At 40.2% G+C, this 288358-nt stretch overlaps 1 protein-coding gene across 1 annotated transcript; it reads left to right on the plus strand.

Annotated features, from left to right (window-relative positions):
* The first annotated feature begins 67841 nt into the window (after positions 1–67841).
* Positions 67842–218606, plus strand: TACR1 (tachykinin receptor 1). The gene is made up of 5 exons (XM_005575491.5): positions 67842–68820; positions 146005–146199; positions 211333–211483; positions 213642–213838; positions 215349–218606. Exons 1-5 carry the CDS (start codon positions 68432–68434, stop codon positions 215638–215640), a joined length of 1224 nt encoding a protein of 407 aa, XP_005575548.1. The 5' UTR covers positions 67842–68431; the 3' UTR covers positions 215641–218606.
* Positions 218607–288358: the final 69752 nt, after the last annotated feature.

The following is a 288358-nucleotide window of genomic DNA, read 5'->3' on the forward strand; positions in this document are numbered from 1 at the left end:
AGTGGAAAATGGATAAATAACATTAAGTAAAAAAGTAACTCCTAAATTATTTTACTTATGGGTAAATAAAATCAAATTAAAACCATTTTTTTAGAAAACAAAACCCTAGAGAAACCTTAGGTTTCTCTTTTCACCAGTCTCCACATGTGCAATCATTGTAGGTGAGTATATATACATATATATATGTATATATACACACACACATATAGATCATTTTACTGTGCTTCACTTTATTATACTCTACAGATAATGCAATTTTTTACAAATCGAAGGTTTGTGGTAACCCTACATCAAGCTACTCTATCAGCACCATTTTCTTTTTCTTTTTCTTTTTTCTTTTTTTTTTTTTGAGATGGAGTTTCGCTCTGTTGCCCAGGGTGGAGTGCAGTGGTATGATCTCGTCTCACTGCAACCTCCGCCTCCCAAGTTCAAGAGATTCTCCTGCTTCAGCCTCCTGAGTAGCTGGAACATAGGCGCAGGCTACCCCGCCTGGCTAACTTTTATATTTTTAGTACAGACGGGGTTTCACCATGTTATTCAGGCTGGTCTCAAACTCTTGACCTTACAGCACCATTTTTTAAACAGCATGTGTTCACTTTTTATCTCTGTGTCATATTTTGGAAATTTGTACAATATTTCAAACTTTTCTTATTACTACATATATTATGATGATATGTGCTCAGTGATTTCTGTTATTACTATTGTAATTGTTCTGGGGAACCATGAACCATGCTAATGTAAGACAGCAAACAATAAATGTTGTGTGTGTTCTGGCTGCTCTACTGACTGTTTTCCTCATTTCCCTCCCTCTTTTTGGGCCTTCCTATTCCCAAAGACACAACAATTTGAAATTAGGCCAATTAATAACCCTACAGTGATCTCTAAGTGTTAAGTGAAAAGGAGAGCCACATATCTCTCAAATTAAATGAAAAGCTAGAACTCATTAAGCTTAGTGAGGAAGGCATGTGGAAAGCTGAGATAAGCCAAAAGCTAGGCTTCTTCTACCAAACAACTAAGTTGCGGAAGCAAAGGAAAAGTTCCTGAAGGAAATTAAAAGCACTACTCCAGTGAACACATGAAAGATAAGAAAGTGTAACAGCTTTATTGCTGATATGGAAAAGTTGTATTGGTCTGGACAGAACCCCAAACTGGTCACATTCCCTTAAGCCAAAGCCTAATTCAGAACAAGATCCTCTCTCTTCAATTCTGTGAAGGCTGAGAGAGGTGAGGAAGCTGCAGAAGAAAAGTTGGTAGCTAGTAGAGGTTGTTTACAAGGTTTAAGAAAAGAAGCCATCTCCGTAATATAAAGGTGCAAGGTGAAGCAGCAAGTGCTGATGTAGAACCTGCACCATGTTATCCAGAAAGAGCTCTAGCTTAGATAATTGGTGAAGGTGGCTAAACAACAGATTTTCAATGTACATGAAGTAGCCTTCTATTGGAAGAAGATGGCATCTAGGACTTCCATAGCTAGAGAGAAGTCAACACCAGCTTCAAAGCTTCAAAGTGAAGACTTACTCTCTTATTTGGTACAAATGCAGCTGGTGACTTTAAGTCAAAGCCAATGCTCATTTACCATTTGGAAAAATCTAGGGCCCTTAAAAATTATGCTAAGTCTATTCTGCCTAGCTCTATTAATAAAACAACAAAGCCTGGATGACAGCACATTCATTACAGCACAGTTTGCTGAATACTTTGAGCCCACTGTTGAGATCTACTGCTAAAAAAAAAAAAAGAGTATTTTAAAAATATTACTGCTCATTGACAATGTGTCTGGTCATTCAAGGGCTCAGACAGAGATGTACAAGGGGATTAACATTGTTTTCATGCCTGCTAACATAACATCCATTCTGCAGCCCATGGAGCAAGAAGTTGTTTTGACTTTTAAGTCCTGTTATTTAAGAAATACATTTTGTAGGCTATAGCTGCTATTGATAGTGATTCCTCTGATGGATCTGATCAAAGCAAATTGAAAATCTTTTGGAAATGATTCACCATTCAAGATGCCATTGAGAACATTCATGATGTATAGGAGGAGGTCAAAATTACAATATTAACAGGAATTTGGAAGAAACTGATTCTAATTCTCATGGATGATGATGGGGAGGTTCAAGACTTCAGTGGAAGAAGTAACTGCGGATGTGATGGAAATAGCAAGAGAACTACAATTAGAAGATGTGACTGAATTGCTGCAATCTTATGATCAAAGTTTAACAGATAAAAAGTTGCTTCTTATGAATGAGCACAGACAGTGGTTTCTTGAGATGAAATTTACTCCTGGTAAGATGCTTTAAACATTGTTGAAGTGACAACGAAATATTTAGAATATTATATAACTTAGTTGACAAAGCACAGGTAGGATTTAGAGGATCGACTCCAATTGTGAAAGAAGTTCTAGTGTGGGTACAATGCTATCAAACAACATTGCATAGTACAGAAAAATCTTTCATGAAGTCAGTTTATGTGGAAACCTTCATTTTTTGCCCTCGTTGTTGTTTTACTTTAAGAAATTGCCACAGCCACCCTAACTTTCAGTGACCACCACCCTGATCGGTCAGCAAAGCAACTGTCAACATCCGGGCAAGACCTTTCACCAGCAAAAAATTATGATTCACAGGCCAGGCACGGTGGCTCATGCCTATAATCTCAGCACTTTGGGAGGCCAAGCTGGGCGAATCACCTGAGATCAGGAGTTCGAGACCAGCTTGGCCAACATGGTGAAACCTCTTTTCTACTAAAAGTACAAAAATTAGCCAGGCATCGTGGCATGAGCCTGTAATCCCAGGTACACAGGAGGCTGAGGCAGGAGAATCACTTGAACCCAGGAGATAGAGGCTGCAGTGAGCCAAGATTATGCCATCGCACTCCAGGCTGGGCGACAGTGAGACTCTGTCTCAAAAGAAAATAAATAAAAAATAGATTATGACTCACTAAAGACTCAGATGATTGTTAGCATTTTTAGCAATATTTTTAATTAAGATATGTATATTATTTCTTTAGACATAATGCTATTGCACACTTAATAGACAACAATGCTTTTATAAGTATTACATACTTTTTACATGCATACATAATTATTTAATACAATAATTACTTTTTACAAGTATGTAAAAAGTATGTAATACTTTACATGTGCTGGGAAAGCAAAAAATTCATATGACTTGCTTTATTATGATATTCTCTTTATTGAGGTGGTCAGAACTGAACCTGCAACAACTGTGAGGTATGCAAATATATAATTTCACCATATATGTATATATGTGTGTATATTACATGCATAATCAAAATATCTCCTTCCAGAATTTCTCCCATACATTTCATTTTCTTTATTAGTTATATTATATATAATATCCATTTCTTCTTTTAATTTTCCAAATAGACAATCTGTATATTTGTACAATAACAGCAAAGAAAGTAAAGCTGAGTGCTAAGTAATAGTGTTGACGCCCGTATTTTCATGGTCATTTATGTAAAGCAGTCTAACTGTACTGCATTATGTTTTGTGTGTGTGTGAGTGTGTGTGTGTGTCAGATATTTACATAAGCCTTTTCCACCCCGGGTTTATACATATATACTATATATACATATAATGTGTACATATATAATATATAGTTTTAATTGTGATATATGCACAAGTAGCAATAGGACTCTTACATTGCATAGATCATAAAAATTGTAAAATGCACGAAAGTGTTAAATATTTAGTAAATACTTCTTTCTTAATATAAAATAAATAAAATTGCCTGAGTATCAACAAAAACAACGATTAGAAAATCAACTCAATCTTTCCAACATAAAATGGATCAATTTCAGACAACTTTATTGCTTGTAAGTGTGGTGTTAATTTCCCACTTGTCTTAGGTAAACAAAATAACAGTAAATTTAAAAAAATAAGTTCCCTCTGAATATGTCATAAAAGGCTTTCATCTTAGTGATAACTGGATTTCTCACAGTAATTTTTATTTTAATCTCATTAAAAAGAAACTCTTTCTCTACTAACACTTTTTGAAAACAGTGGTTTGGTAAGATGACATGTTTCTGCTAAGCCATGGCAAAAGATCAGCAACACTCTCACTCAGGACTAAGCATCTAGGATTCAAAACCTAGTGGGAAGATACTGGACTGAGAATCACCAAACTCAGTTTCAGTGCTCCCTCCACTAATAATCTGTTTCTTTTCGTTCCATTGGCTGCTCAGGCCTCAGATTTTTTCACAATAGCAAAGGTCACATGCCACATTTCCAGCAATAAAAAAGCAAAGGTTCTAAGAATCACTGGGTCAAGAAACATCACTTTCACTTTAGTTTATTTTGGTGATAAAGAAATGATTTGTCTTAGTCATTTACCACGGAGCTTTAGTTATCCAGGAAATAAATTCAGAAGTCAACTGTACCCCTACCTTTGTCCCTTATCCCTCCCAACCACAACCACAACATCTTATAAACAAATTTCAGAATGTTCATGCTTATGCACTGTAGGAAATGTTTTATCAGTGATAAACAGTCTTCTCGCTTTTGTTCTGCTTAGTAGTTTAGGATTACAGGGCTTTAGCCTGAAATCATTTGAGAATAAAAATCTGGATTTTTTGAAACATTTAGCCTCATGAGTCTTATCACTAGTTGTAAATATTAAAATATCATGTCCTCAGTGGACATGGCCAGGGCAGAAGATGCTTCTATGGGGAAAATGACATTGCTAATTCAAAAATATTATCAGGGAGAAATTACAGTGGGAAAGTTGAGAGATTTAAGCATTAATCATCAGTTCGTGATCATGCATTTGTGTCTAAGTCAGCTCCCCATTGTGCTCTCTCTTACTACCCCCGAGTCTTCTTTCAGAGCAGCTATAATGATTCATAATTACGAATTTATTAATGGGATCATTTGTTTAATGTCTGCCTTTCTAACTAGCTTCCTTGAAGCAGGTATCATGCCTGTTTGACTCACCATTTGTTTCTATTGCCTAGAAGAATGCCAGGAACATAGTAGGTACTCAGTAAATATTTGTCGAATAAATAAATGAAGATTCTGCAAACAGGGAGAACTGAAAATAATTTATTTTCTTCCTAAGTTCCAATTCTAAGCTATTTTCTTGTCTTGAGCCAAAGGGCTGCTCAAACCAACAAGTACTGAGTATAAGAATTTAGACACTTTTGGGAATCTCAGCAAAGAGAACTGTGTGTGTCTTTCTCCTCAAGAGCATCACAGCCTGGAGATGAGAATCAGAAAGCAGAAGATCTTGGAACAACACTTGGTACTCAGAGACCTGGAATAGGGAGAGAGATTTGACCTTGTCCTCACATGAGCATACTGGTCACACAACTCATAAAAGACTAAGAAGGATCTGCATGAACTGAGTCTTCTTGCCTCAGAGGCCTCAAGAATACATAGAGACCAGGGAGCAGGGAAGCTTCCTCGGCAGAGAACTGACAGTCATTCTGCTTCTACAGAGCACACCTTCCAGAAGCTACAGAGTTCTTGTGGCATAGGGTATTCTAGTGGTTAACCCTGAGTCCTGGGGAGCCAACGCACCTAATGGGGCAGAGGAGCCAAAGAGAGGAAAAACGGGGTAGGAAAAAAAAAAGATATATCCGGTGGAGTTTTCACACTCAACCATGACAATACAACCACACCATAAAGCAGGGGTGGCAAACTTTTTCCATAAAGGATCTAATAATCATATTATAGCTTTTGAGGGCCATACATTCTCTATGGCAGCTACTCAATTCTGACGTTTTAGTGTGAAAGCAGCGATATAAAATATGAAAAATGGGCTTGCTCTGATACATTTTACAAAAAATGCAGTGGGTCATATTTTGCCAGTAGATCATGGTTTGCGGACCCTTGTCCTAGTGTAAGAGCAAGCCTAGTCCTGCCCTAGTGACTTCTAAAATCAAGCTTTGACAAGATCCACATAAAAAGTAGGTTTTGAAGACTGAGTCTCAGCCAGTAATATAAGCTTGGAAAACACCTTAGAAATTTCAGAGATTTGCCCTTAAAAAGCATAAAACCAAACCATACAAATTCAAAATGATCAATCAATCAAACTGACAGCTAGAACAAAAATAACATTCTTCATAGGAACAGCACTCAGAGACTCTACAATGTATTATTTATAATATCCAGTATTATAAATTATAAACAAAAAATTACAAGACATGTTAAGAAATAAGAAAAATGTCATCCAGAGTCAAGAGGATAAAAGCCAGTAGAAAGAGTCTCAAAAGCGAGCCTGAGGTTGGACTTAGCAAAGACGTTAAAATGTCTACTTAAAATATCTTGAAGGGCTTAGAGAAAAATACAGTCTTGATGAGTGAACAGACAAGGGAGCTCAGAAGAGAAATAGAACTTATTTTTCAGAAAACAACCAAATCAAAATTATAGAACTGAGAAGTACAATAAATAACATTTAAAACTCACTCACTGGGCTTAACAGCAGATTAGAAAAATTGTAAGAAAGGGTCAGTGAACTTGAAGACCAATATAAATGATCAAATCAGAGCAAAAAAGAAGACTAAAGACAAATGACCAGAGTCTCAGGGACCTCTAAGACAATATCAGACTAACGTAACGAATATTGGACTCCCAGAAACACATACAGTGAGCATGAGGCAATGAAAAATAATTGACAAAATATTTTTCAAACTTGATGAAAAACATTGACTTCAATACAGTAAGCTTAGTAAACTCCAGCCAGTATAGATGCAAAGAAAGCAACATCAAAATATATCACAGTCAAATCACTTACAAAAAAAATAAAAGATGAGGAGTAAACTGAAAGGAACCAGAGATCACCTACTAGGAATTAAAAATAAAAATTACTGCAGGCTTATCATAAAAAACAAGGGAGGCCAAAAGACAAAAGAATGCTACATTTAAAATTCTTAAATAGGCTACCCAGAACTCCATATCTAGTAAACATATTCTTCAAAGGCAAGTGTAAAAAATAAAGATAATTTTCAAAGAGATAAAAATGAAGAGAATTTGTCATCAGCAAGTCTACACTATGCAAAGTGCTAAAGAATGTTTCTCAGGCTGAAGGGAAATAATACAGACAGAAACTCAGATTTAAAGGAAGAAATGTGGAATACCAGAAGCAGGAAGTGAGTAAATGTAAATATAATCTAATTTTTCTCTTTTCATAATTTTCTTATAGGACAACTGGTGTTTAAAGCAAAACAAGACAAAACAAAAAGAACAACATTGTAAGGTAGGTGAGGTTTAAAATAAGTGAAGAAAAAAGATGATAATGGCACAAACAATGTAATGAATATGAATGAATAATAATAGACCATTGTAATGTTGTTACATTTTTGAAAGGGGAAGCAGAAAGTAAGAAGTGTCCATGAAGTGTGAAGTCAGGTCCTACAATATTAACTCTAAGTAAACTTTGATAAATTAGGATACATGTTGTTAGTCCTAAAGCAACCCCTAAAAATAATAAAAAGAGTTGTATCAAGAAGCAAATAGAAGAAATCAAGTGGTGTATTAAATGTTTTTCAATTAACCTGAAAGAAGGCAGAAAGGGGGAACCAAGGATCAAAGAAGATATGTAAGTAAAAGAAGAATAACAGGAAGACACGAGTAAAACCTGATTAAAAAATAATAGCATACTTAAGGAAGTTGAAATGAAACACAAAAAAGAATGTTTGAAGGTAGAAAACATAATTTCAAATTACATAATTTTGTGGATGAATTAAAAGGGAATCTACTCTGTTGAGACATGAGTCAGTGGCCTGCAAGAACAAATGCAAGGAAGAGCTCCAAACAAAGTATAAAATATAAACAACAACAATATAAAGAGATGGCAACCATGAGAAAAAAATAATAGACAATAGGTCCAGGAGCTTTGACATACCAATAATATTAATAGTTTCCAAAAATGAAAACAGAAACATTGGAAAAGAGGCAATAATTAAAGAGATATCAGTAGAAAATTTCCCTGTAATTACGAACGCCTGAGTCTGCAGTCTGAAAGGGTCCACTAAGGCTCAGGAAGGATTGAGAGGAAAAAGGGCCATGCCTAGGCATATACTGGTAAAATTCTCCAACATTAAGTATCGGGAGAAAATCTTACAGGCTTCCAGGAGATAAAAACAAACAACAAAAAATGTTAAAAATCCTATTGACATTGAACTTCTCATCTACAGCACTAGAAACTAGAAGACAGTGGACTAATATTCAGAGTAAACAAGTTTGATCTGAGAATCTTCAACCACCCAAGGTATCATGGATCTTTTGGAAGACATCTAAGACTGGTCACGGGAAATGAAGATTTGCAAGAATTTAAAGAATATGTCAAAATACTCATGTTCTTCATCTATGGAAAATACTTGAGAAAAATATCCAATAAAATAGAAAATGAAAAAGATGCGAAAATAGAGTAAGAGAAACAGGAGAAGAAACAATGATAGACCATAAATTACTCTCCAACCCTCTCCTTCCCTAAGTCCATCTCACTATAACGTATTTTAGACCATTAATGAATGTGCTTCTAGAACAAACATAATTTTCTTATTAAAAAACAAAACACCTAAATTGACTAATAAATATGGAATCTCTATATATTCTTAAGCTGTCATAAAATTATCTTGAAAAAAGCTGCTAGACCAAGTTGCTTTTCTTTCTTTCTTTTTTTTTTTTTTTTTTGAAACGGAGTCTCGCTCTGTAGCCCAGGTTGGAGTGCAGTGGCGCCATCTCAGCTCACTGCAAGCTCCACCTCCCGGCTTCATGCCATTCTCCTGCCTGAGCCTCCTAAGTAGCTGGGACTACAAGCGCCCGCCACCATGTCCGGCTAATTTTTGGTATTTTTAGTACAGACGAGGTTTCACCATGTTAGCCAGGATGGTCTCGATTTTCTGACCTTTTAATGCACCTGCCTTGGCCTCCCAAAGTGCTGGGATTACAGTCGTGATCCACCGTGCCCTGCCCAAGATGTTTTTTAAAAAGGTAGTTCAAAAGTCCAAGCATCACAAAATCGGTTTGCTACAAAAATGATTCCAGAGCATAGAAAAATAATAGTTTCCAACTGTTTTTATACAATTTTGACACAAAAGTGTGACTAAAATAGAACTTTAAAAAGTAATCCCAAGTATAGATTACCAAATACAAAATTAATTGTAAAGTCAAATGCAGCAAAATTTTTAAGAGTATTTATTCAAGTAATGCAAAGATGACTTCAAATTTTAAAATACATTAACATAATATTGTCATTTCAATAAGCCAAAGAAATATAATATTCCACACAATATGGATAAAACAAGTCTAGTAAACTAGCATATTTTTAAAAATTCGTAAAACTTCCATTACGATGGAAGAAAAACATACCAGAGTTTTTTTCCATCGAACACAGGAATAAATTCTAAAGTTATTTAACAGAATTGTGGAAGTCATGATGAATACACTAAGGCATGACAGACTAAGTACAATAACTTAGGAAGGAGACAAAATATGTCCTTATTAGATACCATGTAAACAATACCCAGAAAACCCAAGAGCATCAACTGTGATGATCCCTTTGAATTGATGAGCAGAGGTCAAAAAGCATGGTCCATAAAGGGTCCGATAAAAAACATTTCAGGCTTGCCAGCCAGACCATCTCTGCCACAACTTCTCAGTTTTGCTTTTGTAGTGCCAAAGCAGCTACAGACAATATGTAAACAAATGGGTAGTTCTGTGTTCCAATAAAACTTTATTTAAGAAAGCTTTATTTATTCAAGAAAAAAGTGTTATATTTGTCCCCAGGCTGTAGTTTTCTGACTTCTGATCTACAATTTATAATATTATTTTTTATTCAAAAGATTTCCTGAATATCTATGGCCAGTTTAAAACTATGAGAATGATCCCAATTACAATAAATATGCATGTAAAATTCCCAATAACTTTGAGAAGCAGTATGTGAGACCTACAAAAAGAAAATTACAAAAAAAGACTGAGATTATATGAAGAATAACTTGATCAGAGAGAAACAGGGTAATTATATTCTTTTTAAAAATGCTTTCAACTTTTATTTTAGATTCAGGGGGTACATGTGTAGGTTTGGTACATGGGTATATTGTGTGATGCTGAGGTTTGGAGTACAGATCCGGTCACCCAGGTGCTGAGCACAGTACTCAGTAGTTAGTTTTTCAATTCATGCCCTTCTCCTAACCTTCCCCCTATGCAGTGTCTACTGTTACTGTTTTTTGTTTGTTTGTTTGTTTTTGAGATGGGGTGTCACTCTGTCACCCAGGCTGGAGTGCAGCGGCATGATCACAGCTCGCTGCAGTCTCCACCTCCTGGGCTCAAGCAATCCCCCCAGCTCAGCCTCCCAAATACCTGGGACCACAGGCCTGCCCCATCCTGCCTGGCTAATTTTTCACTTTTTGTAGAAACGGGATCTCCTTATGTTGCCTAGGTTGGTCTCAAACTCCAGGGCTGGCCTCAAATCCTCTTGCCTCAGCTTCCCAAAGTACTGGGATTACAGGCATGAGCCACAGTGCTGGCCTATTTTTTCCATCTTTACTTCCATGTGTACTCAATGTTTAGCTCCCACTTACAAGTATTGACATACAATATTTGGTTTTCTGTTCCTGCATTAATTCACTTAGGATTATGGCCTCCAGCTGAATCCGTGTTGCTACAAAGGACATGATTTCACCATTTTTATTGCTGGATAGTATCACATGATATATATGTACCACATTTTCTTTATTTAATCCACTGTCAGTGGGCACGTAAATTGATTCCACATCATTGTTACTCTGAATAGTGCTGTGATGAACATGCAACTGCATGTGTCTTTTTGGTAGAATAACTTATTTTGCTTTGGGTATATGACCAGTAATGGGATTGCTGGGTCAGACGATAGCTCTGCTTTAAGTTATTTGAGAAATCTCCAGACAGCTTTCCATAGTAGCTGAACTAATTTACATTCCCATCAACAGTGCGTAAGTGTTCCATTGTCTCTGCAGCCTCGCAAACATCTATTATTATTTGAGTTTTTAATAATAGCCATTCTGACTGGTGTAAAGATGGTATCTCATTGTGGTTTTGATTTTCATTTCTCCCATGATCGGTGATGCTGTTTTCTCATATGTCTGTTGGCCACTCGTGTGTCTTCTTTTGAGAAGTGTCTGTTCATGTTCTTTGCCTATTTCTTTTTAATTTCAACTTTTATTTTGGATACAAAGGGTAGATGTGCAGATTTTTTTTAATGGAAATATTGCATGATGCTGAGGTTTAGAGTACTGATCCTGTCATCCTGTTAGTGAGCAAAGTACTCAATAGGTACTTTTTCAACCTACCCCTTTACCCTCCAGCAGTGCACAATGTCTTTTGTTCCCATATTTATGTCCATGTGTGCCCAATGCTTAGCTCCCACTTATAAGTGAGAACATGTGGTATTTGGCTTTTTGTTCCTGAGTTAATTTGCTTAGGATTATGGCCTCCAGCTAGTCTATGTTGCTGCAAATGATATAATTTCACTATTTTTATGGCTGCACAGTACTCCATGATGTATTCCATGTCTTTTTGGTAGAATGATTTATTTTATTTTGGGTATGTATCTAGTAATGGCTTTACTGGGTCAAAAGGCAACTCTGTTTTAAGTTATTTGAGAAATCACTAGACGGCTTTCCACAGTGGTTGAACTAATTTATATTCGCACCAACAGTTCCTAAGTATTCCCTTTTCTCCACAATCTCATCAGCATCTATTGTTTTTTGATGTTTTAAGAATAGTCATTCTGATTGGTGTGAGAGGTTATCTCATTGTGGTATTGATTTGCAATTGTCTGATGATTTGTGATATGGTTTGGATCTCTGTCTACACCCAAATTTCATGTTGAAATTTAATCCCTAATTCCCCAGGAGGTGGAGCCTGGTGGGAGGCGATTGGATCATGGAGGTGTGGTCTCTTGGTTTAACATGATCCTACCTTTGTGCTGTCATCATGATAGGGAGTTCTCATTAGATTTGGTTGTTTAAAAGTGTGTGGCACCTCCCCACTCTCTCTCTTTCTCCTGCTTCAGCCATATGACTTGCTGACTCCGCTTTTGCCTTCTGTGATGACTATAAGTTTCCTGAGGCTTCCCAAGAAGCCAAGCAGATGCCAGCATCACGCTTCCTGTACAGCCTGCAGAAACATGAACCAATTAAGTCTCTTTTCTTTATAAATTCCCAGTGTCAGGTAGTTCTTTATAGCAGTTCAAGAATAGACTAATACAGAAAACTGGTACCAAGAAGTGGGCCATTTCTATAAAGATAACTAAAAATGTGGAAGTGGCTTTGGAACTGGGTAATGGGCAGAGGTTGGAACAGTTTGGAGGGCTTAGAAGAAGACAGGGAGATGAAGGAAAGTTTGGAACTTTCTAGAGACTTGTTGAATTGTTGTGACCAAAATTCTAATAGTGATATGGACTGTGAAGTCCAGGCTGAGGAGGTCTCAGATGGAAATGAGGAACTTATTGGCAACTAAAGTAAAGGTCACTTTTGCTATGCTTTAGCAAAAAGTCTGGCTGCATTGTGCCCCTGCTCTAGAGATCTGTGGAAATTTGAACCTGAGAGTGACAATTTAGGATATCTTGCAGAAGAAATTTCTAAGCAGCAAAGCATTCAGTAAGTGACCTGGAGGCTTCTTACAGCCTATGCTCATATGCATTAACAAATAAATGATCTAAAACTGAAACTTATATTTAAAAGGAATGCAAAGTATAAGTTTGGGAAATTGGCAGCCTGGCTATATGGTAGAAAATAAAAGCCCAGTTTCAGGAGAGGAATTCTCAGGAGAAGGCTACAGAAACTTGCATAAGAGGAGCCAAGTGCTGACAGCCAAAATAATGGGGAAAAGGCCTTGAAGGCATTTTGGAGACCTTTGCAGAAACCCTCCCACCACAGGCCTGGAGGTCTAAGAGGAGAGAATGGTTTACTGAGTCAGGTCCAGGGCCCCACTGCTCTGAACTGCCTCAACACACTTCTCCTTGCTTCCCTGCCACTCCAGCCCCAACTGTGGCTCAAAGGGATCCAGGTACAACTCAGGCATTGATTCAGAGGGTGCAAGTCATAAGCCTTGGTGGCTTTTATGTGGTGTTAAGCTTGTAGGTCCACAGAGTGAAACAACTGAGGCTTGGGAGCCTCTACTTAGATTCCAGAGGAAGTATGGAAAAGCCTAGATGTCCAGGCAGAAGGCTGCTGCAGAGGTGGAACCCTCACAGATAACTTTTGCTAGGGCAGTGCAGAGGGAAAATGTGAAATTGGATCCCCCACACAGAGTCCCCACTGGGACACTACCTAGTGGAGTTATGAGAGGAGGACCAATGTCCTCCAAACCCCATAATAGTAGACTCACTGACAGATTGCACCCTGTACCTGGAAAAGCCACAGGCACTCAATGCCAGCCATTGAGAGCAACAGTGGAGTCTGAACCCTGCAAAGCCACAGGGGTAGAGCTGTACGAGGCCTTGGGAGCCCAACCCTTCCACCAGTGTGCCCTGGATACGGAGTGAAAGGAGATCATTTTGGAGGTTTAAAATTTAGTGACTGCCCTGCTAGGTTTTGGACTTGCATGGAGACTGTAACCCCTTTATTTTGGCCAATTTCTTCATTTTGGAATGGGAGTATTTACCTACACCCCCACTGTGTCTTGGAAGTAACGAACTTGTTTTCTTTTTACTCTTTTTTCTTTTCTTCTTTTTTTAAACAAGCTTATAGGTCAAAGAGACTATCCTTGTCTCAGATGAGGCTTTGGAATGTGGACTTCTGAGTTAGTGCTGGAATGAGTTAAGACTGGGGGACTGTTGGGAAAACATGATTGTATTTTGCAATCTGAGAAGAATATGAGGTTTGAGAGGAACCAGAGGTAGAACAATATGATTTGGATCTGTATCCTAACCCAAATCTCATGTTGAAATGTAATGCCCAATCCCCCTGGAGGTGGGGCCTGGTGGGAGGTGATCAAATTATGGGGGTAGTTTCTTACGGTTCAACACTGTCTCCTATTTTTGCTATCATCACAATAGTGAGTTCTCATGAGATCTGGTTGTTTAAAAGTGTGTGGCACCTCCCCCTGCTTCCTCCTGTTCCAGCCATGTGAAGTGCCAGCTCCCCCTTTGCCCTCTGCCATGACCGTAAGTTTCCTGAGGCCTCCCCTGAAGTCAAGCAGATTCCAGCATCATGCTACCTGTACAGCCTGTGGAATTATGAATGAATTAAACATCTTTTCTTTATAAATTACCCAGTCTCAGATGTTTCTTTATAGCAATATAAGAACTAAATAATACAATTAGTGATGCTGAGCATCTTTTCATGTTTCTTGACCACCTGTTTCTTCTTTTGAGAGGTGTTACGTGATGCTGAGCATCTTTTCATGTTTCTTGTCCACCATGTTTCTTCTTTTGAAAAGTGTCTGTATGTGTACTTTGCCCATTTTTAATGATGTTGTTTTTTGCTTGTTTGTGTAAGTTCCCTATATTCTCAATATTAGGACTTTGTTGGAAACATAGTTTGTAAATATCTTCTCCCATTCTGTAAGTTGTCTGTTTGCTCTTTTGATAGTTTCTTTTGCTGTGCAAAACCTCTTCAGTTTAATTAGGTCCCACTTGCCTATTTTTGTTTTTGTAATAATTGTTTTTGGAGACTTAGTCAAAAATTTCTTGCTAAGGCCAATGTTGAGAAGAGTGTTTCCCAGGTTGTCTTCCAGGATTTTTATAATGTGAGGTCTTACATTTAAATCTTTAATCCATTTGAGTTAATTTTTTAATACATCGAAATGTAGCAGTCCAGCTTCAGTTTTCTGAATATGGCTAGCCATTACCCAAGCACCATTTATTGAATGAGCACTTTCTCCATTGCTTGCTTATTTTTGTCAACTTTGTCAAAGATCAGATTGTGGACATGTGGCTTTATCTCTGAGTTCTCTATACTGTTCCATTGGTCTATGTGTCTGTTTTGGTACCAATACCAGGCTGTTTTTGTTACTGTAGCCTTATAGTATAGTTGAAATCAGGTAGTGTGATGCCTTCAGCTTTATTCTTTTTGCTTATAATTGCTTTGGCTATTTGGGCTCCTTTTTGGTTTCATGTGAATTTTTAAATAGTTTTTTTCTAATTCTGTGAAAAATAATGTTGGTAGTTTGATAGGAATGGCACTGAATCTGTAAATTGCTTTGGGGAGTATGGCCATTTTAACAATATTGATTCTTCCATTTCATGAGCAAGGAATATTTTCCCATTTATTTCTGTTTTTTTTTTTTTTTTTTTTTTTTTTTTTTCCAGCCATGCTTTGTAGTTCTCTTTGTAGAGATCTTTCACCTCGTTGGTTAGATATATTTCTAGGTATTTCTTTTTTTATGGCCATTGTACATGGGATTGCATTCTTGATTTGGCTCTCAGCTTGAATGACATTAATTATAGAAATGCTACTGATTTTTCTATATTGATTTTGTATTCTGAAACTATACTGATGTCATTTATCAGTTCCAGGAGTCTTTGGCAGAGCCTTTTGGGTTTTCTAGGTATAGAATCCTAATGTCAGCAAAGACAGATAGTTTGATTTCTTCTTTTCCTGACTTATGCCTTTTATTTTTTTCTCTTACCTGATTTCTCTGGTTGAGACTTTTAGTACTATGCTGAACAGAAGTAGTGAGATTGGGCATACTTGTCTTGTTCTGGTTCTCAAGAGAAATATTCCAGCTTTTTGCCCATTCGGTATGATGTTAGTTGTGGGTTCCTCAAAGATGACTTTTATTATTTTGAGATATGTTCCTTTGGTGCTTAGTCTGTTGAGGGTTTTTATCATAAAGGGATGATTATTTTATTAAAAGCTGCATCTATTGAGATGCATTTTTCTGCATTTATTGAGATGACCACTTTTTTGCTTTTAATTATGTTTATGGGATGAATCACAATAATTGATTTGCATATGTTGAACCAGCCTTGCATCCCAGGAATAAAACCTACTTGATTGCTATCTGTTAACTTTTAACGTGCTGCTGCATTCAGTTTGCTAATATTTTCTTGAAGATGTTTGCATCTATATTCACCAAGGATATTGGTCTGGAATTTTCTTTTGTTGTTTTTGTGTTTCTGCCAGATTTTGGTATCAAATTGGTCCTAGATTTATATAATGAGTTAAGAAGGAACCCCTCCACCTCAACTTTTTGGAATAGTTTCAGTAAAATTAGTACCAATTTCTCTTTGTACATCTGATATAATTTGGCTGTAAATCCATCTGGTCAGAGCTTCTTGGGAGTTAGAAAGTTTTCTATTACTGGTTCAGTTTTGGAACTTGTTGGTCTGTTCAAGTTTTTACTTTCTTCCTGGTTCAGTCTTGGGAAGTTATGTATTTCCATGAATTTATCCATTTCCTCTAGATTTTCTAATTTGTGTCCATAGAGTTGTTCTTAATAGTACATCTATTGTACAAAATCTTTTGTATTTCTGTAGGATCAGTTGTAATGCCATCTTTGTCATTTCTGATTGTACTAATTTGGATCTTTTCTCTTTTTTCCCTTGTTAATATAGCTAGTAGTCTATCAACTTTGTTTACTCTTTTGAAAAACTAACTCTTGGTTTTATTAATCTTTTGTATGAATTTTTGCATCTCAATTTTGTTCAGCTATGTTCTAATTTAGTTATTTATTTTCCTCTGCTAGCTTTGGGGTTGGTTTGTTCCTTTTATTCTATTTCCTCTATATGCAAAGTTAGATTGTTAATTTGAGATCTTTCTAATGTATTGATGAAGGCATCTAGCACAATGAACTTTCCTCTTTTTTTATTATACTTTAAGTTTTGGGATATGTGTGCAGAACATGCAGATTTGTTATATAGGCATACACATGCCATGGTGGTTTGCTGGACCCATCAACCCATCATCTACATCAGGTATTTCTCCTAATGCTAATTCTCCCCTAGGCCTCCACCCCCTGACAGGCCCCACTGTGTGATGTTCCCCTCCCTGTGTCCATGTGTTCTCATTGTTCAACTCCCACTTATGAGCAAGAACATGCAGTGTTTCGTTTCCTGTTCCTGTGTCAGTTTGCTGAGAATGATGGTTTCCAGCTTAATCCATGTCATTGCAAAGGACATGAACTCACCCTTTTTTCTGACTGCATAGTATTCCATGGTGTACATGTGCCACATTTTCTTTATCCAGTCTATCATTGATGGGCATTTTGGTTGGTTTCAAGTCTTTGCTATTGTGAATAGTGCTACAATAAACATACATGTGCATGTGTCTGTATAGCAGAATGGTTTATAATCCTTTGGGTGTATACCCAGTAATGAGATTGCTGGGTCAAATGGTATTTCTGGTTCTAGAACCTTGAGGAAGCACCACACTGTCTTCCACAATGATTGAACTAATTTACAATCCCACCAACACTGTAAAAGTGTTTCTATTTCTCCACATCTTCTCCAGCATCTGTTGTTTCCTGACGTTTTAATGATCACCATTTTAACTGGCATGAGATGGTATCTCATTGTGCTTTTGATTTGCATTTCTCTAATGACCAGTGATGACGAGCTTTTTTTCATATGTTTGTTGGCCACATAAATGTCTTCTTTTAAGAAGTGTCTGTTCATATCCTTTGCCCAAGTTTTGATGGGGTTGTTTGCTTTTTCTTGTAAATATGATTAAGTTCCTTGTAGATTCTGGATAGTAGCCCTTTGTCAGATAGAGAGATTGCAAAAATTTTCTCCCATTCTGTAGGTTGCTTCTTCACTCTGATGATAGTTTATTTTGCTGTGCAGAAGCTCTTTAGTTTAATGAGATCCCATTTGTCAATTTTGGCTTTTGTTGCCATTGCTTTTGGTGTTTTAGTCATGAAGTCTTTGCCCAAGCCTATGTTCTGAATGGTATTGCCTAGGTTTTCTTCTATGGTTTTTATGGTTTTAGGTCTTAGGTTTAAGTCTTTAATCCATCTTAAGTTAATTTTTTTATAAGTTGTAAGGAAGAGGTTCAGTTTCAGTTTTCTGCTATAGCTAGCCAGTCTTCCCAATACCATGGCTTGTTTTTGTCAGGTTTATCAAAGATCAAATGGTTGTAGATGTGTGGTGTTATTACTGAGGCCTCTGTTCTGTTTCATTGGTCTATGGGTCTGTTTTGCTACTAATGTCATGCTGTTTTGGTTACTGTAGCCTTGTAGTATACTTTCAAGTCAGGTAGCGTGATGCCTCCGGCTTTATTCTTTTTGCTTAGGGTCGTCTTAGCTATATGAGCTCTTTTTTGGTTCCATATGAAATTATTTTTTTTTCTAATTCTGTGAAGAAAATCAATGGTATCTTGGTGGGGATAACATTGAAACTATAAATTACTTTGGGCAGTATGGTCATTTTCATGATATTAATTCTTCCTATCCATGAGCATGGATTGTTTTTACATTTGTTTGTGTCCTCTTTTATTTCCTTGAGAAGTGGTTGTAGTTCTCCTTGAAGAAGTCCTTCACATCCCTGGTAAGTTTTATTCCTAGGTATTTTATTCTCTTTGTAGCAGTTGTGAATGAGAGTTCACCCATGAATTGGCCCTCTGTTTGTCTATTATTGCTGTATAAGAATGCTTGTGACTTTTGTGCATTGATTTTTGTATCCTGAGGTTTTGCTGAAGTTGCTTATCAGCTTAAGGAGACATGGGGCTGAGACGATGGGGTTTTCTGAATATACAATCATGTCATTTGCAAACAGAGACAATTTGGCTTCCTCTCTTCCTATTTGAATACCCTTTATTTCTTTCTCTTGCCTGATTTCCCTGGCCAGAGCTTCCAATACTATGTTGAACAGGAGTGGTGAGAGAGGGTATCTTTGTCTTGTGCCAGTTTTCAAAGGGAATTCTTCCAGCTTTGGCCATTCAGCATGATATTGGCTGTGGGTTTTTCATAAGTAGGTCTTATTATTTTGAGGTACATTCCACCAATACCTAGTTTATTGAGAGTTTTTAGCATGAAGGGTGTTGAATTTTATCAAAGGCCTTTTGGACATCTATTGAGATAATCATGTGGTTTTTGTCATTGGTTCTGTTTATGTGATGGATTACCTTTACTGATTTGCTAATGTTGAACCAGCCTTGCATCCCAGGGATGAAGCCCACTTGATCATGGTCGATAAGCTTTTTGATGTGCTGCTGGATTTGGTTTGCCAGTATTTTATTGAGAACTTTTGCATTGAAATTCATTGGGGATATTGGCCCCAAATTTTCTTTTTTCTTGTGTCTCTGCCAGGTTTTGGTATCAGGATAATGCTGACTTTATAAAATGAGTTAGGGAGGAGTCCCTCTTTTTTTTCTTGTTTGGAATAGTCACCAGCTTCTCTTTGTACCTTTGGTAGAATTTGGCTGTGAATCCAACTGGTCATGGGCTTTTTTGGGTTATTAGGCTATTAATTACTGCCTCAATTTCATAACTTGTTATTGGTCTATTCAGGGATTCATCTTCTTTCTGGTTTAGTCTTGGGAAGGTATACCTGTCCAGGAATTTATCCTTTTCTTCTAGATTTTCTAACTTATTTGCATGGAAGTGTTTATAGTATTCTCTGACGATAATGTATTTCTGTGGGGTCTGTGGTGATATCCTCTTTATTAATTTTTATTGTGTCCATTTGATTCTCCTATCTTTTCTTCTTTATTATTCTGGCTAGTGGTCTATCTGTTTTCTTAATCTTTTCAAAAAATCAGCTCCTGGATTCATTTATTTTTTGAAGAGCTTTTTGTGTCTCTATCTCCTTCAGTTGTGTTCTGATCTTAGTTATTTCTTATCTTCTGCTAGCTTTTAAATGCGTTTGCTGTTGCTTCTCTAGCTCTTTTAATTGTGATGTTGGGATGTCGATTTTAGATCTTTCCCCTTTCTCTTGTGGGCATTTAGTGCTGTAAATGTTCCTCTACACACTGCATTAGCTGTGTCCCAGAGATTCTGGTAAGTTGTGTCTTTGTTATCATTGGTTTCAAAGAACTTATTTATTTCTGCCTCAATTTTGTAATTTAGCCAGTTGTCATTCAGGAGCAGGTTGGTCACTTTCCATGTCGTTGTGCGGTTTTGAGTGAGTTTCTTAATCCTGACTTCTAATTTGATTGCACTGTGGTCTGAGAGACTGTTACGATTTTTGTTCTTTTGCATTTTCTGAGGAGTGCTTTACTTCAGTTATGTGGTCAATTTTAGAATAAGTGCAATGTGGTGCTAAGAAGAATGTATATTCTGTGGACTTGGGGTGGAGAGTTCTGTAGATGTCTTTTAGGTCTGCTTGGTCCAGAGCTGGGTTCAAGTCCTGAATATCTTTGTTGATTTTCTGTCTCATTGATCTAATATTGATAGTGGGGTGTTAAAGTTTCCCACTATTACTGTGTGGGAGTCTAAGTCTCTTAGTAGGTCTCTAAGAACTTGCTTTATGAATCTGGGTGCTTCTGTTTTGGGTGCATATATATTTAGGATAGTTAGCTCTTCTTGTTGCATTGTTCCCTTTACCATTATGTAATGCCCTTCTTTGTCTTTTTTGATCTTTGTTGATTTAAAGTCTGTTTTACCAGAGACTAGGACTGAAAACCCTGCTTTGTTTTGCTCTCCATTTGCTTGGTAAATATTCCTCCATCCCTTTATTTTGAGCCTATATGTGTCCTTGCATCTGAGATGGGTCCCCCGAATACGGCACACTGATGGGTCTTCACTCTTGATCCAATTTGACAGTCTGTGTCTTTTAATGGGGTATTCAGCACATTTACGTTTAAGATTAATGTTGTTATTTGTGGATTTAATCCTGTCATTATGATGCTAGCTGGTTATTTTGCCCTTTAGTTGATGCAGTTTCTTCATAGTGTCAATGGTCTTTACAATTTGGTATGTTTTTGCAGTGGCTGGTACTGGTTTTTCCTTTCCATATTTAGTGCTTCCTTCAGGAGCTCTTACAAGGCAGGCCTGGTGGTGACAAAATCCCTCAGCATTTGTGTGTTTGTAAAGGATTTCATTTCTCCTTTGCTTATGAAGTTTAGTTTGGCTGGATATAAAATTCTGGGTTGAAAATTCTTTTTTTTAAGAATGTTGAATATTGCCCCTCACTCTCTTCTGGCTTACAGGGTTTCTGCAGAGAGATCCACTGTTAGTTTGATGGGCTGCCCTTTGTGGGTAACCTGACCTTTCTCTCTGGCTGCCCTTAACATTTTTTCCTTCATTTCAATCTTGGTGAATCTGACGATTATGTGTCTTGGGGTTGCTCTTTTCAAGGAGTATCTTTGTGGTGTTCTCGGTATTTCCTGAATTTGAATGTTGGCCTATCTTACTGGGTTAGAGAAATTCTCCTGGATAATATTTTGAAGGGTGTTTTCCAACTTGTTTCCATTCTCCCTGTTATTTTCAGGCACACCAATGAAACGTAGACTTGGTCTTTTTACATAGTCCCATATTTCTTGGAGGCTTTGTTCATTCCTTTTCATTCCTTTTTCTCTAATCTTGTCTTCACACTTTTAATTTGATCTTCAATCTCTGATATCCTTTCTTCCACTCGATCGATTTGGTTATTGATACTTGTGTATGCTTCACCAAGTTCTCATGCTGTGTTTTTCAGCTCCATCAGGTTATTTATATTCTTCTCTAAACTGGTTACTCTAGTTAGCAATTCCTCTAACCTTTTTTCAAGGTTCTTAGCTTCCTTGCATTGTGTTAGAACATGCTCCTTCAGCTAAGAGGAGTTTGTTATTACTCACCTTCTGAAGCCTACTTCTATGAATTCTTCAAACTCATTCTTCATTCAGTTTTGTTTCCTTGCTGGCGAGGAGTTGTGATCCTTTGAACAAGAAGAGGAGTTTTGGTTTTTGGAACTTTCAGGCTTTGTGCACTGATCTTTCCTCATCTTCGTGCATTTATCTACCTTTGGTCTTTTATGTTGGTGACCTTCAGATGGGGTTTTTGTGTGGATGTCCTTTTTGTTGATGTTGATGTTATTCCTTTCTGTTTGTTAGTTTCCTTCTAACAGTCAAGCCTCTCTGCTGCGGGTCTACTGGAGTTTGCTGGAGGTCTACTCTAGACCCTGTTGCCCTGGGTATCACCAGTGGAGTCTGCAGACTAGCAAAGATTGCTGCCTGTTCCTTCCTCTGGAAGCTTCATCCCAGAGGGGCACCCACCAGATGTCAGCCATAGCTCTCCTGTATGAGGTGTCTGTCAACCCGTGCTGGGAGGTGTCTCCCAGTCAGGAGGCATGGGCATAAGGGACCCACTTGAGGAGGCAGTCTGTCCCTTAGCAGAGCTCAAGTGCTATGCTGGGATATCTGCTGCTCTCTTCAGAGCTGGCAGCCAGGAACATTTAAGTCTGCTGAAGCTGTGCCCACAGCCACTCCTTCCCCCAAGTTCTCCATCACAGGGATATGGGAGTTTTATCTACAAGTCCCTGATTGTGGCTGCTGCCTTTCTTTCAGAGATGCTCTGCCCAGAGAGGAGAAATCTAGAGAGGCAACCTGGCTACTGCAGCTTTGCCAAGCTGCAGTGGGCTCTGCTCAGTTTGAACTTCCCTGAGGCTTTGTTTATACCGTGAGAGCAAAACCGCCTACTCAAGCCTCAATAATGGCAGACACCCCTCCCCCCACCAAGCTCAAGCATCCCAAGTTGACTTCAGACTGCTGTGCTGGCAGTGAGAATATTAAGCCGATGGGTCTTACCATGCTGGCCTCCATGGGGGTGAGATCCACTTAGCTAGACCACTTGGTTCCCTGGCTTCAGCCCCCTTTCCAGGAGAGTGAACAATTCTGTCTCACTGGTGTTCCAGGCACCACCGGGGTATGAAAATAAACTCCTGCAGCTAGCTCAGTGTCTGCTCAAGTGGCCACCCAGTTTTGTGCTTGAAACTCAGGGCCCTGGTGGTGAAGGCACCCAAGGAAATCTCCTGGTCTGCAGGTTGTGAAGACCATGGGAAAAGCATAGTATCTGGGCCAGAATGCACTATTTCTCACAGCACAGTCCCTCATGGGTTCCCTTGGCTAGGGGAGGGAGTTTCCTGACCCCTTGCACTTCCCAGGTGAGGTAACACCCCACCCTGCTTTGGCTCACCCTCCATGGGCTACACCCACTGTTTAACCAGTCACAATGAGATTAGCTGAGTACCTCAGTTGGAAATGCAGAAATCACCTGCCTTCTGCAATGATCTTGCTGGGAGCTGCAGACTGGAGCTGTTCGTGTTCAGCCATCTTGCCTAAGAACCCCCTGTTTTAATTAATTTCAATTTTTTTTTATTTCTTCCTTAATTTTATTGTTCATCCAGGAATTATCCAGGAGAAAGTTGTTTAAAGTTCATGTATTTGTGTCGTTTTGAGAGATCTTCTTGATACCAATTTCTGTTTTAATTCCACTATGCTCTGAGAAGATACTTGGTATGGTATTAATATTTTGAATTTACTAATTTACTTGCTTTATGACTGAGCATGCAATCCATCTTAGAGTATGTTCCATGTGCAGATAAGAAGACTGTATAGTCTGTGGTTTTTTGGTTGAGTATTCTGTAGATATCTTTTAGGCCCAGTTGGTTGAGTGTCAAACTGAAGTCCAGAATTTATTTATTAGTGTTCTGCCTCAATGTCTAATGCTATCAGTCTGGCATTGAAGTAGCACATTATTTTTTTGGCTGTCTAAGTCTCTTTGCAGGTCAATAAGAACTTCTTTTATGAATCTGGGTGCTCCAATGTTGAATGCATATATAGTTATAATAGTTAAGTCTTCTTGTTAAATTGAACCTCTTATCATTATGTAATGCCCTTCTTTATGCTTCTTAATTATTGCTGGCTTAAAGTCTGTTTTATCTGATATAAGAATAGTAACTGCTGCTCTTTTTTGTTTTACATTTGCATGATAGATCTTTCTGTATCCCTTTACTTTGAGCCTGTGGGTATCATTACATTGAGATGGGTATTTTAAAGATAGCAAACTTGCCACTTAAAGATAGCAGCTTGCCACTCTGTCCATTAAGAGGGCCATTGAGACTATTTTTATTCACGGTTCATATTGATATGTGAGATTTTGATCCTGCCATCTGTTGTTAACTTGTTATTTTGCAAATGTGGTTGTTTCGTTGCTTTAACTGTGTTTTGTGGTAGCAGTTGTCTTTCTTTTGTTTTCATATTTAGCTCTTCCTTAAGTACTTTTTTTTTCAGACAGACTCTCGCTTTGTCACCCAGGCTGGAGTGCAGTGGGGCAATCTCAGTTCACTACAACCTCCGCCTCCTGGGTTCAAGGGATCCTCCTGCCTCAGCCTCTCGAGTAACTGGGACTACAGGTGCGTGCCACCAAACCCAGCTAATTTTTTGTATTTTCTTTTTTTAGTAGAGATGGGGTTTCATCATGTTAGCCAGGATGGTCTCGATCTCCTAACCTTGTGGTCTGCCTGCCTCACCCTCTCAAAATGCTGGATTTACTGGCATGAGCCACCATATCTGGCCGTAAGTAAAGCTGGTCTAGTTGTAATGAGTTTCCTCAGTGCTTGCTTGTCTGAGAAGGATTTTATTTTTTGTTTGCTTATGAAGCTTAGTATGGCAAGGTATTGAATTCTTGGTTGGAATTTATTTTTCTTTAAGGGTGCTGAAAATAGGCTCTCAACCTCTCCTGACTTATAAGGTTTTTGCTGATATGTCTGCTGCTGGCCTGATACATAAACTGACTCTTCTTTCCAGCTGCCTTTTAGATTATTTCATGTTCACCTCAGTGAATCTGACAAATGTGCCTTGATGATGGTGTTTTGAATGATACCTAGCAGGAGATCTCTGTATTGAATTTAGGAAAATTTTCAAGGACTATGTCTTTAAATATATTTTCCAAGTTGCTTACTCTCTCTCCTTCTCTCAGGAATTCCAATGAGTGGTAAGTTTGATCTCTTTACATAATCCCATATTTTTCAGAAGTTTTATTCATTTTTAAATCCTTTTTTTCTTACTTTTGTCTGACTGACTTGATTTAAAGAACTTTTCTTCAAGCTCTGAGACTCCTCAGCTTGATCCCATGCTGTTTCTCAGCTGCATGACACTGGTGTTGTGTCTGCATTTCCTTTTTTAGGTATTCTGCTGGTAATACTTCCAATTGTGTTATAGAATTCTTATAATGAATTTTTTTGCTCCAGAAGTTCAGTTTTGTTCTTTCTTAAAATTGCTATTTTATCTTTCAGCTTTTTGACTATTTTGTCGGATTCTTGGATTAGGTTTCAACTTTCTTCCAAATCTTGATGAGTTTCCTTGACATCCAGATTCTAAATTCTATGTCTGTCATTTCAGTCATTTTAGTCTGGTTAAGAATCATTGCTTGGGAGCTAGTGGGTTTGTTTGGAGTTAAGGGGACATTCCAGCTTTTTGAATTGTCAGAATCCTTGTGCTGATTCTTTTCATCTGAGAGGGCATATGTTCTTTTAACTGTTGTGTAAATTGAATACAGTCAATTGGCTTCATTTCTGGATGCTTTCAGAGGGCCAAGGATCTGTATAGTTTCTTTATTTGTGACTGGATTCTTGACCTTGGTTTCACAATGACAGAATATTTTTGGAGCTGTAGTTTGGGTTGTGTTTCAGTAGATGGCACTAAAGAATTATGGCCAGAAGATAAGTGCTTATCTGCAGGGCTTTATTGTATTTCTTCACGTTTGCAGTTGTCCTCTGTGGTGGAGGAGGGGGAGGTGACTCCCTCACCAGGTCCATTTCTAGGCCTTGGGGGAGACCCCTCTGATCACTGGTGTTCTGTCTGCATTTCCTTTATTAGGTGTTCTCCATGAGACTCCCTCAGGCAGAGGCTATGGCAGGGCGATAGGCAGTTCTTTGCAAACTGGCCCTGTGGAGGGAGGCACACCCTGCTCCCACTCCAACCCATGAACCCATATGTCTCACCCCTTTCAGTGCTCTGCGTATGGGGACTCCTCCCCAGCTCCAGTACCAGCCACAGATCTCAGCTCAACACTCTCGAGCTCTGTGCCACAGCCCCAGGGTGCAGGGACCAGTCAGCAGTTTCATCCCCTGGACCCTTGAGTTAGGTTCCAGCTGTACTGGGGCATCTGCTGTGCTCCCAAGCCACTGGGAAACTACTCGGGTGGAGCAAAGGATCCAGGCTAAGCAGCAGAGGCTGTGCCATGTGCATACTCCTGCAGGATGGCCAGGCAGGGGTCCTGGGAAGGGCCGGTAGGCAGGTGGGCCTGCAGAAAAGATGCACCCCAGTCTCATGGGGAAGCACCAGCCCTGTTCTTTTCTGGTCTAGTGGTCAACTGGGGTTAGAGTTACTTGGAAGAATATAGGGAGCCCTATGGGTTCCTATGGCTATACTCCACTGCAGCTGCCCCAGGCACAAAAGCCCCTAGGCTCTGCTCCACTTGAAGCCCTGTCTCTGCCTACTCTCTGGGAAGATCCCACTGCCAATTCAAACATCCAGGGAGCATGTGGGGTCCACCGTAGCTAAGATCACAGAAGGCCATGGTGAAAGTAAGCTGTCCCTCCATCTCTTTACTCACTCCTTCCCCATGATCCATTCAGGGCCATGAACTAGCCCCACCATTCATGTATCCTGCAAAGGGTTCCTAGCTTTCTCCCTCTTCACTCTCAGGGTCTGTATCATCTTTCCAATAACTTTTGGTGTTTTCTCTCTGAAGGTCTGCTCAAAGTATGTGCAATACTTTGGTCTCTCTCAGTGGAAGCAGTGCTTCCTGGATGCATCTAGTGAACCATCTTGTCCCCTCTGAAGACAACTGCCAATCTCTGCAGCATGAACTGCTTCGTGCCTAGGGGCTCGAAGGTGCCACTGACCACAAGGGCTACAGCCATGCAGAGCATGAACGTGCAGGCCTGGGTGTCGAGGGTGGGGAATGGGGCTCTGGCTTCTTCAAACAGTGGGCACAAGCATGCTATCCCCACCATCAGCTCAGGCACTGGCAGGAGGAAGGTGCCACTCAGGAGTCTGTGAGAGAAGGATCAACAATTTTTTTTTTTTTGAAACAGGGTCTCGCTCTGTTGCCCAGGCTGGAGTACAGTGGCACTATCTCAGCTCACTGCAACCTCCGCCTCCTGGGTTCAAGCAATTCTTCTGTCTCAGCCTCCCAAGTAACTGTGACTACAAGCACCCACCACCACGCCTGGCTCATTTTTGTATTTTTAGTAGACACAAGGTTTCACCATATTGGTCAGGCTGGTCTCGAGTTCCTGACCTTAGGTGATCTCTCTCCTCGGCCTCCCAAAGTGCTGGGATTACAGGCGTTAGTCACCACACCCGGCCAACAATTATATTCTTGAAGGGAGAAGGAGGTAGTATTATAAACATGATAATTTTTCCAAATGAGTATTGTATTTAACATAATTTTAATCAAACCTCTATGGGAGGTGGAATTTGAAAAAATTAGTCTGAAATTTACCTAAAGAGAGAGAATAGTAAAGAATTTTTAACAGTAAGAATAATAAGGGTGGAAGAGCATGCTCTGACACATAATAAAACTGATTTTAAAAACTATGATACTCAAGACAGTATACTTTTGGCAACACTAAAATAAAATAAAATACAGATGTTTGAATTAAACAGAATAGAAACTTTGAAAATGACCATGCAAGCCAATACCATGCAAAACAATTTTAATAATCAATAGGAAAATTATAATCCTTCATAAATGTCTTAAAAATTATCCTGTGGTTAGTTACAAGTGCATAGAAAAATGGAAAAAAATGGAAAAACTAATGTTTATTTAGCATGTCGGAATTTTAGAAACGCTGATAATTAAAGTGCTATATTTATCTGTAAAAAACTCACCAAGAGTCGTTTTAACATTGCTCACCTTCTTCTTATGTTATATCTTATGACAGGAAGCAAGCTTCTTTTCTGTATCTTGGCAATTTGTCATATTCCTACTTAAGTTTGGATTCGTTTACATTATTTTACCCTTTGCACTTTTGATACTATAAAATGTCTCCGAGAATTTTTTTAATGCTGAGTTTATTCCTGGCAGCACTTCCTCAAGGACATCTTCATTCTTTTTGTCAGAACCACTTTCCTTATTTACACTATTAAGTAGACTTTTACTAAGTTCCTTCTGGCTACTTATCTAGAATCTCTCCAACGACAGCAGTGTCAACATTTTTATGGTCATTTTTGCTGGCAGATTTCCTCTTTTTATTATTCATCTTTTGTAAAACATCACATGTTTATCATTGTGAGACAAGGAGGCACTATAACTTTACACTTTTCTGTGTGTGCATAGACTGAATAACAGATGCACAGTGACTAGTCATAGACAGACTTTAAAAGAATGTGGCTGGTCATGGATGATGATGCACATCTTTTTTTTATGTAGTAATTTGTGGGCTTAAACTTATACCTCACACAATCACTCACAATATACCATGATAACTGAAATTTAATTCTGTTGTTAGGAGACTGGTGTCATTTAATCAAACCATAGTAACTAAAATCCATGCATATCAGAACCATGTCAAGTGAGGAGTTCGTGTGTGTGTGTGTGTGTGTGTGTGTGTGTGTGTGTGTGTGCAAGAGACTACTATAATTCAGGGTCAAAAGAAAGGGAAGAATAATTCAGGGTCAAAAGAAAGGGAAGAATATTGTATAGGAGATGCTGAGATAGTTGATGTTATTTGAAATATGACAATGTTTATATCTGTCACACTATAGAATAAAGTCAAGGTTTCTCATGTTAAAAATAAAATCATCAAGCAATAAGAAAATTATGTGAGACTTAAAAACAGTTTGCTGATAATATAAACTGGGGTCTATAAAGCTCAGAACAGTGTGTGGTGGTTGAGCTCCTAAAGTTTAATAAAGTAAACTTTATTAAAAAGTACTTTTAAATATATTATATCATTCTATCCTTTCGATAATCTTGAAAAATACCTAATAATGATAGTACATGTGTAAGAATGGCTTTGTTCTTATGAGATACAGGTTGAAGTATTTAGATATGAACTGTTTTGATGTCTGCACTCAACTTTCCAACAATTTGGCCAAAAATACGTATATCTGTAGATAGATGACATAGGTAAATAAGTAATGGTGACAAAATATTAACAACCAATAAGTGTAAGTTAAAAATATGTAGGCATTCATTACACTATTCTTTCACTGTTTCTGTAGTTTTAAAAGTTTTTAAAATGCAAAATTTAGAAAAATAAAGCATCTTCAGTGTATTTTTAAAGGATGCTTAAACAAAACTTTCTTCATAAATTCTGGAATTATTATTTTCTTTAATCAGAGTCAGAAGAAAAATTTATTAATTTGAATATTTGTCCATTTTGTGCTTTTAGTATTAAATATTTACTACAGTTCAGCTGTCTTTTAGAGACACAGATAATTTTAAGGATTCATGTTGACAGCTTTTTCTTAGTTAAAAGCTAATCAAAATAGATTTGGTCCTGAGAATGAGCGTATGTAATGAGGCACTTCTGGTAGGGCTGAGTGAAAGATAAAGCATTGTTTCAAGTTTATGCTTTTATAAACCAAAAAGTCTAATTGTGTCCTTATTGTCTCGCATAACTTTTTTCAACTAGCTTATAATTGACCATCATTGGCAATTGATCTTCTTGACTATCCAGGACACAAGATATGGATGTGACAGTTGACTCTACAGGCCTCTCCAAAAGTAGGAAGTGCGAGGGCACATGTGGAGCTGCCTAAAGATTGCAAAGAGATGTTGCTCCAGAAACGGAAACCACACAGAATTCCGCAGGCATCTAAGCCTGGAGCAGCCTCAGCTGGGTGCCATTCTGAGCCCAGAAACCAGGGATTTACAGATACGGCTGCAGCCACTGCACTGCTCCAAGGAGGGAGAAAGGAGAATGGGTGCACTCATGCACGCTCAGGCAGGGACTTGCTTCCCTGCTACAATCATCTGTTGAGACTGAGACTCAAGTGGACCACACTTCCCACAGCTTCTTGCTCATGCTGCCAGCCTGGGTGGTCCCTGGCTCTCTCTGGTCCCAAGCCCAAGGCTCCATTTTGAGAGTTTAACTCTGGACTGTCCCCCATCTTCAGCCTGAGCTCAGGTTGATGCAGCTGCAACCACTGCCTGGCTAAGGAGGGACAGGGAGACCAGGTCATCCTACTCATATCTAGGACAATACTCACTGCTCTGCAACAGGCTGCTGTGAAACTGACTGAGATGTGAGTGAACCACACTCCCCACAGCTTCTTGCCCACACTGCTTGCTGGAGCATTGCCTCACTCTCCCTGGATGTAAGCCCAAGGCATCCTTTTGAGAGTTTAATTCTGAGCTGCACCTCACCATTGCCGTGAGAAAACTATGCATCGGACCAAGGACTAATATCTGGAATCTATAAAGAATGTAAAGAAATCATGAAGAAACTCCCATTGAAAAGTGGGCAAAGTTCATGAACAGACACTTCTCAAAAGAAGACTTACAATCAGCTAAAAAACATGAAAAAATGCTCAACATCACTAATCATCAGAAAGATGCCAATCAAAATCACAATGAGATTACTGCTTCACACAAGTCAGAATGGCTACTAAAAAGTCAAAAACTAATAGATGTTGGTGGGGCTTTGGAGAAAGGAAATGCTTATGACTGTTAGTGAAAATGCAGATTAGTTTAGCCCTGTGAGAAAAAGTTTGGTAATTTATCAAAAAAACTAAAAATATAATTACCATTCGACTCAGCAATCCCATTACTTGGTATATATACCCAACAGAAGTGAATAATTCTACCAGAAAAATACATGCACTTGTATGTTTATTGCAGCGCCCTTCACAATAGCAATGACATGGAATCAACCCAGGTGTCCATCGACAGTGGATTGGATGAATAAAATATGGTACATATAACCATGGAATACTACACAGCCATAAAAAAGAACGAAATCATGTCCTTCACAGCAACATGAATGCACCTGGGGGCTATTATCCTAAGCAAATTAATACAGTAACAATGAACCAAACACTGCTTATTCTCACTTAAAAGTGGGAGGTAAACATTGGGTACACATGAACGCAAAGATAGGAACAATAGACACTGGGAACTTCTAAAAAGGGGAGGGGTGGGTATGAGTTTAAAAACTACCTATTGTGTACTATGTTCACTACTTGGGCGATAGGATCATTAGAAACCCATGGTATATTGCATCATGCAATATACCATGTAACACACTTGCACATGTACACCCTGAATCTAAAAGAAAAAGCAAAATAAAAATAGCATATAAATAAATAACATGAATAAATAAATGGTGCCACCATTGGTCAAGGTTTCCAATTTAAAGTCCTGGAGGTAAGTCATCTTTGGCTTCGCTTTCTACCTCTCCCTTTATCTTAGGGGTTCGGTTGATTTTGCAAGGATGACTAATCACTCCAGTTTGCCAGGGACTGAAAGGTTCCCAGGATTTTGGACTTTCAGTGCTAAAGAAAAGGAAGATCCAAGACAAACTGGGACAAACTGCTTAACCTAATTCCACCCTTAAGTATTTCTCAAAACCCTCCACTTCCCACCATCCCCACTGCTTTAACTCAGACAACCACAGTCTCAAGTTAGAATTCCTCCAGTGGCTCTTGCTCTAGTCTCCCCACTCCTAATCTTACCCTTTCCCATACATTCTCCATATTATTGATAAGATGCTCTTTCAGAGATGTAAATCTGATTAGCCTCAAATTAAGTCATCCATTGGCTCCTACTGTCTCAAGGATAACTTCTAACTGTTTAACACAATCCACTGCAAATCCTCCCAAATGTGGCTCTTGCCTGCCAGTTCCATTCCTTAATTCCCTTCCCTTTTTCACAGACATGCATGCTCCAGTCATATGGAATGACTCATAATTCCTCAAATATGCCATGGGATTAGATCCTTCTGGGTTTTCCCAACAAAATCTACCTAAATTGCTCTCCTCAGTTTCTTTACCTGGTAACCACCTACTTTTTACTGAAAATTCAGGTTCAGAGTCACCTCCTCAGGAAACTTGTGTCTGATTCCCCTTCTCTACTCCAGCTTGAATTAAGTGTCACCTTTGCATGCATCAAGGTGCTCCCTGTCCTGGGAGCTATCATGGCACTTATTGTGTTGTGTTAACTGATGTATCAATCTCTCCATTAGACTATGGAATTATTGAAGGGAGGTGATGTGATTTCTTCTTGTTAATTCTGCTGCTTTGGATATGCCCAGAATAAGAAAAAGCAAGGAACTGGGAGTTTGAAGGTTTGAGAAACAGTCCTGGCTCTCCCCTTAAAAAGTCACTTATTTTTCCTGGGCTGTAGCTTCCTGTCTTCCCTTTGCTTGGCTGCCACTTCTCATTCTTCAGGTCTTAGCTCATATATCACTGGCTCTGAGAAACCTTCCCTGAACCCCCAAGACAAGGTTTGGTGAAATCCTATAGCACGCTATGTTGCCCCCACCTGTTGTCTATACATCTCATTAGTGGAGGAATTATTTCTATCTTGTTTATCTCTGTCCCCAACATCTAGCATATTACCTGGCACATGGTAGAAAGTCAATAAATAATGGTTGGATTAATAAACTTTAAACTACAGGGCATCAAACAGAAGAAGATGATCTCTAAGATTCCTTTAGACTTTAACCTTCCAAGCAGAGATAAAGCCCTATACTTCCACAGTGATCAAGAAGCATTAAATTATGATCACCACCTTTGGAAACTGCTCTAAATGCCATTGCGTCATCCATTGTTCAGGCAAACACACATTCAGTCAAGTTTCTGCCAAAAGTAGGGGCATCATGAGATAGAAATTTGAGTAAAAAGAAAGGGTTATCTAAAAGCAATGCTAGAGAAAGAAGGAGCATGAAAGGCAAACTATTTGCTCCTCATGAGTGCGGGAAATGATGCATCCTCACGAGAGGACCTGACGCCAACCCACAGCAGGCCACACAGAACCTTCTAGCATCTCAGTTTGGAAAGGCCATGGATGCTCTGGTACCTTGTCCATTCTACCTACTCCCACCACAAGAGACAGGGAGAACCCTTAGGTCAGCCCTGGGACAGAGAAAGCCTTCAGGCCTTGCTCTTGCTGTTGCTAACCTGAAGAACCATAACTGTCTGACTACACAGGCACACCCAGCCTGAACCAAGCCTCCCTAGCTGTCTAAACTGCAATTTCTTCACCTCCCACTATCCGGAAATCCCTGTAGCTCATGCCTGTCCAGCCTACTTTCCTTCTGACAACATTCTCTATTTTGGCAAATGAAGGGAACTCAATTATAATCACTGGCAGTGACGTCTTGTTGTTGCTATTCCTACATAATTATATTCTTCCTCAGAGAGTCACTTTCTATGTCTGCTGATTACCACCATGGCTTCCCGCCCTTTATCTCCACAGTACAGCTCTGTGTTAACTTCATATCTAAAGAGAACATGGATCATTCATTAAGCCTTTTTCCAGTCAATTTCTTAAATTATCTGCCAAACATTCTCCTCAAGCCAGAACTGAAAACTTTCAAATGGCCAGACAAGATTAACATATTGCTGTTAGGAGGATTACTTAGATCCTAGAGATTTCTCTACTTCTTCCTATTATTGTCATAGTCTTTCAATTTCCTCTCCTCGTGAAGAAACGGCTTAACGTAGAAAAAGCTTTAAAGTAAAATACGAGTCTCATGTCCAAAGGGCTGATTCTAGAACTTATGGGAGTTGGTGAATGATGAGAAAGAATAAGGCTATGAGAAAGAATAGAAATTAACTTCTGTGGCGACTCCTGTGTGAGTCCTGAGGAGAAAGTGGCTGCAGACGGAAATGGAAGGCACTATTTTACTGAAAGACTCAGTCACTGGGATGCGAAGAGGGTCACACAAGAGGAAGATGGATAATGCCCCCAATTTCTTCTTACTCTTATGGTCAGAGAGTCTTGAGGGTGGCAGCTCATTGGTGGGCAGCTGGGACAGCGAACTTCATAGGCCTCATTAAAAAAGACTAGAGAAGGGTAAAGGAAATAGCAAGTGCTATGTGGTGGCTGGAAGGATTTGTTAATAAGCACTGATGAGAGAGTCTCTGGAAATAACTGGGAGTTTTCAGGGTCTAGAGGTCCTTTTAAAAGAGGATGGGGGCCGGGCGCAGTGGCTCAGCCTGCAATCCCAGCACTTTGGGAGGCCGAGGCAGGCGGATCACAGGGTCAGGAGATCAAGACCATGGTGAAACCCCGTCTCTACTAAAAATACAAAAAATTAGCCGGACGCGATAGCGGGCGCCTGTAGTCCCAGCTACTCAGGAGGCTGAGGCAGGAGAATGGGGAGAACCCGGGAGGCGGAGCTTGCAGTGAGCCGAGAGAGCCGAGATCACGCCACTGCACTCCAGCCTGGGCGAAAGAGGGATCTCCGTCTCAAAAAAAAAAAAAAAAAAAAAAAAAAGGATGGGGCCAGGAACCAGTGTATTCAGATTATTGTAGTTAATATGACCCTAAAATAAAGTGTGATCTCTGTGAACAGAGGTTATACATTGGATGTTCTAACCCAAGGTTTTTGATGAATTCTGACATAGTGCCCATTTGCATAATAAAACACTATTCATAGAATAAAACCAGGAGGGCATCTGCATCATGGCTGCCCGACCACTGGCAGAGTCATGTCTTGAAATATGTGCCAATGTTCAAAGATTAGGCTGGTCCCACTTCCTTTTATCCCCAAGGTAGGAAAAAAAAAATGAAGCTAGTCAACTTCCTGGGGGAAAACACTGATTGGGCTTGATATGGCAGACACAGAGTTGGACCTTCACAAATTCGTGAATAGCTTTAAGTGGGAAAATTGTTAAATGAAGAGAAGTACTAGAAGCCAGTATCAAAAGAAACCAAATTTATGAAATTATTTTTAATGAGGTCTTTCCCGGAGCTGGAAGAAAAGTCTTATGATAGAAAGTAAGTTTGGATCAATTCAAACGCCCTTTGAATCCCCTGAGATGAGCTTCTGCAACAGGCAAGAGGGAAAGCAGTCAGGCCTGGAGAAGAAGCAAATGATACACCAGATGGACATGTTTGGAGACTTGGTGACTCCCAGTTCATGCAGAAGAAGATTTTGAAATTGGGTTAGAATGCACTGCTGAGGTGGTGCCTGCCATGGTCTGAATGTTTGTGTATGCCCAGAATTCATATGATGAAACCTAATTACCAATGTGTTGATATTAGAAGGTGGGGCCTTTGGGAGGTGATTAGGTCATGAGGGCAGAACTCTCATGAATGGCATTTAGTGCTTTTATAAAAGAGGTCCCAGAAAGCTGCCTTATTTCTTCCACTATGCAAGGACACAGCAAGAGGTTGCCATCTATGAACCAGGAAGCAGGCCCTCGCCAGATATCGAGTCAGCTGTTGCCTTGATTTGGACTTCTCAGCCTCCAGAACTTGGAGAGACAAGCTTCTGTTTGTGGGCTGCCCAGATTATGGTATTCTTCAGTGGCATCCCAAACAGACTAAGACAGTGCCATAATGGCAGGTCCCTGAGGCAAGGAAGAGAACAAAAATCACAAAGTCAGTGTTTCTTCCATTAGAGGTCATTGGAGCCTTGAAGTGACTGACTGCTAAAAAGCAGGTGGAGATTTAACACTGCCTCACAGTCCAGGCAAACTACCCCCAGCTGGACCTATATCAAAAGTAATCATTACAAAAAATAGTGAAGAAGGGCCAGTAGATTTGAAGACTGGCTAATGCAGGCCTATTCGGAACCTGTGACAACAGATGCTATAAACAGTGACATGCTACTGTGGATACTCAAACTGCTTTAAAGTCTCCAGGCCTCTTTAGATTTTCACTGTCACAGTTAATCAGGAAAAGCAAATGAATAGAAGAAAAAGCACAAGACACAGAAACCCTGCTTCAGGCTTTAGTGGTAGAAGTCAAAGTAAATATGGCCCAGCAATTTGAGATCACGTTAAGGTCATTAATGCTTTCAGCGGGTAGACAAGACAAGGTCTTATCTCTATTAGCAGAGAACCACCCCCAACACACACACACACACACACACACACACACACACACACACACACACACATTATTCTGCAGGGAAGAGGATGGGAATAATTTATCAGCTCCAATGGTTGGGATAAACCATCCTCTGACTGAAAAAAAATGAGAGGGAATATCAGAAAAGTATATTTCTTTTTTACATTATGAAAAAAAACACCTAAAGTACCTTAAATATAAATGAACAATATATTGGATAAGTATAAGTGAAGACTCACATAACCACTACACAGGACAAGAAATAGAACATTGCAGCACCTAGAAATCTCCTATATGTTCCTTTTCAAAATACTACCTAGAATTTTTTATTAGTTGCTTACTTTTTTCTTTAAATTATTACTACTTAAATATGCATCCTTAAAATTATAATTTACTTTTTCATGTTATTTAATTTATATAGAGAAAATTTATTGTGTATGGTCTTCTATAGCTTGCTTTCTTTCCATTCAGCATTATGTTCATAAGATTCATTCATGTTTTTGTGTGTTACTCTAGTTCATGCATTCTCATTGCTGTATATTATTCATTGTATGGCCATAGTACAATGTGTCTATATATATTACTGCTGATGGACATTTGTGAAGTTATTGGGACAACTATGAACAATGTTGCTGTTAACATTTTTGTCTGTGCATCTGATATTCAACTTCTCCACTTTCTCCATGGTACATACCCAAAGGTGGAATTACTAGGTTGTATAGTTAGCATATGTATTAGACCAAGTTATTCAGAAAAATAGAACTGATAGGATGTGTGTCTATATAGTAAGAAAAATACTTGTTTTAAGACACTGGCTTTTGTAATTATGGAGGCTGGCAAGTTCAAAATCTACAGGATGTGCCAGCAAGCTGGATACTCAGGAAAGAGCCAAGCGTACAGTTCAGGTCCAAAGACCATCAGCTGCAATTTCCACCTATTTAAATGTTAATCTCATCCAAAACACCCTCATAGAAATATCCAGAATAATGCTTGACCACGTATTTGAACAGTATGGTCCAGCCAAGCTGAGACACAAAATTAATTATCATAGTATATGTTCAACTTTTGTAAATGAGACTATTTTCCAAAGTGACTATACTAACATAGAGTCATTATGGATGGGTATGTTCAACTTCTCATTAGGATATGGTTGACATTGATAAGCACCCTATTTTACTCCTATAGAATGAGTAGCCTCCTAAAACTCCCAGAGAAGTGGGGATTTTGAAAGAAGGCCTTGACTCCTGATGCTCAGTGGCTAATGTAATTGTCAAGTCTTTCTGTCATCAACAACAGGCCAGCTTTCTACTATAAAAACTAACAGGATGGGGTGCCTGGGTCTTAGTGCTTTCACTTCTGCCTGTGTTTTCCATCAGTGAATGATGTCACAGTCCACCGAATAGTGCAATCAGAAACTCGGGTCTTGTCTCTGACTCTACCACCTGTTTATAGCTAATAACTCATCAGTTTCTATTGGCTCTGCCTCCTGACTCTGTCAGACTCATCCATGTCACTCTATCCTCTCTAAAACTACTGAAGTTCAGGTTGCAAGAATCTCTCAACTGGATCCCTGCCTCCTGTCTTGCCCACTCCAATCCATTCTGGACTCTAAGAAGCCAGAGCAATTTTTCTAATACATATTTGTGAAGTTATCACTCTCCTGCTTAAAATGCCCACTTTCACATTGAATGAATTCCTTTCTCCTTAAAATGAATTAACAAAACTCAGCACAATGAGCGCCCCATCTGGCTTTTCTATACTGTCTTCTCTTAATTCCTTCTCCCAATATCGCCCTCACAGCATTTCAGCCACAGAACACTTCTGTCAATTCCTTCAATGATCCACATTCTTTTTAGTCTCCAGGCTTTCACATACGTAATCCTCTCTGTCTGGAATACTCTTTCTCCCTTTCCATTCCTGTTATCTCATTAACTCCTTACAACTCTTTAGGTTTTTGGCTAAAAGGAGACAATATTTTATGTTTATAAAATGCAGTTTAACATTTCCCTTTCTTGGGCACATGGAAAAGTACACTTCTCAGCCCTTGTGATATTAGGGGAAGCTATTTCACTAGCTTTTACCAATGAAATGTGATCAGAAGTGATGTGTGTCATTTCCAGCCTGCGGCAATGAAAGCTTCTGCCCGATTCTCATGTCTTGCTTCACCTGCTATTGCAAACTCAGAGGTCTCAAGTTGAGAAGGCAGAGCCTTAAGCCTGAAGCGGCAGCATCTCTTGAGTGACTACAGAAAAAAGAGTCAGAGTCACCCAAGCCGACAGCAGGCTTTGTGTGAGCAAAAAACAAGAGGTTTTGTTCTTGTTGTTGTTGTTGTTAACCCACTAAGCTTTGGAAATGTTCCTGACCATAGCATGGCCTAGTATTTTCTGACTGATACAGAAAATGGTGTCAGGAGTTGGATACTACCACAGCAAAAACTAATATATGTGGCATTGGCTTAGCAGATGGGTAGCAAAGGTAAGAAAATAGATATTCAAGGCTGGGAAAACATTAATCCATGTTATAAAGTTGTAAAATATTTAGTAAAATTGTTGTCTGTGAATACTTGGAAATGACTTCCCTAGTGAAGTTGTTCAGCTCTAATGGAAGACACTGGAAAGAAGAAATTTGATAATCTGTGTTATTTGTTATTTGGCTGCATTTGGCGGGGAATTACAAAAAGAGTTGGAATGAGGAAATGAATTAAGCAGAAATGAAGAACAGACAGCTCAGAAATTCATAACTTTGAAGGACTGGAAAAGCCAATTTCTTTTATTCCTCAAACAGGAAGAGATAACAATGTTAAAAAAAAAAAAAAAGAAAAAAGAAAAAATAGTCTTTGAGTGGTGGCAAAAGCCTGCTAAAATTCAGTCTTGGGTCAGAGATGAGGCTAAATGTGAAGCCTTTCAATAAACACTCCAGACCTTCTCCATTAAGACCGCTTGGGGGATGATAAAGCAAAAAAAGAGAACACGTATGAGAAGCATGTTGTGATGGTTAATATTAAGAGTCAATTTGATTGGATTGAAGGATGCAAAGTATTGTTCCTGGATGTGTCTGTGAGGGTGTTGCCAAAGGAGATTAACATTTGAGTCAGTGAACTGTGAGATGTAGACCTACCCTCAATCTACAAAGCAGGCAGAAGCAGGTGGGAGAGACCTACTTGCTGAGTCTTCCAGCCTTCATCTTTCTCCCATGATGGATGCTTCCTGCCTTCAAATATCAGACTCCAAGTTCTTCAGTTTTTGGACTCTTGGACTTACACCAGTGGTTTGTCAGTGGCTTTCAGGCCTTCGGTGACAGACTGAAGGCCGCACTGTCAGCTTCCCTACTTTTGAGGTTTTGGGACTCAGACTAGCTTCCTACTCCAGCTTGCAAATGCCCTGTTTTGGGACTTCACTTTGTGATTGTGTGAGTCAATACTCCTTAATAAACTCCCCTTCATATATACATCTATCCAACTAGTTCTGTCCCTCTAGGGAACCCTGACTAATACACATGTCTTATAAAGAACTTTGGGTATGAGTACAGACACAAGACACTGAGAAGAATCAAACAGACATGTTTTTGAAACAGTTAAGCTGTCAAAGAAACCAAGAATCAGGAAAAAAAAAAGAAAATTGTGACTGTTCAAGACTTTTAAATGACACTTGGGTCCCTCATTTTACAGAGGTAACATCTGTGTTGCACTCAAGGAGAAATATTCCTCAATACTCCATTTAGATGTGACCATGAAGAAAAATGGGGGGAAAAGGACAAGACTCCAAAAAGTAAGAACTAAGACCCAAAGCCATAGTGGATGAAGACGCAAGATCAGGGTCTACTCAAGGAATCCTTCTTATCCCAAGCTCAGAGTTCTCAGCCTTGGCATTATTGAGCTTTTGGACCCAGTAATTTTTTTGTTAAGGGATGGGGGCTGTCCTATGCATTGCAGGATGTTTAGCAGCATCCCTTACTTCTACCCACTAGATGCCAGTAGATTCTTTTCCCCACCTGTGACAAAAAGAAATGTCTGGAGACATTGCCAAATGTCCCCTAGGGGACAGAATTGTCCCTGGCTGGGAACAACTGTTTCAGGTGAAAGGTATCCCGTAAAGACTGCCCAGGAGGAGTTCAGAATTGTCATGGCCTAGTGACTGCTATGTGTTTCCTATCCTTCTCCCTTCTAAATGGGAATGTTTATTGTGATTTCACCCATCTTATTTTACAATCGCATATTTGGTGTAGGGTAGAAGCACAGATACTTGTCTATTTTTAGTTCATATGAGAATCTGTCATACATTCATACCTACAAACATTTAAATATGCATGCTGTACCATACTCTTAATCATCTAATTTATCCAGAAATCCTGGAGTTTGAATTTGATACTGTAACTGGCTGAGATACTGAATTGACTGTTTTCTATGTGTGGAAGAGAGAATAAAATGGGTATCTGGTAGCCAGAAAGATGGATTGTGGCAGAGACAATGTCATTCAAAATTCTGTTTCACAGTCCTCCTTTCTGAGCTCATGACAATCACCCTTCCTGAGCTCCGGGGGAGCTCAGGGGGACCATGTGACTAGTTCTGACCAAGGAACTGTAATTAGAATGTTTCCTACAGAAGCAAGAAATAAACCTCCATTAGTTAAGCCACTGGGATGTGGGGGCTGTTTGTTACCACAGCATGGCATAGGCAGCTCAGATGCCACCCCATTGTGAAGCCTACCCTGACTCTCCAGCTTAGGGCCAGGTTCCCTTTATGTGCTCCATGTTTCCCCTAATATTACATTTATCATGCTATATTGTACTTGCCTTTTTACATATTTCTCTTGTCCGGAACAGGAATCATACTTATTTATTGTATGTGTAGCACAGAATCTGGCACTTGAATATTTGTTGAATGAATAGATAATGATTACTAATCTTACATTGTTGAGGTTGAAATTCACTGAACAGATTATAGAAAGGTAGAGACAGCTGTTGTGACTGTTGATATCCCATGGAAATAGTAGGAGGGAAAAACCCTTGATGGGGCAAACACTACCCCATTAAAGGTTGTGGCTGATAACAAATATTTAATTATGTTCTCCATTAATTGTGCCAGACTTCCAACCAGAACGTGGAGAAAAGTAGAAAACAAAATAACTCACAAACCATATTCGTCCCCAGCACTGCTCTAGAAAATTCCGTAAGCTGAGTTCAGACAGATTTAACTTTGATGACTTTTCAGTTTCTGAGACATGAAGGAGAGATTGAAAGAAAGTGCAGCGGGAGCAACACAGTTTTCTCCATGGAATATGATATGGGGTGTGTCAAAGCAACCTGAGCATCCTGAAGCTAAACGACTCAAGAGCATTCAAGGAAAGATCTATTGACAATTAATGACATGAAGAATCATATTAAAGAACTGACATTTAACTGGACCATTACCAAGATCCATAGTCCATATGCTTTTCCCATTGTGGTTATGAGAAAAATGTCTGGAAACATTTGAATATGTGTGATGTATCATACTCTTAATTATCTGATTAATATTGATGATTACACAGCACCCCAAGTAAAAGACATGTTGGATTAGTTGATAGGAAGTCGAAGGTTCACTGCTTTACCATTTCAGAGTAGATATACCATATGCCAATGGCTCCTGAAGAGATAAAGAAAAACAGCCTTTATCTGCCTGGAAAGCTTTTATCCATTTTGAAAGGTGCCTCAAAAGGTTTCCAGAGCCCTTCCTAATTTTAATGCTTAAATAGAGAAGGTTGCAGATGAAAAAACTACTTGAAGATGCTCACATACATAAAAAGGCATTAGAGAGGCAAAAGTCCTAAATCACCTGGTTGAATCTTCTTTGAAATTATCCCTGGCCAATGCCAGCCTTATTGAAACTTTACAAAATAAATTAGGTGTATAGTATTGTAGGTGAGAATGAGCAGTGGCTCAGAAAAGATTTCTGCTATTACCTTCTTGATCATGTCACAACATCTATTGAGATTTAAAGAACTATGCAAAGTTCTGTGGAAGAATTAAAGAACTTCGTAGAATTTTAACTCTAAGAAAATTTGTAAAACAACATTTTAACATCATATATTTTTTTAAAATCTGACACCAGAGTATCAAGTCTGAGCTGGGGCAATGGTTAAAAAATAAAGTCAGGGATATTTTCTCTTTGGAGGTTGGTAGGAAGATGAATATGAGAAGGCTTTCAAAGCTTCGCTGGTCTGCTTGGTTCAGACTCTAGTGAAGGCATTAGCTGACCCTCACAAGCTTTCTCTTGTTGTTTTGAGGTTTTGTTTTGTTCTGTTTTTTTTTTTAACTATTGCCGGTAAAACTCTATTAGGAAGATGAAAGGAGTAAAAAGCTCATGATTTTGCCAGAAAACACCTGTCAAATAACATGATCGGACACTTTGTCTATAAAGATAGAATTTTGGCTCTGAAATGGGTAATCAATTTCCTTCCTAGATATTTGCTGACAAAATATCCTGTACCTTTGTGCTTACTAATGCCAGCTTGTCACCTCAGAGAGCTAGGTAGAAGCCAAGGTAATCAGAATGGGAGAAGATCAAGACCACAAACATTAAGCTTCTCTGGGCTCATCTTCCACTAGAAGTGGACACTGGCATTAAATCAGAGCATTATTCAGCTGGTGCACATTGTAATAGGGGAATCTGGGGGCAGTGGAGGAGGTATGGAGGAACTTCTATATTTTCTGCTCACTTTTCCTATAAACCTAAAACTGCTCTAAAAAATAGTCTATTCATTAAAAATATATTGAAACAATTCCATACTTGTTAATAAATAGGTGCAGCCCACATCCCTTAGCTGTGTCTCACCCCGGCCAATCACTGGCCCCTCTCCCCTTCAGGCTTTGCCTTTTCTTAAGGGCTTAGTAAAAGACTAAGAAACTGAGTAGACATTTCAATAGTCTCATTGGGCTGAAAATACCCAAAAAATGGAGTTTGGTGATCATGAGGAAGAAAGGATCCTTATCAATGTCCAGGTTTGTCACCTGGGGCTCCCAAAGAACATTACCCTAGGAGTAATGGTGAGCTGAAGATAGACCAGGCCTCGTAAGTACTAACTTTTTTCCATACCTTGATTGGATTAAAGTCATCCTAACCATATGCCAGGAGCAAAAATAACTCCTCTCTGAGGAAATAAAACATCATCCTGCGCCTCAAATTATCCTATAATTTTTCAGACACCTTTTCTGTCGTAAGATGAAAATAAATTAAGCATGCACAAAGACAATGATGGACAAAAACCAGGAGAAAAATAGATAATAGAAACAAACCCATAAGATACTCAGATATTGGGCTGGGCACAGTGGCTCAGGCCTGTAATCCCAGCACTTTGGGAGGCCAAAGCAGGTAGATCACCTGAGGTCAGGAGTTCAAAACCAGCCTGACCAACATGGTGAAACTCCATCTCTACGAAAAACACAAAAATTAGCCGATTATTGTGGTTGGCGCCTGTAATCCCAGCTACCCAGGAGGCTGAGGCAGGAGAATCGCTTGAAGCTGGGAGGCGAAAGTTGCAGTGAGCTGAGATAGCGCCACTGCACTCCAGCCTGGGCAACAAGAGTGAAACTCCATCTTAAAAAAAAAAAAAAAAAAAAAAAACTCAGATACTGGAATTATCAAGCATGGACATTAACGAAAATATAATTAATGTGGTTAAGAAAATAAGTAACAAGATAAAAAAATTTCCGCACAGAACTGGAAACTTTGTAAGAAATAAATGAAGATTCTAGAACTAAAACATAAAATATGCACTGCAAATACTAACCAAAAAAAGGTAGAGTAGCAATAGCAACATCAGAAAAAGTAGTTTTGAAAGCAGGAGATACAACTGGAGATGAAGAGGTACATTTTATAATGATAAAAGGATTAATTCAACTGATATATACATAAAATCTGTATAAACATAACCATGTCCAAATTTACAAAGCAAAACCTAACAGAATTAAAATTAAAATGTCTTTATTCCCTTCAACAATTATATACATGGAAATTCCAGAAGGAACCTAAAACTAAGTCATGAAAATTAAAAAGTGAATTTACCGAAGTCTCAAATATAGGGTCAAACTACAAAGATCAATTATATATCCATATGTAACAACACTTAGAAAGTAAAATTTGAAAAATTGCCACTTACAACAAAATTATAAAACATCTAGTAATGTATGTAATGAAAGATGTTCAAGACCTCCAAACTGAAAACTACAAAACTTAATTGAGAAACATCAAGAAAACCTAAATACGTAGAGATATGCAAACTATAGATTCAAACCAATCCCAATTTAATTTGCAGCAGAGTTTTGTTGGTTTTGGTTTGGTTTGGTCCTTTTTAAAATAACAATTGATGAGTTAATTGTAAAGTGTGTGTGGAAATGCAGAAGGATAAGAAAAGCCAAGGCAATCTTGAAAAAAAAATAAGGATTTATATTGCTAGATTATAAAACAGGTTATTATAGAGCTAAAGTGGTATTGAGGCAAGAATATACAAGTAGGTCAATGGAACAGAACAGATAATCCAAAAGTAGACCTTCTCATACAGAGATACCTGATTTATGCAAGAGGTTGCACTGAAGACACTAGAAAAAGACATTTTTCTAAGTAAATTGTCCTAGGACAATTAAATATCTATGAGGATGAAGATGACTCTTAACCCCCAACTTCATACTATTCGTATTTATCAATTTCAAGTAGATTATATATCTGGAAGTAAAGTTAAAATAATCAAGTTAATGGAAGATAACATGAGAACATCTTTATATCCTTGGGGCAGCAAAGATTTCTCAAACAAAGTACAACCAAAAAAAAAAAAATTGGGATTTATTAAAATAAGAAATTTCAGACCGTTGAGAGACGTAGGCAAACCAGAGTACAGAAAGATTTGCAATACACATAACTGACAAAGAATCCATTTTATTATATATAACAAACTCTTACAAATCAATAAAAGAGACCAACCAATTTTAAAAATTGGACAAATAACTGGAACTATTATAATATGAAAAGATGCTCAACTGCATGTTCTCATTCATCAGAGAAATGCAAATTAAAGGCACAGTAGGATCTATTATAGTTATCTCAACTACCAGAGCGGCATGAATTTAAAAGACTGACAATACCACTCATTGATAAGGAAGTGAACAGTCATAAAATGCATGTGCTGCTGTGGGAGTGTAATTGGCACAAGCAATTACATGTTGGTAAGTATCTATTAAAACTGAGCATATGCAAATCCTGTGACCTGGCAATTGTTCCCCCAGGCATATATCCAACAAAAACACACAAACTTGTTAAAAAGACAGAGTAACATTATTCTGATTGCCAAAAAAAAAAAAAAATCAAGTGTCCATCAATAAATGAATAAAGGAGTATTTTCAAAAAATGGAATGCTACATGGCAACGAAAGCAAACACACTCTTGTTACAACAACATAAATGAATCTCACATTTGTACTGTAGGGTGAAAGAGGCCAGAGAGGTATGATTCCATTAATTTAAGGTTCAAACTGAATCTATAGTTTTAGAAGCTAAGACACGGTTAACATTACACCTCAGCAACAATGAACATGTCTAGCACCCTGATTTTGGCTCTTCAGTACAATTTTCTACTAAAAAGAATGATAATTTCCTTCAGAGATAATCTTCATTAATCCACTCACTTAAATTGACTTTCCTTCTTTCCCTGTTTTCCTCTTGCCAGACTCTGCTTTTTGGAATCACTTCCCATCATAAATTATCTGCAAGCAAGGTCCTCTCTCTAGGCTTTGGAGGAAATCTAGGCTAAAACAACCGCATTTTACAACTACCACAGTAAGAGTTGATTCAGGCAAAGATCATCAGTGGATGCTAAATGGTTCAGGTGTAAGATTGTTGGAAAACAAGATATTCACATGTTCTCAAAATGTCAACAACAGATTACTTATTAATTACCAAGAAAATCTTTTCACAATGGAGAGATTCTGAGGACATTGCCTTAACATGATTAACCAAAATTGAAAGCAACTGATATTAAGCACCTGCTGATACAATGCAATGGAATATATGCAGAATCCCCTTCATAATGTTCTGGATAAAACATTTCTTAATGCAATCATGATGTAACACTAAGACACTTCCGGATTGTAAGACATTCTACAAAAGTATTGGTATGGACTTTTCTTTTCTTATTTCTTTTGGTTTTTTTGTTTTGTTTTGTTTGTTTGTTTGTTGTGTTTGTTTGTTTGTTTGTTTTTGAGACAGAGTCTCACTCTGCTGCCCAGGCTGGTGTGCAGTGATGCTATTTCAGCTCACTGCAACCTCTACCTCCCGGGTTTAAACAATTCTCATGCCTCAGCTGAGATTACAGGCATGCCCCCACACCCAGCTAATTTTCATATTTTTAGTAGAGGTAGGGTTTTGCCATGTTGGCCAGGCTGGTCTCGAACTCCCGGCCTCAAGCAATCCACCCACCTCAGCCTCCCAAAGAGCTGGGATTACGTGAGCTACCGCGCCTGGCAACTTTTCAAAAAAAATGTTTGAAAATACAAGTTAGACTTTTCAAAAAATGCCAAGTTAGTATTTGTATTTTAATTAGTATTTTCAAAAAATAATAACTTGGTTTTTTGAAAACACCAATTTCAAAAAATACTAACTTGGTATTTTTTGAAAAGTCCATGCCAGTAGTCTTATAGAATGTCTTACAGTCTGGAAGTGTCTGATTGTTACACCATGATTGCATTAAGAAACATTTTATCAAGTGTGGCTCACACCTATAATCGCACTTTGGGGGACTAAGGCAGGAGAATCCCTTGAGCCCAGGAGTTTGAAACCAGCCTGGGAAACATAGTGAGACCTTGTCTCTATAAAAAAAATTTTTTAAATAGCTGAATGTGGTGAAATGCACCAGTAGTCCCAGCTACTTGGAAGGCTGAGGTGGGAGTATCTCTTAAGCCTGGGAAGTCAAGGCTACAGTGAGCTGTGATTGCCCCACTGCGCTCCAGCCTCAGCGACAGAGCAAGACCTGTCTCAAAGAAACAAACAAAAAAATACCAAATTCACTGAAAGATTTTTTTCAAATAATAATACATAGAGAAGTATTCAAGATTAGAGAAAATAAAGTAACATGACAATCAAATGAATACAACATATGGTCCATGATTTGATCTGCATCAGAAAAAAAAAGCTAAAAAAGACATTTTAGGATGATTGGAAAATTAAAAATATACCATCAATTAGATAAAAGATAATAGATTATTGTATTAGTGTTAAATACATGACAATATGACAATGTTATTTTCATTGTATAAGAGAATGTCTTTGACTTTAGGATGATGGGTCTCAAACATTTTTTGTTTTTTAGAGCCAGAGTCTCACTTCGTTCCCCAGACTGGAGTGCAGTGTTGCAATCATAGCTCACTGCAGCCTCGACCTCCTGGGTACAAGTGATCCTCCCACCTCAGCCTTCTGAGTAGCTGGAGCTACAGGTATTTGCCACCACACCCCAAACTGGATCTTAAACTTAAGAATATGTCACAATCATCTGAAGGGTTTATTAAAACACAAATTGTGTCCCTCCCCTATACTAACACCTTCTCCTTCAACTCTGTTTCTGATTCAGTAGGTCTGGTCTGGGGCTCCAGAATTAGCATGAGCTGGATCAGGTGTCCTCCCATTCGGCTAGAGGAGTGTGTGGAGTGATGCAAAGAGGAATCCCTCAGCCAGCAACTGGCTGGAGGTCCATCCAAAGGCAGTGCTGTTGGCAGGGTGATTATTTTTCCTTTTATTGCCCTTTTCCATATGCAATTTAAAAAATTATTACGAATTACTTTGATAATAAATGAAATGGATACAATTTCCAGATTAAAATTTTTCCAGTTCATGTTATAGAGCAGCATCTGAACCAGGCAGACTTAATTACCATCCTTCCAAGTCAAAACCTGGTGCCCAGCATGAATAGATGTATAGCAGAGCCTCTTCACAGTTGTTCTGGAGTGGGAACCGCTGCTATCTGACAGGTTTCAATGTCTTCCCAGATCCTAGTATGGTGCCTCCAGTGCTGAGGGATGAATGAGTTTAACAGCAATGCCCTATAAATAGCTGCATTTGCAAAACTTGAGAAGATGGCAAAGCCCCAAAACGTGTAGCCATCCTAAAGAGTCTATAACATCCAGGATCTGAGACATCACTCCGACTGGATATGGCTCAGAAGATAGCTTCATGAGACGAGGTTAACCACTTCCCCAAGCCACTGGTTGCCTGAAACTCAATTTGCCCAGAGACCTCAAAAGGCATGATGCTCAGGCCTGCCACATGTCACATCCAGGAGCCAAAACAAAGGAACAAGCAAACAATTATCAAGAGCAAAACCAGTTTCGTACAGAGGGATTTTGCAACAGGATAATTTTGCCATTTTCCAGAAGATAGTTTCATGAGTTAAGGGAATCACTTCAGTCACATTGATTATTATAGTACAGGTCACCAGAATGTATCCCTGATTTTCTTTAATAATTTTAGAGAATGTCACTTTAAAAATTTTACTTTTTTAATATTAAAAATACTAATCATAAAAGATTTGGGAAATACTGAAAAGTAGAGAAAAGAACATTTTAATTGTCTCTATGGTAGCCTGCTAATTTTTAGTGGGTCTCTTTTCAGTCTTTTCTCTCATAAGTAATATATGTACTTATTTTTACAGAATATGATCAAATTACAGACACCATTTGGTATCCTGCCACTCTCAAACATCTTTGCCACATCATTAAGTTCAAAAATATGATTTTTAATGGATGGATAACATTTCATTATAAGGATATGCCATGAATTAACGAACCCCAAGCTTCTATTATTGAACATTTAATTTATTTGTATTATTTGCTGTTACACATAAAGCTGCAGTCAGCCTTCCTAAACAAAAATCCCTGGTTTTTACGGATAATAAAAACCTAGAAATAAAGTCACTGGATCAAAGGGATAAGTATTGTTTTAAGGCTTGTAATACCTAATGTCATACTGTCCTCCAGAGAGTTTATGTCAATTTATACCTTTGCCAGCCAACGATTTGATGCCAAAGCCCTAGTAATAATGTCCATCTGCCTAGGGTCCCATATATACATCTGGCATTCAGTAACATGGGATCCAATAGGTGATTGGTTCAGGATTTGAGGATATTGGTTTCCAGCCATTAATTTCTTTGTACCAAGTGTTTAAAATTTATCAGCGTAAGCTGTTGTACTTGGTATTATGCAGTTTTCTCTTACTTTTTAAATCTCTCTTACTGTTTATATACATATTTTTTTGTTTATTTGAATTTTGCATTTCTTAAATTTTTTAATCTGAAGTTTTATTTCAAAAATTTTAATTCTTTATATAATAAATTATATTGGTCGGGCGCGGTGGCTCACGCCTGTAATCCCAGCACTTTGGGAGGCCGAGGCGGGCGGATCACAAGGTCAGGAGATCGAGACCACGGTGAAACCCTGTCTCTACTAAAAATACAAAAAACTAGCCGGGCGAGGTGGCGGGCGCCTGTAGTCCCAGCTACTCCGGAGGCTGAGGCGGGAGAATGGCGTAAACCCGGGAGGCGGAGCTTGCAGTGAGCCGAGATTGCGCCACTGCACTCCAGCCTGGGCGACAGAGGAGACTCCATCTCAAAAATAAATAAATAAATAAATAAATTATATTTTTAAACAGAATCATCCTTAGAGTAAATTTAAATTTTTTATGGTTTTGGAAGAGAAGAATAATTATTGAGTTAATTTTGTTTCTAAAAGAACTCTAATTGAGCCAATTTATTTATTTGACACTGTATTTTAGAAGGGATGACAGCATATGAAAATATTGGTTGATACTGAGTTCTCTCTGTCAAATGTAATATATGTGAAACAGAGACACATTTAAATATGTACGTTCATAGCTCTAATCTAAGGACAACATCACAGTAGCTATAAATCCTGGGAAATAGAAGTGAAAACAAAACTATAATTAATATATTTATTAATGTTTCATCTACCGTGTATTCATTAGCTAGAATCTTAGTCTTTAAGAGGCATGTCTTTGTTTTAAATTTTATTCCTCCTTTTTCTTCCACTTTGCAAAGAAACATTCAGACTCTTATGCTCACTCTGCATCTTCCTCAACTTTTTGTATATACTCTTGTCAGATAGAGACACTAAAATGCTATTATCCTCCACTCATGCTGATATCAGTTTCCAGCCCAGAAACTCACAGTACCCACAACCCAATACAGATGTCAGTGGACCTAGAGCATCTGCTCACTCTTGTGCTCCACCCCCGCCCCCATCCTAATAACAGCTTCTTTTCTTCCAATTGTCACTTAAATGGCAACTCTCAATCAGTTCAGCTAAAATAAAATAATTTGTTTAAGGCTGTTGGTGGCAACTTTCTTCTCTAAAACTAACGCACACATCCCTAGGTCATTTACTCCCTAAAGGCATGCTGATGCCACTCTAGCCCTCTAATAAACAAAGCCTTTGTGAAGGAGCTCTTCAGACAGATCATAGCCTCTGTCCCTACTCTGGCTGAGCAGACCACACTGCCGTCCACACCACCTCCAGTAGAGAGGGGTCTCACCACTCAGTACATAAATATCTGTGTGGAAAATGGCTGGAGTGAGATCAACGTTGCTTAGTGAGAGGAATAACATTCGCATACAGTTATAATCTCAGTCAGTACTCATGTTATAAGTTAGAAGTGCTGACGAAAGTTCAAACAAGGTGCCTGCACATAAAGCAGGCAGAGCAGTTCTGGCATACATAGACACTTTGTAAGTGCCAGCTGCCCTTCTCTTCTTCCCCTGGCTTCTTGTTATTACTATTAATTTTTATTACTGTTTTGTGTTGGGATGATTTACAGTTTGATGATTTCTTTTCTGTTGCTGCCATCCCACCTCATACTACCTTCCTAAAACCAACTATTTTTATGCAAGTCAATCCAGTTTAATACGTAAGTATTGCTCATCCACTTGAGTAAAGCACTGTATGGAAAGAGGTGCTAGAAAATGAATAGTAGAATAACATGGTTCCTGTTCTCAGGCAGCTACAATCTAATTTGAAAGAGACATAATGCACACCAGACAGTTTACCTCATGAAAGAATGGCTAAGGAAGGGAGCCAGTGACTAACAGTAACTCATCGACTGCAGACGAAAGAAGGGAATGCCTCCATATCCAGCTTATGAAGACCTGAACATAGTTGCCATCACTCTCCCTGCCAATATTGTCTTTCATCAGCCAAGTGGCTTCAGAACTTCAGGGCAGCTGGACGTAAGTGGGCCTTGAGAGCTCTGTTGGAGGGTTGGGCTGAGAGAATGACAGAACTGGGCAGGGCTTCCTCTGGCAGGCTGGGCATTGATGGGAGATCAGGAAAGAGACCCAGAGGGAGGACCAAGACAGAGGAGCCTGGGTAGGATGTGGCACTCAAAATGTCTCATGTACCCCATACATATATACACCTACTATGTACCCACAAACATTTTAAAAATAACAAATAAATAAAATAACATTGAGGGAAAATTTTAAAAACATCTGAGAATCGGAGTGGCCATCTGCCCCATGTTGGACCAGGGTGATTCCTTACTATCCAAAAGGCCTAGAGGGAGAAGGAAGAATGAGCTAGGTCTCTCTGGCCCTGAGACAACAAAATGAAAGACAAGGAGGCTTTCTGGAGGTATCCCAGCAGAACTCTGATAACCTGCCAGCTTCTTGATTAAGTAAGTGAAAGGAGGAGAAGGAACTAACCCTAACACTAATCCCCCTACTTTTTTAATGACGTGGGGGATCCCTTAATGCCCACTGTTTAGGGTACACCAACCACCAGACGTGAACCCTGGTGACCCAATAAGGAAAATAGCTACCATATCTTAATTATGCATAATGCTGCAATAAACATGGAAATACAGCTATCTCTTCAACATACTGAATTCATTTTTTTGGATAAATATCCAGAGATGGAATTGCTGGATCATATGCTAGCTCTATTTTTAATTTTGTGAGAAACCTTCATACTGTTTTTCATAAACATTGTACTATTTATATTCTCACCAACGGTGAACAAGGATTCCCTCTTATTCACAGTTGTCAAGATATGGAATCAACCTAATTGTCCATCACTGAATGAATGAAGAAAGAAAATTATAGATATATAATTTTATATAATTATATAATTATATATAATTTATATAAAATTATATATAATTTTATATAATATAATCTTATAATTGTATAATATAATATAATTATGTACATAATCCCATTCCATTCTGTGTGTACATGTGTATGTATGTATGTGTGTACATACACAAAATGGAATGGAATATTTTTCCGCTTTTAAAAAGAAAGAAATCTTGTCACTTGCAATGACATGGATGTTGGAGGACATTGTGTTAAGTGAAATAAGCCAAGCACAGAAAGAAAACTATCACATTGTATTAGTCCGTTTTCATGCTGCTGATAAAGACATGCCTGAGACTGGGCAATTTGCGAAACAAAGAGATTTAATCGGACTTACAGTTCCACATGGCTGGGGAAGCCTCACAATCATGACAGAAAGCAATGAGGAGCAAGTCCCGTTTTACATGGATGGCAGCAGGCAAAGGAAGAATGAGGAAGACACAAAAGTGGAAACCCCTGTTAAACCATCAAAACTTGTGGGACTTATTCCCTACCATGAGAACAGTATGGGGGAAACTGCTCCCATGATTCAATTATCTCCCACTGGGTCCCTCCCACAACACGTGGGAATTATGGGAATACAATTCAAGATGAGATATGGGTGAGGACACAGAGCCAAACCATATCACACATGATCTCACTTATATGTAGAATCTAAAAAAATTGAATTCACAGAAATAGAGAGTAGAATGGTGGTTACCAGGGGCTGGAGGGAAGAGAGCATGGAGAGATGTTGGTCAAAGGCTACAAAGTTTCAGTTAGATAAGAGTCATAAGTTCTGAAGATCTATTGCACAACATGGTAACTATAGTTAATAATAATGTACTATACACTTGAAAATTGCTAAGACAGGAGACCTTAAATGTTCTCACCATGAAAAAAAAATGAGAAATATGTGAGGCAATTAATATGTTAATTAGTTCAGTTTAATTACTGCACAATGTATGCATGTATCAAAACATCATCGCATTGTACCCCATAAATATATACAATAAAAAATAAAATAAAATAAAAAGGAAAGAAAATAGCAACCTAAGCAAGGGTACCTCCTAAGAGAGAGCTCCTGAAAGAGCTCAAAGAACACCTGAGTAAAACATAGCAATAATGATGTGTCCTTAAGGAGATTCAAGTGCAGTAAAAGTAAAACATTATTTTCAGAAGCTAAACAATAACTTTTGGCTAAAATATTCAGTAGCTGTATTGAAAGACCCGAAGGAATGACTTAGAAGATCAAATGCGATAAATATCTTTGAGCACAAAGCAGAAACATAAAAAAAGATAGAAACCACGAGAAAATTTTTGACACTTACAGAATTGCTTTCAATATTTTTTATGGCAACCTATGTTTCAAAAAATAGAGTTTACATTGAAACCCTGTGCACAGAGGGAAGTAATGAAAATCAAAGATTCACAAAACAGTAATTACCCTTACTGTATCTATTATGCATTCTGATATTTTCTAGTCTGTGCTATTTTATTTTTTTAAGTGCTAATCACCACCAAGAGGTCAGGAATAGTTTTTAAAACATTCAGAGAATGAATGCAGGAGACATAGCATGCCAGCAATAAAATTCCCAAAAGAGAAAAAAAGGACCGATGAAGAAGAGGTAATAATTTCGAAAAATACTAAAGGAATATTTCTTTGAGATGAAGAAAGGACTCACCTAGTTTCATGCTGGGTTTAAAATAAAAGACTTACATATTTTCAAAACTTGCTTGAAGATAAGACTTATTCAGAGGACTTGTTAAAAACAGATTGCTGAACTCCAGCCCAGACCTACAGAATCAGAATTTTCAAGGGAACATAATAATGTTTACTTAATAATCACCTCAAGAGCTTCATATCATCTGATAATTTGGAAAACATTGAACCTATTTTAAGTTCCTCAAACCTTAATGTGCATATAAATCAATAAAATGCAGATTCTGGTTGAGTAGTCCTGGATCTGTTCAAGAATTTGCAACTAATTCCTGGTAATGCCAGTGCTGCTAATTCAGGGACTAGGACTGAAATTATTTCTGGCTATAGTTAAAGATGAGATTCTTCTAACTTCATTTTTTTTATTAAAAAAACACTAATTCTAAAATCTGATCAAGAAAGAAAACTAAAGAAAAAAATCTATACACCAATCTCACATAGAGAAATATATGCAAAAATTCAAAATAAAGCATTAGCAAGTTGAATCTAGCAATATATCAAAGGAAGGACACAGCCTCTGACCAAGCAGAACTTATGCCAGGAATGCAAAGGCGAGTCAGTATGAGGGTCAGCATTGGGAAGTATATCCACTTAATCCATTATGTCAACAAGTTAGTGAAAAAACTTACACAATCATCAACAGATTCTGAAAAAGGCATTTAAAAATAAAAGAAATAACAAGCCATTTCTATTAACACTTCAAAGTAAAAAATAAAGTAGAAAGAAAGTATATAAACATAAAGATTATTAACAAGAAATTTAACAAGATTTTTTAAATTTAACAAGAAATATTATTCTAAATGGTGAAAAAAAGAAACTAAAGCAACATTAATTTAAATTTGGAACCTCTACAGAAATACCTGTTATCTTTTTTTTTTTTTTTTTTTTTTTTTGAGACGGAGTTTCACTCTTGTTTCATGTTTGTAGAGACAGGGTTTCACCATTTTGGCCAGGCTGGTCTTGAACCCCTTACCTCAGGTGATCTGCCTGCCTCGGCCTCCCAAAGTGCTGAGACTACAGGCATGAGACACCATGCGCAGCCCTTGGTATCATTTGGAATTTAACATTGTCTTGGTAGGTAAAGGAAATTCAGTGAGACAAGAAAATGCTAACTATGTGCTTGAAAACTAAGGACACTCAAAAAAACACTAGAATAAATTTAAAAATAAAATGGATAGGATATACAGCATACATATGCATACATAAACACACACACAGAAGTCAATAGGTTTGATCTAACAAAGAAAGGGAAAAATGTATATCATTTACAATAGAAACAACCCACAAAATACGTGGAAATGAAGTTAATCAAAAGACTAGAATTATTTTAGACAACATTATAAAATCATTTTTGAAAGATATAAAATAAGACCTAAAGAAATAGAAAGGCATATCATGTTCCTGGATGAAAAATTTTAATATCAAAAATATAAATATTGTCAAAATTAACAAGTAAATTTCAGACAGTTTCAATTAGAATACTAATACTAATGCAGTTTAGTCTCCTAAAGTCTTCCAGAAATGAAACCAGTCAACTGGCTTGGGGTTTTTAATTGAATAAAAAATATTCAAGTTTAAATGTGGTTCCCAGAAATAGATAAGAAAAGCATGTGATGAGCACTTAGGTGAACTTGCCTTACCAAATATCAGAATCTTTATTCCTGTAATAGTCAGGATGAGTTATTGCATGGCAAGGAACAAATTAATCCAAAGCTCTGGTGCCTTAACACAACAAAAATTTATTTCTTGGTCATGCTACATGTCCATAATGATTTGACAGGGGTCTGTGCTACACAGTCACTTGGCAATTCAAGGTAATAGAGACCTTCCACCTTGTAGCTGGATTATCTGGAACAAGGGGACTTGGTAGTGGAAAGAGAATACATGAAGTAGTCTCTCTTTCTTTCTTTGTCTCTCTCTCTCTCTCTCACACACACACACACACACACACACACAATTTTATGATTCAGACTAGAAGTGACATACGCCATTTCCAGTCACAACATACTGGACTGAATTAGTCACATGGTCTGCCTGATTGCAAGAGATAGAAAAAGTAGGAAATTATGTGGTATATATAGCAATGCCATAGAAATAAACAAATGGATCAGTAAGATGATTGGAGAATATAAATATTAAATCACATGTTTGAAAACTTAATCTTTGACAATAATAATGGTTTAATTCACTAAAAAAATGAATGCAGCTGTCAAAACCAGCTAACCACATGAAAGAAAATAAAAGTAAATGTTTTTACTTCCTTTAATCATATACAATAACAAAACTCCAGGTGAATTAAAGACCTATATGCAAAAATAAAAAAACAAGAAACCACCAAGAAAATCTAGGACACTATGTTAAAAAAGCCGTACTGGAAAAGCTAAATACTATTAAAGCAAATACGACTACACAAAAATTGTGTAAGTTTTTGTGACAAACACATCAATTCAAGAGAGAAATAATAGCATTAGAAATAAATATTTGAAATATTTATGAAAGGAAAAGTGTTTATATCTGTAAATATACAAAGAACACTTAGAAAAAAAAATGTCTAGAAAGCAATTCAACAGAAAAGAGGCAAGAGATGTGAATAAACAATCTATAGATAGGAAAATCCAAATAACCGAAAACAGAACAAAACAAAAAAAAACGTAAAGAAGTCCAAATTCTGTAGTAGTCAGGAAAATGTACACTCTATCATAACAATGTCATAATGTTTTATAGCCAACAGACTGATAAAACTAACAAGCTCAGTAACTGGAGTAGATGTGGGGAAAAGATAATCCAATTGCTAGTAAAATATACAGATTGCTTTTTTGAAAGGTAATCTGGCAACCTTTAAATACAAATAGAGTCCTGCCACACTGCCACTGCCACTAGCATGAGTACACACAGGAACACCACAACCCCACTCCCCCTGGTATCCCACCCCAGCCTATACACATGTACCCTGCTATACTGCTGTGGCTGCAGACACATGCAAGTAAGCGTGGATCCCACTGCGATCTCCCCCGTGAAGCACTTTAGCCAGCACCACTCATCAGAGTGTTGTGGCCAACGGACTGAGAACACCTCTGCCTCTCCAGTGCAGAAGGTTCTTAACCTTAAGTGACCAGAGAACAAAGCCAGAAGACTGCTACCAGCCATGCAGAATTAGAGAATGCAGCCCAGGAGTGCTGAGCTGAGCCTTAGTTTCCTAAAATTGTCCAGAAACGAATCCAGTAGACTGCACCCATGTTACACCAAAGTCAAACCTCCAAGGGCATTAGAGAAGAGAAAAGCAAAATAACTCATCCAAAGGATAGCAGCTTCAAAGACTGAAGAAACATCAGCTCACACAGATGAGAAAGAACCAGCACAAGAACTCTGACAAATCAAAAAGTCAGACCGTCTTCTTACTTCCAAACAATGGTGGCACTAGTTTCCCAGAAATTGTTCTTAACCAGACTGAAATGACAGAAATATAATTCAGAATATGGATAGGAACCTAGATCATGGAGATTCAGGAGAAAATTGAAACCCAATCCAATGATTCTAAGGAATACAATAAGACAACGTGAAAGATTAAATGGCCATTTTAACAAAGAACCAAACTGATCTGATAGAACTGAAAAGCTCACTGCAAGAATTTCACAGAACAATCACAAGTATTAACAGCAGAATTGACCATGCCGAGGAAAAAACTTCAGAGCGTGAAGACTGATTCTCCAAAATAACTCAGTCAGACAAAAATAAAGAAAAAAGAATATGAAAGAATTGACAAAACCCCCAAGAAATACGGTATTATGTAAAGAGACCAAATCTACAATTTATTGGCATCCTCAGAAGAGAGAGAGAAAGTAAGCAACTTGGAAAACATATTTGAGGATATTGTTCATAAAAATTTCCTCAACCTTGCCAGAGAGGCCAGCATTCAAATTCAGAGAATGCAGAGAACCCCTGTGAGATACTATACAAGGTTACCGTCACTAAGATACATAGTCATCCGATTCTACAGGGTTGAGGAAACTGGCAGATAGGTGGCAGGACTAACATGCAACTCCCTCTTGGATGGACACAGCAGTGGAGACTCACACAATTAACTTTTGCTCCAAGAACTGCTGCAGGAACATACCAGGAAAGCCAAGAGAATCCACAGACCTCTTTGAAAGAGGCAGCTTAACCACTGCAGTCCCCATGAGACAGCTGAAAAACTGTGAGTGTCCGAAGTGTGTAAGGGAAAACATCTATCCCCAAACATACATCCTCACTGGGAAAACTGGAAGTCCAGATCACAGCAGGAGTATTTGACCTTACCTGGGGCTGAAGCAGAATTAGAAAGCTAAGCAAAAAATGCAGGGAGAGGAAGCAGTGGGAAGAGCCCTGTGGGCACTCTCGGTCCCCAGGGAAGCCGTTTCTGACTTTGTCTCCCAGAGGGAAGGACTGCCAGTATAATTGGGGAAACACCACAGAGAGAAGGAAACTTCCAGGTGAACTTTGTAATAATTTTGACTGAACATGAAGTTTCCTGGACGGAATCTGGAAAAGGGGGTAAACGCGGAATGCAGATACAAGCACAGAAGCCGCAGCAGGTGGGGAGGTGCAAAACCTGAAAGCCCTGTTTGCTTTTTCAGTGGGAAAGCTTGTGGCCTGGGGCAACATCTCAGTCCTGCTTCTGACTGCCCAGCAATAAACTTAGTGCTGTTGCAGGGGCATGATGGGAGTGAGACTGGCCTTGCAGGCTGTGCGGGAATTGTGTGAGACCTGTTACTTGTCTGATTGCCCTGGCCGGAACTTCCAATACTATGTTGAATAGAAACACATCCCTTGCTCATAGGTGGGTAGAATCAATTGTGAAAATGACCATACTGCCAAAAGCAACCTTCAGACTCAATGCAATTCTCATCAAAATATCACCATCATTCTTCACGGAACTAGAAAAAACAATCCTCAAATTCATATGAAACCAAAAAAGAACCTGCATTGCTAAAGCAAGACGAAACAAAAAGAACAAATCTGGAGGCATCACATTACCAGACTTCAAAGTATACTATTAAGGCCATAGTCATCAAAACAGTATTGTACTTGTAATAAAAATAGGCACATAGACCAATGGAACAGAATAAAGAACCCAGAAGTAAACCCAAATACTTAGAGCCAACTGATATTTGACAAAACAAACAAAAACATAAAGTAGGGAAAGGAGACCCTGTTCAACAAATGATGCTGGGATCACTGGCAAGTCATATGTAGAAGAATGAAACTGGATTCTAATCTCTCACCTTATACAAAAATCAACTCAAGATTGATCAAAGACTTAAATCTAAGAGTTAAAACCATAAAAATTCTAGAAGATATCATTGGAAAAACTGTTCTAGACATTGGCTTAGACAAAGACTTCATGACCGAGAACCCAAAAGCAAATGCAACAAAAACAAAGATAAATAGGGGGACTTAATTTGACTAAAAAGCTTCTACACAGGGAAAGAAATAATCAGCAGAGTAAACAGACAACCCATAGAGTGAGAGAAAATCTTCGCAAACTTTGCATCAAACAAAGGACTAATATCCAGAATCTACAAGTAACTCAAACAAATCAGCAAGAAAAAAATAATAATAATCTCATCAAAAAGTGAGTTAAGCACATGAATAGACAATTCTCAATAGAAGATATACAAATGGCCAACAAACATGAAAAAATGCTCAGCATCACTAATTATCAGGGAAATGCAAATCAAAACCACAATGTAATATCACCTTACTCCCGCAAGAATGTCCATAATCAAAAAATAATAGATAGGCCAGGCATAGTGGCTCACACCTGTAATCCCAACACTTTGGGAGCCCAAGGCAGGCAGATCACCTGAGGTCAGGAGTTCGAGACCAGCCTGGCCACATGGTGAAATCCTCTCTCTTCTAAAAATACAAAAATTACCCAGGTGTGGTGGCACATATCTGTAGTCCCAGCTACTTGGGAGGCTGAGGCAGGAGAATTGCTTGAACTCAGGAGGCGGAGGTTGCAGTGAACTGAGATCATGCCACTGCACTCCAGCCTGGGCAACAGAGCAAGACTCTGTCTCCAAAAATAATAATAATAGATGTTGGCATGGATGGGGCAGAAAGGGAACACTTTCACACTGCTGGTGGGAATGTAAATCACTGTGGAAAACAGTGTGGATATTCCTTAAAGAACTAAAAGTAGATTTACCATGTGATCCAGCAATCCCATTACTGGGTATCCACCCAGAGGAAAAGAAGTCAATATATGAAAAAATTTTGCAATTGAAAAAAATATGAAACCAGAACAAATGCCCATCAGTCAATGAGTGGATAAAGAAACTGTGGTATGTATATATATATACATGAGATGGAATACTACTCAGCCATAAAAAGGAATGAATTAATGGCATTCACAGTAACCTAGATCGGATTGGAGACCATTATTCTAAGTGAAGTAACTCAGGAATGGAAAACCAACATCTACCAGAGGCCCATCTCACATGCAATGACACCCATAGGTTCAAAGTAAAGGGATGGAGAAAAATCTACCATGTAAAGGAAAACAGAAGAAAAAGCAAAGATTACTATCCTAATTTCAGACAAAATACTTTAAAGCAACAACAATCAAAAAAGACAAAGAAAGGCATAAAATAATGGTAAAGGGAGTTCAATTGAACAAGAAGACCTAACTATCCTATATATAGATAGATATAGATATAGATCTCACTTTATATGTCCTATATATATACAAATAATCTCTTTAAATATAAATATATAGGATAGTTAGATCTTCTTGTTCATATATATATATATATATATAAACACCCAGATTCATAAATCAAATTCTTAGAAACCTATGAAAGATTTAGACAGTCACATAATAATGGTGGGAGACTTCAACACCCCACTGTCAGTGTTAGACGGAACATCAAGGATGAAAACTAACAAAGATATTCGGGACCTGAACTCAAAACTTGATCAATAGGAATGAACAGAACTCTCCATCCCAAAACAACAGAATTTACATTCTTCTTAACTGTACATGGCACATACTCTAAAACTGATCACACAATCAGCAATAAAACAACCCTCAGCAAATTAAAAAACAAAAACAAAATTATACCAACCATATTCTTGGACCACAGCTCAATAAAAATATAAATCAATACTTTAAAAATTGCTCAAAACCATACAATTACATGGAAATTAAACAACCTGCTTCTGAATGACTTTGGGTACAATGAAAATGACAATGTACAATTGTCATTTGGTACAATGACAATGAAATTAAGGCAGCAATCAAGAAACTCTTTAAGAATAAATAAATTCTCAGAAAGAATAAAGATACAACATACCAGAATCTCTGGGCACAGCCAACGCATGTTAAAAGGGCAGTTTATACCACTAAACACTCACATGAAAAAGTTAGAAAGATCTCAAATTACCAACCTAACATCACACCTAGAGAAACTAGTAAACCAACCTCCAAACTAGCAGAAGACAAGAAATAGCCAAAACCAGAGATGAACTGAAGGAACTTGAGATGTGAAAAAATCATACAAAAGATTGAGTCCAGGAGCTGGTTCTTTGAAAGAATAAGTAACATGGGTAGAATACTATCTAGACTAACAAAGAAAAAAGGAGAGAAGATCCAAAAATTAAAAAAAAAAAAAAACCCACACAATCAGAAATGACAAAGGAGATGTTACCACTAACCCTACAGAAATAAAAATTTAAAAAAACCTTTAGAGACTACTATGAACATCTCTATGCATACAAGCTTGAAAACCTAGACAAAATGAATAAATTCCTAGAAACATACAGCCTTCCAAGATTGAACCAGGAAGAAATTGAATCACTAAACAGACCAATGAGTTCTGAAATTGAATCAGCAATAAAAAGCCTATCAATCAGAAAAAGCCTAGGACCAGATGGATTCACAGCCAAATTCTACCACATGTATAAAGAAGAACTGGTACTGTTCCTTCTGAAACTATTCTCAAAAATTAAGGAAGAGGGATTCCTAATTCATTCCTTGAGGCCAGCATCATTCAGATACTAAAACTTGATAGAGACACAACAAAGAAGAAAACTTCAGACTAATATCCTTGATGAACATTGATGCAAAAATCCTCAGCAAAATACCAGCAAACCCAATCCAGCAGCAAAACTAATCCACCATGATCAAGTAGGCTTTATCCTTGGGATGTAAGGTTGGTTCAACTATGCAAATCAATAAATGCAATTCATCACATAAAGAAAACTAAAAACAAAAACCACATGATCATCTCAATAGATGAAGAAAAGGCTTTTGATAAAATTCAACATCGCTTCATGTTAAAACCCCTCAGCAAACTAGGTATTGAAGGAACATACCTCAAAACAGTAAGAGGCATCTATGACAAACCCACAGCCAGTATCATTCTGAATGGGGAAAAACTGGAAGCATCCCCTTAGAGAACTGGAACAAGGCAAAGATGCCCCATGTTACTACTCCTATTCAACAACAGCACTGAATGTCCTAGCCAGAGCTATCAGGCAAGAGAAATAAATAGAAGACAATCAAATAGGAAAAGAGGAAGTCAAACTATCTCTGCTTGCAGATGATACCTACAAAACCCCACAGTCTCTGCCCAAAAGCACCTAGATCTGATAAAATCAGCAAAGTATTGGGATACAAAATCAATGTACAAAATCAGTAGCATTTCTGTATAGCAACCACATCAAAGCTGAGAGCCAAATCAAGAATTCAATCTCATCAAGAATGCCAAAAAATGAATAAAATACCTAGGAATACAACCAACAAGTGAAGTGAAAGATCTCTACAACAAGAATCTCTACAACAAAACACTGCTCAAAGAAATCAGAGATGACACAAACAAATGAAATAGCATTCCATGCTCTTAGATACAAAGAATCAGTATTGCTAAAATGGCCAAACTACCCAAAGCAATTTACAGATTCAATGTTATTCCTATCAAACAACCAATGACATTCTTCACAAAATTAGAAAAACAATTTTAAAATTCCTGTGCAACCAAAAAAGAGCCTTAATAGCCAAGGTAATTCTAAACAAAATGAACAAACCTTGAGACATCATATCTGACTTCAAACTATACTACAAGTTTACAGTAATCAAAACTGCATACTACTGGTACAAAAACAGACACAGGGACCATTAGAACAGAATAGAGAGTTCAGAAATAGTGTCATACACCTATAATTATCTGATCTTTGACAAAGCCAACAAAAGCAAGCAATGGAGAAAGAACTTCCTATTAAATAAATGATGCTGGGATAACTAGCTAACCATATGCAGAAGGCTGAAACTGAACCACTTCCTTATACCATATCCAAAAATTAACTCAAGACATATTAAAGACTTAAATGTAAAACTATAAAAACCCTGGAAGATAACCTAGGATATATCATTCTGCACCTAGGCCCTGGCAAAGATTTCATGATAAGATGCCAAAAGCAATTGCAACACAAACAAAAATTGACAAATAGGACCTAATTAAACTAAAGAGCTTCTGCACAGCAAAAGAAATTATCAACAGAGCAAATGGACAACATATAGAATGGGAAAAAATACTTGCAAACTATGCATTTAACAAAGGTCTAATATCCAGAATCTGTAAAGAACTTAAATTAACAGGCAAAAAATAAACCTCATTAAAAAGTAAGCAAAGGACATGAACACTTTTCAAAAGAAGACATACCCATGGCCAACAAGCATATGAAAAATTGCTCACTATCACTAATTATTAGAGAAATGCATATCAAAACTTCAGTGAGATACCATCCCATATCAGTCAGAATGGCTATTATTAAAAAGTCAAAAAGTAACAGATGCTGGTAAGGTTTCAGAGAAAAGGGAACACTTGTATACTGCTGGTGGGAATGTAAATTAGTTCAGCCATTGTAGAAAGCAGTGCAGCAATTTCTCAAAGAACTTAAAACAGAATTACCATTTGACCCAGCAATCTCATTATAGGGTATATATCCAAAGGGATGTAAATTGTTCTACCACAAAGACACATGCCCTGATATGTTTATTGCAGCAACTATTCACAATAGAAAAGACATGGAATCAACCTAAATGCCCATGAATGGTACATTGCATAAAGAAAATGTGGCACGTATTTGTGTATGTACCACATATATAAATGTGGTGTATATATACATGTAAATGGAATACTACACGGCCATAAAAAAGAACAAGATCATGTCCTTTGCAGCAACATGGAGGCCATTATTCTAAGCAAACTGAAGCAGGAACAGAAAACAAAATACTGCATATTCTCACTTAGAAGTGAGAGCTAAACGCTGAGTACATATGGACACATAGAAAGGACAACAGACACTAGGGCCTACTTGTAGATGGAGGGCGGGAGGAGGGTGAGGATCAAAAAACTACCCATCAGGTACTATGCTTATTACCCGGGTGACAGAATAACCTGTCCACCAAACCCCTGTGACCCACAGTTTATCTATATAACAAACCTGCACATGTTACTCCTGAACCCAAAATAAAAGTCTTTTAAAAACCATGCTGGTATCTGTGTATGTGCAAATATATGGGCAAATTGCAAATAATTCATGTTTTTACTTTAAAATGTAATATATGAAGTTGGTATAGACTCTTAGTTATTTGTACAAAATATAGTAAATAATTCAAAGAAACAAAACTTTAAAACTTTTAAAAAATAAACAAACATAAATAGAAACTCACAACATATATACATATATGCATAGGAATATAAATATAATCTACTTCCCAGCAATTCCACTTTGAATCTACCCCCATAGAAAGAAAACACCAAGATGCAGAGAATGTTTATTGTTACATTGCCTTTAGTGACAAAAACTGGAAACAAAGTTAATTTTAATGAATAGGGGATTGAATATATAAATTATGGTGTATCCATAACATAGAAGTAATATTTAGCCACTGAAAAATGAGTTAAATCTGTACCTGTTGACTCTGAAACAGTTGGGCAAAGTTTAGAGTGGGAAAAACAAAATACAGACAATGAAAGCCCTATATTTGCATTTACATGTGTGAATATTATGTATGTTTGTATTTCCATCTAGATAGTATTAAAGAGTCTGGATGAATAAGGAAGGATTTATACTACACTGTCAACAGGGTTTACTTTAAGATGGTTTACTTTAAGACAGGTGATCCTGTGTTGAGTGTCAAGGAAGATGTTCAGTGAAAAGAGGAACCAAGGGGGGAAAAGGATAAGAAAACAAGAATATCAGCTCTTGGAGGGAAATAGCATGTGCAGAATTTTATGTATACATTTGTACAAAGTTGCAGAGGGAAAATTCATTACTTTATAGATGGGTGATGCTAAATAAGGTGTCTCCTCATATCATGGGTATGAACCAAAAACAACTTCTGCTACTGTATAGCTGAGGCTTTTTTTCCTTCAATTGTGAACCCATCATGAATATGCTTTTTTTTTTTTTTTTTAGAAGAGAAACTAACTTTAGCAGTCATATGGATTCCTAAGATGGCTACCAGCCATGAAAATCCCAGAGTAGAAAGAAAAGCAACTCCAAGCCAGACTCATCAACACACCAGAGTTGAAGGCCAGTGCAAGGAATGTAGGTGTCCCAGTGCCTGGCACCAGTTCCACCATTCGAGGTGGCCTTGGACAGGCATACGTAGCCTCAAAGTTAGCCAAGGGCTAGGCAGGATGGAGGCAGGGAGAGAAGGCGGGCTGACCTGCGTTGCAGTCCCTATGCAAACCTGGAAGGTGAGCAGGGAGAAGAACCCCTGATACCACCCCGTGCTGGCAGGCTGACAGGCGGGCAGTCATTGTGGGACTTTAAGCAGAGTGACGAGGTTTGATTTATAAAACTTCTGCCTGAAATATTCGCCTTTTTTCCACCCTCAACCTCTTCCCATCCTAACTCATTCTTCACGCTTCTTCATGGATGAGATTTTCTTCCATCTGTACGGATACCCCTCATTGTTTAGATTAGGTGGCCTCCCTCTTCTCTTCTCACTCAGGGCTTAATACCTTTGGTTATCACAATACCGCCCGTTTTGTATAGTTAATTGCTTCTCCTTTCTCCTTCACCATCCTGTAAGTGCTCGTTCATCCCCAGCCCCAGTGCCCAGCACAGTACCTGCTTCAAAATATCAACTTGCTGTACTAATGGAGGATAAATGGATTAATGTTTACTTTTTAGCTATTTCATATTCATTTTATATTTAGCTCTTATTACATATTACATATTTAGATTTTATTCAATTAGCTTTCTTGTTCTCCCCTAACCACTGAGTAAAGTTCCTTTTGAAAACGTCAGCCTGGCTCTATTGGACAGGTAGAAAGAAGAAAAGATAATTTTAAACAGCTTAGAAGGAAAATTAAAGATAGAGAAGCTTTCCCCTCCCCCCTGCCAACCTCTCTCTCCCCCCGCATCCCCTTCCCTCTCCCTTCTCCTCCCTCTCTCTGTCAGCTCTTTGAGACGGTGGAAGCCTCAAGGAGAGATCCAAGGTGGAGGAGGCATTCCCTTCCACAAAGCCCTCCTGCGCAGCGGCTCTAAATAAAGGTACGCTGCTCTCTTCAAGGCATCTCTGGAGTTTTCTATGCAGTGTTTACGGGTGCGTGGGAGAACCTGGCAAAGCAATGTGCGGTTCCTATATACGCTAAAATCCCAGGCTCCGAAAAAAACAGAGTGAACCAGCAGATTCCCCTCCCCGGCGTGGGATCCAATTTTTGCCCAGCTTAAGGGTGCGGTACATTTCCCAGCCTTAAAGCGCTTCCCAAGAGACGGTTTGAGCGCTAGCGGTACGGATGCGTAAACGCGGCTCCCGGGCGGGCGCGGGCCGGAGCCAACTCCAACCTGCGGCAAGTGTTTACTGCCTGTCCGCGCTCGCGTCCCACAGCTGCGAGTCCCCGCAGTGAAAGGAGGGGGCAGGGCACAGGGGTAGATGGCGCCCTGAGGACTCCCGGGGTTCAGTTTTCTGCGGAACTCGAAAGGCCTGCAGCAGTCTGGCGGGAACACGCTGCGGAGCTCATTCCATCTTGGCTTCTCCAAAAGGGTTCATACGGACTGGCGAGTCTTTCCCCTGCCTCCTCCAAGTGTCTGGCACCAGTTCTACCGTTTGAAATGGTCTTGGACTGGGATACGAGGCCTCAAAGTCACGAGAGGGCAGGGCAGGATGGAGGTGGGGAGAGAAGGCGGGCTGACCCGTCCTCCAGCCCCTAGGCAAACCTGGAAGGGGAACAGGCAGAAGGACCACCGATGCCACCTCGGGCCCGGCTCTGGCCTGCAGGCTTGGCAGGCGCGGAGGCGGAGGCTGCCAGGTCCCCGGGAGGCAAACGCAGCGCCGCAGTGGGTGCTGGCGGAGAGCCCAGAGCCGCGCGTCTGAGCGGCAAGCTGCCTATGAGTGTGGCTTCTGCACTCACCAAGCTTCGCAGGGAGCTCAGCCCTGTCCCCAGTGCTTGAGCAGAGGCTCATCCACAGGGGTCAGGTGGAGGGCTCCAATGGAGCTTCTCCTGGAACGAGGGGCCCAGTCAACAGGGTGGCTGAGGAAAGTGTCCTCAAAGCTTAGAGTCCGTCACTTCCCAGGTGAATCAGCTCTCCAGGAAATGGAGCTAGATATTTTGTGGGGGTGTTTCCTCAACACAGTCTCAGGAAAGTTGTTTTCGGGACACCTGGACCAGGGAGTCGCGTCGGGTTTCTCGGTAGCTGGAGCGCGGCCCGGCGCGCGGCGCTGGCACATCGCCCCCACACTTGCCCGTTTCCCATTGCCACAGGCAGGCCGCCTCTGCAGAGCTGTCGCAGGGCTCTGGGCTTCCCTCCCTGGAAGCTGATTGTCCTGCACTCCAGCTGTTTCCCAAATCTTTCCTTCCTCCCAGCACCCCTAGTGAAACGACGATTCCAGCTGCGGACCACATCTGTCTCAGTTACTTCCAAGCCACCTACTGCCCCCTCGCGGAGTGCGTGGGGCTCCCGGCTCGCAGACTCCCACGACAAGTAGCTAGCAGCAAAAGGCGTGGTAGCTGGGGCGGTGGAATGAGACAGTTGTCAACAGCTGGCGCAGCTGCCGCGCTGCGCACCGGGACTGGCGAGTACGCAGCCCAGGTACTGCCCCTTCCCAGTGACGTCTCTGCAGCGGGTTATAAAAGCCTCGTGCGCAGCTAACTGCCGAGCTGAGCAACCCGAACCGAGAGGTGCCCGCGAAACTGCAGGCGGCGGCAGCGGCAGCAAAAGCGAAGGAAAAATCTCCAGCTGGACACGGAGCTCCAGAATCCTGACCATAGGCTCAGAACTTTGACAGGTCGCGCTGCAATGGGCCCCCACTTCGCTCCTAAGTCCTCACGTAGCACAGGGCTTTGCCTTTCCCGGCGGAGGAAGGGGAAATAGGAGTTGCAGGGAGCAGCAGGTGCATAAATCATAAAGGCAGGGATCTCTTGCTTCTTAGAACCATGACCGGTGGAATTTCTTTCCCTTTTTCAGTATAACGCAAGAGATGCTGTCTCCAGACTTCTGAACTCAAATGCCTCCTGCAGCTTGAAAGTGGAGGAATTCAGAGCCACCGCGGGCAGGCAGGCAGCGCATCCAGAAGCGTTTATATTCTAAGCGCCAGTTCAGCTTTCAAAAAGAGTGCTGCCCAGAAAGAGCCTCCCACCCTCCTGTCCGACTTCAGCAGGACCCTGAGCCCCAGGTGCCAGCCACAGGACTCTGCTACAGAGGGGGGTTGTGTACAGATAGTAAGGTTTTACCGCCTAGCTTCGAAATGGATAACGTCCTCCCGGTGGACTCAGACCTCTCCGCAAACATCTCCACTAACACCTCGGAACCCAATCAGTTCGTGCAACCAGCCTGGCAAATTGTCCTTTGGGCAGCTGCCTATACGGTCATTGTGGTGACCTCTGTGGTGGGCAACGTGGTAGTGATGTGGATCATCTTAGCCCACAAAAGAATGAGGACAGTGACCAATTATTTTCTGGTGAACCTGGCCTTCGCGGAGGCCTCCATGGCTGCATTCAATACAGTGGTGAACTTCACCTATGCTGTCCACAACGAATGGTACTACGGCCTGTTCTACTGCAAGTTCCACAACTTCTTCCCCATCGCTGCTGTCTTCGCCAGTATCTACTCCATGACGGCTGTGGCCTTTGATAGGTGAGATTAGCCTTTGTGAAAAGGCGAGAAAGTGCTCATAGAGAACCATGGCATTGCTATGAGGTTTGGGGCTGGATGGGGTATGGGTCAAGGGCAAGGTTGGCCACCCATGCTCTGAGGGATTTTTTGCTGTTATCAACTGAGTCAGTTGTTGATGGGAACTTCATCTTATCTATTTTAACATTTTTTCTCCTCTTTTTTACCCATCACTAATCTCTCTTCCTTTCAACACACATCCCCCTTTTCTTCATTTAACTCCCCTTTCTTCATCTCTTCTCCACTCATCTTCCTGACACTTTCAACTTCTGCTTTGCTCCTTTTCATATATTCCTTCTCCCCTTTACCCTTGCAGGCTGCAAACAATACCTAGGGCTTGGTCCAAGGACTAGACCCTGGATGGGGCTTTGTAAATTCCTCCCGGCCTATTATTCTGTCAGACAGCCTCTTGTTGCCTTCATGTTTTAAGTACACCTAGAGGATTCTAGAACTTTCTGCTCCCACTGCAACTCTCCAGTTTTTTGTTGTTGTTGTTTGGTTGGTTGGTTGGTTGGTTTTTTTGTTGTTTTTTTTTTAATGTGAAATTGCATTTCATCAGTGTTATAAGATACTCAGAATTCTAATTCAGTTTACTCTATAATGCTAGGAATTCTCATTCAGGAATGAGAGACAACTATGCTATCCTTAAGAAACTCCACAGATAGGGATCCAGGGAACTTACCCAAGAGGTGTTCTAAATTTCTCCTACAATGTAAAAGTTATGTATTTAGCCTGTCTCTATCCACAGAGAAACATGCTTGGCAAAGGCATTTGAGAGCTCTTCCGTTCTTGCAACCAACAGGTTAGGGTTCCCGAAGCTGATTGAAAGTGAAAAGGTTGGCATTTCAAACACTGGGGCTGGTATTCTGGAATAAATGGCTCTTCAGGTAACATGATGGAAAATTGGTTATTGTAGCACAGCTCTATTGGTATTGTCTCCTTTGTGAGTATCTTAGGTCTCCAATGTGTATGTCTATGTGTGCACAGGTGTTAAATGTTTACCTGGGATGTGAAAGTGTGTTTAAAACACCTACCGCTGTGATTTTAAAATGGATTCTTTTGATGTCCTTCCTGAGAAAACTGAATGTGAGAAACTCAAAGAAGGAGCTAAGACAAAACTTCCAAAAAAAATTCCAAACTATTAACCCTCTTTGCATAAAGATTGTTTATAACTTGCAATTTATTAGAAGCCTTTTTTAGCTCCTGTAGTCAATGAACACTTTTAAAATCAGGGCAATCTTCATTTCCATCCTTTGCAGTGGTGTCCTAATACTGATTTGCTAGTTCCATGTACATCTCTCTATATGCAGTTCCTATGTGCTTACTATGTTTTATGTAAAACAGATTGTGGAAAATCAGTGTATGTTTTAAATGTAGATGGTAAACCAATTACTCAAAGTGGGAGTGAAATGAATTATTTTGCAAATTTATCTTTTGTACTACACTGATTTTCAGATATTCAGTTTGCTGAAAGTGAGGTACACTTGTAAATCTTTCTGCGTTCACATGCTCCTTTAATCTCATGACAACTTCCTTAAACTTAAAAAAGTCAATAGCATGATATATAAGTGAATATCTGGGTAGTGAAACCTGATGCTGTTTCAGCCTTTCACACACTCTCTTGATGCCCCCTAAATTAGGGGGGAAGTTTTTTTGGGGAGGGGGTTGTTTGTTTTTTCTGCACTGGGGCTTTGCACAAACTCTAGGAAGACCTGTCAGTCAGTGTCAGCTGGAGCTTTCAGTAGCTGATGGAGCACCAGCAGACAGCTCTCTCCTTTTGGCTTACACAGAAACATGTTCTGCAGCCCTGATCTTTCCTCTGGAACTTAGAAGGTTAGGGGTGGGGATAAGAGTCAGAGTCCGCACAGCGGATTGGGCAGGGAGCCAGATTTCAGCTCCATTGTTGTTTTTCTCCAAGTAAACCGTCGCAGAGACCTGACCCTCTGTGATACCTGCTCAGTGAGATCAAAAGTTCTCAGATGCCAGAGCTTTAGGAAATGACAGCAACAGGGAATGTCACCATGTTTCCAACATATAGATACAGCCCAGGGAGGTTATCAATGGCATGCCTAAGATTAGAGTTCAAGGTAGAATTAGGGATGAGACTTCAGGTCTCTGTCTCCATGTCTGCCAAGTGCTCTTTCTGTTTTTCCTTGCTTAGCCTGGTGAGCACACTATAAACTCATCCCCTCAGGCCTTCCAATGAATGTATTTCCTACATGTGTGGTCATCCATTCTCTCCTGGAAAGAAAGGAGGATTTAAGTCCTCTCCCCGTAAATTATCTCTCCTTTCTCCAGCATGGAAATGCAGACTAAGAGGAAATATTAAATCAGCTGTTTGTATATTCCTTGAATTTTTAACAGACAACCTTTGAATCAAGTCTTTAAAAATAACAGCAATGTGGTTTTCCTGATTGTAAAATTAAACCTGTTCACTGCAGAAGACTTGGGAAATATGAAGAGCAGAAAAATCCAATCCCCCTTACCTAACCGACCACAAACAACACCTGCTAATATTTGAATTTCTCTTTTATGACTATTACACTACATAATTGAGGTTAGATTCTATATAATTTTTTAGCCTACATTTTTCCATTGGTATTAATGAAAGACATTAATAACACCTTCCTGTGTTATTCAAAAGTTTTCAGAAACATAATCTTAATGGCTTCATACTATTCTATTATGTGAATATGCTATTATTATTTATGTAGTCATTTCTCTACTATTGTGTATTTAGTTCATTTCTAGATTTTTGTGATTATAATTAATAATCTAAGGAATATTTATATGTGATAACTTTGTTTTGCCTTCTTAATTATTTTCTTAGGATAGATCCCAATAAGTAGAATTACTATATCAAATAAAATGAATTTTTAAAAAAGCTATATCTTCTCATTTTAAAGAATTTTTAAAGGAATCGTTGGGTGAAACTAACTTTGCCAAATTCCCTGTTAGAACCAAGATATATGCAGAGAAAAAACTTCAGCTGCAGATTGCAATACTAATTTAAATATTACCTGTGGTCTTTCTACAAATGGTGGGATAGGGGCAGGGAAGGGAATAAAGGGAGGGGGGAAAGGACAGGAAGAGAGGAGAAGGAGAGGAGAGGGAAGAAAAGCGGGAAATGGGAAGGGGATAGGAGAGGAGAGGAGGGAAGAAATATCTCCGTTAGAAAGAATTTTAGTTTTTTGAAGGTAGTGGTTACCTAGAATTTAAAAATGTTTTAGAGACAAGTATAGCTAAATAAGATCAAGTTTACCTCTATGTAAACTCCAACAAATACCAGGGATTTTAGCTACTGAAACTATAATTTCTCTTAGAACTTAAAAATTCTTTACAACTATAAAACTAAAAGGTATGTGTGATGTTTCATGAAATTTGTAAATGGGGGACACAGAGAGGTGATGACTCCCCCCCCAATGTCCTCATTCCCCTAGCCTCTGTTTTCAGGAGTTGGTGGCAATTACTGGTTCTATTATGATGCTCTGGCAAGTACTGTGGAGCAGAATCTAAGAAGGGAATAGAGGAAGGGAGGCAATCCCTAAGCCCTGCAGGGAACTGGGTAATGGGCAGCAGATAACCTGATTTGAAACCGTGCACATAACAACAGGAGCAACAGGGAGGTTCAGACAAGCACTGACCTGGTATCACTGCTTCTCTACCTGGTAGGGCAAGTATAATTTCAGCAAAATGAAAGGTAACAGTTGCTCACTCAGACTCCAAATAGAGATGGTCTCTCTGAGACCAAAACATATAGTTACCCAGAGAGAGTAATGATTGAAGGCAAAAGAGGCATTGAGCTCTCTGGGAGAGCTGATAATGTAAAAGAGGAACCTAGAACAAAAACATGCATAAATCACAAAAATTTTGTCCACTGAACTCTGGTTCTATACACTCTGTCGCAGCCATACTCAGCTACCGATTTAAATATCCTGCTTTCCAGGTCTCTATTAGACCTGCAGTCTGTCCTTGAACTTTACCTTGTTGGCTGAACTGCAATCTCATTGTTTATCTCAGAGCAGTCTTTCCTCACCCCACCTGGAGGGGGAATTAAATTCCAGGATCCTTTGCACTAATTCAGATATCCCTGGAAACCCATTACCATGCACTGCTGTAATGCTGTGAATGGCCATTCACTAGAAGCTCATTGGCCACAACTGGCCCTGTCTTTTCCAGTGTCAGCACTGATGTGGATCAAAATGGAGTTTGTTAAATCTTAGATGGGTCATTTAGATTTCAGGACCTTTCCTCAGGAGGTTCAATGCCCACCTCCTCTCTGAAGCTGCTCCATTACACTCGCCACACTCTCTCCCGACTCCTGGGAGCCTGCAGTGTCCTGAATGGTCAAGGGTGTTACTTTTTAAAGAAACTGGAAGAAATCATAGTTTGAATTCGACGCAAATAAAGAATAATTCTCAACATAAAAGCACGTAGTAAAAGCACAAGACGCTGTTACTATTATTGTTGCTGAATTAGAATGAGGATCATGAGACAGAAACACCATCAAACTTAGACAAAGCTATTTAGAGTTGATGCCATCAAGGTAAGGTGATGTTTCCTAACTCACAGCCTTGTTTCTTCCCTCAAAGGGCTATATATGAGGGCAAATAAGACTGATTTAGAGGTAACTAAAATATAAGGTATTAAGTAAAATGTTTAATATGGGTTGTACAGTTATATTCTATAGGAGACAAGAGGAGGGACATCTTGCCCAGCAGTGATGAAAGATCAAGGAAGACCTCAAGACAGGGCAATTGAGTTGGGCCTTGATGATTAGATAAGATTTTTAGAGAAGATGATAAAAAAAAAGAGATGACATTTCAGGTAGAAGAAGCTGTATGACAGAAGCATGGAAGTCAAATGTTGCAAAGTGCCTCGGGTCAATGACAGACTGATTCAACTGAAGTGAATTCACAGGTGAATCAGGGAATGAATTGAGGAGTTGCTTGGAAGAAAATGAGAATACTCTATGTTGAATTTAACGCTAAAGTATAATGATTAGTTGGAATACCTGAAAAGAAATTTGAGAAGTGAGGTGGGAGAGAATGAAAAGCTAGGGATCAAAGAGACAGTATCAGCACAGAATGGTAAGAGGAAATAAAATTAGAAGGCAGTGAAGGGAATGGCCTTTCTCCTCACTCATCCATCCATCCATCCATCAAACCACTATTGAGCACTTACTGTGTGCCATATTCTGAGGCAGTAAGACGTGACTTTGCCATTGTGATCTCAGTCCCTGGAGTGTAACAAGGTCATAAACAGCATATAACCCAATGCAATCAATGCCATGCAGAGAGAGCAGAGTTAGAGCAAAGAACTACCCTTGGGAATATAGGAAAGACTTCCTGGTAAAAAGAGAAGCAGAAGGAGAGGGAGGGCAATAGGGGAGAGAGGAGGGAGGGGAGAGAAAAGAGAAGGAGGAGACAGAATGAAAGAGAATGAAGAGAAAGAAGAGGAGGAAAAGGACAAAGAGGAAGAGGGGCAGCAAGGCACAGGGAAATGAATGTGGGTTTTGTTTTTTAATTAATTTCAAGAACGCTGGATTGGGAATACTCATAATAATTTATTAATATCCATCATTTAGAAACTAGAAAGGAAGTTTTATGTTAATAAAATTGATAATGATACCTTTTATTTATGTTCCCTCCAGTCCATTATCTCATTTAATCCTCATGATGCCAATGAGGATTCTGTTTCAACCCGGAAGAGCGATTAGAAACAATTTCTTTTAGCATTGTCCTCCCACTCTCCACCCCCTCACAGCTTGGAGACCCATGCAATTTGCTTTTGTGTGCCTTAGACATCTGCCTACATGTTCTTGCACTTGGTGGCTTTTAGATGATAACTTATTTAAGTAAAACTGTCATTGGAGGCAGAAAAGCAATGTAAGAGTCCTATCACACAAGAGAAAATATTAGAGGCAATATTTTGAGGAAAATTGACAATATTCCACCTAAATAAAAGTTCAGCCCCACAACTTTCCAAACAGGGCCATTATAAAAGTACCAAACTCTGCTTAAATATTCTACTCAGTTTTTTCCATTTGTTAAATTCAATAAATTATTAAATCATCACAAAATTATTCCTTTCCTTAAAATGAAATCTGCCTCTTTGGTTTTAGACTGCTCCTACTTGTCTCAGACCTCTTCCATGTAGCAGGCTTTCCAGTAAGTATAAGTATAAGGATAATATATTAAGCTTCTATTTATCTTGAAGTATCCCCAACTCTGGTTAACTGTCCCCGGTTCCTCCAACTTTACATCATCATTAGTCTCTACTGGTTATTTCCATTTGTTAATGGTCCTCTTAAAAGGAGATGACCAGAACGGAGCTACCTTACTACCATCACTCTGTCTAGGACCACCTAGACACCTTGGACTGGCATCCTCCCTAGTGACCTTGTGTCCTCTTTGACTTAGCTTAATGCTTATACTAAGATGCTGCCCTTGACCTGCAAGTCTAGCTGAAGTGTCCTTATATTTCCACAGCATTTATCCCATGGTGTTGCAAATGTCTGTACCTTGTCTATCTCTCCCACACCTCCCTGCTCACTAGACTGCAAGCTCCATGAAAACAGGGATCCCTTATTTGGTTTCCTGTTCCCAGCACTTATCCAAGTGCCTGGCACGGAGTAGGTACTCATTAAAATGTGTGCTTCATGAGCAAACTGACCATGCTTCTCTTCTGCACACATCAGCCAAAATCTGAAAACCAGACCCCATGCCTCAGGCAGACCGTACAGCACACTTATGATGCTATGCCTTGATGCAAAAGAAAAACTGGGCCAAATTTCTGCTTACCATAAAGGTTTGTTACAAAATAGAACGCTTTTGATTCAGAATCCCCTGTTCTAGAATAACCATGGCTTCTAACTCACACTTACCTCTTCCACACTCCAGTTGACTGAGCCCCACAGGACACCTGACCCACACCTTGCCACCCTCAACAGGTATTGTGCCCCAGGAAAAGACTTCCAATTGGAGGAAGTGCTTATCACTTCCATCCTACCTCCAGTCTACTCAGGCATACCAGAAGCTCAGAGAGCTGAAAAGTATAAGCACCTCCTCCATTTTATGGGCCCTTCCCTGGCCTAACTGCTATCAACCCCCTGGAATTTTCTCTAACACCCCCCACTAGCAGCAGGTGCACTCTCCCCTTTACTTGTCCTTGCTGAGGTGAAACCAGCAGAAACCTGCCCTCCACCCAGCCCTTCAACTCCTGCATCCACAGTAGTTGTCTGATTGTTCACACCATATTAAAATACCATAGTCACAGGAAAATTCCAGCATGCAGTGGTGCATGTGAGGTCCTATGTATGTGAGACAGACAGGGCAACTGACTTACATTGCCCCAAACTTCCCTCTTGCCACCTTGAGAGAATTCAATTCCACCTCAGTGGAAGGGGAAATATGAGGCTGTCTGGATGAGGAGTACCAAGGATGAAGAGATGCTTTAATGATGGCCTGGAGGCATACTCATCAGCATGCGTTTTAACACAGCATATGAACTGCTCAAGGAAACTTGTCTAAGCAGCCCTAGGCCTCATCTCCTGCCCTTCTCTTGTATAGTTCTTAATCTACTTTCCAATTCAGCTTTATCACTATGTTTAATATTTGGGATTCCCTGTTGAGTGCCTTTCATGTCCTTTGTATGAGCATGCCCTTTAATAACCTTACTCCTAGCCTTTGGCAGTAGAATGGTTAAGCAAGAACCCAGGTGATGGGTTCCAGTGCTGGTTCTACCACTTACTAACTGTGTGTACATATGCAAGGTATTTAACCTATCTGGGCCCCCAGTTTCCTCAACTGATAAAATGGATATAATGAAACTTACCTTGTAGAATACTGTTGCAAGGAGAGAGGTAAAGATTTGAAAAGCCTCTAACTTATTGCCTGACGTCCTCTAAAATATCAGTTAATAGTAATTAATATTATGCTCTCTAGTAAACTGTGACAAACAATCATATCCATTATACAAGTCCATTCTTGTCTCAGCCTCCTCCTGGATTCCTTTTACATCAAGTACAATAGCTACAGGGTAAACACTTATGTTCTTCTCCCAAAAGATGGTAGTTTAAAACTGTCCTGACTGGGTCAGCAAATCTCTTGCTAAATGCTTTTCAGCATTCTTTCCATCTTTGGAAATGTACACACAATCTACCAGTTGTATATCATGGTCCAGAAAACCCAAATGTTTTCTTTTATACCATCCCCTAAACATTCATTTCCAATCCTTTATGTCGCAAAGTCACCACCCTTATATGGAGTGAGCATCATTGTTTAATATCTGAATGAGAATGCGTTCATTGCAAAAAACTCTTACAGCTGCGTAAGTTTTAACTGATATTCAATTTGTTGAAGTTACAGTGTTTTTTAGCCTTTGAACATATTTTATAAATCATGGAAGTTTTCTTATAAATCTAGTTTGTGTGTGTTAAAGTATGAAACATTCATTTGCCTTTGTTCTTTGACTAAAGCTCAATAAATTGTTAAACATGAGACAGAATACTTCCAACTAAATATTTGAACACAATTTTCAAACTTAATCAAGTCAACCTCACATAGTTTTGTTAGTCACAATTTTTATAAGCTTAACAAATCAAATAATCTTTTAAAATGTAAACAGTATTTATAAACTTGATTAATTAAATTCCTCTAAGCATTTCAAACTATATTCACAAATTTGATACATCTGGCTTTGTTAAAATCTTAAAATCCCTAACAGGAAGACTTACAAACAGAAGAAACAAAATCTTTCGCAGGACTTACTTAGCTCTTGTAAGACTAATAAATCAAAACTTCTAAATTTAGCATACAAATTATCTTAAAGCATTTCAACCTCCTGAGAATTAAACGGATAAATTCAGGTTCTCCTGAGCATCCAAACATTGACTACAAAATTAATTCGTTAAATCCTCCTAGGTGTTACAATTAAAATTGCAAATCTTGTAAGTCAAATTCTCTAATATATCAGATTCTCATTTCCAACATCTTAAAAGCAAATCACATACAAAGGAACGTGTATCGATCACAGAACTCACTACTACACATGCACTACTTACGTAGAAGTACCATTTCTTTATTGCCTACTTACTTTTTTAAAATGTCTTCTTAGAGTTACGAAGTCATACAAACAAAAGTGGCAGAATCATCTTCTCTGTAAGAGGCAGCCAAGGTTCTGGAATCAGGGGTTTAGTTGAAGACCCAAATCTGGCTATGCTTCACAGGGGTCTTGTCCAGAGCTGCATCCCAATACCTGAGTCCCTCTCACGGTGGAGCTCTGCCTGCCTGGTGCCTACAGAGTCCACTCATGCTTTTCCACTGGAATGGAAGTTTTGTAGTTCCAGTGTAAATCCTTAACTGATTCACACAGATGGAATCATGCACCGCCTCACCCCACCCCTAGTTTGCGTCCTTTATCTACCCTATCAAAGTTAACTACATCCTTCGTTTCACCTTTCTATTGACATGAAAAAAATGACCAAAAAGAAAAAAGAATCACCACAAGACCTTGTCCTGAAGTTGCCTTTTTGAGATTTTGAGATCATGAAAAATATGTGCCAGATTTTTTCTGGGTATATCCTATTTAGCCACATAAATCATCAAAAATAGGATAGTATGTGTTGGGTTTAACAAAACCAGGCTCTCAGTATGGTTCCAACCTGTACTCTTATAAAAAGAAGGTCTACATAGCAGCTTTCTTGTCTTTGGCATGAGGTCATCAGTGGCAGGGACCTTCTTCCTGGAGCCTGAAAACCACCTAGTACCCTTGAATCCTTCAACTGGATGATTAGAGATTCCTTCTTTAGATTAACTGGGTTTCTCCTTCAGGCCAGAGCCTTATGGCTTTTTCATAGCTCTAGAACTGCTGGGTTTCTTCACTTTCCCTTCCACTTTATTGCCATTATTTCAGATAATAAAAAATAATCTGCAGTGATACTCTGCCTTTACAGCTCAGCCCAGTGCCCTAAGCCACAGTTGGACTGATGGGCAGCCACCTTCACAAATCACACAGCTGCCTGAACTAATGAGGGGAGGGTGCTGAGCAGTCATGCTAGCAACACCTCTGTTCTCTCTATCATAGAATATAATTGAGATGCTAATTTTTAAAACCCTCATGTGCACATTGAGTGGCATGTGAGGAGATTACGAGCATCAGCTTAAATATCCACTTTGTATGATTTACTAATTTTATTTTACTGTGGAGAAACATCCACTTGAATAGTTAATATGTTTTCATAAAAGAATTTGTCTGACTCTGAAAATGTTTAAACAAAAGAAAACCGTACAAACAACTGAGATACTCTTCTAAATAGTCCCAGCGAGCCAAGGGGAACATTCAAATGCCTTTAGAATTCGTGATAGGAACCAAAATGAATGCAGCCCTGAGCTTGAAATACGAGTTAGCTCAACAACTTAGCTGGGCTCTTCAAACATAAACTAGGAAGATAAAAAATAGTCCCAGGTATCCACCAAGGGATCTGCTGGAGGATACTGGCGGGCGGGCAAGGGAGCGGTCTGTCACCACAAGCTGTCAAACTGCTATTGAAAGACCTTTTCCTGTCACAGGTGGAATTACCTTTGCCCTGAGGTGCTAGTGAATTCTGCATGTGTTTGGGTATTTGCTTCCGTCTTCTTCAGATTTCTTATAAGTCACTAATTGTCTTGATAAATATATAATATCTTTACAACCTGGAAGGATATTAAGAAGGGACTGTAGAATATATTCTCAGCCAGTCCAGTGGGTTGGGGTTAAGGACAGCAGGGCAGTGCTGCTGAGATGGCCAAAGCAGATTCTTCACCTCTCCTGCATCTTCATCAATGAATTTGTGCTGTTTACAAATCCTGGGGTGAGGGCCAGTTTTCCAAGAGCTGGGCTTTCTGCCAGGGTCTGTCTGGACCCACACGTCATCTGGAAGCTTCCATCCTTTTTTCTTTGTCTGCATCTTTCCTTTCTTTTTTTCCATCTACACCTGGATAAAAATTCCTTTCTTCATTTCCTCCCAATCCTTCCTCAGCATTTTGAAAATAGCACAGCTTCAATAAATGTCAGTGACTGAAAAATGGAGATGAAACAGATGAAAACAAAAACTGCTGTATATAAAACAGTTGATGAGTACAGCAATAGAAAAAATGCAAATTACTAACATTCTGATTAAGCAGATGAGTCCAGAAGGATCCTGAAAGGATTCTTGAGGCTGTTCATTTAGGTAAGAACTTAAGGCACCTTTTTTTCTTTTTTTAAGAAAAATAACTTGCTGTTGAATATTACCTGCACAACTCCAATGTTTTTCTGATCACATTTTAGTTTAAATTATAGTTTAATATAGTTAAATTATAAATAAATCATAAAATATTACATATTAAAGAGAATTAGCAACTTACAAAAAAATACTTTGAAGAAAAATAAATGTAAAATCAACACTAATCTCGCTGCCCAAGCACCACTATTGTCAAATCTTAGGAATTATTTCAAGCCAAGACTTTCTTTTTCTTTTTCTTTTTTTTCTTTTTTTTTTTTTTTTTTTGAGACAGAGTCTTGCTCTGTTGCCCGGGGTGGAGTGCAATGGCATGATCTCAGCTCACTGCAATCTCCACCTCCCAGGTTCAAGCAATTCTCCTGCCTCAGCCTCCTGAGTAGCTGGAATTACAGGTGCGAGCCACCACACCCAGCTAATTTTTGTGTTTTTAGTAGAGACAGAGTTTCACCATGTTAGACAGAATGGTGTTGATCTCTTGACCTCAGGATCCGCCCACCTCAGCCTCCCAAACTGCTAGAATTACAGGCATGAGCTACTGTGCCCAGCCCAAGACTTTCTTTCTATGCATAGAATCTTCATAATTATAGTCCTACAGCATATACAATTTTATTTTTGTTTTACGTAATAGAGTAAAAAATATTTTATGTAATAAACTTTATTCTATAAGATCATGCCAAGTGGTTACAAAGTATCATAATTTAAATAATCCTTCATGCTTAAACCCTGGGGATGTTTTGAGATTTTGCTACAATATATAATTTGTCATCAATATGTTTTAGCAAAACTAGCAAACATGGATGATTATTAGGATAAGTTCTTAGAAGAAAAGTTGTTTGTTCAGAGTATTAGCCATCTTAAGCCTTTTGCTTCATTCTGTTAAGTCACTCTTCAGAAAGCTTTAGTAACTTGCAGCATGAATCAGAATATATAGAGCCAACATATTGGAGTGTTCCTTTATCCATATTCTAACAATTTTACAAAAACCTTTTTCAATTTAAAAGATTAAAATGTTAGTTATGTTTGCATTTCTTACTAGTGAGTATATTTTAATATATTTGTTATTCCTTTGTATTTGTGAATTAATAGAGTTTTAAATTTAAATCTTACTTTTTAAATTCCATATTGAATTGCAGAAACTATATGTTGAGGCTGTATTAAAGGCTATAACCTTTTGACTGGTATGTGAGGCAAAAAGTTTTTATATTTCAGGTTAAAATGTTCATTTCTTTTTCAGTGATTATTTTATATTATTTTATGTTGTTATGTCTATCTGCCTTTTCTTTCGTGCTTTCTCCCTTTGTTATTATGCTTAAAAAGACCTTCCTCAGCTCAAAAGTAGACAAATATGCATAAATAATTTCATTTACTATACTTTCATAATTTAGAAGTTCTTATTTAATATTCCACTCCAATGATTTAATATAATTAGATTACCTCTTTTTTAAATGCCATATAAGTTTATCCTATTGTTTAAACACCATTTATTGATTGATCATTTCCCTACAGATTTGAAATATTACTTTGTCCTACGATGAATTTTATTTATGTTTAGGCTTTCTCTGATCTATCTACTTTGTTGACAATTTCTTTAATCGTATCAACATGCATATATGCTTCCTGATAAATTCTGGATTCATAATCTAAAATACCCCTATGGATAAGTCATGTTGAAATTTTTACTGGAAATACAATAGATGCATTAAATTTAGAAATTAGCTTTGGAAAGAATTATTAGCATATCAAGTTTTTTTCAGTGTATGAACATGACGCATAGTCCATGTAGTCAAACTTTTAACATGCTTTATAGGTTTTTACATTTTTCTTCTATAGATCCCACACATTTTTTAAAAAGTTTTGTTATATATTGCATAATACATAATATAGAAGCTAATATATATTACTACATAGGTTGTATATAAATTATAAATATAAATTTAACATTTTTGGTTGCTAATGAAAATACAATATTTCCCCTTGGCTTTTTTTTTTTTTCTAATGGATTATTATTAGTGTACTAGAAGGCTATTGATTTTTTAATGGTTATTTTGAAACTAGCTATCTTAATAAGTCCCGCAATTCAATTGAAGTTCTAATGATTTTTCTGTTATTTTTTCTCAGGTTTTCCTCAGATAATGGCATAATCTATAAATCATTGTCATCTTTAATCTTACATCTAGCGTCTGTGTCCTTTACTTTTTTTATTAGATCTTTTAGAACTAGTTAATTAAAACTCATGATCATAAGCACCTTTTTTCTAACCTGTGATGGTAACGTTTCTCTTAATATAATTGCTAAATATGTTGCCCATCGGCTTAAGACAGACCTTTAAAAATTACATCATTTAATTTCTAGTTTACTAAGAGATTTAATCAAATCTAGATATTTAATTTGCCAATTGTGTTTTTGGCATCTATCAATACATTTTTTCCTATTGCCTACTTTCCTAATCTTCAACTGTTCTAGAACTCCTAGAATAAACAATACCTGATCTTGTGCTTTGTCCTTTTAAAACACTACTAGATTTACTTGCTAACATTTCACTTACGGTTTTGCATCTTTGCTATAAAATACAACTCACATAAGCTTTAACTTTTAATGCTGTCTTTTCAAGTTTAGATTTAGGGCCATGAATAAGTGAAATAAGTATTTTCTAAAATTCTGTTGACTGAAATAAGTGAACTTCAGTGAGAAGTTTTTCTTCCAACCAATTTCCTAAATAATATCAATTCCTTATTTTTCTCTGTTTACTCATCACACAGTAGCACAGGACTTTTGCTGAGCCTTTCAGGTGAGGCAAAAGAATAAAAGAAATAATACAATACGTTATTGACACAGAAAACTAATGGGAATGGAGTCTTCACAGTAGTTTGAGCATTTTTACCCCCTCAGCTTAAGGGCTTTGCCAGACAATGATATAAACGCAGAGAAAGAACCCCAGCTGTGTACTCCTTTCTGGGGTGATCAAGGCAAACGCCAGCTCTGGGCAGAGCAGGGGAGGGAGGACTGCAGTGGTTCCCAGTGAGCAGAACCTCAGTGCTCCATCTTTTTACTGGCATACTACATGGTTTCCCGAGGAGACACATCCTCATGGGCACAGATTTTGACAACACCCTGGGAAATGTAACAGATAAGCAAAGTATAGCAATGCAGACTTTTTCACTTGGCTGTGCATTTTGTAAGACATTTGACAAGACTGTGATTAATAGAGCTGTTGATTTAAGGATCTCAATAATTAACTTTTTTAGAGAAAAAACATAGATAAACGTTGCAATTTTTAAAAATTTAACTTTTCTTTTAAAACATTGGGTTTCATTTTTTCCAAGCCCTCCCTTCCCATAAACTATACAAGTAAGACAAGCAAGTAGATACTATTGAAGAAGAAATAGAAATAAATCTTACTTTGTGCTGCTAATGTGTTCTTATTGCGTGTAAGTTATTGGTTTCTAACACTATTTTTAATACAAGTCAAGTTTGGCACATTTTATTTTTCTCATGACTTTGCTTTATTATTATCTTCTACTGACACTTCTATGAACACCCTCATGCTTGTAAATGTAGATCTAAATATTTATAGAGCTCCTACATCATATATACCTGAGCTTCAGGGATACAATAGCAAGAATCAAACACTATTTCTGCCCTCCAGGAGCTTACAGTCAATTGGGAGAAATTAGTATTAATAAGACATTAATCCAATGATTATTCAAATCATTGTATAACTATAAACTGTCTTAAGAGCTAGTAAAGAACATTAATGCTATAAGAGTACAGAAATACATCGCTTAACAGTGGGGATACATTCTGAGAAATGTGTCACTGGGTGCTTTTGTCATTGTGCAAACATCATGAACAATGTGTAAGAACTTACACAAATCTAGATGGTATAACCTACAATACACTTAGGCTATATATGGAATACCCTGTTACTCCTTGACTACAAACCTGTACAGCATGTAATTGTACTAAATACTGTAGGCAATTTGGAACACAATGGCAAGTTTTTGTCTATCTAAACATACCAACCCACAGAAAAGGTAGTGTATTGTGCTACGACATCACTAGGCAATAACAATCTTTCAGCTCCATTATAAACTCATGGAACCACCATCATATACGCAGTCTGTTGTTGACTGAAACATTGTTCTGTGGCACATGGCTGTATATGAAAATTCACAGTCAGTATGGTTCAGGGCTGAGATCTAAAGGAAGAGCAGGAGTTCAGGGTGAGAGTGTCAGGGGTGGGCATTGTGGCAGATGCTATAGATTGACCACATACAAGCCATTTACAGTTGCCTCCCCTTTGCCGTCCCCTACTAGTGATGCTGTCCACATCCAAGCCTTCCTTGCACGGAGCACAGGCCATGAGACAAATTTTGGGGCAGTGGGGATACAGGAGAAGTCCCTATGTTGAGCTTCTCTTCCTGAATAAAAAGGCAACAGCCACAAGGAGAAATACTTTTTTACTCTTAGCTTTCCCCCTTCTTTCTGTCTGAAACACAGGCGAGAGCCTGGAGAAGAGCACCAGGTTTCATTTATGAGAACAAGCCCTGTCTAATCCTCAGCCCAAGCTAAGGATTAGAAAGTTAGAAAGTACCTGGAATTCCCTTGAGTACATCACTGATCCTCAGACCAGCTCTAAACTGACTAGCTCTGGGCTTCTTGTTAAGAAAAGCAATTAAACCTCTAGTTCTTTGAGCACTTGATAAACAGATGTTCTGTTATTTGTAACCAAATATAGTCTTAACTATTTAAGAGGAGTGAGGTCAGGTTGGGAGGAAAGAGTTGTAAACAAGTTAACTGCATTTATGAAAACCCTGGGCAGGAGGAAGCATAACTCCTTGGAGGATCAAATAGTTTTCATTTATACTTTCCATCTCTTACATTAAAAATTTATCCATGAATAAAATTAAAACAAAAAGGGAAGAAACATAAAATCACAACTTATAAGCACTGTGGTAATTCACTACCACCCAACTATTAATGGAGCCTCAGTAACAGAAACTCACTGCAGGCTGGAGTTCAACCAGATAGTCTGAGTATTATTGGAATTTGACACTATGAATTCACCGTTTATTTCATACTCAGAAGAACAAATGAATGAGAGTGACATGACCATAGGGATAACGTTAAATCCACTATTGTTTTTAAAAATAATTCTAATATCTCATTTTATATGGGGAAGGATAAATTAATTTTAACATCAGACAGTTAAGAACCTGTGGTCTGGAGTATGTTTTCTTTGTCATTTTTTATTTTATTTTTTTCCCTTATTGAACTTGCTCAGATTGTATTTCCTTTTTTTTTCTTTTTAAATTATTTTCTAGATGTTTTTAAAGGAAATTTTGGAAAGAAATTTTTCAAAATGACCCCTCAATTTTTAAATTCATATTCGTTTTTGAGGCTAATAAAATTAAGAGAAGTGGGAGAATGTTGTAGAGTGGGGAAGAAATAATTGGTAGTGATTCCAAATAGGAAGTTATTATGATATTGAGGCAAAATATTATTCAAAACATGGGACTAGGGAAACAAGATTCCAGAGATTTGGGGGTGGAATTGGATGATCTATTTGGCCATTAGATGTTTGCAAGGGAGTAAAGAATTACAAATGAGAATGTGGAAGAAGTCAAAGCTTCTCCCAGTTTGCCAACTTGGAAGACTGCTGGACAGATGGTTAAATCAGGAACATGGAGCAGGTTGTAAAAGAGCATCTACATATTCACTGTAAAACATCTACAATATCCCCTGCAGAAATTCAACAGTTATTTATTGAGCCTCTGCTGTATCAGTTATATATTGCCACAATAACGTTGTGTAACAAACAACCACATGACCTCAGCAGTATACAATGAACAATTATTTAGTTCATTAATTTGGAGCACTCAGTGAATTTGGGCTGTGCTTGTCTGAATCTTGCCTGGGCTCACTCACATGCCTGGGGCCAACCAGCTGCCAACTGATCTAATCTGGGCCCTGGAGGGTTGACTGGGGCCACTTGGCTCTGCTCCACGTGTCATTCATGCCTCCACAGGCTAGCTAAGGTATGCTGTCATGGTTATCCCATCACAGCAGGATAATTTTGGATTTGAAAAGTGCAAAAGGCACACAGACACATGCAAGCACCTTCTCAAGTCTATGCTTGTGCCACATCTAATACCTCCCACTGGCCAAAGCAAGTGCTACAGCCAGACCAGATTTAATGTAGGGTAGCTATATTCTACCTCGTCAGTGACAAGAACTGCAAACGCTCATAGAAAAGGGCAAGTATGGCCGGGCGCGGTGGCTCAAGCCTGTAATCCCAGCACTTTGGGAGGCCGAGACGGGCGGATCACGAGGTCAGGAGATCGAGACCATCCTGGCTGACACGGTGAAACCCCGTCTCTACTAAAAAATACAAAAAAAACTAGCCGGGCGAGGTGGCGGGCGCCTGTAGTCCCAGCTACTCGGGAGGCTGAGCCAGGGGAATGGCGTGAACCCGGGAGGCGGAGCTTGCAGTGAGCCGAGATCGCGCCACTGCACTCCAGCCTGGGCGACAGAGGGAGACTCCGTCTCAAAAAAAAAAAAAAAAGGGCAAGTATACAGAGAGGGATAAATAGTTAGGACCATTAATTAATTAATACACACATCAACTGTAAGCCAGTATTGTTCTAGATTCTAAGGATACAGCAAAGAACAATAAAAGCCCTTATTCTCCATTTAGAGAGAGAGACACCAAGCCATAAACTATAAAATACGTAATTTTGAGTACTGACAAGGGTAAGAGGATAGAGAGTCTTGGAAAGTAGAAGGAAGTTATTTAAAATAGGGAAATTGCAGAAGGCTTTTCTGAAGAGGTGATACTTGAACAAAGACCTGGAACTTGCCATGTGATGATCTTAGTGAAGGACTTTCCAGGTAGAAGGGACAGCTAGAATAAAAGACCTCAAAGCAGGAGTGATATTGGCAATAAAGCCTGAGTGGTTGCATTGGAGTGAGTCAGGGTAGAGGCTAGGGAAGAAGGCCATATAGACCACAATTATTAGTCACGGCAGGCTATGATATGCTGGAGTAACAGGCAAACCCCCACATCTCAATGGCTTTATCACTCAGCTTATTCATCACTCTCTCTAAGTCTACTCTATTGTAGGCACAATTTCTGTCCTGGGAAACTCCCTGAAAACATTACTTGATTGAAGGTTGTTTCCATCACATGGCTCAGCCATCTCAACCTGAGTTCCTTGGTTGCTACATTAAAGGATGAAAGAACTGAGAATTGCACAGGAGGTTTAACCTGTCCCAGTCCAGAAGCAATACACATCACTTCTCTTCACAATCCATTAGCAAGAGCTAGTCACATGGCCAGGCCCAATGTCAAGGGCTCTGGAAAATGTGGGCAAGCCTGTGAATATTTAGTGAGCATTAAAAGTCTCTGCCACCACAGGATAAGCTTAGATTTCATTCTATGCATGATAAGAAGAAATATGAGGATCATTAGCAGGGAAGGGACATTATCTTATCTACAGTTTTAAAAGATCATTTGGCGGATGTGTGGCAAATAGACAGTAGGGGACAAAAGTGGAAGCAGGAAGACCAGTTAGGAGCTCTCCTGTGGTGACCCCAGGAAGAGATTATGGTAGCTAAAACCAGGGTCTGGTGGTAGACATGGTGAAAAGAGATCAGATTTGGGAGACATTTTGAAAGCAAAGTCAAAGGATTTGCTGATGGAATAGATGTGAAATAGAAGAGAATAAAGCACAGTCAAGAATGACTCCTAGGTTTGATGCTAAGCAACTGGGAGAATGGTGATTTCATTTACAGAGATGGGAAAGACTGGAGAAGAAATAGGTTCAAGAACAGAAATGAGGAGTTATTTTGGTCCCAGGAAGTTTGAGGTAGGCAGTAGATAGGCAAGTAGAGATACTGCGTGAATAAGCAGTTGATTTTTAAACCTGGAGTTCAAGAGAGCAATAATGTCTGGGATACAGACGTGGGACTTACTGACATATAACTAAAACCATAGGACTGTATACAATCACCCAGGAGAAAGAGGGAGATAGAGACATTTTTCCTGCCTGAGCCCTGGCGGACTCTAAATTTAGAAAATCAGGAAGATGAGATGGAACTAGCAAATATGACCAACAAGGAATAACAGCCAGGGAGTTAAGAGAACTAACAGGTAAGGTATTCTGGAAGTTAAATAAGAAAGCATTTCAGGAAGAAGGGGTACCTACTGTGTCATAAACTGCTAAGAAGTTAAGTAAAATGAGGGCCAAGACTGGAAGACTAGATTTCACAAAATAAGATCATTACTGACTCGAGAGTGGCTTCGTTCAAGTGGTGGATTAATAGAAGAATGTGAGGGGAGAAGTGGAGTTATAAGGGGGAGAAAAGAGAAAGTATATCAGGTAGAAAAGTCATTGATTTAAGGGATTTTTTGTTTTAATGGGGAAAGGTATTGTAGCATGTTTGAATAGAAATAAGAATGGGGAAATTGTCAGGTGTGGTGACTCAGGCCTGTAATCCCAGCACTTTGGGAGGCCAAGGCAGGCAGATAACCTGAGGTCAGGAGTTTGAGACCAGCCTGGCCAACATGGTGAAACCCCGTCTCTGTTAAAAATACAAAAATTAACTGGGCACGGTGGCAGGCGCCTGCAAACCCAACTACTTGGGAGGTTGAGACAGGAGAAACGCTTGAACCCAGGAGGCAGAGATTGCAGTGAGCCGAGATCATGCCGCTGCACTCCAGCCTGGGCAACAAAGAGCAAAACTCTGTTTCAAAAAAAAAAAATTTTAAATGGGGGGTGGGAAATTGAGAGAAATGTATGATGCTAGTGAGGGATGAATGAATGTAGGAGCAAAGGTTTTAAGTGAGCACATGGGTCCAGGTTAGCCTTCAAAATGAAGTAGATCTTCTGAATCTGGAGGGAAGGTGGACATATGGTGGACAAAGGTGAAGATAGACTGGTAGATTTTGTGATAAAACGACAGCTCATTTTTATTGCTTCTGTTTTCCCAATGAAATAAAAATTAAGGTCCTAGATGAAGGTGAGGAAGGAGGTGTTAGAGGTTGAGAGGAGAGGAAAAGTGAAATCGCCATGTTGTAGAGCTGGAGGGTGACGTGACTAGAGAAATATTTGGGGATTATCAAGCAATGTTGAAGAGTCCCTTGAGATTTGTGAATTAATGGGAGAATTTAGAAATCAGTCAACATAAGGTATGGTTTCCTATCATGTAGGCATAGAGCAGGCAGAGAATTATTAGCATTGGGGTTTTATGAGAGGAGTAAAGTGGAGTCAAGGGCATATGTGAGGAGTGACTGTAGGGTGGTTCATGGAATCTAAGTGAGGTAAACAGAGAAGCGAGGAAACGGGTGGGAGATAGAAGATAAAAGTGGCGCAATGGGCTGGAGATCCTGATGAGTATTAAGAATTGTTGGACTTCAGCTGAAAAGTGCATGAACTGGAAAGATAAGAGCCAATGGTCAGAGAGTAAGAAGCTTGAAATAGACGTTTTGAAAATGATGTAGTTATTGTTGATAACAAGGTCCAGATAATGATTTAACATGAAAGTGGAAGGCTAGAGGCAAGTGGAGAAAACTATATTGGAAGTGAGGAAGACAAGAAACTGAGTCAGGGAGTTGAATTAATCATGTATGTGGATACTATGGTCACCAAACGTGAAGACAGGCACAGTGGTAGGGATGAAGACAGTGAGCCAGAGTGAAGAGGTCCAACAAACGAGAAGGAATGAGCAATAAATGAGTCAAGAAATGGCTTCAATATAGTGCAGCAGGCAGATGGTGTAGTCATGTGCTTCAGAGGGGGTGGGGTCTGAAAGAGGAAGAGGAAGTAAAAGTCTGGAAGTGGTGGGGGGGGGGGCAGCAAGTACTCCTGGTCCCGGCTCTGTGGTGGGTGGACTGTGGAAGAGGAACAGCCACCATCTGAGATGACCGCAGTGTTGGAAGTGGTTTCCTGGAACAGTCAAGTTTGAGGTAGTGAAACCTTTGAAAAAGAGGATGAGGATTTTGCTGAAGACAGTGTTCCTTGGAGGCCAGGGAGGGCAGGAGAGTACATCCGACTAGGAAAATGTCTGGAGTCATATTGGACATAAAAGCCTAGTCACTGTTAACTGGAGAAGCCCAAACCTCTGGTGGTGGTCAGGGAAGTAAGGGATGATGAGATTGGTCCTGGGGGTCATTAAGAGGAAGGCCCATAATCTTCCTAATTAGAGTTTCCTACCTGACATTAGATGCTGAGACATCTTGTGATAAGGCAGGTAGTGCAGGGAGGACAAGGTAGAGGCCTTGCCAAGAGCGCATGGGGCTCTATCAGTCCCCAAAGTCCTGCTGTGGAACAGCAGTCTAGATGAAGAGTCTCAGAGGGCTAGCAGCCTCCCCCAGAAATCTGGGAAAGTTCATTTGGGGAGTGAATGCCACCAGAACTATGCTACCAGAACTATGGAATCTATTATGAGGGAATGGCTTGATGAGCTCAGCAAGGATAGGTTCAGAGGAGTTTTAAAGGAGACTGAAGTTTTAAAGGAGATTGAAGGGAGTGAAACACAATACATAGTGTTGGCCTGGAGAAGACGCTCCAACCGAGAAAGGCACCTGGAATCTGAGATGCCCATAGCCAACTTAATGCTGTACTTTAAAAAAAAAAAAATTTATAATGTCTCCTTTACTATAATGAAAAAAATTTCTAGATATTACAATCTACCTATATAAACAATTTCAAGCAAAAAAAAAACCAATATAATGTCCTAACTGTATTATAAAAGAAAATGAGAAAACAGCAGTTTATAATAAAATACTCTGTTTTTCAGTATGGAAATTGAACATCAGACACAAACATTAGGATAGAGGATGAATCTGCTAGGCTTACACCGTTATTTAAAATAAAAAGAATGTAATAGCAATGGATGGCAGATATAAGAGTGGGGTTTCTTTTTCCTGTTTTCCTTTTTTTTTTTTTTTTTTTTTTTGGACAGCTCAAATACAGTGAGCCATGCTGCTGTCAGTAATGTGATTTCTGAAATGAGGATTAATTCTCGGTAATAAAACAAAATAAAATCTTCCTTGATGTATATGGTAGTTAGCTTCTGAGAAAATCCAGGATATCTGTTTTCAAAGTTCAAAATGTATGTTTTCTATGATAGGCAGAATAATGCCTTCCCAAAGATGTCCACATTGTAATCCCTAGAATGTGTGACTATGTCACTTTACATGGCACAGAGGACTTTACAGATGTGATTAAGCTAAGGATATTGAGATAGGGAGATTTCCCTGGGCTTTCTGGGTTGGCTCAGTGTAATCACAAGCAGCTTGCAGTGAAAGTGGGAAGCAGGAGGATCAAAGTCAGCAGGAGGGTCAAAGTCAGAGAGAGATTTGAAGGTGCTATCCTGCTGACTTTGAAACTGGAGGAAAAGGTCATGAGCCACGGAATAAAGGTAGCCTCTAGAATCTGAAAAAACAAGGGTCAAAGTTATTCTCCTAGAGTCTCTGGAAGGACACCTTGATTTTAAGCCAGCAAAACTCATTTTGGATTTCTGAACCCCAGAACTTTAAGAGAAGAAATTTGTGTTGTTTTGAGCCACGAAAGGAACTATTCACTTTATTTTTATTAAGATCAGAGCTAGGTTCTAGGTTTGAGTAATTATAAGATTTTTCACCTGCATGAATATCTGGAGGGACATTCAAAAATCATTTGGGGCATGGGACAATATTTCCTTGTGCAGGACCAATACCACTCACTGCAGGACATCTTGCACTCCTGGTTCCCACAACAAAATGCCGGCAGCTCCCCTGAGTCACTGTGACAAAACACACTTCCACAAATATCCAATTTGCAAAAGGAAGTACTCACCATCCAGAAGCAAAGGGATTTGAGGGCATTCATATCTGAGGACTTCTTTGAGCTAGAAACAGTATCAAAGATACTTTCACTGGCCTTTAGTTACTTAGAACTCAGTAGCCTCAAAGGAGACATTATTTCAGGGTAAAAATCAATAAACTATTGGGATTCTGATCAATCTATAAAGACTCCTGAATTGATTTCTTAAAAGCCTATGTTCAGCCCCTCCTCATCCTCTGCCCCTGAAATTGGGCCTGAGAGCAGAATCTCTCTTTGGTAATAGAAATCATCAAAATCCATAGCTATCTAGTTTCCTAGGGAGATATCTTTAATGAAATCCCCAACCATTATACAAATTCTCAACTGGGGAGAATGAATACAATTAAAATGGAAATAGAAGTGATTCTCCTTTCATTCTCCATTGCTGTGGATTAAGAAGGGAGAAAAAAAAGAACTTCTTTTACATTACACCTCTTCCTCTATCAGGAACCATTTGTTGTTATAATACTCCCCCCTTATCCATGGTTTCAATCTCTGCAGTTTCAGTTACCCACAGTCAACCAGGGTTTGAAAATATTAAATGGAAAATTTTACAAATAAACAATTCATAAGTTTTACATTGCAACACCGTTTTGACTAGCTTGATGAAATTTCACACCGTCCCACTCCAGCCCACCCAGGACGTAAAACATCACTTTATCCCAGTGTATCTACTGTCTATGCTACTACCACTAGTCACTTAATAGCCCTGTTGGTTATCAGATCAAAAAAACATAAGTTAGGTCTATAAATATAGGGTTCAGTACTATCCATGGTTTCAGGCATCTGCTGGGGGTCTTGGAATGTAACCCCTGCAGGTAAGAGGAGACTACTGTATCTGCAAAGGTGTTGCGTATTTAGCAACTTCTCTCAGTAGAGAAATATTAGAAAACAATACAGAAGAGTCCTTGGTGTTGCAGTGGATGTCATAGCAATGATACCACTTGAGGGTTCAGTAGGGTATTTGGGGTATCATATCAAGAGAAAGGACCACAGAATTCAGAGATGGTAATGTGCAGACTGGGAGCCAAGTCAGGAAAGTCCCTGGGTTTGGGAATGAGGCAGGAGAGAGGGTGAGGAGTGAAGCAAAGAGAATGTTTTGTTCCTGAGCCGCAGTGTTGTAATGAGCCCTCACCAGGGAGACTGGTGTTTAGCACATCAGGCTGTCTGTCCTCCGGGAAGGCCGTGTGGCTCAGAAAAAAGGGGGCAGAGGAAGACACCTCATTACAGAACTGTTCTTTGCTTACAAATGGGAAGATCTCATTTCTGCCTTTCTCTCGACTTAAGAATGTAGCTTGATCATTACCAAGTCAAAGGATGTTCTTTTTGGTGAGGGAAAAGTATGATGAATATTCTTTCAAGTTAAAAGAGTAGATAATTGTTGTGTAATTAGACAAAATTTCAACTTAGGATTGGTTGGAGGCTCACCCCTGCAGGGAGGTTAGGGAAGGAGCTGTTTCCTCCTTTTTCCCCAGCTTCGTTACAGAGATGGCAGCTGCTAAATTCCTCCAGTCATTTCCATTCTTCCTTCATTTTTTACATTCCTTTTTTAGTTTAACCAGATCTGCTTGTCAAGTAGATCAAAAGCCAACTTCCTTGATGGAAAATGACCCCTAATTATTTTTCATTTTATTTGATAAATAACCCCAAAAGTCATAATACAATTGACAGTGATGAGGTATGGTATAGCTACAGTAAAGCAGGCTCAAAAAAAATCACTTATTTATAAACAAATATTTCATGACTGGAACTTCCAGATTAATCTGGCAGTCAGGCTTTATTCTTGCAATATAATACTCAGCAAAGCCTTAAAGTCCATGTCTCACATCCAGGTCACGCTGATGCAAGAGGTGGGCTCCCATGGTCTTGGGCAGCTCCGCTCCTGTGGTTTTGCAGGGTACAGCCCCCCTCCTGGCTGCTTTCATGGGCTGGCATTGTCTGCGGCTTTTCCAGGCACATGGTGTAAGTGGTCAGTGGATCTACTCTGGGATCTGAAGGATGGTGGCCCTCTTCTGACAGCTCCACTAGGCAGTGCCCCAGTGGGAACTCTGTGTGGGGGATCACCCCCACATTTCCTTCTGCACTGCCCTAGTAGAGGTTTTCTATGAAGGCTCACCCCTGCAGCACACCTCAGCCTGGACATCCAGGCATTTTCATACATCCTCTGAAATCTAGGCAGAGGTTCCCAAACATCAGTTCTTGACTTTTGTGCACCCACAGACCCAACACCACGTGTAAGCTGCCAAGACATGGGGCTTGCACCCTCTGAAGCAATGGCCTGAGTTATACATTGGCCCCTTTTAGCCACAGCTGGAACACAGGGCACCAACTCCAGAGACTGCACAAAGCAGCAAGGCCCCTGGCCCAGCCCTTGAAACCATTTTTTCCTCCCTGGTTTCCTGGCTTGTGATGGGAGGGGCTGCAGTGAAGCCCTCTGACATGCCCTGGAGACATTTTCCCTATCTTCCTGGAGATTAACATTTGGCTCCTCATTACTTATGCAAATTTCTGCTGCTGGCTTGAATTTCTCCTCATAAAATGGGGTTTTCTTTTCTATGGCAGCATCAGGCTGCAAATTTTCTGAATTTTTATGGTCTGCTTCTCTTTTAAACATAAGTTCCAATTCCAAACCATATCTTTGTGAATACATAAAACTGAATCCTTTGAACGGTACCCAATTCACCTCTTGAACACTTTGCTGCTTAGAAATTTCTTCCACCAAATGCCCTAAATCATCTCTCTCAAGTTCAAAGTTCCACAAATCTCTAGGGCGGGGGCAAAATGCTGCCAGTCTCTTTGCTAAAACATAACAAGAGTCACTTTTGCTCCAGTTCCCAGCAAGTTCCTCATCTCCATCTGAGACCACCTCAGCCTGGACTTTATTGTCCATATCACCATCAGCATTTTGGAATCAAAGCTATTCGACAAGTCTCTAGGAAGTTCCAAACTTTCCCACATCTTCCTGTCTTCTGAGCCCTCCAAACTGTTCCAATCTCTGGCTGTTACCCAGTTCCAAAGTGGCTTCCACATTTTCAGGTATCTTTACAGCAGCACCCCACTCTACCAGTACCAATTTACTGTATTAGTCTGTTCTCATGCTGCTAATAAAGGCATACTCGGGATTGGGTAATTTATAAAGGAAAGAGGTTTAATTGACTCACAGTTCCACATGGCTGGGGAGGCCTCAAAATCTTAGCTGAAGACAAATGAGTAGCAAAGTCATGTCTTACATGGCAACAGGCAATAGAGCTTATGTAGGGGAATTCCTCATTATAAAACCAGCAGATCTCCTGAGACTTATTCACTATCACAAGAACAGCATGGGAAAGACCCACCCCCATGATTCAATTACCTCCCAACAGGTCCCTCCCATGACATGTGGCAATTATGAAAGCTACAATTCAAAATGGGATTTGGGTGGGGACACAACCAAACCATATCACTGCCTTAGATTCTCTGAATATACAAGAAAATGTTTCCTCATCAATGGAAAAGTCAGATGAGAAGAAAATCAAAAGGGTCTGGCTAAGAGAAAGGAAAAAAAACAAAAGAAATCTAAAAATACAACTTCGGAAATAAAATTGCATTGAAGATAGTAATGGAAACAGAAAACCCAAATTTGTCATGTGGAAGAAAAAGTCAAGTTCTAGAACAGAGAAGAAAGGGGAAGAAAAAATGAAAACTAGAGAGAAAAATCATTAGTTATGTAAAAGACAAGCCAGAAATCCAACTCCACATACTAGGTATTCTTGAACAAGAAACCAGCATAAGTTGAATAGCCATCATAAAATTACAATAGAATAAAAACTTTCCTGAGCAGAATCTGCTTTCCAGAATCAATATAAAATGAGCTTACATATTCAAAGTAACATTAATGGAAAACAAAATCTATACCCATTAATATTCCTTTCACTTTATGGTAAAATTTTGAATTCCAAGTTTAAATTGTAAAATGTCTTCATCTATCCCAGCAAGAAAAATAAAAGATAACTAAAAGGAAACAAAAATTATTCTGATCTCAGTCTTCTGATAGATGGCAATAAATGTCAGACAGTAATTGAGCAAAATCCATACAGAATTTTTAGCAGAAAATATTATGACCTTGTATACTTAGCCACATTGTTACTCATTGTTATTCCTGCATGAAAGATATTCTCAGATATGCAAGGTTTTGAAAGTAGAACAGTCACATCCTTTTCCTGGATAAAAACTAAACCAATACAAAGACATTTTATAACTAGTGAAGAAATGAATCAAAATTGAGGACTCAAAGGAGGAAGAAATGATACAAAAGAAGTGATTATGAGAATTGTAATCTGTCAAATATGATTTCCACTCAGTTGTGATATGTAATTAAATTGAAACCAAAAAATGAAATTAAAAAAAAAAGCCTTGAAAGAGATTTATATTTTATTAAAAACAATAATACTTTTCAGAAAGTATTAGATAAAGATTTAGTTAGGGTTAGAAGGTAGAAATAAGTATTTGCCTTAAGAAATAAAGTGATTGTAAATTAGTTTATTCTGATTTAATAATTACAGAAATGTAGATTAAAGTGTATTTTACCTAATATTTCTTTGTATTTTTTTCTGATTACAAAGGGAAGATATGTTTAGTTTGGAAAATAGAAAATCAAGTAAGGCAAAAAGTCTCTAGTAATTACAACACCCAGAAATAATCATTGCTGCTATATTCATATTTCATCATTGGAACTAGGCTGCCATCCTTAAACAATTTTGTAGTCTGCTTTTTACATGTAACTAAATAGATTCTTAACCAAAATGATTTTGAATTACTGATAGCAAAACATCCCATTTGTATCAGTTTTCCATTGCTACTGTAACAAATTACCACAAATTTAATGGCTTGAAACAACACAAATGTATTATCTTACAGTTGGGGAAAAGTCTGCCACAGATCTCAGTGAGCTAAAATCAAGGTGTTGGCAGGGCTGTGTTCTTTCCAGACACTGGAGGGGTGAATGTTTCCTTGCTTTTTCTAGCTTCTAGAGGTCAAAGGCCTTCCTTGGCTCACTGCCCCCTTCCTTCATCGTCAAAGCCAGCAACACAGCATCTCCATGACCATTCTGCTGCTGCCATGTCTCTCTGGGACCACAGCTAAGAAAGATTCTCTGCCTTTTAAGACCCCACCTGATTAGATCGGGCAGACCTAACTAACCAAGATGATCTCCCCATCTCGAGGCCCTTAACTTAATCACGTCTGCAAAGTCCTTTGTTCCATGTCAGGTAACAGAATCACAGACTCCTAGGATTAGGGTTTAAACTTTTGGGAGTGGAGGAGGCACTATTCTCCCTATCCCATTGTTATATGGTCATAGCTCATTTAACCACCTCTCCTTTGTTTGACATTTGTTTCAAGATTTTAAAACTAATAAACAACAAATATTATTCTACATAGTCTGTGAAAACTGAGTATTTCCACAGGGCAAACTTCTAAAATTGGAATTTCAAGTCAAATACTATTTTTTTAAATACCAAAACTCTTGACATGTTGGTGAATTTACTTCTTGAAAGTTCTGAACTCATCTTTCTCCAGTGGTGTATGAAAATGCCCAATTTTGCTTCTTGGCAACTGGGGACCATGTATCTAAATTTTTTTATATTTGACAATTTGATGAGTAAACAATGGTATCACATTATTGCACTGACTACATTTCTTTGATTACTAATGAGTCTAAACAGTTTTTTTTAATATTTTACTGGCCATTTGTATTATGTTTTAAAATTAGTTTAAAAAGGTTTAACTCCTTTACCCATTTTTCTATTTGAGTGTATTGGCTTATTTCTTAAATTGGTTTGTAAGAGTTGTCTTTGTGTTAAGAATATTAACTCTTTTAATATAAAATACAAATATACTTCAAGTTAGTTATTTTTTCTTAATTTTTCTGAGATCTTTTTGACATTGAGACTTTTACATAATATGTCAGGCATTTAATTTGTTCACTACTGATTTTTAGTTTAGAAAGTTCTCTGTCGCCCCAAGATATTTGCCTCTATTTCCTTGTAGTTTTTGTATGAGTGAGATAATGAATTTTTTTTTTTCAAATAGTTTAGCAATTGTGACAGAAGAATGTCTTGGCAAATGTTTCTCTCTTCCATAAATTTATAATGTCATGTTATATTAAATTCTTGTATGCAGTAGGGTTTGTTTCTAGGCATTTTATTACAGTTATTTGATCCATCTTTCAATCCTCATGTTGATACCACAATGTTTTAATTATTAGGACTTTATTCTGATATCTGACAAGGCAGGCAGGTACCTTCTGCCACCCTTCAATATATGCCATGCTACTCTCTGTTTCTGATCTGTTGGGCCCTTTTGCCAGTTTACTTTCCTAGGTGAACTTTAGAATCACTAAGTCATGGTCCAGGAAGAATTTCATTGTGATTTTATTGGAATTGCATTAAAACATAAAAACATTGGGAGATAATTAATTTCCTTTCAATTATAAGCCTTCCGTTTTCAAGTTTTCCATTTTACCTTTGACAAGCGCTGAATGTGTTTCTCATACAAATGTCCTGCACATTTTAGTTTCATTGTTCCGGTTGTTTATCTTTTTGTTGCTAAGTGTGGAAAAATATTTTTATTCTTATATGTAGTCTTATTTATTGTTATTGTGAGCATATTTTTTGAAAATCCAGGGTTTGCTGTCTGTTTAGTAACTAACTGCCTCTTGGTATTAGCTCAATTCAAACTACCATAAGCAAAAAGCACATTTTATTATAAGAACACTAAGGCATCTATAACCCAAATGTAGCACAGCAGCTGCATCTCAGAATGACCTAGAACTAGACTTTCCTATCTCTGCACTTCTCTGTATGTCTGCTCCATCCTTCTCTCTCTTCCAGCAAACAGTTTTCCTCAGATAACCTGAACCAAATAAAAGAGGATGTAACCTCTAATAGCATCCAAGTTTTACATTTTGCAACCCCAGCCGCCCACAATCTCTAGCCCACTCACTTGCTGTGCTCTCATTCTCTCACTCTTGCTCTCTTTGAAAATATCTTGAGACTGTTGGCCAGATTGATTGCAGTTTCTGTCTCTGGAAGAGTCAGTGAGAGCCCCAAGGCCAAAGACCAATAAAGGTGTGTGGGAGTGGGGTTTGGGAAGTGGTAAGAGAGAAGGAGTGCTGACTGATTGGCCAATGACTAAGTTTTCATCACTATCCTCTGGAATGTTCAAGTCAGTTGATTATATTATTTTATTGAATTTCTTAAAGCAGCCTTAATATTAAAACATATTAAAATATGTTTATATTTAAAATTTTAAAATATGTTTAATATTTAAATTTTAAAAATATGTTTAATATTTAAATAATGAACATTCCAAATATAATGGGAATGCTTTTATAATTTCATCATTCTATGTTTGTTGATTTGTGATACTTTTCATCCTGTAAAGAAAAGATTTGCCCTAGTTTCTGAGATTTTATCAAGAATGGATGTTGAATTTTACTGAATCAATTTCTAGTCTCTCTCCAGATGGCCACATGTTTTTCTCCCCTAACCTAATCATGTGACATTTTATTATTAATGAATGTTTTAATATTAAATCATTTTTGTTTTAATAGAGCAATGTGCCTATATGATTGCATGTTTGGGATTGTCTTAGAGTCTCATTCCTCTCTAGTCACAGTGAGGGGAAAAGTATCCCTTTAGGAAATGTTCATTTGCATGACTTTTTAATTAAAGACTAAGGGCTTAAAGGATATTTGTGTGCTTCTTTAATAGATGTTAGTTGTTTGAATTGGCCCGTTAAAGTATGGGGTTTTTCTTCTTGTTAAAAAGTCATTCCAAAAGAATTGGCAAGAGTTTGCTATACAACGGAGGGACAGAGAAACATGAGCTGGGGAGTAGGCTCTGACAGAAGGTGGGCTGTCTTCCTGCCTCCATCGTTGGGCATTTGTCATATCAGAAGCGGAGGACAAAAAGAACAGGGACCTGAACCTAAAGGATTTGCCAAGATGAGTACCAACGTTAGCCTGGGCACACCATATTTTATGAGTACTCACTCTTAGGGGCAGAGAAGTCAAAGGCCCCTCCCAGACTACTCCAGTGGCCCAGTGCTCTGACCCGAAGAACAGAAAATGGGACACCAAACCCAAGTGGGCATCATCCCTTGAGTATCCTTAATTAAGGAGGTTGTAGTGAGAAGATAGATACTCCTTCCTCTCCTTCTTTCAGGATCTTTCATTCAAAAACGAATTAAGACCAGAAGTGGGAGTTGTGACCAATTACGCTGAGACATTTTATCTTAGTGGTTTTCTTTATAGGGGTCTAATCCAAACCCTCGTCTAGCTTCTGACAAGCCCCTTTGGGAAGGTAGTAAGACTCACATGGATGGTCAGGTGGTTGATCCAATGCTCCTGCTAATGCTGGGTCCCATGCATCCACTCCTCTACACATCCTCTACAATAGGATGAATCATAAAATTCAAGAGAAGGGTTGGGACAAGTTCAGTGTCACACGGTCATGGATCCAACTTCATGTCTTGACTTTGCTCTATCTATGGCTTCCTATAACTAATTACTTTAATAAAGTGTTAACGGAACTTGGGACTGAACATTGTCAGCATCCTCTGCAGAGGCCAAGTTAAGGCTTGAGCTGGACCAATTAGCAGTGGGCACGGTGAGACAGAAGCCCAAATGACAGGGCCTTCTAGGAGCCCTCAGAGCCAGAGTAACTACAGTCATAGAATATTAATTCTGCTTCATGAAATCAATTCAGTGGTTTTACCTATTTTTCTTTGTACAGGAATAGTTTATATATCATATAATTTATTTTTTTAAGTTTACCTTTCAAACTGCCTGAGCCCAAAGTCATTCAACAGATTATTTTTCATTTTCTTCCAAGATTATTGTTCTTTTTAGATTATCAGTTTATGCTTCAGTTGGTTTGGGTCATTTGTATTCTGCCAGAAAATTATCTATTTCACTTACTGCATTCAATTTTCATTATTGTTATACCTTTTTAGATAATGTCTTTAATTTTTACAAGATAATTCATTTAGTCATAATTATTTTTCTATTATTTTTATTTTGTACAATATAAATATTGTCACTCCTGCTTTTGTTGTTTTTTTTTTTTTTTCTTTTTTTTTCAGATGGAGTCTTGCTCTGTTGCCCCAGGCTGGAGTACAGTGGTGTGATCTTGGCTCACTGCAAGCTCTGCCTCCTGGGTTCATGCCATACTCCTGCCTCGGCCTCCCAAGTAGCTGGGACTACAGGCACCCACCACCACACCGGGCTAATTTTTTGTATTTTTAGTAGAGACGGGGTTTCACCGTGTTAGCCAGGATGGTCTCGATCTCCTGACCTCAGGTGATCCACCCACCTCGGCCTCCCAAAGTGCTGGGATTACAAACGTGAGCCACCATGCCTGGCCCACTCCTGCTTTTTTAGTTTATATTTGCTTGATTGTTTTTGTACCTCCATTTGTTTATTTTTTTAAGAGATTTTTTTTCAAGTCAAGGGTGATAATTTATATCACTTCATGAAATACTCCAAAGAAATAGAAGAATCATTTTGTGCAAAATATAGACTGGTTAACTAACATGAAGAAACTTAGATGATTCATTTTAAATTTCATTGAATCAAATGACTAAATCCATGAAGATAATGCAATATTGGGATACAAATGACTCTCTCTCTCCCTTGCTCTCTTCCCTTACTACTAAGACATCCACAGTTTTATACTGAATTGAATATTTTCTTCAAAATAAGTCATAAAATACTTCTAATGACAACAAAGTTGAGTATAATATTTTTAACACACCTGTGCACCAACTTTGTAAAATAAGTCATTAGGGAAGAAGTTCAGAGTTCACTGTTTCTATTTCAACTTTTTTCTCATTTATCTGATAAAGATTTAATTTAAAAATTATAAGAAATCTGGCAACATTTACCTTTGCCCTGCCAAGCAATCAATTTAGAATTGCATTTAATAGAATATATGCCTATGAAACACAAAACTTGTTATTAAGACTTATGTAAATGCCTTTATTTTAGAGCTTGTTCATTTTAGCTGCTGTGAACTGATTCACATTTTCATTCAAGGAAAATAAATATTCTTAGGTCCTGAAGAAGTTGAGCCCAAAAGGAAAGCACAAAAAAGCTTATGTAAGGGTAAATAATTGATAGAAGTTGCAATAGACAAACCCTGACTTCTCTAGTTAGCACAACAGTTTGGTGCTTGCTCTCCCAAAGTCTCCTGTGAGTCAATGGGGGCTCTCCACCATCTGCTGTCTCAGGGATCAAATCTCCCTCCATTCTGTGACACTGTCATTTCAACACATGACTTACAAGGTTGCCATGACTGGGTAAGTGGGAAGGGGAAGTCAGTTCTTAACTGCCTTAGCCAGGAAGTGGCATACATCACTTTCACTCACATTTTGTTGGTTAAACTTATTCATACACCCTTGCGTAGTTGCAAAGGCAATGGGCAGTATAATCTCTTATGGGACTGGGACAGGGAAAATATGAGATAGGCCCAATAATCTCTTCCACAGATGATAAATGCATAGTTCTTCATACTCAAGTATAGCAGATTGTAACTGGAATTCTAGCATGGAATTTTAACAACCTTGAAACATCAACAAAATTTTAGAGTCATCTATCTTTCAGTGAAATGGTAATATACAATTAATGTGCAAAATGATTTTAAGCAGAAAAAAGTTGGAATCTTGAGTATCTCTCAGACAAAAAATAGTGCACAAAAAATTGCTAAAAATATAATCATGCTGACCTTCAATTACAGGGAACTGTGTTCCTAACCAAGAAAGTCATGAAATATAATTAAGTATGTCTGAGATAAAACAGAGCTCGAATACATCTATTTCCTTTGATATATTTTTCACTTCTAGCTGGAGCTTCTCAGTTTTCACTGGCGTGTTTTATCCTAGTCCCAAGGTTCTCTTTCCTAAAATAGAAGAACTAAATACTGTAAACTTTCATATGAAGGCACTGGCACTCTTCCAGTACTATTTGGAAATCTAGAACCATTGGTCATTGGCTAGAATTAGTTAGGGAACAAAACACTGTGTGCCTCTAACACGTTTTTTAAAGATTCTGTCATTTTGCTTAAAGAAATATTTAGGTGGGGTAATGAAAGCAGGCAATACGTTAGGATGCCTTTGACCTTCATAAATCTGATTATGTAAACTTTTAATTGGATGACTGTATTCTACTGAATTTGTAGGTGTCACAAAGCAATAACATTTTATTCTAAAATGCACTTTCAGAACATTCTTTGGCTTACATTCTGCAAACGGATTTTCAATACGCTCCTGAGTGATATTAGTTGGAAGGTTTCCAACATTTCCCCCCAACAGACGTTGACTCTTTTTTTTTTTTTTTTTTTTTTTGAAGAGTCAGTACTTGTTAGCATCTCAATTGGTCTTCTCCTTCAATTTTGACAAATTCATCTAATATTCACTCTGGATTAGTGATTCCCTGATACACTCACTGACCTAGATTCAATATTGCCCATCTGTTTCTCTCTACAGAACTAATGAGAAGATACAGCTCAATCTCCACAAGCCATATTTGTACACAAGTTGTCCATCTTTTAGTTTGTAACTTTTCCTGAGTAATAGTTTTTTTCGTTTGTTTGTTTGTTTTTTTTTGTTTGTTTGTTTGTTTGTTTTGAGACGGAGTCTGGCTCTGTCACCCAGGCTGGAGTGCAGTGGCGCGATCTCGGCTCACTGCAAGCTCCGCCTCCCGGGTTTACGCCATTCTCCTGCCTCAGCCTCCCGAGTAGCTGGGACTACAGGCGCCCGCCACCTCGCCCGGCTAGTTTTTTGTATTTTTTAGTAGAGACGGGGTTTCACCGTGTTAGCCAGGATGGTCTCGATCTCCTGACCTCGTGATCCGCCCGTCTCGGCCTCCCAAAGTGCTGGGATTACAGGCTTGAGCCACCGCGCCCGGCCGAGTAATAGTTTTTTTAGGAAGTCCATATAGTTTTTCACATGCGTCTGACCTTTTAGAGTCATTTTCGTTTCATAAAAGTGTTTTAACCATTAATGTTTCATGTAATAGTGACTATGCCTTGTCTACTTCTGCTTCTATTTTAGGTGATTTGTTGTTGTCTCTCTGTTTTCATTTTTATACCTCCTTTACTACATGGACTATTTTCTTTGACTTTGTTTTGTCTCATGACTTGAAAGTTGCACAATCTGTTGTTATTTTCCTAGTGGTTTTACATTAAAAATAACTTACTTGAAACTATTATTTTCTTCCTATCACTGCCAAAAATAAAATTGTATTTATTGTACCTCTGTGAAAGATTAACATTTTAGTATGCATTTCTAATTTCCTTTTCTTTTCTCTCACTGTCCCAGTTTTTGTGGAATGTTAACTCACATTCTTACTATTAAATATTATGCGGTATGTTTTCTCCTTAAAGAGCTATTTTTGACATTTGTAATAAGCCTCATAACAATATTACAACTATTATTAAGCTTTAATTTTCAATTTAAATATTTGCAAGATTTGCTATAATTCTTTTAGTAAACAGCTTTCCTTTTTTAATATTCTTCTGAACCATTTCTCCCCACGGAATAATGTCTTTGAGTAGTGAGATTTTTGTTTGGTTTTGGGGGGTTGGTTTTTGTTTATTTTTTTCAGGAATGGTATGCGAGTATACTTTCTGATCTCTTATATTCCTGAGAAGTTCTTTCTGTTACCTTAGCACGTAAATCACAACTTAGGTAGACAATTATCATTCCGTAAGATTTCTCATGTCATAATTTTGTAAATGTGGCTCTATTATTTTCTGGCATTATAACAGCAGAGGATTAGAGCCCAGCCTGATATTTTTCCTTTATAGGCAAAATGTTTACCTTCTTGGATGACTGGTAGAATTCTTTCTCTACCGTTGAAATAAGAAAACATATCAGAAGGTCTCTGGATATGTATCCCCTCTGTCACATGTATTGATTTTGCTTAGTATGAGCAGATCCAGACTTTTATTCAATTAAGGAACTTTTTTGTGTGTTATGTCTGAAATCATTACTTCTATCCAAATTGTTTAGTTCTCCTGTCCAGGAATCTGTTTCCTCTTTATTTTTTATCTTATTGTTCTTTTCCTTTTCATTCTGGAGCAACTTCTTTTTATTATTATTATTTTTTTATTATTATTATACTTTAAGTTCTAGGGTACATGTGCACAACATGCAGGTTTGTTATATATGTATACATGTGGCATGTTGGTGTGCTGCACCCATTTGCATCGTCATTTACATTAGGTATATCTCCTAATGCTATCCTTCGTCCCTCCCTCCACCCCATGACAGGCCCCGGTGTGTGATGTTCCCCTTCCTTTGTCCAAGTGTTCTCATTGTTCAATTCCCACCTATGAGTGAGAACATACAGTGCTTGGTTTTCTGTCCTTGTGATAGTTTGCTCAGAATGATGGTTTCCAGCTTCATCCATGTCCCTACAAAGGACATGAACTCATCCTTTTTTATGACTGCATAGTATTTCATGGTGTGTATGTGCCACATTTTCTTAATCCAGTCTATCACTGATGGATATTTGGGTTGGTTCCAAGTCTTTGCTATTGTGAATAGTGCCACAATAAACATACGTGTGCATGTGTCTTTATAGCAGCATGATTTATAATCCTTTGGGTATATACCCAGTAATGGGATGACTGGGTCAAATGGTATTTCTAGTTTTAGATCCTTGAGGAATCGCCACACTGTCTTCCACAATGGTTGAATTAGTTTACAGTCCCACCAACAGCGTAAAAGTGTTTCTATTTCTCCACATCCTCATTCTGGAGCGACTTCTAAAGCTGGTTCTTTCATTTCTAATTTGCTTTTCTGCAATTTACCTGTCCTAAGGCTGAATCCGATTTTGTAACTGCATTTTTAACTCTTTCAGAACTATTTCTCATCTCAGTCATTCTTTATTCCTTCCTTTTTGTCCCCAGCAAGTTCCTTTTTACTTCAGCTTCTATTCCTTCGATTTCCAATCAGAACTGTTCCACAGTGTCCATGTTATGAATAGCTTTTAAAGTCCAAAACTACCATATTTTCTAATTTATTTTGAAAAACTGTTAAAAATCTTCTTTCTAAACTGTTTTTTCTGCCTTTTGAGCATTATGTTCCCCTCCTTTTATAATATGTACTCATAATTCATTGTCATCAAGTTCTTTTTTTTTTTTTCTATTTACTCATTCTTTAATGTGCAAAGGTCTGCTCAGGAGAGATTTTCCTGTAAACTCCCAAAACTCCCAATGTATGTTTTAAATTTTGTTCCCCTGGCTGTCCACATAACTGCTGATATAATTCTTTTCTCAGATCTTATGAGCAAGTGTTGTTTGATATTCTTACTTTCCAGCCCATCTTTTGCTGTCTTAAAGTCTTGTATGTAGTGTGAATGTATTGCCATGGGGAGATATCCAGTCCCACTGCCTTTCTTTTCATGAGTGGTATTGATTCCTGTAGAGTCAGGCCTACTTCCCAATTCCTTATGTGCCTGATCGAGAGAATGGCACCTCTATTGACATGTAGTAAATGCTCAGTAAATAGTTTCTCCAGGATTCAGTATAACTCCCAGAATGCACTAGGACTCTGTCAGACTCAGCTCTTTCTAGCTGCCACCCAGACCCTCTAGGTATAAGCACTCCTAGTTACACAGCATTTTATGGGTAATTGTAGCCTCAGGCCAATGCAAGAAAACAGTAACTAATAATAGGGAAAGTGTGATGAAATGGCTCTATTATTCTAGAAGTCAAATTGGGGCTAGCTTTCCTTTCTCTGCTGGTAAGACTCCATGTTTCTAAGGAAAGTATCTAGAGTGGGCATCGCTTTATTGAATTTAAAAAGATGGTAACCCTTATCCTTTTTCCTGCCTGTAACTTCCTCAGAACTTTGGCTAGTGGAAATTCTTCCTGTTTCCTGGCATATCATTGAGGAATTCTAGGAGTTTCCAGTTTTACAGAAACTAGTTTCTCTTTGTTTTCTCTTAGTTATTTCACTGGAAGTTGGGGAGGGAAAAATCAGAATTTATTAGATTTTTAAATAAAAAGATAATACAATTAATTCATAATTATTTACATTTCACATGTCTTTCCTATCTAAATACTTTACTTTGGTTTGTGTTTCAGTTGACTTCAGTGCTTAACACTTTAAATGACATAACTGAGGAGGGCTTGTGTTCGGGATATGCTTTCTGAACCTTTACAGACCTAAAATTAGTTACCAGTCAAGCTGGACTAAAAATCATGTCCCCTACAAAATTAGCTACTTTGGTCTTTCCTACAAAATTAGTTACATTGCTTATCTCTCTAAAACATGGGGAAAAAAAGGTACCAATAAAAAATTATTTTACCAGCTAGTGGTTGTGGTAAGAATTAAATGAGATAATACTTCTAAGTCACTTAACACAACAATCTTCTGAGGTTGGTACAATTACTACCTCCATTTACAGATGAAGAAGCAGATGCTCAAGGTTGAGATAACTTGCTGGAAGCTGCACAGCTGGTTGGTGGCAGAGCCAGACCTGGGACATGGGACCATCTGAGTTCAGAACAGAGACTCAACTCCAGCTAAATCACCACACTGCAAGCATCTCACCCAACCACCCATTCCTCTCTTTTCAGCTCTGCTTCCTTTGAGACCCTGGGCATATTGATTTGAAGAATACTCAGCTTTCAGGTCCCAGCTGCCAAATTAGATTATGTTGCAAACATTCAGCTGTCTCCCTACGCTATACCACATACTACTCAGCAGGCATTTCAACAAAAATTAATTGATGAAAATATATGGCAATCACCCAGAGCTGATAAAAACAGCTTTTAACCCTGCTGCTAAATACTAACAGATTCTAAGGTTAGAACTTTGCCTGAGGCCTGAGATAGAGCACTCTTCCCTCAGGACCATTTCAATTTTTGCTATTTATCAAAATAAATATTTTTTTATATTTTAGAAAATAGATATCCTATTGCTGCCTTTTATAATAATCCCTCTTATTAAGCCAGACACTGGGAATATATAATATGCATTTTCTGCCTGGGAAAAAGGCAGAGAGCAAAGGAAAGTTAATAAACCATGGAAATCTCTCCATGTCCAGTTGGTCAAATTAAAATTCTACTGATTACATAGTTGCCTAGAGTCCATATGAAGATCTCAGGAGACATTTATCTGAAGTGAATCAGATCCAAAGATAGTAAAAAGTGTTGGAGGACCCAGTTGGGTCATAGTTGGAGTCTTGAGTTCTCTCTGCCCTTAACTCTGTCTATGATTTTAGATGCATTCTTTACACAGCTGGGTTTCCATTTTGTCAGTCTTAAAATGAGGTTTAGACCTAACCTGTGAGGTAATAATGAGAATTGCCCAAACTCATGTGTACATATGCAAGTTCCTTGAGAAACAGGCTCTAAACTAAAGCTCGTTTGATTGGGGACTTGGATTCAGATGCTCTTACTTCCCTGTCTCTAGGTAGAAACACTGCAAATTGCTTTGCTGTTGTAAATTCTCTTTCAACAACCAGAAGATTTTCTTTCAGTCTTCTTCCCACATCTTCCTGATAATGGCCAGTAGCCAGAACTGAAAGAACAGAATGAAATATTTGAATTGCTTAAAACCCACATCTCCCTGCATAAGATTAATACATGTATCGGGTTTTCTTTCTTCTTCTTTTTTATAGAGGAACAGTTCCATCTAGTGTAAGGACAGGACACTCCTGTTCCTGACTTCAACCCTGAGGTGGGGGATGTTCCCAGTGAGCATTTGTCACGGTCCTGGCCCCAGGCTATTTCAGGGCTGCCTGGCCACTTACCTGCCCCTTCTTTGACACATTGTTTGTGAACAAGAGGAACAAGGTGGGTACAATCCCCCTTCTTAACTCTGAACAATGCCACCTCTGATTTTCCTATGTCAAATCCTGTCTTTGTAGGTCGTTATGATGCCTGTGAAGGGCTTCTTCGTCAGGGCCTGAGTCCTCTCTTTTGGGAGAGTAGGAAAGAGAAGTGTGAGTACCTACCCAAGTCACCGGGTAAGCCTTGCTTCCATGGGTGGGTGAGGAGGACCACAGTGGGCAGATGGTAGAAAGGAAAATGAAAGGAAAGGGAATTGGTTTAGACTTGGAGGAGAGGGGTCTAGCTTTCCTCCAAGCCTCCGTTACCAGTTTGCTCCAAGGTAGTGCCTTTCCTCCTTCATCTTCCTCCTATCAATCCCCCAACCTGCCACTGCCACAGACCTGAATACAAGCTGAGGACATAATCCCTTCCAGCCTCTCTTTCTGAAAACCATTGATCCAGGTCTGCAGCTGGAATGCACGGGAGACGTGAGTTCTTTGGAGAAATGGATGGAGCACCCAGCCCCGACTCCCATCTCCGTCATGGGAGGAGAAGAGCTGTCAGCTTCATAATGCTGAGCATTCTTTCTCATTTTCTTAGGCATTTTAATAGAAATGAAGTGCATCCCTACATTTCACTACCTCTTTACTTCATTTAGAAGAAAATTGGACTTTCTGTGAAAGACCAGTGTATTCATTTCCTAGGACTGCTATAACAAATTACCATGAACTAGGTGGCTTGAAACAAAAGAAAATTATTGTCTCACAGTTATGTAGATGAGAAGTCCAAAATCAAGGTGTTGGCAGGGCTGTGCTACCTCCAGACACTCTTGGGTAGAATTCTCACCTGCCATTTCCAGGTTCTGGTGGTTCCAGAGGTTTCTTGGCTTATGGCTGCATAATTCCAGTCTCCACCTGTTGTGACCATGGCCTCGTCCTCTGTGTGTGTTTCTTCTCCTCTTCTATCACTTACAACGACACTTGTCATCATATCGAGGACCCAACACAATAATTTGTATGCACCGTATGATATTTGTCACCACTACTCAACTCTGTGTTATAGCACAAAAGCAGCCATAGACAATATGTAAACAAATAATGTGACTGTGTTCCAGGATAACTTAACTTATGGGCATTGAAATTTGAATTTCATAGAATTTTTACTTTGTGAAATACTCTTCTTTTTATTTTTTTCAATCTTTTAAAAAGGTAAAAATTGTTCTTCACTCAGAAGCCATATAAAAAAATAGGCAGCAGGCCAGCTTTGGCCTACGGGCCATAATTTACCAATCCTGACTTAGAATATATCCTAACCCATCTTGATTCCTTTTTGATGGTGTCCAATAGCCTTCTAATAACTCCAACTATTTATTCTGTCTACAGTATTCTAAGTATTTCTATGTCTCTTGACATACATTTGACCACTCTCCTTTTTAAAATTTTCCCTCCTGTCATGTGGATATGATAAAATGTAAATGTAGCTTCACAAGAAATATAATAATGGAGGGGAATTGGTGATTTTCCAAGGCAGAAGGGTGGTTGTCCTGACCTTGTTTCTCTGTATCTGAGTTATGTGACCCTAAGAACAGGAGACAGTGGCCTCTCTGGAAGGAATACAGATTTTACAGGTGAGCTGGACCAGATGAGCTGGTGATACACAGGTGAGGGTTGAATGGGGCAGTTGTGAGGCACTTGTGGACATTAGAGAGGGAGAGACAGAAAGAGGAGAGAAAGGGGGAAGAAGAGCATGTAAGCAAAGGGTGGGGGAGACGGGAAAAAGAGGAGAGGAGAAGAGAGGTAGAAAAATGAGCCAAGGTTGCTCATGGCAAGAGAGGTAATTAAATCCAGATGACGCTAAGTGAGCTTGAGGCTCATTAAGCCATACCAGGAGAGAGGACAGTTAGAATTGTCCTTGAGCTGAAGAGAAGAACTATGTTAGGAGCTTCGATCCCAAGAATGGAGAGAGGGTCCCAGAAATCTTGAGGATGGGTGAAGATGCTGGGGCTTGGGAACAGTTCCTCAACGTTTTTGGGTTTTTAGGTTTTTTTGTTTGTTTTTTAAATGGAGGTCAAAGTGTAACAGCCTTCCAAACTAAACTAAGTTGTCGTTACGCAGCCCTTTCCTTTGGTTTGAAAAGGTGAGGTCAGAGATGTGCATGCTTAGTGCGAATTTGGAGATGCAAAGGAGAAAGGCAGAGCACAGACTCATCTGGAGGAGAAGGGCAGCTTCCTGCATCACTGCCCAGGAATGAGGTAGGGAACAGGCCAAATGCAAACTTGGAAGCCAGTGGCAGAGGCTGGGCCAAAAGGAATGATAAGGGAGTACCAGGAGATAAGCAGTGTTGTGGAGAAAGTCTTTAGGGGACTCCTCCAACAGCAGCAGGGATGCAGGGTAGTTACACAGGGAGAGACCTGGGGCCAAAACACCCAGAGAAGAAGACAAAATAGTTAGGAGACTCCAGCCACAGTCCAGGCAGCATGCACAAGGGCCTAACTTACAACGGGGATGAAAGGGAGCGATAGCTGGGAAACCCTCCTCGGAGGGAATCACCATGGCTCATTGGCTGACAGGTTGTCATTTCTCACTCAGCTGTGCTGGGTTAGTGCTGAATCCCCACTTGGTTTCTTCTGTGTGTGTGTGTGTGTGTGTGTGTGTGTGTGTGTGTGTGTGTGTGTGTTTGGCTGATTATCTCCCTGGACCAAATTTCCAATTATAAATCTCCCAGAGTGAGTGGCTTCAGCAAAGCAGTCCTTTCTTGTGACATGCTCAGTCTGGAGGTTCTGCCTACTCCCCCATGAGCCCCATAGGGGAGCTATTTGTTGTTTAGGATTTTCAGAAACAGGATTTTCCTGCTTGGGCAGCAACAGCATGACCCTGAGTGTTCAGATCCTGAGGGAGCCAGGAGCTGGGAGGAAGGCAGCAGCAGGCTCAGCTTCCTGTGGGCCAAGCATTGCTTTGGGCAGTGAGAGGGGGCATCCAAATGAACTTCAGTTGTGCACAGCAAGCCCCACACCCCCGCCCTTCAATGAATCAGTGAGCCAGCAAGCTTGGCCTTTACTGAACTCCTACAGTGAGGCCAGTTTCCTTACCAAAGGTGAATGGCCTCATGGAGAGACATCAGTCCCACACCCTGAATAAAGCTGAATAGTGCTGTTCACAATCAGTGATTCCAGGAAAAAAAATTTAATGAGTCTGATTAGAATACTTAGAGTACACTGATGACCTGGAATTAGCTTTAATAGGAAGAGAGGATACGTGAGAAATTAAATCCTTGCACATAGAAGTTAAAACCACCTCCTCCCTTTTGCATCCCTGGTTGGCCCACCTGGATCCTCTGTCTTGACAAGTTAAAAGGATTAGCAGCCACATGGAAGGAAATAAGGGATGTGCCAGGCGAATTTCAGAAGTTTTGCCGTTGCTTCTCCCCAAGTTGTACACAATTTCAATAATACTCTAAGAATTAAGAGATGTATTTTAATGTTTTTTTTTTCTGATTCTAAAAACAAATCTTAGGTCATTAGATCTGGAAGAGACCTCAGACCTTATGCTCTGCTTCCCTTGTAAAACTGAATGCCTTTAGCAGCACAGATCAGAGTACCGTCAGTCAATATTGACATTCCACAAGAGAGGGCAGTAATTCTCAGCAAGTGGGTGGCTTGTTCTAGCTCAGTCACCGCACTTAGGTGTCAGGACTATCTTCTGAGAAGCAGTCTTTCATAACATCCCACTGAGGCTTGGATGTCTTCAGAAAAGATTTCTGACAATTCCTGTGCTTTCTTGCCATAGCATCTTGTTCGACTCAGTCAAGGTGACTGCGATCATGGTATTGTTCCTACCCTGCCCTCTGCTGACCTTTTGCCTGAAAGAACTCTTATAAGAAGTCTTAGGCCGGGTGTGGCAGCTCATGCCTGTAATCCCAGCACTTTGGGAGGCCAAGGTGAGCAGATCATGAAGTCAGGAGTTCAAGACCAGCCTGACCAATATGGTGAAACCCCATCTCTCCTAAAAAATACAAAAATTAGCCAGGCATGGTGGCACGCACCTGTAGTCCCAACTACTCAGGAGGCTGAGGCAGGAGAATCACCGGAACCCAGGAGGCAGAGGTTGCGGTGAGCCAAGATTGTGCCACTGCACTCCAGCCCGGTGACAGAGCGAGACTCCATCTCAAAAAAAACCAAACAAACAAACAAAAAAGAAGTCTTGGCCCCATCTTTCTTTGGAATTAATAGCCTTCGATCCATCCACTAGAAACGGTAGAGTGAGGTGTACAGTCTATTCTCCTAAGGAACAACTCCTCAGGAGTGAATTTCTCTAATGGGAATGCATTGGGGTGACTAAGAGAGCTGTTATCTATACACCTGTTTAGTGATATTTATCAATCATTTATTAAGCATTAATTGAGCATCTACTATGTACCAACTGCTAAGCTTCCTGTTTTCTGATTTAGAAGGACTCAAACCTCTGACACTTTAACTCTCAGCCTTGGAGCATGTATTAATCCATTTTCACACTGCTGATAAAGACATAACTGAGACTGGGAAGAAAAAGAAGTTTAACTGGACTTACAGTTCCACATGGCTAGGAGGCCTCAGAATCACGGCGGGAGGCGAAAGTCACTTCTTACTTGGCAGCAGCAAAATAAAATGATGAAGAAACAAAAGCAGAAACCCCTGATAAACCCATCAGATCTCATGAGACTTATCCACTATCATGAGAATAGCATGAGAAACACTGGCCCCCATGATTCAATTACCTTCCCCTGGGTTCCTCCCACATGACGTGGGAATTATGGGAGATACAAATCAAGTTGAGATTTGGGTGGGGAAGCAGCCAAACCATATCATTCAGCCCCTGTGCCCTCCAAATCTCATGTCGCACGTTTCAAAACCAATCATGCATTTCCAGCAGTCCCCCAAAGTCTTAACTCATTCCATCATTAACCCATTAACCCACAGTCCAAAGTCTCATCTGAGACAAGGCAAGTCCCTTCCACCTATGATACTGTAAAATGAAAAGCAAGCTAGTTACTTCCTAGATACGATAGTGGTACAGGTATTGGGTAAATACAGCCATTCCAAATGGGAGAAACTGGCCAAAACAATGGGCTTACAGGGCTCATACAAGTCTGAAATCTAATGGGGCAGTGAAATTTTAAAGTTCCAAAATGATCTCTTTTGACTCCAGGTCTCACATCCAGGTCACACTGATGCAAGAGGTGGGTTCCCATGGTCTTGGGCAGCTCCACCCCTGTGGCTTTGCAGGGTACAGCCTCCCTCCCATCTGCTTTCACAGGCTGGCGTTGAGTGTCTGCAGCTTTTTCCAGGTGCATGGTGCAAGCTGTTGGTGCATCTGCTATTCTGGGGTCTGAAGGACAGTGGCCCTCTTCTCAGAGCTCCACTAGGCAGTGACTCTGTGTGGGGGGCTCCAACCCCACATTTCCCTTCCACACTGCACTAGCAGAGGTTCTCCATGAGGGCCCCATCCCTGCAGCAAACTTTTGACTGGGCATCCAGGCACTTCCATACAGCTTCATAAATCTAGGCAAAGGTTCCCAAATCTCAAGTCTTGACTTCTGTGTACCTGCAGGCTCAACACCATGTGGAAGCTGCCAAGGCTTGGGGCTTGCACCCTCTGAAGTCACCACCCAAGCTGTACATAGGCCCCTTTCAGCCATGGCTGGTGCGACTAGGACACAGGGCACCAAGTCCCTAGGCTACACACAGCACAGGGACTCTGGGCCAGGTCCACAAAAACAATTTTTCCTTCTGAGTCTCCTGGCCTGTGATGGGAGGGGCTGCCATGAAGGTCTCTGACATGACCCACAGACATTTTCCACATGGACTTGGGGATTAACATTAGGCTCCTTGCTACTTATGCAAAATTCTGCAGCCGGCTTGAATTTCTCCCCAGAAAATGGGTTTTTCTTTTCTATCACATAGTCAGACTACGAATTTTCCAAACTTTTATGCTCTGCTTCCCTTATAAAACTGAATGCCTTTAACAACACCCAAGTCAGTTCTTGACTGCTTTGCTGCTTAGAAATTTCTTCTGCCAGATACCCTGAATCAGCTCTTTCAAGTTCAAAGTTCCACAAATCTCTAGGGCAGGGGCAAAATGCTACTAGTCTCTTTGCTAAAACATAACAAGAGTCACCTTTGCTCCAGTTCCCAACAAGTTCTTCATCTCCATCTGAGACCACCTTAGCCTGGATTTTGTTGTCCATATTGCTATCAGCATTTTGGGCAAAACCATTCAACAAGTCTTTAGGAAGTTCCAAATTTTCCCACATTTTTCTGTCTTCTTCTGAGCCCTCCAAACTGTTCCAATTTCTGCCTGTTACCCAGTTCCAAAGTCGCTTCCACATTTTCAGGTATCTTTTCAGCAATGCCCCACTCTACTGGTACCAATTTACTGTATTAGTTTGTTTTCACACTGCTGATAAAAAGCATACCCAAGACTGGGAAGAAAAAGTTTAATTGGAATTACAGTTATACATGGCTGGGGAGGCCTCAGAATCACGGCAAGAGGTAAAAGGCACTTCTTATATGGTGGCAGAAAAAGAAAATGAGGAAGAAGCAAAAGCAGAAACCCTGATAAACTCATCAGATCTAGTGAGACTTATTCACTATCACAAGAATAGCATGGGAAAGACAGGCCCCCATGATTCAATTACCTCCCCCTGGGTCCCTCCCACAACACATGGAAATTATGGGAGATACGATTCAAGTTGAGATTTGGGTGGGGACACAGCAAAATCATATTAAAGCATATGTTTATTAAAGTTCTTATCTCACCAAATTGTAATTAAATGATAGCATGTTTCCCTTTTTCACTAAACTCTGAGCTCTTCAAGGGCAATTCAGTATCATTCATCTTTTTAAACCTTATTCCTGGAAAAGTGTCTGGTGTTTCATACATGCTTAACAATACTGAATTCACCAGCACATCAAAAAGCTTATCCATCACTATCAAATCAGCTTCATCCCTGGGATGCCAAGACTGGTTCAACATATGCAAATCAATAAACATAATCCATCACATAAACAGAACCAATGACAAATCTCATGATTATCTCAATAGATGCAAAAAGGCCTTCGATAAAATTCAACACCGCTTCATGCTTAAAAACTCTCAATAAACTAGGTATTGATGGAACATATCTCAAAATAATAAGAGCTATTTATGACACACCCACAGCTAATATCATACTGAATGGGCAAAAGCTGGAAGCATTCCCTTTGAAAACCGGCACAAGACAAGGATGCCCTCTCTCACCACTCCTATTCAACGTAGTATTGCAAGTTCTGGCCAGGGCAATCAGGCAGGAGAAAGAAATAAAGGGTATTCAAATAGGAAAAGAGAAAGTCAAATTGTCTCTGTTTGCAGATGACATGATTGTATATTTAGAAAACCCCATCATCTCAGCCCCAAAACTCCTTAAGCTGACAAGCAACTTCAGCAAAGTCCCAGGATACAAAATCAATGTGCAAAAATCACAAGCGTTCCTATACAACAACAACAGACAAGCAAAGAGCCAAATCATGAGTGAACTCCCATTCACAATTGCTACAAAGAAAATCAAATACCCAGGAATACAGCTAACAAGGGACATGAAAGATCTCTTCAAGGAGAACTACAAACCACTGCTCCAGGCAACAAGAGAGGACACAAACAAATGGAAAAAACATCTTATCCTCATGGGTGGGAAGAATCAATATTGTGAAAATGGTCATACTGCCCAAAGTAATCTACAGATTCTATGCTATTCCCATGAAACTACCTTTGACTTTCTTCATATAATTAGAAAAAAATACTTTAAATTTCATATGAAACCAAAAAAGAGCCCGTATAGCTAAGACAATCCTAAGCAAAACACAAAGCTGGAGGCATCATGCTACCTGACTTCAAACTATACTACAAGGCTACAGTAACCAAAACAGCATGCTACTGGTAAAAAACAGACACATAGATGAATGGAACAGAACAGGGACCTCAGAAATAACACCACACATCTACAACCATCTGATCTTTGACAAACCTGACAAAAACAAGCAATGGAGAAAGGATTCCCTATCTAATAAATGGTGCTGGGAAAACTGGCTAGCCATATGTAGAAAACTGAAACTGGACCCCTTCCTTGTACCTTATACAAAAAATAACTCAAGATGGATTAAAGACTTAAATGTAAAACCCAAAACCATAAAACCCCTACAAGAAAACCTAGTTAATATCATTCAGGACATAGGCATGGGCAAAGATTTCGTGACGAAAACACCAAAAGCAATTGCAACCAAAGCTGCAATTGACAAATGGGATCTCATTAAAATAAAGAGATTCTGCACAGCAAAAGAAACTATCATCAGAATGAACAGGCAACCTACAGGATGGGAGAAAATTTTTACAATCTGCCCATCTGACAAAGGTCTAATATCCAGAATTTACAAGGAACTTAAGCAGATTTACAAAAAAAAAAACAAGCAACTCCATCAAAAAGTGGGCAAAGGATATGAACATACACTTCTCAAAAGAGGACATTTATGCAGCCAGCAAACATATGAAAAACAACTCAACATCATTGATCATTAGAGAAATGCAAATCAAAACCACAATGAGATACCATCTCACACCAGTCAGAATGGTGATGATTAAAAAGTCAAGAAACAACAGATGCTGGAGAGACTGCGGAGAAATAGAAATGCTTTTACATTGTTGGTGGGAATGTAAATTGATTCAACCATTGTGGAAGACAGTGTGGTGATTCCTCAAGGATCTAGAACCAGAAACACCATTTGACCCAGCAATCCCATTACTGGGTATATACCTAAAGGAATATAAATCATTCTGCTATAAAAATACATGCATACATATGCTTATTGCAGCACTATTTACAGTAGCAAAGACACGGAACCAACCCAAATGCCCATCAATGATAGACTGGATTAAAAAAAAGGTGGTACATATATACCCAGGAATACTATGCAGCCAAGAAAAGGAATGAGATTGGCCAGGTGTGGTGGCTCACACCTGTAATCACAGCACTTTGGGAGGCTGAGGCGGGTGGATCACGAGGTCAGGCGATCAAGACCTTCCTGGCTAACACGTTAAAACCCTGTCTCTACTTAAAAACTACAAAAAAATTAGCTGGGTGTGGTGGCACGTGCCTGCACTCCCAGCTACTCGTGAGGCTGAGGCAGGAGAATTGCTTGAACCTGGCAAGGCAGAGGTTGCAGTGAGCCAAGATTGCGCCACTGCACTCCAGCCTGGCCAACACAGCGAGACTCCATCTCAAAAAAAAAAAAAAAAAAAAAAAGGAATGAGATCATGTCCTTTGCAGGGACATGGATGAAGCTGGAAGCCATCCTCAGCAAACTAACACAGGAATAGAAAACCAAACACCGCATTTTCTCACTCATAAGTGGGAGTTAACAATGAAAACACACAGACACAGGGAGGGGAACAACACACGCTGGGGCCTGTGGAGCAGGTGGGGAGCAAGAGCATCAAGACAAATAGCTGATGCATGTGGGGCTGAAAACCTAGGTGGCAGTGGCAGGTTGATAGGTGCAGCAAACCACCACAGCACGCATATACAAACTTGCACATTCTGCACATGTATCCCAGAACTTAAAGTAAAATAAAAATTAAAAAAATATATATACTTTGTAGGGATGGATAAAGGATGAAAGGAATGTGGGGATAAACCCATTATGTTATGACCACTTGATAGTTGTCACTGGAATGTTCCCACTGAGGTTCTGGGGAAATGTCAGCCCTATGGCCACACAATAGAAGTAAAGGAAAATTGAAATGTCAGCTGGTTTTGGCCATATGCCAAGCATCTCAGGGTTCTCTTTGGTGGGGGCGTTTTCCAGCTAAATTCTGGGAAGGAACATGGTGTTTATTTAAATTCTGGCATCTACTTAGACAAACAGGAAAATATTCTGCCACCTAACTTGACTGGAACTGGAATCCTACTCACCATCTGATGGTTGAAACAATGTACAGTATTACAAAACATTTCAAATCAGTTGACTTCCCCCAGCAGCTTAGTTTGCGTCAGTGTAAATGCACACAGCAGATTGTGTTTCTGTGTTAAAAGGGTTACAGAACCCATCCTGGGATGAAACCCTGGGACCACAGAAAAGGTGATGGGGAAGTTGTTCAAGGCCATTATTTCAGTGCCATCATCATTAGCACATTTCATGTTAAAATGTTGCCTGGAAGATCACCAGAACCAAAAATAACGCTGTCTGTTTGTATAGCAGTTTATAGTTTAAAAAGCATTTTACAGTCATTATCACACTTTTTCACTGCAATTGCAACTCTATTTTATAGATGAGGAAATTGAGACTCATTAGGATTTGGTGACTTCACTCAGTAACTAGTAGATTCCACATGTACTGGCTCCTCTATGGTTATTAGCATCACAAGTAACACAATAATCCTCCTCTCCACTTTGGCACCCCTACAGCTACAATGAATTAAAACTATTCTTGCCATTGTGACCAGTAATCTCCTGGAAGCCAAATACAGTGGACTCTTCTTCATCCTTATCTTGCCTGATTCCTCTGTAACAAATGACCATGTGGGCTACTCCCTACCTTTTGAGGCTGTCTTCTTTGGTTTCTAAGATGCTGCTGGCAGGGAGCCGTGGCTCATGCCTGTAAATCCCAGCACTTTGGGAGGCCAAGGCCGGCAGATCACCTGAGGTCAGGAGTTTGAGACCAGCCTGGCCAACGTGGTGAAACACTGTGTATACTAAAAATACAAAAATTAGCCAGGCATAGTGGCACATGCCTGTAATCCTAGCTACTCAAGAGGCTGAGATGGGAGAATTGCTTGAACCCGGGATGTGGAGGTTGCAGTGAGCCAAGATTGCGCCTCTGCACTCCAGACTGGGTGACAGAGAGAGACGCCATCTCAAAAAATTTAAAAAAAAATTTAAAGGTGCTTCTCTCCCCTGGTTTTATGCCTTCCTTCTACGTCTTATACCGCCCCTCCTTTACTCCCTGCTCTGCCCCAGCATTCCTTGTGAATGTTAATATTCTCTAGGATTTGATCTTTGGCCACTCTCCCTTTGAATTCCCCACAGTGTTCTGGGGGATCTTATCCCCGTTCATGGCTCCAACCACTCACTCTTCAATAGTAACTCCCACATCTCTGTCACCAGATTTGTAACCCAGATCTCCCTACCGAATTCAAAATATATATCCTAGCTACCTTCTGCACCTCTCCACCTGGATCTGCAATAAGAACCTCAAGTTCCACACACCTAAAAGTGACTATACTAGAGTATCCCAACAGTGCAGTATTAGGTCTGCCCATTCGGCAACATGTAATGTTTCTTTGCTTACTCAAATTTCTAATATTTCTTTTAGTAAAGGAATATTTAACAGTTTTATTCATATAAGTCCCACATATTTCAGTATGTATTTATGTCTAGACATTATATACTCTCATAACCATTGTGATCGTATTTCCATTATATTTTGTAAATGGCTGTGCTCTTATATAGAAAAGTTATTGACCTTTAACACATTTGTTTTGAAGCCAGCAGCATTCTGAAATCAATTTGTTCTTGTTTTTCAGTAGATTTTATTTTTTTTTTAGATAAGCTATCATCTACAATAATTATAGTTATCTCCTACTTTACACTATTTATATCTTATTCCTTTTTCTTGTCTTAGTTGCACTGACTCGCATTCCTAGAACAATATTACTACTAATAATAATGGTCATTACTGTAGTTCCTGACTCACAGACAGACCACTTCTATTTTTCATCATTGCACTTAAGATATTTTCACCATTAAATAAAATATATACACTTCATTTAATTGAAGACATATTATTCTATTTCTATCTTGCATTAGAAATGATGATACATTTTTATTAAATGTCTTTTAGTCATCCAAAGAAACGATTACAATTTTTTTCTCTTTTGGTTTAATCATATGATAAATGATATTAACAGTGAATCATCTTTGTGGTAATGCTTTTTCTAGAAAGGACCCATTTAACTTAAAATCTTATTCAGCTCAGGCTGTGTTAATCCATTCCAAATGTATTGATTATTGCATTTCTTTCTAAAATTCCTACTATACTCTATTTTATCTCCTAAACCTACCCCTCATATCTCTTATATTTTTACATATTATATTCATCTCTATCTTTTGCTTCTTGGTTTTTGGGGAATTTCTCAAAGTGGACTTTCAAATCATCAATGTCATTTTCTGTGCTATCCAATCTGTTATTTATTGCTACCACTTCCAATTAAAAATTTGGATTTATAAATTTATAAGATAAATTCACATTTAATTTTTTAGATGTTTAAGAGTAATATTTCTGATATCAGTTAGTTGTGTATAGAATGAGTGCTTGAATCTCAAGTCTCATTGATAATATAAATCAGTTTTCTTTTTGGTTATGTCTCACTTTTTGGAATAGGATTCTTTTAGTGGAAAGCATTTGCTCTGATTCTTCAGATGAGTTTCTTCAAACTGCTAAATCATTTCATAGACCCGGTGATTTTTTCTGTTTATCCATCTTTCCTGAGAATGCACCCTGTGTCCATAGTTCCAAGTTAGGATCGTTTCTCTCAGAGGCTGTCGGGATGCTTATTCAAATCTTATATCTAAGAAAAAGAAAATGATAAATAAATATGCAGCTTTAGTTTGTGGCGACATAGTTGGCTGTGAGGAGCAGAAAGAGGCCACAGTCAGAGACATCTGCACCAAAGAGAATCTCATGTTGTGCTGAAGGATTCCTTCCAGTCTATCGTGAAGTCCACGTTATTTCAGAAGCCCACAGGCTGTGCCCATGCTTTAATTATCACACCTCTCCAGTCCGGGGAGCTCCATCGATCAGCTCCCACTGTACTTCCGTATACTTATGTAAGACCACACTTTTTGTATCAATAGTGGCCCCATGGAGTCTGGACTCTACTGCTGAAAGTTAGGAACATTTGTGCCAGGTTAAAGTTTCCCATGATCATGGAAACTAGGAAACTAATTACCAAGGAAGACAGTCCTGTGGTAGGGAGCTTCACTGCTAAGCAGGTGAGGAATTGATCCTCTTCTCTTGTTCTATGTACCAGCATTAGAATATTCCCTCTACATGCTTGGAAGTTAGGCAGGTTACACTATGTACCCCGTTCACCCACTGCCTGAATCAACTTTTCCTTCATATGCACAGAATTGGGGGCAGTGGGCTCATCAGTCAATCCAGGCCACTAGCACCACATTTTTCAATATATCAAGCAATGTAATGCTGTGAGTAAGCATCCAGTCTCCAGAGCCAGTCTCCTTGGGTCCAAATACTATTAAGTTGGTGCAAAAGTAATTGCGGTTTTTGCTAATTTGCTTTCATTTTGCACCAACCTAATATCACTAGCCATGAGACCAGTGGAGTTAGTAATCTTCCCTGTGCCATAGTTTCTTCATCTGTAACAGGAGGACAATAATAGCTCATCAGTGTGGCTAATGACAGCATCTCTTTCATGGAATACCATGAAAACTCAATTAGGTAATAGATGCTAAACATTTCAGACAATGCCTACACACAGTAATACTCGATCAATGTTAACCGACGCAAACCGATGCAAAACAGTGCCAATACTTCTGGTTTGAAGAAGGCATCCCTCCCTGATGTTTTCTTTTTTCATACATTTCTTTGGACATTTCAATGGGCTCTTAGGAAAACAAGAGTTAAAACTGGAAGAGTCATGTTTCCATCTTGCTCCAGAAGTCCTAAAGTGATGTTTTTGAAATGAAAACATTGTCAAAAATGTCAAAAATGTCTGAAATGAAAATACGTCCAAAAAAAAGTAAAATTCAAACTTGTTGGTATATCAGCAAGGCCAATCAGGATCCAGCCTGCTTTCTACCTTTTCTCTAACCTTGTCCTCAATTGCACCTCAGACTGTAGCCCAACCAAACCTCCTGGTTTCGTTGTGGCAGCTCACACCACAGGGTCTCCGCTCAGATGAGGCCTTCCAAGTGGAAAGTCCGTCCTCCCTCCCTTGTTAGCACCTCATGCACCTAATTTGCTTGTCTGTAATTCTGAGGGCTCACTTCATATATTGCCCCCTCTACAAAGCCCAGAATCACATCGGCTGACCCATCCTTGGCATCCAGCCTCCACCCAGAGCAAAGTTCTCTATACTGTGTCTGTGAGGCTTTATTCCACAACTATCACGGTTGTTGAAATCAATGAGGGAGCTTATTAAAAGTATAGATAATGGCTCTAGAAGATTCCAATTCATTAAGCCATGGGTAGAGCCCAGGAATCCATATATTTATAAAACAACTGGGATGATTTTGAGAATCAGCTGGATTTGAGTTAATAACACATCCCCTCTGGTTTGCTTGCCCTCTCCTCTGGTAACCTTCCCTCCCAACTGGTTAACTTGACTTCTCCTCTGGTAACCTGCACTCCCCTCTGGTTAGCACATCCTACTCTCTAAGAGGCTGTAAATTCCTTATCTGTCTTATTTGTCTTATGTCTCCAGCACCTTGCACAGTTCCTGGCACTCAAAAATGTGTTCATAAACGCATGAATAACTGAATCACCGCTTCCCTCCAGTGGATTAGGTATTTCTATTGTTGTTATTCATTACTTTTACCCACCACATTTGATTTTCAGAGACTTAATTGAAGAGCTTGTAAGAGAGACAGGAACAATTGTTTCTGGTTTGGCAACATACACCAGACTTGTTTGCCAAACTTACTGTGAACCTTCTGTCTTCTTGAGAAAGGAGGCCCAGGGGATCAGAGGCACTATTGTGTAACAACCTTCTCCTGAGGCTTAAATATTTGGCAACTTTAATCCTGGCATGAGAATTGGCACAAGGAATGAGAAAAATGGAACACTCAGGAAGTGTGAGCCAACACCTTAAATGGACTTAGTGGCGAGCTAGCCAGAAGGTGGAAGCAGAGGCTGAAGGCTGTAGAATTGAGCCTCATCTCCTCTCCACTCACTACCTCACCTCCAGCTGGTTACTTTAGGCGAGGCATTAACCACCCTGAACTCTGTGTCTTCCTCCACAAAAGAGGTCTAAAAGCAGATTGTCACAGAATTATTTGAAATAGTATACATGAAGGATCAAGTAGAGTGCAATAAATGTTTCCTTACTTCTTTATGTCACATCTCAAGCTGTGTCCTAGAAAATTGTAGAACAGTTGAGAGAAGCCAACCAGAGCCCTGGGGTTGGACTCTCACAGTAGGATGGGCAGATGTGGGGTATGCAGCTTCAGGAAACCAGAGAGAGTCTACTAAAGCCCAGTCCCAGGTATGAAAAACAGAGCAATGAAATTTGACCCTCTCAGAATATCCAAGAATCCTCATGGGATTTCTGTAATACATTTGAGCACATATAAGTTCTTTCTGGGGAAAAGGCCATGCCCCATTCATCTGTGTATTCCTAGTGCCCAATAGAGTGCCTGATAGGACCAGGAAATATTTGTAAATTGAATAGTGGGTTGACAAAGGCATAATTTGGTACCTTCTCTCCCTAATTTCCTAATTCTTTCCTAGTTCCATCCTCCAAACAAATCTTTGGGCTTCTTTTTTTTTTTCCTTGCCTCCATGCCTGGATGTGGTTAAGCCAACCAGACAGAGCCGTAATTCCCATGCTCCTAAGCTTCAAGGCTTCCAGAGTCTACATAGCTTCCCTCTGCATAGCAACTTTGAGCTTCCTGTTGTTAAACAAAGTTATAAGTGTTGTAAAGCACTTTCATTAGGGAGGGTTTTATCTTGGAGAGGCAACAAGTTCTATTCAATGGAATAGGGAAAAGTTAACATTTAAAACTCCAGCTATTTTCTGAGGATGGTAGGTCCTGTTATGAGTTGACTTTGTTCTGCTGAGACCATACAAATGTGGATTTGCAAACTGGAAGAGCTAGAAGATCCTAAATACTAAAGGAAGAATGTCTTCTAGCTCCTGAGGTAATACTAGACGGAGATAACAGAGGAAGAGAGAGAGCTGAAAAGATTATATGAGTTGCCCAATGAGACCCTCCTGAGGTCTCTAAATTCCCAGTTCTTACTAGACTCACCAGCTTTTATGGAAGTCTATAAAAGAGTGAGTTTTGTAACCATGTTAATGAGAAGGAAAAAAGAGATAGTCTGTGGTATTTTGAACTAGTCACAATGGGAGCCATCAAAAGAAAGATGATAAGAATTCTCACATATCATGAATAGGGCTTTGGGCTTCATCAAGATTGTTAAACTGGGAGTTTGAGTCAAATTTATTCAGATCATTGGAGGGGTCAGAAAGAGACATCTCAAGTAATATCTGAGTCTTCTGAACTTGATATTATTCTAGACACCACAAGGAATGCATAATTAACGCACAGCCTGGTCCTTTTCCTCAAGGAGCTTACAATCTCATTGTGCAGACAAGATATAAAGTCACTGGGCAGCACGCCTTCAGGATGCATTTTAATTTCAACAGACAATGATGATAGAGAAGATTAGAGAAAGGCCTCAAGGAGGGCTTCTTAAGGGGCCACCCTGAGTTGAGTCTTCAGAGGGAGATGACAGTATTTGGTTTGGCAAAATCCCAGGAACAGCCTTTTCAAGAGCTCCCTGACAGGACCTCTTGAAACAGACCAACCAGGAACTACCCAAGACAAAAGCAACTCCATCTACCGCTCATTTTAAGCACTTGCCTCACATGATCTGCTTGCGTAAACTTTGCAGGCAAATTTGATTTCCTTTTTCCTCATACTGACTTTAAAAATCATTTTTCCAAATGTACATTTACTTGCCTTTGCTTTTTTTTTTTAAAGTAAAACAAAACTTTTCTGCCACTTCTAGCATTCCACTCTCATTTTCATTTGCCCCTTGCCTTTCTGAATTAACTTGAGTGGGAAGAAGGTGTGCGCCTATATCCACCCAGCCTCCTACCCCTAAAAATACTGTCTACATTCAGTGCTAAGGAAAGGAGGCTACTTTGAGAATTTCAAAGTTGTAACTTCCAAAGGCTAATGGATGAATGTGAGTATTTCCATTCTCATTGTGGCCAGGAAAGATAGAGATAACCATATAGTACCCAGAAAATGACTGCTTCATATCATGAGGATTTGATTTCCATTTTAATGGAAACATGTTCATTTAAAAGAAAGAAAAGCAGATTTCTGAACTATGTCTCCTCTCTCCATTAACAACCTGGATATGCATCTAGAATTAATGAGCTACATTTTTATTTCCATTTTGCTAAAGAGACTGACCAAGGCTGTGGCATTACCTGATGTCTAATCTTTCCAGTGCTCCCCTCACGTCCCCCCTCACTGTTTTCTCCCTTATGAATGAGATGTTAGTATTTTGGCTTTATCTCAAATAAACTTACAAGTTGAGTTTTTATTTCTCCCCAACGGAGCCTCTCAAATCCCTTATCTTCAGCTCAACGGGAAGGAAATGACTTTGTTACCACAATATTGAACACTGATGATTTACTTGTTTATACATAGGGGGAAAAAAAGCTCTGACATATTCTATTTCCTATACAACAGTTCCTAATTCTCTATTGGGAGACCTAGTGGCTTAAGGGCTTAGAAAGATGCCACTGTACACTGAGCAGCAAAGAAAGGACAGATAAGCCCGTGTTCCGACGGAGCTGACCATGTGCACAGCTATACATTCGTGGCTACAAGTGGGGAAGCCAGCCAGCATAGATTCTCCTTTGCTGCTCTCATTTTAGTCAAAAAATTACAGATGCTAATGTCAGATAGCCTGAACTCAAATCCTGTCTGATCTCTGATCCTAGCCTGAGAGGCCTGTTCAGATTCCTCCTCTGCACGAATTCCTTGCTAGCAGTGTGACCTTAGGCAAATGACTTAATTGCTTTGTGCCTCTGTTTTCTTAGAGGTAAAATATGGATGCTAATACCTGACCGATGGAGCAGTTCATAAGAAATGATAGCTATGAAGAGTCTACATGATACCTGGACAACCCTATTTGTTAAATATCCTATATTGAATGCTTAAACAAAGGTTAATTTCATTCCCCTTCCCTTTAGAAGCCTTAATTAATACCTTAACTATTTAGTACAGAGCTCAGTAAACTATGGCCAGCAGATCAAATCCATCCACCCTTTATTTATTTACTTATTTTATAATAAATAAAATAGATCCCCTTGTTGCATGTTCTCATGACCCTTTTTTTTCGTAGGACTTACCACAGTTGTAATTGCACATGTATTTGTAGGTTTAATTGCTATCCATCACTGTCATAAGACTGGAGCTTCCTGAGAGGAGGGGTGGTAGTTATGATCTCTTCCTCTGTGTCCCAGCTCCTGCCATAGTGCCTGGCTCTGATAGGTACTCAGTTAGTATCTGAATGAATGAATGAATGAATGAATGAATGAGTACATGAGTCTCCAGGCTACCACCCAGCCATGGGTCAAGACTACAGAAGTGACCAATGAGGACAGAGCCAGGAGAGGCAGATCCCCTAGTCCTTGACAGGACGACAGGCCAGCAGAAGTTTGTTTACCATGGTATGTAATAACATACCACAGTCCAAGGCTTCGTCAAAACACAACCGCATCAACTGGGTGACACTTCCACCTGACCGGGATGGACTTGCTCAAACATTTCCTCAGTTTTGAGTCAAGAAAATGGAACTTCTTCATGGGAAAAAACCAGTTCAGCCCTGTAGTGTATTTCTATAATACTTGGGTAGCCACCACCTTCCTTGGGAAGAAGGCAAGAGCCCAGGCTAGGTAGTTTTAGTCATGGGTAGAAAGCAAAGATTCAATGAGTTTATTCACTCATTAATCTGCCCAAAGGGGAACTATCTCGTGGTACACAGCCCCTGGCACATAGGAGATGGAGAAGACAAATAATCGCCAGCAGTAATGCTAAAGTCTGTGACTGAGCCATTCCCAGTGCCCTGTCTTCCTGCTGGGCCTCTGCACTGTGGAATACTCACATGCCCTTTTCCAAGTGGGGAATTTAAATCAGGCAGAACTCATGGGTGGGGTCCCCATCTCTACTCTGTAACTGCTGCATATCCACAAACCCCAGTTTCCTCACCTGCTGTCAAGGGAGAATGTGATGGTAAATGTTTGTCTTTCCCAGTACACCTCACTACTGGCATTCAGAGTCAGTGCCGTTTTATCCATTGAAGCTATTAAGCTGTCTTGGATGTAAAAAGGTCCTAGGTAGCACTGATGAAGCCTACGACTGTATGCTTAATACTCTGGAATGTCTTATGCCAAAGATCCCATCATAAAGAAACACAATAAAGATCTAAGAGTCTAGAGAAAGTAGATGAGTACAAGAACGACAAAGACGCTCTAAGTATCTCAAGTACTGGAAGATTCTAGAGGCCAAAGAGTCTTCCTGGACAGCTGGATTTCTTTCCTTTTTTTTTTTTTTTTTTTTTTTTTGACAGAGTCTCCCTCTGTCGCCCAGGCTGGAGTGCAGTGATGTGACCTCGGCTCACTGCAAGCTCCGCCTCCTGAATTCACGCCATTCTCCTGCCTCAGCCTCCCGAGTAGCTGGGACTACAGTTGCCCACTACACCCAGCTAATTTTTTTTGTATTTTTAGTAGAGATGGGGTTTCACCGTGTTAGCCATGATGGTCTCAATCTCCTGACGTCGTGATCTGCCCGCCTGGGCCTCCCAAAGTGCTGGGATTACAGGCGTGAGCCACCACACCCTGCCGACAGCTGGATTTCTAAGGAATATTTTCCCTTGGACCTAGAAGATGCAGGGAATTGGAGGGAGTACCATGCGAGACCACTCTACCTATAAGTCTAGGATTCCATTTATAAAAACTCTATTTCATAAATACTAATTTTAAATAACTTGTAGAAGTGAAATAAAATAAGCCGTTCTTTCTATTAGAAAATACGGCCTTTTTATTATGCTCTGTAAAGACCTGGAATGTGTTGTTTGAAATCCTAAGGATGTCAGAAACATGCAAATTCTGGGTTTGCCTGAAGTCCAGTGGCCGCAGGGAGATCCAGTGTTCCCTAAAACACCAGGGGTGTTTGGAGGTTGGTATGCAGGCCAAAACTTGAGCTCACCACCTTAGTAGGACAGGACCGTAGTCTTAGCTCCTTCTAAGGGTGCAGGTGTACAACCACCGTTTATATTACTTCTTTTTTGGTACAAGAGCAGTTTTCAGAATTTATCTGATTCAAATTAGGGTCTCATTACCAAGAAAGAGAAAAGAACAAAAGTTGAGGTGGGCCACCAGCTGGCTCTGCTCTAGACAGTGATTAGATCGCCTATCTGAGAATGGTGAATGGACATCTGATATAAAGAGCATCAGAGAATTTCAGGGAGGCACTGCTTTCTGGATGGGGGTGGGTGGATAGTCACTGACCCCACTGGATACTCAGAAGTACGTGAATGTAAGTGGATGAGACTTGACAGAAAATGCATGCTGATGCAGCTGGAAGTCAAACCACTGCTATTCCAGATGTTTCACTAGACTCCTCCATCCCCTTCCTGGGCCCCAGCCCATCTCCCATCTCATATCATTCCCAATCGTTTCTTAAGGATGTACCTTAATGCAGTAACAGTAACAAAGAGGAAAGTCTGAAGGATGGAGAAGTAATTTTCTGCACATTACTGGAAATCAGAAAATTATTTCTACATGTTGACCCCACTCAGTTAAAAAAGGTCATATCAAATCTGTTGAGTCAAACCATCCTGCTTCATGTCAGGCGGGGTACCCGACTCAGTGGCAGGGCCAGGTGACATTTCAGGAGCCACTGGAATATGAACTATCCAGCTCCTTTAGTTGGCCTAGTCACCCAGGGAGCCTGCAACCACTCAGAGTAAAGAGTCATAAAGAAGAAAGAAAATGTTGGGAGGCCTCAAAGCCTCTGGTAGCGATGAAACAGAAACAAAGCCACTGAAGCTGTTCAAACAAATGTCTTTAATCTGTGACACCTGTCACCAAGGCACAGAAACAGTACTGCAAGGTCAGAGGCCTTCATGACACAGTAGGAGAGGGAGTCCTTTCATGATCCCCTCAGAGGGCATTTTAAAGCTGGGCATAAATCATGACCTGTTCTGTGTGCAGTTATTCTTATAAGTAGAATCTGATTTTAATAAATTCCATCAACCCTCCAAATTGCTTTTTGTGGGAATAGAGTTGGTGCTAATGAGCTTGTTGCTAGAAATCACTTTCCTGAGCTTCTAAGTCTGTGTGTGAGATGGAGGTTCAGGCAGGCGCCTCTCTGTAGTGAAGAAACATTCACGGCCCAGGCAGGCCCCAGCGCTGCTCCTCCCTTCTGCTTCCATGGGAGCCTGGCAGAGGCAAGGTTGGGGCTGCCTAGGCCGGATGGTGGGCTCGTTGCTGTGTGGACCAAGGAGGACTTGCTCTCCTTCCCCTTTTCCTAAAAATGTTCAGATGGTCAAACCTAGTGGGGAAGAGCAGGAGAGTCCCAGGGCCTCAAGCTGCATTGGTACCAAATGAAGCTTTAGATCTCTCCCATCTGCCTCAGCTCTTCCCTCCTATTTTCTGACATGGACAGTTAACACTTCTCCAGTTTTATGTAAAGTGTTAAGCAAAAGCAGCTTCAAGACAACCTTCCCCCATTCCCTCAGCTTGATTTCTTCCCCAGCCCTTCCAATATAGAAACTCTGGAGCCACTCCTGACTTCAAGCACAGAATCCATCTTGAGTGTCCATGCCGCCTCTCTGGGCCCCACGGTCCTCATGTGTCTAGTGAAGGGACTGAACCAAACAGCCTTCAATCCCCCTCCCCATCCTAACAGCCTACATACTAACTGAGGTCCCTTGCACCATGAGTATACAAGGAACACTCATGCTGACCCAAATCCCTGACTCAAGCGACTTCTAGCCTAGTGAGATACCATTGACCTAACCATTTCTCCTTACGTGCCTGGGTTTCTTTCTAAAAGGCCCAAGTTCCACCAACCCCTGCCCACCCCCCTGTGCTTCCTTCTTGCTTGAAGAGGTGCTTTTCTCCACCTGTGCAATCCTGACATTCACAATCTGTGCTGCTTCATCCTCTGACAATGACCCACTAGTTCCTGCTGTCCCTGGTGGGCCTCTAACAACCATTCTCAGAAGTGAGATTTGCAAAAAGATGATGAAACAGAATTCCAGATGGAGAGGGGAGAATATAGGGGAGGTGGGAGAGGGTGAATCAGGCTCCTCCTCCACAGGAAAGCTAAGTCTTAAGGTCCTCCTGCAAGGAAGCAATTCGTTCCAGAAAACTCTGGAGGAGGTTCAATATGCAGCTGCTGGGTGTTAGTGCCCCCTTTACCGGTCTGCAATTTCAGCAATCGTCGTGCTTAAGGGTCTCTGTGGAATTAGCATGTGTGGACTACGGGGATGAATAATTCTACTCCAATTTACTTTCTCCCATGAAATACTATTTAAGTTATAAATTGAGTATTTCCATCCTTGACAGCAGCTATTAAGCTGACGCCACTGCCTCATTGGCCTTTTGCTGTTTTGAGTGTCTTTGGGCGCCTGGCCCTGGATCCAGCCAGTAGCACGGATAGTTTAAGTGTCTGGTGTCCTGGGTACCCTGGGTTTCAGCTAGGCACTGAATCTCTGGAAAGAGACCACACGGCCTCTGGAAGTTACAAAGATAGGAAGGGGAATGTGATCAAGTGTTGGGTGCCTGCTACGCACCAGACTTTGTCTATTCCCTTCATGCATATTATCTTGTTCGGCATCACTGCCCAGTAAATATTATGAATCCTTCTTTCAGAATGAGAAAACTGGGATTCTAAGAAATCACTTTAAGAAGGATTAAGTAGCTGAAAAAGCAATAAGTAAGAGTAATGGGGAGAGGGAAAGAGATATGTCCTGTGCTGGGGGCCGCATAGGAAGAGGAAAGTCATAATTCAGGCAGCAGGGGTTCCACTGCCAGAGAATCCAAACCAAGGAAGTCTTATATCACCAGTAAGACAGGCCACAGGGTGGTCTGTAAACACAGATCTGGGAAGTGTTTACTTTCTGGAGAGCCTATTTCTCTCTTGCTCTGTGTTTGGCAGCCCTGGTTCCAGCATCTTTCATGTATTCCTTTGAAAGCTAGCATTCTCTCTGAGCACTTCACCAGCAGAGGCCTGCGAGACCTTGTCCTTCCTCACTCAATCCTCTATCCTTGTTTCTTCATCAACATCTGAGAGTCAACATCTCTGCCTGCTGCACGCTAAATAGAAAGAAGAAAGGAATCATTAAGTTAATCAGCTGGTAGTTACTAAGGAGCTTTCTTGTGCCTGGTCTGGTGCCATAGGGATTCAATGAAATAGAAGATGCAATACTGACTCCTGATAAGCATCTAATAAAATGTTGAAAGAGATTATAAACAGCCATTTATTTTTGCTTCTCTGGGCCTCTGTATATGCTGTGGCCTTCTCCTAGAAAGTATATTGCACACAGCTCTCTATAGATTGTGCGTGCCAGCTCAATCTTCCAGGTCAAATTCAAATGTTACTTACCTCCACTGAGAAACTCCCCCAACCTCCCTGCCCAGGCATAAATGTCCTCCTGTCTGCTCATGCTTCTAATGCACTGTAAGTCCTCTGGAGCACACAGCAAATTGCATCTTCATTATCATGTGTGTCCCTCTCCAGAGACAGTCGCTCCTTCAGAACATGAATATACTGAACTCTTCTCTGACATCTAGAACGGGGGTTAAATAAGGCTTATTGAACGAGTGAGTTAAAAAGCAGGACAGGAAAAAGTACGGATATGTTACCAGAAAGCCATGCTGATCCAGGCCCCAAGAGAGGGTTCTTGGATCTCGTGCAAGAAAGAATTCAGGGTGAGTCCATAAAGTGAAAAAAGTTTATTAGGAAAGTAAAGGAATGGCTACTCCATAGGCAGAGCAGCCCCAAGGGCTGCTGGTTGCTTATTTTTATGATTATTTCTTAGTTATATGCTAAACAAGGGGTGGATTATTCATGCCTCCCCTTTTTAGACCACGTAGGGTAACTTCCTGATGTTGCCATGGCATTTGTAAACTGCCATGGCACTGGTGGGAGTGTAACAGTGAGGACAACCAGAAGTCACTCTCTTTGCCATGTTGGTTTTGGTGGGGTTTGGCCGGCTTCTTTACTGCAAACTGTTTTATCAGCAAGGTCTTAATGAACTATATCTTGTATCTTGTGCCTATCTCTTATCTCATCCTGTGATTTAGAATGCCTAGCCATCTGGGAATGCAGCCCAGTAGGTTTCAGCCTCATTTTACACAGCTCCTACTCAAGATGGAGTTACTCTAGTTCAGATGTCCCTGACAAATATATATCTTTATATGTTCAGAGAAAAGAAGGTTGTACTCATTGTTAACAGTGGGTGTGAGGATCCTGGATAGTGCCTTGATAAAAAGCAAACCAAAGGTGCTGAAGCCAGACTTCCAAGTTTAAACCCAGCTCCAACACTTGGTGGATGAGCTACTTAACTTCTCTGTGCCTCAATTTCCTCGTCTGGAAAATGGAGGTCATAACATTAGCCTGCCTCAAAGAGTTAGTTAAAGATGAAATGAATTAATGCAAAGCAAGCACATAGAATGGAGTGGGGCACTTACCAAGTGCTTGGTATGCTAACTATGTGTTACTCCTAAGGACTGAAGTCAAAGAGAAGCATTCCCTTTACACCTTCCTGCATTCTTTAAATTTTTACTTGGAACAGTTAGACAACAAAAAGAAAAATGAAAAATAAGACAGCAGCAAAGTGACAGACTAGATATCCTGATTGCTGCTCTTGAAATTAAACCAAAAATGCTGAATAATATACCACACACACAAAAATTTCTTCGTTAAATCATTCATTGTCTTGCAAGAAAGTAAAAAAATGCTCAAGTTAAAATTTAACTAATGGCAGGAATTCTACATATTGACAGCAGTGAAGCTGGCTTTTGTCTTAAGGGCATTTGACCTTGACCTTGACTCACAGAGTATGGGGACAAGAAACAAAGCCTAGGACCTGCCCAAGGTGGGTTGTCTAATAGGCCACCTTCTCTTGAAGTTGGAAACCAAAAAGCTATATCCTCAGTGTAAAAGAGAACTAGAAATGAATGCCTCGCCTGCCAACAGCTGCAGGAAACCTGCCCATCTCCAACCTTGGTGCTGTCAACAGAAAACAAACAAACAAACAAAATCTCTTCTGAGAGTTTGTAGCAGAAAAAGTATCCTCACATGGGGATGCAGACCAAATTCATATCAGTTGGTTGGTCTAAAACAAACCTCACTCTGAAATCCAGTTTACAATGGTCCCAGTCTGGAAGTATTCCCAGGTTTCTGTCAAAAACAATTGTATATCATCTCTGAAGGAACCCACCTTCAACATAGGCATCAACAAATTCTCAAAGATAAAGTTCCAAAGAAAAGAAGCAGGATGCAGTCGGCATAAAACAGATAATGGAAGAAGTCACCATGAGTGAGAACCTGCAGAAGCAAACCCAGAAACTTAAGCTGTTAGAGTTAACAGAGACACTAAATATAAATTATGTTTATTATGTATAATGAAATAAAAAAGAAGCCTGACAATATGAGGAGCGAGTAAAAATTATAAAGAATGATTAGATTTTTTAAAAATATGCAATCAAAATTCTAAAATGAATAATAATAACAGTTGAAATGTAAAACTCAGTGAACGAATCTAATAGCAGATTAGACTTGCTGAGGAGAGTCAATGAACTGGAAGATAGCCAGAATGCAGCACAGAGGTACAGAAGGTTAGATTTAAGAGATAAAACTAAGAAGACAAAATTAAGTTGTCTTAGTTGACAGGTTGTTTCATTTTAGTGTTTTGCCAAATTTAATCACTGTATAATTGTGAGAAATGCAATTTTCTCAATTTTATACTTTATTTTCATAGAGAATGTTAATAATTTACTTAAAAAACAAGAAATCCATCAAAAGATTCTTTCCTCTAATCAAAATATTCCTAAGAGCAACTCAAGAATCTCAAAATTAAATTGTGCACCCCATAGGAGCTTTCAGTTTTTATTTTATGCAGTTTGTCTCTGGCTTTTATAGAAATGAATTTCAATGTCTTTTTGTTTGCCGGATTTGTATTGAGAAATTGCAACTTGCCAAAAGCTTCAGAAGTTAAAAATTTAGGAGTATTCCATTGAAAATATTTTGATTTACAATTTTCAACTAATGTTAAACAAAATATAACCAAAACTTTGAGGACTCATTTACAAAAAGTTTGGTACTATTACTTAGGTTAATTCACAAAACAGTCAAAGGCTCAAACACTTTTAAAATCCTGTGTAGTATACTTTTGTATTCATCATACAAAACCACACCCAAAATAAATTAGTTCAGTTACTGTATACCTACAAAACTTTTTATAAATTTCAGCTACAGCTTATATTTCAATTAGTAAGATATCACAGTTTATTTGTACATAGTTGCAAATTATGTGTATCACAACCTATTACAAGGACATTTCTGTTCCATGCCTTCCTTAATTTAGTAAGCGCATTATTTTTACCACAGTGTATTCATATTAGTACCAAAACAAATTAATCTTCACTGCTGAACTTTGAAATGGACTCATGATAACATTCACAACAATGTCCGTGCTTTCACCTTCCAAAAACTTTGAATCTAGGAATTGAATTTTTTTTTAAATTGGCTCATTATTGGCCGAGTGCGGAGGCTCACGCCTGTAATCCCAGCACTTTGGGAGGCCAAGGCAGGCAGATCACAAGGTCAGGAGATTGAGACCATCATGGCTAACACGGTGAAACCCCATTTTTACTAAAAATACAAAAAATTAGCCAGGTATGGTGGCAGGTGCCTGTAGTCCCAGCTAGTCGCGAGGCTGAGGCAGGAGAATGACGTGAACCTGGGAGGCGGAGCTTGCAGTGAGCCGAGATCGTGCCACTGCGCTCCAGCCTGGGTGACAGAGTGAGACTCCGTCTCAAAAAAATAAATAAATAAAAATAAAAATAAAATTTCTCATTATTGAAATTAACTGATTTTCTATTTGAAAAATCTGATGACACTGATATAAAATTAGAATCGTTTAGCTATTTGCCAAATTTTTCTGATAACTAAGCCAACATATTAATAGCTATTACTTGACCTTTTGTACATGCACAAGAAACATTGGAATTGAAAAAGAGTGAAGTTAATTTAGAAGAACGGTCGTTTAATCTAAGTGAGAAGTCATGCTTCACAGAATGATGAGCAAATGCACCATTTTCCCTGCATAGGTTAAATAATTGTCTTTGAGCATGGTTGTCTTAAAATAACTACTAACATTTGCTGTATATGCTGCTGCTGCTTCAGCAGATGTGTGTCTTTTGGTTTTCACAGGTTCAGTGATTAATGCTTTGGCCTGATAGAAGGTTAATGTCTAAAATCATTTTGTGCAAGTTACACATTCATCATCAACTTTTATGAAAAGCAGAAATCCAGTACTAAACTTTTCATTTGACATGTGCTTCCTTGAAATTATAACTTATTGCTGTCAAAGATTTTTTTTAACTAAGAAAGCACTATCAAAACTAAATAAACAGTTGTGGATTTACACTCTACAAGAGAAAGCAAAATCACTGTAGCAAGGGTGCCCAAATGATATTCATACTCTCCAGAGAAGGATTACTCAGCATCCTTCCTGGTCATGTTAAACTGTTAGGGGCTTCCTGCTGAGCCTGCCACCCCATCTGGTGGCTGCAGGCACAGGACGCAGCACAACAGACTGGTACATCAGCTGCCTGACGGAGGCAGTGGCACTGAATAATGCTGGGCACCTGAGTCTGAGTACACTTCATTTGATTAGTGATTGTCTTGCCTGCTGTACTTCAGTAGGAGACATTTTCAAGGTTGGGATTAGGGTGATGCAAATATAGCATTTGCCTGGGGTGCAAAATTTAAGGGAACCCCAAAAGTTCAGCAATCAAGACAAATAATATTTTAATGCAATACATTAAGATATCAAATTTAATGCACAAAAATCTATGATTAACAAAATATCAAAATTTTAAATAAAGACAGGATTTAATTCCTCACTTGCACTGTGAGTGCCTCACTCACCTCACTCCAATCCCATCCCACAGATTCTGCCTTTGTGGGTCGAATAAAAGAGATCTGTGGGAGAAGAGAGGCTACCCTGAGTGAGGAGGCAGAGAAATTTCATTCTCCCTCCTAGCCCTTCCTTTGGCCCCAAGTGCCTCTGCTTTAAGTTTTCTGCTGCCAAAATTAAAACTCAAGCCTATGGTCACCCAGAAAACATGCTTACCACTGGGGGAAAGAGGATGCCAGAGAATCAGGGAAACTCTAAATATACTTGTGAGTGACTGCAGCAGTTTTTACATAGCCTGCCAGGCCCAATGCAATGGATGGTTCAGCCCTCCAAAAAATGCATCATTTTCTTAAGATTTCAAAAAATTATTTATTTGTTTTTATTGACATGTAATAATTGTACATATTTTGAGGTGCAGTGTGATATTTTGATACATGTATACAATGTGTAATGGTCATATCAGGGTAATTAGCATATCCATCACCTCAAACATTTACTATTTTGGGGGGTTGGGAACATTCAAACTCCATTCAACAACAATTTATTGTGCATTTTCAAATAGCTAAAAGAAATGCATCTTTGACGTTGTCCACAAAAACTTCAAAATTGGTCAGAAGAGAGCATTAATTATTTAATAACTTAATATCAAGGCCACACTGCATAAGATGAAAATATAATTCAAAGATACAGCCAACTACATTTTCCTAACTAGCTTGCCACAGAGGACTACTCAATACTGCAGTGACAGCAGAGGCCAAAAAGCACAGTGCCAACACTTTTAAAGATGCCCTAAATTTGAACTTCTTTCCATTATTGAGTTCCCACTAAAATCATGAATTTCAATCAGTGCAATTCCCCCTTTCCCTTACAGTAATTAAAATTTCAAAGACATTACAATCCAAACTATTCTCTTCTTTTTTTTTTTCCTTACTCTGCTGCTGGAGATAATGTGGTCGTATTATCACACCCCCAGTCAAATTTCTGTAAACCTGAGTCTCCCTTGTGTCCCCACACACCTCCTACCTAAGTTGTAGCTCTAAATCGCAAACAGGTCAATGTCACAAAGGATCTAGTTTGTCCCAGTAGCATTAACCTTTTGCCCAGGGGATAGCTATTGCTGTGTGTGTCTGTCTTACACATGTCAGCACAGCCTCAGGAATGGAGTCCCAAATGCAAGCATAAGATGCCACAGAGGAAGAAAACAGTTACAAATGTTGTGAGCTATCAAGTCACTTCTGCCAATCCTTGACAGAAGCCCTCAAGCTGGAAATGAAATGGTGTATTACTTTACTCACCTTCCATTGCATTACAAACTTGCTACCATTTCTCTTTTCAGGGAGAAAAAAAAATGCGTGCTCTGTCTTCCTGCTTCACCCCAGCCACTCCCACCCCTAGTCCCACCCCTGAGGGGCAGCATTTTATTGTGAATGGCAGGATCCCATCGAGTAGCTGACTGGTGCTCCTAGTGTTGCTCATTCCCAATGCTTACTGTCTGGCCCACCTGCTGGCAGAAACACTCAGAATATTATACTTAACTTGGACCTTCACTGTCTTTTCCCCTTAGTTCACATCAGACCTTAGTCATATGTATTTTTATGGTAGCCCTGGCTCTGCAAAAATCAAAGGGCTTAACCTGGGCTGCTTAGGGGACACCTTCTATCTAATCCCAACTAGGGCGCTTTATCAATCCTGGCTTAATGCCTAACATTCCAAAATAGCTTTAAGGAGTTCACTGTTGAAGGAATACTCCAGAATTGCACCTATCCCTTTGTAATCTTGTCTTTTAAGACTAGTCTGAATGCCCTAAGTGGAGCCGCCAGCTTGCAACTGCTGAATGAAGATGGAGTTCTTTGGTCAAACATCAACTGGCACATCCAGGCAAACTTTTACCAGTTGTGTAAGGCTCTTTGGTAAGTTTCCCAAAAGATAAAAATATATGTGAACACAATCACTGCCCTCAGGAAGCTTACCGTCCAGTGATGGGATATAACAAGATCACAGATTGTCCTGCTATAAAATAAAATGAGATGGTTGCATAAGGGAGAACAGCTAACAGGAGCATGGGAGGGTATTCAATAGAACGTGGTTATGATTATCTCCATGAGATTTTTGAACAGTCGAAAAAGTTTTCCTGAAGGAGATGGATTCTGATCCACATTTAAAGGATGAATAAAATTTCTACAGATGGTAGTGAGATAGGAAGTAGAATCTAGACAAGGCTGGCAGGCTCCCAGGGTCTGGTATCACCTCCTCTCATGAGCTCCTACATCAGGTACTTTGTTTCCCAATAGCCCAAGGACTCTATTTCTGAATCTTCTTTGAACAATATGGGTCATTCTTTGATCACACATGAGACAGGACAGCTCAAACAACAGTCAACTGCATCCCCTCCTTCACTTCACCCTAAACTGTCACAGGCCTTCAAATCCATCTGTCTTTACATCCATTTTTTATGGTCTTGTCGATGGCGCCCTTGCTGTCTGCTGGCACCTTTTGAAGTGGGTCCACTGATGATGCTGTGAATCTGCACTGCACGTGGAGATCAAAACCTCATGCTTTTTAGAATTGTGCACAACATAGCAGTGAAGACGCAAGGGATTCTGCTGCTAATATTAATAAACAATAATTAATTAATAATAAAAATGATTTAATGGTGTGTGAACTTTGTGTCATCTCTGCAGGCTGCTAACGGCCTCTTTGGTTATACAGCTCTGTGAGCTTCAGCTTAGCTAAATAGATAAGGATGCTGGTCAAGTGATATGCTTAAATAACATCCCTGAATTTTGATGATAAAAAAATATCCTGGAAGAAAATCTCAACTGATGAAATGTTAGTGACCTCAGGTAAAAAGACGGTGTGCTCCCTGAAATGGAGGGAGGATGGAAGGAGAATGGATGGAGCAATTTGTTCAGAAGAAGAGCCAAAGGGTGATGCCACATAGAAAGATAGAATCCAAATTTACTTCCGTCAACAGTATGTAAGTGTTCCCCTTTCTCCACAACCTCGCCAGCATCTGTTATTTTTCGACTTTTCAAAATAGCCATTCTGACTGCTATGAGATGGTATCTCATTGAGGTTTTGATTTGCATTTCTCTAAGGATCAGTGATATTGAGATTTTTTTCATTTGCTTGTGGCCACAAGTATGTCTTCTTTGAAAAGTGTCTGTTCATGTCCTTCATCCACTTTTTAATGGGGCTGTTTTTCTCTTGTAAATTAGTTTAAGTCTCTTACAGAGGCTGGATATTACACCATTGTCAGATGCATAGTTTACAAATATTTACTCCCATTCTGTAGGCTGTCAGTATGCTCCATTGATAGTTTATTTTGCTGCACAGAAGCTCTTAAGTTTAATTAGATCCCATTTGTCAATTTTTGCTTTTCTTGCAATTGGTTTTGGTGTCCTTGTTATGAAATCTTTGCCCCTTCCTTTGTCCAGGAGGGTATTGCCTAGGTTGTCTTCCAGGGAGGGCTTTTATAGCTTTGGGTTTCACATTCAAGTCTTCATTCCTTAAAGAGCTAAAACCAGAACTACCATTTCACCCGGCAATCTCATTACTGGGTATATACCCAGAGGAATATAAATCATTTTATCATGAGGCTATACACATGCATATGTTCATTGCAGTACTATTCACAATAGCAAAGACGCAGAGTCAACCTAATGCCCATCAATGACAGATTGGACTTTTAAATGTGGTACACACACACCACGGAATACTATATATAAAATTCTTTCATAAAAAAGAATGAAATCATGTCTTTTGCGGGAACATGAATGGAGTTGGAGGCTATTATCCTTAGCAAACTAGCACAGGAACAGAAAACCAAATACCACATTATAAGTGGGAACTAAATGATGAGAACTCATGAACACAAAGAAGGAAACAACAGACACTGGGGCCTACTTTAGGGTGGAGAGTGGGAGGAGGGAGAGAAGCAGAAAAAATAACTATTGTGTGCTAGGCTTAATATGGGAGATGAAATAATCTGTGCAACAAACCCCTGTAACATGAGTTTCTCTATAGAACAAACCTGGCACATATACCCCTGAAACTAAAAAAAAAAGCTGAAAAACTAAATCCTGCACAGTTCCCAACATATAGTCAACACAAAAGTTAGTCAACAAGTAGGTATTGAGGCTTTATTTAAGGGCTTAATGTCAAGAGATAAAAAATTCTGGAGAGCCAGGTCCAGTGAGGTCACTCCTGCAGGATGATCCTGGGGGATGTCTATATGACAGAAAACACTTTGAGCAATAATTATTCTCACATAACAGTCTTACATGTGTTCAGACTGGGAGGAATAAAGGTATACCATATACGCTTTTCCCCTGCTACATTTATTTTCACTCAACAAGGCTTTATGAAACCACTGCTATGTGCCAAGATACCATTTATGTAACCAAACTTTCATTGAGTATTTACTACATTCTAGGCACCTGGCCAGGCCAAGGACCTGTGGAGGGTAATACGGGAAAAGAAGGATATGAAAATAGAAAAATAGAGGCCCAGCACCGTGGCTCATGCTTGTAATCCCAGCACTTTGGGAGGCCAAGGAGAGCGAATCACTTAAGTTAGGAGTTCAAGACCAGCCTGGCAAACATGGTGAAACCCCTTCTCTACTAAAAATGCAAAAAAAATTAGCTGGGCATGGTGGCGGGTGCCTGTAATCCCAGCTACTTGGGAAACTGAGGCATGAGAATCACTGGAACCCGGGAGGCAGAGGCTGCAGTGAGCCGAGATCACACCACTGCACTCCAGTCTGAGTGAAAGAGCGAGACTGTCTCAAAAGAAAAAAAGAAAAGAAAATAGAAAATAAAGTGAAACGTGGTCAGCACAAGGTTTAGAGATCTTCACAGCAGTAAAGGTAGGGCACCAAACCCAGCCACAAGGACATGATGACTGGGCCAAGTTGTGAAAATAAACAGGAGCAACCAGGAAGGGACTGAGGAGGAAAAACATCCCAGATTGACCACTGCGCTCATGTAAGAACCGGGGTCATATGTGATTCTGGGTCATGACTGGCCATAGACCACCTTACTGACTGCTTGTGGGACACAGGAGTTATCTACCCAATGAGTTCCCATCTGCCAAAGGTAAAGAGTGTTTCTGAATATTACACCATCTTCTCCTATGGTTCTAATTCCTCCTGCTCTTCACCTCCCGTAAACTAGACCTGGGGACAGCAAGCTATGGGCCAGGGGCCAAATGCAGCCTACCTCTTGTTTTTGTAAATAAAATGTTATTATCATACAGTCATGCCTAATAGTTTCCTTGCTGTCTGTGGCTGTTTTCACACTACAAAGATAGAGTTTGATAATTACAACTGAAACTATATGGATCACAAAACTCAAAATATTTAATATCTGTCTTTCCCAGAAAAAAATTGCTAATCCTTGAACTAGACTATAGCAGCCATACTCTCAGCTCTTACCACCCTGGTTATCTGAACTCAGGAAGATATGGTCCCTTAAAGGAAACTTGTAACACCCCAGGAGTGAGTGGGAGAAGCGAGGGCAGGAACTGGAATTGGATGAGAAAGACTGTGGAAGAAGGGCCCCACCGGACAAATCTCATAGTAGAGGAAAGACATTCTCTCTGCCGAGTGTTTTGGGACTGGTAGAAGAGGAAGTTATGAAGATACTGCCGCTTGTCAGAGGATTGAAATTCTTTTTCACAGTAAGATTGTTTCACACTGCCTACAAGAAAAAAAAAATGTGCAGCAGAGAGTTCTTTTCATAAAGCATCATCATGCAAGAGGAAGGCTACATCTCAGGTTTTTCAGCTGGGAGGACACATACAATTCAAATCAGAGCTGATGGCCCTCGGTGGGACTGGAACCACCTGAAGTAGAGAACATAATCCACATCCCACACACCTCCAGACCCCCGTCTCTGGCAGCCTGATGATTAATGCTTACACCAGAAAGACGTTTCATTGACTGCCTTAGAGTCCCGTGAGCATGATGTAGTCAATAAATATTTATTAAATGTATTTTCCTTGGGCTTGCAGCACTTGCTCATAACCAAATAAGCAAGAATTGCTCAGGGTGGTTCCAGAAAAATATATAAATGTATGTTAATGGATCCAAGCTAGAAATGGGGAGTAGGAAAGAAAATGTTCATCCATCTGTGGACAGGTTATCCAAATGGTGCTAGCTTTTGGGTAAATAAGAAAAAAACATGTTAAACAAGTCCCAGAAATGAGGATTGCAAGAGAGAGATAGAAGAAAGGAGGAAGGAGAGGAAAGGAGGGAAGGAAGGAGGGAGGGAGATTTACAAATACCTCTGCTTTGAACAAATGAACATATATACATTTTTTAAAGCCAATCTTTTTTTTTTCTCTCTGGCTTTATGTGGGTAATACTTTCATCTGTCACTAAAATGGCTCCTACACTCAAGGAACGGCAGAGAGTTAAATGAAATGGGTTCCCAAATTGCAACTTTTGCAATAAGGATAAAATATGGCTTTCTGCCACCCATTTGGAGTTACAGTGCCAATACGCTGATGCAATCCCCCATAAGCCCAGTCACATTAGATTCTGAATGGTGTATCGCCAATCTGAGCATGGGGAGTGGTGTTAGGATTTGTTTATTTAAGACTGAGCATTTATCCTGGATGAGAAACAAATTAAAATCTTGCATTTGAGGTAATATTAAAAGAGGGCAATGCAATTACCACATTCTCCCCTGAGCGTCCTCCTTAAGGTACTGTGAAGCCTGAGAATGCGCAGCTGCCAGCGGGGGTAGGAACTGTGCAGTGCTGGAGGTGAGATAAGGCATCTTCACGGCTGCATTTCCAACTTTGTAGGGGGGAAACAATTTGCCTTTGGGAAATAACCCAACAAGCAATCCTATGGTTTTAATACAAACACTCAGAGAGGTTCTGGCCATGATCATCTGGGTCCAGCCCTTCACTGAATTGGAAAGATGGCAACGATAATGGTTGAACAGGCCTACATGTGTTGGCTCTGAGTTTCCCCCACCCACCCCACCCCATGACTGAAGAGGATACAGGGCTCCACCACTGTCAGGCATCAAGGAAGACACAGGTCTAGGGGAGAAATCAACACTTCTCAGGGTCCTTTTCAGGGGTCTACTGCAGAGATGGAAGGTCATCTATTCTATGGTGTCCTGGACCTGCCTTGGCAGTAGTCATGGCCCTTTGCAGGTAACCTAAAGGAAACAGACAATGCTTGATTTGCAACATCGTGAGAGTTGTTTTAGCCCTTTTGATGACCTTCAGACAGCATTTGAATGATAGGCTTTACAGCATCAACAGAACCAGGGAAACTTGCCCAGAGATGTATAGATTACTACACACCCCCAACATCATATCTTTTCCAAGTCCCTTCCTATAATTCCACTCTCTCCTGACTTTAAGACCACCTACCCACTTTCTAAAAGAGGCAGAAGGAAGAGTTTCTAGGAGTTTCCTTCCTGGGAGTCGTCATGACTTCTGATATAAAGGTTGACATGAAGTGTCCTCCTAGTAGTCAGACACTATACACTGAACACTTTCAGTGGCCCTTACAGACCAGAGAAGGAAAGCCCAGGTCCCTAGCACCAAAATGCAGAGAAAAGTTTCTAAAGTTTACAGTGATAAGAGGATGCTAAAGGAAGCCTTCATGCAAACAAAGCCTAATCCTAACATGGAGAAAGAAGAAAGCTCCAAACGCTTCCTGCCGTTGGGGCAGGATGCTCAGCAGGCTCACCCAAATCCAGCACACCTCTTGAAGCCCCTCCAGTAGACCACCTGCCATTCCAGGGCTTGAGTGTCTCCGCAGCTCCCCTAAGACTCTAAGTATTGATCCAATTACCACTTGAGGTCACTTATCCTACTGCTGTGTTTTGAGCTGCTTATTGATGCACATTTTCTCCCTGGAGAAATTACAAGCTCATAGCCCAGAAGGAAACACTGTGCTCTACCGTGGCAGGTGCCCAGTGGGAATTGATTGAGCGCATACTGAATAAAATTGCTTTACTTGTAACCCTGGCCCTAATTCTGGTCTAGAGATCCTAGGAGTCCAAAGAATCCAGCAAAAGAATTATGTGGAATGATGTGGAGCCAGCTGACAGCTGTGCTGCTCTTTGTCTGCAGATTTTTTAAGTCTCCGTTGACCATTCTGTCCCATGGATGTTGGAAACACCTGACTGTCAGAGAATCAACGTGTGATTCTGAGGTTTTGTCAGATAATATTTAAAAGCCAAAGGCCCTATAAGATATCATTCCTTCTCTTTAAAAAATGCTTATTTTAAGGTATAGAGCGATAAACTTTACAAGAAAAATATGCATAGAGAGATGTCTTTGAAAATGAAAGAGGCAGAATTGATGTGCTTATCACTGATATGAAAGGCTGATAGGAAATACCTATCCTTCAAATCTCTGCAACATCTCAGGGGCTGTGCACAAATGCAAACATGTGGACACATTCATTCAGATGACACTGTTTAATGCCAGAGCCCAGGAGTGAGGAGATGGAGGAATGGCTTCAGACATGAAGTCATCATTTGCTGTGCTCCACTCTTCCTGCAATGAAATGTCATCCACACTGGTCCTTTGTGCATTCTAGTCTGTCTGCCTCAGCAGGTAGAGACCGCCTTTCTCCTCATGAAGTGTGTATAGTCAGCCACACACTGACTCCTAGATGCTCAAAGAATCGATCACAATTTCTCCAGGAGCTATTGTTTTTTGCTGACTTTAGGCCAATGCTTTGTCACAGAGACGTGTTTACTTCCCCTCAAATTGTATGGACCGAGGTAGGACTGCTAACCTTTTATAATATCACATAAGGATTGAAAAAAACTACTATTCTGATCACCATTATCCCTTAATCCAGAAAGAATGAAAGTCAGTCTTTATATTAAATAAATTTACAACATTGTTCTTATTTTTCTGATTTCACTTACCTATACTTGGCTGTCCTGTCCCCAGCACAAGCATTTCAGTAATGAAAATGCCTCTCCTTGAATGTTGCTAGATGGGTTCTGAAATACTGAAAAATCTAGCTGGCTTTTCTTAGGCATGATGGCATTGTATGGCATATCATAAAGCTTAAGGATAGAATATGGAAAAGGAATTGGAAAATCATTGTATAAATCATCAGGAATCAAAGGGTTTCCATGAATTTTTTTATTGGCAGGAAAAATATGGAATCTCTGATGCAGATTTTGGTGACCAAATCAGAACTTTATTCTTTCTTCTCTGTTCCAGGTACATGGCCATCATCCATCCCCTCCAGCCCCGGCTGTCCGCCACGGCCACCAAAGTGGTCATCTGTGTCATCTGGGTCCTGGCTCTCCTGCTGGCCTTCCCCCAGGGCTACTACTCAACCACAGAGACCATGCCCAGCAGAGTCGTATGCATGATCGAATGGCCAGAGCATCCCAACAAGATTTATGAGAAAGTGTGAGTAGAGATGACTCCTCATGCCAAAGCAATGATGGTGCAGGGTGCCTTCCTGGCCCCTTCTTGATCTTTCTTTCTTTCCATATTCTTTTGCTGGTACAGATTTAATGTGTATCTGTAAGCATTTCTCACATATACTCTCATATCACGTTGCTATGTCCACAGTTATCAGGGGACTGTAGTATCCCAAATACTATTTTAAGCATTGAAAGATAATTTTTGAAATATAAGATCTAGATCCTGTTATAGCAGAGCCATATCCCTCGGGCCTTTTACCAGAGACATTACCCTGCCGGGATCTGCCTTTCTTTGCCTAGGAACTTTTTCCTAAGCTATGGGATGCGGAATGCCCGGAATGCCGCTCTTCTCTCCTGCACAGGAGGCGGGAAGGTGGGGAATTACCTCCCACTCCCAGCAGCTCTCAACAATGACTGAAGGGCTGCTCTGTCTGTGAGTAGCCATTCTTTTATACCTTTACTTTCTTAATAAACTTGCTTTCACTTTGCACTGCAAAAAAAAATAAGAAGAAGAACAAAGCCTGAGGGGAGCTGGCATCTGAACACCCGTCTCTCACCCCTCAGGGGAGTGTGTCTCTGTGGTGTGTGTTTTACATCATGTCGAAGATTTTCCTGTGGGATTAATCTCCAGGGGTAGCTGCCTGGATAATGTACCCTTTATTGGCCACTGTGTCTTCCCTATACTACTGCCCCCTTTCCCTACTGGTGTTTCTTCTCCCTGATAAGGTACTTGCACTTGAAAATCTTGAGATAGAGATTCCCCTTTGCAGAAGACCAAAACAATACACTTACACCCAGGATGTTACAGCTGGAGAAATAGAACATATGCAGGTGAAACGCAGGCGAAGGCCAGGCCAGGCATTGAGACCGTATGAGCTATGGGTCCCTTACAGGGCAGACAGACTTACCTTCTAGGGGCCTGCCTGATCACATTTAGGGTTTTTCAAAGTATCCCAGCAATTTTCTCCAAGACTTCTTATCCTCGAGGCAACATTGAAATGGCATATTCTTTGTTTTGCTCTGCTTGAGTGAGCCACAATGTGACATTTATATTACAGTTAGTTTTCGGGACTCAGAGCACATAGATAATGTGGATCTTTTTGAAAGCCCTCTATAATTCTCCAATCTCAGGTTTTTTATGTGAATCATAAAAGAACACTGGTGTTAGAATCAGAAGATCTGAATTTTAATTACAAGATTGCCAGTTACTGGCCATGTGACCCTGGGCAAGGGTCACAGCCTCTCCTCGTTATACAAATAAGAGATAATAGAGCTCTGTTTCCTATAAACAATTCTTGTGAAGATCAAACGACATAATATATTCTCACTTGTAAGCTATTAAATGCCATACAAAAGGTATGAACCAAATTGATCAGCTGACTCAGATAGCAGTATAATTATGAGACCTTGAAACTTGAGTTAAAATGAGACGCCACACCTGTCATTCCCCCCAAGATTTGAGGGCTGAAATCCTGTTGCACACAGTTACCCAGCTGCATCTGTTCCATGAGCATGGAAATGCAGCTTGCCAGAAAGCAATACATAAAGCTCAGACGTCGCCTTCCAGACACAAACAGTGGGATTTAATCGATCAAGCAATGGAGGGATTAATGCTCAGCCTAGGAAATATCAAAAATTATTCTTTCAAATGAAACTACAAGCCTGAGCAAGGTCCCAGAGGGAGAAAGAACACAGCTTGTTACAAGCCATACAGGACCTGTGAACGTGTTCAAGCCAGAGGGTTTCCTCAAAAGGGAAAAAAAAGTCTCTGAATTAAAGCTCATTACACAAACTGCTTCAGAAATCTCTCCCGTCGTGTCCATGGGCTGTAGCTCAGCTCTTAGTTTTTCATGGTCTTTTCAAAATCTGATCACTTTCTACAACTTTTGTTTCAAAATACTCATAGTTCTTTAATCTTATAACAAATTCAAAGTTTAACTTGGAAATAAAGATTAATTTTCCCACAGATCTCTGGGGTCTTTTCCAAAAAAGAATACTGTTTTGGGGTGGAGTCTTATTTTTGAACATTTTGGTGTTTTATGCTTATGAATGACTAGAAAATCCCTTTGAGACTCAACATGATGTGTTGGATTGTCTTGTTTCCTTGCTTTGAGAATTTAGGGTAGCTGCTACTGGATATACAGTTACGATTGCCATTGTTGTTTATTTCATCATTTTAACCTAAAAAATAAACTTGGCTTGACAGCATCTATTGTTATCTATTCATGAATTGTAACATGTTTATTGATACAATAGTAAGTCAAAATAGTGTATTTGTCACTCACTGAATGACAGTGATGGAAACATAAGTGCATAGCATAGCTTTATTCAAACCTATTTTGTTTTTGTCAGTATCATTCATAAAACATTATAATATATTTCTAGACAATTTCAATTTTACCATGTCTAAGCAAACTACTTAATTATATTCTCTTCTTTTAGAAGAAATGATTGCCACTTTCACAGTACACAACAATCCCAAATTTGAAACCAGATGGAAACTTTGTTTTGAGGCAGTATAATAATTAGAAGAGTGTGTGCCCTGGAGTTAGATGAGCGATCAGCTCCCAGTCCCATCACTGTCTAGCTGACTCATAATGGTCAAGTAATTTAAGGCTCTGAGCCTAATAGTACAGACAGTCCCCCATTTGCGAAGGTTCAAATTGCAATTTTTCAGCTTTACAATGGTGGGAAAGTGATATGCATTCAGTAGAAACTGTAATTTGAGTATTCATACAACCTTTCTGTTTTTCATTTTCAGTATAATTTTCAATAAATTACATGAGATAGTCAACACTTTATTACAAAATAGGCTCTGTGTTAGATGATTTTGCCCAACTGTAGGCTAATGTAAGTGTTCTGAGCACGTGTACGGTAGGCTGGGCTAAACTATGATGTTTGGTAGGTTAGGTGTGGTAAGTACATTTTCAACTTAAAATATTTTCAATTTATGATGGGTTTATCTGGATCTAACCCTATTGTAAGTTGAGGAGCAGCTGTACATTCCACAAAGAAGCATAGAGAGATGTAAGTAAAAATAACCTACATGAAATCCTCAGCCTAGTGCCCTGCATAGAGGTAAGGGTCTAGTGAATGTTAACTACCAATGTTAGCATCATTCATTAATCTGGGTTCACTGGAAGATGATTGGCAGCAGACAGTGTGATGGGCAGATGCTTAGACCCAATTTAATTGATGAATAATTTGTGTAAGCTAATTACATGAAACGTTTCGTGAAAAATCTCAGGCTGCTGCACCTGCCTTCTGGCTGTATGGTGGGCCTGCAACCATGATCACTCATTCAAACTCTTTACTAACTTTTACAAATACAGTTAGACTAACATTTACTAAAACATCAATTAAATTAAGCCCTATTAAAGACAGGAAATCCGATAAAAGAACGGACAAAGGTTTTGAACATGGGCTTCACACACACACACACACACACACACACACACACACACACACAATCCACACAGCCAATAAATATATGAGGAGGCACACAACTTCATTTGTTACCAGTGAAATGCAAATTAAAGCGATAATGAGATCTTACTACACAGCCATCAAACTAGAAAATATTAAGAAATCTGACAAAACAAAGTGTTTCAAACTGAGCAATAAGAACCTCTGTCAACTGCTAGAAGAAGTATAAATTAATAATTACATTGGAAAAAAAAATTTTTTTTTTTTTTTTGAGATGGAGTTTCACTCTTGTTGCCCAGGCTGGATTGCAATGGCGCTATCTTGGCTCACTGCAACCTCCACCTCCCGGGTTCAAGCAATTCTCCTGCTTCAGCCTCCAGAGTAGCTGGGATTACAGGTGCCCACCACCACGCCCAGCTAATTTTTTGTATTTTTAGTAGAGACAGGGTTTCACCACGTTGGCCAGGCTGGTCTTGAACTCCTGACCTCAGGTGATCCACTGGCCTCGGCCTCCCAAAGTGCTGGGATTACAGGCATAAGTCACCATGCCCAGCCCAGAAAATACTTTCATAGTGTCTAGAAAAGAAGAAGCTATGCATACCCTATAACTCAGAAATTTCACTTGCAGGTAATTACCCTAAAAAAAACCCATGCACGTATGCACTCAATTACATCAAACATAATGTTCCTATCAGCATTGCTCTTAATACCCCCCAAACTGGAGATGTTTCAAATATCCATCATCAGTAGAATGGATTTAAAAAAAAAATGTGGTGGCCCAGTGCGGTGGCTCTTACCTGTTATCCAAGCACTTTGGGAGGCCCAAGCAGATGGATTGCTTAAGCTCAGGAGTTCAAGACCAGCCTGGGCAACATAGTGAAACCCCATCTCTACAAATAAATTAGCTCTGCGTGGTGGCAAGTGCACCCGTGGTCCCAGATACTCGGGAGGCTGAGGTGGGAGGATCGTTTGAGCCTGGGAGGCAGAGGTTGCAGGGAGCTGAGGTCACTCCACTGCACTCCAGCCTGGGTGACAGAGTGAAACCCTGTCTCAAAAAAAAAGAAAAAAAAAATGTGGTGTCTTATAAAAATTTGAAGTGCCTTATATAAGTAGAAGTCAACACAAATATAGATTGTTTCTCTCTTTATAACACAAAACATAGCCTATTATGCACACTGTTATGCACCTTGTTTTTTTAAACTCAGTATGTCCTAGAGATATTTCCATATTGTTCATAAAGAGCTTCTCTTTTTTTTTTTTTTTTTTTTTTGAGACAGAGTCTCTCTGTGTCACCCAGGCTGGAGTGCAGTCCCATGATCTCAGCCCTCTGCAAGCTCCGCCTCCCGGGTTCACGCCATTCTCCTGCCTCAGCCTCCCGAGTAGCTAGGATTACAGGCGCCCACCACCATGCCTGCCTAATTTTTTTGTATTTTTAGTAGAGACAGGATTTCACCATGTTAGGCAGGATGGTCTCCATCTCCTGACCTCGTGATTGTCCCTCCTTGGCCTCCCAAAGTGCTGGGATTACAGGTGTGAGCCACCGCGCCCGGCCCCTTCTCTATTCTTTTCTTAGTATTCCACTTTTTGAATGTATGCTATTATTTAACCAATCATTTATTAGTGGAGTTTAGATTGCCTTCAATGGTTTGCTATTACAGAATGCCACCATGCATAACATTTATAAATATCATGCAAGAATACCTATGGCATAAAATCTCAAAAATAGACTATACCATCTTAATTTTGATATTTGCCCTCCATACAGGATTGTACTAATTTACATTCTCACCTGCAATGTGTGAGAGTTCCTGTCTCTCCACGGCCTCACCAGCAACGTATATCATGAAGCTTTTAGATTTGTATCCATATGATGGGGAAAAAAAAATGAGAATGGGATCTCATAGTTAAAATGCTCATTTCTCTTTTAGGAGTGGGGATGAACATCTTTTTATAATTTAATGGTCATTCATATATATATATTTTATAACCTGCTTATTTCATTTACCATATCATAAATGATTTCCTATGTTATTAAAATTGTTTCTACGACATGATGTGAAGACACACACACGCACGTGCACATACACACATATGTTGTTAACAAATCCCCTTTTGAAAATGTATTACTTCAGTGGTTTCTCTTAACTGACTAGTAAGATAAGCCACTAGCTTCAAAGTGAGCTGCTTCTAGCTATATTCCTAGATCCCTGAAGGAACTGGTTCAGTTTTGTCTGCCATTCCCTGTCTATGTTTACAATCCACAGTTATAGATGATTTCGCTAACATTATAACATTCATGAAAATGGGGACTTAGGCTCATCATTAATACAATATTATCATAATTTTTAATTAAGTCCTGCAATAATTAGCAACCCAGCAGCTTAGCATGGCTGCTCTGGCAAAACTATGACACTACACAGGAAGTTCTAGGAAGGTGGAGATGACTGACAGGTAATAAAGAAAGATTTTACATGTGATCAAAGGTGACTTTTCCCATTGGAGAAGAAAGCACAGAGAAAGAAAGGTGAATGCATGAAGAAGAAAAATTTGGCTTTGCAAAATGTATTAACCGTTTCCTTTCTTCTATAAAAACTGTGAGGAGTATGCAGTAGTTTTCAAAGATAATCAGAGCTACACCCACTCTTGTAGTTGTTATGTGGGCTGTAAGATGGCGATGGTCCCAGAAGGTACTAGGGCAATGCCCCTGAGGACAAGGAAGATGAACGAGCCACCATTTCTTCATCAGAGGACCCTCCACCAAAGCCAAGAAAAAATCTGTAATGAGGATGAAAAATGAAAAAGACATCCAAAAAAATGAGATTTAGACAAGCTGGGAATTTCTGCTTCCCTGAGTCATTTATTAATATTGGCCATATGTCATTTTCTGATAATTAAGTTTCTATGTACATAACATTATGGTAGAGTTTTAGCAAGAAGTAAGACATTCCTATTCTGAATTCTAAATATTACCAATGGGAGAGGAGACTATGTTAGAAAACAGAATCGTTCATTGATATTTTGTGGAAATGTGAGTGAATATGAATATGTTAGCTCTAATATAATTCTCTACAGGTACCAACTGTAACAGAAGACTATAAAAATATGCTATTGTCATTATTTACAGCACTTTATCTTTTGTATATTATGATTCATTATCAAAAATCAGCTGAAATGTTTATATTTATATGTATTATTTACTTTCGTTCACAATAATAAAAATTGAAAATCAGCTCATTAACAGGGAGTAAGACAGGAATATTTAAAAATATACCTACAGCACTACTTCTCAAATTTTCCACCTTCTTGATTATTTTACAAATTAAAAACAAAAAATGTGGATCCTTTGCCAAGCTGCTCTAGGCCTTGGCCAAAGGGGTGTCAACATATTTGTGTTTCCGGGATTGACTGTTTATGCTAGCTGTTGTGATTAATCTCTTCCCCTGACACCCTCTACACTTATAAATATAGCCCAGAGCCCCTAGTATTATCGCCTTGGCTGATGAAAAGCAATTAAACTGAGAGGGAAGAGTGCATTGACACTGCAGGGGAAGATGCTAGCATAAAAACATGACCCCCAGACAGAAATCAGAGTGAACAAAGTCAAAAAAAAAAAAAGGTGGGGGGGGAAGTCCATGTTACTGCAGAAACTAGGAAGGTTGCCACACAAATGTCAGAAATTTTACTACATTTCTGGTAGACATTGTACAGATAGGGCCAAACAGGAGGCAGCCACCAAGGGCTGTTATGGCCTCTATATACCAGTAGCGCCTAATTAGGAGGTGAAAGTGTGAGCCTTGAAACCTTGAGAAAGATGGGCCCACCCAATTTAGGACTCCTTTGGGGTGCTGCCATCAACTTCCGGAGGCAGCTGGCCTCAGATGGAGAAAGAGAAAGCACAGAGGCCAGAGAGCATAATTCACAATAAGATTAAATGGATGATTTTCTACAAAACCATAAATTATCAAACTGATACAGCTTGGAGGTAAAGGGGAATGAAACCACTGTTCAAAAATTGCATTTACAAAAGGCACTGGGATCAAAATCTGTGCAGGGAAAATCTTTCAAATACCCTTATAAGTTCTTCAAGAGTACAGAACAATATGGAAATCTTGCTCATTTATTATAGAGATTTGGTAAAACCTAAATACAGAAAGCTAATAAAGACAACTCCAAAAACAAACCTTCAGACCAACTCCATTTACAAATACAGATACAAACATCCCAATTAAAACATTCACCAAAAAAATACAAATTATATTGAAACAGCGATGTTATGTTTTTGAGCATGACTTTTTCTAGCAAATAATACTAGTAAATAAATTATCAGGAAATCTGTTATTATATTTCTTCAAATTAATTTGTTAAAGGAGAGCATCATATATTTGCCTCAAGTAATGCCAAAATTAAATTTGTTAAAATGTAATACGTGTTGAAGAAAAAAGTAGCTCATTTCAGCAATAATTATTCAGCAATAATCCTTGACAAAATAAAATGAATAATGGATCTCCTTTTCAACAAAAACAAAGTAAGAATCCTGAGAATAATTAAGAAACAGCCAGAATTTATGTGAAGAAAATGAAAAATATCATGCTAATTTAGACTTTACTGGATCGTATAAGAAAATATTTGAGGACTACATTCCACGTGATTCAAAATGCAGAAAGTGTTTAAGGGTATGTAGAAAACAGTTTCCCTTCTATCTTTATATAATTCTTAAGGATATCAGTTCTTCTCAAACTATTCCTAAGGGTATGTTTAGGCAGTTTGATAAAGTGAATCATCTGAAAGAGTTAATGGATAAAAACTGTTCAAGAAAATAATAAACAAGAAGAATTAATTTTGATATCAGCAAAATAACTTTTAAGAGAATAATAATAAATGACTTGCCATTCAAGATATCAAAATACACAGTACTAGAAGCAGAATCGTTCAATAAAAGCAAACTAGAAATTACACACGCACACACAAAAACTCAAACGTATAAAAGTTCGTGTTTAGTATATGCTAAAGATAGCATGTCAAATTTGTAGGGATTATTCCATAAATATTTTTGGAAACCTGAATAACCTAAAATTGTAGGATTCTGTACTTGAATGAGTTTTTAGATTACTCTCTATTCTACTGCTGCCCACAACTTGGAGAGTCACAATATATAATAGCATATTGGAGCCTTTGAGAGGGTTTCCTTTTCAATTTTTTTAAATTTTATACAAAATATATTTGTGTGGTTTAAAAATCAGGGAGTGTAAAAAAGTAATTAGGAAAAGATTTCTCTCTCTTTCTCTCATACTCGCCCTCTTTCTACCCCTACCACTTTATGGATAACCACTATTCTTGGTTTCTAATAAACCTTCTAACATTTCTTAATGTAATCTAAGAAAGTGTAAACATATATTGTTACTGTCTCCTTTCTTAATGTGCAATACAATATATAATATATTCTGACTTTTTCTGTTAGCAATCTTGGATATCTTTCCCATCAGTATTGCAAGCATTCTCACTTCTTTTCTTTACAGCTGCATAGTATTCCTTATATGGAGAAACCATAATTTACTTATCTAGTATGATATTGACATATCTTTGCATTGTGTCTAATGTTTTGCCACTTCAAATTCTATTGCAAAGACTGGTCTCCATTCTGGTAAGTACTGATTGCAGTAAAGAAATCCAGTGGTTTTTCCTAAACCTTGTGCTTCTCAAACTTATTTGATTGTGAAAACCTTCTTTTAATTAATCCTGTAAACATCACACAGAAGTATTATCCATAAAACATATTCTGGGGAAACTCTGGACTAATCATAATACTGGATTCCTTTCTCACAACTTAGAACCAATATAAATTCCAAATAAATTGAGATGGAGTAGAGACTTTCAAAGCATAACCCCCAAGGCAGAAGCCATAATGAAAGATTGCTGGTTTGCATATGTAAGTAAATAGATACACAGGTACAGATGTAGTTATAGATGTGTTTGTTAAATTCTATATATCCAGAAACTCCATGAAGAACTTCTGCATGTGACAAATTGAGAAAAAAATTATAATATATGAGAAAAACTAACATAGAGGACTGTAACTTATCAATAAGAGTAAGGCAACCCTCAAAACACTACAACCCATAAAAGAATATGAAAAAATTATATTCCAAATAATGGATGCAATTTTTCCTTTATTTGAGTGGCCCATGTTAAAACTTAATGAAAATGTTAAGTATCAGTGAGGTTATAGGGAAGGTGGGAGCTGTTTTCAGGAGCAGAGTTTGACAATATCTGTCAAAGTTTTCAAATGTATAGTTGATTTGAATCAGCAATTGCATTCTTAGAAAGTCTTAACTGCAATTATACTATGTAAGATTTTATGTCAGCATGGTTTATAGAGCTGTAAAATTAGAAACAAATACCAAATCATAAAAGATTGATTAAAGAAATAATGGATCATTCATACAAAAAAACTATACAGCTGTTAAAATGGCATTATACAAGCACATTAATTAATGCAAAAATGTTAATAATACTGATCATATATTATGATCATATTATTTATCACAATATTATAATTAGTAAATAAAGCAGGCTTCAAAGTAATATGTGCAGTTAGTGCCCCTTGTATGTTTTATAAAGTGTATCCATGTACTTATGGATTATAGGTGAAAAGTCTGGAAAATTATGCAGCAAAATTTAATATGCAATGTTTTTACTTTGATGTGGAATAGTAGGTCATCTAAACTTTTTACTTTAGCTTTTCTGCAATTTAAAATAAGTTATCTCTAATGAAAATAAATTCTTGCCTTGACTGCATTTTTTAATTAAGTAACATGAACTTTTTAAGACATCTACTTTTAGAATAAAAACATTATCACTTGAAAAAAATCACCAGGAAATAAAAAGATGAAATAAAATGAGTATTTTAGCACCTGAAAAATAGACCACAATCATTTTCTCACTAAATTCTTAAGACACTGTTCCATGGTCTTCCAACATTTACTTAAGTGAAGAAATCTGATACCATCTGATTTTTTCCCATTTTACATAATTTGTGATTTCTGCCTGCATACATTTAAGATTTCTCTTTATCTTCTTGTAATGCTTCATTTCGTACTGTATTTTCAAAAGCCACACCAGAAGACATGTATACGTAGAGGATCTTGTCATTTTCTGTCATTGCTAAGACCTTTTAATCTAAAGTCAGATCTCTAGTTTAGGGAAATTCTCCTTTAAAAACACATTTTTTAATGGCCTGCCCTCTTTTCTGCTCTCCTTTCAGAGTTACTGCTACACATAAATTGTGTGCTTTCCATGCCCCTTACTATTTTACTAACTTGATTATTTCTTTCATCTTTTTATGGCTTCTGGGTGAATTCTTAGGCATTTCTGATGAAACTGTAAGATGAAGAGATTATCTGCTCTTCACGGCTTCCTCTGCATTTTTAATGTTGTAATCATGTTTTCATTTGAAAGCAGTATTTTCTGCCCTTTTCAAAAGTGCAACAGCATTTTCAGTTCTGTAATCATGTTTTCATTTGAAAGAAGTATTTTCTGCCCTTCTCATAAGTGCAACAACCTCTCAAATCTCGTTTAAAAACAAATATGGGATTACTTTGAATTTCCACCTGTTTCTTGAAGTAAGATATCTCACAAAGAGACATTTACTTTTCTTCCCACATTAGCTTCAGCAAACATCCAACCATTTTCTCTTTTTGCTCATTCTAATAACTGTAGCCCAGAGAGTTAAAATGGATTCCAAGTTACAGAGATCTCTACTCAAGTCTTTCAATTCCAGATTTAAAAAGCGGTACGTGTGGCTTTGCTGTGGTTCTGCCCTTCCCAACTGCGTCAACACTGTACAGGAGCAGCCTGGGGATATTCAGAGCCCTGCCCCCTACCTCATTAGTCATTACAGTTCATGTCTCCAGATGATCAAGCCAATGGGAAGTGCACATTGGCCCGCGAGCTGTCAGTTTCTTACCCTAATGCCGATTGCACATCCCAAAGATGACAGTAGGTTCAAGGTTTGGCCTCACCCCTTCTCTCAAGCCCTTGGTCAGCTCCACCCTGCAGCCTTCAGCGCTGCAGCAAGTTCCTTACAATTGTTTTCCCAAATAGGTTGTTCTTCCTGCAGCTGCCCAGATTCTCCTTCAGTTTGGTCTCAGCTGCTCAGTAACTGAAGAAATTTGTTCTGGCCAATGGGTGACCTCCTGCACTTGTTTCCAGAGCTGAGACGAATTTTTACATTCCTTTGATAATTTCAGGAACCGTTTCAGAGGGAAAAGGAATTAACTATATTGAGCTTAAATTGGAGTATTATGTACAAATTTTGAAATGATTTCTTTCATATTTTCTAGCTGGTGATATATCAAAGTAAGTTAGTTTTCTGAACTTATCTTTTATCTAGCCAATTTATTGATTCTAATAGTGATTAAGCTGTTTTTTTCCAGGAATACAATCATATCTTCTATAAATAATTATTTTGTCTCCATCTTTCTAGCAGTTATGCCTCTTATTTCTGCTTCATGTTGTACTGGAATGACCCTAACTTTCACAGTATTAAATAATAATAATTTTGTTACCTTTCTTGCTTTTCTGAAAACACCTACAATACTTTACCATTAAGTAGGTTTTTGGTTATTGGTTTCACAATTGAGTGTTCAATGAACTGCTGAGAAGACTGTTTATCAATAGTCACACATTTTATTATTTTAAGAAGCATTATACTATTCCCAGTATGACAGAGTTTTGCAAAAATATATCAGCATCTGTTGAGAAAAGTATTCTTAATATGCTCCATGTATGCAAATCATTTTAATTCTATTCCCTGTATCACTTCAGTAAATCTTAGTTGGTCATGTTAAGTTATGCTTTTAATACACTGACTAGTTATGTTACATAGGATTTTTATATCAACATCAAAAAGTAATATTTGCTTGGTTTTCTGTGTGCTGTCTTTGTCAGACTTTGGTATCAAGGTTAGGGATGCTTTTAAAAACTGTCTTTGTTTTCCAAAATAGCATTGGAATTGGCAAAAGAACTTACCCATAAAACCAGCTGGCCCTTGAGCCCTTTATGAAAGAAACTCTATAGCACATTTTATTTCATCACTGCCACTTTTAGTTTATCTGCTTTTTCAATTTGTTAATTTATATTTTTAAGAAAAAAATCTATTTCATAGTGACTTTTAAATTTAATAACATACAATTTTACATCAATTATACATCATCTTTTCACATTTTTAATTTCTACTTCCTCTGTTTTTATTCCAAAATACTTGCCAAAATAGTTTATTTACCAGTTCTATTGCCTTTCATTCTTTAATGTATCTTTTATTTTTATTTTTCTCCCCCTACCTAAGTTCGTTTAAATGCGCATTTTCTGGATTTTTTATTTTATTGCTCAGTTCATTTATTTTCGATTGTCAAATAGTGAAAACATCTACCAATAAAATTCATTTTGTCTCCATTCCATAAACACTGATATATAGTGCTCTCGTATTCTTTACTTTTTAAACAATCTACCACTATATAAATTTTTTTATTGACTCAATAGGCATTTAGGAAAATTTTAAGTCCACGGTAGTTCAAGTTTTCTTTCTTTTCTCCTTCCTTTTTTCCTTCCTTTCTTCTTTCCTTGCTTCCTCTCTTCCCCTTTCCTTCTTTCATCCTTGCCTCCATTCCCTCTTTCCTTCCTTTTTTATGCAAAACAGACTATGGCATATACCAAAGGTTACCTTTTGGGACTTATTAGAATGCTTTTTATGGCCTGAAATATGGAGACAGATGAGGATTCAAAGTTGGTTAGTGAATCATCTTACTATTTTGTTCAAATTGTTGCTATTATGGATTTTTGATAACCTATCCAATCACAGAGCGAGAGTGATACCTTAAAATCTTTCATTGTAATTGTATTTCTGCTAAATTCTCTTTATATTTTGAAAAGCTTTGCCCTACATGTGCTGAAGATATGTTTGTTTTCACTAGGGATTATACTTTTAGTAATAGAAAATATATTTATAACTCTAGTGCTTTTTTGCCATTAACACTACTTCCTGTAGTATTAATAGTGACACCTCTGTTTTGTTTACTTATACTTTTTCATCATTTTGTTTTAGTTTTTTCCATATATTTAGTTTTTCTCTATCATTTTGTTGTGAGACTTCCTCTTACATACAGTATATTTTGATATTGGTTCATAACTTAAGAGTCTTTTCTTTTAATAGGCTAGTTGAACATTTCCACACTCATTGTCTTTATCTATATATATTGTTATAGATGGTCTTCTTTCATCATTTGGTTTAATACTTTCTGGTTTTTCTTTCTTCTTTGTTCTATTTTTCCTTTTTTTTTTTTTTTTTTTTGAGAGGGAGTCTCGCACTGTCGTCCAGGCGGAGTGCAGTGGCCAGATCTCAGCTCACTGCAAGCTCCGCCTTCCGGGTTTGCGCCATTCTCCTGCCTCAGCCTCCCTAGTAGCTGGGACTACAGGCGCCCGCCACCTCGCCCGGCTAGTTTTTTGTATTTTTTAGTAGAGACGGGGTTTCACTGTGTTAGCCAGGATGGTCTCGATCTCCTGACCTCGTGATCCGGCCGTCTCGGCCTCCCAAAGTGCTGGGATTACAGGCTTGAGCCACCGCGCCCGGCCTATTTTTCCTTTATAGATGGTTTTGTTGACTATTATCTTTGGTAATTTCAAAGATACATATGTTTTATTTCATTATATAAATAGTTATCTTAAAGTTTTTTTTTAAAGTTCCCTACTTTCATAGCTATTAACATTTACAATATTTATAATGTCACTTGGCATTATATTGACAATTATTGACATAATTTTGACAACAGAATTCATTTTTTTACTTCCATTTACAGGAAAAGGATATTTGTCACTTTCTATTCTCATATTCCCTTGCCAGTTTTTCTGTTAATAACCTGGGGTTTATAACCTGTGTGTTCTATAATATATGTCAGCATTCTCAAAGTATAATAACAAAACTCCTGCGATACATTTAAGAGGTATATGAGGTTAAAATTACTTATATAAAGACAGGAAGGCATTATTTACCTTTTTCATACTCATTCTTTCATGAGCCTACAGTAGAGTTTTTCAGAGGTTCCATGACTTCTGATATCACAACACACTGAATATAGAAGCGGATATGAGAATCCAGATGTCTATCAACCTAGATATTAAAGGGATTTGCAAAAATCCAAAACAATGCTCCTCTCTTTAATAATTTTTTGCAATAAATAGAATAGTTTTTCTTTCATGTATTATTTATGTTAACTTTCAATGAGTTTATCATTGCCATTTTTAATAAAGTTATATTTTAGAGCAGTTTTAGATTTACAGAAAAGTTGCAAAGATAGTACAAAACGTTTCCAGATACTCCACACCCGGTTTTTCTTAGTATTAACGTCTGATTAGTATAGTACATTTATCACAATTAATAAACTCAATATTTATAAATAATTCATAACTAAAATCTGTACTTCATTCAGATTTTCCCAGTTTTCCTTTTCCTGTCCCAGGATCCCATCCAGGACGCCACATTACATTCATGTCTCTTTAGGCTCCTCTTGGTTGTGACAGCTTCTCAGACTTTCCTTGTTTGTGAAGTCTTTGATAGTTTCAAGACATAGTGATCAGGTTCTTTGAGGCAGATCCCTCAGTTAGAATTTTTTGGACATTTTTTTCATGAGTACACAGGGGTAATATGTTTTAGGAAAAAAAAAAACATAGAGGTAGAGTTCCATTCTTGTCACCTCATTAGAAGGTATACACTATCAATATGACATTACTATTGATGTTAATCTTTTTTTCAGCTATATTGAAGTATATTTGACTAATAAAAAGTATGTGCATTTATGGTGTACAATATGATGCTTTCATACATTGGGAAATGATTAAATCAAGCTGATTAAAATATTTATCACTTCAATACTTATCATTTCTTTCATGGTGAGAACTTTTGAGATCTACTCTTAGCAATTTTCAAGTATACGATGCATTATTATGAACTATAGTCACTATGTTGTACAATACATAGTTGCAACTTACTCATCCTGACACTTTGTGCCCTTTGACCATCATCTCCATTCTCCTCCACCTCCAGCCCCTAGAATCTACCTTTCTGCTCCCTGATTTTATGAGTTCAACTGTTTTAGATTCCACATGTCAATGAGATAATGCAGTATTTGTCTTTCTGTGCCTAGCTTATTTTACTTAGCACAGTGTCCTCCGGGTTCATCCATGTTGTCACACATGACAGTATCCTCTTCTGTTTTAAAGCTGAATCATATTCCATTGTATATATTTATCACATTTCCTTTATCTATTCAATTATACATCATCTTTTCACATTTTTAATTTCTACTTCCTCTGTTTTTATTCCAAAATACTTGCCAAAATAGTTTATTTACCAATTCTATTGCCTTTCATTCTTTAATGTATCTTTTATTTTTATTTTTCTCCCCCTACCTAAGTTCGTTTAAATGCACATTTTCTGGATTCTTTATTTTAATGCTCAGTTCATTTATTTTCACTTGTCAAATAGTGAAAACATCTACCAATAAAATTCATTTTGTCTCCATTCCATAAACACTGATATATAGTGCTCTCATATTCTTTACTTTTTAAACAATCTACCACTATATAAATTTTTTTATTGACTCAATAGGTATTTAGAAAAATTTTAAGTCCAGGTTGATTCCATATCTTGGTTATTGTGAATAATGCTGCAATAAACATGGAAGTGTAAATATCTTGTCAACATACCGATTTAATTTCTTTCAGATATGTACACAGAAGTAGGTCTGCTGAGCCATATATTTCTATTTTTAATTTTTTTTGGAACTTCCATATGGTTTTCCACAGTAGTTGTAATAATTTACATTCCCATCAACCATGCACAAGTATTCCCTTTTCTCTACACCCTCTCCAACACTTGTTATCTCTTGTCTTTTTAGTAGTAGCCATTAGCCATTGTAACAGGTCTGAAGTGATAGCTCATTGTGGTTTTAACTTGATGATTAGTGCTGCTGAGCATTTTTTTCATATACCTGAAAGCCATTTGTATGTCGTATTTTGAGAATTTTTCCTCCTGTTATTGATTTCCAGTTTCATATCATTGTGGTCAAAAAAGATACTTGATATGATTTTCGTCTTCTTAAATTTGATAAGACTTGTTTTACATCCTAACATGTTATCTGTTTTGGAGAGTATTCTGTGTGTGCCTGAAAAGAATGTGTATTCTGCTGCTATTGGAGGGAATGTGACATATATGTCTGTCAGGTACATTTGGTCTAAAGTATGTTGTAAGTCCTATGTTTCCTTACTAATGTTCTGTCTAGATGATTTATCCATTGTTGAAGTGTCTTATTGAAGTCCCCTACTATTATTTTGTTGCTATCTCTCCCTTAAGATCTGTTAAATTAATATTTGTTTTATATAGTTGGGTGCATATATATTTACAATTGTTGAATCCTCTTGATGAATTGACCCCTTTATCATTATATAATTATATTCTTTGCCTCTTTTTACAGTTTTGTCTTAAAGTCACAAGTCTTTAAGTCTGATACAAGTATATCTACACCTGCTCATTTTTCGTTTGGATGGAGCATCTTTTTCTACCCCTTCACATTCACTCTTTGTGTGTCCTTAAAGCCAAAATGAGTCTCTTACAGGCAGAATATACTTTGGTCTTAATTTTTCAATCCATTAAGCACTCTATGTCCTTTGATTGGAGAATTTAATTCACTTATTTTCTGTTTTCAAGGTAATTATGGATAGGTACATACTTACTACTGCCATTTGGCCAATTGTTTTCTGGTTGTTTTGTAGATTCTTTGTTCCTTTCTTCCTCTCTTCCTCTCTTGCTCTCCTCCTTTGTGATTTGACTATTTTCTGTAATGGTATGTTTTGATTCCTTTCTATTATCTTTTGTGTATCTACTATATATTTCTGTTTTGTGGTTACCATGAGGCTTATGTAAAATGTCTGACAGTTGTAACAGTCTATTTCAAACCGACAACAACTTAGGCTTGTATCCCCTACTCCGCCATCTTTGTCAGATTTCTCCACAAATACCAAAATTATTATTTTTCCCCTCTTTCCCATACTGTAGTCTTTGGAAGGAAGTCACTGTGTGAAGGCTATCCTTAAGGAGTGGAGAATAACATTCCTACTCCTTTACTGCAGAGTAGCTACATAAATTCTTTGAAATTTTTATGCACTGAAGATTCGTCTCTTCTCCACCATTTACATGTTTATTTATTTACTCAATCATTTATTTATATTAGTATGGATTCATGGGTATTTATTTTGATCTTAGGGTATAATTTCTTTGAGTTATTCAATTTATTTCATTGCTCAAATTGTTCCAGTTTGGGCCATTGGGGCCACTTTCAGGTTTCTTCTGTATCTCTTTGACATACCCCATTATGAAATATTCCATACTTACAGGGATTTGAGGGTTTTGTTTTGTTTTTAGTTTCTAGTTTTGTGCTTTTTGTGTTGTGTCATGTGTTTTGAGGACTTTCTTACTTTGTGATACTACAGGATGCCCCAGGCTCATCTTGTATATTTCCTGCCCCAGTTCTACAATCAACCACTTCTCTAAGAAGCCCTGGTTTCTTTTATTAGGGAATGATATTAGAAACTAACACCTAGGCTCTCAGTGTATTATTGTTATTTTTAAACGACTTAACACACACTGCCAAATGGTTCTCTGCTTTTGTTTCTAATGTAGTAAGTATTGATAGATATGACCCACAGGAACAAAAGTTCTTTGGGAGTCCTCAATTATTTTTATTAGTGTAAAGAAATACCAAGACCAGATAAGTTGGGAAGAAGTGATAGAGATCTGCTCTCTTAAAAATGTTTTCTATTCCATTTCATAATTATGGTTCACAAACAATGATTTACTGTCCTCTCTATATATTTTTATTTTACTAATAATCACCAGTTTGTTAGTTCTATGGCCTCATTATTTTGAATTTTAAGTTTTGATCCGTCATCCATCATTCTGAATCATGTCTTTTGGTAGTTTCTCTGCAGAAAATAGTACTTTCTTGCATATTTGATAATACCTTTCTTTGGCATATAAATACAAATGGCTGCTTGATTGGGTATAAATTGTGGGAATATCACGATTTATAAATATATAAATAATTTTTTTTCTTTTAAGCTCAGCAGAGAGTATTCCTTTGTTGTTTGAAGCTAAAGTGATATCTTCTTTTGTGGATAACCTAAAATGTACCCTCAAGATACTTGTATGACTATATGTTAATCTAGAAAATCCAAACGGGATTTAAATAGCAAGTCTTCCCATAATCTAACACTTACTGTCGATGTTCAGACCAAGATATATTTTAGATCTGAAAAAAAAATGTTACTCTATTACAGTTAGAACCTTTGGCTTCAAATAATAGAAGTAAAACTTAGTGTATCAGTTAGTTCCTGCTGAGTAACAAACCATTCCAAAACTTACTGGTTTAAAGTAACAACTGTCCATTTAGGTCATGATTTTGTGGATTGCTGGCTGCTCTGGTTTGTGCCAGCTCAACTGAATTCTGTGGGAGTGTCTCATATGTCTGCAGTCACCTATGGGTCTTATGGCTGCCAGATAACCTAGGAAGCCTTATTCACTTATCTCGTACTTGGAAGATTGTCAGCCAGGATGACAGAGGTAACAGAACCATGTGTTTCTCATTATCCAACAGGCAAGTTTAAGCTTCTTTATGGTGGCCTGAGTTCAAAAGCAGGAAGAGAGGACAAACCTCATTGCACTAATGCTTTTTGAGCCTCTGCTTATCTCATATATGCCAGCATGCCACTAGTCAAGCAACCCATATGGTATGTCTTTATTTTATTTTTATTTTTATTTATTTTTTTTTTTTTTTTGGAGAGAGAGAGTCTCACTCCATCACCCAGCCTGGAGTGCAGTGGCATGATCTCAGTTCACTGCAATCTCTACCTCCAGGGTTCAAGCAATGTGACTCAGCCTCCTGAGTAGTTGGGACTACAGGCACGTGCTACCATGCCCAGCTAATTTTTGTATTTTCAGTAGAGATAGAGTTTCACCACATTGGCCAGGCTGGTCTTGAACTCCTGACTTCAAATGATCCACCCGCCTTGGCTTCCCAAAATGCTGGGATTACAGGTGTGAGCCACCATGCCTGGCCTTTATTTTCAATTGCCAAAGAGAGCCTAGCATTTATTTCTTAGGTGCAGTTCCAGAATCATGATGATGATTTGCCCAGTGTGAGTCAAGGGCTCACTCCCAAAGTAATCTACAATGGGGCTACCACTCAAGAGCTATGTGACTTTGGCAAGTTACTTTTTACTCCTCTGAGCCTCAGTTTCCTCAATCTGAAAATTAGGATAATAATAGTACCTACATCATGAGTTATTGTGAGAATTAGATAAAATATTGTATATAAAACCCTTAGCACAGTGTCTGGTACACAGTGATCATTCATCCACCTTTAAGATGCTTTACTTTAATGAGAGGACTTATTAAAAAGATGCTTACAATATTTTTACTTTTTGCTTCATCTCGATTATTCTTAATCTCTTTCAGAAAATCTTCTTATTAGAAGCTAGGATTGCTGAGAATCTCACTTCCATTTCTATTATATTCTTATCTGTATTTTCACCTTGTTTTCTGAAGGGGTGGCCTGCCCCTCCACACCTGTGGGTGTTTCTCGTAAGGTGGAACGAGAGACTTGAGAAAAGAAATAAGACACAGAGACAAAGTATAGAGAAAGAAAAGCGGGGGCCCAGGGGACCGGCGCTCAGCTTACAGAGGACCCACGCCGGCCCCGGTCTCTGAGTTCCCTTAATATTTATTGATAATTATCTTTACCATCTTAAAGACAGGGGAGTGGCAGGACAATAGGATCAAAGAAAAAAGAGGAAATCGGCAGTAAGACATATGAACAAAAACCTCTGCGACATGAATAAGTTCAAAGGACAATGCTGTGCCTTGAGATGCATATGCAAACATCTCCATAAACCTTTTGGCAGCATAGTTTCAGTCTATCACATGGGGAGAAACCTTAGACAATACCTAGCTTTCCTAGGCAGAGGTCCCTGCGACCTTTGGCCGTGTACGTGTCTCTGGGTAGTTGAAATTAAGAGAATGGTGATAACTTTTAACCAGCAAGCTACCTTCAGGCATTTGTTTAACAAAGACACATCCTGCATAGCCCAAAATCCATTAAACCTTGAGTCACCGCAACACATGTCTCTTGCAAAGGACAAGGTTGGGGGTAGGGTCACAGATTAACAGCATCACAAATACAGAACAAAATGGAGTCTCTTATGTCTACTTCTTTCTATATAGACACAGTAACAGGCTGATCTCTTTCTTTTCCCCACAGTTTTCCTTTTTCTAAAATATTCTTAGTGAATAATCAACTTGTCCTCTGCCTGACCAATTCAATTTTCTGTTGTGTCCAACGTGTTATTCACCATTCTTTTTTTTTTTTTTTTTTTTTAATTCAGCAACCACATTTTTTATCATGGTTGTCTGGGTGTAGACATTGGAACTCATTTCATGGAAGTCTCCTTGGGTTTCTTGAAGACAGATGTTATTAAGTACATAAATTAGCTATTTCAATAGTATTTTTTTCTTATAGTAATCTATTTCAGGTGACATATTTATGTTACCAACAATATTCAGTGAATTGAAGGTTGCATTCTTCTGAACCACAAGATTTCCTTATAGTTACCAAGAACATTATTTTCTTATTTATTCTCACAATGAGAGAGCTATGGCTCTGCAATGTGATTTATCATTTTATTCATTCACTTAGCAAATATTTATTAACCATTACTTTATAGTATGTACTATGCTAGAGATAAAACAATGACCTAACGCACTCCTCACTTCAAAGCTCTTAGAGTCTACTGGGCACGCAGACAGGTAAGCAGGCATGTGAATACAGTAGTTAGTGCTGCAATAAATCCACAGTGCCATTCATTACCACAGAATCATGAAATGCTCAACAGACAAAGATAGTAACCATCTGAGTCCTGGAGGTTATATGTGAGTCAGTCATATGGCATTTGGGGGATGAGGGGAAGCAAAGCAGTAGGCAGGATTTGTTGGAAAAAAGAATTCCAAGTCGAGGCAACCGCATGCACAAAGATTTGAAAGAGAGGTTATAAATTATGCCAAAGAAACTAAATTTAAAAATAATAACTGCTAACATTCATTAAGCACCTATTATGCTCCAGGCACTCTGCCGAGAACTTTGCATGCATCATCTCATTTCATACCCGCAGCAGCTCAGTGTGGTAGGCAAATTGCCCAAGATGCTCCAGCTAGTATGTGGCAAAACCAGAATCTGAACTAAGGGAGTCTGTCTTTGGAGCTAACTCATCAGCTACTACATCATCCTGCCTCTCTGAAAAAAAACTCAGCATGGTTATGTGGAGTGTGTGATGTGTGTAGGGGTGTGGGTGGCATGGTAGGTGAGGAAGAATGGGAATAAGGGAAGAGATCCCAGGCTGGAAATCATAAAGAGTATTGCAGGTCCATTGAGTTTATGCTTTACTCTAACAAAAATGGGGAATGAATGCTGTAAGAAGAGGGTGGTCATGAAATGCCTGTGAAATGCATCCCAGTGGACATGTGTGTTCAGTGAGATCTGAGGTAGAGATAGAATAATGTGAGTCATAAGCTCATAGATGCATTTACAACCTTGGGGACAAATTAATCACCTGGGGAGAGCTGGCTGAAGGTCTAGACAAAGCCCTGAGGAAGTCAGTAGAATAGAAGGACTTGATAAAGGGGGTTGTGAGCCAGTGGCCAGAAGGGTAGGAGGGAAACTAGAGGTGTGGTGTCTGAGAATGCAAGGAAAGGGGCCCAAGAATCTACAGTCACATCTCTCAACCTGGCTGCGCAAACCTCTCCCGGGGTTCAGCCTCTGGGGCTGCTGTGGGTAAGAATATGGGTGGCTGGATTCATCCCAGCCTGAGATTTTTATCAGATGAGTATCATAGAAGGAGGAAAGAGTAAGGGAATTGGAGGTGACTTGTATAGGAGTGATTAGATTGATGGACAAGGAAGGAAAGAAAATATGAAGAGGCTGAGGAATAGGGAGAAAGTGTCAGGTTCGGTGAATGTGAGTTTCCACAGAGAGAATTGTAATAGCAGAGGTACTTAGGCAAGTGACCTGAGAGGATGGACATGGTATTTATGGACGAGATGTTTTAAAAATTCATGCATATCCTAGGTGTGGCCAGGATGCAGATAACTGAGGCAAAAGAGAGAGGGAGCTCACTGGAGATGAGGAGTCTCAGCACTGAGATGCCAGAGTGCTGGGTGGTCCTCCTCAGGGAGGATGAGGTCACTGGGGTGAGACGGAGGGTGGGATGGAGAGGGAGGCTCCGAGCCAGAGCTGAGGTCCTCAGTGATCAGGGAAGAGTGACCAGGAGGCTGGAGAGGGACAGCAGTAAGTGAAAAAGAAGATGTGGCAAGAATATGTGCTCCTCAGAGGGGTGGCGTCTGACAAGACACAAGGGGAAGTAGTCTGGAAATGGCACGGAGGAGCAGGAGAACCCTCACTCCACCTGCTGGTTCTGAGGGGAATAAATGTGAGAGCAAGAAAAGAAAACAAAAAAAAAGCCTTAATTTGCAAGAACAACAGAGAACACATATTCTCAGGAAGCAGCCAGAGTTCTATTAAGGCTAGAATTAAAAAAGAACATTCCTAAAACTTCAAGTATTGACAGGGGTTTGCCTGCCACAAAGCAGGAGCCCAAAGGCAGAGGAGGAGAGTTTGAGAGGAAAGTGGGAGAGACTGGGTTAGCTAATGGACCAACCCAGAAGTCAGGGGATGAGAATCCACTCCTAGAACAACCTGGACATGGTGGCACACCTGCACGTCATTCTAATTTTCATGGCTGTAACCTAGTTCATTAAGTAAGGCTTCAGGTAATTGACCAGAGATGCCAGCATTGTATACTGCTTTCTTCCCACAGCCTCCATTAGAGGAGGGAACTCACTGAAGGGTAAGGAGTCTGGACAACCTCATGAAAGAGGTGATATTGGTCTAAATCTTGGAGAAGAATAGGATTGGATCAGCAGGGAGGGAGGGTGTTTTGAGAGGGAAGAAAGCAGGGGCTGAGGTTTAAGCACTGGCATGAATGGATCAGTTTTGCAAAAGTGGGCACTGTTGGATGGACTCATTCAGGTCAAAGTAGGAAAGGCCTTGAATGTTTAGGTAAAGAAGCTGGGCTTACCCTCAGGACAGGGGCTTTTGGGTCAGGAGAGTTAGCACTCGCCTGATATCCAGGAGCTCTCCCTCATGACTGGTCTTCATTGTAGTTAGTTGAGTGACTCTGGCAAATGGGAATGTGAGCAGAAGCAACACATCACTTCCAGTCAAGTCCTCTTAGGATGCCTCATCCATCCCCGCGTCCCTTCTGTGTGCCCTTCTAGGTGCTCCTAGTGGTGGTGAGCAAGGCTGGTAGGGATGTGGGTTTCAGGGACTGAAGGCTGGAACTCTCTTACCAGATGAGAGTCACTCACTTCAAGTCTTTGTGGTCCTCAAGGATTGGCCAATATTGAGGCAGCTATTCCCAGAGGTCTCTCTTCATCTTTCTCATCAGACAACTATCTGCTCCCTTAGGCATCTCCAAAAATATTTCTGGGATATTTGAGGATGAATTTTAAGGTAAACAAGATCATTTTCTATGAAAAATTAGAGACAAACCCAACATGCCATGATATGGTCTGGTTTGATGATGCATTACGGTATTCTATATTATAAAATGAAAATGTTTAGGACAAATTTGTGATAACATGAGAAAATGCTCATGTTATGTTTGGGTAAAATAAGAAAACAGAACTGCAGTATGGTAATGACGATGTAAAAACTAGGCACTAAAAGCAATCTATGCATAGAATTGCCTTTCTTTCTTGAGAATGGAATATATCAAATTATTAAGTCTTTTTGGAGAATGAATCTGTCTCCCAGTACTTTTTTTCTCTCTGCATCTGCCCTGCATTTCTATGATCTTCAGATTTTCTATGGTATGTGTAGTATTTTTAACAGAATGTGTGGCATATTCAGCAGTGTGCCAGAGCCAGCTGGCAAAAGCCAACTGTGCACATCTCTTCCCAACTCCATATTCAGTGACATCACATTGTGTTTTGAAATTGTAATTAGCTACAGCAGAAGTATTGACACCACAGAATGCTACAAACTGGAGCATTTTTCTTTTCAGAGGGCCAAGTGTTACCAGCATACCACTGGCCATGTACTAGCACCAGGAACAGGCAAGGATTGGAGAGACCAAATGCTCCATTTGTCCTTACCTTAATGAGGATTCCTAGGGAGAAGAGAAATCACTTGTTCACATTTCAGCTGAGCAAGAGAAAAAAACAAAATATCTCTTGAATTTAAAGAGTAAATAATAGCTGCCTCAAGTTTGAGTGACCCTGGGCATGGACAGTGGTCAGATGCTCACCCCAAGACTGGGAATAGGAAGGGTGCCTAAGACTGGCTTAGCCTCCCACAGTCCTGACTCATCTTTGATGATCTGTCACTGTCATTGCTTTTAACGTGTTGAGTTCCATGATTTTGCCATTTATTTAAAAAGATCCAGGTTTGCTCTAATCCGGAATGTGCCATTTAATAGGTAAGAGGATGTTTAGGTCAAGTCTCCAAATACTTATGTACTTCACAGAACAGAAATAGTTTCACCACCTACAGTAGGAAGAAAAAAAGTAATGAAGCAATGGTGTTGTTGAAAACCCGGAGTGGGAAAGGATAAAAGAAATGTTAGTGAGTTATTTCACCTAGTTCCTTCATTGTAGAACATTTTTTAAGTACTGTGTACCTACTCAGAACAAAAGACTGAAAAAAAAAAAAACTTCCCTATCTTTATTTGTCCACATTTATCACTCCCATGAAAAATTAATTGACTGTTTAATTGTGGTCAGAAGGCACCTACTTCTATTCTTCCCACCAAATGCACATGGAAGTGGGGAACTTGAGCTATTCTTTCAGAAATGTATGTGGTAAAGAGAAGGAGAGAAAAATAACACTTAACTTTATAAGGCAACATGCTAAAGTAATGTCATTTTCCAGGATACAAGAGACTTCCACACATTATCTGACTGAGATGATGGAAGTACTGGAAGATACAAGAGAGATAGGGGTTGATTGGTGGAGCAAAGTCCTGAAGGAGGTGTAATAGAATGGGATGTGAGCCCACATGGAGGGTTTGGCCTTAGGTCTGAGGAGGATCTCATCTTCCACTGAAGCAAGAGAGAAGAATGAGTGGATGTGAAGAGGTAAAGAGAGAAGTTGAGATACCTATGTTGGAAGCTCTCGATATTCTCAGTGAAGTGGGAGGCAAGGTCACTAACAGAAAGAAGTGAGAAGGTTCTGGAATGTACATCATAGACAACGTGAGAAGGTGTTGTGAGCCCCTGACTGAACCAGTTTTGCAGCTATGCACTCAGGATAACAAACAAAACCCAGATACATACCAAAACATCATTTATATATTTTATCTCCATTTGCACAATAGCCCTGTACAGTGTAAAGTGCCATTATCATATCCAATCTTATATTAAGAATATAACCCAAAGTGATCAAGAAATTTACCCCAATTCACACAATTAAATTTATCCATCATACAACTGGTGATGCCAGGATTTAAATCCAGATCTTCCAGATCCAAATCTGGCACCCTTTCCTGCTACCTGGGCATTTTCAAACTGGACTCTGAGTTGCATGAGGAATATTGAGCAGCCGCCACTGGGACTGGTTGATGGTTACAGAGAGCAGAGAGGCCCTGCTTCAACTAGAGTACAGCCCTTCTTTTCAAACATGTCAACCCAACCACTCCACAGTGTTCAAAGAGCAGCGCAGGACAAAGACTGGTGCCCAGAGGAAAGGAGAGGGATTTCATGAGTTTTACAATCAACCTCTCTCCCCAGTGCCCAGAAGAGCACCGCACAATCTGATTGCTTCACAGATGAAGAGGACTTGGCTTTGTACATGTCCTCTCTTGTACAAAGTTGTCCCCTCACTGCCTCCACTATTTCTCACCTTGACCCTAAGCCTTAGAGTCTGTCAAGATAGTTGCTCTAACAAAATAATCCAAAACCCCAGATCCTTATTACAGCACAATTTTATTTCTCACTCACAGTTTAAGTCCCACCCAGGCCAGCAGAATCTTTCTCCTCACAGTCAGAAATTTGGGTGATGGAGGCTCCGCCATCTTGTAGCTGTACCACCTGGAGCACCTAGAAGGGCACACAGAAGGGACGCGGGGATGGATGAGGCATCCTAAGAGGAATTGGCTGGAAGTGATGTGTCACTTCTGCTCACATTCCCATTTGCCAGAGACACTCAACTAACTACAATGAAGACCAGTCATGAGGGAGAGCTCCTGGATATTAGGCGAGCACTAACTCTCCTGACCCAAAAGCCCCTGTCCTGAGGGTAAGCCCAGCTTCTTTACCTAAACATTCAAGGCATCTCCTACTTTGACCAGAATGAGTCCATCCAACAGTAGTCCATCCAACAGTGCCCACTTTTGCAAAACTGATCCATTCATGCCAGTGCTTAAACCTCAGCCCCTGCTTTCTTCCCTCTCAAAACACCCTCCCTCCCTGCTGATCCAATCCTATTCTTCTCCAAGATTTAGATCAATATTACCTCTTTCATGAGGTTGTCCAGACTCCTTACCCTTCAGTGAGTTCCCTCCTCTAATGGAGGCTGTGGGAAGAAAGCAGTATACAATGCTGGCATCTCTGGTCAATTACCTGAAGCCTTACTATGAACTGGGTTACAGCCATGAAAATTAGAATCATGTGCAGGTGTGCCACCACCCGAGTGTGCACCCTCAGGAAGAGTGAAGGGACAAGAAAAGGGTGAAATCCAGCCACATATCCAGTTCCTCAGCCAGGGTTACTCAAAACAGTTAAACAGACACCAGACATTTTCCGAAAGCTTACCATGTACTAGACACAGGAAGAGATCTTATGGAAGAGCCAAGGGACACAATTCCCCACCTTTGCCCTCATGGAGAGGATCGCTTATTACACAGAGCATGACTCTCACTCCATCCTCACTCCCAGTCAGTGGTCAAGTTCTGTTGATCCTCAGAGGACTCTCGTACCTACTCTAACTTCTCTATCCTAAAGGCTACTGCTGTGAGTGAGTTCCTTATCATTGCTCATTTGAATGATTCCAATCATATTCTAGCTGTTCTCTTTGCCATCTTGGGGAAAAAAAAAAAAAAGTGTGTTCAGAATTCCTGTGCTAGCATCCAAGTTTTCACCAGGTGGCCCCAATGCACCTATCTGAAATTATCTTTCACATTCTTATGACATGCCAGTCACCCCGCATTCCAGCCAGTCTAAGAAATTTACCCTACCTAAGCTGCTTCCTCAGCTTGGAATTTCCATTCCCACAAACTCTGCATATTGAAATTCTTGCCCATCCTTGAATGCTGAATGCAGATGGCACATCCTTCATCACTACCACTGCCTCCACCTTCACTGCTACCACCACCATCACTACCACCATTTCCACCACTTCCTCACCTCCACCACCTCCACCTCCATCACCACCATCATCATCACCACCACCATCATGTCCACCTCCACCACTACCACCATCACTACCACCAATGCAACCACTGCCATTATCACCACAAGGACTATAACTCACTATCTTGGAGAACCCTCACTACGGAAGGGTTTGGGAATCACAGACTATGTAGACTTGACATTCTGTAAATATTGTTAGCTTTAAGAGGCCAGCTACCATGCAGGGAGACTTCAAAGACCATGAGGTCCCTGGACTGCAGTGAACACCCCTCCTAGTGATGGACAATTTCATGGCTTGTGGAAAAATCAAGGAAATGAAGCTTTGGTTCTGTTTTCTTAATATTTTACTTGACTAAATTCCATAGCCTACTTCTCTTTATTTTAATTCAAAGAGTGTATATGGAACACTTAATCTGAACCTGGAACAATGCCTTAACTCTCTTGTTTATTCCACTTTATCCCTTGCATTTAGAAAACTGTAGAAGTTTTTTCCCCATGTCATCCTATAATTAAATCAGCACCAACAGCATTGTCATCATCCACTCACAAATATGTTTTAAGGAGCTATTTGCATGTGGTGCTATCTGCACATGGGACAGAATATCTTAAATAAAACCATGAAAACATGAGGTGGGAGCATGAAAACATCAGGTGGAAGTACTAAACTGTTCAGAGTTTGGAGACTCGGTCTCTAGTCCTAGTTTTGCCTCTAACAGGCTGTGTGACCTGAGTACATCTCTGCTTCTCTGTGGGCCTGTTTCCTCATCTGTAGAAAGAGAGAGCCTCTTGAATGAGATCACGTCTAATGCCCCAGGATTCTAAGGCAAAAGCACTTAGCTTTGTCTCGTTATCCCACAGGTAAATCCAATTATCAAAGGGGATAGCCATGAAACTTTTCCAATTAAAATGCCTAACAGCATTTATTCTAATGTTTAATAAGAATAATACATATTATTCTTATTTATAAATCACTATCTGCCAAACAGCCTATATGGTTGGTTTGCTGGGGTGTTACAAATCAAACAGAATGTGCTAGTCATAACCCCACAAAGACTTAGAACAGCACTCAACCAAATACGAAGCAGGGAGCTCCTGCAGTCTACACAGATGGGCGGGCTCAGGGGCTGCAGACTCCTGTCTACTTCACGGATGTTAAAGCCTTTGTCCTCAATGCCCACCCATAGCACTTTATTAATGTCTATAACCAGTGCAGCCTGAAGTTTGTTGAGAATTCCACAGGGGGTACTAACAGAAGATCAGACTCATTCTGCTCCAAGTTCACTGATGGAGAAAATCTAGCTAAGAGAGCAAGGCTTACAGCTGTCACTGACAAGCTTTCTGCTTCCTTTCATTGCCCAGCCTCTAATTCCTGAGATCTGTGAAACTTTTGCTGCATAGATGCTATGCAAATATGGAAAATTTAAATCTTTAGTGTTCAGGTATAGTCTTTTTCTGCTCTGTGGAAAGTCATATAGGAGAATTGATTTGTGAAAAAGAAAATGAGGATTAAACATGTCTAGACCGTCGCAAATTGTAATAATGAAACTGCAACATATTGTCACCTTCTGTCCTGTCCCCTTCTCCTTTGCACTCTTAAGGGGTCTCACTCGCAGATACACAGCCTGTTTCTCCTGTTGCCTGCCTCCCATTGGTGGATGATTAATAACTCACTAAGACATTGTAAATGAACTTAGTTTACCACACATAAAATAACTTTTCCTGTAGATAAGTAGTTGAAAACTCTTGATCAGAAGTTTTCTTATTTTGATAACTTTAATTTCATTTCTCCATAACTTTGCAACTCCCACTGAATGGTGATCGGTGAGATTGGTCTCATGAACCAGATTATAGAGGATCCCATGTATCTGCCCAGAAAGTAGGGGTCTGATGTTCTGGGTGAGGCAATTCCAAGTGGTCTTTGGAGGCCGCCTTACCCCTCCCCCAGGAGCTTTCACAGATGGATTAGCTGTGAGAATCCAGTGGGGCTCTGGGTCTCCACTCTACACTCAACCAGTGTAGAGTGACAGGTGAGCGTTGGTGGCTGTATATAGTTGGTTCAATTATTCTGACCATAGGAGGCTCATTTTTATCCAGTGCTGGATTTTCTTGATCCATCTATAAATCTCTTGAAAATTGTACTACAATGCCCCCATTTCCCATTTTCTAGTATCTTTCTGAATCATTCTTCTAAGTTACGAAGTAAAGTTTTTGTTGACGAAACTGATGATGATAATATATAAGGAAAAAAAAATCTTTATTTTTTGTAACCCCAATGACTGACCAAAGAAAGTAAGTCCTACTGGCAGGGACTTGGTTTTCTGAGCACCACAAGGCATTAAGGGTCATGAGTTTGGAAATTAAAGCTGGTGGTGGGACCTTCAAGCCCAGGTTCCCCTTCACTGCTCCCAGTGGTATTGCATTCTGCATAATTAAGCCAGGAGATTTCTAAAATTGGGGGAGGGATGGGAGGTAGGCTTAGCACCATGTGAGGAAAGGCAACCCAGAATGTGAATATTAAGTTGTTTGCTATGGTGTATGTGATATAAACCTTCTCTTCTGTCACCCTACAAGATCATCACCCTCTGCTGCTCACTAATGTGTGTGTGTGTGTGTGTGTGTGTGTGCTTTTCAGAGAATTGAAAAGTATGCTGAGTTCTGCATTCAGACTAGTTTGAAACAAAAACAAACACCCCCACAGATGTTATGTTCGTTTCCTCATATAAAATTCCCCTCACAATCTTTGGAGATAGATGTCATTGTCCTTATTTAATAGATGAAGATAGTTTGTAAACTGAGGCTTACAGAACTTACATAACATGTTCACAGCCATACATTAGTGAGTGGAAGAACTGCTTCTTCCCCATGTGGGCTGCCTTCTGCCCAACTTCCAGCATCAAGGAGCCCTAAGAGTGCATGGCGCAGCCCACACAGGAGATAAGTCACAGAGCCAAGCAAGAGAATGTGAGTGAATCCCTCTTCTTAAGTTTTGGAACCCACTTCTAGAGTTCACGTCAGATTATTTGTTGTGCCTGGGCCTGTCAGTCATGGCTAAGAGTGATATGAAAAAGTAGAAGACACAGGACAGATCAGAAAGCATAAAGGAACACAGGCTGTGACTCAGGGTAGAATCCCAGCCCTGTTGCACTAACAGACTCACTTGAGCACGCTGGGTTTTTTAACAGTTATGAACGTTAGTTTTTCTCATCTTTAAAATGGGTATTACAGTACCTCCCTTATAGGATTATGGAAAAGATTGGAACTAACACAGTTGAAGGGTCTACCAGGCCCTTGTGAATGAGAACTGTCATGTTATTATTGGTCGTGAACCATGCTGTTAAACTGCCTATAATCTCCTAGAATGTGAAATCTGAGGAGGGCTTGAGCATCATCCAGTTCAACTCCTTATCTATAAAATGGAGAGAATGAGATCCAGAGTGGTTGAGTAACTTCCCAAGTTCACCATGAGTTATGGTAGATTTAGGAGTGGAAATTCAGGGGAGATTTTTTTTTGTACCTCTGAGCACATAAGAAATTGAGGACTACAGGAAGGAGTTCTGTCAAGCACTAAAATGTGTGAGATAAAAAATTTACTCCATGAGCAATCAGGAGGAAGCAGAATTGATGCAAACCAGAGCCAAGAATGAAGGTTATATATTGATTAGAACTTGAAGGAAGAGTAGAATGCTAATGGACAGAGAGTGGCTGCCTTTTCAGATAAGGTGAGAAGTGCTGGAAGCTAGCTAGGTGGCCCCATTTCCACAATGTGACTACAAGAACAGACCAGTCTGAGAGATAACAGAAGCAGGGAGACCTGTATGGTCCAAGTTCAGAAGTGTCCTGAGTTATAAGCACAAGTTACTCGGGAACACTTCTGAACCTGGACCACACACTCTACTCTTCAGAGAGGATGACTTTGGGATCATGAAGGATACATTCTTGGTGACAGCGTGGGTCTGATGGGGAATGATCACCACTCTTCCTTGGGACATTTTTGTCCTAATTCTCAAAAGATTTAAGATAGCATAGAGATTAAGAGAGTGGTGATTGGGGATGGGATAACAACTACTAGCTGACATTTGTTGCTTATTATGTGAGAAACTTGAACTTAATTTCTTACCTACAGTTTCCAGGCTGTAGGTAAATTTAAACATTTTTTGGATGACAATTGGTTGAGTTTGTCTAAAGACTTTGGATCAATAGAAAGGATTGTTTGGTGCAATAAGAGGTTGTGGAGACCAAAGTTTTGTCATGCAGGTGAAGCTTTTAGCTAGCAGGCTTCAGAGAGAAGAGGCTGTGAAATGTTTAAAGTCCGTGTTAATGTTATTGCCCCATAGAGGTACGATGAGGCCTATTCGACCCCACTTCCCTTCATGGCCTGAACCAGTCTTTCAGATTAAATTTTAAGAGCCCTGGCCGAGGAAGAAGTCTGTTTAGATGGTTGGGGGCCCTTAGAATTTTATTTTTGGTTTACAAAGTAAATTATGTCATATGTTAGAAAGTGAAAAGTGCTATGGATAGAAAAAGAAAAAGCAGAGCAGATTAGGAGAATGGACATTCAGGGGAGGGCACAGCATGGAACTGCACACCCTAGCAGGATGGTCATGTCATTGAGAAGTGACCTTTGAGCAGACTTGAAGGAAGTGGGGAGTATATTTGTTTTAGAAAATGTATGTGATAAGTCCTAACACTCTCCTTATTGACAAAACAATGAAATACAGGCAATTAGTTGAATGGTGATGATGATGATTTTGATGAAGATTTTAATGACGATTAAGATGGTAATGAGCTGCTGGTCCAGGTGGTGCTTTCCAGAAGTTTGTTTCTTTGAGATTTGTAAAACCTTTGTAATGTACTATGGTTTGGCTGGGGTGAGAGGACATGGGGTGGTAGTGGTGACAAAGCCAAGACCTTCAAGCCCAGGTTCCCCTTCACTGCTCCCAGTGTCTACATTAAGAATGTAAACTCTCTCGGCCTCACTTTCCTCACCTCTCACCTAAGGTACTGACAGCCTCTGCCACCAGCGCACCATGTGACTCAGCAATGTGTCCACATGGCCAAACATCTCATTTCTCTAAAATATGCAGAAGTAAAATCTTCTACATATGATTTCATTTAATGAAAGGGCTCCACTTATTCTTTTAAGTTTGAAACCATTGCCTTTGTCTCTAAGGTCTTTTTTAAGTCATCAGATACTTTCAAGCAAGAGTGATGAGTCCCTAAAGGGCGCTCTTAACCTGCTCATGTTTAACTGTAATCTCAAAGGTTTGTCTTTCTGTTTTCAGAATAAAACCAAGGAGGAGTCCAATGAAAAGTTAGGAGAAAGACATTAGGTCCACACATTTTCCAGATGAAGTCTGAGCAGAGTCCTGGAAGAGGTGAGGGCAGGGGCTGCCAGTGGAGGTGGTAAGAAGTGCTATTCCTCTTGGTATATCTTCGAAGGGAGAGCTAGAAGATTTTACCAATGAACGAAAGCTCTCATTTATGCAAAAGGCAAGTCATTCTGTACCTACTATATAAGGTCATGACAGCTGTGATCTCCAGGAGATGAAGAACTCTCCACCAGTGGACTCATTTAGAGCTCTGTGCCTGGCTTGCAGCCCTGTGTTCTAGGCCAAAGGGTAGCACATGTGATGAAGTTAATTGAACCTGTGTGCTTCAATTAGGGTGTGTTAAAACTAGAAACCACTATAATCAGATGGAAAAGTGCCTACATGCATCCCAAGAGAGCTTGATGCTCTCTGTGGGAAACTGCCAAACTCGCAGGAGGGTGGGGGCAGCATGTGGAAAGGGAAGGAAGAGAACCACACGCAGCTAAAGCAGATGAGCTATGGGGAAGAGCGAGAAGATGTGAAATTAGAGAGAAGGAAATTGCAGGGAGTGAGGAGAATCAACCCAAGCCAGGGGAATAAAGAAAGGAAGAATGATTCGAGATTCAGGGGCGAAGGGGATGCCATAACTCATATCTTTACCATATGCCCATGCTGGCCTTCCTTGTCACCGACCTACCTAAACCCCCATCACCCCACACATGGTGATTATGGTCTAAAGCACAGGGGTCTCCTCCACCTGCTAGAAGGAGGAGAAGACAGGGGAGTTCCCCCTGCCATGCAGACAGCACCTGCAGGAGGCCTCCAGCAGTCTGCAGGAGAAACATAACAAACACATTTATACACTCATTCAGTGAATATTTATTGAGTCTCTAACCCTGGGATACAACAATGAACAAAACAAACATTATCCCTCTAACTAGCTACTCAAAACCAAGTAGTAAACACAGACTTTATATAATTATATAACCATGTTGACTATATATCATTAGCTGTGATAAACACTTTGATAGAAAAGTCCAGACCCTCATGACAGCAAATAAAAAGGCTGGAGATTTCAGGAGCTAAGCTTTGAGGAGTTAGCTGCATGGAGTGGGAAGGAAAGAGGGTGTATTCCAGGCAAAGAGCACTGCAGGACCAGGACATAAGGGTGGACAGCAGGACCTGATCAAGGACAAGAGTCTGGCTGGAGCAGGGTGCAGAGGAAAATGGACTGAGTGTGGCCACAGAAGGAGTAGGAGCAGGTCAGGCCAAACATCCCTGGCTACATGGATGGTTTGATTCTTTAACCCAAAAGAAGTAGGTTGGAGCTTTCAGCTGACAAGATCCAACTGCAAGGTAGATGTCAGCTAGAGAAATGAGGACCCAGACATGGGGGGACTACAGATGAGGGAAGTTCATTCCACCACAAAGGAGAGCTTTCCTTAGAAGGATTCCAAAAACAATCCCTGCATGCCTGCCACTGGAGACTGAGTTCGTCATCAGTGAGTAGTTCTTTATGTAATGCTATGTAGCACTTTGCCAAATACCACTAACAGCAAAGAGGCAATGAGACTCCTGAACCTGCTACAGCTGTGACAGATGTTTAAGTCTCAGTATCAAAAACATTTCCATTTTTCCAAGGGGATGGACTAGTTATGTCTAAAGGACTGGGCTTTAGCAGGGGAAAAGTGATTAAGAATGGCAAGGAAGTGAACAGAAATCCAATTATTTACTGTTTCAAATGGCAAGAGGTGAGGGGAGTCACTGACAATGTGGAGATACAGCTGGGGAAACGTAAACTAGCATAGAAGGGAGTTTAATCACAGATTTCTGCTTAAAGTTGCTTGGGATTGGTGGGGCTTCCTTAGGCAAGGGTTTTAATTAGTTTCAAATTTACACTTCTACAGCCTTTCTTAACAGTAAGTTCTGTCAAATGTGCATGGTGAATGATGATTGTTCTTTGCAATCATCTATTAATGGTGTCTTCCGAACGCTCCAGAGAGAAAAGCACGTTTTGCAAAGGGAGGTTTGCAGAAGTTTGTCACTGGTAGTCTTTGGGGAAGAATTACTGCGATATCTTTTCCTGGATCTGTTACCAGGTCATCTTACTTCATCATTCTAGACCAGCACAGTCAATATAAATAACATGCAAACTACAAATGCAAGATGCAAATGGAATTTTAAATTTTCTAGTAGCCACATTTCTTAACATACAAACAAATAAGTGAAATAAATTTTAATAGTATATATTGTTGAACCTATATATCCATAGTAGTATCATTTCAATATGTAACCAATATAAAAAGTATGAATGACATATTTTCTATTATTTGGGTAGAGGTGTGAGTGTGGGTGTGTACTGTCTTCAAAATTCAGCATGTATTTTAAGCTTACAGCACAAGTCAATTGGACTAGCCACATTTCAAGGCTCATTGGCCACATGTGGTGACCATATTGGACAAGATGGGTCTAAACAGTGATGATTTCTCTTACCAGATTGAAATGTGAAAGTCATTGTCACATTGACAATGACTCTCAAAGTCTTCTCTGCTAGGAAAGATGACCTAAGAGTACCTGAATCTGCCACTATCATCACAAACTCAGAGGCCGAAGTTGAATTAAACATTCTTTCTCTTTTGAAACTTCCCCATTTCTGATTATCATCATTTTTGGATTCCATTTGCAATAATTTAGTCCCTTTTATTATTCCTTTGAAGTATCTCTCATATCCATCCTTCCCCTACACTGCCAAAACCTTGACCAGGCCCTTTTCCTCACATATGGACCATTGAAATAGCATCATAATCCCCCATTACACAAAATCAGGCTTGCTTCCTCCTGGAGATATAGTACAATGGACTGAGTGTATGAGACTCCCCAACCTGGTTCATTCATTCAGTCAGTCAGTCAGTAAATATCTATTGAGTGTCCACTGTGTGCCAAGTGCTGCACTTGGACCTGAGAATAATTTGCACTTTATAAAACTGGCATGATAAATCTTACAAGAGAGTTGATTTTTCTCAGTGATAAGTAATTTAAAATTCTATTTTAAGAGAAGAAAAAAAATCATGGACTAGAAATCTGCATGAGGTTTTCAGATAAAACAGGAGATTCTATATAAATGTCTAGACTTGACATGCATAGCCTAGGGCTATGCTCTCAGTCTCCCCAGAGGATACACATTCCCAGCTCCTCTGCTGTGAGAAGCAACTTTTCTGGAAAAGTTTGAGAAGACCAATAATTGATCTTCCTCTTCCACTTTCTCTCTCCTCAACCCAAACAACACAGAACTGTTAAGATGATCTTATCACAGCCCAGTTTCATAGTCACTTGGGGTTTAACTGAAGAGTTCTTGATCTCTGGGAACTTCTAAGAACATGAAACTAATATTCCATAAGCTATTACTTTCATAATTAAATTCTATACTGGGTAGTGCCAACTAATCTATGGTGTCACATACAATAGCTTCTCTAAAAATGCTGGTGAATACTGGTGGTGTAGATAAAAAATTCCAGAGGTGATCAGAGAAAGAGGATGAGTTTATGGAATTATTTGAAAAGGTTCCACTGAGTAAGGAGAGCTTCAATAAGATGTGAAAAAAAAGCAAGGGAATTTAACCCCAGGGAAGAGTAGGGAGAGTGGTTGGGACTGGAAGGAATCAAAAGTGACTGACTCCATCCAGGTCACCATCATTACCCTCATTATCTCCTGGACATTGCTCAGATTCCCATGCCTTGGAATTCCTTCCCAACCTAATAGCCAGTTCAAGGTAAAAGTCAGATCCCACCTCCTCAAATCCTCTATGATATTTGCAGTTAATTTCAGTAAGAATTAACTTTCTCCCAATCTTAATATTCTGAAGTATAAGTAATAAACATGAAACAACCTTTTGCAAGATTGGAGAGTAATTACTTCCTCCAGTGTGATTGCTATAGGACCAATGGGTTTATATTACCATTGTTCAGTAACAGACCAATTCCACTGAGACAGAAGGGTTTGTAGCAGAGAAAGAGTAATGATTGTAGGACACCATGTGAGGAGATGGGAGAAGACCCTCAAATTTATCTCCCCAAGGAGTTCTGGGCTGGGTTTTTTAGGAGATCATGGAAGGTAAGGGGTTGGAAAATTGGGGGTGTTGATTCGTTGGAGTAAGGGGAATAAAATCAGCTTCTGACAGACGACTTTCTTTGCACCTTGTGATGCGGCAACCTGTCCAAGGTGATGCATAGGCTTAAGAAATGTTGGTTTCTCCCTTCTCCAAGCTACTGTAGCACTCAGACCTATAACTAACATTTGCAAGGCAGAAACAAGAGCACAGTCTGCATATCATCTCTAAATATTTAAGTTATAGGTCATGCTAATAAATGATGAATTAAAATCTCTGTCTCTTACCTCGAAAAATATGCATTAATGTGGACCTGGAGACCAGATTTGAACTCCTGGACTCCTTGGAATTATTTGTGGAAACTTGCCCTTGAAGGACAATGCAGCCCATAGCTCTCAACCTGGCCCACTTTCTTTTCCACCCCTCCCTGACTCTGCCCCCAAGAAGGGTCTTATACATGTGACACCCCAACCTCTACATCCAGGTTACTTTCACCCTTTGGCCACCCCTAAGGCAACAAGAGCAGCATGGTCCCCCCTTGGAGAGACTAATCCAATGGAAGAGGCTCACACAGGCCCTAGAAGAGGCTCCAGGGAATTTCAGCATCCCCTGTCCAACAGCATAATGAGGGTAGAGGGGTCACCTGCATGCATGTCTTCTTGGCCCTGTATATTTCTCATTGTATGGGGGTGGGTTGGTCATGGAAGAGCCTTCATAGGATCCCTATATCACAGGACCAAGGACAGGAACCCCTCTTGCCTTAATATAAAGGTAGGCCTGGCAGCACTAATACACTTTCCCTTTATATAATTTTTTGTTAATTATTATACAGTCTTGTTTTGTTTACTAATTTACATCATGTTTCTCTATTCAATGTGATTTCCCCCAGGGCAGGCCTGGCTCTTCTTTTGTATTCCTCCTCGCACCTCTGGTGTGATGAATTGAGAGGTTGATGTATTGATTGGCATGCCCATTTTTCTCTCGAGCAATCTGCCATATGGCCTGGAATTATAGCAATTTCCCAATTGATTTTATAAAGATAATCCTTCCCTCACTCTTCCTGACTCATTCATCCATTCTCGTTCTGTCTTTTTATTTCCTTATCTGGTTTCTACCCATGGCTTCCTTCCTTCCAATTATCCCCATCCCAGGTGGAGATGGTTTAAGAAGTATTTCTTTTGTGTGTGCTAATCTATCAGCTAATAGGGTAACAATTGAGTAATAATTACATTAACAACAATAATATTTGGGTGCACTTTTTAACTTTCCGAAGTATTTTCACACCAGTTATTCCTATATACCCTCATTACAAGCCTGGGAAGTAGGGAATGGATCTGCTAACCCTGTCTGGAAGTAGGAAAGGATAAAAGACTTATTCAACCTCATGAGATTGGTGAATAGAAGAGCTTGAATGAAGGCTCTGATCTTCTGTCCTCTGTAGTCAGGTGATTTCCCCCTAAACCAAGTGATGGCTCTAGACATCAGGTTCCTAAGCCAGATAATAATGCTCTTATATAGTGGGCAATTCAATATGTTTCCAAAGTTCTGAGCTAGGAAGACTATAAAATCTGACTATAACTGACCCAATGGGACAGTGATTGTGGGAATAAAAAATCCATATAAATAGCTATTTTTGAGGATACCAGTGGAGATAGATGCTCAAGTGAAGAGATGATGGTTGTGTGTGCATGCTGTGTGTGTCTGTGTGTGCCTGTGTGTTGTCATGCATGTGCTCTGTGTGAGTTCAGCCTCTTGAAGATTCAACCTTTTTCCAGGATGGAGTGACTGAGCACTACATTTCTCTTCCTCAGCACATTTCAAAGGGACATTTAGCATTCAGCCCTTCGAAAAAAATGTGCATTATATTCTTTTAAATATTTATACCAGCTTAATCAGAAAGTTCTAATTGCATTTAGATTTCTAATTTCAGTAACAATTAACCTTATCTCAATCTTACTATCTTGAAGTATAAGTAATAGATATATAATAACCTTTTGCAAGATTGGAGGGTAACTGTTTCTAGTGCTATGATCTGTGGACAGAACAACTTAATTATTTCAAAATTAGTTTCTGCCAACCTTCTCTGTACCTTGTGATGCAGCAACCTGCCCAAGGTGACACAGCTGCTGATGAAATATGGTGGTTTCTCCACCTACAGTCCTTTATTTCTCCCCTAGATAGCCCCACAGACCAACATGGGATCAATACTCCAGAACATTGTTATAACTAGGTTAACCCCCTGCAGAGCAATCTCCCAGAGGATGAATAGACGTGACTCATTCCAGAGTGAGACCAAAAAAAAAAAAAAGCATTAGGTTTCGATGCACAGTGTGGACTTTTCCTGAGATGTAAATGAATCTCATTTGAACACAGAGGGTGAAGTGTGGGGTCCTTCCAGAGAGAGAATAAATATGGAACAAGTGAAATCAATAAGGCAGAAAATCACAAGGTATTTTTGGCAACAAATTGTCCATGGTGCCTGGAGATAGCACTGAGTACCACTGGTGTAGGCGTACAGTAGGAGAGGAATCAAGAAAGACAGACTGGGCATGGTGGGATTACCAGTGGACAGCAGGGAGGACACCACAGGCAGCAGCACTGGCCCAAGTGCCAAGTTTAACAATTTAACCAGTAGAAAGTAACTGGGTTTGGGGAATAAAAATCTGGCACAAATAGGGAAGATGGATTGGAAGGGAGAAAGACTACACACAGAGAGACATGCTCAGGAAACTTACTCCAGTAGCCTATTCAAAATGATAGCAACCCTACAGCAGCAGCCATGTGTTGGGACAGGAAGGGATGTATATGAAAGACAGAATGAAAAGCTGTCACATGGAAGAGGCATGGGACTTACTTTGGGTTGCTCCAGAGAGCAAAATTAGGACAAATGAATGGAAGGGATGTGAGGCGTGTCATGTGGTTTCTATGTAAAGGCAACTTCAGGAATAATTACTCCTGGACATTAATGGTATAGGCTGCCTGGTGAGGTGGTGAGCTCGCCAGCACTGGTAGGACCTCAAGCACAGACAGCATTTTGATGTTTCGATGTGTTTGCCAGAGTGTATGTTTACTTTACCTGAACTTAAGAATATTTTGTCACATTTTTCCCTTAAAATGCTGGGACTCTTCAGGATTTGTGACTAGATGGAGAGTGAGTAGGAAAAGGTGGTCTAAAGGAATGAAAGCTCTTTTCACCCAGAACCTACAAAAGACGGATCATGGTGCTTAGCATTTTGCATACGAAGTGATTTTCAGAAAAGGAATAAATAAACCTGGAATATCCATCATTTGAAAACCACTTAGAATTACTATTTGCTCTTCTGATGCCCAAAGAAAATCCTTAGTTTCCCTGAATACACTCCTACAAGGGCACAGTTTCATCTTTGTGCTACCCCTATGATGTTGGAAATGACACAAATGATGTGACTGGAGCAGGTTGAGGTGGAACATGGGAAAGCAAACAAAGATGCCATTGAATATATTGGCTACAAGAAGAGTATCTTAATACAAAGAAAAAATAATAAAATAGAGACAAGGCAGAGACTAATAGAAATTAAACTGTTATTATTTTAAATAATTTTAAGTTTTTGTCTAGCTCCTACCATGAGCCAGGTACTATGCTAGGCACTTTAAATGAATCATCTCATTTAATCCTCACAACCTCCTATGAGGAGGGCTATAATCTCTTTTCTACAGATACATAAATTGAGATTCAGGGCGTTTAGAAATCACTCAAGGTCATGCAACTTAAAAAATAAATCATGCAAACCTCCAAATTCAAAAGAGACAAGAGCCCAAATAGAATCTGAACGGGGGCACTGAACTGGACTCATAATTCAGCTAACAAGTATTGTAGTCAAAATCATCACACTTCACAGCTCCTTCAGGTAAGCTCTGTGCCACTCTTCTTCCCTCCATGATGGTAGTAGAGACCTACTTCGGTGATCTGGCGGACACCCCCTCATTCTTGATTTGAAACGTTGTCCTGCTCCAGTAATAGCAGTTACACCAGTAGAGAAGTGGTTAATTCAGTCTCAGGAGTCCTAGGTTAAAATGCAGACTCTCCAGAAGAAGTAATGCAATAGATATGAATGAGCTTTCCAACTTGAGCTCACTGATTCAAGTTTGATTATGGGAAGAAAGTGAGATGAACACAGAGCTGGGACTGACTAAAATGGGGAAATTGGAGAAGAAACAGAAGAGGAAAAGATCATTAGTGGGTTATGTTCCTGGGGGCCTTCCCTCATACCTCTTATCTGGGGAGGGGTCCAGCTCCATGCTCCCAAGGATGCCCCTAAATTCTCAGTAGCTTTGAAGTACAAGAGAGGAGGGACTGGTCTGTGTTGTTCATCACTGTTACCCCAGCATCTCAGGCCTGATCCACAGTAAACACCAAAAAAATTCAATAAATGGACACAGGAATTAATGAATGCAGACACTGACCTGTTGCCTGCAGGGTTCTGCCTCAGGATAGCCTGCTAAGCATCACTTACCAGGATGTTTGTGTATTTGTGTTGTTCCCACATCCAGTATCAGATACTTGTGGATTTTACCAACAACCTCTTCTGCCAGCTTCTTCTGGAAGAGTCTACCTTACAGGAATGAAAATTCACAATAGGTCCATCTAACTTCTTACTGGAGATGTCCTACCCACTGGAGAAGGTTGGTTGTAGTGCAAACAGTGCAGTCTCTAGTTTCAAAGACCTAAGTTCGAATCTTGTCAACACTGCTATCCAGAGTATTCTCTCTCTGAACCTCAGTTCTCATCAGTAAAATTAAAATAATAGGCCGAGTGCAATGGCTCATGCCTGTAAGCCGAGCACATTGGGAGGCCAAGGTGAGTGGATCACCTGAGGTCAGGAGTTTGAGACCAGCCTGACTAACATGGAGAAACCCCATCTCTACTAAAAATACAAAATTAGCTGGGCATAGTGGCACATACCTGTAATCCCAGCTACTCAGGAGGCCGAGGTAGGAGATTCGCTTGAACCCAGAAGGCAGAAGTTACAGTGAGCCAAGATCACACCATTGCACTCCAGCCTGGGCAACAAGAGTGAAACTCCATCTCAGATGATAATAAAAATAATAATAATAATAATAATATTAATAATAGATGTGTGGTGAAAATTACATGAAATTACCTGCGTAAAGCATCTGGAATCTAGTAGGCACCTGGTAAATTTTAGCTCACTTCCCCCTTCCTACTGAATAAAAAGTCAATTAACAGAAGAGATATCCTACCAAAACTTAGAGTTCTCAGGCCCCACCAGAGATGTGAAGGCCTCAGAACCCAATCCCATCACTTCAGAAATGAGGAAGAGATGTAGAGACAAGCAGCAGATTGGCTAATGTTGCCCCAGTGATTGTCAAGTCCAGAAAACCTGCCCCAGGCTCCTGACTCCTGGTCTTGGGCTCATGTTACCAAACTAGCATTTCCCAGTTCACCTTTTTATGCTGCATTTGAAATTACCATTTAGGGAAGCTGTACTCCAAGCTTTCACAGATGGCCCCTTCCATGTTTCCAAGCATGCATGTCTTGTTAGTGTCAGCCTGCCAGTGGAATCAGTCCATACTGACTTCCTCTCTCACCTCCTAATTGACTTTGAGAGACAAACCAGACATGTAGCTCCAAGAAGCTGGATCTATGAGTTTTCAATCTGTTGGCCCTTGAGCTGACAAAGAGATTTATAAGCTTCTGGGTGTGCAAAGCTGCCTGCGATAGGTAGCGGGGGATTTGAGAGTGGCATTTTCAGGAAAGACACAGGTGATGGATTATCCCGGGACATGCTGAGTAAAGAGCGCCAGCTGCCACTGGTCTCAGAAGCATCCATCATGTGACAAGGCTTTTTCCAGGCACTCACTGGCATGGGAGTATGGTTATTTCATGGAGTCCTCACCCATCTGGTCCAATTCCCTCTTTTCAGGTATGAGAAACTGAGGTCTAACAAAAAGAAGAGACTTGCTTAAAGTCACATAGAAAATAAGGAAGGACAGAACAGGCAGAAAAGGCAGATCAAAGCACAAACCTGCTATTCATATGCTGTGTTTACATCTCCCTCCACAGTTGTGAAATTGTCCAATTCTTCTATTAATTCTGTTGGGATTTGCTTTATATACACTGAAGACATGTTATGTAGATTCAAACAAGTTATATCTTTATGGTGATTTTGTAAAGACTATCAATTCCTAATGCTGGATATTAAGATATTATATATTCCTATTTTTGCTTCAACGTCTATTTGTCTGATGTTAACATATTTACTTCTAGATTAAAGTGTCTTCTTCTGTCCTTTTACTTTTAATCTGAGTCTTTGCATTTCACATATGTCTCTAATAAACAGCAATTAGCTGAATTTGTTCTTGTTGCTGATGTTTCTGTTTAAACATATTCTTACCATCCCTGTCCTTTAACCAATGAATTTAGAGTTTTTACATTTGTTGTGAACACTGACATATTTTGATTTATTTCTGCCTTCTGATTTTCCTAAAACAGTTATTATATATTTTTATTTTTACAAATGAATGTATATAGCATATATGTAAGTAATGGGACATAATAATAATTTGAAACATGTAATCCTAACACCCATCTTGTGAACTAAAGCATTATTAGGTCATAGAAACCCTCTCTTCATATGATTCCTGAGGCCCAAGTGCAGGAGCTTCTCTCTGTCATATATTTTAAAGTAAAATTCATTTGGGTTTGCACATGTTCAACTTTATAAGATAATTGCTTTCCAAAGTAGGTGCACCAATTTACACACCCACCAGCAGTAAATAAGAGTTCCTGTTGTAACATGTCCTTACCAACACCTGGTATTGTCAGACTTTTTATTTTTTCCCTAGCTAGTAAATGTAAAATGCTATCCTATTGTGGTCTTAATTTGTATATTTCCGAGGAAAGAGACCGTCAAGCAGGAGGGAGTAATCAGCTGTGTAGAATGCTGCTTCTCAGCTTTAATGGTTTAATGGGTCAGCCTTCTTAAAGCTGCCTGCATTTGAATATGGGACAATTCCTGGACTCAAAAGAATAGATCTTAAATAGTAGATGATAAGCCCTGTCACATGCCAGTGAGGGAGAACGAGAGCAGGTTCTCAGTGCTTCCACATCTAAAGTGATGAACCATCCTAGTTTGCCTGGAACTGAGGGGTTTCCCTAGCTGTAGGCCTTTTATTTTTGAAACTGGAAAAACCCCAGGTAAATCAAGAGCCGTTGGTTACCAACCCACGCTACACACATAGATGTTCCAACCTTGTTATTACTAAAATGCTTTATTCCATGTACAGAGCCTAATCCTCAGGCACACACACGACCCAAACACAGCTGTCTTCTCCATAGCAGAAGGCAGCCTATAGACTGTGATCTGAAGCCACCTTCTTACCTGGAAAAAAAAAAAAAAAAAAAAAACCTGCCTTCAGGGGCCGTTCCTTAATGACTGAGGTGAGTGAAAGAATTTTCTCACTTTAAAAGAAAAATCTGGGTCATATTACTTTTTATTATAGTGTATTCCTCGCTAGCTGCTCTTCTTAAAGTTTCTATTTCCCCAGGCTGGGAAAATGTGACATCTTAACAAGACATTTCAAAACTGACACAACAAGCTCTAGGGCCAATCTTCCTGGGAGAATGAGCCACATGCTGTAGGGCCACGTTACACAGACAAGAAATCTGATCTCTGCCTTCCCTACAAGACCCAGGGGCTCCGGATAGATGCCTATGTCTAAGAGCAGGTTTAACAGAGCTCTTGCTAGAGGCTGAAGTTTCAGGGAATTAAAGTGACAAGAACCCCTGTTGTCAATTTCTCTCCTTTGCAACAAGTCACAACTGCACAGCCAACACTTGCCACTTGCATCAGTTTCTCATCCTGCCAATGAGCTTGGTGCTCCTGGTGAGTAAAGCTGGCGTCCAGCAGGAGCACAGGTTACAGCTGCCCCACTTGTGAAAATATTTTGAATTTTCCTCTCCATTTGGTAAATAGTATTACATGACAAGTATTTTTTTAAAATGAGTAGAAACATAAATTCTGGTATGTATGCTTTATCTCAGGCACTGACCATACCATATAATATCAAGACACATTTTTGATTTGGGCAAGGCACAGAATGAGAGGGGTGAGGACCACCACAGATCTATTTCAGGGGTTGAGGAGTTGCCTTCAGGGTCACAGCCCTTGAGTAGGAAAGGGCCTCACAGCTGTGCCAAGGAGAACATATCCTATAAATGTCTAAAAGTAATGCCTCACCCTATCCAGCAGAAGTAGCCCTTCTGGTGAGAAGTGGCCATTCCTCTGTGAGGCTGTAAGAAGGAGAAACTGCCCAGGGCCTCATCACAGGCCAGAAGAGTGAGTGAGTTTCCTGGCAAATGGCAGGAGAATTTTCTTCTCTGTGCCTGGTCTCCAGACAGAGGAGCCTTTTGTCAGCTCCCACCTCCCCCCAGACCCAGACACACTGCCCCCTCCTGCCAGACCAGTCTCAGTGGGTGCCCACCTGACACCCAGGCTTCCCAACCAGGGAAAGCCGGACCTTCACCTGTGAGTACACACCATCTTCTCTTCCTTTATTCCCTCTTGTTTTCTTTCCCTCTTTGGCCTTGGTACCACTTGGTTACAGGGCTCAAACCAGTTGCTGCCTTGTCTTACTTTACCAGCCAATGACATCCTCGTGCCTTGCCACACACACTTACTCCCTTGAAGGGGGATGTCAGTCCAAAGAAGCTGGCTCTAAGCCCCGGTCACCAGGTAGTCACCACCTACTACTCCTCTCTTCTCCTCTTGGAAATAAAGTGACTGTGTGAGAATTCCACTGAGAGTGTCCACACACAAAGGATGTAGGAGCCATCTTTAAACGGTAGTTTTTCTGTAAAAATTAGACTGCTGGGTTTAGGGACACCTAAAGCTCCAATCAGGGTGATTGTGAGTAGGTGGAAATGAAGTCAGCTGTGCTGTAGCTCTTCTGGAAGGTGACTGTAGATTCTCAGGGGTTTCCAAACACCCGGTCTCTATTCCTGTGAGTAGTGAGTTTTTCCTCTTAATATAGTGAGGTTTCTATATTTAAAAATCTGCCTTTTTTGCTGAGATTATGCCCTTGTTTTCTGGTGTTGAGATAGCATTTAATGAATGTGGTGATGATGACAATAGTTGTTTAGTTTAGTTTAGTTTAGCTTAGCTTAGTTTTTTAATGTGTTTATTCGGCAGACTAAGAGACTGAAAAAAAAATCTGTATCAATCCTCAAATTTTGTTTAAACATTTTCCATAAAATGCAGAAAACTTGGAACCATAGACCTTGATGATTTGAGGGAAAAAAGTCCTGAAGTTGGTCTCATCTTCCTAAGCCACCTCCAGGACACCAGCTGTGTGCCAGGCACTGTGCAAGGGCAGCAGAGCTGGGTGCCCTCAGGGCAAGCATATCCATCCTCCTGACACTCAGATCCTCACTGTGGAGTGGAGTGCACACGCCCTTCAGGCTCTCAGAGTCTGATGCCAGGAAGCCCTGGAATCAGGGCTTAGGGTTAGGTTTAGAGTTGGGCTTTTCATGCTCTCATGGACGATCCCCAACCTCAACTTTTCTGCGCTGTATTTTCCCTATATTTTCTTCCCTCTCACACCTGGGTCTCCGAGGAATGCCAGCAAAAGATGGGAAACCAGGCTAATTGTGGCCATATTGATTCACGATACTTGGCGATCTTTCAGCACTTCTCTTACTGAGGCCGTCGGCTGCCTTCCTGTGGCTGGTCTCAGATTGCTAATCCTGTCCTGCATCCTTGACCTGACAGATGACTCACGTCAGACTCGCTGAATAGACAGAAACTGGATCCTTTCTTTCTTTCCTTCTCTTCTCTTCTTCTGTGCCCTGGATCCCTCTTCCTGCTCCTCCTGAGCTGACCCTAACTAACTCCCACTTCACGGTGCCATTGACTCCTTGTCTTTCACCCGCAAATCCACTCTGTGCTCCCCGTAGACTAAACACTGGCCTCCTGGCTGCCACTCCTCCAGTCCCTCCTTAGCACAAACAAACATCTATGCTAAGCTTGCTGCAGTTACTTTTTTCATGACGTACGTACTCCTTCAGTTCCTGCTATCTGGCTTTTGTCTCCATCCTGACACTGAAATTGCTCATGAGTGACCTGATAATTGTCAAACCCAGTGGTTTGTTCTCAGTTCTCTCTTCTAGTTTGGCAAGGGCATGAGAGAAAGCAAAGAGAGGGAGAGCAGGAGGGAGCATTGATGGAGCAGGCACTCTATGCCAAGCATTAATCTGGACACTAAGTAGTAAGAATTAAGGTTGGGAATTACATTATGGAGAGTTTTAACTGTTGTGCTAAGGAGTCTGTGCTTAATTTCATAGGCAATTGGAAGCCTGGACAGGAAGGTCATTTGTATCAATGATCAGAGCAGGGTTTTAGAAAACTTAATCTGTGGTTGATAACATAGGGAGTGAAGAAGAAAGATATGTGAGGTCTCTGGTTTATAGGAGCCTGCAGAGCACTTGGAAGATAAAGCTAATGTGCATGAAATGAAGAACTGCACAAGGCATCAGCTAATCAAAAAGTAAGTCGATGCTGAATGCTCAGGGAGATGAGAGCGGGGAGGGATTAGGAAGACCGTACTGGTCCAGAGAAGCTCCCAGCAGCACAAGATGGACCTTGAAGAAGGATAAGATTTGGACTGGTGCCAGATAAGGGAGGGCATCTCCATAGCAGAAATAAGGCCAGTGAAGGTACAGCATTGGCAAGAGTTGGGCCCAGCCTAGGCTGCTTTCCTCTATAATAGTTGTAACTCAGCGCCTTCCCTTTACAGTTTTAAGCTGGTGACTTTAGATTTTTCCCTTAGAGCAGGGATCAACAAATTTTTCTAAGAGACCAAGTAGTAAATATTTGATGCTTGGCAGGTCCTACAGTCTCTTCCACAGCTACTCCACTCAACCACCAGAGCACGAAAACAGACACAGACAATACTTATGTGAATGCGCATGACTGTGTTCCAAGGACATTTTATTTACAGATATTGACATTTGAATTTTGTAATTTTTACATGCCATAAAACAATATTCTTCTCTGGGTTTTTTTTTCCTGGTCATTTAAAAATATAAAAACCATTCTTAATTTGCAAGCCATATAAAAACAGATGGTGACTTGCTTTGAACTGGGGCCATAGTTTGCGGCCCCTGCCATAAAGGACTAGAGCCCATGGCATTGGAGGGTCTGAGTCCATGTCTGACCTCTGCCACTCACCAGATGCATGGCTATGCATAGCCTGCTTACCTGTCTGTACCTCAGCTTCCTCACCTACAAAGTAGAGATAAGGATATAGCAGTACATGTCTTCTCTGGTTGTTATGAGAATTAAATGAGTAAAAAGTCTTGAATCCATGAAATTTACCCAGAGACACATAGGAGAAACAATGCAGAAAATAAAAGTGTGGCTAGAAGAAACTTGAGGCTTGTTGCCATGAGGTTCAGGGTCTAGTTCGAGGTCTGCTGTGTGACCTTTGGAGGCCATTTCCTTAGTTTCTTCTAAGGAAGAAATAGGATAATTTTACTCACTCTGAAGGATACATGTGGGAAGAAATGGCATAATTAACATGATTTCATTTGGAAAAGTTAACAAGGCTCTGTACCACCCAGCATCTAGATGGTGGTTTTTAATACCATTCTCCAGTAAAAGGAACCAGGGCTCCTTAGAGAAATGGTTGATTGTATGACAGCAGCAGTGCACTGACATGAGCCTGAAGCACCTGGTATTTCCAGAAAAGAAGTGCTCAAAACACACACACACACACACACACACACACACACAAAGTTGTAGGTAGGTCAATTGAATGGGCTCCGAACGTCCAACGTTGAAGCAATTAGAGCAAAATAAATGAGATAATATTGAATTATAATGCCAAATATATAATAAATTTCATGAGTCCATACTGATATAAAGGATTGAATAAATAAATAATAAATGAGAGAGAATAGACAAATCTCCCACACAGGATAATTCCAAAAAGTTCATATCGATATCTGTTTTCAAAGAGGGAGCATAACTCCTCATCTTGTGAATGCAAGCAGCACATGGTGTCTTGCTTCCAAATACTAGAGTATGGAAAGAAAGAAAAAAGAGTTTCTTCACAGTGGGGAAACCTGACAACGCTGTCTCAGCCTGGAGATCAAGTAACAGTGATAAATAATAATGGCATATACCCTTGATACGATGTGATAAGAATGGCACTTCCTCCCAAAAAGCCATAACCCCATTCTAATCATGAGAAAAACATCAGACAAATTCCAGATAAGGGACTCTCTACAAAATATCTGACCAATACTCCTCAAAACAATCAATATTATCAAAAACAAGGAAAGTCTGAGAAACTGTCACAGCCCAAAGGGGTTAAAGGAGACATGGCAAGTAAATGGAATGTGGGATCTTGGAGCAGAAAAAAAATCAGAGAAAAACTAAGGATATCTGAGTAAAGTGTGGACTTTTAGTTAATAATATGCCAATATTAATTCATAAATTGTGACAAATGTACTACACTAATAACATGTTAGTAAAAGGGGGCATTGGCTGTGGAATAGCCACTGTGAAACTCTGTTTATCTGTGCAACTTTTCTGTAAATCTAAACTATTCTAAAGTAAAACTGTTATTTTTTAAAACTCACTATATTTATATATATATATATATTTATATATATACTGTATTAGTCTGTTCTCACGCTGCTAATAAAGACATACCTGAGACTGGGTAATTTATAGAGGAAAGATGTTTAATGGACTTACAGTTCCATGTGGCTGGGGAGTCCTCACAATCATGGCAGAAGGCAAAGGAGGAGCAAAGTCACATCTTACATGGCGGCAGACAAGAGAGTTGGTGCAGGGGAACTCCCCTTTATAAAACTATCACATCTTGTGAGACTTACTCACTTTCATGAGAACAGCACAGGAAAGGCTCACCCCCATGATTTAATTACCTCCCACCAGGTACCTCCCATGACAAGTGGGAATTATGGGAGCTACAATTCAAAATGAGATTTGGGTGTGGACACAGCCAAACCGTATTATGTATATATAATTTTTAAAAAGTATGTATACCATACTGATGGCATTCCTTCCCATATAGTTTTATAATTCTTTCCACCCTTAACAATGCTAATCTCTACAATGGAGAATTATTGGGCCAGTTACTTAAACTGTCTCTCAGGGTCAACTGGATTGCACAACTCAAGGGGGTGCTATTTACCCAATAGTCTCTGTGAATGGTGTCCTGAGTTATGCTAAGTGCAGTCCGTAAGCACTTTGCAATTTTCGGACCTGAGTTTTACTATCTGTAAAACAGAGATTGCTGTTGGGAGAACTGAATGAGGTTATATATGTAAAACATTTAAAAGAGAGCCTGCCATATAGGAAACACTGTATCAGCGTCAGCTATTAACATGTTTATGGTGGTGGTAGTGGTAGTTATTATTACTGTTACTGGAATGCTTCCAAATCATGCCCTGAATTTTCCCAGCTCTTTCCATCCAGCTGTGCCCTTATGATGGTTAATTTTACACGTGACCTTGGCAAGGCTACTTGTTAAACACTAGTCTATATGTTGCTATGAAGGTATTTGTAGATGCGATTAACATTTATGATGAGTTGGCTTTTAATAAGGCAGCTTACCCTCCAGATGTGAGGGATCCTCATGCAATCAGTTGAAGGCTTTAAGGGTAAATGCTGAGATTTTCCAGAAAGAAAGGAATTCTGCCGCAGGACCACGTCAACTTTTACCTGAGTTCCCAGCCTGCCAGCCTGCCTTGCAAATGTTAAACTTGCCAGCCACCACAATTGTGTAAGCCAATTTCTTAAAATAAATAAATCTCAATAGATAGGTAAATAGCTACTTAGAGACATAGACATAGATATCTCCTATTGGCTCTGTTTCTGCAGAGAACCCTGACTGATACAGCCTTCCAGTCTCAGTCTCTATCACATCTTGCCCAGATGAAAGTGCAGCCTCTCACCAGGGCCCAGGCTTGCATATCAAATCAAAGCCAGATCATATCCCACCCTGCCTAACTCCTTCAGTGACTTAACTTGGCAATTTGCAGGCCCAGCTCCTGACAGCATGGCCTATAGGATCCTAGAGGCTGTGGCCCCCGCCACATCTCAGGGCCCTCACCTCTCAACCCCTCCACTCAAGCCACAGAGGCATTCTGTTGGCTTCTCCAATGTGCCCAGCTCATTTGGACTTTAGGGCCTCTGTGCCTACTCTTGTCTCTGTATCGGGCACCCACCACTGCATGATTCACATCACCGCTTTGACCTTCAGGTCTCTGTTAAACATTACCTTATCAGAGTCCTTTGTGTGGATACCCCTGGTACTCTCTACCACTCCCCTTGTTTGGTTCCTCTATTCACTTAGCACATTTATGATTTTATGTTTATTTGCGGATACATCTGTTTATTATCTGTCTTCCCCACTATACATTAAGCATCTCAAAGGCAGGGACCATGTCATTTCTTTTCACCATTAAACCCTTAGCACCTAGTACAAAATAGAGGGTTCATGAACAATTGGGTGGCTGAACCCATAAGGCCTAGCGGCAGCTATGCAGCCTCGTCTTCCCATGTTCCTCGCCCATAACTGAAGATGCTACCTCAACACAGGGCTGGCCTCAAACCTGAACAGATGACTTTGCTAACAATATATATGAAGCCTTTATAAAGCCTAAATCTGCATGATTCAGCATCTAAGAACTGTCAAGTTGAGGAAGCCTGGCTTAATTAGCAAAAGTGATAAAATAGAAATTCCATTAAAAAGTGCCCCCAAACAATTGTCCACCACAATACCTATTTAAAAAAAAAAATTCCCTGTCTTAGCTAACCTCCTGCTCTCATAATCCCCCACTGCTCCCCTCGGACCCTCTCCAATCAAAACCTCCTCTCCCTCATCCAATCTGCATAGACTTTCTGTCTCAATTGCAAAATTAGCTTAGCTTTTCTTCCAGCAATAAAGACTTTTTTTTGTAAAAGGAGGAGGTTGCATAAAAGATAGTCCAGAAATTATTAGATTCTCTTTGGCTGCCTTGGGGAGGTAGAAAAATCTGTCAACACTCCCACATTAAAATGTTTGTCCTCTCAAATACAATTCACAACAGACTTCAAATTGATTAATGTAGTATCTTTGATGATTTCTTGTGAGATGCATAAATTGCATTGCCCAATTTGTTAATGGAAACTGAAGACTGGCAGCCTATGTGCCTCATGGCCATGACATAATGGTCTATTGTCTATGCTGAGAAACTTTTGGCTAAGAAACAAAAAGTAGGGTGTTTGTCTTTCCCACATATTTCAGTCAACCGAGAGTCTCTGTGGGCTCAGGGTTCAAGACAGGAACAGGCTGTGGAAATACAAGAATGAATCCAACATAAAATGGAATCCAAGACTTGGCCGCATTCCAAGTCACCCATCTAGATGAATTTCAATCCTGGGCCTGCTTTTTTAAGCTACACAATTTTTCAATAAACTATCTGCCATTATAAAATGCTGCAGATAATTTTTGTGCTTGATGTATTTGTTCATTCTTGAAAAACTGTGGTTTCCCTGCTCTGAGCGACATTTATCCATTCTTCTTCTTAGCTCATCTGAGCAGAAAGAGAAAGAAATGCACAAGGTTGAAATTAGACAAGGACTGATCTGTTTTCCATTCCCATTTCAACCCTGAGTGACTTGAACAAGACAATTACCTTCCCTACAGCTTAATTTTTCCTTTTAAAATGGGGTTAGCAATATCTGTCTTTTACCCGAAGTCCCAGAGGTAATGAGATGAAGTGGAATCCACTCTCCAGAAACACCTTTACAATGAAACTACTGTAGGTAGAAAATATGAAATTTCTACATCTTTTGCAAGCCAATAGCTATTTACATTGTATTGCACTTGATAATAAATTTCCTCAGAAGAAAGGTTCCTGGCCAATTGTTAGTAGTGGCTGTATTAATATTTGTCTTGTGAAGAGTACATATTTTCAGGGCACAGCAAAGAGAATGGGCACCTAGCATGAGGGCTATGAGTCTGGATACTTAGTCCAGACTTAGAGACATGGATGGCTATTAGTCACAGGCTATTGGGACTAAAGTGTTTTGATTATTTTCAGTGCTTTTTCAAACTCCAGAGAGATGAGAGGAAGTGTAAAATACCAACCAACACCCACATTTGTGGTGTAACTTACCTATATCAAGAAATGTTTACTCATATCTGTTGGCACCAATTGAAGCAGTTTCTAAACAATGTCCCACCAAAAATAAGCTTATTTGGAGTGCTTGGCAGAATGATAAAATACAAGTTTCACTTCTGCTGTGTGTATCCAATCCGTCTCCCACAACCTCCACCCCCAGCTCAGTGTTCATTCCAGCTGCTGCAGCGAGAGAAGTTCATCCCAGATCTGTCCCTGCCTACCCACCCAGCAAAAAGCCCTCCACTGCAGCGATGCGATAGTCAGCTAACTCAGCCTCAAGCAGAGCACAACACGATAGAGTTAAGAGGGTTTGAAAGCGGGTGGATTATATCAGCAAAACATGTATCAGTACCCACTGATACTCAGAGCAAATGTCATATATCAAATGCAGTCTTGTCCTTAATAGGGTTGCAATATTCCAAGGGAATTTGCAAAACTCATGCTACAGTGGTTTAAAACAAAATACCCCACATACCGGAAAACTGTACCATGACATGGTAAGAAATGTAGGGGTTGGGAGGTGGGCACTGTGTGGCGTGTAATGAATTCGACCTCATAAAATGCATGCTGCTTTCTTGCTAGGTTACTGAAATGCCGGTCACCTAAATGAATACTGATTGGTCCAGGTGCCGGCTGCAGATTGGCACCACCTGGTGGCAGTTACCTGTCTCACATTTCTGTATCTGGGGCTAGGGGACTTGAAGAACATCCTCAAGAGATTCCAGGAATCTTCAGATGACATCTTGCCAGGCTGGGAAGGCTGACCAGGGAGCATAATACAGATTCAGGAGGTCCCTTTCTGCCTCCCTGCTGCCTGAGGCAGGGTCTCCCTCTCCACCACATCCCGTTCCCCACCCTAAGAACCTTAACTTACCACTAGGCGCTTTGTGGTTGCCACCAGCTCTGGCCTGCCCACTTGACTCCACTCTGGGAAACAGTCACTCTCCTTTATTTTCTCAAAGCCACACTACCATGGAATTTTTGGATGAGGCATATTTTACTAAAGATTTGAGGAGTGGAATCAGGGAATTGCAGCCTAGGACAAAATTGTGTTTTCTTGAGTCCGCACTCAGATACCACTGTTCTTGCAATGCACTGAGCAGCCATCCCTGCAGGAAATGTCTTGCTGGCTGTGTCCTTTTGCAAGTCCCTCTTCCAACCATGGGGCTCAGGTGTACCCATGCTCTTTCTCGCCCCTCTTTCTGTCATGCTTAATATGGAATCTTTCTCCCTTTTTCTTGTTACCTGTACTCTTGATATTTTTTTCCCACAGAGATCAATTTAGCATTTTCACTCCCCCCTAAATTAGGATTCTGTCCTATTTTTTCCTATCCCAAAATACAGTAAGGTCCCCAAAATAGAGTAAACCCAAAGACCATCTAACTTGTTCTCTCGCAGCAATTCAAAGCCTGCAGAAGCTTTAGAATTCAAGTTTTGTTTGTTTTCTTAACATATCCACCCAGCTGAAATTTCAGGCAAGACTATCAGCCACTTGCCTCCTCAAATACCATTACTGCCCTCCCTCCTCTCCCTAAGCAGACTGGAGTGAGGAGGAGTGTGGGTGAGGGAGCTCAGCTTCTTCCTGCGTGAGTCTGTGTTTCAATACCTCTCGTGAGAGCATTCCCAGACTCTTGAGCCATTCCTGGCAACATACCCTTTTCAGAACATTTTTTTTTCTTTTGCCTAAGACTGCTGCCTAAGAAAGAATCTGTAATGGGGACATGAGATCCAAGGCAGACCAACAGCATTCACCACTACACTTCATCATGCATGTCATGCTGGGAGGGGCCAGTGGATTTACAACCTGATCTCTTCTGAGAAGCTGACAACCCGGCTGTGAATAACTGAGACCATTCTCTAACCTTCTTCATAAGAAACGTGCAGGTCTGAAGCTATTTTATTTTAAAAACTAAGTAAAATTCAGGACATTCTAATGGTGCAGCCACTATTAAGGGTTCATTTGTTCAACGATTCAAGTCCTGTGTGATCTGAGTTCAGACCACAGTAATCCAGGTCAGTTTCTATCCCAGAAATAAGAGGAGATTTGTACTGCCATAGATAAAGGATGTATTACAAAGTCATAAAAATTGAGATGGTGCAGAGCTGACACCAGTAAGGAGGGATAGATGAAGGAAACAGAACAAAAACTCAGAAACAGGGCCAAGAATATAGCGAATGGTATGTGGTCCAAGTGCAAATTCAAATCATCAGGAAAAGGATAGAGTATCCAATAAGTGGTCCTGGGAAAAATGTAAACGACGTTGGAGAAAAAAATATTTGGAGTTTCTTCTCATAATACTCACCACAAAATAAATCCTTCATGGGCTGAATAGTTATAATGAAAATAAATAAATAAATAAATAATATCAGTAAATGTTTTTGTGATTTTGGAATGGAGAAGGCCCTTCTAAGTATAATATGATAGACGCCATAAAGAGTTCTTTCCAAATTAGGAAAGACAATGTGAACACCCCAATATACAATTGGGTAAATTATACAAGCAGGCAGTTCACAAAAAAAGAAATGAAAATGATGAAAAAGCGTAATTATTGACATGGTTTGGCTGTGGCCCCACCCAAATCTCATCTTGAATTCCCATGTGTTGTGAAAAGGACCCAGTGGGAGGTAATTGAATCATGGGAGCAGGTCTTTCCCATGCTGTTCTTGTGATGGTGAATAAGTCTCACAAGATCTGATTGTTTTAAAAAGAGGAGTTTCCCCGCACAAGTTTTTCTCTTGTCTGCCACCGTGTGAGACGTGCCTTTCACCTGCTGCCGTGATTTTGAGGCCTCCCCAGCCACATGGAACTGTAAGTCTAATAAAACTCTTTCTTTCGAAAATTACCCAGTCTCAGGTATGTCTTTATCTGCAGCATGAAAATGGACTAATACAATTATAAAATTTTAATTTACAATGAGTTAAGAATTAGAGGACCATGTGTGACCTATCATGTTGGCAAACACTATGATACTTGACAATGCCCAGTGCAGCTGTGCAAATGAAAGGGTAATCTCATAAACTGGTACAGATTGGCACATATTTTCTGGAAATTGATCATATATATCAAACCTTTTAAAAACCCTTTAACTTAGGTCTGGTGACTTTAATCTTGGGAAATAAAAATGGAAGCAACAACACATATTTGAATATGTTAATTAAAGTATCACTTAAATATTAGAATATTGTAAATAACTCAAATGTACCAAATAGAAGAAATAGAAGACTAGCTAAATAACTACAGTACCTCCATGCAATAGAACATTATCACAGCTATTAAAAATTTTGTTATAGAAATATTTATTGACATAAAAAGATGATTGTGACATAGCATTGTTTTTAAAGTAATCTAACAGTATGCTTATGTGTGTACAAATATGAGTGTGTGTAGGAAGATATAGGAAGGTATCAATCCATTTTCTCAGAATTTATTTCTAGGTGACATGATTAGAAAAACCTTGAAGTTTTTTTCAATGCCTGTCTGTATTTTCAAATCGACAATGAGTATATAGTACTTGTAGTGAGAAACCTATCTATTAAAGAATAAATAGGTAAGAAAAGCTCAGGCACTCTCATTCAAGCAGATGCTGGACCAATTTCTACGGAGGATGCTGTCAGGAGGGCTTCTTGCTGGATGAGGGGGACAAGTATGGTGAGAATTCTAATGTTTTTTGAAACCCGAGATGATATTTTTCTATGAAGTATTTCCTTGGTGCCGATTTGGTGATGAAAATAGAGGAGCACCACATGGGCTCTGCCTATAAGGAACATTTAATCTAATCAAGCAGATGAAATAGTCATACATAAAAAGTAACCTGGAGAACAACACAACGAAATTCTGACTTGTGCAATTTGAGCAGAGACTGCAGTAAGAATTTGCTTCGTTCCCTGTCTTGTTCATTGGTAGGTGTCAGTGTGGTCTTCCCACTGAGGAGCTGCCCCAGGGGAATTGACTCCACCAGGAGGCAGCGGTGTTTGAGCATGGGGATCCTGTGACACCAGTTCTTCCATGAATTAAATATGTGCGCTTGAGCATCTACCTTGATGGCTCACCCCATCGCGAGACAGGGTGACTCTGGGACATTCCTGCCCAGGACTTGTGTCTGGATGCAGTTGATGGAGGCCTTGTCCTGGCCTGTCTCTGAAGAGCAGAAAGATGGGACATGTACTCGGGTCTCTATAACCCAGGGTAGACATATCCCCTATCCTTTCAACCAGACACCCAGACAGCTTCCTTTGGCCCTTGGCCCCAATTAACGACTGCTCTCTCCCCTCCTTCCCATGGCCAAGTGTATTAAGAATGGAGTCTACACCCACTGCCTCCAGTTCCTCCCTTCCCACTTGACTCACCTGGTCCATCATCACTTTGTCTGATGATGCCACTAAAATTGAATCTGACCTGGGTCTCTGATGTCCAAAAATAGAGATCAAGTTCCCACCCTCACAAAGGCAGACTCTACCTGCCCCTGGAGTCTCTCTCCCCCTGCTCCTCCCTCTCCCCTCCAGCCTTTCCCCTGGTGTTGCCCCCACCCCCCAGATGTGAACCTCCTCTCTTCTCATAGCCATCTTGCATCCCCTTGTCTTCTTATGGTTTTTGGACACATGAGGGCTCCCAAATCTAATACCAGCCCAAATCCAGATCCAGACATGTAACTGCTGGCCCTCAAGGTCAACATGTCCAAAAGACAATCTACCAACTCCCCCCAACAAGCCTGTTCCTCTTTCCTGGGTCCCCACACTAGTGACAGTCACCTTCACTCCCCAATTCACCCAGGCCAGAAATTCAGGTAAATTCTGCCATCCACAGCCAAGTCCACTAGCTCTTCCTGCAAGCCACAGTGCTTCCTGAATCTCTCCCCTCCTAACGTCCATCCGTCCTGCCACAGCCCTCACTTAGGCCAGCACCACTTCCTGCCAGGTCCACAGAGCACCCCAAAGGCTCACTGCCTCTGGGCTTTCCCACCTCCGTCCACTTGCTCCACTACTGCCAGAGCACAAGCATCTGACCGTGTTCATTCTCTGTTTAAAACCACTTCATGGTTTTCCACCAACTTCAGAATAAATCACAACTCTCCAGGCTATCATAAAAGGCCCTTTGTGATTTGCTTCTGTCTTCCTTTCTAGCCAAGTCTTCTGGCACTTCCTCACACAGCCATGTCCTGTTCAGTTCAAATGGCATCTTAGTGCCCGCCTCATGCCAGGCTCCTTCCCCATGCCTTTGCACTTGCTCCCTCCCCTCCCGATAGTGCCCACCTCACCTGCCTACCTCCTACTTGTGTATCAGGGCTTAGCCATGCAATTCTCCTCCAGGAAGCTTCCTTGACCAGCTTGGTTGAATATCTCACCAGTGCATTATACACTTACACACATGCACAAAACACTGGACCATTGTATTTAGGTTTATTTTTAATTTTTACATTGTATCTATATTTGAAAAAGGCTCACTCACACCCCTACTCAATGTCTCCACTCCCCTTGAAGAGGTAACCACTGTCAACCACTTCCCATGGCACACTCTTTGGCACTACTCCCCTGCAGACTGTGAGCTCCAGAAGAAGAAAACAATTGGAACTCTCCTCAGTGTCCGCAGCCCCTAGCACAGGACCAGATATAGAATAGGTGCTGAATAAATCTTTGCTGAATTTATCGATTAACCAGTTGCAATTTTTGCCTGCCTCCAAGAGAACTTTCAAAGATCTTTGGAATTTGGCTGTAACATCCAGATGTGAGTCAACCAAGAAATACATGAGTATTGCTTTCTTTTACTGTCAAGAAGCCACATTGACCTGCTATTTTTTTTCCAGGAAGTAAAAAGTCAAGAATCTAGCACCATGCTGTGAGAAGGAGAGAGAACATGAGGGACATTTGAGAAAGAGCAGGAGGAATGAGGCTGCTCAGCTAGTATCAAATGAGAGATGGCCTCAAAAGCCCTCAATGCAAAGGGGGCTCTGGGGAACCACAAGTTCATGGTCACCTTGCGTTTGCAGGACCATCCCAGAAGGTTTGCAGATTCAGGTTTGCTTGTGACATAGGATTAAGTGTGAAAGCTACGTGACCACAGGTTATTCACTGGGTTTAAGGAGGAACTGCATCAGTCGCAGCTACCAGCATCAGAAGTCTCAATGCCAGTGATTCTCAGCCCCAGCTGCACAGGAGTATCACCTGGGGAGCTTCTAGATCTCTGGAGCCCAAAGCTGCACTGCAGGCCAATTAAATCAGAAGCTCTAGAGTGGGATCTACACATTGGAATTTTTCAAGGCTCCCCAGGCAATTCCAATGTGTAACCAAGACCAAGAGCTGTGTGCTTCCAATTGAACATACACAGGAATTACTGGGTAGTCTTGTTAAAATGCATATTCTGATTTTGTCCCTCGGGGTGGAGCCTGAGAGTCTGAATCTCTAATAAGCTTCCAAGGGTCACTGATGTAGCTCAGCTTTAGAAGTAGTGAGCAGCATGTCACAAGGGGTATTCAAGAAGATTCTGGATGATTATGTGGTATGGATATTGCAAAGAATGGTAATGCATTGGATCGGGGTTGGGATTCTATCAATGCTCTTTGACCTCTTTGTAACAGCTGAAATTTTCTACCCACCCACCCCTGAACAATATCATCCACAGAAAGTCAATATATAAACCCAGCAAAGCAGAGCTATCTCATTAGAATAAAGATGGAGAACCCAGAGCTGTGCCCTCTTGGCCGCCTTCTTCCCCTACCTTAAGGCACCCAGAGTCTCCACCAAGTACACTATGACAACACCTAGTTATTATTTAATAAACCTATCAACCTTGATTTCAAATCCTGAGGATTATTTCAGAAACTGAAACTATTCTTGCTTTCGACAATGATCCCAGCTAGTGGGACATAAGGAAACCTAGATTAGTGAGCACCAAGATATTATGGCATTAAGGACAAGGGAATCTGCAGGATTTGAGGCTACATGGTCTGCATTTGGGAAGCTTATCCTGTAAAATGTGTCAAGCCTCATTCACTGCTTACAGGGATGAACAAAGGCATGAAGTTGTTGCTTGAGCCTTCCTTCTGAAAGTTCCGTTGAGTCCATCAGCAGGATTTAATGATCAAAATCGTTGTGCTGGGTTCTCTCATGTCTATGACAACCCAGCACATATCTCACCAGCTGGAGGCCAGCCAGTCTCTTCTGTTGCTGCCTCTTGCTGTTGCTGTTATGCTCACTTATAGTGTATCCTTAACCCCAGATCTCTTCTCCCAAGGCAGATATTTATTCTGAGAGCTGATAAAATCCTAACTGGCAGAAATCTAGGAAATAGCAGAATGAAAGCCAAAACAAACATGGAGCCAAACAAAATAAGATTGTGCTGGCTCATTGACCAGCTCTCTAAAATAATGATTTTGACAAATATACACATAAAATAGACGTATCTCCAGTTAATTACAAGATATGCTTAAAAATATATATATATATATACTTTTCTAAAAAGACATCAAGGTAAAAAAAAGTATTGAATTTTATATTTTCTAATAATGGAATTTCATTGATTTGACCTACATTCATTTATAATTTTTGATAAGTTGGACACTGTTTGGATTGACCATTTGTAATTTCTATGTAAATGGGGTTTATCTGAGCAATATTTAGAAGGATGTGTTTAACGTTTTATCTCATCCAAGAATCAAATCTGCCTTTTATTTTTCAGTGGGGATGTGGCACGGGGAGGGTGTAGTTGTCAAGTGCCTCGGGGGAGCAAAAGACTGCGAATCTGGAAACCTAGAATGCCAGCTTCGCTCAATTTTTCTTACATAATTTGTTACTAAATTTATTGTGATAAAATATGTATAACAAAATTTGCCATTTTATAGTGTACAATTCAGTGACATTAAGTAAATTCACGAGGTTGTACAACCATCACTACTATCCATTTCCAGAGCTACTTCTTTATTTCAACCTTTCTGTAACAGCTGAAATGTTCTATCCACCCACCCCTAAACAAAATCATCCCCATCTTTGTCTCAAACAGATTCTGTACCCATTAGACAATGGCTCCCACCTGCTCCCTCCAACTCCCGGTAAACCTCTCATCTACTTTCTGTCTCCATGAGTTTGCCTATGCTGTACAGATCATATAAATGGAACCTGGCAATGCTTTTCCTTTTGTGTCTGGCTTATTCAGTTAGCAGAATGTTTGCAGGCTTCATCCATGTTGTCACACATGTCATCACGTCCTTCTTTTTTAAGGCTGAATGATATTCTATTGCATATAGAAGCCACGTTTTGTTTGTCCATTCATCTATTGGTAGGCATTTGGGTTGCTTCCACCTTTTAGCTGTAGTGAATGGTGTTGTGTGCAGATTCAAATAATGTCTGTGTGAGTCCTGGCTTTCAATTTTTGGTGTCTATACCTAAAAATAGAATTGCTGGATCCTATTTCTATGCTGTATTTAATTATCCCTATAGGAACATGGAAAAACCAATGTTCCTGACTGTAACACCTTTTAGCTGAAATTAAGCCCATATTTTTTTGTTGTTTTCAAATAAATAACAATTACTGTTGCTTCTTTAAAAAGGGAAGGATTTTTAAAAGACTGATATTTATCTTTGCATGTTCATAATGATCTGATCTGTGATTTCACAAAGGGAAAGAGCAGATTGTATTTTGTATTCAGGTATGGTGCGGCCAACAGATCAGAACGTGGTTGCCACTGAAAGACACTTTATTACTCACAGTTCCCAAGCTAAAGGGCCATGGCCCCACACCAAGCCAAGCCACACAGGAAAGCCTTTATTGGGGTTTTCTCAGGGAGGAGCAGGCAAGGCCAGGTAAACAGGTTTAAGATTGGCTGGTTTGAATGACTTCAGCAGCCTCCACGGTGTAGGAGCTGCCCCTAGTTGTCTGATGCCTGCCTTTGGGTGATTAGGGCAGGAAAATAGTGTCCTACCTTGTAAGAGCCCAAGAAAGCAAGCAAGTGGAAGTATGGGCTGTGTTTCGGTTAGTTTGCATATGAAAGGCATCCAAGTGGAAAGTTGTTTGTTTTCTCAAAGAATTAGCTCTGAAAGAGTCAGTCCCTCCCTGAGCTGCAGGGACCCAGATGCCAAAGCCTCAGATACAGAACCAGAAAACACAGTTAATACACACTTTAATAAAGTCATTAAATCACAGACAACAATGGAGTCCCAATAGGCTTGCATACCTAGGGTCTGAAAGAGTTCTCAGTGCTAGCTGTCTATTAGAATAACTTGGGGACAGTTTCTAAAATGTAATTTCCTGCTCCCACCCACAAGCCAATTGAATAAATACCTTTGGGCACTGATCATTTTAAAAGTTTTCCTGGTGATTTCTTGTGCATTTGGGGTTGAGAACCCTTGGCCTAAGACAATGTTTCTCAAAGTCTGAATCACAAACAGCAACATCAGCATCTTTTGAGAACTTGTTAGAAATGCACATTCTCAGGCCCACCCCAGCCCTGCTGAGTCAGAAACTGTGGATGGGACCCAGCCCTGTGGGATTGTAGAAGCCCTCCAGGTGATTCTGAAGCCCACTCGAGTTTGAGGGCCACTGGTCCAGGGTAAGGAGCATCAGCGAGTTGACCAGAGTGTCCTCCCATCACACTCCGACCCAATCTCGCTCAGTGCCCTGCAGCAATGTCTCGGCAAAGCTCAGCTGACATGTTTTGGTCACAAACGATTAGTCTGCATGAGGCAGGGCTATTCTTTCAGGTAGGAGAAGTCAATGCAATTTGGAGGTTTTCAGGTTCTCCCTACCCCTGTAGTCTCCAAACATTTTGCTTCCAAGCAATGCCATTACAGCAACCAGGAGGGACTGAGATCAGCTAGGAAACACAATATGTAATCCCTGCCATGGTGGCTGGAGAGCCCTGAGGTAACAATTCAGAGGGCTTTGAAAGCCAGGTGAGACTGGAGCAGCCTGTCTGCACAGAACACATGCACTCACCCCTGTTTGGTGCAATCTGTGATTTGTCACTTAAGCACTCTTCGAGTATCTTCAAATGCAAATTTGATATGCAGAGGGACTGAATAAGTAGCAAAAACTATGGGGCTTTACAAAAAAGCAAACAGAGTATCTACAAAGGAGAAATTGAGTGAATAAGTGGGTGTTCCTCATTGGAAGAAAATCATTGCATAAAATAAGCATGAATGGTGAACAGAGAGGAAGAAAAAAATCATTGGGTGACTTTTCTCCATTGACAAGAAGCTGGTTTTCTGACATCACAGACCTGAATTCTAATCTCAACTCCTCCCTTTACCAGCTGTGAATTTGAGAAAATTAATTAAATTCTAAATTTGGTTTCCTCGTCTACAAAATGGGATTGATAGTACCTACCCAATCATTTGCTTAAGGATTAAATAAGATAATGCTAGTAAAATGCTTGGCTTTGTGCTTTTTATCAACACTCAAATTTAACTACCATTTCTGCTATTAATACTATCATTAGCATTGTTATTTGCACAGTGACCTAGAGTAAAGTGCCCCCAAATATTAGCTGTTCTTCCTAGTATTATTATTATTATTATTAGGAATTCTGAGTATCTCCATTGTACTCGTATCTAAGAAAAGGGCTGTAACTAACCAGACAACCCAAGGACCCCCAACCCCCGAGAAAAAATACATTTTCCCAAAATTCAAAAACCTAATTTAAGTCTTCTGCTTAAAAGAAGCCTTCCCTTTAACAGAAAAGGATAAATTGTGCTGCCATAACAAACCTCAACATCTCAGAGGCTTAACACCACAAAGGTTTATTTCTTGCTCATGTCCCAGTCAAATGTGAGTCAGTTGGCATCTGTCTTCCGAGGGGTAATTCAGGGACCCAGGCAGCTTCTATGTGAAGATATATTCTTAAAGCCTAGGCTTAGAAATGGCTTATGCTATGTGGCTTTCACCCACCCACTAATCCTAGTTCTAGGATTAGTCTTATCTCTCTCATTCAAGCTAATTATTCTGATACAGATAAATCCACTTATCACATAGCATGAATTGGGCCTTATCAGCCATCATGGTAGTTCTCAACTGAATGTACTAGTTGGTGTACAACGCTGTACTAAATTGAGCATAAGTGTAGTCTGGCAGGCATGAATTGAGTGGTATAATTACCTCCTTCATTTAGAGACTGTAGTTCTATTAGTGTAGCCTGAGTTTGCATTTTTTGCAGGGGAAGCGAATGATATTGAACTGATCATCAACTGAAATTGCCATGAGTATACAACAGATTCAGTGCCCTGTCATCAATGTTTTCTTTTTTTTTTTTTCAATCTGAGCAGGAGTATTCATTATGGAAAAAGTTCACAAGAAAAACATAAATTGAAAAGATTTGTTTTCTGTAGTGTATTCATTAGTATCACCTCTCCACCCTATGCAGGTGACAAGTCTCCCTGGAGTGTGCTTTATAGCCCAAGCTCATTAATGGCAAATGCTGAGAAAGGTAGCTGCCAAGCCTTGACTGCCCCTGCAATAACAATAACAAACAAAAAAAAAAACTGAAACAATAAGTATCTTATACTGACCTTTCTTGTTTACCTTGCTGTAGGTACCACATCTGCGTAACTGTGCTGATCTACTTCCTCCCCCTGCTGGTGATTGGCTATGCATACACCGTAGTGGGAATCACACTATGGGCCAGTGAGATCCCCGGGGACTCCTCTGACCGCTACCACGAGCAAGTCTCTGCCAAGCGCAAGGTGAGCAGGGGGCAGGCAGAACCAACCCACCCTGGCACAGACAACAGGCTGTCGAGAAGGGACGGTACACTTGTGAGCCCCAGAGGCAGCAAGCACAAGATATCCCTAGGTCTGAGGAACAACAGAGAGGAGAGGAATCTTTCTTCAGTGTCTTTGGAACCCAGATCTGGCTGGACAGGCATGAGCCACCTCGCTTGCTCTTTAAGAGTAATTGCAACCTGTTGATCCATTAAAACACACACACTTAAATAAAAAATCAGCGAAGAGTGATTTGGTCCTCTTTTTATTATTTATTTAAAGTTTGACAAGATAATACATTCACGTGGTTCAAACATCAAAAAGCATTCAAAGGAACAAAATTATAGTGATGAAGAATGGATCAGGTTGCCAGGAGTCAGTGTTTGGAGGGGCTTGGAAGGAGTGGCCTACAAAGCAAGAGCATGAGTGAGTTTCTTTGCAGTGATGGAGCAGCTCTGTATCCTGACTGTGCTTGTGTTTTCATCTATACTTGTGATGAAATTTCATAAATCTATACACCAAAAAAAGAGTGCATGTAAAAACTGGCAAAACCCAAATACAGTCAGTAGTTTGATGAATGATCAGTGTCCTGGTTTTGATAATGTGGGATGGTTATGTAAGATGATATCATTGCAGGAGGCTAGTTGAAGAGTACCTGGAATTGCTTTGCACTACTTTTGCAACTTCTTGAGGGCCTTCAATTAGTTCAAAATGAAATATTTTAAAAAATTTAATTCTTATCATGGGAAGCCTCTCTCCCTTCTAGATCTGCCATCTACCCAGGCCCCAAGCTTGCACACACACACGCACACATGGACACACACAGATATGCATACAATGGTAACCATTGTTATTTGTTTCTTAACCCTTCTAGATATTGGCATTTATAAGCAAGTAAATATATATTATTTTCTCTTCTTTTTTACACAAATAGTAAATACATGCTGTTCTCACTTGTTTCACTCAAAATTGACAAGATCTTTGAAAATCAGTATATAAAGAGCTTTCTCATTCCTTTTTTTATTCTTTGGTACTTCTTTGCATAGTATTCTCTGTTGGTACTTCTCTGCATAGCATTATATGAATGCTGTAGAGTTCTTTGCTAAAGATGTCTTGGGAAGGGGTTACATCGCCTGGTGTCTTAGTCCATTTGGGCTGCTATAACAAAATGCCTTTGACTGGGAGCTTAAAAACAATAGAAACTGATTTCTCATAGCTCTAGTGGCTGGAAGGCCCAAGATCAAAGCACAGATAGATTTGGTATTTCAGGAGGACCTGTTTCCTGGTTCATGGATGGCACTTTCTATGTCCTCAGATGGTAGAAGGGGAGAGGGGTCTCTCTCAGTCCTATTTTATAAAGGCACTAATTTAATTGATGAGGGCTCTGACTTGAAGACCTAATTGGTTCCCAAAGGCCACCTGCTAATGCCATTACCTTAGGGGTTAGGATTTCAACATATAAATTTGAAGCGACACAAACATTCAGATCGTAGTATCCAGTATTCACAAAACCTTCTTTTAAATCGCTTTTAAACATCTGGCACTCCCTGACTGCAGCTAGTCAAATCTTTTCCCTTCCCCTTCCCTCCCGCTCAGTCTCCAAACCAAGCAGCTTGCCCTAGCTCACTGTGTCTCCCCTTGTCCCACCCCTTCTGCTGTGCCCGCCCACCCAGCCTGCTGCCCCAGGCCTTTCCCTCCTGAACAACCTTTCACGTTTGCTCATTAATTTGTCTCCCTGGGTTCCTCCAGTCATGAAGAATAATGTAACACAGTAGTCCCCAAATGTGAGCATGCATCAGAAGCATCTGAAAGGTTTGTCACACCCAGAATTTGGGTTCCTATCCCCAGAGTTTCTGATTCAGTAAGTCTGAAATAGGGTCCAAGTATTTGCATTTCTAACAAGTTCCCAGGGGATGGTGATGATACTGGTTCTGGGACCACACTTCGAGAACAGCTGACATAACCAAAGTCCTGTAGCACCATGTAGTAAGGATCCTTTCTCCTCCTTGAAGGGGCTTCTTTTAAATACTTCCCACTTTATCCCATACTGTGCACATTGAGGACATGGGAGGAAAAAGGAAGTAGCGATGTGAGAGAAGGGGATGTGCTGGTGGTCTAACCTGTCTCACCCTCTTGCCAGGTGGTCAAAATGATGATCGTCGTGGTGTGCACCTTCGCCATCTGCTGGCTGCCCTTCCACATCTTCTTCCTCCTGCCCTACATCAACCCGGATCTCTACCTGAAGAAGTTTATCCAGCAGGTCTACCTGGCCATCATGTGGTTGGCCATGAGCTCCACTATGTACAACCCCATCATCTACTGCTGCCTCAATGACAGGTAAGGACCCCAACCCCATGAGCTCTCCAGGGGCCACAAGACCATCTACCTCATCCTAAATGAGTAAACCCAGCTGTGAGACAAGAGGGACAAGCGGGGACTGCAGCTAACTTGTCATCACACAACTCAGCCTGGCTGATTATCACCATCCAGGAATGGGAGCCCAGAGTGGATTGATTTTCTTTTTTTCTTTTCCAAGGGGAACCAGAAATCCATATTATTGTCCAAACTCTTCTGATTTATAGATACTGGCAACTAGTGGGGGAATTAAAAACTTCTGTGGTTAATGCATTGTAAGGCAGGTCTGCAAGCTGGATCCAGGCTCCAGGCCGTGGCGTGTGAGTTTGTTCACTCTGCTCTGTGGATCCAGTACACAGTGGGCTATGCATGCAGAAAGAATTCCATCCCCGCACAGAGCACATTTGCCTTCTCTGATCTCTCAATGTCCTCTTCCCATTTCATCTTATGATCTGAGCAGCTTTACCCACTTTCTTCCAGCAGTTCCAGCAGGACAAGGTAAGGCAAAAAGGAGTTGTGACCCCAGAGGCCTGATTCCTGCCCTCACTTAGTCAAATGGGTTGGGGAGAGCCATCCTGCAGCAGAAGCCAACGTCAGAGAAGTAACAGAAGGCAGAGCCCTTCAGGAATGGTGGTCAGCGGTAGGGAATTCACCATGGGGTGCAGAGGGCTCCCAAAAGCAGTCTGGGACACACAATGGCTGCAGCACAGTCTGTCATTCGGAGCAGCACCAGCCTCCGGGTGGGGAAGGAGGTGGGAGAGGAAGGAGAAGAATAAAATGCTTGTTACCATCTTTATATCCATCAGTCCTCAGCCTGTAAGGTGCTTTCTGTGAATCAGACACTCGGGTACTAGGAATTTGGGGAAAGACCTTCTCTTCAACTTGTCCAAAGGGTCTCTGTTAGTCTAACTCACACATTCACCCTTATTTCTAAAAGTTTCATGACCCGCCTGCACTTTTTTTTAGGTTAAATCTAGCAGCATACCTTTAAGTAAAGGTTAATTCTTCCTATTTAACAACCGGAGAAACTGAGGCACACTGAAGGAACATGATGGCGGAGAGTCCTCCTTCAGTCAATGGGCTACTCGAGGGGAAGGACTGAATCTTGATATGTGTTTTTACCACCCAGTAACTAGCACAGCGCTGTGCACATAGTAAACACTTAGTGAATGCGTTTTGTTGATGTAGAATTGACCCAAAGTCTGCTGACCCCATGTGGGGGGAGACAGCATAGTTCAGGGCCACCCCTAGTAAAGACATATTTCACATAAAGATTGTTCCAGTGACGGATTTTTTTCTAGTCTTGGATTTGACCTTGTTGACTGACCCTTAAGCCTTTTTGGCCTCAGCATCTCCAGCTGTGAGTTAATTTTAAAAACAATAACAGAATCATGCTTGGGTATGTCCATGTGTTAACAAGCTGATGCAACGGTAGGCAGCCCTCTGAGCAGGCCATCCCAAAGGGTCACCTCTTCATCTGCTCACTCTCCAGGTTCCGTCTGGGCTTCAAGCATGCCTTCCGGTGCTGCCCCTTCATCAGTGCCGGCGACTATGAGGGGCTGGAAATGAAATCCACCCGCTATCTCCAGACCCAGGGCAGTGTTTACAAAGTCAGCCGCCTGGAGACCACCATCTCCACAGTGGTGGGGGCCCATGAGGAGGAGCCAGAGGATGGCCCCAAGGCCACACCTTCATCCCTGGACCTGACCTCCAACTGCTCTTCACGAAGCGACTCCAAAACCATGACAGAGAGCTTCAGCTTCTCCTCCAATGTGGTCTCCTAGGTCACAGGGCCTTTGGCAGGTGCAGCCCCCACTGCCTTTGTCCTGCCTCCCTTCATGCATGGAAATGCCCTTCATCTGGAACCATTAGAAACACCCTCACATTGGGGCTTGCAAAAAGGGTCAGTATGGCTTAGGGAAAACGTTTCATCCTCAAGTCAAAAAAAATCTCAATTCTTCCCTATCTTTGCCACCTTCATGCTATGTGACTCAAACCAAGTCATTGAACTCTGCTGAGCCTGTAAAATAAAAGGTTGGACCAGCTTTTCCCAAAAGCCCATTCATTCTATGATTCTGGAAGTGACTTTGGCTGCATGCGAGTGCACATTTCAGGATGAATTCTGCAGCACAGCTGCAGACCCGGAAGACTCATTTTCCCGGAGCCCCGTGTTACTTCAATAAAGTTATTTCACATTAGCCTCCTGCAGCTGGAGGCTCCCATCACCCCAGCCTACACTTGACAGGATGAACAAAAGAAAGCGCCACATAACATCTAAATGAAAAATTTAGCCCTTTCTTCAAAGCATCTGTGAAAAGAAACATATGTATTCCCCTTTTTGGCATCTCAGTATTTCAGTGCATTTACACATCATGAGATTAAGAACCTCGAGCTTCCACATTATGTCCCCAGTGACTGTCCTGAGCAGCCGACGCAAGCAGAATATGTCCACTGATACCTGCTAATGTCTCTTACAGACCAGGAGTTGGTAGACTTGCACTGCATTTAATGTGTGGATGACCCTCTTTTCCTACTTATAAACAAGGAGGCTGAGTTAGATAATCTAAGTGTTCCTTTGAATCTTAACATCATATGGTTCAAGGTTGTATGGGAGTTTTTTTGTTTGTTCTATAAAAAAAAAAAAAAGAATAAAAGAATAGAAGCAGTGAGTTTCATAAATAATACCCAGTTCCTGGAGATGTAGCAACTGCTAAGGCCATCTGTAACTATCCATCTCAGACATTCTCCGATTTGTCTTAAAATCCTGAGTACATTCCTTCTCCTGGAAAGTTTTGGCTTTTGACAGAGCAGAGGACTTCATGCCAAAGCCTACATCCATCCGGTGTTAGCAGGTTGAATTTCACAGCTGCAGAACACTGTCAGAGAAGACAAACATGGGCTTCCTGCTTTGACCTTTTGGGTATTTTAGGGTGGGGGCCCTAACCTTGATTCTTAATTTTACACTCGCATCATGCTCATATGTGCGACAAGCGAGAAGGCTGCACTTTGCAGCTGCACTTCTGGGAAGAGAGCATCTTGCATTTTCCCTTCAGACTCTCTGAATGTCTCCTCCCTGCCCCATGGCTTTGCCAGCTTCCTGTCTCTACAAGATAGAATGACTCATCAACCCTAAAGGACAGTCAGTCTTCCAAGAGCCATGAACTGAATGCTTTGAATCCTAATTCGGATTTAGAGTTTCCAGAAGATGAGCACGCAGTTTTCTTTTTCTGTCTCCCAGATCTGTGTTTTGTCCAGATTTGGCTGGAAGCAGAAGCTTCGTGTAACATCCATGAATGTCCTCCTGGTAGTTTACATAATGGGTGCACATGTGCCACATCCATACCATTAAGGGGAGAACAATGCACTGTTTACAGCCTTTGCCAGTCCTACTGGCTCTAATTCTACCAGGGTATCCGCAGGCCTGGGGGAAGAAGCAATAGTATAAGCCAGAAAACCTCGAGAACCACATTCTCCAAAGCAGCATAGGAAGTATTAAATAAATTAAGTGAAGCCAGATCATTGCAGATATATAAATGGAAGACAAAATTTAGCAGCAACAAAAGTTAGTGCCCTAAGCATTAGTCATACTTCCAAGAGACCCTTGCTGTGTATGGATTACTCACTTTGGAAGGATGTAAACAGCTAACATGATTATGAGAAGTACCTAAGAAGACGGTGTCAAGAAGCTGGGGACATCCCATCTATGGAAGAGAAGGTTGGAGTTGAGCTCAATGAGGATTAACTGAGCGCCTGCTCTGGACTTTGCCCTGAGCTGGGGACACACAGCCCCTGCAGCTCTTGAGGAGCCCACCTTATTGGCCATCACTAACTAACTCACCAGTCCTAGTGAGTCCAAGGTGCCCAGCAGTCGTGGAGGCATCTGAGAGGACAGATTCTCCACAGTGTTCTAAAAACCCACGCTCAACATGGGCAGTCAAGCCAAAGACTGGGATCTTTGGAGAGCCTCTGGAATGAGAGTTCTCTGGGGTACTTACAAAGGGAGCTGGCAGTCATTCCAGGGGACCTAAAGGAATAAGGTTGAACAGCATCATCTCTGTGCATAGTAAAAGGGAATGTTGCATGGTCCTGGGCAGTTTCCAATATGGCAAAGCATCTGCTTGGAGAGTGCCAGCAAGCCTTCCTCTGACCCAGTCTCCAATGTCCACTAACACAAAAATGTCATCATCTCCCACATGTGAGAAGCACCGTGATTTGTACTGTGCATGGGTCACATTCTTATTCTAGAAATGCGTCACCCTGTGTTTATCTAAGTGTGTTTCCTTGGTGTAATGTCCAGTAGTAATAGAATATGAAATATCAAGGAACCATCTTTGTTATGTGACTTTCAAAATGTGAGATCTCGTTGCTGACACTGTGATATTTGTATTGTGCCGATCTCTTCCTCCTCCTCCTCCTTCTCCTCCTCATGCTTTCTCAGGGAGGAGCCCTGATGTATGTCCTGAACTCACAGTTCCTAGACCACACTAATTGAGGAGGGGAGTGGGGAGCCTTTATGAGAGGAGCTAGAGAACAAGAGTCCTTCCCCTCCTTATGCCCCAGGAGAATACTAAGAGATAAGGACAGAGTGGAATCCTGGGGAAAGGGGACTCAGGAGCTGACCTCACTGGCCTAATTTGTGGGGAGAAGAGTATAAGTGGAGAGGGGCCATTCCTGAGGTTTCCACATTTTCAAGCCTGGGCTCCTGGAAAGAATATCTACACAGAAATAAAGTATGTGTTTCACTCTCTCACGCCTCTGTCTCTTCTCTAGGGGTCCTAAACATCCTATAGGACACTAAATGGGATGGTACTAGGAACCCTAATAACTTGCGTAGCTAGAAGGATGGAATCAATGTTCAGCAAACTCTTACCTCTGTGATGAAATGGGTTGGGAAGACGTGGGAACTGTTCTCAGGTTGAGATCTGGGAAGGGAGGTGGGATTATGTGAAATGACAGTGATGTTGCCTATGAAGAGAGCTGTGTCAGGATGCAGACACGACAATCGAGTTATAAGCACAAGAGTTTTCATAGGACAGGAGGTTGGGGGAAATAACATCTGAGAAAGACAACGGGGAAAGAAAGCAGAAGTACTCAGAGACAGCCTTCAGACCACCATGCCAATCTGACACCTGGGAAAAAAGGGGTGGTTAGGAAGAGCCTTAGACTGTAGTGCAGCTCCCAGCCCAACATGTGCAAAGATTGCCCAGAGAGACACTGCATGTTAGCAGAAATGGCTAAGCCTGATGCCCTGCCGTGCTCAGCCACTGGCTGGGGCTCTCTGGGGAAAGTGCTCTGTGTTTGAACACCATGGTGGATGCCGAAGCCCTGCAGCTGGAGGCTGTCAGCGAACTGCCCTGCCATTCTTCCTCAAAGAGGGATCTGAGCCATGTACCTCCACGACTGCCACCCAAGCTTTGATCCAGCCCCCTGTGTTTGAAAACACATGTCAGGAAACCTGTGGCAGGCTTTGAAACATCAGTGATAATCCCTGTGAGCCCTGGCAATCTGCCTCATACACCTTGGATTGCCTGTCCCCTGTGCCACCTCACCCCCAGCAGCTCCATCAAAAGAACAATAAGCAGCTGGTAACAGACTTGTAGTGGCAACAACTGCAAAGGCACTGAAAGAGGGAGTTTTGAGAACATAGACTATCCAACACAGTTAGTATCAGAAACAAGTAATACAGATGTTTTATTTAAATTGAGGCATCTTCAATGGGAGTACGTGGATAAGCTTTAAGGAATCTGCAAGTCCCCTCCAAGTTCCCCACAAATCATATGTAAAACATTGTGTGTGTTTAATAAGAGGTGCAATTAAAGCTGAATCTTCTCAAAAGAAATCATTCACCCTCTGTTCCCCAGGAGGAGGAGACAATTTAAATTGTTTATAAAAGAGTGGCAAGAACTGGAGACTTTCAGAGCGGCGAGAGGCAGATGAGCCCTGGGAGAACCAGAATGGTTGCTGGGAAGCTAGAAACAGCTTTGGAATAAAATCATAGCTCACCTCAGATACTCAGATGAGTTAAAGCTGTAGAATGTCATTTAAAATATTTGTGGCAGTAAAGACTCCAAATTCATAACGAAGGGGTATGCTCACTCTTCCCTTGTTAGCTGAGGGAAGACTGCGAATTGAAGAAATTACAAATCAAGAAATAACTCAGGATGCGGAGTGCAGACATTCCCGTGCAGAGTCAAAGTCGTTTTCACTTATTCCTAGGCATGTGTGGCCTGCCTGCACAATGAAAGTGCTCAGCCTTGGGCACCACACCTGGCTTTAGTAATACTCTGATGGAGCTCCTGAGCTCAGAATCCAAGAGCAGTCTTTCAGTCACGGCTCCTAGCACAGTGCGTATGGTGGGGACACACCAGGAACGTTCTCCTTCATCTTCAAAGGTGAAAGGAGCATCTGATTGTAGAAATTGTTTCCCTGAACCCCACAGGCAATGCTCAGAGACACAGTTCTTTATTTCTACCCAGTTCAGGAAAACAGAGGAAGAGGACAGAGGCCATGGAGCCTCATATCTCACAAGCACCAAATTCAGCATCAAGGAGTTGCATACTTTGGTCCTGGCTTCTCTCTCAAGCAGGGCAGCTTGCAAAGGGAAAAGACTGATAATTAGAAACAAATGACTAAACAACATCAGCAATGACATGAACCCTAAGGGCCAGCTGCCCTGTCACAGTCACTATCTGATGGCATGTTGGCTGTACATATTCTAGTAGCTGCAGAGATTATCATACAGATTCAAAACTAGGCTTCCTACATTTTGTGTATCTCTCTCTCTCTCTCTCTCTTCCACCTTCCTTCCTTTCTTCTTTTTACTTCCAGTTTCTGTTCGTTTTCTACTCTTTCATCCAACACTGCTCCCATCCCTGGAAGCCCTCTCCTCCCAACGCTCTCTCTGCTGAAATCTCTAGGTTTTATCTCACTACTCTAGATGCTTTACTGGTGCACTAATTAATAGAAGACTTGGTATGTGTTATATTATAGACTGCAGCTTTGTGTCCCCCCACCCCACAAATTCAAATGCTGAAACCATCACCCAATGCGACGAGTCGAGGACTTTGGGAGGTAATTAGGTCATGAGGGAGGTGCCCTTGTGATGGGATTAGCCCTTTATAAGAGACACAAGAGAGCTTGTATCTCTCTCTGCTCTCTGCCATAGGAAGGACAAGGTAAGAACATGGCCATCAGCAAACTAGGAAGAGTGCCCTGACCGGAAACTGACCATATTGACACAGTGACCTTGGACTTCTAGCTTCCAGAACTGTAGGAAATAAATCTCTATTGTTTATGCCACTCAGTCTATGGCATTCTACTATAGCAGCCCCAACTACCTAAGACAATGAGAACCTACCCATCCCTACTCACAAATTCCCCTTACCCATCTCTCCGAAGCCCCTCACCCATCATACGTAGTCACCCGCCCACACTTTCCCTTTATTCCCTAACCCTCTCACCCACTTTCCCAAACTGAGATGGCTTTCACCGCAGGATGCCCAAGTCGGTCCCAACACTAAAAAGAAGCAGCTGAAAAGAAGAAGGCACTACGGCTGTTCTACATCAGCATGCAGGACCTCAGAGCTCATCCCCAGCGATCGCCACGGCAGGCAGCCCCTGCCTTTCCTGTGTGCTCCCCTCATGCTGCAGAGCTCTTTGGCCTGGGTGTTCATCTGTATACTAAATGGGGTGGGAAAAGGCACACAGCACAAGATACCCCCAAGGTCCTTGCTTGATAGAAGAAAAGGGCACATGAATGAAAATAGAAATGTGTGCTCCCAAAAAGTTGGAAGCTCTGAAAAGTGGAAGAACACAACTGCTTCCTTCTCTCTCCCCATTTCAAATGTTATAGTAATTACTATAAAAATAACAGGCATTACTCTGTAGATCTTGTGCCAAGCACTGTATGTGCATTATCACATTTAATCCTCATACTCCATGAAATCAGTATCATTGACCTTAATTTAATTTGAGAACAATGGGGCATAGTTGAAGTAATTTCTCTGAAATTTCATTGCCAGAAGTGAATCTCAGTGATGACCAATTCCAAAAGCCCAAGGTCTTAAGAAAGATCCTCGGCCGGGCGCGGTGGCTCAAGCCTGTAATCCCAGCACTTTGGGAGGCCAAGATGGGCGGATCACGAGGTCAGGAGATCGAGACCATCCTGGCTAACACGGTGAAACCCCGTCTCTAGTAAAAAATACAAAAAACTAGCCAGACGAGGTGGCGGGCGCCTGTAGTCCCAACTACTCGGGAGGCTGAGGCAGGATGATGGCGTAAACCCGGGAGGTGGAGCTTGCAGTGAGCTGAGATCCGGCCACTGCACTCCAGCCTGGGTGACAAAGCGAGACTCCATCTCAAAGGAAAAAAAAAAAGAAAGAAAGATCCTCTTCTGTCTCTTTTGTTTATCATATTCCTGGACCTCTATCCTTTTCTTAAAGATGCCCAACCCAGGCTGGCATGACCTCCCTACACACATTGCCAAGAAGCTAGTTGATGTGGTAGTATTTCAAGGAGCAGCAAGCTTCCATAACCCCATTAGATCATTGGACAAATATTTCAAAGGGTAAATTGTCTTCACAGTCACTATAGTCATCCCTACAATTAGGTAAGATGTACAGCTGGACTCTAACTACGATTTGAAGAGTGCTTACCAAGATTTCCCGCTGAAATTCATTTGGTACATTTAGTCTTGAGTGCACAAAATTCCCTAGATATGTATTTCCTTGGAGAATAAAGTCTTCTTTTAGAAAGACAAATGTCACTGGGCAGGATAATATCTCATGTTTACAACTAACAAGTTAGATATCCATGTTCTGCCCATAAGGCCAAACTCACCTAGATATTGGAATCAGGAGTGTGGAGTGGGACTGCTTGATTGCCTGAGAAAATGGTGCACAAGGGGAGGGTGTCCTGAGGCTAAGATGAGCCAGAAAATTACCTAAAAGGTTGCCCATAGGATTGCTGATTCAGGAAAGAAAGGTGAGCTCAGTACCCAAGCAAAGGAACCAGGAATTTGAAAACTAGAGGAACCAAGTGAATGGTTTTCAAACCCTAATGTGCATAATTTACTTAGTAAGTTTACCAAAATCTGGATTCCTGGCCTCATTCCCAGAGATCCTGAGCTCTGGCTAGGCCAGGGAATCTGCAATTTAACAAGCATGTCAGTGGTTATAGTGCAGATGGCCCATGGCACCACCAGAGTAGGCAAAGCAGAAACAGAAAATGGGTTGGAAAGTCGATGAGAAGGGGCTTTGACAGGAAAGAATGAGCAGGTGAACGGAGGGGGTTCTTCACACGCAGGCTTGCCTCACATGGTCAAGGTAGCCTCTCAAAGGACTGGGCATGAGAAGCTGACTGGGTGCACGGCCACAGGGTCGGCACCACCAGAGAGAAGAGAGACAGTGGGAGGAGTTGTAGGGAGGTGGGGTTGCCACCCAGTCCACTTCTCAACTTTGCCCTATCTGGACATTCCCAGTGTTATTTTTTCCAACATTTTAATTCTACTCCTCTGAAGAAAGGAAGCTCACTATCCCCCACCTACTACTCCCTGTTTTAGTCTTCCTTCAAGGAAATTTGCCAAATAAAAACTAATATCTAACACTTTCACTTTCTAGATTTTCAGACATGTGCCATAGAGGCTGACTTCTGGGAGGCCCTAATCTTGAATGGTGTCCACCTCAGAGTGGAATGGTTTTTCCTAAATTCTAAAACAATTCCCAGAGCACTTTCTGGGAAAATATTTTTATACAATCCTAACATTCAACCCAATTTTATGACTTTGTTGATTACTTACAGCTTCCCTTTTATGCTCAACTCAAAATCCTATCCAAGCAAGGAAAGAAGTCTATATAACAGAGCAATATTGTTTATGTGGGCAGTGGAAAAGAGCGAGAAGGAGATCAAAAAGCAACTAAGACAAAAACAGCAGAAGTCAGATAGATTTTTCTCTTTTAATGAGTAAAAGATAATAATAATAAAATAAAGACTATAAGCCACAACTCTTCCCAGTTTTATCCACCTTTAGATAACAGTACTGGGTTCCATGATATATCATGATGACAGGAACAGCCTCCAGCATGTGGTTAGGAGCTGGGTACACATATCTGCATGTTCCTTTTTGGCTACATAATAAGAGAAAGGTTAATTGTGAGATTCCCCAAAACCCATTCTTTCAACAAATATTTACCAAAGCCCTAGAAATATTTCTTCACAGAAGATAACTCATTCCCATGGACGGAGGGCAATGTTGGTGCTTTGATACACCAGAAATAATCTTTGATGACCCCTATGACAAGAAATATAAAGCATCCTTCAAGTCAGGACACCTAGCTCTTCATCCATTCACTCTTTGATCTCCTGCAACACATCAGGCCCAGTGCTGGCATCAGGATGCAACAGGAGTAAAAACAAACATGGTTCCCACTAGAAAACAGCTTTCAGGCTTATGGAAATGTATGCTAATCAAATAACCCACTAATGAGAGTATAATTAACAGCTGAGATAAGGATGATTAACGGAAGAAAGGCTCTTTTATGAGAGCCTGTAACAACAACAACAAAAAAAAATGGATCCACAACTTGAGGTCAGGAAAATCTTCCCTGAAGAAGAGCAAGAGTTCATTAGACAGAGAAGGGAAAGACTTTTCCAAGAATTGGTGTGGAGAAAGTCCTGTGACTAAAGAGAATATACCATTTTGAGGTACTGAAAAAACAAGACCAATGTGGCTGCTTGGAAGAGGGAGGAGAGTGTGGTAGGTGAGGCTGAAAAAGAGGGAGGCAGAGAGTATTGGAGAACCTTGTAGGCCATGATAAGAATTTTCGTCTTTAGTTTTAAAGCAAAGTCACCAAAAGATTTAGGAAGTGATAGAATCAATCTGCTTTTGGAAAAGATCACTCCAGCTGAAGGGAAATTAAATTAAAAGATAATTGCTATCATTCAAGGAGGAAGAGGTGGGGTCTTGGACTAAACTGGTGGGTGTGGATGGGTAGGAAATAGATGAATTTTAGAAGTGTTTAGAAACTATATGAGAAACTTTCGTGTGGTGATGGCACTGGTTGTAAGGAGAAGGGAGGTTTCAAGGGTGAATTTGGCTTTTCTTATGTAACTAATTGAGTGATGCCACCATTTATTGAAACAAAGAACATTGGGACACCAAGCTTGAGAGAGGAGAGAGGCAGAAATATTGTGAGTTTGATTTAAACATGCTATATGCGTTAACTTTTAGACATCAAAGAAGGCATCAACTAAGCAGTTGGGCTGAGAACATAAATTTGCAATTCAATTACAGATGGCAGTCGATGCTATGGGCATGAATAAACTTGCCAAGTGTGATAGCACTGGGTAATCAACTGCAACTTTTAATAGCTGCATAGAAGAGGAGTCACATTGTGCCCAGAGAGAAGAAAAAAAAAAAAAAAAAAAAAAAACAGGGAATGTGGTGTCTTGCAGGCCAATGAAAAAGAATATTACAAGAAAAGATTTCTATGACGTTGAATACTGAAAATTAATAGAGAAAGAGGGGAAATAGAAAATGCCTGGTAAGTTTAATGATAAAAAGATCAGTGGTGGCCTTACCAAGAGTTGTTTGAAAGAAGTCATGAGTTAAAAGCAGATCACAGTGAGCTGAAGAATGAACACATGATGAAGAAAGAAATAGAAATACAAACCTACAGAACTCCTTCTAAAAGGCTAGTTTAGAAGTAGACGGCAGAGAAGATGATAGCTAGAGGTAGTATGGGACCAAGGGGCTATTTTAAACTTGCATTTGTTGTTCAATAAAATAGATAATTTCCTGCCTCAAGGGATAATCCTTTTGAGAAGGCATAGCTTAATATACAGGAGAGAAAACAGAGAATTGCTAGTGAACAATTTCTGAGAAAGCAGGACAGTGGAAAGGAGAGCACAGCAGGAAGATGGCAGACAAAGGGGGAAGGCAGTCTAGGAGACTTGATGGTTGGATATCAGAGAAATTCTTCTGGCTGATGGTTTCAATTTTCTCTGAGAAGCAGAAAGCAGAGAAGGAGGCAGGAAGTTGTGGAACAGGGCTATAAGTATACAGAAGATTTCAAATAATCATTGCAGATTCCTTAGAAACTATGATTCAGTGGTTCAGGGGCAGTGCCTCCAAATCAACATTTTAAATCACACAGTTGATTCTGATACAGGGACCAGGCTTTAAGAAACACTGGCCAAGAGTTTCAAGACATGTTCCTTTTTATGTCCTCATGTGAAACCCACCATCAAGAGCAGAAGAAATAGATGTTTCCAAAGAGATCATACTGGAGCACACAATTCCAGGGAGTTGCTTGATCAAAGCAGCTCTGGACCCATTCTTGACCTTATGGGAAATTTAATAGATCTTAATTCAGTTCCAAGGCACTCAATATTAACTCAAACTAGTCTTTTATTCTGACTTTAGGTCCTTGTTCTAATAACAAGGTGCAATGAACTGAAGCTTTGTGCCCTCACCTCCAAAATTCATGGGCTGAAACCTAATCACCAATGTAATGGTACTTGGAAGAGGGGCCTTTGGGAAATTAGATCATGAGGATGAAGCTGTCATGAATGAGCCTAGATCCTTACAAAAGAGACTCCAGAGAGGTCTTTGTTCCTGTTTGTCATGTGAGGACACAGCAAGAAGACAACTGTCTATGAACAGGGAAGAGAGTCCTCACCGAACACTAAATCTGCTGTTGCCTCGATCTTGGACTTCCCACCCTCCTGAACTGAGAGGAAAAAAATGCCTGTTATTGAAGTGTACGGTATTTTTTTTACTAGCTGGATCAGACTTAGACACCAGGATTATGTTTTGCCCATGTTCCACTCAATCGTGTTCCACTCAACCCTTCCATCCGCAGAATTACCACGAGTTACAACATTAATCCTTATCTAATTTATCTATGAGAATTTCAAGGTAACAATACATGCATGAGTATGCACAAAAAGACAGATCAAAACCATCTTCACCCAGCTTAATTTTGAAAGAATAACTGTACAAGTTTTACAAAAGCATTGTAACTATGCCAAGATTATGCATTTTGACACAAAAATAGTTTCTGTCCATGAATTTGAAGCCTGAGCATAGATTGATCAACTCTACAAAGGGTCTTACTTGGTTTTGGTAATATTCTTAATGAACTTCCCCTCATCTTTGCTTAGTTAACTGCCATTTATCCTTCAAATCCTAGATCAAATGTTACTTTCTTGGAAATGTTTCCCATCACCCTCAGTCCCATTCCAAATAGATCCCCACATTTATTCTCTCTTATATCATCCTGTTCTCTTCCTTCATGGCACTATAACAATTTCTCATATATATTATTTGTATGAATTTTTTAAAGTGTGTAATCTCTATTAGACTCTAAATCCTATGGCAAGGAATTTAGTTTTGCTTTACAATGTACACCCATTTCTTAGCATGATATCAGGCATGAAGTGCTGATTTTAGATTAGATTAGCTTAATAAATATCTTTTGAGTAAATACAGTAAATGAGTGAATAAATAATTGAGATAGAATGAAGTTTAATAGGGGCTGTTAATATTGTAGCTGTCTTTGAAACCTATTTTTTCTTCATACTGAATATTCAATTAAGAGATCCAGATCTGGTGGGGCGTGGTGGCTCACGCCTGTAATCCCAGCACTTTGGGAGGCCGAGGTGGGTGGATCATGAGGTCAGGAGATCGAGACCTTCTTGGCTAACATGGTGAAACCCCATCTCTACTAAAAATACAAAAAATTAGCCGGGCATGGTGGCAGGCGCCTGTAGTCCCAGCTACTCAGGAGGCTGAGGCAGGAGAATGGCGTGAACCTGGGAGGCGGAGCTTGCAGTGAGCCGAGATTGTGCCACTGCACTCCAGCTTCTGCAACAGAGCGAGACTCCATCTCAAAAAAAAAAAAAAGAGAGATCCAGATCTGAAATATGTCTCTAGAGTGAAGCTAGCAGAAGCTTTAAACATTACTGGTAAAGAAATAACTCTAGGATTAGGAAAAAATAATTAGTTATCTTTTTTTGAAGATGGGTAAAACCCATTTTGAGTTTTCAAGGTATACAAGGACACTATATTGCTTAATATTAGATGGTCCACAGATAGTATTATGCTGGTAAATATTTAATAACTGGCTCTCTGGAAAAACATTTTTGTAACAGTTGCTGATTTTCCCAGTGTAAACAATACCACTGTGGCCAATTTCAAACTACCAATGATTTAATAACCATCTCACTAAATTTCTGAAAAAATGGACAATTGACTCTCATAAGGTGGTACAGACCAGTTGTAGTACACTATCACAGACATGGTACTGAAGTGCTGAAAATTTTCTAAGTCACCATTTTCTCTGCCACGTTTGATAATAACCCCCTTGGTAACTGAATCAAGGACTTCATTCAAGAGTTAGAGTAGATCAGGCCAGGCATGGTGGCTCGCACCTGTAATCCTAACATTTTGGGAGGCCGAGGTTGGTGGATCACTTGTGATCAGGAGTTTGAGACCAGCCTGACCAACATGGGGAAACCTTGTCTCTACTAAAAATACAAAAATTAACCAGGCATTGTGGCACATACCTATAATTCCAGCTACTCAGGAGGCTAAGGCAGGAGGATCTCTTGAACCCAGGAGGCGGAAGTTGCAGTGAGTTGAGATCAGACCACTGAACTCCAACCTGGATGACAGAGTGAGACTCCGTCTTAAAAAAAAGAGAGAGAGAGTTAGAGTAGATCAATAGATTAAACTTCTTTAGAAAGAAAACAAAACAAATCTGGCATTGATTGAAGTTATCACCATGGCTCACTTCCATATAGAGGCAGGCTGACTTCCTCACTTCCATCTGGGAATGATACTGGAGAGAGGCTTTCAACTGTAATAAAATTGTATCAACTACCTCTGGTCATTTGGAACAACACAGGGTCCAAATATACATTAGGAAGTCAACCCTACACTATCCTTGCTGGTTTCCAGAGCAACATGTACTGATGGCCCTCCAAGCGCTAGTCAGTCTAGCTGAGAGAGGTGATGCCCAGAAAAGAAAATCTAAGGCAGTGGCTCTCAATGTTTTTTGACTGGTCACTTTGTCAGAGAAAGCTATTCCAATAGACAAAATTCCATGAGGACAACACCCTGGAACAAATACGTTTTGAGAAGATCATGCAAACAGTAACTTCAGCAATACTGTTAATGCAAATTGTAGGGCTAGCCAAACGAACTTCAGAAAAATAAATTAATACGTTAAAAATCAAGGACAGTTTCCATGGAAAAGTCCAATAAACTCAGGATACTGTTAACGATGAACTGATAAGAAGCCCTCCCACTCTCTGAACTTTGCAGTGTCATCAAGCACTGTGGAGTAGCCAGACTTCTTGGTAGGATGCAGAATTAGGATCCTCAGCAAATTTTAGTATAATGTTAATATGAGTTTTTTGAACACCAAATTTTAGTAACCCTTAATATTTCACTTAGCAGTTACTGGTAAGCAACTTACTGAAAGTCTCTAGAATTGCACATTTTTGCCTTTAATAATTTGAATTTTTTAAATTAGTTCCCTGCTCAACTGATGGACCCTCATGGATTACTGCATGGCCAAGAATCATATTTGAGATGGGTTGTCTAGGAGTTGTGCAATCCGGCCATTCATCTAGGTCCCCTCTGCTCTGTTACTTGATCCTATGAGGCAGCCCCATGCTTGGACCACATTAGCTATGGCTCCAGCTGGACATCTTCACTTTGCTCTTGGATAAAAACAACTAAATAAAATATGCTTCTGCATTTGCTATAAAACTGTTATTGTGAATATTATTAGTGTTTATTAATGCATCAATGTATTTATTAATTACTTTAATAATTATTAAATTATTTTTAAATAATGTAATTATTAATTTAACAATGTAATATATATGTAATTTTAGATCATGCTGATGATGATAGTTAATGTTTATTAGAGTTTACTATGTGTCAATCACAAGTCTAAGGGTTTAGCATGTTTTGCTTTGTTTAATCTTCATATATCCCTAAGGAATAAGGTGCTATTATAAGTCCATTTATCCACAGTGTCACACCATACTCCTTAAATAATCTCTGCATGAGAATTTTTCTTGAAGTTTACTGCCAGGAAAATTTTGACTGTACTGGGAAACTGCTGTACTTTCTCCTTCCTGATCTTGAGTTGTGTAATATTCATTGCCTGTCTTTTATCCCTGGATTCCAGAAACCTCACAATAGAATTTTGAGTCTTACACACAGGCTGGTGCTATCTTATCATTAGAATACTTGTTTCCATGTATTTATCTTTGTCTGACTCCATTTTCATTTTATTTCCTTTGTTGCATATATTCTTGCTAATAATTGCCTCAGAACTTTTTGGAAAGAGGAAAAGCAGAAATAAATTTAATTAAACACACAAAAATTACACACTTTGACTTTATCCTAAGAACATTACGCCTGAGGAATCAGTAAATGGAGATTGAGAACAACAGCCCCGTCACTTGGGACAAGCTTGAAACAATTTGGGAAGCAAAATATCTTTTCCTCGAGCTTCCGGGATATGATGGTTATTCGTATGTTTTAATGAGATAGAGTTATTGACTCTCATCTGGGGAGAGCCCTGAGATCTACAGTAAAGCTCTTGGCCAGAATATCAGAGGTCTTTAAAGGAGGTGGAATTTCTCCTATTATAAAAATCATCCCAGAAGCAGCTATCTTAGTACATACGCACCTATTCGGTGCCCTTTGCTGTAATATGAATACATTATTTAAGGGAAATATTTTATTTATAAAGTATTTTAACCTTCAACATGCATGCGTTGCTAGGGGTCAGAGGAACAAAGAATTATGCAACTATCACACTCTGTTTCCTCTGGCAAATGAGTACAGCTGCTCATAAGAGTCAACGTATAAGAAAATAATAATAATAATAACGTATTCAGAATTAACAAGGTTTATTACAACTCTTTTCTTTTATCTAATGGGAAATGGTATTGTCAGTGTGCTTCAAGCAATGGGTCTAGAAATGCCAAATATTTTATTTTATTTATTTTTTGAGACAAAATCTCGCTCTGTCGCCCAGGTTAGAGTGCAGTGGTGTGATCTCGGCTCACTACAGCCTCCACCTTCCAGGCTCAAGCGATTCTCCTGCCTCAGCCTCCCAAGTAGCTAGGATTATAGGTGTGCACCACAACACCCAGCTGATTTTTTGTATTTTTAGTAGAGATTCGGTTTCACCACGTTGGCCAGGCTGGTCTTGAACTCCCGATCTCAGGTGATCCACCCACATCTGCCTCCCAAAGTGCTGGGATTACAGGCGTGAGCCACTGTACCTGGCCAAGTGTTGCATTTTAGCAGCTATGGTGACCACAGAAATGTGGTCATATGACACCTAAAATTTCTTGGGACGTGTGGTTTAAAGGTTAATAACAAGTGGCATTTACTATTTGAATTTCATCAAAAAAGAAATTTTAAGTACAAAGTAATTGCACTTCTTTCTGTGCCTCTCATTAGACTTTTCTTAGCCAATTCCTGCTGTAGTTCCATGCAGACCTAGAACTCAGAATGACGTTTATCAACCCCTTTACCACTCTAATGGCTCCAGCCATCCTCAGCAATGGTGCTTGCAATCTAAATGTTGATTGCTCAGAATCTCGAACTTTATTAGAGTTCCAAAGGGGTTTTGATTACTTCCTTAAAAGTTTGTGCTTCAAGTGATCAGGCTGATTTATTATGAACTTGTAATTTAAGAAAAAAAACTCTCAGTTTGTTAAATTTACTTCCTCTTAAACCTCTGTGCTCAGAATGCTTGATTAGGATCCAGGAATTTGTATCTGGTTTAAAGAATTTTTTAATCTAACAAAATACTCCAGATTTTCATTCTTTTCTTTTCAATTCCTCTCCTTAAAGCAAAAGGCACACCTGTAGCCTTTGGTTTAGGAGATGTAAGAAGTATCTGCATCCGGAAAGAATGAGTAAGGCTCTGTTCATCCCACCCCTTCTCTATAGACCAGCATTTCTCAACTTCAATATGTGTATGAATAACCCGAGCATCTGGTTAAACTGCAGCATCTGATTCAGTAGACTCAGGATAGGACCTGAGATCTGATTTTCTAACAGCTCCCAGGTGATGTTGCTGGGGCTGCCTCACAGACCACACTTAGAAAAGTGAAGAGCTGTAGGATCTGGAGCACGCAGAACACATGCAACTGTAAATTTACAAGTAGCCACATTAAAAAATTAAGAAGAAGCAGGCAGAAATAATTTAACAATATGTTTATTTAACCTAACATATCAAAATATTATTTCAACATGTAATCAATATAAAAATTATTAATGAGGTATTTACATTCTTTTTTTTCATTCTAAATCTTCAAAATCCAGTGTGGATTTGTCTTAGTCCATTTTATGTTTCTGTAACAGAATACCACAGACTAGATAACTTATAATAAACAGAAATGTATTTGGCTCACAGTTTTGGAGTCTGGGAAATCCAAAAGGATGGCACCAGCATCTGGCGAGGGCCTTCATGCTGTGTCATCCCACGATAAAAGGAGAAAGGATGAGAGAGGGTGAGAGACAGCAGAGGGCCAAACTTTCATAACAAACTCACTCATGTTATAATGACAGTGATCCATTCATGAGGGCAGAGTTGTCATGACAATCATTTCTTAATAGCCCCATCTCCCAACACCGTTGCACTGGGGATTAAGTTGCTGCCACACGAACTTTGGGAACATGTTCAAATCATAATGGTATTTTACATTTACAGCACATCTTAAACTACACTAACCACATTTCAAGTGCCCAGTGCTCACATGTGGCTAGTGGCTGCTGCATTCAACAGTGTAGGTCTAGAGGGTCTCACTGTTTCCTTGAAGAAATTCTGTCCAGTAACTTTTGAGTGCTACAGAAATCTGTTAATGTCAGGATGTGAGATCACCCAAGATGACTATCTTTAGAGTGAGGGCTGCACCTAAGCTGAAAATGGCAGTTCTAATTTGAAAGATGAGTTTACTCAAAAGCAATACAGCCTCCCTGGGTGGCAAAAGCCTCTTGTGCATTGGCCACAGACTTAGCACTGTCTCCTTTGCCTTGGCACTTCCTGGTTGCAAGTTAAACAAGATCCATGGGTAAGAGAAGGCACAGAAATTTTGAGGCCTGAAAACAGTTTAAGGGGCTAGGTCAAAATGTATGAGATGGGAAGTAATAAGCCAGGATACAAGCAGAGACCAGGTAGTACAAGTCCTAGAAATCCTCACTTAGAGGTTTGAATCTTATTTAAGAGCAATGAAGAACCATTCAAAGGTTTTAAACAGAGAAATATGATCAGGCTTTCATTTGACTTACTTATTTATTTGAGACAGGGCCCCAGTCTTTTGCCCAGGCTGGAGTGCAGTAAAATGATCATAACTCACCACAACCTCAAACTCCTGGGCTCAGGTGATCCTCCTGCCTCAGCCTCCCAAAGCACTGGGATTACAGACCTAAGCCACCATGCCCAGCCCAGGTTTTCATTTTAGAAAGATCTATTAGAAACAATGGAAACAATTTCTGAACGAAGACAAGATTGAAGGCAAGGAGACTAGTTAGAAAACTTTTTCAGAAATCACAGTAAAAGATGATAATGACCTGAGTTAGGACACTAGTTCTGAGATTGGAATAAAAAGACAAACAAATTTTATTTATACTTTAGTGATAGATTAGTGAAAGAAAAATGATAAGAGAAGAATCAGGGATGAAGCTCACATATATCAGACAGGGCCTGAAACAGAAACTCAAATTAGAACATCAAGAGAATTAATAAAGGCATTGTTGACAGAAGTGTGGACAGGGTGTAGGGGAGCCACAGAGATCAAGCAGTTCCCCAGAGGTGGAGCTGATACCACCCATAGGCCTGAAGGCACAAGAGAAAGGAGCAGTTACTTGACTCAGAAAGAGAGTGTTGTGTAACAAGGGCTGCCATGAGAGAAACCTCTGGTTGAAAAACACAGCCAAAGAGAGGCAACCCAGCAGCATGAGCCTGTGGGAAAAATATCCAGTTCTCACTCTCCTCCCTTCTTGTTTCTTTATAGGACTCCCCATTCATTGGCTGACCCCTCCCAGAAGCCAGAGAGCAAGGGAGTCCTTTGGTGTGGTCCATACTGCACCCACCTGGACACAGAAGAGGACAAAGAGAGAGTGGCTCTGGAAAGGTAACAGAAAATATCTGGCAAGCTGGTTTTCTAGCCAAGGTGGCTGTGTGGAACCATTTGTTGAGATAGAGGACAATAGGATGCTGGTGTGGAAGGAAGAGGGTCTTCATGTGTCTCAGATTCACACTCATCCCTGGAATCTCTTTCTACTTGATGTGATCTTGCAGCCCCCCATCCTCAACTCTTTCTGTTAAGACCCCCAAAAAAGAAGGGAGAATCACCATGAACTTGCAACAGCTCCTCATGGTCTCCCTGATTGCTTTCCAGCTCTACAATCCATTCTCAACACACCTCTGCTAATATCAATCAGGTCATGTTTTGATTGCCTTGCTTAAAGGCCTTCAGTGGTTTCCCATTGCTCTCAGAATAAAATCCAGACTCTCAGCCACAACCCACAAGGTGTTGTAGATCCGGGCTCTGCCCTGCCTTTGACCAATCGTTTTCACCCACTCACCCCACACTCTCTTCTCTCCAACCCCCACTCACTATGGGGTGTACTTCTCCCAGATCCCCACATGTGGGCAGTGGGTTCCCTCTCAGCTCCCCATTAGCTCTCTGGGGAGTACTCCCAGGGTCTACCAAAGTAGGAGCTCCCCCGTCCCAGCTTCCCTAGCACTTCTTATGAAATGAAATTGTTTTACTTTTTACTCTCTTCTTCCAGTAGGAAAAAAAGCTCCAGTATATACCTAGGTATCTTGCCAGTCTTATAATTGCTGTTACCCTCCAGCTAGAAAAGGGCCTGGCCCATAGCTGGTACTCAAAACATACATGATACATTGACCACAAGTACGAATGAGTACAAAATGCCAGTCCCACGAATGGACCACTTCAGAGGAAACCAGTGGGTTTCCTACCCTGACTCTGAAAGCTGTACAGCTAGTACCTGAGCTGAGTGCAGGTCGTAGGCCTCAGTGAAGACCCAGGGCTATGTATTCATGATCTGGTGCATGATCTGCATATGAGGTTTTCATATGCATGAACATATACCTGTGGAAATTTAAAGAAAGGAGAATATGTTAAATTAAATACTACCCTTCATGCACATTACCAATACCCCCACCTCAGAGATAACACTAGTAACAGGTCCCTGTGCAGTCCTCCCCACTCTACACTTAAATACATATATAATATATATATGCATACACATGGTATATATTATACATACATATATAAGCTATGTGTATATAAAGTATTTAAATATATATACTTACCTACTTCTGCTTTTAAAATATAGATATATACTTTATATGCATACACACACATACCTATGGATACCTGTAGTATTTAAATACAAATATGTATATACTTCTGTACTTCGACATTTAAATATATAAATAGTTTGGGGTTTTTTGCATAAATAGAAACATCCTATATGAATTTTATCATGTGGCCCTTTCACTAAACAATATGTCTAAAATATATTTTTATATCAGTACAAACAGAATTATCACTTTTTAATTGCCATGTAACATCAAGACTTCACAAATTATTTAATCACCCCCCTCCGGATAAATATATAGGTTATTTGCTCCTTGCGCACAAGTAAGGTTATTTCTTCAGGAGAGATGCCTAAAAGTTGAATTGCCGAACTGAAAATTATGCATACTTTAAATTTCTGTAGAAACTGCCAAATTGCTGTTTCATTTGTTCCCAAAAGTCTGTTTACTCTGCCACCAACAAGATGGAAGAGTATCTATTTCTCTCATGTCTTATGAACAACGGATATGATCAATCTTTTAAAAAACATTTGCACATTGTTAATTTTATGTGTTAACTTGGCTAGGTTACAGTATCCAGATATTTGGTCAAACACCAGTCTGGATGTCACTGCAAAGGTATTTGTTTATATGAGATTCACATTCTAATCAGTAAAACTGATGAGACTTAGACTGATCAGACTTTGAGTAAAACAGATTACCCTCCATGGTGTGGGTGGGCCTCATCCAATCAGTAAGACCTCAAAAAAAAAAAAAAAAAACCCGAGGACCCCAAAGAAGAGGAAATTTTGCCCGCAGACTGCCTTTGGACTTGAGCTGCAACTTTAATTCTTCTCCATGCTGGATCCATGCTGGATCTCCAACATGCTAGCCTGCCCTGAAGATGTCAGACTCACCAGTCTCCACAGAATTGTGTGAACAAATTCCTTTAAATAAATATACACACATTCAAATACACACATACCATGCACTATTGGATCTGGAAAATCCTGACTGATGAACTTATTTAATGAGAAATCACTCCTCAGCTTAGTTTCAGTTTGCAATTTTCTGACCACTAGTGAAGTTTAAAGTTGTTTATAGAGTTACTTTTTACCATTTTTTTCTTTTTCTGTGATTTTCTGTTAATAACCTTTCCCCATTTTCCACTGGACATTTTGGGTTGGCCTACCAGAAGTTCTTTCCAAGTTTGTATTTTGATTTGTTTCTTTCACAAATTGCACATATTTCGCACAATCTCCCCTCTGTCATGAAACATGGTGATCTTGCCGCCTCTGAATTTAAACATTCTGCACCGTCAGTGAGGAAGAATGGCTCTTCCCTCTCAACCACGCTCACGAGCCTCTTTGGAGTTGCCGTTTTCTGTATGTTGATTTCTCCACCATTCAATCTCATCTACTTTCTATCTTTTGAGAACTCTCAAAATTTCTACTTTACCATTTTGTGGTTTTTTGTGGCTGCATCCTTTTGGGTTTTTTTTGGTTTTTGTTTTTTGTTTTTTTTTTTGTTTTTTTTGAGACAGAGTCTCACTCTGTCACCCAGGCTGGAGTACAGTGGCTTGATCTTGGCTCACTGCAACCTCTGTCTCCCAGGTTGAAGCAAGTCTCCTGCCTCAGTTCCCAAGTAGCTGGGATTACAGGCACCTGCCACCACGCCCAGTTAATTTTTTGTATTTTTAGTAGAGACGGAGTTTCACCATGTTGGCCAGGCTGTTCTTGAACTCCTGACCTCAGGTGATCTGCCCGCCTTGGCCTCCCAGTGTGCTGGGATTACAGGTGGGAGCCACCGCGCCCGGCCGCATCCTTTTTCTTATACCTTTTCTGCCATTTCAAAAGGACTTAGGAAGGGCAGGAAGGTAAGTGTGGGAGCTCAGCTGACTACATCCAATGAAAATCTAAGGCAATCACTTAACAATGGAAGCAGGGCAAGAGTTTTCGAAGTCTCTGGGACTCTGCTGGTTATATTTTTTAAAACCTATTCAAATGTAATAGTAGCACCTAAAACCATACAATTATCCCTAACTTTCCATGAAGAACAAACAGAACAGTAATAGGCTCTTTAAAAAGTGTTAGTAAGTGCCTAATAAGTGGGATATGTACAAAGAAGACTACAAGAATATGCTTTTTGGAAATCAAAAAGTTTACCACAGAGAAGTGGTGATACAATCACTGAAGGAGTCAAAATAATATACAATTAAACAAATTTTTGCTTCTTTTTTATATAAAGTTCTGTTTGGTTTCCATGAAACAGAGTTTCGTTTGATTGAGAAAATACTACCTTTTACACTATGTGTGACTTACAAACAAGAATTAGACATCTATGAAGCCAAAGACACTCCCTCTCTGAACAACATCTTAACACAAAACAATTGGGGACAACATTCACAGATACTTAGGGGCACACAGCAGGTTTCTAAACACTGCCTGGCATGGTGTAAACAGCATTTGTGGGTGAGAATGGAAACAGGCATGAGATTCGCCTCCTGAGTCAGAAATGGATGGCCAATTCCACTTTCCCCATCTCCCAACAAACCCGATGCTTAACAGAATTCTGGGACGGCTGCTATGTTTGCCATTTCCCCACCCCAATCCAGCTAGCTCTTCTCTGTTTTCCTTTGGAGAGATCTTGGGGGGAAGGGAGAGGTACATGAGCCAAGCTGGCCCCAGGACACAGTTTGCAGTGAAAAAAAAAAAAATTAAGGACACTTGTTCAACAATTTTTGAGAGTTTCAAGATGGCAACAGCACAGCATTAAACTAAGCAAGGGCCTTTTGAAGACAGGTACACACACTTGAAGCCAGCCCTGGTTAGCCTGCTGGATTCTTGAGAGGAGAGCCACAGTGGGGAAAAAAGGGAAGTTGAGTCACCTCCCGCACACAGCTCTGCAGAGGCGTCCACTCATTCCTGCAATCAGATCCCCAGGACCACCTGGCCTCTGTCCTTTCCTTTCCAAGGCTTGGTTGTCCTGTTCTCTGGCTTTGCCTATAATTCTGTGAGCTCTCACCTCATTCCAAAACTTTCTTTCAATTTTTCTTTTGTTTTTCTTTGCAAGTTCCTGTGACTTGCACTAATTTTACATGGGAAGTCAACAAGTGATTCCCATTTATTGGGCGTATTTTTCTACTAGAACCGGGGGATGAAGCAGTGAACACTCAGTAAGATCCCTGTTTTCATAGGGCCTCCTTAATGTAACACAAAAACAGTTAAGTCAATGAATAAATAAATCATTTTAAACAGTAAAAGATACTAGGAAGAAAATAAACAGGATGATATGACAGAGGGTATCTCAGGAGAGGAGCACTCCTGGCTCAGGGCCTTGGTACCAGCTATTCCCTCTCTGGGAACACCATTCCCAGATGTTCCCTTTGCTCACTCTCTCATCTTACCCAGCTTCCTACTCAACTGTCATCTTATCAAGGTATCTTCCTCTAATAACCCTATTAAAATGGCCCTGGCTCCAATTCCTGCCTCTATTTCGTCTCCCCTAATTCTGCTTTTATTTTATTCATAGTATTTGTCACTACCTGATGCATCACATACTTATTTTTTTACTTATGAATTATCTGACCCCGCCCGACCTGATGGGAACAGTCTATAGCGAAGACGGGTTTCATCTTTGTTCATGGCTGCACCATTGCACTGAGAACAGCACATGGCACTGAGTAGATGCTCAACAAATATTTGTTGAGTAAATAAGTGCAAAAATGAGTGACTAAGAGTGGTCAGAGAAGGCCTCTCTGAGAAAGTAACTTTAAGGCTGAAACCTAATGAGGAGAAGGAGATGGCCATGTGTAGAATGATCCATGCATGCAGAGGAAGCAGCAAGTGTGAAAACACAGCGATGGAAACGTGGTTCTTGTGTTTGCAGGACAGAAAGAAAGACAATGTCGGCATCCATTTCACCCTGACTCGAGGTGAAAAGAGGCTTAAGGACAGCTATGGTAGAACAGGCCACTAGGGCTCAGACCACATGTAGAGGTCTACCCACTGCTGTCCTCTGGGTCCACAGGCGGCCATCTACCACTGTCTCTGGTGGCATTGCCAGAGCCCCCTGGCTGCCCGAGGCTGTGACGGCAGCTGGGTGTGAGGTCAGGGGCCTGTCTGTGGGCAGCAGGTATGGCAGCTGGAGGCTGGCTGGATGCAGAGATGATGAGATGGTAAATGCCTGCCATTCAGGGTGGTGCTGCCAGAACCTCACAGTTCTTAGAGGATGGAAGGTGCTGCTTGAGGATGAGTGAGGCAGATGGGGTTTAGAACATGATGGATCACCAAAGAAACCATAGGCAGAGAGGTACAAGGGAGTGTCTATAGCACATGGTGACGCTTCTGAAACCTCAGGTCCATCCTGTGTTGGTACAAAATAGGGTGTTTTATAGGCAAGAAAGTAGCTGGTATGTGATGATACCATCAACAGGACTGGCTAGTACTAGGCACAGCGCAGACAGTTCCCTCTCCTTCCACCATGACAGATGCCTCTTGTCGGTCATAGCACTCTGCTGTAGCTGAGCCCAGAAACTGACCCCAAACCCCTCACAATGCAGTGTTCCAGGCAGCCACCACTAACTGATTGGAGTTGGCATGCAACATGCATTTACCAGTCCTAACCTACAGGCTGATGCCCAGAAGTCACCAGGGCAGAGTTGCAAGTGCCTCATTGGGAATTTACGAAAAGAGGAGTCTTTCTACCTATAGATCTGCAAACCCAATTTTGCAGCTTTAAGCTTCTTTCTTGAGCTATGACAAACCTACAGGAAGGTATACAGATTGTAAGGCCACAGCTTGTGAATCACCACAGAGTGGCCACTCCAATCAAGAAATAGAGTATTACCAACACCTAGGACCTCCCCTTACCCCCTGCCAATCATTTCACCATCTCTCCTCCCAAGGGGAACTACTATCCTGACTTCAAACACCATAAATAAGTTCTGCCTAATTTCAACTTTGTATAAATAAAAGCAGACAGTATGCATTTGTTTGTGTTTGGCTTTTTTCATTCATTATATTTGTAAGAGTCATCCATGTTGCTGAGGGGAGGTACTACTGTTAGAATATATAAGGCCTTGGGCCAGGTGCAATGGCTCACGCCTGTAATCCCAGCACTCTGGGAGGCCAAGGCAGGCAAATCACCTGAGGTCAGGAGTTTGAGACCAGCCTGGTCAACATGGTAAAACCCCAACTCTACTAATACACAAAAATTCGCTGGGCTTGGTGTCGGGCATCTGTAATCCCAGCTATTTGGGAGGCTGGGATGACAGACTTGAAAGAGGCATGAGAATCACTTGAACCCAGGAGGCGGAGATCGCAGTGAGCTGAGTGTGCGCCACTGCACTCCAGCCTGGGTAACAGAGTGAAACTGTGTCTCAAAATATATATATATGTATGGCCTTGGAGGCCAACCTAAGGACCTGAGTCTTTACTTCAAGCAAGATGGAAAGCCAGGGTGTTGTTTGAGCAGTGGCGTGATGCCCTACAATTTATACTTCTAAATGATGGTTCTGACTGAAGTGTGAGAAGAGCTGGTAGACCCACAATGGCAGAAGCAGGGAGACCAGTCAGAAGGCTCCTGCAATAATCCAGTGAGAGTGATGGGGCTTGGACCAGGGGAATGTACAGAGGTGGAGAGAAGTGATCTGTTTCCAGTTGTATTTTGGAGGCAGAACCAAGAGGATTTGCTGGTGGACTGCAGGTTGGTGTGAGAGAGAGGGAGGAGTCAATAATGACTGCAGGATTTGGGGACTGAGTAACTGGGGAATGGAGCTACCATCCTCTGAGATAGAGACGGCTGCAGAAGGGGCATATTGGGGTCAGGGGATCAAAAATTCTGTTTGAGGCCTTTCAAGTTAGAGATGCCTATAGTCATCCTAGTGGAAGCATCATGTAGGCAGTTAGTTGTAGGAACCTGGGATCCAAGACAGACAGGTCAGCACGAAGATGACTTAGCATCAGTCTATAGATGGTATTTAAAGCCACAGAACTTGTGAGATCACAAGGCAGGTAAGAATAGAAAGAAAGGACAACTGCAAGGCTGGCATCTGAGCTGAGCCTAAAGGATGAGCAGGATCCCATAAGTGAAAAAGAAGGAAAAGACAAATGAATGATAATAGCAGTAGTTGGCATTTATTGAACACCTACTCTGCATCAGGCTCTACACTAAGCACTCACGCTATCATCCCATTATCACATTTAGCCCCCACAGCAACTGTACAGAGCAAGAACTATTTACCATCCCCATATTACAGATGAGAACACTGAGACTTGAAAGAGTCAAATTTGTTCAAGTTCTGTAAGTGATAAAGCTGGGCTTGGAATCCAGACAGTCTGGTTCTGAAGTCCTCATGCCTAAATACTATTCTCTACTACCTGTCCATGGACACTCCAGGCAGAGCTAACAAGATATGCAAGTGTATGGAAGTGCAAGTGTAACCCAGATGTCCCCACGAAATATCAAAATAAAATGATCAGCCCTCTATCTCACATAAAGACAGGATCTTGCTCACCTTCCTCAACATCCTTAGTGGTTAGCTTTTTCCTAGAACTATGTCTTTGGGAGAAGTAGAGGTTTAGCTCACGTCCACTGCTGGGGCAGCCCAAGCTAGATGTGGCTCTGCTGTTCCCTGACTCTGAACTTAGGCCTCCAATTCTGGATTTCTGATCAGCACACCTTGCTCCTGATCAAAGCTCAGAACCCAAGACTCACCACTCCCCATCTTATGTATATCCCCCATGCACATACCCACCCCCAAAACACTAACACACCACTGCAGCATTCTCCGACTTTTACTAAAAGGAACAATGGTGGGGATAACCTCACAGCACAGAACTAGCAGCCAATTAAAGCGGATTAGGCATCATTATCCCAAAGCACAGATCAAGAGCAAGACTTGACTAACTGGGCCATAAAGTAAAGAGCTGCATAGGAAGAAGGAGGGAGGCACCTGCCTCTCACGGAGTCCTAGGCATTGTGGGGAAGGGAAGAAAGAGAAAGAGTAAAAATTAAGAGATGTATTCTCATTTTAGCTCCCCAAGGTTTAGCCCACAGGAGGGAGGAATGCCCCATTTAACACTCACAAACCAGGTAAAACTTATTGCTAATTTTGTATCCACTGCTTGAGTGGTGAGAGGCTCGTGAAGACTCAGTCAAATACAGACAAAATGAAGGACCAGAACTGCCATTTTCTCTTCCCATTGGATGCAACACTTCTTATATATACATTTCAGAAACACACTGTAGTTTTGTATCTTTCTTTTTCAATTAAAATTTACATTTTTCTGTTGTCATTGAAAATTCTGTATAATAATTTTTATATTTTCAAAATATATCTAGAGGTGTCTACTGTAATTTGCATAACTATCACCCTATTTAGGCTTACATTTTCCATTTCACTGTTTAAATCATGAGGTGATCATCTCTTTGCATTCCTGGTTATTTCCTAGAAGTGAAAAAGTTAAAATTAGTGAATACCATTTTCGGTAAGTTCTGCCACATCGTCTTGCAGAAACAAAATACTAAAATTAACAATTACAGCAGCAGTGGATGAATGAACGGATTTCACCAAAACCTTATGATCATTTATTCAACCAATGTTTATCAAGGGTCTATTATGAGCTAGTCATTATTCTACATGTGGGAGATACGGTAATAAATAAGACAGAAAACATCTCTTTTCTCAGGGAGCTTCAATATAGAACACGTCGCGTAGCAGTAAGTTCTGTGAAAGAAAATAAAACGAGGTAAAGGGATACAGCAGAGGCCTGGCAGCCACCTGGAACAAATCTTACCAGCTGCCTATTTCTGTAAGTAAAGCTTTATTGAAGCACTGCCACAGCCATTCATTTAAGTATTGTCTGAGACTGCTTTCCACTACAATGGTGAAGTTGAGTGGTTGCCATAGAGACCATATGGCCCACAAAGCTCCATGTGTTGGCAGCACCCAGCTTGTTAGAGTAAGACAGGGCCAAAGCATCCTGGGATGCAGTCTTGGTATGTTAGACTAACTGCTGTAACAAATAGACTCCAAAGCGAATGGTGGCTCATACACAACAGGAATTTATTCTTGTTCTCATTACAGTAGCGGATATGGGAATAACAAGCAGGATCCAATCTATCTGGGTCTTTCAGGGACCCAGAATTGACAAGGCTTTACTTTCTTCAACACTTGGCTTCAAGGTTATCCTGGGGTTGCCCTCTATTCTGGCCAGCCAGAAGGAACAAAAAACATGGTGTATTTCTATGCAGGAGGCTTTTAGGGGCCCAGTCCAGAAAAGGCTTACATTAGTTCCACCAACTCTCCATTGGCTAGAACGCTGGCACAGGGTGGCACCTGACTGTATGGGTTACAGGGAAATGAGATCCCTTGCTGCTCAGCACTTCCCAGCATGATGTTTGGAGCAAGCAGGCCATCTCTGTCTCAGAGAGCATACAGCTTCCAATTTTCAACCAGAGTTGGCAATCCACTATGCTTTATTGTGCATTTCTTTGATTAACACTAAAGTTGATATATAAAATGTGTTTTGTCTTGTTTTTCTTTTCTTTTCTTTTCTTTTCTTTTCTTTTGTTTTTGAGTCTGAGTTTCATTCTTGGCGCCCAGGCTGGAGTGCAATGGCGTGATCTCGGCTCACTGCAACCTTCACCTCCTGGGTTCAAGCAATTCTCCTGCCTCAGCCTCCTGAGTAGCTGGAATTACAGGTACCTACCACCACACCCAGCTAATTTTTGTATTTTTAGTAGAGATGGTGTTTCACCATGCTGGCCAGGCTGGTCTCAAACTCCTGACCTCAGGTGATCCACCCACGTTGGCCTCCCAAAGTGCTGGGATTACAGGCAATATATAAAATGTTTTAGGGTCAGCCCCAGTCATTCACACCTGTAATCCCAGCCCTTTGGGAGGCAGAGGCAGGAGGATCACTTGCGGCCAAGAGTTCGAAACCATCCTGGGCAACATAGCAAACCCTTACTCCCCCTACTCCCCACTGTCTCTAATAAAAAATGAATAAAGCTTTATAATATATGTATTAGTCATTTATAATTTCTCCTTTCTGAATTTCCCATCTTAGTGTTCTTTGTTCATTGAGATCTCAGAATTTTTTTAATCATTTTTATGAGTGCTTAAATGATTAAAAATTATAATCCTCATTTGTTGTTTTCCTTTTCATTTTTACATAGTTTTTGAAGGGTGGAAAATTTAAAACTTTATGTAATCAATTCCATGTGTTTTTTCTTTGTAATTCCTTCCACTGTTTTCTACTGGGGGATTTTTTTTACCTATTTAGAGATTGAATACATAATCTCTTCCTTGCTGTTTTTTTTTTCTTTCAAGTTTTTTTTAAAGCTTTGCATACACTTTTAAGTGAGGTTCTAAGTTAACTGCTTTTGAAAATAGCCAATTTTCTCAACACCAGTTATTAAACAATTCATGTCTTTGTAATAGATTTGTGATGACTCATTTGCTACATTTTAAGCTATTTAATCTTCCAGAGTGTGCCTCTATTCTTGTCTTAATTCAGTACCGTGAAACCTTAATTGTTACATTTTTATAGTCGTTTCATATCTTCACATCTGGTAAGGTAAGCCCTTCCTATATTACTTCTTGTTTAAATATTTTAAGAGTATTTCTCATGTTTTAATAATTTTTATCTCATTGCAAAAATAATAAATACGAATTTTTATTTCAAAAATACAACATGAAAATAGAAAGTTCTTAGTTAACTTCAGATAATTGTTTAAATTCCTTTTAAATTTCTATTACTATTCTAATTGTGTCCATATGATATCCACAGATTAATTTGGGAAACCGACAACTTCAAAACATAGAAAAAGCCCCTCATTGTTGTTTTATGTTTTTCAGGAACACTTTTTGACTTTCTTCATACAGATCCAGTGTATTTCTTGTCAATTTTATTCCTAAGTATGTTATAGTGTAATGGTATTTAAATGTAATATTTTTTAAATTTATTTATTATTATCATACTTTAAGTTGTAGGGTGCATGTGCATAACGTGCAGGTTTGTTACATATGTATACTTGTGCCATGTTGGTGTGCTGCACCCATCAACTCGTCATTTACATCAGGTATAACTCCCAGTGCAATCCCTCCCCCCTCCCCCCTCCCCATGATAGGCCCCAGTGTGTGATGTTCCCCTTCCTGAGTCCAAGTGATCTCATTGTTCAGTTCCCACCTATGAGTGAGAACATGCAGTGTTTGGTTTTCTGTTCTTGTGATAGTTTGCTAAGAATGATGGTTTCCAGCTGCATCCATGTCCCTACAAAGGACACAAACTCATCCTTTTTTATGGCTGCATAGTATTCCATGGTGTATATGTGCCACATTTTCTTAATCCAGTCTGTCACTGATGGACATTTGGGTTGATTCCAAGTCTTTGCTATTGTGAATAGTGCTGCAATAAACATACGTGTGCATGTGTCTTTATAGCAGCATAATTTATAATCCTTTGGGTATATACCCAGTAATGGGATGGCTGGGTCATATGGTACATCTAGTTCTAGATCCTTGAGGAATCGCCATACTGTTTTCCATAATGGTTGAACTAGTTTACAATCCCACCAACAGTGTAAAAGTGTTCCTATTTCTCCACATCCTCTCCAGCACCTGTTGTTTCCTGACTTTTGAATGATCGCCATTCTAACTGGTGTGAGATGGTATCTCATTGTGGTTTTGATTTGCATTTCTCTGATGGCCAGTGATGATGAGCATTTTTTCATGTGTCTGTTGGCTGTATGAATGTCTTCTTTTGAGAAATGTCTGTTCATCATATCCTTTGCCCACTTTTTGATGGGGTTGTTTGTTTTTTTCTTGTAAATTTGTTTGAGTTCTTTGTAGGTTCTGGATATTAGCCCTTTGTCAGATGAGTAGATTGCAAAAATTTTCTCCCATTCTGTAGGTTGCCTGTTCACTCTGATGGTAGTTTCTTTTGCTGTGCAGAAGCTCTTTAGTTTAATTAGATCCCATTTGTCAATTTTGGCTTTTGCTGCTGTTGCTTTTGGTGTTTTAGACATGAAGTCTTTGCCCATGCCTATGTCCTGAATGGTACTACCTAGGTTTTCCTCTAGGATTTTTATGGTATTAGGTCTAACTTAAATGTAATATTTTTTCTATTTTATTTGTACCTGGTGTTTGTTGGCATGTTGAAAAGCTATTAATTTTTACATAGTTATGTTGTAACTGGTCATATAGGTTTTCAATTAATTTTCTTATGCTTCCTAGAGAAATGATCATATTCTCTAGCAAACAAAAATAATGATCTATTTTTGTAAATAAATCTATAGTTCTTTTTGTGCTGCTTTTCAGTTCCTGCTTCACCGCAGCCCCTAGCACAGTGTTGTGTAATCCACAGTCCACAGGGCCCTAGCATCCCATGAATTTGAAAAATGCTGGATCCTTCATCTCCCTCTTGTAGGTTCTCTACTTATATTTGAGTGTTGAGAGCTTTGAAAAGTCATGTGATAAAGAATCCTAGCTAAACTTATTTAGCCTTGCATCACTACTATACATCCACTAATATGCAAAACATCCACCAATATGCTTCAGGACAATGGCAGTCCTGTCTCCAACACCCCCAAGCCACAGCCTGTGTCCTCTTATCCTTTCCTAGCCAGACCTTCCACAGCCACCACTGCTTGGAAAACCTGTGTTACTGGATTGAAGTTAGGGTAATTCTGCACAATTTCCTAAACAATGCTGAACAATAGCTGTGATAAAAAGGCATCCTTTGATTCATTGATGTGATGTACAGTACATAGGTATATCTGTTTGTGTTCTCTTTTTTCTCCTGAATAGACTTGCCAGGAGTTTATATAACTTATTGCTTTTTTGAAGAGGCTGCTCTTTGATTTATCAATGCTATAATTTTTGTGGGTTTTAATTCAATAATCACTGTTTTTATATTTATCGTGTTTTTCTCCTACTTTCCTTAAATGTATTTTGCCATCATCTCTTCTAACTTGGGGAGCTAGGTACTTAGTTCATCTATTTTTGTATTTACAACTACATATCAAACTGTATGGAACTTAACCAAATGCCAACATGCTCCCATTATTAGAGAAAAGAAAGGGAGAAAAAAGATTAACTCATTAAATTTCAGGCTCATTGCTTTTCTCACAGAATCTAATACATTAATTAAACTTTATCTCAAAAAGAGCTAACGTAGATAAAAATAGAGAAGTACTGGTTTTTTGAAACAACTTTGAAAAACTAATGAAGTGTGGAGAACTGGAACACCCAGAGTCCCTTCAGCTCCAGGCAAATCAAAGTCATGCAACAAGCATAGAAAGAGCTCAGCCAAACTTCATACCCCATCTTCCCGGGCTCTTTTAAAAGTAAAGGTTGGCTTATATTCAGTTCAAATTTGTCCTACAATTTTGGAGTCTGCTTATTTGGATTCCCTCCAGAGGCCAATCTTGAGGCAAGAATCCCCAAGCAAAGTATTTTATTGGGGAGGCAATCCCAGATAGCACCACTAGGCGAGTAGGGAAGTGAGATGAGGAAGGAAGGAAATGAGTGAAAGGATTATTATCAAGCAAGCTAATACATAAGCAACTGGAGCTTGATTCTGCTGTGCAACTCCAAGACCAGCGTAGAGCGTGTGCCTCAGGGTTGTCCCACCCCCAGGGTGAGCAGCACAGACTCCTGTCAATCAGTGGAGGGCTGCTGAGGGTAGCGGGGAGGCTGGCCTGCAGCTCCCACGGGAAAAGCCCACAGTTTCGGAAATGCAGGCGCTGGCAGTAAGATAGCAACGGAGAGCGATGGGATGGGGAGTGCCCTGGCAGCCGTTACAGGGGCATTGGATGTTCTTGTCTTCAACCAGCCATAAATATCTCACCCAGGCTTGAGAACAGTGCCTGGAGTTACTTATGGGCTGATTTTCTTTCTGAGAGATATAAAAGGGATTTTTTTCTAGGGTTAACCCATGACCTACTGTACTCTCATCATCAGAGACGCATCTTCTGGATGTGCAACAAAGAAGGAGCACAGGTTGTGTCTGACCGTGGTCGCTGTGCAGAGATAGTCAAGCCGCGTGGGAGCCAGGGCTGAGGATGGTAAAGTGAGGAGACGTCAGAGGTCCCTGGGGGTGTTGCTAAAGCGATTCAGACTTTAGGCAGCTGAGATGGACTGGGGAACAGAAAGCACAGAGGAGACAAATTGCACCTTCATGACAATTTTATTGTCTTAATAATTGCTTTCCTCTTCTAGGGAGTCCCCTTGTTACAAGATCCTAAACGGTTGTTAAGAAAAATGTCGTGTCTCCTATGTGTAGTTCTATCTGAATGACCTTGAGTCACTTTCTTCACTGCTGAATAGGAAGGGAAATAAAAACTGCTTCACCAGGAGAGTAGTTGTAACAACTGATTAGATAAGGGAAAGCCGTGTGATTAATAAGTGCTTGCTAATAAAAGTAAGTCCTCCTCACAAGAATTTGTTCAGCTTAATTAATGGGACAATCTTTTCTCCAAAGCACAACATAAATGCAATATAAATAAAAGGGATTTGACCCTATTTGTCATTGCCAATTTCCCAATAGTGGAGAATAATAAAATCTGTGTTCCAGTCAGCTCTTTATGCAGATAAATTCACTCTCTAAAATGACATTTTGAAAATTAAAATGCTTTCTTATCAATATCATGATCTTTTAATAAATGTAGCTTTCTCCCATTCATTAGCTGAGTTTTATAAACTACTTACTACAGCCACAGTACAACAGTCCCCAATAGTACTGGCCTTTATTTTGCTGTATGGAACTCTGAGTAGATACTATGAAAATGCTTTTCCTCTGCAGAAAATATATTACCTAGGTCATTGTCACCTGTCTGCCTTTTTGACAAACGGCTTCCTCAACTAAAACCCTTACATGCTGCCAGGTACAGTGGCTCACGTCTGTAATCCCAGCACTTTGGGAGGCTAAGGCAGGCAGATCTCCTGAGGTCAGGAGTTCGAGACCAGCCTGGCCAAAATGGTGAAACCAGTCTCTACTAAAAATACCAAAAGTAGCCTGGCTTGGTGGCAGGTGCCTGTAATCCCAGCTACCAGGGAGACTGAGGCAGGAGCATCGCTCGAACCCAGGAGGCAGAGGTTGCAGTGAGCTGAGATCATGCCATTGTACTCCAGTCTGGGGGACAAGAGCAAGATTTTGCCTCAAAATAAATAAATAAAACCCTTGCATGCCAATTTGCAATTCTATGTTTTCCTCCCTATTTCTGGTGACAAACAATGGTGTCCGCATAAAACTCCTTCCCTGATTGCAGCTTAAATGTAGAGCCCAGGGAATGACCGTACTAGGCTCAGTGTCTATGCCATTCAGGTCTATGCACATGCCTTGCTTTCTGGCCCTAGAAGTAGCTTATGATCGTGGAGCCAGGTCACTGCTGCTGCCACCAAAGCCACAGGTCGAGAAGCCCCATGCACAGAGCAGACTAAGAAAGATTGCTGCACCTGCAAACCTGCCAACTTCTGGTGACGTAGCCAGGGGTACACCCCTAGAGTGACTTTGATCACTGGGAGACCAAGTGGGGTTGGAGCTGGGAGAGAACTTCTTTTCCCTTTCTTCCCCAGGTGGACTATTTGGAAGGTGTATTATAAAACCACACAATTAGCTGCACTTACAACTCTGAGAACAGCTCAATAACGTACCTCCTTGTATTTCTTTTCTTTTTTTCTCTTTTCTGTATGTTATGTGGTAAAATGCATATAATACTTCCTTGTATTTCTTTTCTTTTTTTCTCTTTTCTGTATATTATGTGGTAAAATGCATATAATACTGTATAAATACATATAAAATACATACAGTTAAGTGGCATAAAATTTGTCATCTTAACCATTTCTAAATGTTCACAATATATTAGTGCCATCTACGCACACATCATTGTCCAACAGATCGCTAGGACTTCTTCATCTTGCCAGGACTGAAACCCTGTACCCACTGAACAGCAACTCATCTATCCCCCTCCCTATAGTTCCTGGCAACCACCATTCTGCTTTCTGTTTCCACTTCTGTTTGACTACTTTAGATACCTCAAATAAGTGGAATCATGCTGTATCTATTTGTCTTTGTGATTGGCTTATTTCACTTAGCCAGCGTCCTTAATATTCTCAAGGGTTCATCTGTGGTTTTGCCTATCACATAATTTTCTTCTTTTTTAAGGCTGAGTAGTATTCCATCATATATATACACCACATTTTCTTTATTCATTCTTCCATCAATGAACATATAGGCTGCTTCCATCTCTTGGCTGTTGTGAATAATGCTGCAATGAACATGGGTATGCAAATATCTCTTTGCGATCCTGTTTTCAATTCCTTTGGATGTGAACCCACACCTCCTTATATTTGCACTGTTTCTTTCCCTACCTCACTTCCTTTTTCCCTACCTCACTTCCTTTTTCCCTCACTCCTGTTGCCTGGGGCCTCTGCCAGTGATGTGCTGGTGAAGTTTAATATCTGGCTCTCAAGTATAGTTCCAATGTAAATGTTAGCTGATATTTTCATTTAAATTAATAAGTAAGATGAAAGGGAAAGTACAAAGACATATGTCTGAACTTTGCTCGTCATGGCATGAGCAATTTCTTTGTTGCATTGGACAATAGTTTTCACATTCTGGAAGAATATTTCAATTTTATGTAGTATTCTCAATATAATGGCTCCAAACATGACATGCTTTTAAGTTTAATTTGTATTATTAACATTTTCTTCTTCACTTTCTTAACTCCATACAATCGACAAGACAAATGGAGCCCAGATTTGTAGCTTTTGCCTCTATCTGTGATGTACAGTACTCCCAAAATGTCTGATTTCAACCTAAAACATAATGTTATTGGAAGTGGAGTTGCTCTGATAACACATTTTTTCATATTTCCATAATAAATGTAAATAACCTCAAAAGCATAGATAATAGGAAACTATAGTCAAATAATTAGGAAGTGGTGAGTTTTGGGTATTTATTGCTTTTGTTTTTAATACAATGTCTTCTAATTTTATATTTGTGTAATTTAATTTTTAATAATGGCTGTGTTCAACAACAATCTCTAAAAATTAAATGATCAGCTTTTGTGAGACAGTTCAAGCTGGCTCCAGCACACCACTGGTTTGCATTCCTAAACAAAATATTAAGCCATAAGCTTTTCTTCTCCAGTTTTATTGAGGTAAAATTAACAAATAAAAATTACATGTAGGCTAGGTGCAGGGGTTCATGCCTGTAATCCCAATACATTGGGAGGCCAAGGTGGGAGGATCACTGGAGGCCCGGAATTTGAGACCAGACTGTGCAATATAGTGAGACTTCGTCTCTACAAAAAATTTAAAAATGAGCCAGTTGGTGGTGGGTGTCTGTAGTCCCAGCTACTCAGAAGGCTGAGGCGGGAGGATCACTGAGCCCAGGAGGTCAAGGCTGCAGTGAGTCATGATCATACCACTTCTCTCCAGCATAGCTGGCAATAGAGCAAGACCCTGCTTCAAAAAATAAATACATAAAACTGTATATATTTAAGGTATACAATGTGATGCTTTGATATGTATATACATTGTGGAATGATTACCACCACTATCATGCTAATTAACATATACATTACCTTAGTTATTATTGTGTGTGACAACATTTAAGATTACTCTTTCAGCAAACTTCAAGAACACAATACAGCATTAGTTACTAGAGTCACTGTACTGTGCATTAGACCTCCAGAACTATTCATTCTGCCTAACTAAAACTTTGTACCCTTGACCAACATCTCTGCATTTCTCCCAACTCCCAGCCCCTGGAAACCACCATTCTACTCTTTGCTTCTATAAGTTTGACTTTTTTAGACTCTACCTATCCATGAGATCATGCAGCATTTGTCTTTCTGTGCTTGGCTTATTTAACTTAGCTTAATGTCCTCCAGGTTCATTCATATTGTCACAAATGGCAGAATTGTCTTCCTTTTTAAGGCTGAATAATATTCCACTGTAGGTATACATGTACAATTTCTTTATCCATTCATCCATTGATGGACACTTAGGCTGATTTCACTTCTTGGTTATTGTGAGGAATGCTGCAATAAATATGGAAGCACAGATATCTCATTGAGATAATAATTTCATTTCCTTTGAAATACCATAGAAGTGGGATTGCTGGATCATACGGTATTATACGTTTAAATTTTGAGGCACTTCCATACTGTTTTTCATAATAGCTGTACTAATTTGCTTTGCCACCAACTGTGTACAAGGGTTCCCTTTTCTCCACATTCTCATCAAGACTTGTTGTCTTTTGTCTTTTTGATAACAGCCATTCTAACATGTTTGAGGTGATATCCTATTGTCATTTCAATTTGCGTTTCTCTGATGCTTAGTGATATTGAGCACCTTTTCATATAACTGTTGGCCACTTTTATGTTTTCTTTGGAAAAATGTTTATTCAGGTCCTTTGCCCATTATTAATCAGGCTGTTTCTTTGCTATTGAATTGTGTATGTTCCTTAAGTATTTTTTATATTAACCACTTATCAGATGCATGGCTTACAAATATCTTCTCCCATTCATAGGTTGTCTCTTCACTTAGTTGATTGTTTCATTTCCTGTACAGAAGAAGCTTTTTAGTTTGAAGTAATCCCATTTGGATGTAATCACATCCAAAAAATCATTTCTAAGACCAATGTCAAGAAGTCCTACTTTTTTTCTACTAGTTTTACAGTTTCGGGTCTTATATTTAAGTCTTAATCCATTTTGAGTTGAATTTTGTAAATGGTATGAGATAAGGGTCCACTTTCATTCTTCTGCCTGGGGATATCCAGTTTTCCCAAAACTATTTATTGAAGAAACTATCCTTTCCCCATGTGTGTTCCTGACACCTTTGTCAAAGATCAATTAATCATAATCATGAGAGTTTTATTTCTGGGTTTGACTTTCTGTTCTGTTCCATTGACTTATGCATCTGTTTTTGTGCTGGTACCATGCTTTCTTGATTACTATAGCTTTGTTCTATATTTTGAAATCAAGTAGTGTGATGTCTCCAGTTTTGTTCTTTACGTTCAAGATTGCTTTCGCTATTCTCGATTTTTTTGTGGCTCCATACAGACTTTAGTATTGTTTTTCTATTTCTGTGAAAAATGTCATTAGAATTTTGATAGGCGTTGCATTAAATCTATAGATTTATTGCTTTGGGTAATATAGACACTTTAACAATATAAATTCTTCCAATTCATGAACATAGGATATTTTTCCATTTATTTGTGACTTCTTGGATTTCTTCCATCTGTTCTTTATAGTTTTCAGTGTATAGAGCTTTCACCTGCTTGGTTAAATTTATCCTAATTATTTTTTATGCTCTTATAAATGGAATCATTTTCTTAATTTCTTTTAAGGGCTAGTTCCTTGTTAGAGTATAGAAACTAATGAATAGTTCACATATAACTATTAATTTTGCATATGTTAATTTTGTATTCTGCCACTTTACTTAATTTGTTTATTAGTTCTAGTAGCTTGGGGGTAGAGCTTTTTTGCGGTTTTCTATTTATAAGATCATGCCATCTGCAAGCAGAGAAAATTTGAGTTTTTCTTTTCCAATTTGGGTGCCTTTTATTTCTTTTTCTTGCCTAATTGCTCTGGTTAAGACTTCAATACTATGTTAAAGAAGATGTGACCAAAGTGGGCATCATTGTCTTTTTCCTGATCTTAGAGGAAAGGCTTTCAACTTTTCACTGTTGCATATGGTATTAGCTGTGGGATTGTCATATATGGCCTTTATTAAGTTGAGGCACATTTCTTCTATGTCACCTTTATTGAAAGTTTTTTTATCATAAAAGGATCCTGAATTTTGTCAAATGTTTTTGCTGTCTCTATTTAGATGATTATATGATTTTTATCCTTCATTTTGTTAATATAGTGTATCACATGTATTAATTTGCCTATGTTAAACCATTCTTACATGCTTGGAATAAATCCCACCTGTTCATGGTGTAAGATCCTTTTAAGGTGTTGCTGAATTCAGTTTATTAGTTACACCATAAACTTTTGCGTTGGGTTCTGCTTTCTAGGCAAATAGACTATGAGAAATACCCTCAAAACAATTGTGAAACACTTTATTCTTTCTTATTAGTTTAGCCTTTTCTTCCCCCATTTATCTACCTACTATAAAGGAAAAGAGAGAGAAAAAGAAAAAAAAAAAAAAAAACCACAGCACTCAACAGTAGCCAAAAACCTCATAGTCCTCCTCAAATATTTTATCCTTTATAAAGCCCCTGGAACCTTTATACCATTCTGAGGCAAAGAAGGGCTGAAGGAGAAAGCCCTACAGTACAATTCCCCTCTCATCCAACAGGATGGGGACTCAGAGTTGGTTTTATTTTATTTATATTTACAAGGTTGGGCCTTTGTTCACAGAGCACAGCCCCCTCCTGGTCTGTCCCTGCTTCCATCACTTAACCCCATAACATATAGGGAGGGTGGCAGGGGACTATCAGAGGACCATAAAGAAGGAATGCCAAAATTAGGAGTCTGTGTCCCCTCCCATTTGGAAATGTTGGCCCTTGGGCTTTCGTCGCATGATCAAATCATCTCCATTGGAAATCTTGTTGACCCCTTGAATGTGCAACCCGTTTGTGAGCAGTGCAAGATTCCACACTCTCACATTTTTATCACAAAATATCTCTAGGATGTCCATGTGATTTCCCCAATCCCGGCCCTCAGAAGATGATGACATGAGGAGCAAATTATGTAAATTTCAGAGAATGCCACATTCTCCAAAGCCCTCCTGCCTGTCACTGCCCAGACTGCCACTGCATGCCCTTGCCACCCGTTGCTAATTGCCTGCTCCTGTACTTGCATTTCAGAAGGTGACCTGTTGCTCACTCAGCAACTCCAGACCAACTTCAGACTGGGAAAGCCAGGACACATTTCTCCTATCAGGTGGACTAAATCACACTTTCTTCAATCACATCTGAAACCTTTCCAATTTAATTTTTTCTTGGGTACTCTCTGTCAGCCCTAGGGTACTATATAGTTTCCTTATATCTTATAGTGATTCTTTTTTTTTTTTTTTTTTTTTTTACTGTGTTGCCCAGGATGGAGTGCAGTGGCATGATACGATCTCAGCTCACTGCCTCCCATGTTCAAGCAATTCTCCCCTCTCAGCCTCCCCAGTAGCTGGGACAACAGGTGTGCACCTCCCAGCTAATTTTTGTATTTTTAGTAGAGACAGAGTTTCACCATGTTGGCCAGGCTGGTCTCAAACTCCTGACCTCAAGTGATCAACCCACCTCAGCCTGCCAAATTGCTGGGATTACAGGTGCAAGTCACCATGCCCAGTCTCTTTTTATCATATTTAATAATTCTCATATTAAGCTTCTGTTTAAGCTAGTGTGTTTTACATCACTTGATTTGATCTAGACTGCTACAACTAAGAACAACTTCACTAACATTCCTTCCTAAGAACTGGGGAGGGCTGGGGACTCAGGCCACCCCTGAGAGGTGGGTCAGGAGGAAATTCCAGTTCTGCAGGCAGCAGCAGATCCTGAAGGCACCCTCTCTAGCCAGCACCTATTTTTAACACGGAGCTGCTGCCACATCACAACCTTTTCAGGTGCATTCAGCTTGCTAGGTGGTATGAACATAGCTGCAGAGCCCAGTGCCCCATTCTTAATTCCACACTATTTCTCTTCCATTCCCACACAAAAATCCTGTATCCCTTAAAGCTCACACCACAGGTTTTCATGTCCCTCTGGATGTGAGGCAACGAGATCATCTTCTGCCATCTCTCACCCACTGAGCATCCAGAGTTGCCCAGCTGATCTGACCGATTACTTTGGCAAACCTTTCTTCTTTCACCTCTCTGAGTACATCCTTTCTTGGCCCTTGATTTGCAACATTTCCCACATCCCAATACAGAAAAGTGGTTAAGGGTGTGGGCTCTCCAACCTATGTGTGTGGTTCGAGCCCCACGTCTCACTAGTTCTGTGACTTTGGATGTGCTACTTCACTTCTCTCTGCCTCGGTGCCTTCACACATGTAGTGGGCATGAAATAGTAGCACCTATATCATGGGATTGGTAGAGGAGTTAATGCATTTAAAGTACTTTGATTTCCTGGCCCATAAGTGCCCAGTAAGTTTATCTAACATTGTGATTCATTTTATAATCATCTTCATGGGTGGCTTTGTTTTGTTTCGTTTTGTTTTGTTTTGTCTTGTCTTGTTTTGTTTTGTTTGAGATGGAGTCTGGCTCTGTCACCCAGGCTCGAGTGGCATGATATTAGCTCACTGCAACCTCTGCCTCCTAGGTTCAAGCAATTCTCCTGCCTCAGCATCCAGAGTAGCTGGGATTACAGGCATGCACCACCACGCCCGGCTAATTTTTTTTATTTTTAGTGCAGACAGGGTTTCACCATGCTGGCCAGGTTGGTCTTGAACTCCTGACCTCAGGAGATCCACCCTCCTCAGCCTCCCAAAGTGCTAGGATTACAGGCGTGAGCCACCATACCCAGCCTTCATGGGCGGTTTTATCATTCATATAGGTGAACCATTCCACACATCAGCCTTACAGTTTGACTATCTTAGACCTATAGATTCCCCTACTCCACTCTGATTAGACTGTCATAACAAAATACCACAGATTGAGTGACTTAGACAACAGACACTTATTTGCCCACAGCTCTGGAGGCTAGAAGTCCATGATCAAGATGCCAACCAGTTTGGTTTCTGGTGAAGGCTCTTCCTGGCTTATAGCTGGCCATCTTCTCTCTTTGTCTTTGTATGGCCTTTCCTTTGTGCACGTGGGGGGAGAGAGAGGGCTCTTGAGTGTCTCTTTCTCTATAAGAACTTTATGTTTCCAGGCCAGGCGCGGTGGCTCATGCCTGTAATCCCAGCACTTTGGGAGGCCGAGGCGGGCGGATCACGAGGTCAGGAGATCGAGACCATCTGGCTAACAGGGTGAAACCGATCTCTACTAGAAATACAAAAAAATTAGCCGAGCATGGTGGCGGGCGCCTGTAGTCCCAGCTACTGGGAAGGCTGAGGCAGGAGAATCGCTTGAACCCAGGAAGCGGAGCTTGCAGTAAGCCGAGATTGCACCACTGCACTCCAGCCTGGGCAACAGAGTTAGACTCTGTCTCAAAAAAAAAAAAAAAAAAAAAAAGAACTTTATGTTCCATTTCTCTCTGTCATCACCTCCTCAGTTCCTTACTCTGCTCACTGTTTTCCCCTCTTACATTGGACCCCATAATCGACACCCCATGAACCCCTGGTTAGGCATTTTAGGATACCTATTGCATCACCTCTTCTGGGCATCCCCAAGAAATGTGTGTTTGAGAATCTTCAGATGGGCTTCACAACCACATCCTGTTCCCCAACTGCTGAAATGATGCCCAACAGGATGTCACCCATTTGGGAAGGAGGACCTCTAGAATACGCAGAGATGGGCAGCAATCCTGGATCCATTGGATACTGCGATAGTTCATCCCTCAATCCCCTGCCAGGAGAGCAGCACAAGAAAAACAGCTGAGGAGAGAACTTGCCCTCACCATCTCATGTTGCCAACGAGTAGAATGGGCTGTCTAATCCCTGCTACTTCTTAATTGTCCTGCTTCTGGACAAATTCCTAATCATGCTAAGTGTTTATCTGCTTTCTTTCCACCTCCTATTCACCCTCAATCAACTTCTTTCAACCTCAGTTTCCCCATATGTAAAAATTCAAAAAGAGACATCGCTCAGGAGAAAAATAAAAATTGTATTAGATAATACGTATATAAATAATCCCTGAAACATAATAGCCCCTTAATGCTAGTTCTTGCCCCATTTATTAACCGTTTGCATTTTATGTATTTATTTTAGGTATTATAAGGGACATATAATAACTTTACATTGGTGGATATAAAAAGAAAAAATTACCAATAATTCTACCACCTTAACACATCTATTTCCCGTTTTATGTATCTTTGATTACATGAGCAGGCATTTTTAGGTCACTACAGTTAAGTGTGCCTAAAATTTTACATCATTACATTCCCATGTTGCTATCATCTCTGTAATTAAAATTTTCCTGACTTCATAATATTTGATCAAGAGAATGCAATATGAGTTAATCATCCTTCTATCATTGAGTGGTTAGTTGGTTCCAATGTTTTCCTGTGATAGAATGGGCTTGCAGTTAACAATTTTGTGTTTATTACTTTTTTCCCCTTATTTGGGATTGTTTCCTTCTGACTTACTCCTGGAAGTAAAATCTCTGTGTCACATACTATAAATATTTTTTGAGCTCCTGGTGCATTTGGCCTAGTTGCCTCCCAAAGCATTTCCAACAGTGTCCACTGCCACCAGTAGTGACAGAGAGGGAGTAGTGGCATTTTTTTTTTTTTTTTTTTTTTGAGATAGAGTCTTGCTGTGTCACCCAGGAGGGAGTGCAGTGGTGCGATCTCAGCTCACTGCAACCTCTGCCTCCCAGGTTCAAGTGATTCTCCTGCCTCAGCCTCCCAAGTAGCTGGGACTACAGGCACCCGCCACCATGCTCGGCTAATTTTTTTTTTTTTTTTTTTTTTTTTTTTTAGTAGAGACGGGGTTTCACCCTGTTAGCCGGGATGGTCTCTATCTCCTGGCCTCGTGATTTGCCCGCCTCGGCCTCTCAAAGTGCTGGGATTACAGGCGTGAGCCACCACGCTCGGCCAGTAGTGGCATTTTAAAAAGGACATTTGTTATTCTCCAGGTGTATGTGCCTAGTTATCTAAAGAATTTAAAACCAAGAATGGGGCCGGGCGCAGTGGCTCAAGCCTGTAATCCCAGCACTTTGGGAGGCTGAGACGGGTGGATCACGAGGTCAGGAGATCGAGACCATCCTGACTAACATGGTGAAACCCCGTCTCTACTAGAAATACAAAAAAATTAGCCGGGTGCGGTGGCGGGCGCCTGTAGTCCCAGCTTCTAGGGAGGCTGAGGCAGGAGAATGGCGTGAACCCGGGAGGCGGAGCTTGCAGTGAGCCGAGATTGTGCCACTGCACTCCAGCCTGGGCGACAGAGCCAGACTCCGTCTTAAAAAAAAAAAAAAAAAAAAAAAAAAAAACAAGAATGGTCAACTCCCTCAGCCTACTTGACCTGAAGAGGAAGGCAGTGAGCGTATAGCTTTATTTTCATGTACTATTTTTTCTAAAATAATTGCTCTCCAGAGATAGACCATCCCTTGCCTCTCTTGGTTGTTACAGCTTCCTTTTCCATGCCAATCCTGAATTCTCATCATATCCAGCCAGGCACAGGCTCTCTCATTAATCATGTAAACAGGACAGCTGTGGACAGTATTTCAATCTCATGGATGCTTCTGCTGCTCATAACACAGTTTTATTTTTGCTGGACTAAATTCCAGAGGAAGAGAGACATGAACAAGGGAGCAGGTGAACAAGGCCTCCTCACTCAATAACACGTTAGTGGGATCCCCAGGATCCAGGAACAGACCCTTACCGTTGCAAGTCCCAAAAGTCAATTTTGCCTGATCTCCAGCACTAGGGGAAAGCCACAAAAAAAAAAAAGGATTTGCCCAAACCAAATCCAAGGAAAGTGGTGATTTTTTTTGTTAATGATTAGAGCATTGGGATAATGTATAAATTTGAGACATTGTGTTCCAAAAAGAACCTGAGCAAGGGAAACAGTTCATAACTGGGTCAATCAATCTGAAGAGATGGAGAGAAACAGGAGTTCTTGATTTGGTAAACTGGTAAGACAGAGAGCCAGGGAGCTAAAGATTGAGGAGTAGAAACATGAGTAGATGGAAAAGGGAGGAGCTTGCATAATAGGGAGTAGAGTGCCATGGTCTCGATCTCCTGACCTCGTGATCCACCAGCCTCAGCCTCCCAAAGTGCTGGGATTACAGGTGTGAGCCCCTGTGCCTGGCCAGTAGTGGCATTTTAAAAAGGACATTTGTTATTCTTCAGGTGTATGTGCCTAGTTATCTAAAGAATTTAGATGGTCGTGTTGACCCCAGTGCTAAGGGTGCAAGGACACGATGGGGTTAGAAGGTTCAGTGAGAGGAACATTCAGGGTGAAGAGGGAGAGGGGATTTGTACAGCAGCAGCTTCCCTCTAGTGCCCAGGCAGTGTGCTACCTCTGGCTTAGACTGCAGGTCATCAGAGGTGGATGCAGATGTGCAGGGTTTGAGCTGAGGTCTCACTGGGATTCAGACCAGGAGCCCCAGCCTGTAACCAGAGTCCCTGGGAAAACATGGAAGCCAAAGAGCTCCAGCTGCAGCTGGTGAGGATGGGGTGGAACAGGGGCAGGTGTGCAACCGGGCAGTGTGGCCCCTTCCAAAGCCACCACACCCCCAACACAGGGTGTGGCTGCATGCCTGTGTGCCTATGTGAAGATGAGGGAGCATGATCATGACGTTTTGGTAAGCTATTGTTCCAGAGGAGTTCTGGAATATTCATGGATATACCATCCCTTGGTTGCCTGAGCCTGGCCTGAACTCGGGGGCAGAGGTCAAAGCAGGCAGTGTCTTAAGTGTCAGAGGAAGAGCACCACACTCAGTGACCCGAGGGGCCACACTTTGGTTGGGACCCAGGTAACGCATATAGGTGTGAGCCTTGCACACCAATACACAGAGCCACCCACTCTGGCCTCAGACAGGCACCTACTAAAGTCCCCCGGGGAGGCCTGGAATCTCCTTGATTGGTTCTGGGGTGCTTACGTGTCCCAGTTCTATAGTTGCAGGCAGGAGGTTTGTGAGGAATTTCCCAGAAACAAGTTGCCTTGCTCTCTCTTTCTAGGATGGAGCATCTGCCTGTTGGTTTGGCCTGCCTGAAACTCAGCAGATGGCGCACAGTTCCCAGCTGGTGAGCACTCCAGTGGGAATTGGACAGAGGAAGCTAATCAGCCGGGAAGAAGTGGATGGCGTTAAATAGGATAATTTGCTTTGAAGCACCCAAGTCACCCATAATGCAATCATTCCCCTCCTCATAGTGAAAGTCAAAACAGCAGAGATTTTCTTAGCTATTCCCAGTCCTCAGGGGCTTCTTCATATGCAGGAGCTTAGCTTGTAAGGTGGATTTCTTTTCTTTTAGGAAATGTTGAGGTTGTGGAGAAGGCATATCTGTCAACTGAAGTATTTACTCATTAGACATCTCTGCCATACCCCAGACACTGAGACAGTTTATCAGTTTAAGTGCATTTGGTTACGAGTAACAAACTCTCTGGCTAACACGGCTTAAATGATGAAGACGTTTGATTATCTCACAGAACCCAAAGTCTAGACATAGTGACAGAATTGTTACAGCGGCTCAACCATGGCAGCAGGAGCCCAAGATCTTCCCATCTCTCCCCTCTGCTCGTCTCAGTAAGTAAAGCCATGTATCCCAGTGGCTTTCACAGCCCCACGCATCACAACCTTATACAACCTCCAAAGGAGGGAGAAAAGGATCAGACACAAGAGTTTCCACTCACATGGACTTCTCTTTTCACCAAGGAATTAGATCTTTCCAGAAGCCCTCAAAAGACTAGGGTTGGATCACATGACCATCTATACATCAATCACTGGCAAAGGAGGATAGGATTACTTCATTGGCTTAGACCACTGTGGTTCATTCCTTGAAGATGGCACAATACCCTAAGAACAGGACTGAGATTCAGTCATTAAAGAGGAGGTAGAGGCCTGGTGTAGTGACTCATGCCTGTAATCCCAGCACTTTGGGAGGCCGAGGAGGGAGGATCATCTGAAGTCAGGAGTTTGAGACCATTCTGGCCAATATAGTGAAACATCCTCTCCACTAAATACAAAAATTAGCTGGGCACTGTGGTGCATGCCTATAATCCTAGCTACTCGGGTGGCTGAGGCAGGAGAATTGCTTGAACCCAGAAGGCAGAGGTTGCAGTGAGCTGAGATGGCGCCATTGTACTCCAGCCTGGGCAACAGAGTGAGACTCCATCTCAAAAAACAAAAAAGAAGAGGAGGTAGAAATAGCTGGTGGGAGGCTACCCCTAGTGTTTGCCACAGCCAGGCATGAGAGAGATAGTGATGAATAAGATAGACATTGTCTCTGCCCTCATGGAGCTTACAGTTCAGTGAATAAGACAGACAGGAAACAACCCTCAAATATGTGATCTAAAATTGCTCTTATCACTATGAATGAAAAGCTGGGGTTTATGAAACAAAATCTCATTGAGATTAGAAGGTAAGGTAGCCTCCTTCGCTCATTACATTCATCTTTCATTGTGGCCGCAGGGTGGTTTCCTAAGCCACCTGTCTCAGACCAGGTCCTCCAGTTTGAATCTGGGGTGGCAGGCAGAATAATGCCCCCTGCCCAAGACGTGCATTCCCTAGTTCCTAGAACCTGTGGAACGTTACCTTAAATTGCAAAAGGGACTTTGCATATGTAATGAAGTTAAGGATCTTGAGATGGGGAGGTGATCCTGGATTATCTGGGTGGGCCCAATGTAATCACACAGTCCTTATGAGAGAGGTAGGAGGGTCAAAGGGAGAAATGTTATGGTAGAAGCAGAGGTCAGAGTGATGCAGCCTCAAGCCAAGGACTGTGGGCAGCATCTAGAAGCTGCAAAAGGCCAAGGAACAGATTCTCTCCTGTAACCTCCACAAGGAACACATTTCTGCTGACACCTTAATTTTAGCCCCATAAGATACATTTTAGACATCTGAGGCCCAAAACTGTAAGATAATAAATCGGTATGGTGTCAAGCCGTTAAGTTTGTAGTAATTTGTTACAGCAGCAACTAAAAACAGGGTTACATCCAGTGAGTCCTAGTTCAAACTCATAACATCTGTGTGCACCTATGCATACCTGCAGATGAAAACCACAGGGAACTTGGGGGAGGAGCAATGTCAATCATTCTGAACAACTTTAATCTAACAATAGGTGACATAAAATGAGTTGCTGCAATATTTTTATGAATCCTTCCTGTTCCTCCCTCTTAAGGGACATATTGGGGAGCTTAGTGTTTTCTGAGTACTCTCTAAAATATAATCTGAGTTCATTATATTGGGGTTCTCTCTAAGCTGAACTTCCCAAGTGCCCATCATCTGCTATACATAATAGAGAGCATGCCTTAAGATTGTAGGCTTCCTCTCAGAGAAACATAGAAACAGCTAACAATATTTTTCAGCAATTCTTGAGAGCTGGTGCTGGTGCTGGAATAATCTGTACCTGGAGGAGGATTCCGCTGTACGTCTTACCTGTGACCCACTAATGCAAGTCAATCTTGAGCCTTCCCTTGAGAGCAGACATGAAGATCAAGAGGTGCTGAGAAAGTCTTTTGTAGGACTCAAAAAGAAAACTCAATGAGACAAAGGCATCCAACCATCATCATGTGGACAGAGAAACTATTATTACAGCACTATGCCTAAAAGAAAGTAAAATAAGACCAAAGGGAATGTTCCAATAAAAACCAAAAATATGATAATAGGGCCAAGCTCTACAGTGGCTCACACCTGTAATCTCAGCACTTTGGAGGCCGAGGGGGGTGGATCACCTGAAGTCAGGAGTTCGAGACCAGCCTGGCCAACATGGCGAAACCCTGTGTGTACTAAAAATACAAAAAAATCAGCTGGGCGTACTGGGAGGCACCTGTAATCCCAGCTACTCAGGAAGCTGAGGCACGAGAATCACTTGAACCCGGGAGGAAGAGGTTGCAGTGAGCCAAGATCGCACCACTACACTGCAGCCTGGACGACAAAGCAAGACTCTGTCTCAAAATAGAATAAAATAAAATAAAAAGAAATATGGTAATATGAAGAAATATAAAATCCCAATGAGCAAAGATTCCTATAAAGGGCCAAAAAGGTCATTTTATGAAATTGAAATGGCCATCAAAATCCTCTCCATCCCTTCCTGCCCAGCCCCAGTGCCACTGCCTTGGCATAAGCTCTCAACATCTCTTGCTGGTTTCAGCTTTCTCACAAGTCTTTCTTCTGCAGCACTTTCCAGTCCATTCTCCACACTCCTGCCAGAGTGGACTTTAAAAACATGAATCTCGGGAGGCCGAGGCGGGTGGATCACAAGATCAGGAGATCGAGACCATCCTGGCTAACACGGTAAAACCCCGTCTCTACTAAAAATGCAAAAACTTAGCCGGGCGTGGTGGCGGGCACCTGTAGTCCCAGCTACTTGGGAGGCTGAGGCAGAAGAATGTTGTGAACCCGGGAGGCGGAGCTTGCAGTGAGCTGAGATCACGCCACTGCACTCTAGCCTGGGCGACTGAACGAGACTCCATCTCAAAAAAAAAAAAAAAAAAATGAATCTCATCAAATCACTTCCCTGCTAAAAATAATTTGCTGACTCCCAGGAACAGGCACCTGATAGAAAAAGTATTTTTTACACATGGCACATGTATATTTTTTACACATGTATGAGCTGGTCCACCTCCCACTGCACACTACCTCTTATCCTCAGCCTATATACAGGTCAACCACATTGAGCTGACTGAGCATGCCATGCTGTTTTAGGACTCCGTATATTCACACACGCCCTTCTACGTGTCAGCAATGCCCATTCAGCCACCACATCCTAAATCCACCTAGCAAATTTCAACTCATTTGCTAAGACTAAATGCAAACATCCCTTTCTCAGTGGTCTTCTCAGCCCATTCAGTGACCATCAGTGCTCATCTTTCCAGTAGCTGTCATCACACTGTATTACTCTTGTTTTGATATATGTGCCCTCTTACCTAGGCTGTGGCTTCCTGAAAAAAAAAAAAGAGCCTGGCTTAGTCATCATCATATCCCTGGCAGCTAATAAAGTCATGCACTCAATAATTGTGTATTGAAAGCATATGAATTAGAGGTTGTATTTGCCTGCCTGTAACAGTGGCACAAACGTAAACTTATGGGAGTTATTTTTCCTCACATACTAAGACTGGAGGTTGGAGGTCCAAGGCTGCTGCATCAGTGCTATGGTGACATCAATGCCCCAGGTGCTGTCTATGTTTCTGCTTCTTTTCTTTGAGCTTGGGCATCTCAAGTTGCCTGAAGTCTGCTCTCCATTCCAGGAAGCAGGAAAAAGAGGAATGTGGCAAGGATTAAAGAAGCTCTGTCTATATCATGAAGGCAAAACTTTCTAAAATATCCTTGCTAACTTCTACTTATATCTCATCGGCCAGAACTCTGTCACACTGCCACCCTTAGCTGCAAGGACAACTGGGAAATGTAGTTTACTAGCTGGGCATATTGCCATTCTGAACAAAATCAGCATTTTCTTAGAAAGAATTAGATAATAAACATTGCATATGCACTGAGCACAGAATGTGGAAATGGGAGCATGCATGAGAAATCAAGACTTAACAAGGTGCAACTGAGACAGTAACACCTTGGTGAAAGCTGTACTCAGAGGTATAGCTTCTGAGGACCAAGGTCCAGCACAGAGAACACTTTCTATAGTGGTTCTTCCAGTTTTGGAGCTTTTTTAAAAATTTCAGATGCCCTGGCTCACCTTCGTAACACAGAATCAAAATCCCAGAGGTTGGGAATCTAAAATATAGGTCCACAACCACTGTGTATAACCTATGCAACCATAGGGCATGGTCTGGCAGACATGTGTGGCTTTTGAAAACTCTACAGATTTTTTTACTGCATGACTGGGGTTCATCCTCTGCCTTGGATGCTTGCCCTTTGGTTTAAGCCTCAAAGTCAAACCTCAGATAAGAAGATGGGCATATCATGCAGTGGCTAAGTGCATGGGCCCTAGAATCAGACTGTTTCAGCTCCTCCCCTTACTAGCATTGTGTGTAATCTTAAGGTAGTTGATGTCTCTGTGAATCATTTTATTATCTTCAAAATGAGAATAATAGTCTATATCTCATAGGGTTATTAAGATAATCAAATGAGTTAACTGAGAACTTTTATCACAAATCAGTGTTGAATTTTGTCAAATGCTTTTTCTGCATCTACTGAGATGACAATTTGATTTTTCTCTCTTTATCTGTTAATGTGATTGTTGCATTGATTTTTTAAATGTTAAACCAAACTCACATATCTGGAATTAAACCCCATTTTGGTCATGTTGTTTTATATCTTTTTTTATGTTGTTGGATTTGATTTGTTAATTGTCAAGAATTTTCATGGCTATGTTCAGAAGGATGTTGATCTGTATCTTTTTTTCGTGTAATGTCAGTCCAATTTTGATATCAGAGTAATGCTGGCCTTATAAAAAATTGGAAAATATTCTCTCCTCTAATTTCTGAGAGAGTTTATATATACAATTGATATTCTTTCTTCCTTAAATGTTTGCTAGAAATCACCAGTGAAAAAATTTGGGCACGGAGTTTTCTTTGTGGGGATATTTATAACTATACATTGAATTTATTCACAAATGCATGGCTAGTGATTTTATTCCATTGGAAAACATGATCTCTGCATCTATGAAGATATGTCACAGTACCTCCTTTACTGTTCTTGGCATGAAACACAATTACATACAACTTGTTGGCCAATGTTTACCCCGTGGAAGCACAATGCAGGTTGCAACACCCACTGGGACCCAGGAACTCAGCTTAGATTCCAGGGGAGCGAAAGAGAGACCACTGTCAGGTTGGGCCTGAATATAGCTTTCCTAGCAGTTCACTTTATGTGGGGGAACGATGAGGCAGGAGGATGAAATTAGGTCTACTTGGGCCCCAACTGAAACCACAAGCATGCTTCAGCATGCTGTATATTACACAATTCTGGGCCCCCCTTTGCATTCAAGATACCACAGTTTGCATATTTGTTACAAGTTTTCCAGCAGATGTCAGGGAAGTCTCTTGAGGAAGATATGCTGATCTCAACTGACTGGTGAGCCTACGGCATCCTTGAAGAGGATCCTGTGGCTAAGACAGCAGGCAAAGCCAACGAATTCATTTATTCACTGGTCCAACAAATATTTATTGTGTGTCACCTATGTGTCAGATATCAGTCTAGTAGCTGGTGTTTTCCTGGTGTGTGTTGTTGGAAAAATTATTTTATCTCAAAGTAAGCACAGATATATTACTGAGCCAAAAGCACAAGTGATGTAAACTATTAATATTAAAATAAAACAAAAAGCATTCAAAAATGGTTATGTTCCTGTAATTCCAATCTTGGGCCTCCAGGCCTCTTAAGGGTGCACAATCTTTTTCTGTTTGGAGAGGTCCTTTACCTTAAAGGAATAATTATCCCTTAATTAACAACAACATCAAAAGTTTATGGAAGCCAGTCATCAGCTATAGTATAAGCTTTTTTTTTTTTTCAAGTACATGTGAAACATTTGTGAAAATTAAAAATATACTAGGCCACAAAATAAGTCCCAATCAATTTCAAATGTTTGAAACATGCAGGATATTATTATTATTATAAAATACAGTGGAATTATGTTTTTAAAAAGATAATTAGAAAAATCTCAAAATTAAGCAATATACTTCTGGGGAAAGAAACTCTTGGGTCAAAGAAGAAATCATAATTATTCTGAACTTAATTAGAATATGACATATCAAAATGTTTGGGATGCAGCTAATGTAGTATTTAGAGGAAAATGTAGAGCTTTAAGAAATTGCATTAGAAAAAAGGCTGAAAATAAATTATCTTAGTATATATTTCAAAAATTATTTAAAAATCAACAAATTAAAATATATTCAAAGCACTTACTGCCTGGTACATTATAAGTGCCACATAAGCATTAGCTGTCATTCTTGTTACCTAACTTAGGTGGAAAAAAAAAGTACTACATGTAGTACATGGTACTACAACTTACCAAATTTCTTGCATTGGAATTTGGGCTTAAAGCCAACACATTAAAAAAATAACAATTCTCATTTTATTTTATTGATTTATTTTTGACAAATATATGACTGTTTCAGTTCTCCTCTGCTGTGTGACAAACTATTCTAACACTCAGTTGCTTAAAACAATGCCATTTTATTGCACAGAATTTTGTGGGTTGGGAGTTTGGGCAGGGCTTAGCAAGCCTCTTCTCCATGTGGCTTTAGCAAGGCTCATGAGGCTGGAGTCAGCTGCTGATGAGGCTGGGCTGAAGGTTCAAGATGGACTTGTCACATGACTAGGCCTTGTGCCGGCTGTCAGCTGGCACACATTGATTCTTCTCCACGTGGTCCCTCTCTCCGCAAGGTCCAGTTGCTTGTTCTCTAGGATCCCTATTACCATGTGGCTCATCTCCAACAGGATAGCCTAGACTTTTCATGGAGAGCGAGAGGACTAAGAGAGTGAAAACAGAATCTGCAGGGCCTCTTAGGCCTAGCTTTGGAAGTTGCACCATGTCACTTTCCTTGTGTTCTACTGGTCAAAGAAAGTCATAGACCAGTACAGTTCAAAGAGGATGGAAATAGACTGCACTTTTTGATGGAGAAAAGTGACAAAGTCACATTGAAAAAGGAGGGATTGCTGCCCGCATCTTTGGAAGCAATACACCACAGGGACCTTAAACAATTACTCATACTCTCTGCTCCTCAGTTCCATCATCTGTATGGAGAATAATAATAGTTCCTAAATTAAGAGTGGTTGTGAAAATTAAATGAGAAAAAATTATGAAACACTCAGATGTCTCTAGTACAGTGATCCACAAACTCGATGTGTATCAGAATCACCTGAAGGGCTTATTAAAAAGAGATTCCTTGGCCCCACCCTCTAAAAAGCTTTTAATTCAGCGGATGTGGGGCAAAGCCCCAAAATTTGCATTTTTAACAAGCCCTCAGGTGACACTGCTCTTCTACCATTCTAATAGGTCAGGTGGAGCACACAATAAGCACACATCATTGTTAGCTTTTTTTATTTTAAAAGAAAGGAGGAAAAAAGATTATGGACAGCTTTGTTGTTTAGATCCTGAAGGCACAAGGAAGTAAAAGTTATTGTTTTTCCCCCCTGAAGGACATAGTTTATGTGTATAAAGAAAAATTTAAAAAACACTGTTGTAAAGCAGGAAGCAGTGGAAGAGCTTTGAATGCTGTGGTTTGCTGAGTACCAGTGAATGAGGAATCATCCCTGAGGAAGCAGGTTTGGAGCTATTCAGTGACAGATGAATAGAAAGTAGACAGAAATGGAGAGGAGTGCCTTCCAGGTAGGGGAAATGCATGAAAAGATGTGCATCAGCTACAGTCACTGTGCATGCTGTTTAATTGAATCAATTTTTTAAAAATCAGGCAGTGTGGCAGAAGTGTACAGGAATAGAAGAATATTCATTTCTACCCAATCCCCAGGCCTCAACAGCCCTGTTTCTCTCTTGTAGAATCGGGATGCCCAGCTTTGTCAGCTCCAGGGTACCGGCCAGGCCTCTCCACGTTGTCATGGTAACCGAATCCCCTCATCCCTCTTGTTTTTTTCTCACCAACTATTCAAGAGAATGAAATGCCATGACACTAGAATCTCTCCCATCTTTCTATTGAATTTCTTTGGGAATTGCATGTTCTCAGGTGCGATCTGGAAGTTTTCAAGATTGAGGTCTCTTTGGTGGGTAACCCTTGTCAGAAATCCATCTCTTTGTGTTCTAAAGCAACATATAACCTTGCAGTTTAGTTATGGGAGAACTTGACTTTTGCATTCTAGGTCCCCTGTTTTCTGTGTCTATGAATATATTTGTGTTTTCTCAAAGAGAAAGAAGTACATGCAGTTTAAATACCAAATTTATTCCAGCCCTATGGCACATCGTCCTGCTCGATAAGTGTCCTCAGACAAGGAAAGGAAAGCATGATTTAACCTAGGTGCTGATATTAAAAGGATTACTTGGGTTGTCAGAGGCTTTTTTAGAGTCAGTTCTCATGTTTTCACATCATCTATTTTAATTTAAGAGAATCCTCAAAACTGTGTTACTCAGATCATCTACACCAGAGGTTCACACCTACACCAGAGGTTCACGTCTACACCAGAGGTTCACACACTTAAGTCTGCATCAGAATCCCCTGAAGGGCTTGTTCAAACACAGCCTGCTGGACCCTGCCCCACCACTTCTGATTCAGCAGGTGCAGACTGGGGTCTGAGCACTTACATTTCTAACAAGTTCCCAGGTGATGCTGAGGCTGCTGGTCTGGGGACCACACTTGGAGAACTATTGATGGTCACTGAGGCTAGTTAGTAATGATAGATGCCGGAGGCAGATAAGGCAGGGTCCCTGGAAAATCTCCAACCCACCCCACAATGTTTGTGCCAGATGTTTTTGTGCAGGCAAGGGAACCTGCACAAGGTCTTGCCTGGGCATGACTGCAGCAGGCCCACATGCACTGGGGAAATGGGATGGAACCACCAGGAATTCATGCCGGAATTCACGCCTTACGTGGGAGGAGGAGCCGGGCCTCTTCAGCTCGTGTGTGGTAGCCTAGTATTCAATCTGTGAAGTGGGAGTTTGTTGAGAAGACCCCCTCTTTCTTTGCTGAGAGCTTTCTTTTTGCCTAATGAATCCATCCTCCTCACCTTTCAATGTGTCCACGTGCCTAATTTTTCCTAGTTGTGAGACCCGGATTTTAGCTGAACTAAGGAGCAAAAATTCCTGTATCATTAAGCTATGAATGATGAAACTTTGCAAACTCCTGAAATGCACCTCTGGTTGGCCTGTTAAAAGCGAGGACTGAGAGAGGACTCTCCCAGTACTTGGAGACAGAGAGAAGATATTAGCTCCACATCTACATCCCTCCCTCACCCAAATAACTGGGTCCCTTAGGGGGAGTCATTAAGGCTCTCTAAATTTCGATCTTACCTGAAAAAAAAAAATTACCCTCTTACCTAACCTTGCAAAAGTATTATTCTAATTAAACAAGACAAAGCGCGGGAGGCTACTAAGTCAGTGGGAGTGCCATACAAACGTAAGTTATAAGTGTAGCAGGCCAGGAACAGTGGCTCACACCTGTAATCCCAGCACTTTGGGAGGCCAAGGTGGGTGGATCACCTGAGGTCAGGAGTTTGAAACCAGCCTGGCCAACATGGTGAAACCCTGTCTCTACTAAAAGTACAAAAAATTAGCTGGGCGTGGTGGCAGGCACCTGTAATCTCAGCTACTCAGGAGGCTGAGGCAGGAGAATCACTTGAACCTGGGAGGTGGACGTTGCAGTGAGCCAAGACCACGCCATTACACTCCAGCCTGGGCAACAAGAGTGAAACTCCATCTCAAAAACAAAAAAAAAAAAAAAAAAAAAAAAAACTGTTGCAGCCAAGACTAATTATTTTATAACCGTTGAAGTGAAATTCTATTTATCCCCCAAGGGTACTTCAAAGATTATCTTCTCAGGGTCTGGTCCATAATCCTCATAGACAGAATTGATTCTTTTCTCATCAGAGCTTCCACATTACTTGTTGTATACTTCTCTTTTAACACTTAATTTCTGTCAGATGTAAAATGTAATAAATTACATGCCTGTCTCCCCCAAAGATTCTGAGCTTCTTGAAGACAGGGCACACAACTTTTTTTTTTAACCTTTCTTCACTCTTGGCATAGTGTTATGTACTTTTAGGCTTTGGATAACCATTGAAGGTCACTGAGGCTAGTCAGTAAGCTGTGAATTAATGAATTAATTGATTAAGCAAATTCAGATTACATATCCTTGACTTCCAGGTAAGATGATAGCATATACACAGTGTCTACTGTATTCTCCCATACAAGCTCACCATCCACAAAATATATATATAATACATACGCTATTATGTTAAACCTAATATATATTTGTAGATGTATACACACATATACACATATTTATATAAATACACACACACATATATACACACACACACATAGACACACATAACACACACTTAACAAAAAGTGAACTCAAGAAACTAAACATTTCATTCTACATGACTGGCCTGAGCTGAGCTTCTGGAGCCAGCATGGCTTTCCCAGTTGCCATGGTTCAGGCAACCTCAAGACAGACTCTTTGAAAGCTGGAAGCAAGCTTGGTAGTGAGCAACTCCCATTCCCAAACTAGATGGTTGGCCTCTACCAGAACCAGCTCCTAAGTCAGTACAGAATTTGCCAGAGCTGAGGTCATCTTATAATATGCCTCCCAAGGCATTGGCCTTGACCTTGTAAGCCTAAGTGGAGTCAGGGACACCAGGATTAGTTTTTAGTTGCCTTGACCACTAAAATTCTGTCACTGCAAAACCCAACCCTAATCCCACCCTTCCTCCCCTCCTGTTTCTTTCTTAAAGATGCTGGTTAAAGAGAAGGGAGGGTGGAATGTGAAGAGAAGCAAACACTAGTAATTTTCATGAAGCCCGTCTGGGAATCACTGAAATACCTTTGACCAACCAGGAAGCTCCCACACCTTGCCATATCTTGGCTAAAAGCTGCCAGGAGTAAGTGTAGGTGACTTACCAAGGGTCTTGGCTTCAAGCTCAAAAGGGAGCACCCACTCAACTGGAACTCAAGCCTAGTACCAGATCAATTGTAAAGTCCTAACAATATGGGGGGCACTTCTGCATATACATGTATCTGAAAACATCTTCCCCTAGGCAGCATGTTAATCTGCAATTTTTGGCATGGGGTACAGAGCATAGATTCTGATGGGGAACTTAGGCAATGCTGGCTACAGAAGTTTAAGATGAAGTAGGAGAGGCAGGTACTTCAGATGGCTCAGTGACAGACCCCCAACCAGAGGAAGCCGCAGATGGTCCAAGGAGGGGTGCACCAAAGGCCACAGCAATGGGAAACAGACTGCATCTGCTGTTCATTCTTCTCACCCACAGCCCCACACAGGGGTGATCTCCGTGGTGCCTCACCTGCAGGGTATGGAGTATCCATATGCATAAGTCTCCTATGAATGTGGTTTTTATGAGACTGTCTCTGAATTTCTGGCACACAAAGCAAAGACCCAACCATGGAACTGGAACTGATGCACCTCTGGGGCTCTACCCTGAGCACCTACATTCCTTCCTCCCTCTCTCCTCAACTTCTGTCCTCTTGAATGTCAATACAGAACAGAAAACATTTAAACAACACTTTCCAATCCAATTCACGTTTTAAAAAATATTTTAATCAACCCAGGTTTTTGTCACCTGAAGTTGGGCACAGCTTTATTATTGTTATGCAAATATTCCCAGAAACACATTTCCTCCTTAAACTACCACAGGAAATAAAACACCTAGGAGGCCTTTCATTTGTAACTGTCACTCAACCTTTCTAAGTCCAGAAGGATAAATGGGTTATGGAGAATTTTCTTTGTTTATGTTCTGCACCCTTAGTGTGTGCTCATCTAAAAGAATTTTTGCTCTATGCTTGTAAAACATGAAGAAGGATAAATTTCTGGTTATCTTTTAAAGGGAACTTCTGGTGATGTTCAATATGAAAATCCCTAGAAGAGTAACCCCCCAAATTTTTGACTGGAGCCCTGAGTGACATTTAAAATCACCCTCCATCACCCCTGGTCCTTTATCACTTATCCAACTTTGGTAGAGGCAGGCGCTGTGGCCATTCTTGTCATCGGATTCATAACTCTCTCGTCTATTATTTAAGGGAATGGCCAACAGGATGCACAAAGCTTCATGTGTTATGTGTTTACAGAGTCTGGATTTTTCTATTCTATCAAGTAATTTTGAAGTGGTTTCCTTTTTTTTTTTGAGACAGTCTTGCTCTGTCATCCAGGCTGGAGTGCAGTGGTGCAATCTCAGCTCACTTCAACCTCCACCTCCCAGGTTCAAGCACCACCATGCCCAGTGAATTTTTGTAATTTAATAGAGACAGGGTTTCACCATGTTGACCAGGCTGGTCTCAAACTCCTGACCTCAAGTGATCCACTAACCTCAGACCCCCAAAGTGCTGGGATTACAAGTGTGAGCCACCATGCCTGGCTGAAGTGGTTTCTTCAAACCAGCTAGAAAGCCGATTCTTTGTGACGGTGACTCAGACAAAAGCCAACGACAACAGGGAAGCCATGAGAAGGAAGCTCATTCAATCCAAGGCAGGCTTTAATCAGCAGCACTTTACCTGGCCCAGAAGAAAGCAGAAAGAGGCCCTGACTTTGCATCTAAAGAACTCTTAGAAGAAAAGAGAGAGAAGAAAACTCCAAAGAAACCTCTCGGCCTCTACACTCATACTCTCATTGGCCAGAGGGAAGCTTTCTAATGCAACCCTCACTTAAAATCTCTTAGCACAGCCTACAAAGGTGGTTGAACTCATGGAAGTATAAGGCCTTTATTTTGTGTCCAGTCTATTAGGCCTCACCCAAAAGGGAGAAAGAATATCATTTCAACAAGAAAGAATATCTTGTTACATACACATATACCCATGTATAAGTCACAAAAGAAAAAGCTCTGGGAAAATTATACAAGAAATAACCCACAGTGATAAACTCTAGGGGCGAACTGGGGACCAGGATGAGAGGAAATTTTACTTTTCATTTGTTAATTTTGTTTATAATATCATGTATTACTTTTAAAACTAAGCCAATATCTAGTGAATACATTTTAAGATATGGGGGAGATTTATATACAACAAGATCAAAAGACCTCATTGATAGGATGGTAAGTGAAACACCAAACAGTTACAAAGTATATGGGAAGAAATGATCTCATTTACAACAACAACCAAAGAGATAAAATTCAAAACACGGGCAAAATCTACAAGAAGTAAATTTTAAAATTCTACTGAGGGACATAAAAGATAATTGAATAAATGAAAAACCATACCCTGTCTTTGAAAGACTCAGTAATTTAAAGATGTCAATTCTCCCCTAAATTAAACTATAAATTTAATATGATCTCAACAAAAATGCCAATAGATTGAAGGGGGGAACCTATGCAAGCTGATTATAAAGTTTCTATGAAAAAATAAAAATAAAAGATGGGCCAGAAAAACTCTTTTAGCTCCAGCAGAGAGCAGAACATTTTGTACTGTTCTGGTAATTAAAACCATTTGGGGCACTCCTGGGCAAACACAACCATTGAAACTTCATTAAAAGGACAGTGAAATAATAAAAGGGAAAATCAAATATCCAAAGAGAAGGGGAGGGGCAGAGGAAGCTGTAAATGAGCTGCCTTTCTAGCCTTTATTCCTAATTAAGGAAGGCAGTAAGGATGGTGCACCTCACCATCCCTATTGCCTTCCTTAATTCTGCCCACGCCTCCGAAAATTGACTCTTTACTAAAGTCTCCTGAATGGCCTGAGTGCCTGTGTTTCCTGCCAGAACCCTTGTTGATACAAATAACAATTGTGTGACTTTTTAAAACCTTGTACAAACCCACGTTACAGTCTTTAAAAATATTAGTGACCTGTTTTCTTTTTAAAATGTCAAAATCATGGGAAACAAAGAATGTCTGAAGATCTGATCTAAATTAAAAAAGACAAAAAAGACATAAACCCTAAATAAATGGTGTGATCCTGGATTGCAATTGAACCAGAAAAAAAAAAAAAAAAAAAAAAGATTACTATGAAATTACTGTAAAGGACTTTATTCAGAGTAGAAGATGATATAACAATGAGGACAAGATCACATTGCCCCTTCAGATCCCCAGAAAGTATCAGGACAATGTTCCGAGGGAGGCAGGAATGAGGCGAGGAGCTGAAAACAGGGAGACAGGTGGGAAGTCTATTTACAGGGTACTGAGAAACCTTTGTCCCTTCTCCAACTCTGTGAAGTAAATAATGTCCCCAACTCTCCCACTTGATACCATTGATTTATTCTCTGGAGAAACAAAAATGGAAAACTATAATGATTAGCCACCTAGCATCTAGCTTATACCCAGCCAAACTACCAAGCCAACATGAGGCTAGAAGAAAGGAATTTTCAGACATGTAAGGTTCCCAGAATACTGTTCTGGCTAGAAGCTACTGAAGAAGTGCCTCCCAAACTTCCATGAGCGCAGGAGTCACCTGAGGATCTTATAAACTGTGCATTCTGATTCCGAAGGTCTGAGATTCCACATTTCTATAGATCTCGGATGATATCGTTGCTGCTAGTCCCTCAGCCACACTTTGAACAGCAAGATACTACAGCAGCAGTTTTCAAAGTGTGGTCCAGAGACTTCTGGAGGCTCAGAGATCCTTTCAGGAGTCAGCGAGGTCTTCACTTTTCCAACTACATATCTGTGTGAGAACAGATTTTCTTCACATACCTTGATTAAAACAATACATCAGGCCGGGTGCGGTGGCTCATGCCTGTAATCCCAGCACTTAGGGAGGCTGAGGCGGGTGGATCACGAGGTCAGGAGATTAAGACCATCCTGGCTAACACGATGAAACCCCGTCTCTACTAAAAATACAAAAAATTAGCTGGGCGTGGTAGCGGGCGCCTGTAGTCCCAGCTTCTAGGGAGGCTGAGGCAGGAGAATGGCGTGAACCATTGAGACGTGAATCATGGGAGACGGAGCTTGCAGTGAGCCGAGATCACACCACTGCACGCCAGCAAGGGTGACAGAGCGAGATTCTGTCTCAAAAAAAAAAAAACAACAACAACAATACATCAAACCAGATCTGAGCATCCAGATGTCTTCTTTTTCTTTTCTTTTTTTTTTAGAATGTGATGTATGCTGAACCCCTACAGCCCTCTTCTAATAAGCCAGACATTAAAGAGATTTGCAAACATGTAAAGCAATGCCTCTCTTCTCAGTAATTTTTTTGTCTTTAAAAATATAGTTGTTTTTCATAAAGAATGTTACTTATGTTAATATGTAATGTGTTTTATTATTATTTTGAAATGAATAAATATTTTGATGATTTCTCAGTTTTAATTTCTAGGATGGCAAATAAATGTCAATAAAGGTAACCTCATCAACAAAAGGTTATTGGGGCCCCAAATAATTTTTAAGAATGTAAAAGGATCCTGAGACCACAATGATTGAGAACAGCCGTACTAGAGAATATGCTCCAGGAGGAAGATAAAGGACCTAGAAAATAGGGACTCCAGTACAGAAAACGGAAGAGAGAAGCCATGACAACAGCTGTACTAGCTTTCTGTGGCTGATGTAACAAATTACCACGTAATGGCTTAAAACAACTCAAGTTTATTACCTCACAGTTTCTACAGCCAAAAACCCAAGCACAGAGTGGCTTAGCTGATTCCCTGTTTCTAGCCTCACACTCTATCAAGATGTTGATAGGGCACATTCCTTTCTGGAGGCTTTGGGGGTAAGTCTGCTTCCAAGCTCATTCAGGTTGTTGGCAGAATTCAGTTCCATATAGTTGCAGTAAGGTAGGAGATCAGCAAGACTCGTCTTCCGAGTACTGGTCACAAGACCCCACTGAACAAAACAGGAGCTGATTTAAACCAGACAAGACCAGCTAGGACTAGCAATTATAACACATTTGCATAAGACACTCCCACCAGCACCATGGCAGTTTACAAATGCCATAGCAATGACCCGGAAATTACTTTATATGGTTCTAGGAACTCCCTGCCTCTTTTCCAAAAAGGTTGTGAATAATCTGCCCCTTATGTAGCATGCAAGTAAGAGTGGGTATAAATGTAGCTACCAAGCAATCTGCAAGTGCCCCTCTGTGCCACCCTATGAGACAGCCCTGTGCCCTCTATGGAGCAGCCATTTTGCTGTACACTATTGCTCTAATAAATTTGTTTTCTTTCACTGTCGGCTCCCTCTTGAATTCTTTCCTGAGTGAAGCCAAGAATCTTCTCTGGCTGAATCCCAATTTTGGGGTTGGCCTGTGTCAGTAGGATGCAGGTCCCTATTTCCTTGGGGTCAGTCTCAGCAGCTTCTAGAAGCCACCCCAGTCCTTGGCTCATGATTCCCTTCCTCCATCATCAAAGCCAGCAACAGCAGGTCAGGCTTTCTCATGCTTCAAATCTCTCTCACCTCTCCCTCCACCTCATCTTTCCAACTACATCTCCCTGGCTGACTTTTTTGCCTTCCTCTTCTGCTCCTAAGGGCTCATGTGATTACACTTGGCCCACCAGGATAATCTTCCTATGTTAAGGTCAGCTGATTAGTAACCTTTCTAACATCTAGAGAGTGTCCCACAGTAGAAATTAGACCAGTGTCTGACTGAAGAACCAGTATATGGAATCTTAAAGAACATCTTTAGAATTCTGCCTACCACAACAACAAACTTCCAGATAACAGCAGATAGCAGGTGTAGGGCCCGACCAATCCTGATTGGAGCAGGCTGACAATCCTGATTGGAGCGGGAATATAAAATAAAAGGAACAGATATGTTAGAGCATATGAAAAATATTTCTAGAGAATTTAGATGAGCTTAGCAAGAAGTTTGTAAAAAGCTAGACAAATTAAAAAACAATGTGCTTATTACTCCAGAAAAAAATGAGAAATTTAAAAAGAAAGGAAGCTCAACCATCATGAAGCCCTTGGCTTAAACAATATTTGCAGTCACAACAATGTAAACACTGACTATTGATTTAACAACAACAAAATATGTAACTGTGATGGGAGTAGAGGAAAGGAAAATAGGAGGAGGAAGTCAATTGATAAATTGAAAAATAGCAGTATATTGTTTAGAAATATGCAAGGGCTCAGTAGAACACGATGGAAATGAACTAGAACAGCTGGAGGTGGTTGTCTCTGAGCTACAGGACAGGACTGGGTAGGGGTGGACAGTGTGTTCCTCATTTGATGCTGTTAGCATGGTGCCCAGTGTTGTGGCTTTGCCCTGCACTCCCACTGTCCGTTTCCCCATCCACTCTGCCGTCTCTGCCCTGCCCTGGGCCCCAGGAAGCTGACCTTGCTACTCCGTTGCCCCTGGGGCCTGGTTGAATTCACCCCATAGGAGGCACGGCAGAGATAAAGGGGTAGAAGGAGGGAGAGGGGCTCCTGCGACATCCTGCACTGGGTGGAGCTCCCAGGCAGAGGCTTCATTTCTTCTCCAGACTCGGGATCTCTCCTGACTGTTGTCATGTGTCCACTCCCCTTACCGCTTCAGGCCTAGAAATGGGATTGGCTTCTGCTGTTGCCCTCCCCTGAGCACCTCACCGTCCCTGTTGCATTCCTTAATTCTGCCCACATCTCCTAAAATTATCTCTTTACTAAAGTCTCTTGAATGGCCTGAGTGCCTGTGTTTTCTCCCAGGACCCTGGAGGATAAAAATAACATTGTGTGACTTTTTAAAATATTGTTCAAACTCAAGTTATAGTCTAAAAAAATATTAATGGCCTGTTTTCTTTTTTAAAAAGTCAAAATCATGGGAAACAAAGTCTGAAGATCTGATCTACATTAAAGAAGACAAAAAGAAAAAGACATAAAAACTAAATAAATGGAGTGATCCTGGATTGCAATTGAACCAGAAAAAAAAAATGACTATGAAAATTACTGTAAAGGACATTATTCAGACAACTGAGAGAATTTGAATAAATTCCTTAGATTAGATAATAGCACTGTAACAATGATAAATCTCCCGATTTTGATCATGGTACTGTGGTGATGTAAGTGAACGTCCTTGTTCTGAGGAAATAGTTACTACAGTAGGCATAACAGGATACCATGTCAGCAACTTCCTCTTAAATGGTTCAGAATAAAAATTTCAGTAATAATATAGTATAGGTAATAAAGAGAGTGAGAAATTAAGCAAATGTGAATCTAGCTAATAGAAATTCTTTGTACTAATCTTGCAACTCAAGTTTCAAATTATTTCAAAGTACAAAGTTTCAAAAAACATATATTGATTATTTTGACATTAACAGTAAACAGTTTGGTACTAATCCATGAATAGACAGATCAATGGAAGAGAACAGAGAATCCATGAATACATATATTCAAGCACACAGAGATTTAATACAGTAAAAGAGTGGCATTGCAAAACATCGTGTACCAATGGCAGGGTGGGAATGGATTACTTTTATTTTTTTTTTTTTAATTATACTTTAAATTCTAGGGTACATGTGCACAACGTGCAAGTTTGATACATAGTATATATATGTGTCATGTTGGTGTGCTGCACCCATCAACTGGTCATTTACATTAGGTATTTCTCTTAATGCTATCCACCCTACCAGCCCCCCACCCCCTGACAGGCCCCTGTGTGTGATGTTCCCCGCCCTGTGTCCAAGTGTTCTTATTGTTCAGTTCCCACCTATGAGTGAGAACATGCGGTGTTTGATTTTCTGTCCTTGTGATAGTTTGCTGAGAATGATGGTTTACAGATTCATCCATGTCCCTGCAAAGCACATGAACTCATCCTTTTTTATGGCTGCATAGTATTACATGGTGTATATGTGGCACATTTTCTTAATCCAGTCTATCATTGATGAACATTTGGGTTGGTTCCAAGTCTTTGCTATTGCGAATAGTGCTGCAATAAACATACGTGTGCATGTGTTTTTATAGCAGAATGATTTATAATCCTTTGGGTATATACCCAGTAAGGGGATCGCTGGGTCAAATGGAAGACAGTGTGGCAATTCCTCAAGGATCTAGAACTAGAAACTTGAGGAGTCGCCACATTGTCTTCCACAGTGCTTGAACTAATTTACACTCCCAACAACAGTGTAAAAGCCTTCATATTTCTCCACATCCTCTCCAGCATCTGTTGTTTCCTGACTTTTTAATGATCACTATTCTAACTGGCATGGGATGGTATCTCACTGTGATTTTGATTTGCATTTCTCTGATGGCCAGTGGTGATGAGCATTTTTTCATGTGTCTGTTGCCTGCATAAATGTCTTCTTTTGAGAAGTGTCTGTTCATATCCTTTGTCCACTTTTTGATGCAGTTGTTTGTATTTTTATTGTAAATTTGTTTGAGTTATTTGTAGATTCTGGATATCAGCCCTTTGTCAGATGGGTAGATTGCAAAAATTTTCTCCCATTCTGTAGGTTGCCTGTTCACTCTAGGATGGTAGTTTCTTTTGCTGTGCAGAAGTTCTTTAGTTTAATTAGATCCCATTTGTCTATTTTGGCTTTTGTTGCCATTGCTTTGGGTGTTTTAGTCATGAAGTCCTTGCCCATGCCTGTGTCCTGAATGGTATCGCCTGGGTTTTCTTCTAGGGTTTTTTATGGTTTTAGGTCTAACATTTAAGTCTTTAATCCATCTTGAATTAATTTTTGTATAAGGTGTAAGGAAGGGATCCAGTTTCAGCTTTCTACTTATAGCTAGCCAGTTTTCCCAGCACCATATATTAAATAGGGAATCCTTTTCCAATCTCTTGTTTTTGTCAGGTTTGTCAAAGATCAGATGGTTGTAGGTGTGGTGTTATTTCTGAGGCCTCTGTTCTGTTCTATTGGTCTATCTCTCTGTTTTGGTACCAGTACCAAAGCTGTTTTGGTTACTGTAGCTTTGTAGCATAGTTTGAAGTTAGGTAGCATGATGCCTCCAGCTTTGTTCTTTTGGCTTAGGATTGTCTTGGCAATGCCGGCTCCTTTTTGGTTCCATATGAACTTTAAAATAGTTTTTTCCAATTCTGTGAAGAAAGTCATTGGTAGATTAATGGGGATGGCATTGAATCTATAAATTACCTTGGGCAGTACAGCCATTTTCATGATATTAATTTTTCCTATCCATGAGCATGGTATGTTCTTCCATTTGTTTGTGTCCTCTTTTATTTCATTGAGCAGTGGTTTGTAGTTCTCCTTGAAGAGGTCCTTCACGTCCCTTGTAAGTTGGATTCCTAGATATTTTATTCTCTTTGTAGCAGTTGTGAATGGGAGTTCATTCATGATTTGGCTTTCTGTTTGTCTGTTATTGGTGTATAGGAATGCTTGTGATTTTTGCACATTGATTTTGTATACTGTGACTTTGCCGAAGTTGCTTATCAGCTTAAGGAGATTTTGGGCTGAGATGATGGGGTTTTCTAAATATATAATCATGTCATCTGCAAACAGGGACAATTTGACTTCCTCTTTTTCTAATTGGATACCCTTTATTTCCTTCTCTTACCTGATTGCCCTGGCCAGAACTTCCAACACTATTTTGAATAGGTGTGGAAAGAGAGGGCATCCTTGTCTTGTGCCAGTTTTCAAAGGGAATGCTTCCAGTTTTTGCCCATTCAGTATGATAATGGCCGTGGGTTTGTCATAAATACTCTTATTATTTTGAGATACGTTCCATCAATATCTAGTTTATTGAGAGTTTTTAGCATGAAGGGCTGTTGAATTTTGTGGAAGGCCTTTTCTGCATCTATTGAGATAATCATGTGGTTTTTGTCACTGGTTCTGTTTATGTGATGGATTATGTTTATTGATTCGCGTATGTTGAACCAGCCTTGCATCCCAGGGATGAAGTCGACTTGATTGTGGTGGATAAGTTTTTAATGTGCTGCTGGATTCAGTTTGCCAGTATTTTATTGAGGATTTTCGCATCGATGTTCATCAGGAATATTGGTCTAAAATTCTCTCTTTTTGTTGTGTCTCCGCCAGGCTTTGGTATCAGGTTGATGCTGGCCTCATAAAATGAGTTAGGGAGGATTCCCTCTTTTTCTATTGATTGGAACAGTTTCAGAAGGAATGGTACCAGCTCCTCTTTGTATTTTTGGTAGAATTCGGCTGTGAATCTATCTGGTTCTGGACTTTTTTTGGTTGGTAGGCTATTAATTATTGCCTCAATTTCAGAGCCTGTGATTGGCCTATTAGAGATTCAACTTCTTCCTGGTTTAGTCTTGGGAGGGTGTATGTGTCAAGGAATTTAGGGAATGGGTTACTTTTAAAATGGCATATTGAAGCCAGGCCCGGTGGCTCACACTTATAATCCAAGCATTTTGTGAGGCCGAGGCAGGCAGATCACTTGAGGTGAGGAATTCGAGATCAGCCTGATCGTCTCTGCTAAAAAAATACAAAAATTAGCTGGGTGCAGCAGCAGGCACCTGTAATCACAGCTACTCTGGAGGTTGAGACAGGAGAATCACTTGAACTCAGCAAGCAGAGGTCACAGTGAGCTGAGATCACACCACTGCACTTCAGCCTGTACAACAGAGTAAGACTCTCTCTCAAAACAAAACAAAACAAAACAAAAGAATAAAAAATAAAATGGCATATGGAAAACTGAATACTCAGAAAATCAGTAAAGCTGGATCCCTATGTCACTCTATGGGCCAAAATTAATCCCAGATGGATCCAAAATTTAAACATTAAAAGAAAACAAAAGAATATTAGAAAAAGAAAAGCTTGGGAGGAAGGAGAATTAGTAGGAGGGATAGGCTGCCTGTCTCCAGGCACCTGTGCGTTCAGCCCCTCTGCAACCGGCTGCAGTCTCCTGCCTAGCCCTGACCAGTCCTCTGACTGGTCCTTCGAGTCAAAAACTAACAATGCAAAGACCACTGGGTGTCGGGGTGGACTGGACTTCATCATAACACTAGCGGTAGCATCAATCAGCATTTGCTGGTCAGCAGTAAGCTACCCTGCTGGAGACAGTCAGGTGCCCCCTGAGGAGCTCAGGGCTTGCAAGACAGCTGCAGGGTCCTCATGGGACCTGCTCTGTGGGGAAGTGTAGCTGTGCTGCTGGCTGTCCAGCTTCCTGTTCTTCCTGCCCATTTTTCAAATCTGCTTATTTAGCCTTCCTGCTTATTTTATGAGCTAATTTACATTAAATTATTTTTCTGTTTAAAATCAACATGGTTCATTTGTTGCTTACAACTTAGAATGTTAACTACACACACATATTTTTAACATAAATTGGGCGTGTCAACATGTGTATGTGTTTAACTTATGTACCGTTATATGGCTTGCTTTTTGCCTTAAAATTATATATCTATGATTATGAAATTTGCATACAAAAAGGTTGGAAGGTTAACACAGCAAACTCGTAACAGTTGTTACCTATGGGGATGGTGAAATTGACTGTGGAGCGATAATAAAAAGAACTTACATTTTTTAATCTATCTTCTGTGATTTTAATTTTCCATAGTAATCATAGATTTACATACTACTCTTTTAAACCAAAAACATCTTAATGAGATTTTTAAGATCAATCTTCTATTTGTCTTACAGCAGACCCTGAGTGGGGGCACTGAGGCTGCAATGACAAAGCGGACAGACTCCATCACTCCCTAATGGAGTTGGTGATCCAATGGGAAGCTCAGACTGGGAAACACGCAGTTACTCAACAGTGTGGTGAGCCCTGTGACGGGAAGAGACAGGGATATGGGATCCCAGAGTAAGGACATCTACCTGCCTCTAGAGGGTGGACAGGAAAACCTTCCTGGCCTCAGACTTAAACAGTGATTAGGAGTTAGGTAGGCAAACAGGGGAGAGGAGAAAAGGCAGAAAGTACACCAGGCAGGGGGAACAGCATCTGTGAAGCCTCAGACCAGGGCTTCCTCGGTAGCTCCAAAGTGGCTGAAGCACAGGGAGGGGAGAGGGGAAAATCATCATAGAAAGGTGGGCAAGGTCCCATCACAAAGACCTTTAGAAGTCTTACTAAGCAGTCTGGACCTTATCCGAGGGCCCGAGGGCAGTCACAGGAGGACTGCATTCCCTTTAGAATGATCCCTTAACTGTCTTTTCTCCACCAGATTTCATCAGCTGTGAAGCAAGCATGCTTTTTCTCAGTGTCTCACAACTGCAAAATTCTCTTTTAAAATACTGGGTAGTGTTTTCCTAGCTTCAACTGAAGGGGGATCCTCCATCCATCTGTCCCTAGCTTTTGAATCCTGGCTCTCAGGGCTAACTTAAATAGATACTTTCCTTCAGGACAGACTATACCATCATTCCTAAACCACCAACTAGATAGAATTGTGAGAATCAGACCCTGGGAGAAATCTCGCCCTTTATAGAAGTTGAGTGCAGTGGAATTCCCTTGTCAAATCCTCCACAGGTCTGTTCAGCGGTAGATCACAAGCTGTCTTGGAAATCTTCTCTCTCCAGTTCAGTTATGTCTGACATTTTTCTCTACTAGGATACTTGTTCTGAATTACAGACCTTCTCACTTTTACAAACTATGTCATGAAATCATTGTAATTCATGTCACTCATGATTATGAGGGATATTAAGAGAAAATGAAAACCCAATTTAGCTTTTGTTTTTAACATGTGCCATGTAGTAACAATGAAAAGAGGAGAAATCTAGAAATTATCCCTAAAATTTTCATCCAGCATTCACCAGATTAGTATTTTATTATTTCTAAACACAGAAGGCACAAAGTTGCTTTTTAGCCGGTAAGACAAATGAGAAATACTGTCACACAACGTTTTGAAATACAGTTTCACAGATGCTTATTCTGAAATGACACATTTATTTAAAATGCATTGTAAGTCTCTAGTGAATTCATTATCTTTACTCATGTAAATTTAAAAGCTAAATGTTGAGCTCTGTTTTGTGACACTGGTGTGACATTCCTGAGATAATTTCTACAGCAGATAATTTCTACAGCTGTCACTGCCCTGCAGCATCCTGGTCAGTCTCTGTTTATCTTTTCTAATAAGGTAGAGATGTGCTCATTATCGGCTCATCAAGAAACACCACCAGCTGACCAGCACAGACATCTTTTTAAAAGCATGTCTTTCTCCTTTTGCTATCCTGCACTCTATTAGGGAGTGGGGAGTGCAAGGGACAAGTTGTCTGTCTTTGGCTGTCCAGCTCTCCAGCTGTCTCCAAAGAGCCCTTTCATGGTAACATTAATAATCTCAGTGAATATTTCTCAGGCCAAGAAACCTAGGATTGTCAGCACATCAAATGAACCTTTTTCTCAGAAACAAATTCTTATTAGCCTAGCTCAGTGTCTGATGTACATGTCTGGTGTTTCCCTTATGTGTCTTTGAAATAGCCCTCATTACTTATTTAGAGCTTTTGTTACCATAGGCAACCCACACTCCGAACAGGAAAGTCTGGAAGGCTCAGTATGCATTACTGAAGGCCAAGCTTATAGGTAAGAAAAGCTACGATAGCAATGTCTGATGGTGACTGAACACGGTGTGCCAAGCACTATGCTGAGAGTTTTAGTAGTATTATCTCATGGTGACCCTCACAATAACCTCATGAAATTGTAATGGTTATTATAAAGCAGGCTTAGAAATGCTCATGTGAGCATTCTACACAGTCACACAGTTAAGAGTTGCAAAGATGAGATACTGTGGCTGAGGCTTCTGGATGTCCACTAAAATCTGCCACTTGACCATAATAACAGAGTTGTACCTGGGCACATGGCCTCCTGGCCAGAGATTGTATTCCTTCGCTGTTTTTGAAGTAGGGATTGGCCAGTTAACTAAGTGTGGTCAATGGGATTTGAATTAAAACAATGCATGCAACTTCTGGGTCATTGCCAACTTAAAAACATGCACCTTGCCCTACTAACACTCTCCTTTCTCTTCCTGTGAACTAGAACTAGACTTGGAGACCTCCCACCTTTGATCTAGAGTTGCTCTTTTAAATACAGTAACCACTAGCCACTGCAGCTATTTACATTTAAATTAATTAAAATCAAGTAATATTAAAATTTTAGTTCAATTTTTATTTTGAACTAATCACATTGGTTCAATCACACTAGCCACATTTCAACTGCTCAATAGCCAGATGTAGCTGCTGACTGCCATATTATACATCATGGAGGTAGAACATTTCCATCATCACAGAAAATTTTATCGGACAGTGCTATAGTAAGGAAAGACAAAGCAATAAGATGAAAAGATCCTGGGTCCCAGTAATACGCCATGGAACACAGCTGCCCTGCTAGTCTAGATCAGTTGAAGTGTTACATGGAAGAGAAATAAACTTCTACTTTATTTAAGCTAGTATGTTCTAGGCATATTTGTTACAACAAATTAATCTTTACACTAATACAGAAAACCATGCCTGTCATTGCCAGGTAATTCAGCACAACAGCCAGTGAGTGGCAGCGCTGTCTGTCTTGTGTTGAGACTGGATATTTGTGTTTCAATTATTTTGGACCTGGTCCACGATGCCCCACACCTTCAATGTGGTCAGATCATCTCCTCCTGATTCTACAGCTTTTCCTTTCTCTTTCTTCCTCCACCAACTCATCTGAAACATTGAAACATTTATAGAATTTTCTGAATATGGGCATAATGCAGTCTGCAGTCTCCCAAGTATGAGTGACCAAAATGCCTCAATTCCTTCCTATAGCACTTCCTGTGAGAAATTTTCTTTTAATGTATGTGTTTTCTGGTAGTATAGAATTTTCTAAGAACATATTCCTTGCCCGTATCCCTTGCTTGTCTGTGGCTTGGCGAATCAGCAATCTACAAGTGGAATCACTCACAAGGACTGAAATATTCCAAGTACATATGGCCACCACATCCTCTCATCTCCCTACAGTGAAGCAACAAGGATCGATAAATCATAGCCAGAAATGGCCCCATTCATTCACAAAGAGAAATCAATGTCACAGTGAATGCAAATAGTCCAACTTCCTGTAACAATCACCTTCTCTCCCTATAGAGAGAGCCACGTGGGAAGCCAAGTCAGCATCAAACTGTTGCTTGGGAAAGGTGGGTTCAGAACAAAGGAAGTTGGATATATGATTGCGATGTTTAAAGGTACCTGAATGGGACAGGCTGACATGTCTGTCTTGCCAATGGGACCATAGCACTATACACAGAGGCACTGGCTAAGGCTCTAGTGACCCCATGTAGTACAGAACAAGCCCTACCAACATTTGTCTCTGGGACTCCTTCCTCACTTTCATCACTGACCAGTGTCCCCTACTACTGATGCCTTCTTTTAGATATATTTTATCAGGTCAAGATGAGTCGGAGGCTGAATCGCTTTACTTTAAGGTTCTACTCTCAAGGGATAATCTTCCTACCTCTTGTTCCAAATTCTTGGGGAGAGCCCACCACAGCTTACATACTAGAGCATATTATTAGGAGCAGAAGGCTCTTGATTATGGTATTCTGAGCAGATGCTCACGCATTTCCTTTCCACTGCAGGAAATTTCTCAAGCAGGGACAATACATTTCTGAGGTTCATATAACTTGTAGTGAACGATACATGAGAACTCTGTGTATTAAACTCTGTACGTGGCTTGAAGAAAGTCTGGGAGGCTTCTGGGCCAGAATCTGTTGAAAAGTGTAATTGTCGGCCGGGCGCAGTGGCTCAAGCCTGTAATCCCAGCACTTTGGGAGGCTGAGACAGGCGGATCACGAGGTCAGAAGATCGAGACCATCCTGGCTAACACGGTGAAACCCCGTCTCTACTAAAAAATACCAAAAACAACTAGCCGGGCGAGGTGGCAGGCACCTGTAGCCCCAGCTACTCGGGAGGCTGAGGCAGGAGAATGGCGTAAACCCAGAAGGCAGAGCTTGCAGTGAGCTGAGATCGCGCCACTGCACTCCAGCCTGGGTGACAGATGGAGACTCCGTCTCAAAAAATAAAAAAAATAAAAAAAATTTTTAAAAGTGTAATTGTCATTTCTCAGAAAACT

This window comes from Macaca fascicularis, chromosome 13, assembly GCF_037993035.2.
Source record: "Macaca fascicularis isolate 582-1 chromosome 13, T2T-MFA8v1.1".
NCBI classification, from domain to species: domain Eukaryota; kingdom Metazoa; phylum Chordata; class Mammalia; order Primates; family Cercopithecidae; genus Macaca; species Macaca fascicularis.

What these genes read in the sequence shown, in the direction of transcription:
- TACR1 (XM_005575491.5), top strand. Translation starts at nt 68,432, where the DNA reads ATGGATAACGTCCTCCCGGTGGACTCAGACCTCTCCGCAAACATCTCC. An exon ending in AACAAGATTTATGAGAAAGT is followed by an intron (nt 146,200 to 211,332) that starts GTGAGTAGAGAT and finishes ACCTTGCTGTAG; the next exon opens with GTACCACATCTGCGTAACTG. An exon ending in TACTGCTGCCTCAATGACAG is followed by an intron (nt 213,839 to 215,348) that starts GTAAGGACCCCA and finishes CTCACTCTCCAG; the next exon opens with GTTCCGTCTGGGCTTCAAGC.